We start from the raw sequence: 288,358 nt of genomic DNA on the forward strand, positions 1-288,358 counted from the left end.
ATCGAGACCTCTGAATCTGTGAGCCCTCAAATAAACTTTTCTTCCTCTACAGTTTTTCTGGTTGGGTTTTAAGTCACAGCAGTAAATTAGCTAAAACATTTAGATTTTACTCTCCAAGGGTTCCACCAGCTCCCAAAGCACCACAGGCTGGGACCAATCCTTCAACACAGGGCCCTTGAGGGACTTTCAAGATCCAAACTATAACAAATACTTTAGTGGATATATTATTCTGCTCCACTTGTAAGGGGAAAGAGCCCTGAAATCACAGAATGGTCCCTGATTTTGAAGAGGGAGAACCCATGGCATAAGATGGGGTCTAAATCCAAATCTTTCCAGTTCTCAGTAAACACTAGTTGTACTTTTCTGAACCGGAATCCCCAGTACTTTCTAATCATGAGGGGGATCCCTGCCTGGATAGTTTGCATGGAGAGCCAGATTTAATCAGCTGTGTACCCCCAAGGAGAGGGTAAGAGATGCAAAAGACTGTAAAGTTACAAACCACTATGTGTGCCCCAGGGAAGAGTTCAGTCCCCAGCATTGGGAAAAGGAGGATGTGTGACATCACCTAGGACAGGCGGTCCCAGTGTCTTCCCCTTTCCCACCCCTGGGGAGAGAATTTGAGAGAATATGATAGAAGGTACAAATATGTTTCTGAGACAATACAATCAGATGGAGAATGCATTTTTTTTCACCTAAAATTTCCAAGGAAGATGAGGAAGGCCAAGAAACATGAGAAAAATAGAGGATAAGCCATTGCTCCATGGGGAGGCTGCTCTGTCCCTTGGGGGGACCATGCAGGGTGGGTAGGGTCACTGGGAAGGACAAGTTGGTTTTGAAGGGAGACAGTGACAGGGGATGACAATGGGAAGATGGGAGCGCTGGCTGATGGTGCTTGCCCAGCATGCATGAGGCCTGGGATTATTCCCAGCAGAAAGGGAGAAAGGGAAGGGAGGGGAAGGGAAGAGAGGTCTCTGCAAAGCTATGCAATCATTGGACAGGATTCCTCCTTGGACAACCTCCAGATGTTGGATGAAGCATTTTGTTTTTTGGTCATTTTGACGGGTATTGAATCCAGGGCTGTGCACACGCATGTGCTCCACCACTGAGCGCACTCCCAGCCCATGGGGAAGCTATTAAGTGGATCATTTTGATGGACCTGAGACGCTGGGTGGAATTACGGAATGAAGAAAGTGGGGAAGTGGGTCATGAGGGATAGGGCTCAGAAATTACCAAAGACCAAGGATGGCTTTTGATCACCAGAGCCTATCATAAGACATTTCAGATCAAGCTTAATGAAGTTGACCTGGGTGACATCAAGATGAACATTCCAAAAGATGCTGGATCCAATGATCTCGCTTGCCCTAGGGGCTTCAATGACAGCAGCACCGTTAATCAGTAGTGCATGGGGGATTTCTATGTTGCATAGAAGTTCAAAAGGTCCCTCCCTATTCAGGCTCCATGCCTTTGTAACACCATGAGTGAGCCAAGTACTCAGAGGGATCCAGCTGACATGACTCCTCTCTCTCACTGCTGCTCCTCCCCAAAATCCCCAGAGCCCTTCAGTATGAGCCATGTGTGTGAAGAGAACCTCCAACTTCCCAGTACATCCTACACATTGCTTCTCTGTCTCCTCCCCAGCCCAGGTGCCTCTGGTCCACCAATATCTCCCTTGGCCTTTCCTCTCTCCAGCTCAGAACACTCCCTGGAGCCAGATCTTGTCTTGGGGCATTTGGGGTGGGGAGACAGGGAGGGAGTGCATGGGAAAGAAAGGAAGAGTCTTTTCCCTGGACAAAGCCTGATTTGTGAAATTGGACAAGTTAACTTCTAAAAATATGCTCAAATTCACTAATCACCGGGGAAATAAAAAGTGAACCCCAAGATGCCATTTAAAAAATGTATATCCAATTGTCCCCAGGTTGTTCATCATGTTGACAAGGCTGTGAAAGAAATGGGAATTCTCCTAGACTCTGGGGGAGAATGTGAATATGCACAGCCATTTTGGTGTGCAATTCGACAGCATATCAATGTCACAAATGACCAAGGCCCTCTGATCTGGAAATTCTACCTCCAGGGGTATAACTGAACAGAAGCAAACCTGTCTGCACCTTTGAGGAGACAGGATCTCTGTGGATCCCTTCCCTTCCTAACTCTGTGTTTGGTTGTAGTGATGTGCCCAACACACTAAAGCTCACATCACCAAATGGGGCTTAGGGAAAGTTCCCTCCCTCGCCCACTCTTTCCTTTTTTCTAGTGTTTGGAACTTGTAAACGATGACTAGAGTTCCAGTTGTTATTTTTGACCCAGAGAAGAAGCACTATATGCCAAGGAAGATGAAAATGTGAGGAGCCCGAGACCTTCATGCCCCAGAGAGTTCCCCTTCCCGCCTGATCTGCTTCCCTACAGCATGGTTTTGGACACAAGAAAAAAGAAGCCAGTAATTGTTCAGTCACAGGGATTAGGTCTTTCTCACTAGTAGATGAAAGTATTTGTTATCTTTTCCTTTTCTTTCTTTTTGGTGGGACTCTATTTTTAGACTGGCAAATTATAATTATACATAATAGTGGGATTTCTTATTACATATTCATACATGAACATAATAGAATATAATTCCCTCAACCACCCCCCACCCTCTTTTCTCTCCTCCCCACTTCCTTCTACTCTATTGGTCTTTCAACTTTTTCTTTTTCTTTTTCTTTTTTTTTTTTGAGGGGGTAACTAGGAATTGCACTCAGGGGCACCTGACCACTGAGCCACATCCTCAGTTCTATTTTGTATTTTACTAGAGACAGGGTCTCTCTGAGTTGCTTTCACCTCCCTAAATTGCTGAGGCTGGCTTTGAACTCAAGTTCCTCCTTCCACAGTGTCCCCAGCCACTAGGATTATAGGTGTGGGCCACCGTGTCCAGCAGTCCTTTAATTTTCAGAAGATGCTCCGTCCCCTACGACTCCGTTTTTTTCTCAGGTTCCATATATGAGATCCTTGACTTTCTGAGTTAGCCAAGTTTATTTCTAGCTGATACCGATGTTTAATGTGACATTGCTTTAAATAGAGGAATGGCATGAACAGTCTAAATGTCCCTGGCTTCTGGAAATTCTTTGAGGTTTTTAAGACCCTTCGCATCTCAGTATACAGAAATCCTTACATTGGGCCTCTTCCCCTTAAAGACACTTGGCCTGGCCACTCTTGAGCTCATTCCTCTCAAGTTGCTAGAGACCCACATTTTTAAAGTGACTATTTCCAATTTCCCAAAAAGAAGACCCACAGGAACTAAGAATCAAGCATCTAAAACCCTACATTTTATCAATAAAACTCAGGAAGTGGCAGACAGACAGATGATGCAATAAGAAAGATAAATTTGCTCACTTATCATTTAACAGGAGAAAACGTTTTTTTCCATAGCATTCATAATTAAAGGAAAACTCGATCAAACTTTTTTCTTTTAATTTAATTGCCAGGAACCACTACTAAAGTTGGAAATAGGGTGTTTACTGTCAAAGTCATTCGAAGGCAGACAGGGAAAAGGAACTAGAGTCTATTAGTGGTTTATAAACATCTCAGGGCTGTGAAAAACAGTTAAGAGATTTTAAGCAGGTCATCCTCCCATAGGTGCATTAGTTGATATGTTCATTGGACAGTTGAAGGCATACAGTACTAAAAATGAAGTATTTGAATATATGAGCTAACCCTATCCATGGCATAAACAATCTTTCATATCCTGCAATTCATGATGTCTTCCTACATCACTGGCTGATACCCGGGGCTGAGCGTGCAGTAGAGTAAGGACCACTGTTATCTGTGGCAGAAGCAGTGCTGTATTTCATATGGTCTTGAACCTTTTGAATTCTGGGTGGGTTTCTTGTCTAATTTAATTTCTGTTTTGCCTCATCCTATCCTGGTGAAGAACTTATCCTGTTGGGGAAAGGGTCAGCTCTGTTTCTTGTTGGTTTGCATCGTGTTATTATATTCAGTCTCTGAATATCAGAAGGAGATCTCTCAAAGGAGGCAGCCACTGTGTAGGTTCCTGCACATTGAGAACAGGAACCGCGCCCCCAAGAGGGCAATGTCTGAAATGGACATTCTTATTTTGAACTTGAACCTTGCATTCTTCTCTTGAGATTGTTCACATACTCACACACTCATCGATCTCACAAAGCACACCATGGTGGTGGTGGTGTTGGGTGGGAGGAAGAATCTGTGATATATTAGGAAAGGGTGCTTTTCTATTTAAATAAAAATATAAATTGACACCCACCCACCCCCGCCATTTTTTTCTTTAACCACAACTGTCTCATGTAACCCGCTTTCAGATATTTTACCTAGAAAGGTAACTTCTATAAATTTTATTTAAAAATGCACAGAAAAAACATTTCCAGCAGACCTATGCAAGAATACTTATGGTGGTTAGTTTTCTGAAGTGTGATAACAAGTGATTTTATTTATAATTTGCTTGTTTTCCAAAATTTTCTCCAGTCAACATGAATTATTTTGGGGTCAAAAAAACATCCTTGTGTCTTCCATGTGTGCAGTTCCTTTTGACGGAAGTGGCAAGAGAAGGCGGGGGGGGGGGGGGGGGGGGGAACAGACAGACAGCAGGGGAGGGGCCACATGTTGCCTCTGTCCCTAGGCGGCCAGTGAAGGCTGTGAAGGAGTGATGAACCCTCTGGCAAGCCTTTGCTGGATCCACACCCAGATTCTGATGCTTCAGTTCCTTCCTTCTCCTGGTGAGTAGTGGCATGGATGTGGGGGAGGGCGTGTGTGTGTGTGTGTGTGTGTGTGTGTGTGTGGGTGTGTGTGTGAGGCTGTGTGGGGGAGAGGTAAGGCAGGTGGGAAGAAGCAGGGGCTTCCCTGGACTCCTGATTCCCCATGAGTTTCTGATTGCCAAGGCAAGGAAAAGGGACTTGGGGACTCTCTGGGAGAGCACCAGTTGCCACCCTCAGGCAAATCACTGTCACATGCTGAGTGGCTCCTTGCCTGCCAACAGCAAAGGACCCAGGCTTGAAACAGCAATGTTTTTCTGATGCCAGGAATAATACATATTGACTGTAGGAAATTTGGAAAATATGACAAATGATACAGAGATGAATAAAAACCATGTTTCATACTTCACAAAACTAAACACCATAGATACTCTGTGTACTCCTCCGGGTGAGTTTTCTGTGCTTCAGTGTATTTTTCTGACTTCAGAAGACAATTATTTGCCAGGCTGTGCTCAGCTGCAGCTGCTCTCCTGAGAGCAATGTCCTGAGCATTTGGTTTCTTGCTGCTTTAGCAAAAAAGAAGGAGAAAAATTTACAATTTAAAACGCAAATTTACAATCACTTCTTTACTGTATGACCTACCCAGTCCTCCAGCCCACTTCCTTCCTCTACTCCTAGACTGAGAGGTAGGATTGCCTCCCATGAACCAGCCTGACTCAGTGTCTCCTACCCTGCTCTGGCTGCAAAACCTTGTTAGAGTTGAAAGAGGGGCTGGATTCTGCAATCAGACCCACTGGGTCCCTACTCTGGTTCTGCTACCTAGTGTTCATAAAATCGTGGACATATACCACAGGACAAAGAGGTGTGCCTTTTGAGATTGTTACCTCAGTGGTAAAATGTCCCTCTTAAGAGTCACCACTGGAGGAGAGGTGGGGAGCCACTTCCCCTACCTGAGCCTGGGAGTAGAGGAGGGAAGAAGGATAATCCCTAACCCAAGGTGCTGTCTGAGAGATTAAGTGATGGTGCACATTCTGATCACTGTCTGACATAGGAACTTAAGTGTGTGGTGTTATGTACTTCTCTATCTTGGTAAAAACTTGCAAATGGATAAAAAAAAAAAGACAATTTTGATTTGTAATTGGTGATTTTATCATGATCCAGCGGCTTAAAAAGAGACAAGATTTTCCTCTGGGCACTAAGGGATTGCACAGAGATTGTGTGCTTTCCTGGGCTTCTCATTGTACAGCAATGGAGAAGTGCAACCTGTGTTCTTATGTATTATAGACAGTTTTCTAAGTGAAGGCTTTTTAATAGTCTGTTGGATGTGTCAGAAACATTTGAACATTTAACATGTTTATACCTTTTTTTATGGTATTTCCACCTTTGGGGTTTAATGGGGGGGGGGAACAACTCAAACTTCTGTGTGAAGATATTCATTGTGGTCTCATTACAGTAATGAAAAGCCAAAACCCAATAAGAGGGTGATCAAACCTTGACATTAAGGTGGTGAAATGATTGCTTTAGTAAGTGACATCGGTTGAGCCACTGAGTTTTCCTGAGATGAGAAGATGGAAAGGACTTGGTTAGAAGGAAGGACAGGAATAAGCATGTGTTGAGCCCTGTCATATGCAAGATCTGGACTGGGGTGTTACAGACCTGATCTCATTCCAGCCTCACACACCATGTGTTACCTGGGAGGTTTGGTCGAGGATAATGAATACAGGAAGGGACAAGCACCAGGCACAGGAGTATTGGCTGGGAATCTGGCTTTACACTTAAGTCTTCTTAACCCACAAAGCCCAAGTTTTCAATTCTGCCAATGTTTCAACAAAATCAACACAGGAGCATTGAAACAGCTTAGAAATCATAACCTAGAGCTTATATATGGGCTCAGTACATCCATCACCCCATTTAGCATTTGAAGGAATGTGGGCTCTGAGAGGCTGATCAACCTGGAGGAGATCCATCGTAGATCTAATAGGTTTCACAGTAGGATTCCAGCTGCCCCAGACCATGCGCTGCCTCTGTGTGATCTGGCTGTGAAGCCAGGTCTTTCTAAATTCCAGGCCCTTGCACTTCACCCTGATCTTCCTCCCACCTTTCCCACCCACAGGACTCCAACTCTCTTAAATCAAGGGCTCTGGTGCGGGGTGGGGGGCAGAATTCCCAAATGGCCCTCTGCTATTGGAAAGAACTTCTGTCCTCATAACTCTGCTCTCCCTTCATGCTGCAGCCCCAAGGGAAGCAATTCCATTTATAGCTCAATAGGGAACAGCTCCCTAGTACCTTCCTTCCCCTGCGTGCCCTGCCTTTCCTTTTTCTACTTGACCAATGCTATCATTCTCCTGTTTGGGTCATGGGATCTTTGGGGGTCACTGGTCAGTTTGGGAAATCCCCCTCTCTTATTTTTTTGAAATTTATTTATTTAATATTTTTCCATATTTTTTATTGGTGCATTATAGTTCAACATTTTGAAGGGATTTGTTGTTACATGTTCGTGTAGGCACAAAATGGACAATGATCTAATTGGGCTAATATCACTCCCCAGCATCTTCCCTTCCCTCCCTCCCCCCCCCTTTGTCTCTTTCCTCTACTGATTTCCCTTTGTGTTTTAGGAGACCCATCCCCCACCTTTATTTTCCTTTTTCCTCTCTACCTTCCGCCTATGAGAGAAAACACTCAGCCTTAACCTTCCTCCTTTGACTTATTTCACTCAATATGAAGGTCTCTACTTTCACCCATTTTCCTGCACATGCCGTAATTTCATCTTTCTTTAGGGCTGTATAAAACTCCACTGTGTATATAGACCACACTTTCTTTATCTGTTTGTCCATCCATGGACACCCAGTGTGGTTCCAGCCGCTCTTCTTGAGCTGCTGGTCAACTTAGGCTGGCTCTGTTGTTCTGCCATAATGATCATCATCTTGCTGAGAAAACAGCATGGGTGGCCGAGCCCTGAACACAGGAAGCCACTCAACCTCCAGCTGCCTTCTTGGGGGCATCGTGAGGGGGCAAAATTTTGATGTATGCAGTTGAGGGGAGAAATAAGGAATGTCCACATGCTTCTGCCCCTTTCAATGCTTTATTCACTCAAATTACTCAGTACAATTCACTCTATAGGTTCATAATCAAGAAAATGACAATCCTTAATGCTAGGCACTGCAGTAGGCATAATCAATTCACAGCAAACAATTCTAGATTAAATCTAATCACTGAAAAACACACTTAATCATGACAGGCTAGTGACAGACATTCCCTCTGCATGCTACGTTCAGAAGTCTTAAGCCTTAGGCTTTATGTCCAGCAGATGGACACTCACTCAGACCTCGTTGACCAGATCCAGAACCAAGGCAGGCTTTTCCTGGCATGGAGTGGATGACTGTTGAGGAGGAACTTGCAGGGAGGAGTTGCAGCTCTCACCAAGGTCCAGATGAGGCAGTAGAGTTTGAGAAGGTGAGGATCACACAGAGCATAAGGAAATGATGACAAGTGATGGGATGTCAGGTCCTCATCAGGCTCTCCAGCCTGAGTGCATCCTTGTTTCAACTGGCTGAATCTCTGTTCATCAGCTCTATCATTTATACTAAATTTGGGGGCTTCTGATCCCCCTTTCAATCCCTATCAGTTACCTCTGGATTTCTCAGTGACATCATTTGCCCTGGGGTCAGAAGCATCTGCTCTGGTGGTCTCCTCCCTGATCTTCTCGCCTTTCCCTCTTATCAGGGGAGGACAGCCTGCCAGGGCTTCACTCTGTTATGAGGGTGGGGGAAGTGACTTGTTTGAGGCCACACTGGAGGGCTCTGAGGGTGTGCCTGAGGAGACTGCAGGTTGCAAACTGGAGTTTTAAAAATGGAGTTGCTTAGGCTCAGGCCTCAGGCCATCCTCACACAAAGGGACCTGGGACCTGAGGGCTGTAGTCACCCATAACCACAGTCCTTCATCTTCTTTACTAATTAGTTGCCATAGTAAGGCAGCCTAAAGTAACTATGAGATGTTTCTGTTAGCTTCGTGGCCACCACAAAGCAAAAACCTATGGGAGATATATAAAAGCTAAACGGTAAGGAATAAAAGTATGCCATGGAGTAAATCACCTGATCACAGAGGAAAACCGCAGAAGAGGAAGGAAGGAAAAAGATTTACAGGAAAGCCCACAAAAGAAGAAACAGAATGGCAGCCCTGGCCTGCCAGTCCTGACTTTGACTGTAAGTGGGTTAATTCTCCAATGAAAAGGAATAGAGTGGCTGAATAATCAAACAGGAGCCACTGTGTGATGATCACAGGAGGCTCAGGGAACCCTGAGGACACACGCAGTCTGAAAGTGAAGAAGGCAGAAGGTCCCCATATGGAGGGAAACCCAGAGAGCTGTCCTGTGATCCAAGTGACTTGGAAGGCTGAGGCAGGAGGATGGCAAATCCAGGGCCACACTGAGTGAATTAGGGAGACCCTATCTCAAAATAAGATACAATTACAACAAAATTCAACAACAGCTGGGGCTGTGCGTCAGGCTAGAGGACTTGCCTAGTATGTGAGGCCCTAGGTTCAATTTCAGGACTAAGAAATTTAAAAAATAATAATAATAAGTGGACAAACCCATGGCGGCCACTGCGTGCCCTCAGGGGCAGCCACAGAGCTACAGAGAGAGTGCTCAGAGGGAAGGCAGCCAAGGCCACTACACCCTGCCCCCTGCAGGCACACTGCTATGGGTGACTCCAAGGGAGCACAGGATTGTGCCTGCGCAAGGAGCAGACTAATGGCCTTTCCCAGGGAAGGAAGGCGGGGCTGGGGGCGGGGCGGGGCTGGAGTAGGGAGGGGCTGAGCTGGAGGCCTCAGGGGCGGGGCATGGGGCCTCAGGGGACCAGGAGCTTCCTTGTCCCCTGGCACCAGGTGGGCTCATCCTAGCTTCCCCAGCCAGCACAGTTTCCCTGGTAACTTCCCTGGAAACTCTGCAGGACGTTTCTAGAAGGAAGAGGCAACCTCTGGGTAACTTCCAGCTTGTTGGGCTGCCTAGGAGTCGGAAGAGGCACCTTGACTGTGACTTGAGCACTGCTGGAATCAACCTGAGACTTGGCTCCCATACACACCTTGTAACAGGCTTCCGGGAGGGAATCCTCAGAACACAAAACCCACACCCCATCATTCCAGCCGCTTCCAGAGTGTTCCAGAATGTCTGTGCCAGCCTTCTCTCTCTTGTGTGAACTGTTTTACTAAACTTCCACCCTGCTTTAAGAACTCCAAGTGGGAAAAGTGAAAATACAGAAAAGAACCAAACTTTTAAAAGTGTGACAAAGAGAAACAGTCACCATCTGGTCTCTATGTGTAAAGAAATACATACAATCCATTGATCCAAATTGAACAGGACCATCGTTCCAAATATTGGTCACATTTTCGAGTAAGAAAAGGAGGTTATGTATATGGCTGTTAGAATCAGAATTTCTGGCTTTTGATCTACTACCATCACTATCCTCCTGTGATGTGGGGCAAATTAATCTCTTAATAGCCCCCAATTTAATCACTAATAAATGAGTATAATAAGAATTTTTTTAAGTGAAAATTAGAAAAACAATAGAAAAGATCAACAAAACTAAGAGTTAACTTTTGAAAAATTGATAAAATTTTAGCTAGACTAGAAGACAGAGACAAATAAGATCAGAATGAAAGAGGAGAAATTATATTTGTCACTGAGAGACTCAAAAAATCATAAAAGATCATTATGAACAATTATCTGATAATCTAGAAGAAATGGATTGATTCTAGTAACATACAAAATACTGAAGCTGAATCACAAAGAGATAGAAAATCTGAATAGAACAATAATGAACACAGAGGATGAATCAATAATAATAATAAAAAAGTCTCCCATCCAAAAAAATGTTCAGGACCAGATGATTTCACTGGTAAGACTATGAAATAATAGAGAAGAAATAACACTATCTCCAACTCTTCCCAAAGATTGAAGAAGGGGAACACTTCCCAACTCAGTTCCCAAGGCCAGGATTCCACTAATACCAAGGCCAGGGAAAGACACAGCAAAACAGAAAATTGTAAGTCAGCATCTCTGTCAGGCATATAATACTCACATAGACAGTAAGAATGGGAGAGAAGAAAACAGAATTGGGTGAGAGATCTCATAAAATCAACAGGAAAACCAGAGGCTTTGTATCCACAGTGGAGTGACCCAACATCAGAACCTTTTAACAAGGCTTCTGAGGGGACAGAGGAACAAGGTGAGGGCAGCAGGTGACCAAGTGTCATCTCAGCTGGGGGAGCAGAGGGGCAACTGGATGAGGGCTAATGGGGGGTCCTCACTTACAATAGTTCTCCATCTGGTTTGACTGTAAGATGATATTAGTAGTTAACAGAGGAGAGAAAAAGCTGTGCCACACAGTCATTCTCAGGAGAAAGGGAGGACTGACTCATATCAGAGGAAGTCGACTCCAGAGCAGACAGTGACCATGGAAAGTGGGATCAGGAAGGTTGGAGGAAACTTGTGAAGGTTGAGGTCAACCAGCTGGTCCCACTGCAACCTCGCTCACACACAGCATAGCAGTGCCAGGTCCCACTGCTAATAATGGATTGTGCCTTCAGTGTTTAATTAAGGATGTGAATTTATCACTAAAATTAACCTTTCCCTTAAACCGTAAAAAAAAATTGGGAAATAAAGACCTTCCTTTAAGGAAATAAACTTAATATTTTAATAGGTCTTTATGATGTAAAAATATGGACAAAAATCTCAGCTCACATCAGTATAGTAAAATCAGGGAAATAGCCTTAAATAGCCTTGAATTAATCAGCTAAAATTTTTATAGTCAGTCCAGTATATACATCACCTGTCTAAATAATCATATGAAGATTTTCCTATTTAGGAAAATACTTTTATCCTTAAAATCTAGAATATAAAGACCTTGTTTTACCCAAAGATGATGTCTTTCTTCTTCTGAAGACCTCCAATATGTGTTTCCTCTCTGTTGAAGCATCTTCTTTTCCCTTTAGAATTTTTCCTGGTTATATTTTGGAATAATTTTTGAAAACCTTAGAATCTAAACAAATTATTGTACCTTGATAATAAATATCTCAATGAAAGTATAGTTAAAGTCCGTGGATGTTTCTGTAGACAGAATTATATTTGTTGATTATTTTATAAAGTTTGTACAATAATTTGAGAGTTAGAGATTACTCGATGGTTGTTTTATCTCTTGAAAGCAAATTTATAGAAAAATACATTTATTTCAAATATCTGTAACTAAAAGGCAGAGTATCAGATAAACACATGTAAAAGAAATATATAAATTTTGTGTTTTCTATTGAAAAATCTATTTTATTAATCTTTTTGACAATTGTCCAGATAGGTCAGTATAGTCTTTATCTCTAAGGGCCAACATAATAAATATATATTAATTAAACAACTAGATATATATGTTAATTATTTTATGGATTAACTCTAGGTTAATCAAATATCTAGAAAAATATATAATATGAATAAGCACATAACTTATAATTGTATAAACTTTATGTAACCATGTGGTTCTTAATTTTGGATCCATTTCGATTTATTCTTAACTAGGTGTGCACTCTTATTTGATGTTACATGATGCAGCTAAAATAAGATCCTTGTGTATATTGTATTCATTTTTATAAATTACATAGCTAGAATTGAAAAGAATAAGGATTTTTTGGTTACCACAGGAACATTACCGGCTTCGTTTCTGTGACAAGCAAATGCATCCTCATCACCTTCAAAATTAGAAGCAAAATATAAAGAAGCATATGTATTTTTTATACTTGTTGTATAGCTCTGCAGTTTTTCCTAATAGTGCTTGCTGCAGCATGTATTCTCCTATCTTTTGTATTTTCCCTTGCAGCACATGGCACTTTAGAAGTGAGTTTTAATGGCAGATGCCAGTGTTACTATCAGATCTTAAGGCAGTCTGCGTTTGGCACCCAGGCCAGGTTGCTTAAGGGTTAAAGGCACTGCTGGGGGTGGGTCCAGTTACAGACCCCTTAGGGCACAGCAGCTGAGTTGTAGACATTCTGATCCCATGGGACAAGAACGTAGCAAAGAGGTTCAGTACACACTGAGCATTCACAAAAATAATAGAAAGATAAAATTCACCTCTCTACAGGTAAAGAATCCTTGTATCAAATCTCATCACAAAATCTTCTTTTCCTTTTTCTTACTCTCCAATCACAGATTTTTAGTATATAAACCTGAAAAATCTTTATCTAATATTTCAAAATATAAAGATTCACAAAAAACAATCCAAAAAAGTCCATAAAAGTGCTTTTCTCATGGGAGAGGACTGAACCTAACATATGCCATTAATCATCTTACTAATTTTACATTTATTTAAGGTCTCTAGAATTGTAAAAATAAGGGTTTTTTTTTCTAAAGACAAAATATTCCCAAATATTAAAAAGTTTAACTTCACAGATTTTCCTTCTGTTTACTTTCTACAATTGAGCCCACAATACTCTGAAATCCTAAGCATGCTTAACTTCTGGAGAGAAATTCCAAACCCTCTAAATTTCTGAAAATCACCCTGCAGTCACCTTACAGGCCACCTGTTGTCATGTTCCACGACTCAACACTCAGGGTCACTCCGGGTGAACTGGGCTGCGTGAAATAACCCACAGAGACAGAGAAATACCTTTTTCTCTGGGTCCTGAGATGGCTCCTCTGACCTTAGGGACTTTGGAAAGAAAGAGAGGGCTCCTGTGCTGAAGCCTTTTATTGGGAAGGAGCCATTCAAATGAGGCAAGGGGTCAGGTTTCAGGGGCTGAGTCTAGCTTCATGATGTCTGCTGTCAGAGGGTGACCAGCATCTAGGGAGGCCATGGCCATCTATGAGCTGTGTGGGGATCATGGCAGAGTGAGCTAAGAAAAGACCAGAGAGAGGCCCACCCAACAGAGGGGCAACGTGGGTCCAGTCCACCTTGTGTGCTCGGGGCCCACAGGTCACACACAGCCCGTGGCTGGTGGCCACATCTCCACACTCTGGTCACTCAAGGACCAGGGGCTGTGGCAGCTCCCACACTATTCTTCCTCTTTCCTTCTATCCTCCCTCCCCTTGGCCCTGACCTTTCCTCTAGCATTTTTCTTCTACTTTTATGAAATACTGCACTTAAAAAAATTTTTTTCTAACTTCTTCATGATGAGAAAATACTCAACCCTTGAATTTCTGAATCTTCTTATTTCACTTAGCAGGTTTTTCTCTAATTCCTTTCATTTACCTGCAAATAACATCATTTTACTCTTCATGGCTGAGTAAAACCATGTATTTGTCACACTTTTTAAATTTGTTCGTCTGTTGATGGACACCTTGACTGGTTTCCTATCTTGGCTAATTGAAGTGTACTATCTATGCATATTGAAATTCATGTACACTGTTTGCAGTTGTTTTGGATAAGTTGGTGAAAGCTTTTACTATTATAGTAAACAAACAAACAAACAAATAAACCAGCTACTAAGTGAACTTGCAACGAATTATATGCAATTTAATGGATTAGAGAGCACTTGTGGAATAGGACATATTCAATGAACAATGAACTTTGCAAAATTGTAAGGGACTGGGACCCCATTTTAAATGGACAACTTTTTGTGAACAGTAAAGTGTAGACTTTCCCCATTTCACAATGCTGTGTAAATAAGAAGTATGTTAAATGGTCTAGTGTTTTCTTCAGCAGGCTCTGGGGTTGGAAAATTACACAGGGAAAGAAAAAAGAACAGGGAGGAAGAAATATAAGGAAAGCAAGGAAGAGGGAGGGAATGAGGGAGTGGGGAGGGAAAGACTCAGCATTTCTCATTTAGGGATTCACAATCTGAATCCAGAGGGAGACAGTGACTTACTCAAGGTCACACAGGAACTGGGAAGGTTGAAATGGCTGCCCCATAGGCTTGCCCTCCGTGGACCTGAATGGGACAAACCTCTTTGCAGAGGAGCTTTGTAAGAGGCTCTTGGTGGAAGGAGCGTCACCCCTAAATTGCTCTGCATCCTTTCTGGAAGCCTGGAGTTCCACAGTTGCATTTTTCTTTGATTTCTGGGTTGTCCCCTGTTGTCTCAGCCTTGTTAAGGGAGAGATGGAGGTGAAGCAGTGATGGTGAGGGTGGTGGTGAACATCCCCTATTAAATCACAAGCCTTTTCCCCCATGTGGTTTGGATGGGGAAGTGTGGAAGGGAAGGAGGGAACCTGAGGACAGCTAGTTTCACACTGGAATTTTATAGAGACACTGGTGACTACAGAGGGTGTGTTCTGGACTTTTGGGGACTCCCCCATGTTGATAGCAACAGCATTTACTGAATGCACTGTCTGCTGGCAGGAAGCTAGAGAAGGGTCTGGGTCACTATGGGCCCCCAGAGACAGACACAGAGACAATGGAGAGGTCATCAAGGAAGGTACTTAGGGCTTCATGCATCAGCTGGCAGGGAACTGCTGTTTGCATGGGAAGGAGGTCTTAGGGATATGACAATATGACACACAGAGGAACCATGTTCTATGCCCATGGTTGCATTTTTAATTTTGTAGTATGAAGTTCTCACTCTACCTGGTAAAGCCCATGTGCTCCATGCCTCCTCTTTTCCTTGTTTAGGATGAGCATCTTCTGTAGGTCAGAGAGCTCCTGCTGCCTCCCCTCTCTGCCTCCCTTCTCTGTCTTGCTGATGTCACCCACCATTGGGGCTCGGGGGCAGATCCTCCCACAGGCTGAGGGTGAACCTCCTCTGTATTTGTGGTTCCCTCTTCTAGGAGGTGGGAGTCTGGCCAGGCTGGCTGTCCAACCCTGGGCGAGCCTGAAATCTCAGCTGTGCTTGGCCACTCCAAGGACTCTGTCCCCTGCTCTCCTGTTCCACTCCCCTGGGGACCCCCTGGTCTGTAAGAGGAGGGGCCTCAACAGCTCACCTCTGAAGCCCCTCCAGGGTGACCCAGGGCTTCCACTCACACAGGGCTTTCTGTGGCCACTGCAAGGCCTCTGCTCTGTCTTTCCCGTCCTGACCTGTCCTATCCTGTGACCTGACAGGGAGTCACAGGACATGAGCCTGTTTAGGACTCCTTAAGGGAGGACACCCTGAGCTGTCCCTGTGGTCATTTCATCAGCCCCCAAGGGAGGGAAGGAATCCTGCTCCTCAGCTCCTCCACCTGACCTGGTCTTCTCTGCCTCTGCTCCAGAGGGGACCTCAAGGCTGGTGTCCTCAGATCTCCTGCCCAAGGACTCTCCCTCCTCACACCCTGTGCAGCTGGGGTCTGCAAACCTTGCCCAGGAGGCCATGTTGCAGCTGTGCCCTTTAGACCAGCTGATGAAAGCCTCTGCCAGACCTTGAGGTTCCTGTTCAGCACAAAACACTAGCTTCCCTGAAGGACCCTCTTACAATGCTGGCAGGGGGACACAGACACTGTGGTGACCACAATGACCTCATCAAATCCCTGAGGATGGTCTGAAATACAGGCTGTCAGAGCACCCAATTGTGCTGTTTCCCCCTGGGATAGTGGGCTGTTTCTCTGGGTACTGCATTAAATAGAGCACTTAAATGTACTGACCACTACTGTACTGACACCCAGCAAGCGCCTGCTGTTTATGCACAGAGAAACCAACATGGCACCAGATTTTGCAAGAAGAAAGAACTTCACAGTTGCTCCCCTGACAAAGAGAGGAGGCACACTTACTTCTGTCTCCCCAGGGAGCAGGAAGGGACTTAAGGCAGGGATGAGAAACAGAAGGCCAGCTGGCTGGAGTCAGGAGTCTTGTTGGCATGGTCCACACCAGGTGCCCTGGGCCTGGTGGAACCTCTGGGTTCTTTGTAAGTGCACTGGTCTCTCTGACCCCATGCTCCTTCCTGCAGCTGTGGCTGCACCCTGGCTTCTAACCCAGGTCTGCAAGGCCCTCTTCTGTTCCTCGGCTTCTCATCCTTGGAGACATTTGGTTCCTCTCAGCTCTCAAGGTCTGCAGCTGCATCCTGAATAAGCAACTTGCAAACAGTTTTTAGAAACAGGGAAGTTGTGGTGTATAGCCCATTTTCACACCCAGAATTACATATTTAAATGTGTTAAACTCTGATTAGGCTGGATGACCACAGTGCTAAAGAGTACTTCTATTTTGCTTATTAATTAAAGAGAGGACTATAGGATGTCACAACCCCTTCAAAGGGAAAATGAAGGGCACCTCAGGCAAGTGGGAAGGTTGAGAGGCATTTATGAATAGATGCCCAAGCTCACAGGGCTGGAGTATCTCTGGGCACACGTCATTTCCAGTGCTTACCTTGGGAGGACCTTGGGGCACAATTTGCTTTTATTTGAAAACTTCACAACTTGGATTCTTGTTTTCCGTGTAACATATGATACTTTTGTATTATAGAGAAACTCAAGAAGGGGAAGATGGGCAACCAGCATTAATAATATAAAATTTAAAATCTTCATTCAAGCCTGGGATAGCAAGTCCTTCCCTCCATCTTCCCACCTGACTCCTGGATGCACAGGGGTCCTGTGGGGCTTGGTAATGGTGCCTGCATCACAGTGAATTTCCTTTTAAACTCGACTTTTATAAACAGGAAAGCCCTGGCTGGACCTTGACACCTACAGGCACCAGGGAGATTGAAGCTACAGGATGTCTGACTCCTGCATCCCATCCCTGTACTCAGGAGGAGACCCCCAAGAGGGGCAGCTGGATGGGAGGAAGGGACACCAGCCTGGACTGGGAATGTGTGCATCTGACACAGGAGTGCTGGGCCAGTAATACCCATCATGATAACAACAGCAGCGATTGGGAACAACACAGTTATTGAATACTGTGCCCAAAGCGGAGGACAGGGAGCAGGAGTGAGCCAGGAGAAACCCGTGCTCTGGTTAAAAATGGTTGTATTAAGGGACATCCCATCATTTTTGCTAGGTGCACACTCTTTGCGGGAGAGGATTACACATAGGTGTGAACACCAGAGAGAGATCCTTGGGTGACATTTTAGGAGCACCTCCTACACTTACACACTCAGCATGTGCTAGACAGTGAGCTAGGTGCTTTCATTCACAGTCTCATTTAGTTCATGTCACCATGTCAAGACAGATAAGGAAATGAAGGTTAGTCCAGTGAAGTAACCCACCCAGAAATAACTTCAGCAGAACCAGGACCTGACCCAGAATTGGTTCCATTCACTATACAAGGCTGCCTCCCTGGGTCAAGGGATTGGTTAAGATGAAAATGTCTGTTTCACTTGTTCTCCTTGAGGAAATATCCATGTAATATCCATGTTCTCTTTCCCAATGCCCTAGGTGCCTGCAGCACTTTGACCAAGAGTTCTGGAGCTCATGGTTCTGGGATTAAAGGTTTTAGAACCGGTACTTATCTGAAGACGATCTGGGGAGTTTCAGTCCTGTTGCAAGTAATCCAGGAGCCAGAGGATCCCAAGATAGAGGAGATCTACTGGGGCCTGGGCTCTGATCCAGACTGCATATACATGCTGAGACTCCAGAATGGGATGGAAGATCCACTGTGGCTCAGTCTCCAGGACAAGTACAAGCAGAGGGTCCAGGTGCCCCGTATGTCATCCCTGAGGATTAACAATTTGACCTCACAGGACAGTGGGCAGTACTGGGCCCAGGCCAGATTTCAGACAGGAAGAGAAATTAAAGCAGTTTTCCACCTCACTGTTTATGGTAAGTGACAGTATCACCTAGTCCCATGGCCGGCCTCCTTCCTTGAGTTTAAGAGGCTCTGAGACCACATGCTGCAGGATTCTCCTCAGGCACCAACACGTCAGATATTCATCACAAACAGTAGAGCTGAGGTTTATACCAGGGAGAAAAATCACATCTGTGTTTTGGGAGACAAAATGGAAATTTGACCATTTTCTCAGTAACATTTCCTCCTCTTTGTAAGACTAAATTTACTGCTTTTGTATGTTAGTTTTCCTGTGCTGTTTTAACAATGCATAATCGTGGCTTAAAACAACACAAATGTGTACCCACAATATGCTGCAGGTCGAGGTCAGACATGGTTGTCACTGGGCTAAAATCCAAGTGTGGGCAGGCTGCATTTTGTTCTGCAGGATCTAGAGGGATCCTTTCCTGCCTTTCCTACTCTCCAGAGCTGCCAGCCTCCCTGGACTTGTGGTCCCCTCCTCTGCCTAAACTAGAAAGGGAGGGGGAGTCTCTCTTGCATCCCTCATACCTGCTCCTTTCTTCTTTCTCCACACTGACTTTTTAATTTTTGGTACCAGAAATTGAACCCTGGGGTGCTTAACCACTGATCCATACTCCCCGTCTTTTAAAAATTTCCTATATTTTTGGGACAGAGTCCTGCTAAGTTGCTTAGGACCATGCCAGGTTGCTGAGGCTGGCATTGATCTTTGGATCCTCCTGTCTCAGCCTCCTGAGCTGCTGGGATTGTGGGTGTGCACCACCATGCCCGACTCTTTCTTCCACTTTTAAGGGTCCCTGTGATGATTCTGGGACTCTCCAGATATTCCTATTTAAAGCTCAGCTCTTTTTTTACATAACTTCGCATATTCACAGGTTCTGAGGATAAAGACATGGAATCCACAGGTATCTAGTTCACCGTCCTCAATCCATGCAGGGAGTGGCCAGTGAGAGGCCAGCCTCATTTCCACAGACCCCACAAATCCTGCTCTGCAAGCCTTGATAGGGTAGGAGAAGTGATGCAGCTGCACGTCCCAGGAGATCCATTTTGCCAACTCTAGGGTCCCCACAGTCACTCTCTGCATAAGTCAGTCCGTACTGCAGAGAGTTGACCTCAGGTGCAGGTCCTGTGTGATTTCCAGACTGGCCTCTGGATCTGACCCTTCTTCCCCAGTCGGGAGCACACATTCAGGGTCACATTCTAACTGCCTGCAGAGCTGTGTTCTCTGTTGCAGCCTCGGGATCTCTCACAATGTCTTCTGTTTTGACCTGAGCTTTCTGGGTCCTCCCAGAGCTGGCCTGGTGTCCTGCCCCAGTCGGGCTGTGCAGTCCCAGGCACTGTCTCAGCTGAAGACCCAGGACACAGGACCCTGGCCCCAGATAAGCTCTTCTGTCCCACGCCTCTCCCCTTCCAGAAGCCCCTATCTTCTAGAAATAATGGTCCCTAAAAACTGGGATTCAGCCATCATGTTCTCATGGGAAAAAAAGTTTAGACTTGCTTCATCTAGTGAGATCTCATGAGCTTAATAAAGTGGCTGCTGTCACTTGTCATATGTAGCTCTGGGGAAATTGTGCTTCATTTGTAACGTGCTCCCAGCTTCCTCCTAGGGCTCCTGCCTCTGGTCAGTGAGACTCTGGAGGACAATGTGTGGCATGTGTGAGGCTCTCTCCTTTGTCCCCTCCTTCCTCAGATCCTGTGCCCCTTGCCGAAATCCGGACCACATTAGCATCCATCACGCCCAGCTGGTGCAATGTCACTCTGGAGTGTGGGGCCCAAGAGGATGTAGAGTTCCTGAATGTAACCTGGGAGGTCCAGGGTCCCCCCAGTGAGCGGGAGCAGAGAGGGGCACCAGGACCCCCCAACCCCTGGCCCCTGGCCCTGAGCCTGCCTCTGAGGCAGCCCAATGTCAGCCTCACCTGTGTCCTCAGCAACCCAGTGGACCAGAAAAATGCCACCTTCCAGCTCCTTGACCTCTGTAGCCCAGGTGAGTGCACCTGCAGGAGGGAGGGGCACAGGGAGGGCTCAGGTGGCTCTGGAGCCCGAGGGTCCCTGGCTTTTTTGTTGCTGTGTTTATGAACAGCACTGCCTTCCCTTGGTCACTCGAATCCAGAAGTGTGGGGTCGCATCCAGCTCACGACTGTCTTTAAATATCCCTCACCTCCAGGCCCTTCCCCCTGGGCCAGGGGCAGCCTTCCAGGACCTGTCCCACCCCATCCCCATGCCCTGTGTCCAGAGTCATCTTTGGAAAAACAGATCAGATAGTGGCCTTTGTCTGTGTCATCTCTGGGGTCCACCTCCACCTAGTCCCCATAGGATGTAGGGTTTAGAAGGTCTTGTGTCCCTGATGGTGGCCTCATCCACACAGGGACACAGCTGCTTGCTGACCTTCCCTAAGGTGTGGAGCCACTGCCGGCTCTGAAGGCGCAGCCTCTTTAAGGACCTGCCCACGGCCAATCCCCCTGAGTGGAAAGATCCCTTTCTGGGTCTGAGTCCACCCTGAGTGGGACACCATGAGGGCAGGGGACACATCCCTCTCTCCCCAGCCCAGGTGTCAGGCTCAGTCCTGGGCAGTTTGCGCCCAGTAGGTGTTTCACTGACCCCGAATGCCTGGGACCCATGTGCACCCGTCCTCTCTCAGTCTTCCTCCAATGACTGCTGAAGGAGCCTGACTGGTCAGTGCAGTCACCACCCCTGGGCATGTCCCCCCCCCTCCACCCTGGAGTCTCAGAGAAGTTCAACATGGCCCACCAAACCTCCTGAACTCACGGCTGCCTCCCAGGCCTCCCCACCTGGCCCTGCCTCCTGTGCTGTCCCTCCCCTGCAGGACGCTCCCGCCACACTGAGTATCTGTGAAACTCCTGCTGCTCCCCACACACAGGTGACTGCACATGTCCCTGGGGGTCTCACTGGAGACCTTGGACATGGGTCACCCTCTACTGCAGTGAGGTCCTTCACCTGGTGGTTGAGAGCTTCTGTCTCTTCCTGGTGATGACCTGTGCACAGACCCCACCTTGCTCATCCCCATCTCCCCTGCACCACGAAGGACCTGGGCCACTGCTTGAATGAGTGGACCTGCCACGCCCTCCCTCTGCGGCTTGTGCACCAGGCCCCCCTGACATCTGAGTCTTCTCCACCTCCCCTGGCAATGGGTGTATCAGCTGCTCTTATTACCTTATCCTTTCTTAACTCTCTTGTTTTCTTAACTCTCTGGAAAGGAGCGCCCACAGCTGGCCACTCGAGAGGCGCCATAGGGGCCTTCCTGGCTGGGTTTTTCATCCTGGGAGTTGGAGGGTTCCTGTTCCTTTGGCACTTACCAGAGAAGAAGAAGAAGAAGATGGAGATGGAGTTGTTGAGAGGTAGGTTGCACTTACCTTTCTGGGTCCTGATGTCTCCCCTCTCCCCTTGGATCCTGGATTTCCTTCCTTCTGCATTTTAACGGCAGGAAGGTGCCTTGTAGAGGGGATGATGGGTGTAGCCACCATGGCCTTGGGTTTCTGGCTGTGTGTGTGAGTGTGTGTGTGTGTGTGTTGTGTGAGAGAGTGTGTATGTGTTAGTGTGTGTGAGTGTGTGTGTGAGTGTGTATGAGTGTGTTTGTGTGAGTTTAAGTGCATTTGTGAGTGTGAGTGTGTGTGTGTTAAAGTGTGATTGTGTATGTGAGTGTGTGAATGTGTGTGTGACAGAGTGAGTACGTGAGATTGTAAGTATGAGTCTGTGTTAGTGTGTGTGATTGTTAGTGTGTGAGTGTGTGTTTGTGTGTGAGAGAGTTGTGAGAATGTGAGTGTGTATGCGACAATGTGTGTTAGTATGTGTGAAAGTGTGTGAGTGTAAGTGCATGTGAGAGTGTCTGTGTACGATTGTAATTGCATGTGTGAGTGTGACTGTGTGTAAGTGTGAGAGCATGTGTGTGTTAGATTGCGAGTGTGTGTGTTAGGATGAGTGTGTATAAGTGAGTGAGTGTATGTTACAGTGTGTGCATTACTTTGTGTGTATTACTGTGTGTGTGAGTGTGTGAGTGTGAGAGTGAATGTGTGATTGTGAGTGTAGTATGAGTGTGTGTGAGTGCGAGTGTGTGTGAGAATGTGTGAGTGTAAGTGCATGTATGTGTGTGTTTATAGTGTAAGTGCGTGTGAGAGTGTGAGTGTGTGAGTGTAAGTGCGTGTGAGAGTGTAAGTGTGAGTGCGTGTGTGTGAAAATGAGTTTGTGATTGTGAGTGGGTGTGAGTGTGAGAGTGAGTATGTGTGTGTGAGAGAGTCAATGTGTGTATGACTGTAAGTATGATTGGGTGTGAGTTTTAGTGAGTGTGTGAGTGTAAGTGTGTGAGTGAGTATGAGTTTGTGAGTGTGTGTAAAGGTGTGTGTGAGTGTAAGTGCATGTGTGAGAGTGTGTGAGTGATTGAGAGTGTGTATGAGTGTGAGTGCATGTGTGTGAGTGTGTGAGTGTAAGAGTGTGTGTGTTAGTGTGAGTGCAAGTATGTGTTAAAGTGTGAGTGTGTGTGTGTGAGAGTGTAAGTGTGAGTGTGAGTTTGTTGGAGTGAGTATGAGTGAAAGTGTGTGTGTGTCTGAGTGTGTGTGAGTGTAAGTGTGTGTATTTGTGTGTGTGTAGGGTTGGAGGTTTCCCTGGCACAGAATCAAGCTCCAGTCTGTCATGACTCAGGTGCGGGATTGCCAGAGGATCCCAGGGCCAAGGACAATAGAGTCTATGCACAGCTGATGGCACAGGATTCTTGGAAGGGCAAGCAGAAGGTGAGAGCTGTGAGTGGTGACCAGCCAGGTCTCAGGGAACCCAGCCCTGGGTTGCCTGCCCAAAGCCAGGTATCTGCTGTGCTATCTCCACTGTATTTTTTTTCTTTCCTTTTTACCTGTTTTTGGGTTGAGAGTATTAAGAAAATTTCTGGGTTGGTGTCATGGTTAATTTGAATTGTTGACTTGATTGGATTAAGAGATGCCAAGAAGGGGCTGGGGTTCTGGTTTGGCGGTAGAACACTCACTTAGCAAGTGCGAGGCACTGAGTTCTATCCTCAGCACTGCATAAATAAATAAATAAACGTATTGTGTCCAACTATGACTAAAATATTAATATTTAGGAACAAATGAGAGATGCCAAGGAATAAGAGGATTATGGATGTGTCAATGAGGGTGTATCTAGGAGTGATTGGCATGTGGGATAGCCAACTGAATTGAAGACCCTCCCTAAGTATGGGCAGCAGTGACCAATAGGATGATGGCTTGGATGGAATAAAAGTTGGAAGAACAAAGAAGCAGCAGCAGGTGAAGCTCACTCCTTCTTGAATGGGTTCTTGATCTCTACTGCGATAGGATATAGGATTCTTGCCTCTTCATTCTTCCCAAGTGGACTCTGACAGAGATTCTCCAGAAGGCTTAGGTCTCAGACCAGGGTAGAACCATGGATCCCTCTGGTTCTGGGGCTTCAGCCTCTTGGACTGAAGCTACTGGTTCTCCCAGCTCTCCAGCCTGCAGATGGCCATTGTGGACTATCCAGCTCCTGGTCGTAAAAGACAACTTAATAGGCCCCTTTTTATAATTATACTTCCTGCTGATTCTGTTCCTCTAGAGAACCCTGACTAATACAGTCTGGGTGTAACTCAGTGGCTGAGTTTTTGCCGAGTATGCACAAAGCCCTGGGTTCAATACTCAGTACTGCAAAAAAATAAAATAAAATAATTTGGATTTTCTTTGTTGGTGGCACAAGCCTGTAATCCCAGTGACTTGGGAGGCTGAGACAGGATGATCACAAGTTGGTGGCTAGCCTTAGCAATTTAGTGAGGCCCTAAACAAAGTAGTGAGATCTTGTCTCAAAAAAATAAATAAAAAGCTGGGGATGTGGCTCAGTGGTAAAGCACTTCTGGGCTTACCCCTAGTACCTCCCATCCCCCAGGGGTTTAATTTTTTTTTTTTTAAATTTCAGGACATAGTCTCACTGATTTGCTGAGGCTGGCCTAGAACCTGCAATCCTCCTGCCTCAGCTTCCCAAGTCTTGGGACCTCACATGTGCTCCCCCATCCCTGGCTTAAGCTATTCATGTTAATGGGCGTCGATTGTCTTCTGGTCTCTCTGGGGCCACTCTGTCCTCAAGCTGTTCTGAGAACCCTCTTTCTTGTATTCTCAGGATATTGATGACAAACATCTTGAAGGAAAGGGGCCCTGCACAAGTGTTTACAGCGTGGTCCAGAGACCAGGCCAGGCCAGGCCTTGAAGATGACTTGTTTGGAGGAGGGAGGAGAACCCAGCACTAGGGAGACACCTGCACTCTGCACCTGACACCTGCAGATACCTGCTTCCTCTGACTTCAGTCCAGCTTGAGATGCCGCTGGTCTGCATGAGCCTGACCTGGTGGTCATCTCTACCTCTGTGGGCACATGTGGCCCTGTCACTTCTTCTGCCACCTTCCCAAGCTGCCCTCAAGCTCAGGGCTCTCATGCCATCCAGCCAGGATTCTTCCTCTGTCACTGCTGTGGCTTCTGACCCCTCCCTTTCAGAAGCCTTCCCAAAGAGAACCTTGCCCGACTCTGCAGCTGGCAGAGCCTCGCCACCTCTGCTGCGTCACTCTTGCCATTCTGAGACCCCAGGTCCAGGCGTGGGCACCGTGAAGAGGTGCTGACTTGCCCCAGCGGAGGGGCTGAAGATGGTCCTGCCGCTGAATTGGGGCTGATGGAGGCAGCGTGGCCAGTGGGAGCCCAACTTCCTTTCTAGGTTTTCCTTCCTTTCCTTGTGCAGGGTTTCTCTGGAGCTAAGTGTGTGTGTGTGTGTGTGTGTGTGTGTGTGTGTTGGGGGAGTTTCTAGTGCCCATTACACACCAGGGAAAGAGTGGCCTTCCCGGATTCCTGTGCTAACCTGGACTTACGCCTCAAACTTTTGGAGACCCATCATCCCATGGACTGGGAAGAGGAATCCATATTACTTCAGGCCCTTCTCAGTTTTCTCTTTTCCTGAGAATGATGCTGGACTCCCCAGAGTGGAGTTGTGTTTGTTTTTCTTTTTCAATGGCATATTATAATTTTATATGACAGTGAGACTTGCTATGATATACTCACATGGGCACACAATAAAACAGCATAATTGAATCCATTTCATTCCCCTTTCCCTCCTCCTTCCCACTGAACCCCTTCTGCTATTCTACTAGTCTCCCTTCTATTTAAAAAAATTTGTTCTAATTAGTTATAGGTGGCAGCGGAACGCATGTTGACACACTGCACACAAATGGAGCACAACTTCTCATTCCTCTGGCTCTACATGGCATAGAGTCACATCATCTTTCATGTATCTATAGGGTAATACCATCTGTCTCACTCTATCATTCTTTCCATCCCCACAATTCCAATGAGGTTGCATTTTTAAAAAAAAAATATTTATTTTTTAGTTGTAGTTGGTTGCAATATCTTTATTTTATTTCTTAATTTTTTTTGTGGTGCTGAGAATCGACCCCAGGGCCTCACACTTGCTAGGTGAGCACTCCACCGCTGAGCCACAGCCCCAATGGGGTTGCCTTATTAAGGAAACTACTTCAGCTCTGCTCTTGGCCCAAGAAAGAGGTACTTGGTTAACAGGGTGTGTCATGTTCCCTCCTTCCCTTTGGGGGCAGCTGGATGAAGCTGTGGGAAGATCTAAGACATAAAAAAGTATCACAAGGACAGCCCTCTCCAGCCTCTGCTAGGGACCCTCAGCCTGCTGCAGCCCTGCTGGCCCCGAAATAAGGTCAGCCTCCTTTTTGTCTTTGAGAGTCAAACAGGTTTATTATCAAGAGATCCAGCATAATATTAAAAATCATATTCAAAACTATCAGTTTGGCCAAGTGCAGTGCTGCACACCTGTCATCCCAGAGGCTTGGGTTGCTGAGACACAAGGATTCCAGACTGAAAGCCAGCTTCATCAAAAGTGAGGCACTTAGCAATTCAGTGAGACCCTGTCTCTAAATAAAATGCAAACTAGGACTGGGAGTGTGGCTTTTCTAAGCTTAATAATTCCATTTATGATGGTTCTGCCCTTGGAACCTAATCATCTCCCCCTGGCTCCAGCTCCTAATATCGTCACCTCATGAGTTAAGTTCAACATACAAATTTTGTTGTGAATACTGAGATCATAGCAGGCATCATACAGTGATTCTAATATTCTGGTAAAATATAAAAATTACTTTAAATAACACAGCTTTATAGGACACAAAATTGAAAGAATTTCAAGGAGAAAATAATAGATCCAGTTTCACACAGTGAAAGATTATAGTCTGAATCTCAGTAATTGAAAAATATAACAAAAATCAGAACAATTTTCTTAAAGTGTGTTAAAACAACACAACGGAGTAAATTGATTTAATAAATAAAACACCAAACACTTAATACTGCATTTTATTTTCAAATTCACCTGGAACATTTAGAAAAGTTAACTAGCACTACTACTAGGAGTCCGTGAAGGGAATTTCAATGAATATTAAAGAGTCACTAGCTCTATTTTTCACTATTATGCAAGTTGTATAGAAATCAATAAAAGATAACTGAATAAGTCCATATTTTTACAATAGAGAAGACAAAGACAGTAGAGATAAAAAGTGATGATAGGATAAATAACATAGGCTTGTCGATGCACCATTAATGTGTCTCTCCTTTTTTTTTTTTTTTTTTTGCAGGGGGGGCACTGGGTTAAGTCCGCAGGCGCAATTGGTCACTGAGCCATATCTCCAGTCCTGTCTATTTTTATTTTAAGAGAGGGTCTCACTGAGTTTCTTTGGGTCTCACTTAGTTGCTGAGTCTGGCCTTGAACACCTGTGATCCTCTGTCTTAGCCTTCTGAGCTACAGGGATTACAGATGTGTGCCACCATTCCTGGCTGATTAATATCATTTGGAGGAACTGAATCAATTCAATCTAAAACCATCAGACTCTACTTGGGTTTTGTCATTTTTTTTTTGTACCAAGGAGTGAACTCAGGGGCACTCCACCACTGAGCCACATCCCAGCCCTATTTTTTATTTTATTTAGAGACAGGGTCTCACTGAGCTGCTTAGTGCCTTGCAGTTGCTGAGGTTGGCTTTGAACTTGTGGTCCTCCTGCCTCAGCCTCCCAAGGTGCTGGAGTTACAGGCATGTGCCACTGCACCTGAACTTGTTCTTTTTTGGGCTAATGCATTCAAACATATAATCCTAGAAAATGTAATCTGAGACCCTGGTCCTAACAGAAGAAAATGTAGGCCCAACTCTCTATCATGTCAGCTTAGGAACCGACTTCCTCAACAAGACTATTGAAGTTCAAGAAGTAAAATCAAGAATAAATAAATGGATGGTATCAAACTAAAAAGCTTCTTCCCAGCAAAAGACCAATCAATAACATGAAGAGAGAGCCTACAGAATGGGGAAAAAGTCTTTGTCACTCCCAGCATATATAAAGAACTCAAAAAACTTAACACCTAAACCAAAAATAACCCAATCAATAAATGAGCATAGGAACTGAACAGTCAACAAATATATGAAAAAATGTTCTACATCTCTATGAATTAAAAAATGCAAATTAAAACTACACTGAGATTCCATCTCACTCCAGTCAGAATGATAATTATCAAGAATACAAGTTACAATAAATGTCAGTGAGGATATGGGGGAAAAGATATGCTTATACATTGCACCGCCTGAAGTGGGTGTAACCTCCCTAGCCCTGTCTTTATCCGGTTTCCTTCTAGAAGCCTGCTACACTGAAATCTCTTGCTGTATTTCCCTTTAAATAAAGATTTTGGGCCTTTTTCATTGTGCATTTCCATTTTCTGACAGGACTGAAAACCCCACAAGCCCCAAGTTTTAAAACTATTTCCTACCTCTTGTCTTTTGTTCCTTATTGATTATTTTTAGCCTTTTAAAGTTTCCCAGCAGGTTCACACTCCAAGCAGGAATCTGGGCTGCTGGGATGTTGGTATCAGTTCCTTTTTTGTATAATGTGGAATTTGGCAAGATAGAGAGGATGCATTTTTTTTTCTCCAAAAGGAAATGAAAGCAGAAGCAAGTATTAGGTGTGTTATCTGGAAATAAATGTGTGGGGGTTTTTTTTAAAGGAAAGGTTGCCATAGTTTCAACTAGTTTACTTGAGTCTAAAATGATTGAAATGCACACTTTGAAATTCTGATCTATAGTTCTCACCTTGGCCCCAGGTTCTCCTAGAGATCACTGGTGTCATGAATTAGGAAACTAACTCTCAAATTTCCCTGCAGGGGGCTGAGCAATGAGAGCCTGAAGCTTCTCTTGCAGAGAAATAACTGGAGGAAGAGACACAGGATCAAAGGGCAGCACAGGGCAGGATGGTGGTTGTGTTCAACTCAGGCTGTTGGCTGAGGCAGAGCCTGAAAGTGACTCCACAGACGGAAATCCTGGGTGGCCAGTGCCAGACTCTGATGTATAGCAGTATCAACAACCCAGAATGTTCTCAGATCAGTGGGATTTTTCATATGACCGGATATTGCAAGGGGGAAAAATTGCAAAGTATGCAATCAAGGGGAGAAATAAAGAATGTCCACAGACTTCTTCCTCTTTCTATGCTTTATTCATTCAAATTACTCAATACAATTCACTCTATAGGTTTGTAAAGGTAAAATTTCTAAGCTGATTCTAAACTGCAAAAGTCTGAGTTAAAGTGTAAAAGAGTGGGCATTGTAAAGTTTCTAAATTGCAAGGCCTGGGCTAAAAAGTAAAAGACCAGGTATTGTTAAAATTCCTCTGCTACCCCCGGAACCTGTAATCTCTGTAGCTGTTAGGACAATACTGGAACTGCCCAGTAAATATTTCCATTGATTCCCTGGTTGTTTAATAGCTAAGGGCTCCAAGTAGCTCGGCACGTAAGCATCCAGGCCACAAAACCAATCAGTTTAAATGTGTACCCCGCTTAGGAGTGACCAATCACCCCTGCCCAGACTGCTCAGACTGTTCTTGAGTGGGCACAGAGCCCCAGCATGCTGGTTTAATAAAATTCCCCCCTGCTTATTGCATGAAGTTGGTCTCTTGTGGTCTCTTTCTCCGACGCTCCCCCGGACCCTTACAGGTTCTTAACAAAAAAAAATCCTTAATGCTAGGCACTGCAATAGACATGATTAATTCACAGCAAACAATTCTAGATTAATTCTATGCACTGCAAAACACACTTAATCATGACAGGCTAATGACAGACATTCCCTCTGCATGCTAAGGTCAAAAGTCTTAGACCTTAGGCTTTATGTCCAGCAGATGCACACTCACTCAGACTGCGGTGGCCAGGTCTGGAACCAAGGCAGGCTTTTCCTGGCATGGAGTGGACGACCGGTTGAGGAGGGGGTTAAGGAGAGGGTTCTAGGGAGAAGTTGAGGCTCTTACCAAGGTCTAGAGGAGGCAGTAGAGTTTGAGAGCAGTGAGGATCACACAGAGGATCAGGAAAGGATGATAAGTAATAGGTTGTCAGGTCCTCATCAGGATCTCCAGTTCCAGTGCATCCTTGTTTCTGCTGGCTGAATCCTTGCTCATCAGCTCTATTGTTTATACTAAAATTTGGGCTTTTGGACCTTCCTTGAAATCCTTATCTGCTACCACTGGATTTCTCAGTGACATCATTAACCCTGGGGTCAGAAACATCTGGTCTGGTGGTGGAGACCTGATCTTCTCCCCTTTCCCTCTTATTAGCTGAGGACAGCCTGCCTGGGCTTACATCTATTTATCAGGGTGGGGGAAGTAACTTGTCTGAGGCCACACTGGAGGGCTCTGAGGGTGTGCCTGGTGAGACTGCAGGTTTCAAACTGGAGTTTTAAAAATGCAGTTGCTTATACTCAGGCCAAGAGAGGAGGTGTGGATACTGAAAGACCTAAGCAATTTCATTCTGCTTGGGATCTTATTTTGCTCTGAAACTTAACCTCTGACTTATTGTAGTCCTAAAGTCAGGAAAAAAAACTACAGAAAAGCTCTGTGGAAACAGTTCTCAGAAAAGCCGGAAAAGTCGCAGATAGGCCAAGATATCCACATATCTGGAATTCCAGATGGCTTCCACCTAGGTGTGGTGACCAGTATCTAATCTAGAAGTCCTGCAGTTTAAACCAATCAGTTTAAATGAATCCCCCTCTTGTAGTGACCAATTCCCCCCTATCCAACTTGTTCCCGCCAGGGAATGTGCTAATCATGTTTTAGAGTTGTTATTTGATTTTCCCGTGGTGTGTGATGATTTGCTATGATGTATGTGAAGTCCCTGCCCTCTCCAAAGAATGTATAAAAATGCTGCAAACCCTGGGTTCGGGGCCTCTCAGCATCACCAGTTGCTGTGTGTGTGTGGAGGACCGAGCTAGCTCGAAATAAACACCTCTTTGCTGCTTGCATCTATCTTGGGTCTCTGGTGGTCTTTGGGGGTCCCGAATTCAAGTATAAAAATACAAGTTTGAACGGGTTAGCTCAGGAGGGAAATGAAGTGAGATGAGAAGGGAAATGAGTTCCCATTGAGTTCTCGTGGGATTCAGAGAGTATTTTGAGATACAGAGCCCAGTGGGGGTGTGGATTTCCCCAGAACGTGTATGTAGAGTGCCAGTGTGAGTTCGGGAATAAAGAGTTGCTGTTTGAATCTACAAGGTGTGAGTCGCTCGTGATTTTGTGCCCAGCCAGACTGCGGCACAGCAGCCATGACATCTCTGATACAGGGTGCCTTCCTATTGAAGCCAGAATTAGACAGGCAGTCAGCAAAGAAGTGTAAATCGAGTCAGGTGGGATCAAAGAGGCCAATTTTGAGTCCTGGGAAGTAGAAGACTGTCCCCTGAGAGACTGAAATGTTAATTCATTCAGAGCCTTTCCCCCACCCTTATCAAGACCCTGCCTCTGCTCCAACCTGTTGCCAAGGTAACCTGTCCCAAAATTGCCCCTCCCTACAGGGAATGTATCCTTGGCTGCTCCATCCTGCACTTCCCCCTTTAGCCCAAAGTTTCCCACCTTTTGGCCACCCCACCGAGCATTCCTGGACCTAGTCACATAAGCAGGAAGGAGAAAGATAAGGGGAAGAGGACAGGAGAACCAAGGAAGCCTAGGACATATAAAAAGGGCAGAAGACCTCGCTTCTGGGGATACCAGGACACCAGCCATGGCCCCCTTCTCCTCCCGGGAGAAGTCTATGTTACCCTGAGAACCTGAGGTGACCCACAGAGTGTTCCTAGGCACATAGCCACCCTGCTGAGCCATTTGTTCATGAATAATAAGAAGGGCCTGGGGAGCCAGATATCCCTGACTGCAGGGCCAGAGGTCCTTGACTCAGCAATGCAAGTTTCTGGAAAGACCAGAGAATGCTTGAGGCCTAAGTTTTGACCTTCTGCTTGAGAGAGGAAGATATGTGGAATGCAAGTGGCCATCCTAGTATTTTCCAAGATTGATAACATAATTAGGATACCCTGCAGTTTAGCATATACACTCTCCCTCACAGCCTAAACCACTCAGTTCAAACATATCAACCACTTGAACTCACCAATCACCCTTACCTGACTATTTCCTGCCAATGAATGTGCTAATCAATGTTAAGAGTTATTGTTTGATTTTCCTGAGGTATGAAATGATTTGCTGTGTGATGTTGTGATGCATAGAATATCCCCAAAAACCTATAAGATCTCACTGAACTAAGGTCCAGGACTCACTCCTCAGGAACTATTCGATGGAAATGATTGTGAGTCCAGGCTCCAGCTTGTAATAAAGACTCTTGTGTGATTGAACCGGATTCAGCTCCTGGAGTCTATTGGGGTCCCACGAATCTGGTATAACAACCCCTTTTTAAATAAACCTGCTTCATACACTTGCCTGAGTGTGCTTCTCCAAAGTTCAAACTTCAACATGTGGGGAGGACAGACTTGTCACCAATCACCAGCAGTATCACTATCCTGAAGAGGATGAAAAACACAAAACTACTTTTTTTTTGGTACCTGGGACTCAACTCAGGGGCATTTACCTCCTGAACCACATCCCCAGTACTTTTTTTTTGTATCAGGGATTGAACTCAGGAGCACTGGACCACTGAGCCACACCCCCAGCTCTGTTCTGTATTTTAGAGGCAGGGTCTCATGGAGTTGCTTAGCACCTGGCTCTTGCTGAGGCTGGCTTTGAACTCACAATTTTCCTGGCAGCCTTCCCAGCTGCTGGGATTACAGGTGAACTCCTCAGCCCCTACCACCCCCTACAAGTATGTTTTTTCTTTTGTGGTGTTGGGGATTGAACCCAGGGCTTTGTGCATGGAAGACAAGCACTCTACAAATTGAGCTATACTCCCAGCCCCTAAAAATACATTTTTTAGTATACTTTTTCTCCTTTGAGTAGTTATAAAAATGCTGTCTCTGCTAATTTTTTTTTTTTTGTGTGTGTGTGTGGTGCTGTGGATCAAACCCAGGGCATTGTGTATGCAAGGCAAGCACTCTATCAACTGAGCTATATCCCCAGCCCTCTGCTAGATATTTTGACTATTTTTTACAAGATGATATAAAATAGTTGCTCACAAAAGCCTTAAAGGAAAATTGGATAAGGAATTTTCTATCTAGATGACTTTGAAGGATCTGATTTTATTTAATTTATTTAAAAATTATATCATATTTCTGTATAATAGATATTAATCTGAGTCATCTAACAAATATTACTATTATATGGTGAGATGCTGGTAGTTCATAGTACCCAGCTCTAAATGATCATCTAGAGTTACCTGGAACAAAGTGTATATTGAAGGTAAGATGCAGACATATTGAATGACTCTTGTGATAGAAAATTATAGGGAGGAAACATAAGGACTATAAGGTTTATGGGCTGTCCTAGATGCTTCTGATTGTACTGGAGATAAGCTCAATGTTAAAAATTCTCAGTTTCATGAGTGATCAGACAAGCAGAAGCTTTCTCTGTCTACTACAAAATAATCGCTGAGTTCCCACAGCCAAAAATCAGATTGAGTCAGATCCTGCAGGTTGCTGAATTTCAAAGTAGGTTGAATTCTCAGCCTTTTCAATTATCTTGTTTTAAAGAGCAGCACACTCATTGGGTAAGAACTGGACCCTGAGAACCAGGACCTCCCTTGCCAACCAAAGTGCTCCTACATCCAACTGGAAAAGGAATCCTGCCTTCCCAGTTGGTAATAACTTCATTTCCTGTGAGTTCTGGTGAAGGAAGACAGCAATTCCCCTCATGCTTCCTCTCTCTTATCCCTCATCCCTTCAGGATAACTAGGTCCTCTGTGTCCCAGAGGCCAATTAGAAAGTAAAAAAAAAATGGAGAAGTTTTCACACTTTAAGACTTGCAAGATTTTGTAAAGTCATATCGGTGAAAATCAGGTGTTATGCTCGAATTTGTAACCCCCAAAAGACCACCAGAAACCAAGATCCATGTAAGCAGCAAAGAGGTGTTTATTGTGAGCTAGCTCAGTCCTCCATGCACACAAAGCAACTGGTGATGCTGAGAGGCCCTGAGCCCAGGGTTTGCAGCAGTTTTATACATTCTTTGGAGAGGGCAGGGACTTCACATACATCATAGCAAATCATCACATACCACGGGAAAATCAAATAACAACTCTAAAACATGATTAGCACATTCACTGGCAGGAACAAGTTGGGTAGGGGTGATTGGTCAGTACAAAAGGGGTATTCGTTTGAACTGATTGGTTTGAGCCAATCAGTACTGCTGAACTACATGGTTTACCAACTTGTTATCAACCACCATAAACCACTGGGAGGGTTATCTGGCATCCAAGGTATTTCCCTGTCTCATGCTGATTGGTGGCTGCTAGGGGGCTGCTATGGATCCTCACCTAGCCTGACTGAGTCAGGGACACCTGGTGCAGCAGATCTCTCCTGTTATTTGTAGATAAATAACTTAGCAGGGTGGGAATGTGCTTACGAGTGCTCTGTGGGTTTTTCCAAGGAATAAGGTCATGTCCCTTCCTTGGACAGGCTTTGCTCTGAGGTAGAGGCTGGTTTTTCATTCCCCCCTTTGTCTGGAAACTTGGGAACCAATCATGGTTTCCTCAGTTGGGGGCCTATTTGGGCAGGCTCTACATCTTGGTAAATAGTAATCCTCAGGGGACAGTCTTCAACTTCCCAGACTCACTCAAAATTGGCCTTCTAGATCCAACCTGACTCAATTTACCTATCTACACTGCCTATCCATTTCTGGTTATATTTCCCCCTAATTTTAGAAACTTTATTGCTGTAAGGAGAAGGGGTGAGAAGGGGCGATGGCTTGTTCTGGCTGCTTCAGAGCTGAAAAGGGGTGTCGAACACGAGGGGGCTCCATGACATGGGGGATGATGGACGAATTGGGGATGATGACATGGGGGACATGAGTTCCCTTTTAGAAGTCAGTTCCATTTGAGGTCTGGTTGGGGAAAAACAGGTTGTCTTCTGGGGATGGGTGCTTCTATGAGAGAAACAAAAACCATGAGTACTGAATAAGTGTTGCAACAGCTGGAATATGTCACTATACATAAGTTCCCTCACCAGGCTTTAACATCCCCAGTTATCAGGACTGTAAACATAACACTTAACTTTTAGGGTTACAGATGTCCTTCCCTTAAGATACAGTTTAATAATTTAATGTCATCTGATCTTGCAAAATCCTTTTACTAGTATGACCTCTGTGTCTAATAGAGAAACCTTTAATTCTGTTACTTAGGGCTGGATACTCATACTAGCAAACACCATGCCTACCTGTGTAGGTTAGGAATATCTGTAGGCCTCAAACTAAAAACTACTCTGGCAGTTTCTATTAATAGTTATCAGGCATTTTTGTCTGAAAATCTCTTTTGCAGCCTCTAGTTTACTTATTCTTGGAAGTTACTGTCGCGACCCCTTGCCCGCAAGGAAGACGCAACTCAGGAATCTTCTCTCAGCAGTTTATTCAGGTCCTTGATACTTTTTCTTCTTTCAGCTGTTTATTCAGGCCTTTGTATTGACATGTCTTTTAGCTTCTACTACTACTCCTACTGCTACTTCTACTGCTACTCCTACTACTACTTCTACTAATACTCCTACTACTACTACTCCTGCTACGTGCCCCAGCCTTAATAAAGCAGATAAAGCCCCAATGCACAACTGCCACGTGGATCTTTCTCATAGGGTGTTTTACAGCTACGTGCCAACTCTCCCAAAATAAGGAGTTGTTTATCACAGGCCACGGCGCTTATCAGCGCCATCTTGTAATGGCGGCCACAGTACACAGAAACGGCTCACTACAGTTCCCCCTTTTTTGTTTTACTAAGACAATACAGGCGAGAGTAGAGGTCCTATCCCACTGTGCAGAAGTGACTGCATATGGTCCAGCCCTAAGGAGGCGCCTTCCCCAGATCTGGCTCCATATCAGCCGACGCCTTTTTTCGTGGGGCGGGGCGTGGACGTCCAACCCGCATGCAATAGGACATGCTCTCCTTGAGGTCCACTGCAAGGATCACTCAAGTGCAGTGCCTTGCCTCGCATCCTGTATCGTGACGATGGTGGACGAAGGGGGACAGCTGAGGCTGAACTGTGGCTGTGTAGAAAAACGACGACAAACAAGTTGGCAGCACCCTGAAAGAAAGGCACGGACAGCACAAAGGGGGAGAAATTCGGTCGTGACATCTGCCATTGTTAGATAAAGGCCAAGACGTTCCCGTGGAATCTCAGGCGGATAAACAGGAGGCCTAGTGAGCTGGCCACTTCTACATGCAGAACAAGGAATTGGGGGCTGGGCCCCGGGGGCCAGGGAAGGCCTGCTATCAGCAAGTTCCCCTCTTTTGTTTATTGCATGTCAAAGGGAATCAAGTAGCCCCTGTCTTAGGTCGTCCACCGCCCCTGCACTGCTTACCCGTCTCTGGGGAAGCCCCATTCCCCTGTCTTAGGTTGCAGTGCAAGCGTGGAAGTTGCCCGTCACTGGGTACTACAAGATCAGCTCAGCGTGTTGTGGCCAACAGGACACTGTCATGGTAACCGCCTCCATAAACAGGACCCATGACCATCACCATCAAATGGCAGGTGTAGTTGAACCGTAAGATTAGTTAGTAAAGATCCTAGTGCAGAAAGGTAGGGAGGAGAGGTATGCACAGAGGAAAGATATGGTAGAAGTTCCAGCATTAGAAGAGTGACAAAAGAAGGACATGTCGATCCCAGTGCAATGTTATAATAACTTGGGGTGCAACGACCATGTCAAAGGTTTACTGTTTAAGATGCGCAAGCCAGACCTGTGGCGAGTTGCCATTTTCTAAAGCAGCAAGAGCTTGTATGATCATAGCCTTATCGTGAGCACTGCGGGCCTTGAGGCGACAGAGAAACCACAAGCAGAGAATCACACCAAAGCAACACATAGTACCAAAAATGTCTACTCCCACCCACTCCTTAAAAAAGGAAAAGGCAGAAGATATCCAAAATATCCAAGTGGTGAATTGACTCAAGGTCACTGGATCGACATGGGTGCTATTCAAAACAGCAATCTGAGTTAGTTGAGACTGGATCAAGTTTTCTGCTTCCATGGACCAGGTTCCGCATAGATACTCTCCAATGATGCATGAGGCATTTCTGGAATCATAAAATCTGACAGAGGTTATACATAAATGTGCTCCTTGATCAATACAACCCAAATGTACTAGGTCAGACAATTCCTCAACTTGAACTTGAAGTAACTCTATCCTTTGATTAGCAGCCAAAATCCCAGATAAAATGTGTTGATTAATTCTACTTTGAGATTTAGAAATTACTTGATTGTATTTTTACTGAAAAGCAAATTTATAGTAAACACATTTATCTCAAATATCTGTAACTGAAAAGGCAGAGTATCTGATAAATGTAAATATAAAACATAAATTATGGGTTTTCTGTTGAAGAAAAACAATTAGGCAAATATATATTAACTAATTAATTAGGCATGTACTAATTAATTTATAGATTAACAAATATAGGTTATCTAAATATCAAAATATATATATATATATATATATTAAGAATAAGAACATGACTTATAATTGTATTAACTTTATGTAACCACGTGGTCTTAAAATATTTGGATCCATTTAAATTTATTTTTAACTAGGAGTGCACTCTTCTATGTGACGTCACTTGATGTAACTGAAATAAGATCCTTGAGTATACATTTTTATTTTTATAGTTAGCAATGAAAATAAGGATTTTTTGGTCATCACAGGAACTTTGCCGGCTTGTTCCTGTGGCGAGCAAATGCATCCTCATAACCTTCAAAATTAAAAGTAAAATATAAAGAAGCATATTTGATATCTCTCATCAATAGAACATTATTCAGTAACACAACTATAGAGAAAAAGTCAGGTTATTTAACTTAGAACTAGCTTAACTTTAGGACTGTAACATAGAAACCTGTGGAATTAAATTTTGTCTGAAAAAGATATCTTTCATTAGCATTTACAGGTAGGCATTTTGTTGTAAAAAAAATACAGGCTCTGAGCAGCTCCGGTAGAAACCTGAAACACAGCAGTACAGGTTAGTGGCTGGAAAGCGGGACCAGAAGTCCTGTCTGAGTGACTGTGGAAGAACCAATCAGAAGCCCGCAAAAGTGTGGGAGGTGGGACCAGGAAGCAGCTATGTCGGCCAGGCACCCCATGGTTACCATGGTGATGCAAACAACATGGAGTCTGGTGCCCATTTTCAGGGCAAAAGTAAGTTCTCCAAGTTTTCTTAGCCGATTGTATTTTGTTTGATTTTGTCTGCATTTTCCCCCGCCTGGCCAAGATCTTACTGCGGTAGCAGCTTGTTCTGTCTCTGCGACCTGCGGTTGCAGTTGTACATCCTGTACTTCCTGGCATTCCCCTAGGGAGTCTACAGATAGAAAGGGGTTGGTCCCTGGGAGGTGACGAAGTCGCCCACTCCCCGGGGTACCATTCCGTCCCTGGATTGCCCCATACACCTAGGCTTCCGGGGCCCGGGCCGGGCCCCTGTTTCCGTTTTGAGGGCAGCGGCCAGAACCTGTCCTGTAATATGAGCTCCATCAATATCCTTACAAGCTCGAATCATGTCATCAACACTCTTTGCTCTGGTAGATTTAATGGCATTTTGGCAATAGGAATTTGCATATTTAAGAGCCAATTGCTTAATGACCGGCATGGCTTGTTCCAAGTTAGGGAATATTTTTTCTGCTACCTGTATCAATCAGGCAAGGAAGTCAGAATAAGGCTCAGAGGGTCCTTGAGCAATTTTTGAAATTTTTGTTTTAGCATTTGAAATAGGTAGAGCCTTCCAAGCCTAAATGGCTGCTGTAGCTATCTGAGCATAGACCCCAGGATTAGAATTAATTTGTTGATTTATGATAGCATATTGTCCCAAGCCTGTTAACATTTCAAGGTTATGCCGTGGGAAGCCAGCGTCCTGATTGACTCGGGCTAGCTCGCGACACCTCTCTTGATTTTCACTTTTCCACAACAAAAAATCCCCTCCAGACAACACAGCCATGCAAAGCTGTTGCCAGTCACTAGGTGTCAGCTGATTGGCAGAGAAAGACTCGAAGAGAGTCAATGTAAAGGGGGCATGGGATCCGTAATTAGTAACTGCCTCCTTTAGTTGTTTAATATCCTTAAAGGCTAAAGGAACATGTACTCTGGCCGGCTGTCCATCGGCATCCAAGTTTTCAATTACTGGGAAGTTTGGGCCGTCTTAGGCTGCCACTGAACATCCCCCAGCCTTCTGGGGTTGTCCTTGTCCCAATCGGGGTTATAAGGAGGGAGCGTGACAGCATCAGGGCCGTAGGTGCTTTAAATCTTGACTTTTCCAATTGACCCTCCAGTTCCTCTATCTCCCTTTCCAGTTCTTTTTCCTGCCAGCTGTTACCATGGAGCCCAGTTAGTAACTCCCTTATCTTAGAAATGTAGTCAGCACTGTGAAGCCCAGCTCAAGACCAGAGGCCTTGCTTACAAATTTTTGTGAAAAACTAGTAAGGGAGTGTCCAGTGCCTGGAATGCTGATTTTTTCAGACAGTAGCCAAATAAAACAGGGCAACATGAAAATAGGAAGTTTATCTACATTAAACCTTTTTGTAGAGATTCTTTTGCTGAAAGTCCTAAAATAAGCCATGGTGAATATTCTGGAGAAGGTCAATTAAGACTTTTCTGTGGGCCTGATAGGGAGGGGGAAGATGAGAAGGCGGGGTTGAGAGCAGCTAGGGTGGATCTAATTCCTCAGAACTGTCCGAGCTACTTGTGTCCTTGGGAGTTTTTAACTCAGTCAAGTCCGGATAGAGTCTTCTCCTCTGTTTAACTTCAGACTCCCTTATCTTTTCACCACTCTTACTCCTAATACTTTCTGCTACCTCGCTATGTGACCCCTCCGATTTTTCTTCATGCAATTGCTCAAGAACGGCCTGACCCTTGCTCACAGCTTTCTGACATTTACCATCCATTATACATCCTCTAATTAACTTCCAAAGTAGTATAACACCATCCTTCAAGATACCCTGCTCACGAGCGAAATCCAGGTCCTTCCCTAATTTGTCCCAGCTAGGAATCGTCAGACTCCCTGAAAAAACAAACCAAAGAGCTACAGAGTCAGTCTCTTCTAAAAACCTCTGTAATGTGCACTGCTTCACTTTAAGTCCCTTAGAACGCAGTAACCCGTCCAAGGCCAGCAAAATTGGACTTGAGGGAGTAGCACCCAAACTGTTCCAAGCAGTATAAAGAAAGTGAAAATACAAAACCCCGCTCTCTCTTTATCTACAGAGGAGCGTCTTATTTATTTATTTATTTTTTCCCCGCTCTCTCTTTATCTACAGAGGACACAACAACAAAAGAAACACAAAAAACAAAAGCGAAATGACACAACAAAAGAAACACAGAAAACAAAAGTGAAAGTACACAGTGCAGCTGCAATAAATATGAGGCTCTCTCTTTCTTTGTAGAGGAGCTGACCCCGCTTTGGACGCGGATCCCACTTACTGGGACTATCCCTGCTTTGATCGCAGATCCCACTTACCTGGGACTAACCGGTGCACCACCCCTGACTGACTGAAAGTTCTGGTTCCCGGGTCTCGGCACCACTTGTCGCGACCCCTTGCCCGCAAGGAAGATGCAACTCAGGAATCTTCTCTCAGCAGTTTATTCAGGTCCTTGATACTTTTTCTTCTTTCAGCTGTTTATTCAGGCCTTTGTATTGACATGTCTTTTAGCTTCTACTACTACTCCTACTGCTACTTCTACTGCTACTCCTACTACTACTTCTACTATTACTCCTACTACTACTACTCCTGCTACGTGCCCCAGCCTTAATAAAGCAGATAAAGCCCCAATGCACAACTGCCACGTGGATCTTTCTCATAGGGTGTTTTACAGCTACGTGCCAACTCTCCCAAAATAAGGAGTTGTTTATCACAGGCCACGGCGCTTATCAGCGCCATCTTGTAATGGCGGCCACAGTACACAGAAACGGCTCACTACAAGTTACATTTAACTATTATTATTATTTAAAATGCCCAGTAATAGCTGTGTTTTGGTTTTAACTGTCTTTGCTAAGTGTTTAAGATGAAGTAAGTCAAACTGACTTTTGTTTCTATCTATTGTTAACAGTCAGCTGAGTTTCCCTGGGAGTCCTGGGGGAACTTTACAGCAGCTTCTCAGTTCTGCTAGTGCCATTTGTGCTAGGATGGGTCCAGGCCTTGCTTAACCATGTGGCTTCCATTGGAAGCATCAGGGATATCTCCCTTCTTTGATGACCCTCCTCTTCATAGCAAATGCACTGATTGGCTTTCTGTCCTCCAGCGGTCTCATTAATCTCCCTGATTGGGAGGTTATGTGGCCCAGAGTTGCAAAGCTCTTTGGAGATGTCCCCTGTTCCCTGGATTCATACTGACTCAGAGGGCAAGAGCCAAATATTGGTTTTCTTGGCCCTTTTAATTTAACATTAATTTTAAAACTTAATCTTAAACATCCAGCAAATAAATTTCAACAGCCTTATATTAAGAGTACTGGGCTTTAATGTCTATCTCTCTATCCTGTAGGTGATAACTCATTATCTTAAATTAACCCAGGCTGTGTGTTCTTAAAGCAGTACCTCTGCAAAACATTAACAGGCAATCTTTAGACCATTTATTAGAAAACTACAAAATAAAATTAACAAGAGTAAATACATTTAGTTCTTGTAATAGCTACCTTGAACTTTGGCAGAGTTATACATTATATCCCCTGTTTGAGATCCTAGTAATCTTGACAAAAACCAACTTTTGGTCACAACTTTAAATGTACTGAAATCTGGCCTACTTCTTTCATAGTCATTCTCACATGTAGTAAGATGGGACCAGAGTTTTATCTCAGGAGCAGGTTCAAGCAGGACTTAAAAACATAAGTCACATAAGCAGGTTGCTTAGATTAGCAATGCTCCTACTCTTGCTGCCAAAACCATCTCTAACATTGGTGAAACCCAGTGCAAGATAACCAGTGGAGATCCATAAATCCCACATCTACATATTGAAAACCACACATCATTCTTACCTGTTAAATAAAACATGTTCATTTCCTTATTTTGAAATACTCTCCTGTGAGCATACATGAATGACTAAATTCTAAGAATAACCCATGAAACTATTAGGTGCAAATTGTTTTTCCAAAGGAAGCACAATTCCTTGAGAAACTAGGAGCTTTCCAGGAAGAAGAATGGAGGTCAATACTGGACCTCCAAGCTGCTTTGCTTGATGAAACAGCTGGCCAAAGTCTGGAAGTTGCTGCAGTGGGGTCCACTACCATGCAACCTTAGAACTCCGCTGAAGGAGACTCGTCACCTTAAACCACAGATGCATCATCCTCTGCAGTCAACACCTGGAAGGATTCTCCCTGGTGATGTTGATAGACATATTTCCAGTTGGGTTTCTGACCACACATCAAACAAAAGAAAAAGAGGCTTCTACCCAGGTGTTGGGATTGGAGGGATTTGTCCTCTAGACACCAGAGGTGATGGGGGGATTGCTAGCCTGCCCACGGCATTATGGGAGAATCTGTAATGAAATCTGACAGCAGAGGCCTGGACTTAACCAGAGTGACCTCCAAATTATTGTTCTTGGTGAACCTACTTGTGAAGAATGAAGAGACAGTGGACTATTTGTCAAAAAGACCAAATGACAGGAGGCATCAGCTCTGATTTAGGGATCTGGAAGGATCAGGTCTTCTGAATCACTAAAGTTAGATTTCTTCCAAATAATGTAATGGGTAGGGAGAAAAGAGCTGTTCCTATATCGACCACAGAAGCAGCTTCAGAACAAAACTCTAAGAGCTACTCACATGCAGTGTCCACCAATTAGGCTTCATGTATTAATCGGGGCAAGGACTTCACAAGTGGGAGCACCCAGCCCTTAGCACCTAGCAGTTCTAGTGCATTTGCAGTAGATTTTGGTAAATCAAAGCATTGCCTGGATCACGGGAGTCAGAAAATGTGTGTGCTTGTGTCCATTAAGACAAGGAAAGGTATCATGTAGCAGACTGCAGGTGAAGGCAACTCCCACCCTAGGAGTTCAGAAATTTAAGGTCAGGATGTGAGGAGAGGGCTAGAGTGGGGAGAAGTTCTACACTCTGAAGTAGAAAACTGTCAGTCAGCCTTCAATCACTGTGACAAAAGGGACTCCACTTAAAAGGAGGAAAGGTTTGTTTCAGCTCATGGTTTCAGTCCCTGGTCACATGGCCCTGTTGCTTTGGGCCTGTGTGGGATAATACATCACAGCAGAAGCACATCAGGAGGAAGGTCTATTTACCTCATGGCAGCTGGGAAGAAAGAGAGATGTGGGGGCGGGGGGTGGGACTGGAGTCTCAATATCTTCTTCAAGGCATGACCTCAGTGACCTTCCTTCCTTCCATTAGTGTTATGGTTTGGATGTGAGATGTCCCCTAAAATCTCATGTGTGAGACAGTACAGAAGGTTCAGAGGAGAAATGAGACAATTAGGGATGTGGCTTTGGGCATATATTAGTATCTGGCAAGTGGACCCTCTCTGTTTCCTGATCACCATGTGAGCTGCTTCCCTCTGCCACACTTTTCCACCATGATGTTCAGGCTCCCTGGAGGAATGGTGCTGGATTTCTAAGAACTGAGACCTCTGAAACTGTGAGCCCTCAAATAAACTTTTCCTCTTCTACAGTTGTTCTAGTTGGGTTTTTAAGACACAGCAGTGAATTAACTGACTAAAACATTTAGATCTTACTCTCCAAGGGCTCCACCACCTCCCCAAAGCACCACAGGCTGGGACCAATCCTTCAACACAGGGCCCTTGGGGGACATTCAAGATCCAAACAATAACAAATACTTTAGTCACTACACTATTTTGCTCCACTTGTAAGGGGGAAGAGTGCTGAAATCACAGAATGGTCCCTGATTCTGAAGAGGGAGAACCCATGGCAAAAGATGAGGTCTAAATCCAAATCCTTCCAGTTCTCATTAAACACTAGTTGTACTTTTCTGAACTGGAATCCCCAGTACTTTCTAATCATGAGGGGGATCCCTGCCTGGAGAGGTTGCATGGAGAGCCAGATTTAATCAGCTGTGTACCCCCAAGGAGACGGTGAGAGATGCAAAAGACTGTAAAGTTACAAAACCATTATATGTGCCCCAGGGAAGAGTTCAGTCCCCACCATTGGGATGAGGAGGATGTGTGACATCACCTAAGACAGGCAGTCCCAGTGTCTTCCCCTTTCCCAACCCTGGGGAGAGAATTTGAGAGAATATGATAGAAGGTAAAAATATGTTTCTGAGATGATACAATGAGATGGAGAATGTATTTCTTTTTTCACCTAAAAATTCCAAGAAAGCTGAGGAAGGCCGAGAAACATGAGAAAAATAGAGGATAAGCCATTGCTCCACAGGGAGGCTGCTCTGTCCCTTGAGGGGACCATGCAGGGTGGGTAGGGTCACTGGAAAGGAGTAGTTGTTGTTGAAGGGAGACAGTGAAAGGGTGATGACAATGGGAAGATGGGAGCGCTGGCTGGATGGTGCTTGCCCAGCATGCATGAGGCCTGGGATTATTCCCAGCAGCAAGGGAGAAAGGGAAGGGAGGGGAAGGGAAGGGAGGTCTCTGCAAAGCTACACAATCATTGGACAGGACTCCTCCTTAGACAACCTCCAGATGTTGGATGAAGCGTTTTGGTTTTTAGTCATTTTGGCGGGTATTGAATCCAGAGCTGTGCACACTCTGGGCACACTCCCAGCCCATGGTGAAGCTATTAAGTGGATCATTTTGATGGACGGCCAATAGGCCTGAGACGCTGGGTGGAATTAAGGAATGGAGAAAGTGTGGAAGTGGGTCATGAGGGATAGGGCTCAGAAATTACCAAAGACCAAGGATGGCTTTTGATCATCAGAGACTATCATAGGACGTTTCAGATCAAGCTTAATGAAGTGGATCTGGGTGACATCAAGATGAACATTCCAAAAGACACTGGATCTGATGATCTCCCTAGCCTTGGTGGGTTCAGTGACAGCAGCACCGTTAATCAGTGGTGCATGGTGGATTTCTGTGTTCCATAGAAGTTCAAAAGGTCCCTCCCTATTCAGGCTCCATGCCTTTGTAACACCATGAGCGAGCCAAGTCCTCAGAGGGATCCAGCTGACATGACTCCTCTCTCTCACTGCTGCTCCTCCCCCAAATCCCCAGACAGAGCCCTTCAGTATGAGCCACATCTGGGAAGCAAATCCCCAACTTCCCAGAACATCCTACACAACTGCTTCTGTGGTGACTCTGGTCCACCAAAGTCTCCCTTTGCCTTTCCTCTCTCCAGCTCAGAACCCTCCCTGGAGCCAGATCTTGTCTTGGGGCATTTGGGGTGGGGAGACAGGGAGGGAGTGCATGGGAAAGAAAGGAAGAGTCTTTTCTTTGGACAAAGCTCGATTTGTGAAAGTGAACAAGTTAATTTCAAAAAATAAGCTCAAGTTCACTAATCACCAGGGAAATAAAAAGTAAAACCCAAGATGCTATTTAAAAAATATATATATTCAATTGTCAACCAGGTTGGTCATTGTGTTGACAAGGCTGTGAAAAAACTGGGAATTCTCCTAGACTCTGGGGGAGAATGTCAATATGCACAGCCATTTTGGTGTGCAATTTGACAGCATATCAATCTCAGAAATGTCCAAGGCACTCTGATCTGGAAATTCTACCTCCAGGGGTGTAACTGAACAGAAGCAAACCTGTCTGCACCTTTGAGGAGACATGATCTCTGTGGATCCCTTCCTATTCTAACTCTGTATTTGGTTGAAGTGATGTGCCTGACCCACTAGAGGTCACATCACTGAATGGGGCTTAGGGAAAATTCCCTCCCTGGTCCCCTCTTTCCTTTTTCTAGTGTTTGGAACTTGTACACGATGACTAGAGTTCCAGTTGTTATTTTTGACCTGGAGAAGAAGCACTATATGCCAAGGAAGATGAAAATGTGAGGAACCTGAGACCCCCATGCCCCATAGAGTCCCCCTTTCCACCTGACCTGCTTCCCTACAGCGTGGTTTTGGACACAAGAGAAAAGAAGCCAGTAATTGTTCAGTCACTGTGATTAGGTCTTTCTCACTAGTAGATAAATGTATTTGTTTTCTTTTCCTTTTTTTGTGGGACTCTATTTTTAGACTGGCAAATTAAAGTTATACATAATAGTGTGATTTCTTGTTACATATTCATACATGCACATAATAGAATATAATTCCCTCAACCACCCCACAAACTTTTTTCCTCTTCTCCCCACTTCCCTCTACTCTATTGTTCTTTCAATTTTTTCTTTTCTTTTTTTTTGGGGGGGGGGGAGCGGGGTAACCAGGGATTGAACTCAGGGGCACCTGACCACTGAGCCACATCCTCAGTTCTGTTTTCTATTTTATTAGAGACAGGGTCTCACTGAGTTGCTTATAGCCTCCCTAAATTGCTGAGGCTGGCTTTGAACTTGTGATCCTCCTGCCTCAGCCTTTCAGTCACTGGGATTATAGGTATGGGCCACCGTGTCCAGCAGTCCTTTAATTTTCAGGAGATGCTCCCTCCCCTACGTCTCTGTTTTCTCTCCAGCTTCCATATATGAGATCCTTGACTTTCTGAGTTAGCCAGGTTTATTTCTAGCTGATACAGATGTTTATTGTGACATTTCTTTAAATAGAGGAATGACATGAACAGTCTAAGTGTCCCTGGCTTCTGGAATTTCCTTGAGGCTTTCAAGACTCATCGAGTCTCAGTACATGGAAATCCTTATATTGGGCCTCTTCCCCTTAAAGACACTTGGCCTGGCTACTCTTGAGCACATTCCTCTCAAGTTGCTGGAGACCCACATTTTTCAAGTGACTATTTCCAATTTCCCAAAAACAAGACCTACAGGAACTAAGAGTCAAGCATCTAAAACCCTTTATTTTATCAACAAAACTCGGGAAGTGGCAGACAGACAGATGATGCAATAAGAAAGATAAATTTGCTCACTTATCATGTAACAGGAGAAAAAGGTATTTTTTTTCCATAGCATTCATATTTAGAGGAAAACACGATCATACTTTTTAAAAAAATTTAATTGCCAGGAACCACTACTATATTTGGAAATAGGGTATTTACTGTCAAAGTCATTAGAAGGCAGGCAGGGAAAGGGAAATAGAGTTTATTAGTGGTTTATAAATATCTTCGGGCTGTGAAAAACAGTTAAGAGATTTTAAGCAGGTCTCCCTCTCATAGGTGCATTAGTGGATGTGTTTATTGGACAGTTGAAGGCATACAGTACTAAAAATAAAGTATTTGAAAATATGAGCTATCACTATCCATGGCATAAACAATCTTTCATATTCTGCAATTCATGATGTCTTCCTACATCACTGGCTGATACCCGGGGCTCAGTGTGCAGTAGAGTAAGGACGACTGTTATCTGTGGCAGAAACAGTGCTGTATTTCATATGGTCTTGAACATTTTGAATTCTGGGCGGGTTTCCTGTCCAATTTAATTTCTGTTTTGCCTCATCCTTTCCTGGTGAAGAACTTATCCTGATGGAGAAAGGGTCAGCTCTGTCTCTTGTTGGTTTGCATCATGTTATTATATTCAGTCTCTGAATATCAGAAGGAGATCCTCTCAAAAGAGGCAGCCACTGTGTGTAGGCTCCTGCACATTGAGAACACGAACCGCGCCCCCTAGAGGGAAATGTCTGAAATTGACATTCTTACTTTGAACTTGAACCTTGCATTCTTCTCTTGAGATTGTTCACACACTCATGTTCATCAGTCTTACAAAGCACACTAGGGTGGTGATGGTGGTGGGTGGGGGGAAGAATGTGTGACTTATTAGGAAAGGTGCTTTTCTATGGTAAATAAAAATATAAATTGATTTTCCTGCCCCCACCCCCCACCCCTTATTTTCTTCTTTGACCACAACTGTCTCTAGTAACCTGCTTTGGAGATATTTTTTCCTAGAAAGGTAACTTCTAAAAATTTTATTTAAAAATGTACAGAAAAAACATTTCTAGCAGACCCTTCTCTTACTGTGCCCTTGGGTGTGGCCCATCCAGGTGTCAGTCAACCTGCTGACAATGGACATCATGAAGATAGACTCAGCCTTCTGAAACCTGACCCCTTGCCTCATTTGAATAGCTTCTTCTCAATATAAGGGTCATCACGTGCTCTCGCTCTATCTCTTCCTGTGGACCCTTAAGGTCAGAGAAGCCATCACAGTGACCCCCCAAAAAAAGGTATTTGTGTCTCTTGTGAGGTATTTTGTGTACCCAATTAGCCCAATTCAACTGGACTTACCCCTGGGCCTTTTAGCTGAGAGAACAGAGACCCAACTGCAGCAAATGGGAACAGCACAGTTATTGAATACTGTGCCCAAAGCTCTTTCTGCTTAAATCCAAAGAAGAATTCAATGAATTAAGGACCATCACTGCCATTTCATAGATGAGAAAGCTGAAGCCAGAGAGGTTCAGTAACTGTTCAAGTTCACACAGCCAGAAGATGGGGGACCTAGACTAACTAAGACTAGGTCCAATTTTGAAACCACTCTTTATACCATCCAGGTGTGAAAACTAGCTGAAACCAAACTAAATTTTAGGTTGATCAAAACCTAAACACAAATGTTGAAACCACAAAAAGGACTTGAAGAAAACTAGAAAAAAATGAGAAACATATTTTTGAAGGGAGGGCTATCCTTTTAAGCAAGATATGAAACCAATAAATACTAAAACCATCTTTTGATACCTTTGAATTCATGAAATGACATTTTGGCTCCTGGGCAAAATAAACTGTAATAGATTTAATGAAATTTATCATGATTCAAATGATTATTCACAGAAATAGAAAAAAATTAAAAATTGTTTGAAATCATAAAGAACCCCAAATAACAAATGCAAAAGAACAAAACTGGATGTGTCTCACTCCCTGATATCAAAATACAATGTTATTGTGATTAAAACAGTAGGGTGCTGGCACAAAAATGGACACATTGACCAATGGAAAAAGAAGAAATTCCATAAATAAACCCAGTGTTTTCAGTCAGTTGATGTGATGTTTGACAAATGTGCTAAGAATGTACAACAGGGAAAGGACAGTGTCTTCAGAAAATGCATATGGAAAGAAAGGAGAGCTACATGCAGAGGAAGGAAATTTGATTCTAACTCACCTCATATGCAAAAATAAATGCAAAATGGATGAAAAACTAAATCATAAGATTTGGAACTATAAAGCCTCTAGAAGAAAACATAGAAGTTCCATGAGCTTGGGTGGTGATTTCTTGTCTAGGATTCCCAAGCCACAGACACCAAAAGCAAAAACTGACACAATTACATCAAATTAAAAACCTTCTGCACAGCAAAGGAAACAAGAGAGTGAAGAGGCAGCCCATTCCTTGGGAGAGAATATTTGCAAACTACAGGTCTGATATGCGGCCAATAGCCCTAATGTATAAAGAACTAAGTAACATAATAGCAAGGAAACAGGTAACTTGATTTAAAAATGGGCAAAAAATTTGAACAAGTATTGCTCAAAGAGAGAAATGAACAGCAACAGAGCTATAAAAATCCTCAGCATCTCTAATCATCAGGGAAATGAGAATTGAAGACACATGAGGTACCCCTCCCATCTGTTAGCATGGCTCGCATCTAGCACGTGCCACAGGACGTGTTGGGAGCTTTCAAGCCCTGGCCTCCTGTAGTTCATGCCCTGATTTCAAGTCAGGTAAGGAAACTGCAGTCTACTCCAGTTAAGTCACCAGCCCAAGGTTACACTTCAGCAGAACCGGACTTGATCTGAGAAATGGGTCCAATTCACTGGACAAGGCTGCCTCTCTAGGTCAAGGAAAGGGGTTGTATGGATTGGTTAAGATGAAAATGTCTGTTTCACTTGTTCTTCTTGAGGAAATATCCATGTTCTCTTTCCCAATGCCCTAGGTGCCTGCAGCACTTTAGCCAAGAGTTCTGGAGCTCATGGTTCTGGGTTTAAAGGTTTTAGAACCTGGACATATCTGAAGGCGATCCGGGGAGGTTCGGTCTAGTTGCAAGTGATCCAGGAGCCAGAGGATCCCAAGATAGAAAAGATCTCCAGGGGCATCATCAGCTGTGAGTCAAACTCCACATTCATACTGAGACTCCAGAATGGGAAGGAAGATCCACTGTGGTTGAGTCTCCAGGACAAGTACAAGCAGAGGGTCCAGGTGCCCAGTATGTCATCCCTGAGGACTAACAATTTGACCTCACAGGACAGTGGGCAATATTGGGCCCAGATCATGTTTTAGATGGGAAGAGAAATTAAAGCAGTTTTCCACCTCACTGTTTATGGTAAGTGACACCCTTACCTAGTCCCAGGGCTGGCCTCCTTCCTTGAGTCTAGGAGTCTCTGAGACCACATGCTGCAGGATTCTCCTCAGGCACCAACAGGTCAGATATTCATCACAAACAGTAGAGCTGAGGTTTTATACCAGGGAGGAAAATCACATCTGTGTTGTGGGAGACAAAACGGAAATTTGGCCATTTTTGCAGTAACATTTCCTCCTCTTTGTAGGACTAAATTTACTGATTTTGTGTGTTAGTTTTCCTTTGCTGTTTTAACAATGCATAATCATGGTTTAAAACAACACAAATGTGTATCCACAATATGCTGCAGGTCGAGGTGAGACACGATTGTCACTGGGCTAAAACTCAAGTGTGGCCAGGGCTGCATTTTGTTCTGCAGGATCTAGAGGGGATCCTTTCCTGTCTTTCCTACTCTCCAGAGCTGCCAGCCTCCCTGGACTTGTGGTCCCCTCCTCTGCCTCAACTAGAAAGTGAGGGGGCGTCTCTCTTGCATCCCTCATACCTGCTCTTTTCCTTCAGTTTGTTTTTGTTTTTGTCTTGTTTTCTTTTGTTTATTGTTCTGTTTGTACCAGCAATTGAAACCCAGACTGCTTAACCACTGAATGTTGGAAAACCAATATTCCCAGCCTTTTTTTTATTGCTTTATATTTTTAAGTTAAATTCTCACTAATTTGCTTAGGACCATGCCAGGTTGCTGAGGCTGGCTTTGATCCTCAGATCCTCCTGTCTCAGCCTCCTGAGCTGCCGGGATTGGGGTTGTTCACCACCATGCCCAAATCTTTCTTCCACATTTAAGGATCCTTTTGATGACTCTGGGACAATCCAGATAATCCTATTTAAAGCTCAGCTCTTTTTTTCATAACTTAGCATATTCACAGGTTCTGAGGATAAAGATGTGAATATCAGTGGGACACGATTGTTCTACCTCTTTGGAATCCACATGTATCCATCTTCAATCCTTGCAGGGAGTGGCCAGTGAGAGGCCAGCCTCACTTCCACAGACCCCACAAATCCTGCTCTGCAAGCCTTGATAGGGTAGGAGAAGTGATGCTGCTGTACATCCCAGAAGATTCATTTTGCCTACTCTAGGGTCCCCACAGTCCCTCTCTGCCTAGGGCAGTCCCTCTGAAGAGAGTGGCCTGCAGGTGCAGGTCCTGTGTGATTTCCAGACTGGCCTGTGGATCTGACCCTCCTCCCCCAGTAGGGAGCACACATTCAGGGTCAGGTTCTAACTGCCTGCAGAGCTGTGCTCTCTGTTGCAGCCACGGCATCTCCCACAGTGTCTCCTGTTTTGACACCCAGCATTCTGGGTCCTCCCAGAGCTGGCCTGGTGTCCTGCCCAGTTAGGATGTGCAGGCCCATGCATTGTCTCACCTGAAGACATAGGACACAGGAACCTGGCCCCAGATAAGCTCTTCTGTCCCACACTTTATCCCCTTCCAGAAGCCCCTATCTTCTAGAAATAATGGCCCCTAAAAACTGGGATTCAGCCATCATTTTCTCATGGGAAAAAATATAGACTTGCCTCATCTAGTGAGATCACATGAGCCTAATAAAGTGGCTGCTGTCACTTGTCAACTTGTAGCTCTGGGGAAATTGTGCTTTATTTGTAACGTGCTCCCAGCTTCCTCCTAGGACTCCTTCCTCTGGTCAGTGAGACACTGGAGGACAATGTGTGACATGTGTGAGGCTTTCCTTTTGTCCCCTCCTTCCTCAGATCCTGTCCCACTTGCCCAGATCCAGACCACGTCAGCGTCCATCACGCCCAGCTGGTGCAATGTCACTCTGGAGTGTGGGGCCCGAGAGGCTGTACAGTTCCTGAACGTAACCTGGGATGTCCAGGGTCCCGCCAGTGAGCTGGAGCAGAGAGGGGCACAAGGACCCCCCAAACCCCTGGACCCTGGCCCTGAGCCTGACACTAAGGAAGTCCAATGTCAACCTCACCTGTGTCCTGAGCAACCCAGTGGACCAGAAAAATGCCACCTTCCAGCTCCTTGACCTCTGTAGCCCAGGTGAGTGCAGCTGCAGGAGGGAGGGGCACAGGGAGGGCTCAGGTGGCTCTGGAGCCCGAGGGTCCCTGGCTTTTTTGCTGCTGTGTTTATGAAGAGCACTGCCTTCCCTTGGTCACTCCAATCCAGAAGTGTGTGGTGGCATCCAGCTCAGGACTGTCTTTAAATATTCCTCACCTCCAGGCCCTTCCCCCTGGGCCCAGAGCCAGCCTTCCAGGACCTGTCCCACCCCCTCACCATGCCCTGGGTCCAGAGTCATCTTTGGAAAAGCAAATCGGATTGTGGCCTTTGTGTCATCTATGGGATCCACCTCCATATAGTCCCCATAGGATGTAGGGCTGAGAATGTCCTGTGTCTCTGATGGTGGCCTCATCCACACAGGGACACAGCTGCTTGCTGACTTCCCTAATGTGTGGAGCCACTGCGGGCTCTGAAGGCGCAGCCTCTTTAAGGAGCTGCCCAAGGCGATCCCCCCTGAGTGGAAAGATCCCTTTCTGAGTCTGAGTCCACCCTGAGTGGGACACCATGAGGGCAGGGGACACATCCTTCTCTCCTCTTTGCCCAGGTGTCAGGCTCAGTTCTGGGCAGTTTGCGCCCAGTAGGTGTTTCACTGACCCCGAATGCCTGGGACCCGTGTGCACCCGTCCTCTCTCAGTCTTCCCCCAGGGGCTGCTGGAGGAGCCTGACTGGTCAGTGCAGTCACCACCCCTGGTCATGTCCCCCCCTCCACCCTGGGGTCTCAGAGGAAGTTCAACATTGCCCACCAAACCTCCTGGACTCACGGCTGCCTCCTGGCCTCCCCACCTAGCCCTGTCTCCTGTGCTGTCCCTCCCCTGCGGGACGCTCCCGCCACACTGAGTATCTGTGAAACTCCTGCCGCTCCCCACACACAGGTGACTGCGCATGTCCCTGGGGGTCTCACTGGAGACCTTGGACATGGGTCAACCTCTACTGCAGTGAGATCCTTCACCTGGTGATTGAGAGCTTCTGTCTCTTCCTGGTGATGACTTGTGCACAGACCCCACCTTACTCATCCCCATCTTCCCTGCACCAGGATGGACCTGAGCCACTGCTTGAATGAGTGGACCTGCCTCCCTCTGCGGCTTCTGAACCAGGCCCCTTCCAACCTTTCTCCATCCTCTCTCTGTCTCCCTTGTCACTGTGAACCTCATCTTCTCTCTGCCTTAACGTGTTTCACTCTCTCCTTGGGAGGGAAACAGACTCACATGGAGACCACCCAGCTGTCCTCATGGGACGCATCCGAATGGGTTATGTGGCTGTGATTTTGATCCTTGCAGCTGGAATCTGCCTTTGGATGATCCATGAGAAGATGATGGAGAAGAGAAGAAGCAGGTTGTGTTTCTCCTCCTGGGCCCAGAAACCTCCCTCTCCCCTTGGGCCCTGGGCTCCCCTCCTCCTACATTTTCCTGACAGTAGGTGGGCTTCTGGAGAAGATGAGGAGGGTACAGGTGACAGCCTTGGATTCCTGGCAGTGGGTACAGGTAGAGGTTTCCCTGGAGAATCCGGCTGCAACCTGGGATGACTCAGGTCCAGGATTGCAGGAGGGCCATGAGGTCGAGGACAATGACATCAACTAGGCACAGGTGGTGCAGCAGGAGTCTTGGCAGGACAAGGACAAAGTGAGAGGTGGCAGTGGTGACCAGCCTGGACACCCCTAGGTCACATTGCCAAGCCTAGGGCTCCCCAAAATCAGGCATACACTATTTCTGTTCCCACTGATCTTGACCTATTTATGTAACACCAACATGATTAACAAAGAAAGTCCATCACTGACAAACCTGTGCTGGTTTGTTTAGGGGATTTCACAGGCAGTTCATAGTACTGAGTGTTGATTGTAGGCCAGTAACTGGGGAGCCCTCTCTCCCTCGGCTGTCCAAGGAACACTGTGCCTTGCTTTCCCAGGAATTGATGAACAACATCTGGAAGAGAGGGGCCTTGCCCTTGGTGTCTACAGTGAGGTCCTTAACCGAGGACAGGCCATGAAGATGGTGTCATTGAAGGAAGCTGCAGAAGCCGGCACTTGGGAGAGACTGTGCTCTGAGCCTGACACACACAGACGCCCACCTGCTCCAGGTTCAGTCCAGCTCCAGATGGCCCTGGAGAGTCCCCGTCTTCCTGAGCACACATGGCCCTGTTCCTTCTTGTGACGCCTCCCCAAGCTGCCCCCACACTGAGGACCCTCATGCCAGCCAAGCAAGGGCTCTTCCTCTGTGCCTGACCTGGCTCCTGGCCCCTCTTTCTAAGAAGCCTTCCCAAAGCAACCCCCCTGACTGTGCAGGTGGCAATCCTCACCACCTCGGTTGTGTCACTGGTCTGTCCTGTGGGAACACCAGCACAGGTGGTGGGACAGTGAAGAGATATGGACCTCACCCAGAGGAGGGAGTCAAGATGGTTCTGCAGGCTGAACTGGGGGTCGGTGGAGGCAGCATGCATGATGGGAGCCCTGAGTCCTTTGCTGACCTGGTGTAGGACTCCCTTGGGTGTCAGGCTGTGTATGTGTGTGTGCCTGTGTGCGTGGGGGATGGGTACGGAGTGTTGGGGAAGTTTCTAATGCACAGGAGACACGGGGCCATAGCTCACCTGAACTGAAGCTATTGCCTATTGCAAACTCATCTCCATGTCAAGTACAAAAAGGAATCCACATTTTTCAGGCCCTCCTCAGCCTGCTCTTCTCCTGGCTCTGACCCCAACACAGGGTTTGTCTTAGGAAATCTACAGCAACACCCCCTGCCTTGAAGGCCCTTGGGGAGAGTGGGTGTGCAGTGCCCCCCCAGGCCCCTTAGTGAGGCTGCTGTGGGCTCTGATGTGTGAAGCTGTGGGAAGTTCTGAGCCAGCCCTCTCCAGGCCTCCTCCTGACACTCACCCCCTGATGCCTTTCTGGCCCCAAGCCCAAGGTCAGCTCCTCTGTGCTCACACACATCTCTCTGCCTGCCTTCTCCCTGTTCCTGCCCCACACCCACCCCTACCTGCTGAAATCCTTCCATCTTCCCAAATCTCTCTTCTCAGCCTCCTGTTCTAAGGAGCCTGTCTGGACCCCAGAGTTTTGGACATAGGCTCTCTTGAATTGGGCCTCTTTCAACATTTGGAAATCATTCAGACCCCTGCCACAGTCTGTCCTGGATGGGAGTCATTTGTTATCCCATGGAGTAAGCTAGGTCCCTCAGAAGGGACTGGGGGAGGCCAATGCCCAGGAGAACACATGCCTCTTGTCATGAAGGATCTCGACCCTTCTCCCCATTCACTTGGGCCTTGAGCACACCACATTGAATGGGGGTGTTCTTCATAAAGGGCCCTCAGCTACAGCCAGCAAGGAAATGAGGACCTCGGTTTTATAACAGCAAAGAACAGAATTACAGTAACAGCCTAATGAGCGAGAAATGATTCTGCCTTAGAGTCTCCAGAAGGGAACACAACCTGGAGACACCCTGACTGTATTCCACATCAGATCTTGACCTCCAGGACAGGGAGACAATAAGCTGGTGCCATGTCAAGACACTGAGGCTGTGGTGATTGACTGTGGCAGAAGGAACAGATGTCATTCCATTTCATGGTTTCAAATACTTTGGGTCCTCCAGAGTCTCCAGCCTGGGAGTCTCCACTGGGCTCCATGTTGACAAATCTGACTCTTCACAGGGCATCTCCAGCCATGGCTGCCTCCTCCTCATGAAGGCACATGCTTCCCTCAGAGCAGCCCTCACACCCTGCTCTGAAAGGATTTCTGCTTCTTTCCCACCACCCCTGGGCCACTCGAGGACAGTGAGTTTCCTTCTGTCTTTGTGCTCCAGAGCTTCTGGCACGCAGTAGGCACTCATTACAGGTGTATTCCATGGGGGTGACCTGAGGGTGGAGGGCCTCCTGTCAGGAAACCCCCGGCAGTTTGGCCCTCAGCCACGAGGTGGCCCTGCAGGCAGCTTTGAGTGACACTTGGGCAGAGGCTGCAGGTGATTGTGGAGGAGTGTGGAGTCTCTTGGTTTCTCTCCTAGAGCAGCCACAGGGCAGGTAGATGTGAGAGCCAGAGAAACCCGAGGTAAGAGAATGACATCTGGATAGTGGAGCCAGGTGAGAAGCCCCGTGATATCCCCAGAAGATATCCAATATGTATAGATAATTCACAAAACAGAAAATACCACCAGCTAACACACATTGGGGAATCTTCCATGTCCCTGAGGGGGTGGCAGATCCATAGCTGGGGCGGAAGTTCCACTGTGAGAATGTGTGACTCAGTGACTGGGGGCCTGGTCCCAGGGCGATATGTGCCCAGGTGAGAACTCAGGGGTCCTGCAGTGCGAGGGTCAAGGCTTGGTCCTTAAATTCCAGTCTCTGCTGGGGCTGAGAGAATTGCTTGGTGGGATGGGGTCGGTTCCCACGGGGGATCCTTGAGAACTCAGTGTGTCTGACCTTAGCTCTTGATCATCCAGGCAAGAGATTTCTGAACTGACACTGCCTCAAGGAGAGGAGACTCAGGGCGTTCCCTCCCCAGCCCCCTGAGACAGACCCTGAGAAGGGGAGGGGGGTTATCTAGGCAGGTGGGAGTCAGATGTCTTACTTCATATTTGATTGGTTCTTCATTTTATCCTGTCTTTCCCTCCTCCTTCCCTTTTATTCTAGCTTCCACATATGAGAAAAAATATTTGACCTTTGTGTTTCTGAGTTGGGCTTATTTCATTTAGCATGATGTCCTCCATTTAAAGAAAATGTCATAATTTTTTTCTTTCTTCTTTTTCTTTCCTTTTTTTTTTTTTTTTTTTTTTTGGTACTACGATTGAACCCAGGGGCGTTTTACCACTCAGCCACATCCACAGCCCTTTTTATTTTGAGTCATGGTCTCCCTAAGTTGCTTAGGGCCTCACTAAGTTGCTGAGGCTGGCATTAAACTCGCACACCTCCTGCCTCAGCCTCCTGAGCTATAGTCACCCACAACCACATTCTTCATCTTCTTTATTAATTTGTTCCCATCTTAAGACAGCCTAATGTAACCATAGATGTGTTCTGTTAGCTTCGTGTCTACCACAAAGCAAAAACCTACTGTTGGTAAAGAGGGCGCCTGGAGTGCTTCTCTTCCGGGAGTTCAGGTCCGTGACGCACTGAATGGCACAAACTTTGGCACACAAACCATCACCTCCAATCCCTGTGAATGGCACAATCTTTGAATGGCAGGCACACCATCACCTCCAATCCCTGAGGTGGTGCGAACTCTCAGCCAATAAAGAAGTAACAGGCCACACCCCCTGCTCCCCCTCACCCCGCATTGATCCCATAAATATCACCACCCTATTCTCTCTCACTGTCTCTCTCTCTCTCTCTCTCTCTCTCTCTCTCTCTCTCTCTCTCTCTCTATCTCCCTCCATCTCCCTCTCCCTCCCCCTTCTCTTCTGTGACCAGCAGCTGAGCTCCCACTAATAAAATCTCAATCAGGTAAACAGTTGATTGGCTCATTGAGTTTGCAGAGCTTTTCCGCCACTCCTTACATTGTTGCCAAAACCGGGACAGGGATCCCCGACGCTCAAGGTGGAACCCCATTACTAAACTCTAAGCCCGACCTTTCCTGTCACAACCCACTCCTCTGATCAACTGCCTGCCACCCACCACCGGCCTGCAGATTGGTGAGTTCCCCTCCCCCCAATGAGCAACTCTCCCTAACACACCAGGACGAGAGAATTGGCTGTTGAGTGTTCGGCAATCCTTCTGGGTGTTTTGGGGGAACACACCCCACTCAGACCCATCAGGGTCATGGTGGACCCCAGGCACTCTACTAGGACACCACTGGAAGTCAACTGCCTGGGACGTAGGCTTAATTCTCCCTTTCTGACTTCTCTATCTCCCCTTTCTCTGGGCTCCAAGCAGGCTAGCACAGCTGCCACAGTTGGTCTCACCCGTATTCTGACTCCTCTGTTCTGGCCGGAAAAAGCTCCCCTCTGACTCTTTCGTTCCACTCGAAAAACTCTCCTGACGTCAGGTTGCCCGCAGCCTCAGCCCTATTTGGGTCTGACAGATCCCACTCCTCTGGTGACAACCAGGCAGTGTCCTCGATCTACTTCTCCGGGCAGTCAGAGCATTTGGGGACACCCACTTGACCCTCTGTCCACTCAGGAGCTTCCAGGAAGCTCCTTACAGCCCGGGTTTCCTCTCTCTCTCTCTCTCTCTCTCTCTCTCTCCCTCCCTCCCTCCCTCCCTCCCTCCCTCCCATCTTGCCCTTCCAACATGGGAAATTCCTCATCCCTCCTGGACAATTCTCCCTTGTGGTGCCTCTTAGATAATTTGAGAACCCTGAGCCTGGCCCTGATATTAAACCGAAAAGACTCATAAAGTTCGGTCCCCAGGACTGGCCTACACACCCCCTAGACAGCCAAGATGTTTGGTGCACGTGTGGGTCTGTGAATTCTAATTTACTCTGGGATCTTTTTAATTACTGTGAGTGATCAAAGAAATGGAACGAGATTCCCTATGTGGAGGATTTTTTCCTTACTAGGCTCTCTCCCAAATCTGCACCCAATGGGAGCCTCAGCATTATTCCTTACTCTCAAACCTCCTTCCTCCTCCTCTTCTCCACCCTTTACCTCCACACCTTGTCCCCAGTCTTCCTCTCCTCTGCTCTCCACCTCCACTTTTGACCCAGCTGATGAACCCTTCCCTACTGCTCTCCCCCACCCTCAGCCTTGCTCTCTCCACTTTCACACCCTCCCACTTCCTCATCCTCTATATCTGTGGCTTCTTCTTCTGTAGACACTCCTCCTACTCCTCCTCCTTCTCCCCATCCTCCTCCTTCTGACACTACCCCACAACATCCTCCCACTTCTGTTCCTTCACCTCAGTCCCTCCAGCGCAGTTTAGTCCACCCACCACCTGTTTGCACGCTAATACAGCACCTAACCCACAAGTCGCCACATCACATCACCCAACTCACACTTCACATCGAGGCCCCCCTTCAAGAGGTTGCTGGGCCGGATGGGATTTTAAGAATTTATGTTCCTTTTTCTATGCTTGACCTTTCTCAAGTAGAGAAAAAATTAGGATCTTACACTGCAAACTCTGTCTCTTATATTAAAGCATTTCAATACTTAGCCCAAGCCTATAGCCCCACCTTTCATGATCTCTATATTATACTGTCCAATACTCTCCTCCCTGAGGAAAGGAGAAGGGTCTGGGACCAGGCTAGGGCCTGTGCAGACCAGGTTCATCAGAGTGATGCCCGCTATCTCCTAGGGGCCCAGACGGTTCTAGACCAAGACCCCGTTGGGATTATAATGACCCCAAAGACCTGGAACACAGGGACCACCTTATTCCCTGTCGATTAGCTGGCCTAAAGGCAGTGGCACAAAAGGCTGTTAACTTTAATAAACTCCAGGAAGTCACCCAGGAGAAGAATGAAAACCCTAGGCCTTCCTAGACTGACTAACAAAGACTCTCCTTCAGTACACTAACTTGGACCCTGAATCGCAGGATGGGAGGCAACTACAACTTCTTATGACCTATTTTTTCTCACTAAGCTACCCGACATCCAGGCAAAGCTAAATAATTAGAGAGGGGACCCTTGACCCCTGAGAGCAAGGTGTTGGCCATGGCCTTCAAGGTCTACCACAACAGAAGTGAAAGAGCAAAACATCAAAAATGCCAGATGTTGGCCCAGGGGTTACAGGGCTCCTTCAAACCTATGGAAAGGAGGAGAAAACAACCCCCACAACAAGGACCCCCTGGGCCCTGCTTTAAGTGTGGTAATGAAGGACAATGGGCTAGAGCTTGCCCTACCCTCAGGGCACTGCCCAGACCATGCCCCAGAAGCCAACGTCCTGGCCACTGGGGATAGGACTGCCCCAATTCCCGAAGGGGAACTGAGATCAGTCACCCACCATTGATTTGCTGGGCCTAGCAGCTGAGGATTTACAGGGCCCTGGGTCTTCTGTCCAGACCTATTCAATCAGCAAGCAGACATCCAGGGTAGTTATCCAAGTGGTTGAGCATCCCATAAACTTTTTGGGAGACACTGGGGCCATATTCTTGGTTTTGAGAGAGTTTGGGGGAATTACCTATCCCTCTGAATCTCCTATCATTGGGGTAGGAGGTCAAACCATCATCCCGCACAGAACTCCTCCCCTCACTTGCTCCTTATCTGAGTTCTCCTTTTCACACCGTTTTTTGGTTATGCCTCAGTGTCTCATCCCCTTGCTGGGAAGGGATATATTATCCATCTTGAAGGTCTCCATGACCATACCCTTATTGTACTCCCCTACTCATATCTTCATCATGGCTTTACTCCACAATGAAGAAGAGACTTTACCTCTTTGTGTCAGGTGTGGAGACCACAACAACCACAAGAACACACATTTTTCCCTCCCCTGTAAAATATTAGATCCAATTGTGTGGGACGCTGAAATCCCGTCCTCTGCAAATTGCTCTCCCATAAAAGTGCATCTTAAAGACCCTAACTAATCCCCAAACCAGGCCCAATGCCCAATGCTGACAGCCAGTCCTAAGGGCCTAAAGCCAATTATTCAAAGCTTATTAAGAAAGGGGTTCCTCCATCCCACACACTCTCCATTCAATACCCCAATTTTAGCAGTAAAAGAGCCTCATGTAACATACCATTTGGTGTAGGACTTAAGGTTAATAAATTCTTCAACCAGGCCCATACATCCCCTGGTTCCAAACCCTTACATAATCTTTTCCTTCATTCCTGCAAACTCCATCTGTTTTTCAGTTATTGATCTTAAAGATGCCTTCTTTTCAATTCCGCTATCCATCTCTTCCCAATAAATATTTGCCTTCACCTGGACTGATCCAGAAACTAGACATTCCTGACAGTTAACCTGGACTGTCCTGCCCCAGGGGTTTTGAGACAGCCCACATATTTGTGGACAAGTACTCGCTGGATATCTTGAGGATTTTTCCCTCTATGCCCCGACTCAATCCTCCTACAATATGTTGATGACCTCCTCCTCTGTAGTCCCTCAAAAACCTCAAAGTCTGACACAGTCACCCTCCTGAGCTTTCTTTCTCACTGAGGATATAGGGTTTCTCCACAAAAGATGCAGCTCTCTCTCTCTGAGGTTGTTAACTTAGGGTTCCACATTACAAAGGGAAGAAAGCTATCACAACTGATAGTAAAGGCCTTATTGAAAGCCTTCCAATACCAAAAACTAAGGAGGAGATTCTCTCGTTCCTGGGTCTAGCAGGCTATTTTAGGGCATGGGTGCCAAATTACTCATTACTACTATATGACCTAGCAAAAGGAAACAAGCATGAGCCCTTGTTACTTTCAGCTGCATCACACTTCAGAAACCTCCAGAAGGCCCTCTTACAAGCACTGGCTCTACACCTGCCAGATGTTAATAGACGTTGTACTCTATATGTCCAAGAAAACAAAGGGCAAGGCTTGGGGGGTGCTGGGACAAATGTATGGGCCCACCTTCGCTCCAGTGGCATACCTCTCAAAACAGATCCAACTGTCCAGAGATGGGCTCCTTGTCTCCGTGCCCTAGCAGCCTCCTATGTTTTACCTTCGGAGCTCAAATCACTGTCACCTCTCCTCATCACCTCAAGGGCTGCAAACCCTCCCTCCCTGTCAAATTCTCTCTCTCTTGGTCTCTTTCCTCTACAACTCCTCCATGTCCTTTCAAACCTGTGCCCCTCTCAAACTGGCAATTCTGTTACCCACTCAGGCTCAAGGTCTAACACAACTTCCAATACATAAATGCAGGGAAATTCTAGAAAACTTCCTCCCATGCCCATCTTATATCACTGAGGGGACCTCTAGACCAATCTGATTACACCTGGTTCACTGATGGCAGCTCCTTTATGCATGAGGGATCAGAAAAGCTGGATATGCCATAGTGTCCCTATCATGAGTAATAGAAGCCAATCCCCTGCCTGCAAATACCACCAACCAACAGGCTGAGCAGTAGCTGCAATGCGAGCCTGAGAATTGGCAGTGGAGAAAAATTTTACCCTTTATACTGATTCGAAATATGTGTTCCACATTCTCTTATCTCATGCAGCAATTTGGAAGGAGAGGGGTCTCCTGAACTCAAAGGGCACCTCTATAACCAACTCCACATACATCACCCAGCTACTACAAGCCTCCCAGCTCCCCCAAAATCTTGGAGTTGTCCTTTGCAGATCACACCAAAATGACTGCTCCCCTCATCACACATGGGAATTTGAAAGCAGATCAGGCAGCCCAGTCAGTTGCCCTTTTAGACCCCAGGGGATCTCTCCTTGCCAACATTACCCAATAACAGAGACCCACCAAAACACACCTTCTTTACTTACCTCCACTCCATTTTCCACACCAGTCTGCAGACTCTCAAAGCCTTTCTCCACTCTTTCTTTACTCTGACTCCCCAGGATAAAGAAGTGATTCAGCAAATCACAGTCTCATGCCAGATATGCAAGAGAGTGAATCCCAATACATCTTTAAAACCCTGAACCTTCCCTCCTCATCAGGCTATGGGCCATATTCCATGGGCAGATTGGGGAATCGACTTCACCAACATGCCCAGAGTAAAAAACTTCAAATACATACTATTAATAAACACCTTCTTGGATTGGGTAGAGGCCTTCCCCACCTCAAATAAGCGGTCTACCCTGGTGGCTAACATCCTTATGACCAAAATAATCCCTTGGTTTGGGATGCACGCTTTGATCCAATCTGACAACAGGCCTGAGTTTGTCCCCTAAGTAACCCCAAATGTGTCAAAGACATTGTCCATCCCATGGCACTTTCATTGTCTCTATCACCCCCAAGCCTCAGGAAAGGTTGAGCAAGCCAACCTCACAATGAAAGACATCATAATGAAGCTGTCTTTAGAGTTTCATTTAGATTGGGTTAGACTCCTCCCTCTTGCCCTACTAGGCATGAGGGCTTTTCCATAAAAGCCATCTCTTGCCTCCCCCTTTGAGATAATGTATGGTTGTCCTCTTCTCCCCCTGGGAATCTCACCAAAGCCTTGACCCCTCCCGGACCAATATGCTCTTCCCTTCATCTTCCTTATAAGCTCTGAGCTATGGAAGCAACAAGATTTCTTGATTCTGGATCCAGAGAACTCAGCTGCCTCCTTTCCCCTCAAACGAGGTGAATGGGTCTACTTTTCTTCCCCAGGGGAAAGATTTCCCCTAACCCCAATTGGGAATAACTATTGTATAGGTAGTCCTGTGTACACCCAATGCTGTAAAACTCCAACAGGAAGGAAAGAAACCAACCCCCTGGATTCATATTTCTGGTTAAAACCGGCAGCACACCCTCCAGAAGGCAATCCCATCACAGCTCCCAACCTTGCAGGACCCCCAAAATCACCCAGATTAACCTGTGAGATATCCCCAGATCACCCTCTCAAGCCCCATTTTTCACAGTCATGCACCACCCTCCCTTCCATTCCAGAGAAAAACACACATAAGAATTAGCCTCCTGATAGGATCTAGGAACCCACAGCAACAGAGCACACCCACACACCCTTTTTGACCTATGTCTTCTGACTTTATACCTGCTAACTCTCTTTCAAATCATAGTGCAGGGAAGGTTAAACCTTGTACCACCCTCTCCCACAAACTGTAGCCAAACTCCTCCTAGGAGGAGTTTTGAATTCTTCAACAAAACCCCTCCAAAAGACTGTTACCATGGTGATCTACAGACCTGTAGCACAATAACAATAGATACTGGATGGTCATTGGGAAAAACCTGGGTCCGGCTCCCCCCACACCAAGCCCAAGTGGCTGGACATACAACAGGAAGGATTGCTGGAGGAGGACAATTGATATACCCAATTGGCTGCCTGATGTGGTTAAGGCAAAAATAGTCAAAGATCCTCTTCTCTCTTTTAAACTTGTCAAAATATCTATCTGTTAAAGGCTACTAATAATACAAACTATGTACAGAGATGTTGGCTGTGTTTGCAGGCTAGAACTGAATCCCCGAAACTAAAACAAACCCAATAAATAGATCTTGGGCTAAGCTCAAGGAGAACTCTTCAACTCAAGACACCACAGCCACACTCTCAGGGGTCCCTCTCTACCAGGCTGCTCCATTATGTTTTCAGTCATCGGGGAATGTACCAGTAGGAAAGTTATCTGAGAAGCAATGTCAACAAACAATCTCTCTACCAAAAGGTAGTAAGGCCCACTGCCCACAAGTCTCCAAGGCATCACTTTTATGTGGGACAACTGTATACCGCTGTCTGCCCCCTGACTGGACAGGCACATGTACTCTTGTCCTCTTGTTTCCCTATGTAGACATAGTTCCAGGAGGTACAGAAACACCAATCCCTCTCATGACACATATAAGACCCAAGCGGGTCTCCTCACTACCTTAGGGATTAGAGCAGGCTTGGCAATGGGGACAGAAGGTTTGACTGCCTCCCTCACATACTATGATCGATTGTCCAAATCGTTCATAGATGACCTCCAACATGTGGCTGACTCCATACTTACCCTCCAAAATCAATTAGATTCCCTGGCGGCAGTAGTCCTACAAAACTTTCATCAAGGCTTAGATCTACTCACAGCAGAAAAAGGAGGCCTCTGCTGGTTCTTACAGAAAGAATGTTCTTTTTATGTTAATCAGTCAGGGACAGTGAAAGATAAGATTAAACAACTACAGGAACAACTAGAAAACAGACAGCTGCAATTGGCACAAGGATCCTATTGGGACCTCTTCACAAACCCCCTCATCTGCTGGATTCTCCCGATGCTGGGACCTCTAGTTGGGGTCTTGTAATTCTGTGCCTTCCTTCCTTGCATTTCAAAACTCCTTCAAGGACAAATTAACAAAATCTCTAACCAAACATTCAATCAGTTCTTCCTCATGGATTACCAGCTACTTGCCAATGAGCTGGATGACACTCAAGTCCACTCATCCTAAGAAACCTCCACCAAGTGGTAAAAGATGAAGATACCAGACGACATCTCCACCAAAGGGCCATCTCTACCCCACCATGCCAAAGAAATAAGCCCTTGGTTTTTAGGTTTATATGTTCTAACCTGCCTTCTCCTGGGCGTAGGCCTTTTTTTCTACCAGCCCTACAGACTGGACGACATGCCAGAAATTAATGCTGTCTCTTGTTCCTTTTCATAGCTGCAGGTTTGTGGCTTGTGCTGTACCTCTGATCCTCCTCCTAGCAGAGATGACACCTGTTACTCTCTGATTTAGGAATTCTCACAAGCCCTATGGCAAGATAGTTGTCTTATTCCCCCCACACACACACACATTGTAGGGACAAACAAGGCAAGGCACTGAAGATATCAGTAAAAAGTTTAATTTGGCTGCAGCCAGGTTCAGAGGGCACAGCTTTTGCTATAATTAATTAATCCCCTGAACCCCAAGTTCAGGGAGTTCAGAGTTTTATACCCAGCATGTAAGGGGAGAGGCTCAGAAGTTCCCAGTCTGCAGAAGTTCACATAAGAACAACTTTTTCTTTCACTGTTCTGGGCAAGTTAACCCTTCAAGGACAACACCTGAGAAGGGGAGAGCTTCTTCTCCCCTTTCTTTCCTCCCCCTGCCAGCTGTTACCATGGAGCCCAATTGTAACTTATCTTAAAAATGTAGACATCTCTGTGAAGCCCAGCTCAAGGCCAGAGGCCTTGTTTGCACATTTCTTCAAAGTACTATACTGTATATGTTTGTGAAAAACTAGTAAGGGGTGTCCAGCACCTGGAGTGCTGGTATCTTCTCGGCCAGTGGCCAAGTAAACAGGGAGACATGAAAATAGGAAGTTTATTTACATTGGACTCTCTTGCAGAGACTCTTTTCCTGACAGTCCTAAAATGAGTCTGGGTGAAGATTTCTGGAGAAGCCCAGTTAAGTCTTCTCTGTGGAATAGGAGTTGCCACTTCACCTGAGCCACCCCAATGAATGGCTCTTTATATCCAACAATTTATGGTTACAGGGCACATTCATGGACCTCTCCCCAGAAGAAATCCATGGCTTCAGCCCTCCTTCTCCAACCAACTGACCTGCATCCCTCTAAATGACGTCCCTTCTCAGCAGTTAGTAGCCAGAATAAGTATGATGCCCCCAAACCAAAACAAAAAAGGGAGAAATGATGGTAAAGATGGTGCCCAGAGTGCTTCTCTTCTGGGGGTTCAGGTCCATGATGCACTGAATGGCACGAACTTTGAATGGCACGCAAACTATCACCTCCAATCCCTGAAGTGGAGCGAGGTCTTGGCCAACAAAGAAGTAACAGCCCACTCCCTCCTGCTCCCACTCACTCCGCATTGAGCCCATGAATAGCAACACCCTGCTCTGCCCAATCTCACTGGACCCCCTTCTCTTCTGTGACCAGCAGCTATGGTCCCGCTAATAAAACTTCGGACAGGTAAATGGTTGTTTGGCTTGTTGAATTGGCAGATCTTTTCTGCCATTCCTTAACCTACGGTAGATTCATGAACGCTAAATGGTACGGAATGAAAGTATTCAGCAGAGTAAGTCATCTGATCACAGAGGAAAACCGCAGAAGAGGAAGGAAGGAAAAAGGTTTACAAGAAAGCCCCCAAAAGGAGAAACAGAATGGCAGCTCTGGCCTACCAGTCCTGACCTTGACTGTAAGTGGGTTAATTCTCCAATGAAAAGGAATAGAGTGGCTGAATAAGCAAACAGGAGCCACTGTGTGATGATCACAGGAGGCTCAGGGAACCCTGAGGACACACGCAGTCTGAAGTGAAGAAGGCAGAAGGTCCCCATGTGGAGGGAAACCCAGAGAGCTGTCCTGTGATCCAAGTGACTTGGAAGGCTAAGGCAGGAGGATCGCAAATCCAGGGCCACTCTGAGTGAATTAGTCAGACCCTATCTCAAAATAAGATACAATTAAAACAAAATTCAACAACAGTTGGGACTGTAACTCAGGCTAGAGGACTTGCCTAGTGTGTGACGCCCTGAGTTCAATTTCAGGACTAAAAATTTAAAAAATAATAATAATAAGTAGACGAATTCATGGCGGCCACTGCCCGCCTTCATGGGCAGCCACAGAGCTGCAGAGAGAGTGCTGAGCAAGGGAAGGCGGCCAATGCCACTAAACCCCCCTGCTGCAGGCACACTGTTATGGGTGACTCCCAGGGAGCACAGGACTGCACCTGCACCAGGACCTAACCCAGCCAGCCTTTCTCAGGGGAAGGAAGGCGGGGCTGGGGGCGGGGTGGGGCTGGAGTGGGGAGGGGCAGGGCTGGAGGCCAGAGAGTTGGGGCCTGGGGCCTTAGGTGACCACAAGCTTCTGTGCCCCCTGGCGCCAGGTGGACTCTTCTCAGCTTCCCCAGCAGGGCAGTTTCCCTGGGGAGGACCACCGAATACTCTGCTACTCTGCGGGATGTTTCTGGAAGGAAGAGGCAACCTCTGGGTGACTTCCAGTCTGTTGGGCTGCCTAGGAGTCTGAAGACACACCCTCACTGTGAGTTGAGCACTGCTGGAATCAATCCAGACTTGGCTCCCATACACACCTTGTAACAGGCCTCAGGGGAGGGAATCCTCAGAACCCAGAACCTACACCCCATCATTCCAGCGGCTTCCAGAATGTTCCAGAATGTCGTTTCTGTGCCAGCCTCTCTCTCTTGTGGGAACTGTTTTATTAAACTTCCACCCTACTTTAAGAACTCCAAGTGGGAAAAGTGAAAACACAGACAATAACCAAGCTTGTAAAAGTGTGACAAAGGAGAAACAGTCACCATCTGGTCTCTATGTGTAAAGAAATACATACAATCCATTGATCCATATTGAACAGGACCATCATTCAGTGTATTGGTCACATTTTGGAGTAAGAAAAGGAGGTTATGTATATGGCTGTTAGAATTAGAATTTCTGGCTTTGAATCTACTACCATCACTATCTGCCTGTGATGTTGGGCAAATTTATCTCTTAATAGCCCCCAATTTAATCACTAATAAATGAGTATAATAAGAATTTTTTAAAAAGTGAAAATTAGGAAAAAAATAGAAAATATCAACAAAACTAAGAGATAACTTTTGGAAAATTGATAAAATTTTAGCTAGACTAGAAGACAGAGACAAATAAGATCAGAATGAAAGAGGAGAAATTACATTTGTCACTGATAAACTAAAAAAAAAATCATAAAAGCTCATTATGAACAATTCTCTGATAACCTAGAAGAAATGGATTAATTCTAGTAACATACAAAATACTGAAGCTGAATCACAAAGATATAGAAAATCTGAATAGAACAATAATGAATAAAGAGGAAAAATCAATAATAAAAAAGTCTCCTATCCAAAAAGAAGTTCAGGACCAGATGATTTCACTGGTAGGACTATGAAATAATGGAGAAGAAATAACACTATCTCCAACTCTTCCCAAAGATTGAAGAAGGGGAACACTTCCCAACTCAGTTCCCAAGGCCAGGATTCCACTAATACCAAGGCCAGGGAAAGACACAGCAAAAAAGAAAATTCTAAGTCAGTATCTCTGTCAGGCATATCATACTCACATAGACAGTAAGAATGGGAGACAGGCTGAGAAGAAAACAGAATTGGGTGAGAGATCTCATAAAATCCACAGGAAAACCAGAGGCTTTGTATCCACAGTGGAGTGACCCAACATCACAACCTTTTAACATGGCCTCTGAGGGGACAGAGGACAAGGAGAGGGCAGCAGGTGGCCAAGAGGCATCTCAGCTGGGGGAGCAGAGGGGCCACTGGATGAGGGGCTAATGGGGGGTCCTCACTTACAATAGTTCCCCATCTGGTTTGACTGTAAGACGATATTAGTAGTTAACAGAGGAGAGAAAACGCTGTGCCACACAGTCATTCTCAGGAGAAAGGGAGGACTGACTCATAGCAGAGGAAGTCGACTCCAGAGCAGACAATGACCAGGGAAAGTGGGATCAGGAAGGTGGGAGGAAACTTGTGAAGGTGGAGGTCGACCAGCTGGTCCACTGCAACCTCGCCCACACACAGCACAGCAGAGCCAGATCCCACTGCTAATAATGGATTGTGCCTTCAGGTGGGAGAAGAGTTCACCTTCCTCCCCAAGTGCCATGGTACACAGGAAGGAACCCGGCACAGGCAGTAGAGGGTGAGGAGGGGGAGGGGGCAGCAGGAAAGCATCCAGGGGCACATCCTGGGCTGGGGCCAGGGAGAGGGTGAGGTGGGGGTCAGTTCCACAAAATGGAGGAGAGCTGAGAACAAGCCATGGCTTAGGAGCTCTGCTTCCTTGACCTCACCACTAAGTGCCAGGAACAGCTGATGCTGGATTCACTCTGCCTTTCCACCAGGATTTTTGGACAGTAAAATAAAATCACTGCATCTGAGGTGCTGAGTAATGGATCTGATTGATCAAGTGATTGGTCAACTGCCCTGGGGTCAGCAGAGGAAGGAGCCCAGGGCAAAGCCAGGGTCTGGATAGGACTATTGACTGAGACTGGGAACAGCAGTTGATGAGAAGCCGAGGTGTCAAGTGCAGCCCTGGCATGTGGGTGTGGGCACCAGTGGAGACTCTGGTAGAGTGGAGCGCAGGGGCTGAGGCCCAGCAGGGGCAGTGGGTGAAGATGCAGGGCTGGGCGCTGGCCAGTGACCATGGTCATGGAAGCCAGGGGCACTAGGGCCCTAAGGTGAGGATTGAAATAAGATAATGAGGGGCCTGTGGCAATACCAGATCTGAAATTATGCTACAGAGCTGTAGCAACACAAAGAGCATGGCATTGGCATCAAAACAGACACCAAGACCCATGGAACACCACAGAGGACGCAGTCAAATCCATCTGCCTAGGACTGTCTGACACTTGACAAAGGGGCCAAAAGTATATCTTGGAGAAAAGACAGCCTTTTTCACAAATGGTGCAGGGAAAATTGGATAGCTTTATGTAGAAAATGAAACTAGACTCCTGTCCTCATCCTGCACAAAACTCAAACTGAAATGGCTCAAAGTCTTAGGAATGACACCAGAAACTTTATGACTGCTGGAAGGAAACATGGATTGGACCCTCCATCATAAACACACTGGCTCCAGCTTCCCTCACAAGACCCCAAGGCACCAGATATAAAACCAGGAGTCAATAAGTGGGGGGCCATCAAACTAAAAAGTTTCTGCACAGCTAATGAAACAAGAGAAGAAAGACAGCCTACAGAATGGGAGAAAATCTCAGCCAGCTGCTCCTCTGATAGGGGACTAGTACCTAGGATATAAAAAGAACTAAAAAATCTTGACACACACACATACATACACAGACACACACACACAGACACACACACACATACACCCCTCACATACACACATAGACACGCACATACACACGAGAACACCCTCTGCAGTCAATTAATGGGCAAAAGAACCAAACAGAAACTCAATTAAAGAAATGCAAATGGCCTGCAATATATGAAAAAATGCTCAGCATCTTTGGCAATCAGGAAAATGCAAATCAAAACTACACTAAGATTTCCCTTATGAGGGGACCAGATGCTCCCACAAAGGGGAACCAGAATTGTAGCATCAAGGGTCTCAGTGCCACAACTTTACTGTAGTGTTTCCTTTTTCTCAAAGGGACACAGATGGAGCAATCCTTACAGTGCATCCAAGGAAGGTGGGAGTTTCCCAAAGCAAAAGGGGCTTTGGCAGCTGCTGGGAGTCCCTCAGTCCCTCCCTTTACTTACAGGACTAGCTCCTCTGGTTGGACTCAACCCCAGGCACACTCGCCCATCTCCTCACTCTCCAATAGTCAGCTCTCAAGAAGTGACAGTTGCTTGGAGTGCCAGGCCTGCCCAAGAAATAGAGCAGGTTTTGCTCTGGGGTCCCACCTGGCTTGCCAAAATTTGTAACCAAAAGCTCGGTCCCCTTTCCCAAAGTCAATCAATGCCAATTTAATAATGAGGACATGGTTTGAGAAAAAGGAAAGAAGATTTATTACTTTGCTAGCACAGGAGAAACACAGGGGACTCCCGTCCCAAAGGCTGTGACTCTCTGGATCAGGAGGGACAGGGGGGTTAATGGAATTATTTCAAGGGTTCCATTCCAGCAGGGGTTAACAGAGCACCCCAATGGCAGGATAGGATTCACTTGTTAATTTGGGAGATATTCATTCTCCAGATCCCCAGCAGGCATCTCCCTCCTGCAGTGGGTGTGCTCCAGGGCAGCCAACTAGGGCAAGAAAAGATAGCACTGTCCTCCTGATCCTGCTAGGGAGGAGAGAAGGGAGAAGAGAGAAAAAACACCTTTAAAAAAACCCTTAGAGCAATGAGGGTGACATCCAGAAGATGAAGGACCACGGATATAATTCTACTTCACAGAAAGTTTGGAGGCGATTCTTGCTGATGGAATACTCATAATCCTGCTGAATGGAAGGGGATAATGCTTGTCAAAGTTTCTGAGAATACAGTTCAAAGGAGTGTCAGGCTTAGTTGATTTATTACCTGTTTTGTTGTTCAATTATCTAAGGTTTATACCAGAGAAGACACACAGTGAAAAGACAGGGAAAAAAAAAAAAAAACGGAACACAGAATCAGACACGGGGGAAGAGAACAGGGACCAAAACCCAAGGAGCCGTCAACTTCTTGCTAATGCCCCTGACAGGAGTGCATATGTGCTTCCTTATACATCTCACTGTCCCCACCAGACCAGAGGACAGTGCAACCTTTGCTACCTTCTAAGATAGGAGTGCATATGTGCCTCGTCACACACCTCACTGTCTCTGGTAGGAATTCCTCACCAGACAGATACCAGAGGACAGTGCAACATTTCACTACAGTCCTAGACAGGAGTGGGTATGTGCCTCACCAGGCACCTCACTGTCCCCAGAAGAGATCTCTCTTAAACCCAAACCAGATATTATGGGGTACCAGTGGCCAACCGAGGCCTCCTCCACTGGATGCTTCATAATGGTTTCAGCACCACTGTTCACTCCAGCAACCTGATGAACCAAAGCCACACCCTGGGGACATGGAATGACTTGAGATGTGCACCCCCTGGGACCACACTCTTGTCCTGGAGTCCCAGAGCTAAGGTATGCCTTCAGAATTTTGGTGGTCTGAATCTCACTGGGGCTGCCAAATTTTGAACCACGACACAAAGAATAACCACTGACTCCATTTTTAAATCAAATTGGAGCAAGTTTGTATTGTGTACACCAGAGCTGGCCAGGGGCTGCCTCACCCACAAAACAGGGGCCAGAGGACAGCAAGCAGCTGTCCTTATAACACAAAAAGTTACCAAAAAGGGAGGTGATTTGGGAACTTACAGCTAACAGGGTCCTGGCAAGTGAAATACAAGGGTTGACAGCAGGTTTAGGATCTATGTTGCTTAACGTCTCAAGGTGGGGAGCAGACTCAGTCCAACATCAAAGTTAACAAGGAGCAGCTGGGATTCAGGGAGGGTTGTCATCTGGTCAAGGAGAGCCAGGCATGAGGAAGTTCAAAGCAGGGCAGGAATCCCAAGCAAGTGTTTAAAACATCCAATTATGGTCAGGCCAAATAGAAGTCTTGGTATTTTACAGTAGAACAGAAATAAACTTTTGTGACTTTGTGGTGAGATGGCTCCCAATCTTAACATGGAATTAGGCTGGTTCATCAGTGCTCCATGAGCCTGATCTTTGTTTCTCTTCTATTTGGCTCTTGGTGGCAGTCACACTGTTGAGCAGGCTCCTTTGTTGTTGCTTTTTGTCTTGTGGTGCTGGGGATTGAACCAGGGGCTCTCTGTGTCCTTGGATACAACAACATAGCTTAGGGTAGGATGGCTGTCACGTTGAAAATGTGAGATGTGGTGTTGTGAAAAGTCCCTGGCACCTGTCAGCTGGAATATCTATTGACTGACCTTTGTGCCCTTAGTTTCCAGCCATTATCCTGCTTCCTCTTTAGGATCCGGCCCCCCTAACCCTGCCCCCACCCCACAATCTAAACAGTTCAGAGGCCTGCAGAACAGAGGGAAGGGCTTGTCTTTGCCTGAGCACCAATGAGAGCTCAGAAGCCATGAGGCCTCTCCATCAAAGCTGAGTGCAAATATTGGTGGTTACCACTCTCCATTACAGTTTGGTGTTTTGTTAACCACAGTTACTTCCTTAGGCAACTCACAGGTGAAGTTCTTGTAATATCAGAAAATAAATATGAGTTATAGAATGTGGTAAATATAGAGGAAAGCCATGGAACTCAGGACGGCTTAGCTCAGGTTGCTTGTAAGAGGAAGATTCTGTGCTGGCCACAGGCTGGCACTGGGATCAGGGCTGCCTGGGCAGAGCTGTTCGCCCAGTGGGTGTGGGCAGGTGTAGTTACCTGAGACAAGCTGGCTCTGCCTGCAGGAGGGGGCTTACCAACAGATGTCAGAGACCAGATGTCCATCCAGGCTCTGGTCGTTCGTACAGTTATTCTGCAATTCCTTAGAGGAGTGAGGTTGCCTCTGTGAACTCTGGTGGGATTCCTAACACTGGCCTGTGGCTCTGCCCTCAGAGCACGGAAGCTCCTCCTCTTGCTGGTTCTCCTTTCTGATGTTTCCTCTGCAGCTGAAGAGGCCGGCAGGCAGCCGGGATGGGACACAGCTCACAGGACCCCCACCTCTGCTGGACCTCCAGGCTCCTGGGAGTCATTAGCCTTCTCTGTGAGTATCTGGGTTTCCTGGAAGGGAGGGAAGTTGGGGTGCTGGGACAGCTGGGACCGTTCAGTCCTGGGGGGCTGTTAGGCTCTGATGCCTTTGGGAAACAAAAAGAGAAAGCCGCACTGTTATAATTCACCAGTGCAGTGTGGGTAGAGCCCAGGATGAAACGAAAGAGCAAAATGGCCTCTCTGTGGTGAGGTACTGGGACCCTGGCTGCATGAGGGACCATAGCCAGGGAGCTGAGGCCACCTGGGCTGCAGCAGCAGGGAGAGGCTGGAGCTGCCTGGGGAGGGCGATGGAGACAGACCAAGAGCCTGCTCCTGTGGCACAGGGTGAGGAGGCAGCACCCCAGCCTGGGCCCCCAGGGTCCTCAGGGCCTCTGCAGCTCTTCTGTGGAGGCCCCAACCAGAACCCTGGTGTCTGAGCTGGAGGAAGCTCCTCTGGTCTGCACTTCCCATCCTGAAATGCCTCCGGCCAGGAGACCTCAGATGGAACCTTGCTTATCTCATCACTGTTCCTGGAAAACCCTGGAAAAACAGGAGGTGCCGTCAACTGGGGAAAGATTGAGCAAACTGAGCAGTATCTGGGGCTCCCGTGCATGGGATGTCATGGAGGCTAAGGAAACAGTGCCCCAGTGTTCTGGGAAGAATGTCCAGTTTCCATGAGGGACATGCCTGGATCCTCCTCAGCAAGATCAAGGGAACCGAGCGCCATGAAGTCCTTTTTATATAAAAGGACAAGCAGCCTCTACACACCCACATGTTTATGCGGACGTTGGTCATGTGGGAAAAAACAGTGGTAGCTCCCACAGGCTACAGGAGGGGAAATTGTGCAGAATATATGCAGGGGAGAAAGAGGGTGGGAAGTAAAAGGACGTGAAGAAAATCCTGACCTAATGACTGAGTCATGTGAGCCAAAACCATGTTACACTTACGACATCATGGACTGTGTGTTTGCTCCTCTGAAGAAAGAAAATAAAAACTAATGAGAAAACAAGGAGATCTAGTGAAGTGACTTTTGGTGAAGACTTTCTATCTGATTTTGTATCAATCCCAGCCACTAAGTGAACTTGCAGGGAATTCCATGGAGCTTGGTGGTTGAGGGAGCACTTGTGAAAGGGGACTTATTAACTGAACAACAAGCTGCCAGTGGTAGAGGACTGGTCCCTTTTAAATAGCTCAATTTTTGAACAGCAAAATGCACACTCTTCCCATTTCTACAGCGTTGTTTAACTGGGGATTGTTAATGTGCAGCTCTCTTCAGAGGCACTGGGGGTGAAAGATTTCAAAAGGAAGGAGAACAACAGGAGGGGAGGGCGAGGAAGAAGGGAGAAGGAAAGGGAGGACTTGACTTTCCCAATTATTGAATTTGTAGCCTGAGCCCAAAGAGGGTGGTTCTCTCAAGGTCAACAGAAATGGGGAAGGTTGAATTGGTCCCCCCACAGGCCTGACCTCTGTGCAGCTGAATGAAGCAAAGCACCTTGCAAGGAGTTGCTCAGAGGCTCTTGGGGGAAGGAGCGTCAGCCCTAAATTGCTCTGCATCCTTTCTGGAAGCCTGAAGATCCACAGTTGCATTTTTCTTTGGTTTCTGGATTGTCCCCTGTTCACTCAGACTTGCTTGGGGGAGAGAGAGGGAGGTGAAGGAGTGATGGTGAGGGTGGTGAAGAACTTGCCCATATCATGGTTCAAATAGCAAGCCCTTTCCTGCACATGGTTTGGAAGGGCAAGTGTGGAAGAGAAAGGGAAACTGAGCACAGCTTGCTTCCTGGAATTTCCACACTGCAGTGGGGGTGATCCTGGACATGGGGTGGCTCCCCCAAACTGACAGCAACAGCATTTAATGAATGCTGCCCCCATCTGCTGGTAGGGAGCTGGAGAAGGGTCACTATTGGCCCAAGGGCAGCAAAGTTGGCAGTTTTGGCTTCATGCAAGAGTTGACAGGGAACTGCTCCTGGCGTGGGAACGTGGAGCTAGGGATACGACACACAGAGGAACCATGTTCTATGCCCACGGTTGCATTTTTAATTTTGTAGTATGAAGTTCACCCTCTACCTGGTAAAGTTCATGTGCTCCATGGCTCCTCTTTTCCTTGTTTAGGATGAGCATCTTCTGTAGGTCAGAGAGCTCCTGCTGCCTCCCCTCTCTGCCTCCCTTCTCTGTCTTGCTGATGTCACCCACCATTGGGCCTCAGGGGCTGATCCTCCCACAGGCTGAGGCTGACCCTCCTGTGTATTGTGGTTCCCTCTTCTAGGAAGTGGGAGTCTGGCCAGGCTGGCTGTCCAACCCTGGGTGAGCCAGAAGTCTCAGCTGTGCTCGGCCACTCTAAGGACTCTGTCCCCTGCTACCTGTTCCACTCCCCTGGGGACCCCTGCTCTGTAACAGGAGGGGCCTCAACAGCTCACCTCTGAAGCCCCTCCAGGGTGACCCAGGGCTTCCACTCACACAGGGCTTTCTGTGGCCACTGCAAGGCCTCTGCTCTGTCTTTCTCATCCTGACCTGTCCTATCCTGTCACCTGACAGGGAGTCACAGCTGGGGAGCCTGTTTAGGGCTCCTTAAGGGAGGACACCTTGAGCTGTCCCTGTGGTCACTTCTTCAGTCCCCAAGGGAGGGAAGGAATCCTGCTCCTCAGCTCCTCCCCTGACCTGGTCTTCTCTGTCTCTGCTCCTGAGGGGACCTCAGGGCTGGTGTCCTCAGATCTCCTGCCCAAGGACTCTCCCTCCTCACACCCTGTGCAGATGTGGTCTGCAGACCTTGCCCAGGAGGCCATGTTGCAGCTGTGTCCTTTAGACCAGCTGATGAAAGCCTCTGCCAGACCTTGACGTTCCTGTTCAGCACAAAACACTGGCTTCCCCGAAGGACCCTCTTACAATGCTGGCAGGGGACACAAACACTGTGGTGACCACAATGACCTCATCAAATCCCTGAGGATGGTCTGAAATACAGGCTGTCAGAGAACCCCATTGTGCTGTTTCCCCATGGGATAGCAGGCTGTTTCTCTGGGCACTGCATTAAATAGAGCACTTAAATGTACTGACCACCACTATACTGACACCCAGCAAGCGCCTGCTGTCCATGCCCAGAGGAACCAACACTGCACCAGGTTTTGCAAGAAGAAAGAACTTCACAGTCGCTCCCCTGACAAGGAGAGAGGAGGCACACTCACTCTGTCTCTCCAGGGAGCAGGAAGGGACTTAAGGCAGGGATGAGAAACAGAAGGCCAGCTGGCTGGAGTCAGAGTCTTGGTGGCATGGTCCACACCATGTGCCCTGGGCCTGGTGGAACCTCTGGGTTCTTTGTAAGTGCTCTGGTCTCCCTGATCCCATGCTCCCTCCTGCAGCTGCAGCCTGGTTTCTAACCCAGGTCCACAATTCCCTATTCTTCAGGATCGTATTCCTTAGCTTCTCATCCTTGGAGTCTTTTAGTTCCTCTCGGCTCTCTAAGGCTCAAGGCCTGAAAAAGCAACTTTCATAAAAGTTTTTTAGAAAAGGGGAAGTTGCAGTTTTATGTCCCAATTTCAACCCCATATTAAACATTTATACAAGTATGTAACTCTGATTAAGCTAGATAAACATGAGTACTAAAGGATACTTCTATTTTGCTCATTAATTAATGAGGGGACCATAGGATGTCACAACCCATTCAGAGGGAGAAAGAATGTCACCTCTCCACACTAGTGGGAAGGTTGAGAGGCTTTATGAATAGATGCCCGGGCTCACAGGGCTGGAGTGTCTCTGGGCACATGTCATTTCCAGTGCTTACTTTGGGATGAGGCACACTTTATTTTCCCTTGAAAACTCCACTACTTGGATTCTTGTTTTCCGTGTAACATGTAATACTTTATATTACAAAGCAGCTCATGAAAGGGGAATATGGGCAACCGGAGTCAAGACTATGAAATTTGGGGCTGGGTTTGTGGCTCAGTGATAGAGCGCTTGCCTAGCATTTGAAGGCACTGGGTTGGATTCTCAGCACCACAAAGAAATAAGTGAATAAAATAAAGATCCATCAACATCTTACAAAAATTTTACATATATATATATATATATATATATATATATATATATATATATATATAATTTAAAATCTTAGTTCAAGGTAGGGATAATGAGTCCTCCCCTCCACCTTCTCCACCCCCTGCTTCCTGGCTGCACAGGGGTCCTGTGGTGCTTGGTAATGGCGACTGATTAGCAATGAATTTCCTTTTAAACTCAGGCCTTTATACACAGGAAAGCCCTGGCTGGACCTTGACACCTACAGGCACCAGGGAGATTGAAGTCACAGGATGACTGACTCCTGCACCCCATCCCTGTACTCAGGAGGAGACCCCCAAGAGGGGGAGCTAGACAGGAGAAAGGGACACCAGCTGGAATTGGGAATGTGTGGTTCTGACCCGGGGGTGCTGGGCCAGTAATGCCCATCATGGTAACAACAGCAGCAAATGGGAACAGCACAGTTATTGAATACTGTGCCCAAAGCTCTTTCTGCTTAAATCCAAAGAAGAATTCAATGAAGTAAGCACCATCACTGAAAGCTGAAGCCAGAGAGGTTCAGTAACTGTTCAAGTTCACACAGCCAGAAGATGGGGGACCTAGACTAACTCTGACTTCACTGAGGTGAAGTCCAACCTTGTAACCACCCTTTTATATCATCCAGCTGTGGAACCTAGCTGAAATCAAACTAAATTTTACTTGATCAAAACCTAAACATGAATGTTGAAACCACAAAAGGAACTTGAAGAAACTAGAAAAAAAATGAGAAACTCACTTTTGAAGGGAGGGCTATCGTTTTAAGCAAGACATGAAACCAATAGTTACTAAAAAAAATCTTTTGATATCTTTGAATTCATGAAATGACATTTTGGCTGCTGGTGAAATAAACTTAATAGATTTAATGAATTTGCCACAATTCAAATTACATCTTTAACAGAAATAGAAAAAATAAACTCCTAAAATTCACTTGGAATTAGGAAAGACCCCAAATAACAAATGAAAAAGAACAAAACTGGATGTGTCTCACTCTCTGATTTGAAAATACAATGTTATTGTGATTAAAACAGCAGGGAACTGGCACAAAAACAGACAGTTGACCAATGGAAAAAGAAGAAATGCCGTAAATAAACCCAGTGTTTACAGTCAGTTGATGTGAGGTTTGACAAATGTGCTAAGAATACACAATGGGCAAAGGACAGCGTCTTCAGTAAATGCTTATGGGAAGATGGGCTAGCTACATGCAGAGGAAGGAAATTCAATTTTAACTCACATCGTATGCCAAAATCAACTTAAAATGGAAGAAAGACTGAATCATAAGATTTGGAACTATAAAGCCTCTAGAAGAAAACATAGAAGTCACATGAGCTTGGGTGGTGATTTCTTGACTAGGATTCCCAAGCCACAGACACCAAAAGAAAAAACTGACAGAATAAATTAAAAACCTTCTGCACAGGAAGGGAAACAACAGAGTGAAGAGACAGCCCATATCTTGGGAGAGAATATTTGCAAACCACACGTCTGATATGGGGCCAATAGCCAAATGTATAAAGAACTAAGTAACTTGATAGCAAGGAAACAGGTAACTTGATTTTAAAAAGGGCAAAAGATTTGAACAAGTATTGCTCAAAGAGAGAAATGAATAGCAACAGAGCTATAAAAATCCTCAGCATCTCTAATCATCAGGGAAATGAGAATTGAAGTCACATGAGGTACCCCTCCCATCTGTTAGCATGGCTCACATCTAGAATATGCCAAATGATGTGCTGGGAGCTGTCAATCCCTGGCCTCCTGTAGTTCATACCCTGACTTCAAGTCAGGTAAGGAAACTGCAGTCTAGTCCAGTTAAGTCACCAGCCCAAGGTTACATTTCAGCAGAACCAGACTTGATCTGAGAAATGGGTCCAATTCACTGTACAAGGCTGCCTCTCTAGATAAAGAAAAGGGGCCGATGGATTGAATAAGATTAAAATGTCTGTTTCACTTGTTCTCCTTGAGGAAATACCCATGTTCTCTTTCCCAATGCCCTAGGTGCCTGCAGCGCTTTAGCCAAGAGTTCTGGAGCTCATGGTTCTGGGATTAAAGGTTTTAGAACCCACACTTATCTGAAGGCGATCCGGGGAGGTTCGGTCTTGTTGCAAGTGATCCAGGAGCTAGAGGATCCCAAGATACAGGAGATCTCCTGGGGCTTCGCCTCTGATTCAGACTCCACATTCATGCTGAGACTCCAGAATGGGAAGGAAGATCCACTGTGGTTCAGTCTCCAGGACAAGTACAAGCAGAGGGTCCAGGTGCCCAGTATGTCATCCCTGAGGATTAACAATGTGACCTCACAGGACAGTGGACAGTACTGGGCCCAGATCACGTTTAGGACAGGAAGAGAAATTAAAGCAGTTTTCCACCTCACTGTTTATGGTAAGTGACACCCTCACCTAGTCCCAGGGCCGGCCTCCTTCCTTGAATTTGGAGGCTCTGAGACCACATGCTGCAGGATTCTCCTCAGGCACCAACACGTCAGATATTATACCAGGGAGAAAAATTACATCTGTGTTTTGGGAGACAAAATGGAAATTTGGCCATTTTTGCAGTAACATTTCCTCCTCTTTGTAAGACTAAACTTACTGATTTTGTGTATTAGTTTTCCTTTGCTCTTTTAACAATGCATAATCGTGGTTTAATACAACACAAATGTGTATCCACAACATGCTGCAGGTCGAGGTCAGACATGGTTGTCACTGGGCTAAAATCCAAGTGTGGGCAGGCTGCATTTTGTTCTGCAGGATCTAGAGGGGATCCTTTCCTGCCTCTCCTACTCTCCAGAGCTGCCAGCCTCCCTGGACTTGTGGTCCCCTCCTCTGCCTAAACTAGAAAGGGAGGGGGAGTCTCCCTTGCATCCCTCATACCTGCTCTTTCCCTTCCTCTTGTTTTGTTTTGTTTTGTTTTGTGTTTTTGGTACCAGGAATTGAATCCTGGGTGCTTAACCAGGGAGCAACATTTCCATCCCTTTTTTACTTTACATTTTTGAGAAAGGCCTTACTAATTCACTTAGGACCATGCCAGGTTGCTGAGGCTGGCTTTGATTTTCCCCATTCTCCTGTCTCAGCCTCCTGAGCTGCTGGGATTGGGGGTGTGCACCACCATGCCGGACACTTTCTTCCATGTTTAAGGGTCCCTGTGAGGACTCTGGGACTATCCAGATAATTCTATTTAAAGCTCAGCTCTTTTTTTCATAACTTAGCATATCCACAGGTTCTGAGGATAAAGAAGTGCACTCAGTGGGACACGATTGTTCTACCTCTTTGGAATTCCCATGTATGTAGTTCACTGTCTCCAATCCTAGCAGGGACTGGTCAGTGAGAGGCCAGCCTCACTTCCACAGACCCCACAAATCCTGCTCTGCAAGCCTTGATAGGGTAGGAGAAGTGATGCTGCTGCACGTCCCAGGAGATCCATTTTGCCAACTCTAGGGTCCCCACAGTCCCTCTCTGCCTAGGGCAGTCCCTCTGCAGAGAGTGGACTGCAGGTGGAGGTCCTGTGTGATTTCCAGACTGGCCTGTGGATCTGCCCCTTCTCCCCCAGTCGGGAGCACACATTCAGGGTCACCTTCTAACTGCCTGCAGAGCTGTGCTCTCTCTTGCAGCCACAGTATCTCCCACAATGTCTCCTGTTTTGACCTGAGCTTTCTGGGTCCTCCCAGAGCTGGCCTGGTGTCCTGCCCCAGTCGGGCTGTGCAGTCCCAGGCACTGTCTAAGCTGAAGACCCAGGACACAGGACCCTGGCCCCAGACAAGCTCTTCTGTCCCACGCCTCTCCCCTTCCAGAAGCCCCTATCTTCTAGAAATAATGGTCCCTAAAAACTGGGATTCAGCCATCATGTTCTCATGGAAAAAAAGTTTAGACTTGCTTCATCTAGTGAGATCTCATGAGCTTAATGAAGTGGCTGCTGTCACTGGTCAACATGTAGCTCTGGGGAAATTGTGCTTTATTTGTAACGTGCTCCCAGCTTCCTCCTAGGGCTCCTGCCTCTGGTCAGTGAGACACTGGAGGACGATGTGTGGCATGTGTGAGGCTGTCTCCTTTGTCCCTTCCTTCCTCAGATCCTGTGCCCCTTGCCCAGATCCGGACCACATCAGCGTCCATCACGCCCAGCTGGTGCAATGTCACTCTGGAGTGTGGGGCCCGAGAGGCTGTAGAGGGCCTGAGTGTAACCTGGGAGGTCCAGGGTTCCCCCAGTGAGCTGGAGCAGAGAGGGGCCCCAGGACCCCCCAACCCCTGGACCCTGGCCCTGAGGCTGCCGCTGAGGCAGCCCAATGTCAGCCTCACCTGTGTCCTGAGCAACCCAGTGGACCAGAAAAATGCCACCTTACAGCTCCTTGACCTCTGTAGCCCAGGTGAGTGCACCTGCAGGAGGGAGGGGCCCAGGGAGGGGCTCAGGTGGCTCAGGAGTCCCAGGGTCTCTGGTTTTTTTTTTGCTGCTGTGTTTATGAGCAGCACTGCCTTCCCTTGGTCACTCCAATCCAGAAGTGTGGGGTGGCATCCAGCTCACGACTGTCTTTAAATATCCCTCACCTCCAGGCCCTTCCCCCTGGGCCAGGGGCAGCCTTCCAGGACCTGTCCCACCCCGTCACCATGCCCTGTGTCCAGAGTCATCTTTGGAAAAACAGATCGGATTGTGTCCTTTGTTGGTGTGAAACTTCTGCCGCTCCCCACACACAGGTGACTGCGCATGTCCCTGGGGGTCTCACTGGAGATCTTGGACATGGGTCAACCTCCACTGCAGTGAGATCCTTCACCTGGTGATTGAGAGCTTCTGTCTCTTCCTGGTGATGACTTGTGCACAGACCCCACCTTGCTCATCCCCATCTCCCCTGCTCCACGAAGGACCTGGGCCACTGCTTGAATGAATGGACCTGCCACGCCCTCCCCTGCGGCTTCTGCCCCAGGCCCCTTCCAACCTTTCTCCATCCTCTCTCTGTCTCCCTTGTCACTGTGAACCTCATCTTCTCTCTGCCTTAACGTGTTTCACTCTCTCCTTGGAAGGGAAACAGACTCACATGGAGAGCACCCAGCTGTCCTCATGGGAGGCATCCGAATGGGTTACGTGGCTGTGATTTTGATCCTTGCAGCTGGGATCTGCCTTTGGATGATCCATGAGAAGATGATGGAGAAGAGAAGAAGCAGGTTGTGTTTCCCCTCCTGGGCCCAGAAACCTCCCTCTCCCCTTGGCCCTGGGCTCCCCTCCTCCTACACTTTCCTGACAGTAGGTGGGCTTTGTGGAGAAGATGAGGAGGGTACAGGTGACAGCCTTGGATTCCTGGCACTGGGTACAGGTAGAGGTTTCCCTGGAGAATCCGGCTGCAACCTGGGATGACTCAGGTCCAGGATTGCAGGAGGGCCATGAGGTCGGGGACAATGACATCAACTATGCACAGCTGGTGCAGCAGGAGTCTTGGCAGGACAAGGACAAAGTGAGAGCTGGCAGTGGTGACCAGCCTGGACACCCCTAGGTCACATTGCCAAGCCTAGGGCTCCCCAAATCAGGCATACACTCTTTCTGTTCCCACTGATCTTCCCCTATTTATGTAACACCAACATGATTAACAAAGAAAGTCCATCATTGACAAACCTGAGCTGGTTTGTGTAGGGGATTTCATAGGCAGTTCACAGTACTGAGTGTTGATTGTAGGCCAGTACCTCAGGGGCCCTCTCTCCCTCAGCTGTCCAGGGAACACTGTGTCTTGCTTTCCCAGGAATTGATGAACAACATCTGGAAGAGAGGGGCCTTGCCCTTGGTGTCTACAGTGAGGTCCTTAACCGAGGACAGGTCATTGAAGGAAGCTGCAGAAGCCGGCACTTGGGAGAGACTGTGCTCTGAGCCTGACACACAGACGCCCACCTGCTCCAGGTTCAGTCCAGCTCCAGATGGCCCTGGAGAGTCCCCGTCTTCCTGAGCACACATGGCCCTGTTCCTTCTTGTGATGCCTCCCCAAGCTGCCCCCAACCTCAGGACCCTCATGCCAGCCAAGCAAGGGCTCTTCCTCTGTGCTTGACCTGGCCCCTGGCCCCTCTTTTTGAGAAGCCTTCCCAAAGCAAACCCCCCTGACTGTGCAGGTGGCAATCCTCACCACCTCGGCTGTGTCACTGGTCTGTTCTGTGGGAACACCAGCACAGGTGGTGGGACAGTGAAGAGATATGGACCTTTCCCAGAGGAGGAAATCAAGATGGGTTCTGCAGGCTGAACTGGGGGCAGTGGAGGCAGCATGCATGATGGGAAACCAGGCTCCTTTGGAGACCTGGTGTAGGACTCCCTTGGGTGTCAGGCTGTGTGTCTGTGTGTGTGTTTCTGTTTGCGGCTGAGTGTGTGTCTGTGTGCGTGGGGGATGGGTAGGGGGTGTTGGGGAAGTGTCTAATACACAGGAGACATGGGGCCATAGCTCACCTGAACTTAGCTGTTGCCTATTGCAAACTCATCTCCATGTCAAGTACAAAAACCAATCCACACTCCTCAGGCCTTCCTCAGGCTTCTCTTCTCCTGCTCTGACCCCAACACAGGGTTTGTCTTAGGAAATCTACATCAACACCCCCTCCCTTGGGTGAAGGCCCTTGGAGAGAGTGTGTGTTCAGTGCCCCCCACACGCCCCTTAGTGAGGCTGCTGTGGGCTCTGATGTGCGAAGCTGTGGGAAGTTCTGAGCCAGCCCTCTTCAGCCTCCTCCTGACCCTCACCCCCTGACACCCTGAGCAACTAAATCTGTGTGTGGGAGTCTGGGCCACACTTCCTGAAGCTTCCTGGCTATGGGAGCTTCACCTGAAGTCAGCAGACATCTAATGGGCTGGCAGGGAGGGTCTCACCTCAGTAGGGGAGCAGGTGGGCAGGGTGCAGGATGATGGGGGTTATTCTGAGGTCCACAGGGGATGGGATCGACTCCTATAAGTGTTTTTCCCCCAATGAACAGCCCCTGGTGGGCTATTGAAGGCACTGGGGTGCTCAGTGCACATCTGCTAAATGTTGTGGAGGTGGTTGAGCTGAGCTGCTGGTCTTGTTCTTGAGCGTAGGTGATGCATTAGGAGGGGTCCAATCAGGAGGAACCCCAGTAGATTGGGGCACGTTCTGGAGGCTGTAGATTGAAGTCTGCAGAGCCATAGTGTTTCCTGGGGGAGAGTAGCTGTGGCCTGAGGCCCGTGGGTGGAGAGAGGTGGTATTGGGTTAGGTCTGACCACCCACACTCATAGTGAGAGATGCTGAGAACTGTAGAGAGGAGAACCACTCAGGAAGTCTTCGTGGCTGGTCTTCCACTTCTCTACAGATGACCTGCTCCAGAAGCAAGGGAGCCCAGCAGAATGGTGTCTCTGATGTGGCTGGGGTGTGAGTGTCACTGACGCTGAGGTTGGGCAGGAGCCCTGGGTGGGAATGGGGCATATGCATAAAGCAGAGCATTATCTTCACCCCTGGGGGCTGCTCCAGGTTTAAAAGGAAATGGAGTTGGGACAGTGGACAGGACTGAGGTGAAAAGACCTTGTGAAAGCAGACTGCGAGACTCCTGTGCAGGACAGTGCTCCCTGTCCCCGGGGGGAGGCCGTAGCTCATAGCTGGGGAAGGTCTCCTGGCAGCTAGAAGACCAGTGGAGGCAGCAGTGTGTGCGTGCTGAGCTGCAGCCACAGGCCTCAGTCCTCTTGCTGGGGGCGGTGTGGAGGGGGAGGTGCTTCCTGGCGCTGGCTGACCTTCATGTGGCTCAGCATGGCTTGTCAGAGTTTCCCTCTGAGAGGTGAGGGGTCTTGGAGGAAAACAGGGCCCTGTGAATAGGATCAAGAAGATGTGGCTGTGCAGGGACTACTGAGGGGTGCAGAAGCCATGAAGGTGACCTGGGAAGGGGGACGAGGAGAGGGCTCAAGAGCAACATGAAGGGGAACAGACACTTTAGGAATATTTTCTAATGAGGCAGAACAATTGCCCCCACTTTACAGATGAGGAAACTGAATTTAGAGAAGTGACATCAGTTGTCCAGGGCCAAGCTCCTGACACTTGGCCAATCTAGGGCTTGAACCAGGTGTTTCATGTGCCTTGTTAATGTGGAAGATTCTCTTCCCTGAGAGGGGAGCTTGGATCTGGGAAAACCGTTGGACAGGGAGACAGGAGGCCTGGGCCTAGTTCTGGCTCTAAATCTTAAGAACTTTCCAGACCTTGTGTTTACCAATTTCATGCTTTGAAATGCAGTTTTCACATCTGTAAAGTGGAAAGGTAACCGTGGTACTCAGGACCTCTCACAGGTGCAGGGTTTGTAGACTGGGGAGGGTGTGAAGATGATGTAGCCGTCTGGGACGCTTCTGCTGTGGGGATTCAGCAGGACCAGGTTGAACAGGCCCCATGTGTCCATGGGTCAGACTCCTCCCATCCTGAACCTTGTGGGACTTCGCCCAGGGCTAAGTCTCATTGCCGTGGGCACAGGGGCCCATCAGTGACCTTCACACAGGACTTTGTATCACCCACATTTGGGGGCTTCTCAACCCAAGAATGGTTACTGTTGAGGTGCCCATCTCACAGAGTAAAGCTGCTTCCCAAATGCTGCTCATGAAACGGCACACCTGTCTTTATTTAACATCCACATTCATGGGGCCTGAGGAGTCAGGATCAAGGTGCCAGCAGATCTGGATGGTACAGCCCTCCCACCTGGGGGGATGCTGTGTCCTTACGTGGAAGGAAACTGAGTCCCCCACTAGAGCAAGAGACAGGACACTATATGATGCCTTAATCCCATTCCCCAGGGAGGAGCCCTCATGCCCAATCCCCTGTTAAAGGCCCCACCTCCTGATACCATCACATTGGCAATGTATGAGTCTTGGAGGGGACATTATTCAAGCCATAGCAGTACTTGTCCCTCTTTGCTAGCTCCAGGCTGAGTCCAGATAGTGAGGACATATCCACTGAGACAGTGAGGATGGAAAAGTAAAGAGGAGGAAAATATTTTCATAGACAGGATCTCAGAGAAATCAGTAGTTAGGAAACCACAGGCCCTGAGTGGACACTGTACGTGGAGCCTTTCAGTAAGGGCCTGAGGGGGAAGAAACAAGAAGAATGAGGAGGGCACAGGGGACCTCAGCTAGGGAGCAGTCTGGCAAGTGATGCAAGGGGGCAAAATTGTGACATATGCAGTCGAGGGGAGAAACAAAGTATGTCCACGTGCTTCTGCCCCTTTCTATGCTTTATTCAGTCAAATTACTCAATATAATTTCTCTCTATAGGTCCGTAATCAAGAAAATGACAGTCGTTAATGCTAGGCACTGCAATAGACATGATCCATTCATAGCAAACAATTCTAGATTAATTAACTCACAGCAAACAATTCTAGATTAATTCTAAGCAGTGCGGAACACTTAATCATGACAGGCTAATGACAGACATTCGCTCTGCATGCTAACTTCAGAAGTCTTAAGCCTGAGGCTTTATGTCCAGCAGATGGAGATTCAATTAGACCGTGGTGACCAAGTCCAGACCAAGGCAGACTTTTCTTGGCGTGGAGTGGATGACTGTTATGGAGAAGTCCTGGATCTCACCAAGGTCCTGATGAGGCACTAGAGTTTGAGAGAGGTGAGGTTTCTGAACGGATCAGGATTGATGACAAGTGATGGGATGTCAGGTCCTCATCAGGCTCTCCAGCCCGAGTGCATCCTTGTTTCAACTGGCTGAATCCCTGCTCATCAACTCTATTTTTTATACTAAATTTGGTGGCTTTTGACCCCCCTTTCAATCCTTACCAGCTACCACCGATTTCTCAGTGACATCATTTGCCCTGGGGTCAGAAGCATCTGCTCTGGTGGTCTCCTTCCTGATCTTCTGCCTTTCCCTCTTATCAGGGGAGGACAGCCTGCCAGGGCTCCACTCTGTTATGAGGGTGAGGAGGTGACTTGTCTGAGGCCACACTGGAGGGCTCTGTGGGTGTGCCTGGGGAGACTGCAGGTTTCAAACTGGAATTTTTAAAATGGAGTTGCTTAGGCTCAGGCCTAAGGCCATCCTCACATAAAGGAACCTGGTACCAGAGGGCTATAGTCACCCATGACCACAGTTCTTCACCTTCTTTACTAATTTGTTGCCATCGTAAGGCAGCCTAATGTAACTATAAGATGTTTCTGTTAGCTTCGTGGCCACCACAAAGCAAAACTTATGGGAGATACATAAAAGCTAAATGGTAAGGAATGAAAGTATGCCATGGAGTAAGTCACCTGATCAGAGAGGAAAACAGCAGAAGTGGAAGAAAGGAAAAAGATTTATCAGAAAGTCCTCCAAAGGAGAAACAGAATGGCAGCCATGGCCTACCAGTGATGACCTTGACTGTAAGTGGGTTAAATTCTCCAATGAAAAGGAATAGAGAGGCTGAATAAGCAAACAGGGGCCACTGTGTGATGATCACAGGAGGCTCAGGGAACCCTGAGAAGACACTCAGGCTGAAAGTGAAGAAGGCAGAAGGTCCCCATGAGGAGGGAAACCCAGAGAGCCATCCTGTGATCCAAGTGACTTGGAAGGCTGAGGCAGGGGGATCAAAAATACAGGGCCACACTGAGTGAATTTGGGAGACCCTATCTCAAAATAAGATACAATTAAAACAAAATTCAACAACAAAAACAGCTGGGGCTGTAGGTCAGGCTAGAGGATTTGCCTAGTGTGTGTGAGGCACTGGGATCAAATTCAGGACTAAAAAATAAAAAGTGAAAGTCAGAAAAACAATAGAAAAGATCAACAAAACTAAGAGTTGGCTTTTGGAAAATTGATAAATTTTTAGCTAGACTAAGAAGACAATGACTCAAATAAGATCATAATGAAAGAGGAGAAATTATAGTTGTTACTGAGAAACTCAAAGGATCATAAAAGATTATTATGAACAATTATCTGATAACCTAGAAGAAATGGATAAATTCTAGTAACATACAAAATACTGAAGCTGAGTCACAAAGAGATAGAAAGTCTGAATAGATCAATAATGAATAAGGAGCATGGACCAGATGATTTCACTGGTAAGACTATGAATATTAGGGAAGAAGTAGCACCATCTATTTCAAACTCTTCCCAAAGATTGAAGAAGGGGAACACTTCCCAACTCAGTTCCCAAGGCCAGGATTCCACTAATACCAAGGCCAGGGAAAGACACAGCAAAACAGAAAATGGTAAGTCAGCATCTCTGTCAGGCACATAATACTCACATAGACAGTAAGAATGGGAGAGAAGAAAACGGGGCTGAGAAGAAAACAGAATTGGGTGAGAGATCTCATAAAATCCACAGGAAAACCAGAGGCTTTGTATCCACAGTGGAGTGACCCAACATCAGAACCTTTTAACATGGCTTCTGAGGGGACAGGGGACAAGGAGAGGACAGCAGGTGGCCAAGAGGCATCTCAGCTGGGGGAGCAGAGGGGCCACTGGATGAGGGGCTAATGGGAGGTCCTCACTTACAATAGCTCCCCATCTGGTTTGACTGTAAGACGATATTAGTAGTTAATAGAGGAGAGAAAAAGCTGTGCCACACAGTCATTCTCAGGAGAAAGGGAGGACTGACTCATATCAGAGGAAGTCGACTCCAGAGCAGACAGTGACCATGGAAAGTGGGATCAGGAAGGTGGGAGGAAACTTGTGAAGGTGGAGGTCGACCACCTGGTCCACTGCAACCTCGCCCACACACAGCCCAGCAGTGCCAGGTCCCACTGCTAATAATGGATTGTGCCTTCAGGTGGGAGAAGAGTTCACCTTCCTCCCCAAGTGCCATGGTACACAGGAAGGAACCCGGCACAGGCAGTAGAGGGGGAGGAGGGGGAGTGGGCAGCATGAAAGCATCCAGGGGCACATCCTGGGCTGGGCCAGGGAGAGGGTGAGGTGGGGTCAGTTCCACAAAATGGGGGAGAGCTGAGAAGAAGCCATGGCTTAGGAGCTCAGCTTCCTTGACCTCACCACTAAGTGCCAGGAACAGCTGATGCTGGATTCACTCTGCCTTTCTATCCTCTTAGGACTGTGACAATAAAACAGAATCACTGCATCTGAGGTGCTGAGCAATGGACCTCCTGTTGTAGGTTCTTGATCAACTGCCCTGGGGTCAGCAGAGGAAGGAGCCCAGGGCAAGGCCAGGGTCTGGATGGGACTATTGACTGAGACTGGGAACAGCAGTCAGTGAGAGCCTAGTGACAAGTGCAGCCCTGGCACGTGGGTGTGGGCACCAGTGGAGACTCTGGTAGAGTGGAGCCCAGGGGCTGAGGACCAGCAGGGGCAGTAGGTGGCGATGCAGGGCTGGGCACTGGCAGGTGACCATGGTCATGGAAGCCAGGGACACAAGGGCCCGAGGGTGAGGAATAAATGAGGTTGTTTTAGTCCACTTTTTCAGTGCTGTGACTAAAGTACCTGACCAGCACAATTGTAGAGGAGGAAAGTTTATTTGGGGGCTCATTATTTCAGAGGTCTGGATCCATAGACAGCAGGCTCCATTCCTTTGGGCTTGAGGTGTGGCAGGACATCATGGCCGAAGAGTGTGGTGGAGGGAAGCAGCTCACCTGATGATCAGGAAGCAGAAAGCGAGGTCCCCACTTGCCAGATACAAACATGTACCCCAAAGCCATGCCCCAGTTCCCACCTCCTCCAGCCACACCCCACCACTTCAGTTCCACCCAGCTAATCCCTATCAAGGGGATTAAATCACTGATTGGGTTAAGACTCTCACAACCCAATCATTCCTCCTCTGAACCTTCCCACATTGAGCTTTTGGGGGACACCTTGAATCCAAACAGTAACAGAGGTGATGAGGCACCTGTGGCAAAAGCCTTGGAAGCACCCACATTTGAGAGGTAGAGGAAGAGGAGCCACTGCAGTGGAGCCCACGGAGGACAGCAAGAGGGAGGACCAGGAGAGCGTGTGTCAGGGAAACTGAGGGATAGAGAACGTGACGAAGGAGGAAGGGTCAGCAGTGCTAAATGCTGGTGCCTGGACCCTGGTGACGTTATGAGTGGTGGTGGAAGAAGGTCCAGGGTGAGTGTGTTGAAGAGGCCTGCAATTCAGGCTGTGGTGGGGAGGATGGAGATCCAAGGGAAGACTTGGGATGTGTGGTTAAGGAATGTCAAGAAGGGGAGTTCTGGGGATGTTAAAGGGCTGCCGCAAGGAGTGAGAGGGATCCGTGGGACATTCCAGAGAGAGAGAGGAAATACACTTACCAGGCTCCCACGTTCTGGGTATGGTTGATTGTGAAAGGTGAACCTGGAGGTAGGAGGTAAAGCAGAAGCCACCCTTTGTCTTTTCTGCTGCTTCTGTATTAAGGACGTTGTGTGGCCACTGGATTTCTGCAATAGCAGAGGGCTCTGTGTGTCTCACTGTGTCAGTGGGTCTTAGGTCAAGGTTTTGGACTCTTTTTCTCCAGTGTGTGTCTAGAAGATGTGGCAGAGCTCTACAACCAAGACTGGAAGTGGTGGCTTCTGATCCCTGGATCCTCGCTGAGGCTCTGTTATTTGTGATACACACAAGGGTATGGTGCCACACTGGGGGGGTGGAGATCTAAGGATGGAATTGGCTGGAGGACATGTCTGAGCTTGACTCTGATGAGACGTGGCCAGCAGGTTGGCATAGAGGTTACTGTGGGGAGGAGATTTAGAGTGTGATGAAAACAGAGACACCCTCGAAGGATGTGGTACTGAAAGTGGTGCATGAATTGTGACTGGATACCATGGGAAGGGGCAGGAAGGGTGACTGTCCCTCCACCCCAAAGTACTGAGTGGGATAAATGATCACCTGTCTCTTCTTGAGAGGTTCAGGGCTAGCAGCCTCTGCAGGACAGGCAGGTTTCAGGGAGACTGACTTCATGTTATGTTTATTTCCAGACACCATTTTCATTTTGTGAGTCAGATTTTTTCCTTCAATTATATTTTATATTTGGTTGTAAGTGGTGTGTTTTGATGTGTCAATCTTAAATTCAACACACTTCATTGAATTCTTCTATATATTATCTATCATAATAAAGCTGATTTTATAGTAAACTGCCTTTTGTACAACCTAGATGTTCACAAATTAATCTATCAGCTTATCCCCTAGAACAACCGCTTAGAAAATAACTTCAAAATACATAGCAAAAGATGTGACAGGGGAATTTAAATGGTACCATAGAAAACAATTGTCTCACATGAAGAAGGCAATCATGGAGAAATATGGAAATCAAATACATGAGACATATAGACAAAATAACATGTTAAGTCTTATGACATTACATTAAATGTACATGAATTAAACAAAGTTAACAAAAGCATGCAGATTGGCAGAATAAATGAAATTGAAAGTCTGATCCAACTGCCTGCTGCCTACAGGAGTCACATTATAGATTGTGACATATACATAGATGGAAATAAGAAGTTAGAAAAAGTCATGCCATTTGCCATAAAACAGGACTGGAGACTATCTTGCTAAGTGATATAAGCCAATCCCCAAAAAAACTGAAGAACAAATGTTCTCTCTGTTATGTGCAATAAGGGATGGGGAATAGGAGTTCATTGGATTAGACAAAATGGAGTAAAGAGAAGGGAGTTGGGATGACAATAGGAAAGACGGGAGAATGAATCAGACACAGCTTTCCTATGTTCATATATGAATATACGACCAGTGAACTCCTCATCATGTACAACCACAAGAGTGGGATCAATAGAATAACTGATACTCCATGTATGTAAAATGTGTCAAAATACACTCTACTATCATGCATATCTAAAAAGAATAAATAAAAACAATTTTTAAAAAAGAAAGAAAAAGTCATGCCATGTAACAAAGTAACCAAAGAGTCACAGTGGCTACACTAATATCAGGCAAAAAAGACTATGACAAAGAGAAAAAGAAGCATGTTTTATAAAGATAGTGCAGTCAGTCCATCAAGAAAAGACAGTAAGTATAAACATGAATGCACCTGACGGCAGTGCCCTATAACACCAAGCAGAAACTGAGAGAATGGAAAACCCTGAAGACCCAACATACCACAACTTCTGAGATGTACCAAAAGCAGAACAGAGAGGGAAACGTATAGCTGTAAATGCCTATATTAAAGAAGAGGAAAGATTTCAAATCAATAGCCTATCCTCCCAACTGAACGCATAGAAAAAGAACAAAAACCAAACCCAATGCAAACAGAAGGGAGGAAACATGATTAGATATTCAGTTATACAAATTTACCACATTTTGTTAACCCACTTCTGCCATGCGACCAGCAAGCGAGCTTCATAAAAGAAGGTTTGAAGCATAGAAATTTACTAGTGAGTTTTAAAATTAAAGACACATCCTGTCATTATCTTTAATTCCCATCTTCGGAGGTGACTTCTCCTAGCTCCCACCTCCAGCCACCTAATGCTTTGGCAAGGTTTACAGAAGAGACTAGCGAGAGAAGGAGAGACACCAGGGTGTGAGCTTTTATTGGGGAACAAAAAATTCAAAGGAAAATCCCATCCAATGAAGGTCAAAGAGAGCAGCATACCAAGGTCAGGGCCAGCTATTGGTTTTTAGGGTCAGTGGCCAGGCACACCTCTACACACAAGCCCTCGTACCTGGGACAGGGTGGGGTAGGCTCTGACACAGTTGTGTCTAAGTGCCTCTCACCCAGCCAGGGAGTTAAATCACATGCCAGGATGGCCTCCCACAACGCACTCATCTGCTGATGAACATTGAGTCATTTCCAGAGCTTTTATTTGAGTACATCCAATTCTCCCAGAACCAACTCGTGAAAGCACTCCCCTCCCCACCAGCTGCCTCCTGGACCCTGACTGAAGTGTCTTGGTGACTTGTGGGTTTAGTTCTCCACCCTCAGTTTTATTCCAGTGATCTGTCCTAGTGTCTGTACCCCACCGTCTTGATTAGTTTACTTTGCAATGTGAAAGTGTAGAGAATGAGTCTCCCGTCTTTATTCCTCTTTTCAGCTTTCTTTTGTCTATTCAAGCATTTGTGCACTTCTCTCTGAATTTTAGAATTGGTCTTCGATTCCTGAAAAATAAATAAATAAATAAGTCCAGAGGAACTTTGGTAGGGATTACGTTGAATTTGTAGATCAGTTTGGGAACATTGGCATCTTAGCAACATTAGATCTTCTAATCCATGAACATGCTAAATTTTCCCAATTACTTTGGGCCTCTTTCATTTATTTTAACAATATTTTGCACTTTTCAGTGTGCCACTCTTGGATTTTCATTTCATTTTTTCCCTAAGTAATTTTTTCTTTTTGGTGTTATTGCATTGAAATTGTTTTCTTGATTCAATTTAAGGTTGGTGTTCATCACTATTTTGCAAAAGAGAAAAAGAAAAAAACAGAAATTCCACAGGCCTTCTTTTTGACTTCTTTTATAAATACATATATAACATAAATAAATATATATATGCATACAGTAGTAGATGGACACAATCTCTTTATTATTTATTTATTTATATGTGTTGCTAAGATTTGAACTCAGTGCCTCTCACTTGCTAGGCAAGCATTCTGCCACTGAGCCATAACCCCAGCCCATTTTTTTTCTTTTTTGAATATTGGTGCCATATCTTGAAGCCACTGAACTTATTTATGAGCTCTGACAGTTTCTTGTGGATCCTTTGGATTTTCTATATACCAAATCATGTCATTTTCAAATAGAGATAGTAATGAACAATAAGTATATGAACAAGAAAAGCACTGATAAGTGTAATTAAATAGATGAATATGAAGACAATATGAAAGGTTTTCATTTGTCTACAGCAAGATAGTTTGATTCTTCCTTTCCAACCTGGGTAACTCTCATTGTTGTTCCTACTCAATGGTCCTACCTAGAACCAGTATGATACTGAATGCAAGTGTTGTAAGCCAACACCCTTGACCCTTTTGTTTGGTACTAAGGATTAAGCCCCAAAGGCACTTAACAACTGAACCACATCCCCAGTCCTTTGTTATACAAATTATATGGATATTATTGATTATCTAATACCTCCACTAATTATCTCAGACTTTAATTTTCTCAGGTGGCTGATCCCTTCCTGAACAGAAAAAATTACCCTGGCAAGGCACTGGCCACTCGCAATGGGAACGTGTTTAGCAATATGCCTGTCTGTCCCCTGTAGTTAGGCCTGCCAAGCCACTCAGGGTCAAATTCTGAAGCAGCCCAACTCAGTTCCAACCCTCTCAGCTGCATCTGTGTATGCTGTAATGAAGGAGAGCTAAGGGCATCCACAAACACTGAGGAGCTCCCCTCCAGGGTATGTGCCCTCAGGGACAATAAAGGAAGGCACTTAAGTTGAAGCAAAATGACAAACAACATGAGAACATAGGAAAGTATAAGTCTCATTGCTAAAGCTAAGTACTGTTGTGGTGTGAACTGATGAATACAACCAATAAGAGTGTAAGCTATAGGTTACAGAGTATTAAAAAATATAGATTATAGACATAAGATTTTGATAAGTGAGAAAAGACAATTATAAAGCAAAAACTGTCACAGACAGGCCTAAGACTCCATTTTGTTGCCTTCTATAAAACACTGTTACGAGAGCTGTTTATTAGAAATTAAAGTGAAACTGTTTTCTTATTTTTTTAAAAATTGTCTCTCTGTACCTTGTACCCCACAAATTGTACCCTACTCAGGATGCAGTGGTGGTTGTGGGGAGCTATATCCTGCATTTGAATGCCCTGTGGGTCTATGTAAGTTTGAAGTAAATTCTTGGCCTGCCGACCACAACCCAGGTTTAGGATCAACTATCTAGCACCTGCTTGAACCAGGATTGTGGTCAACTGAACTGTAAATCTAACACTATTTTAGCTTCCGTTTATCGCTTCCTTGCTGACTGGAAAATTCCAGTCCTGCCCAGAGCTCACAGGTCCCACTTATTAATGTTTTAATTTCTGTGATTGGCTAGCGTACATGACAACAAGCAAGTCACTGAGTTGTGGGTTTTGTGCTTATATACTCTTTGGATGGACCAGAAAGCTACTGTCCTCCCTATTGTTAATTTTTGTAATTGTATAACATAAAACAATGTAAAGTATGTCATTGATGAAGTCAAATTTGTGAAGGAAGAGAAGTAAAAGTATAGAGTGTAAGGAGCAGTAGAAAAGCTATGTAAATTCAACAAGTCAAACAACTGTTTACCTGTCCCAGATTTTAGTAGTGCGACTGCAGTGGCCAGTCATAGAAGAGAAGGGGGGTCGAGAGAGAGAGAGAGAGAGAGAGAGAGAGAGAGAGAGAGAGAGAGAGAGAGCAGGTGTTGATACTTATGGGCTCGATGCAGGGTGAGGGGGAGCAGGGGGGAGTGGGATGTTACTTCTTTATTGGCTGAGAGTCCATCTCTGGGCAAGACAGGGTATGACTCTCCTAGGGATTGAAGGTCACAGTTCGCAGCATTTCAGGGATTGGAGGTGATGGTTCACTCCACTTAGGTGCTAGTTTGCGCCATTCAGTGCTTCCTGGACCTGAACCCCCAGAATAGAAGCACTCTGGGCACCATCTTTATCAACATTTCTCCATTTTTTGTTTTGGTTTGGGGGCTCCTACTAATTCTGGCTACTTCCTGCTGAGTAGGGCTGTCATTTAGAGGGAGGGAGGTCAGTTGGTTGGAGAAGGAGGGCCAGGAGGCCCCATTCATGCGCTGAAGGCATGGATTTCCTCAGGGAGAAGTCCATGAACATGCCCTGGAACCACAAATTGTTGGGTACAATGAGCCATTAATTGGGGTGTCTGTCCTCCTGTAGGGCTTGTAAGAACTACATGCATCAGAGGGTAACAGGTGTCATCTCTGCTAGGAGGAGGATCAGAGGTACAGCACAAGCCACAAACCTGCAGCTATGAAAAGGAACAAAAGGGACAACATTAATTTCTGGCATGTTGTCCAGTCTGTAGGGCTGATAGAAAAAAGGCCTATGCCCAGGAGAAAGCAGGTTAGAACATATAAAGCTAAAAACCAAGGGCTTATTTCTTTGGCATGGTGGGGTAGAGATGGCCCTTTGGTGGAGTTGTCATTTGGTATCTTCATCTTTCAGCACTTGGTGGAGGCTTCTAAGGATGAGTGGACGTGAGTGAGTTTCGTCCAGCTCATTGGCAAGTAGCTGGTAATCCCTGAGGAGGAACTGTTGCAGTGTTTGGTTAGAGATTTTGTTAATTTGTCCTTGAAGCAATTTTAAAATACAAGGAAGGAAGGTGCACAATGACAAGACCCCAACTAGAGGTCCCAGCATCGGGAGAATCCAGGGATGAGGGGGTTTGTGAAGAGGTCCAAAAGGATTGTTGTTCCAATTGCAGCTGTCTGTTTTCTAGTTGACCTGTAGTTGTTTAATCTTATCTTTCACTATCCCTGACACATTAACATAAAAACAACCTTCTTCCTGTAAGAACAGGCAGAGGCCTCCTTTTTCTGCTGTGAGTAGATCTAAGCCTCGGAGGTTTTGTAGGACTACTGCTGCCAGGGAATCTAATTGATTTTGGAGGGTAAGTATGGACTCAGCCACCTGTTGGAGGTCATCTATGAAGGATTTGGACAATTGATCATAGTATGTGAGGAAGGTAATCAAACCCGCTGTACACGTTGCCAAGCCTGCTCTAATTCCTAAAGTAGAGAGGAGAGGTATGAATTGGATCACCCATTTGGGTCTTATGTGTGTCATGAGGGGGATTGGTATTTCTGTATCTCCTGGAACTCTGTCTACATAGGGAAACAAGAGGACAAGAGTACATGTGCCTGTCCAGTCAGGGGGCAGACACTGGTATACAGTTGTCCCACATAAAAGTTTTCTCTTGGAGACTGGTGGGCAGTGGGCCTTTTACTTTTTGATAGAGAGATTGTTTGTTGACATTGCTTCTCAGATAACTTTCCTACTGGTACATTCTCCAATGACTGAAAACATAATGGAGCAGCCAGTAGAGAGGGACCCCTGAGAGTTTGGCTATGGTGTCTTGAATTGAAGAGTTCTCCTTGAGCATAGCCCAAGAACTATTTATTGGGTTTGCTATTAGTTTTGGGGATTCAGTTCTAGCCTTGAATCACAACCAACATCCCTGTACATAGTTTGTATTATTAGTAGCCTTTAACAGATTGAGAGAGGTATTGACAAGTTTAAGAGAGAGAGAGGATCTTTTACAGGTTTTGCCTCAACCAAATCAGGTAGCCAATTGTGTATATCAATTGACCTCTTCCAGCAATTCTTCTTGTTGTGTGTCTAGCCACTTGGGCATAGTGTGGGGAGAGCAGGGCTTTTTACCAATGGTAATTCAGTATCTATTGTTATTGTGCTCACAGGCCAGGGGATCACCATGGTAACATTGCTTTGGAGGGGTTTTGTTGAAGAATTTAATTCTTTCATTGAAGAAAGAATTTTCATTGAAGAATTTTGCTGAAGAATACCTAGGTGGAGTTTGGCTACAGTTCATGGGACAGGGTGGTACAGGGTTGGCTTTCCCTGCACTATGCTTTCAAAGAGAGTTAGCAGGTATAAAGTCAGTAGACATAGGTCCAAAAAGGGTGTGGGTGTACTGTGTTGCTGTGGGTTCCTAGATCCTATCAGGAGGCCCATTCTTTTTTTTTTTTTTTTTTTGAAGAGAGAGAGAGAGAGAGAGAGAGAATTTTTTTTAATATTTATTTTTTAGTTCTCGGCGGACACAACATCTTTGTTTGTATGTGGTGCTGAGGATCGAACCCGGGCCGCCCGCATGCCAGGCGAGCGCGCTACCGCTTGAGCCACATCCCCAGCCCGGGAGGCCCATTCTTAATGTGTGTTCTTCTCTGGAATGGGAGGGATGGTTGTGTATGACTGTGAAAAACAGAGCTTGAGAGAGTTATCTGGGGATATCTCACAGGTAAATCTGGGTGATTGTGGGGGTCCTGCAAGGTTGGGAGCTGTGGTGGGATTGTCTTCTGGAAGGTGTGCCTCCAGTTTTAACCTAGAAATATGAATCCAAGGGGTTAGTTTCTTTCTTTCCTATTGGAGTTTTGCAGCATTGGGTATGCACAGGACTACCTGTAATGGCCTTTTCCATTTTGGGGTTAGAGGTGATCTTTCCCCTGGGGAAGAAAAGTAGACCCATTCACCTGGTTTGAGGGGAAAGGAGGCAGCTGAGTTCTCTGGATCCAGAAGCAACAAATCTTGTTGCTTCCATAGCTTAGAGTGTATATGGAAGAAGAGGGAAAGAGCATATAGGTCAGGGAGGGGCCAAGGCTCTGATGAGGTTCCCAGGGGGGAGAAGAGGACCACCATACATTATCTTGAAGGGGGAGGCAAGGGATGGCTTTTTTGGTAAAGACCTCAGGCGTATTAGGGAAAGTGGGAGGAGTCTAACCCAATCTAAATGAGTCGTTAAAGACAGCTTTGTTGTGATGTCTTTCACTGTGTGGTTGGCTCGCTCAACCTTACCTGTGGATTGGGGGTGATAGGGACAATGAAAGTGCCATGGGATGGACAATGTCTTTGCCATGTTCTGGGTTACTTGGGATGTCTCAGGCCCATTGTCAGATTGGATCAAAGTGGGCATCCCAAACCAAGGGATTACTTCAGTCAGGAGGATGTTGGCCACCATGGTAGCCCGCTTATTTGAGGTGGGGAAGGCCTCTACCCAACCCGAGAATGTGTCTATTAAAACTAGTATGTATTTGAAGTTTTTTACTCTGGGCATGTTGATGAATTTGATTTGTCAATCTGCCCCAGGAATATGGCCCCTAGCCTGATGAGAAGGGAAGGTTCTGAGTTTTAAAGAAGTATTGGGATTTACTCTTTGCATGTTGGCATGAGGCTGTGATTTGCTGAATCACTTCTTTATCCTGAAGAGTCAGAGTAAAGACAGAGTGGAGAAAGGCTTTGAGAGTCTGTGGACTGGTTTGGAAAATGGAGTGGAGTTAAGTAAAGAGAGCGTGTTTTGGTGGGTTTCCATAATTGGGTAATGTTGGAGAGCACATGGCGACGAAAAATGTGGTGGGTTCTTAAAGGGCAGCTGATCTGGCTGCCTGGTCTCCTTTCGAATTCCGCTGAGTGATGGGGGAGCAGTCATTTTGGTGTGATCTGCAGTGGACTACTCCAAGTTTTGGGGGGAGCTGGGAGGCTTGTAGGTGGGTGATGAAAGTGGAGTTGGTTATAGAGGTGCCCTTTGAGTTCAGGAGACCTCTCTCCTTCCAAATTGCTGCATGAGATAAGAGAATGTGGAACACATATTTGGAGTCAGTGTAAAGGGTAAAATCTTTGTCCACTACCAATTCGCAGGCTCGAGTTGCAGCTACCAGCTCAGCCTGTTGGTTGATGGTATTTGCAGGCAGGGGATTGGCTTCTATTACTTGTGATAGGGACACTATGGCATATCCAGCTTTTCTTATCCCCTCATGCATAAAGGATCTGCTATCAGTGAACCAGGCATAATCAGATTTGTCTAGAGGTCCCTCAGTGATATTAGTTGGGCATGGGAGGAAGTTTTTTAGAATTTCCCTGCATTTATTTATTGGGGACTATGTTAGACCTTGAGCCTGAGTGGGTAACAGAGTTGCCAGGTTGAGAGGGACAGAGGTTTGGAAGGACACAGAGGAGTCCTAGAGGAAAGAGACCAAGAGAGAGAATTCGACAGGGAGGGAGGGATTGAATCCTTTGTACATTAACACATCCTTGAGGTGATGAGGAGAGGTGACAGTGATTTGAGCTCCAATGGTAAGCTTTTGTGATTCTTTTAATAAAACATAGGAGGGCACTATGATTTGGAGAAAAGGAGCCCATCCCCAAACAGTTGGATCTAACTGTGTTGAGAGGTATGCCATTGGAGGGAAGGTGGGCCCATACCTTTGTCTGAGCACCCCAAGCCTTGCCCTTTGTTTTCTTGGATACCAGCTCTCCACCTACCAGATGTGAATAGGCCTATTCACATCTGGCAGGTGGAGAGCCGGTGCTTGTAAGAGGGCCTTCTGGAGGGTTCTGAAGTGTGGTGCAGCTGAAAGTAACAAGGGTTCATGCTTGTTTCCTTTTGCTAGGTCATATAATGGTCTGGCAAGTAATGAGTAATTTGGTACCCATGCCCTAAAATAGCCTGCCAGACCCAGGAATGAGAGAATCTCCTCCTTAGTTTTTGGTATTGGAAGGCTTTCAATAAGGCCTTTACTATCAGTTGTGATAGCTTTCTTCCCTTGGTAATGTGGAACCCTAAGTTAACAACCTCAGAGAGAGAGAGCTGCATCTTTTGTGGAGAAACCCTATATCCTCAGTGAGAAAGAAAGCTCAGGAGGGTGACTGTGTCAGACTTTGAGGTTTTTGAGGGACTACAGAGGAGGAGGTCATCAACATATTGTAGGAGGATTGAGTTGGGGCATAGAGGGAAAAATCCTCAAGATATCCAGCGAGTACTTGTCTACAAATATGTGGGCTGTCTCAAAACCCCTGGGGCAGGACAGTCCAGGTCAACTGTCAGGAATGTCTAGTTTCTGGATCAGTCCAGGTGAAGGCAAATATTTCTTGGGAAGAGATGGATAGTGGAATTGAAAAGAAGGCATCTTTAAGATCAATAACTGAAAAACAGATGGAGTTTGCAGGAATGAAGGAAAAGATTATGTAAGCGTTTGGAACCAGGGGATGTATGGGCCTGGTTGAAGAATTTATTAAACTTAAGTCCTGCCCCAAATGGTATGTTCCATGAGGCTCTTTTACTGCTAAAATTGGGGTATTGAATGGAGAGTGTGTGGGATGGAGGAACCCCTTTCTTAATAAGCTTTGAATAATTGGCTTTAGGCCCTTAGGACTGGCTGTCAGCATTGGGCATTGGGCCTGGTTTGGGGAGTGGTTAGGGTCTTTAAGATGCACTTTTATGGGAGAGAAATTTGCAGAGGACGAGATTTCAGTGTCCCACACAATTGGATCTAATATTTTACAGAGGAGGGAAAAATGTGTGTTCTTGTGGTTGTTGTGGTCTCCACACCTGACACAAAGAGGTAAAGTCTCTTCTTCATTGCGGAGTAAAGCCATGATGAAGATATGAGTAGGGGAGTACAATAAGGGTATGGTCATGGAGACCTTCAAGATGGATAATATATCCCTTCCCAGCAAGGGGACCAGACACTGAAGCATAACCAAAAAACGGTGTGAAAAGGAGAACTCAGATAAGGAGCAAATGAGGGGAGGAGTTCTGTGCGGGATGATGGTTTGACTTCCTACCCCAATGATAGGAGATTCAGAGGGATAGGTAATTCCCTCAAACTCTCTCAAAACCAAGAACATGGCCCCAGTGTCTCCCAAAAAGTTTATGGGATGCTCAGCCTCTCGGATAACTACCCTGGATGTCTGCTTGCTGATTGAATAGGTCTGGACAGAAGACCCAGGGCCCTGTAAATCCTCAGCTGCTAGGCCCAGCAAATCAATGGTGGGGTGACTGATCTCAGTTCCCCTTCGGGAATTGGGGCAGTCCTATTCCCAGTGGCCAGGACGTTGGCTTCTGGGGCATGGTCTGGGCAGTGCCCTGAGGGTAGGGCAAGCTCTAGCCCATTGTCCTTCATTACCACACTTAAAGCAGGGCCCAGGGGGTCCTTGTTGTGGGGGTTGTTTTCTCCTCCTTTCCATAGGTTTGAAGGAGCCCTGTAACCCCTGGGCCAACATCTGGCATCTTTGATGTTTTGCTCTTTCACCTCTGTTGTAGTAGACCTTGAAGGCCATGGCCAACACCTTGCTCTCAGGGGTCAAGGGTCCCCTCTCTAATTTTTTAGCTTTGGCTGGATGTCGGGTAGTTTTGTGAGAAAAAATAGGTCATAAGAAGTTGTAGTTGCCTCCCATCCTGCGATTCAGGGTCCAAGTTAGTGTACTGAAGGAGAGCCTTTGTTAGTCAGTCTAGGAAGGCCTAGGGTTTTCATTCTTCTCCTGGGTGACTTCCTGGAGTTTATTAAAGTTAACAGCCTTTTGTGCCACTGCCTTTAGGCCAGCTAATCGACAGGGAATAAGGTGGTCCCTGTGTTCCAGGTCTTTGGGGTCATTATAATCCCAACGGGGTCTTGGTCTAGAACCATCTGGGCCCCTAGGAGATAGTGGGCATCACTCTGATGAACCTGGTCTGCACAGGCCCTAGCCTGGTCCCAGACCCTTCTCCTTTCCTCAGGGAGGAGAGTATTGGACAGTATCATATAGAGATCATGAAAGGTGGGGCTATAGGCTTGGGCTAAGTATTGAAATCCTTTAATATAAGAGACAGTGTTTGCAGAGTAAGATCCTAATTTTTTGACTACTTGAGAAAGGTCAAGCATAGAAAAAGGAACATAAATTCTTAAAATCCCATCTGGCCCAGCAACCTCTCAAAGGGGGGCCTCAACGTGAAGTTTGAGTTGGGTGATGAGAAGTGGTGACTTGTGGGTTAGGTGCTGTATTAGTGTGCAAACAGGTGGTGGGTGGACTAAACTGAGGTGGAGGGACTGAGGTGAAGGGACAGAAGTGGGAGGATGTTGTGAGGTAGTGTCAGGAGGAGGAGGATGGGGAGAAGGAGGAGGAGTAGGAGGAGTGTCCACAGAAGAAGAAGCCACAGATATAGAGGATGAAGAAGTGGGAGGGTGTGAAAGTGGATAGAGCAAGGCTGAGGGTGGGGGAGAGCGGTAGGGAAGGGTTCATCAGCTGGGTCAAAAGTGGAGGCGGAGAGCAGAGGAGAGGAAGACTAGGGAGAAGGTGTGGAGGTAAAGGGTGGAGAAGAGGAGGAGGAAAGAGGTTTGAGAGTAAGGAGTAATGCTGAGGCTCCCATTGGGTGGAGATTTGGGAGAGAGCCTAGCAAGAAAAAATCCTCCACATAGGGAATCTTGTTCCATTTCTTTGATCACTCACAGTAATTAAGAAGATCCCAGGGTAAATTAGAATTCACAGACCCACACGTGGACCAAACGTTTTGGTTGTCTAGGGGTGTGTAGGCCAGTCCTGGGGACCGAACTTTATGAGCCTTTTCGGTTTAATATCAGGGCCAGGCTCAGGGTTTTCAAATTATCTAAGAGGCACCGCAAGGGAGAATTGTCCAGGAGGGATGAGGAATTTCCCATGTTGGAAGGGCAAGATGGGAGGGAGGGGGAGAGAGAGAGAGAGAAAGAGAGAGAGAGAGAGAGAGAGAGAGAGAGAGAGAGAGAGAAAGAGAGAGAGAGAGAGAGAGAAAACCCGGGCTGTAAGGAGCTTCCTGGAAGCTCCTGAGTGGACAGAGGGTCAAGTGGGTGTCCCCAAAACTCTGACTGCCCGGAGAAGTAGACCGAGGACACTGCCTGGTTGTCACCAGAGGAGTGGGATCTGTCAGACCCAAATAGGGCTGAGGCCACTGGCAACCTGACGTCAGGAGAGTTTTTCGAGTGGAACGAAAGAGTCAGAGGGGAGCTTTTTCCGGCCAGAACAGGGGAGTCAGAACACGGGTGAGACCAACTGTGGCAGCTGTGCTAGCCTGCTTGGAGCCCAGAGAAAGGGGAGATAGAGAAGTCAGAAAGGGAGAATTAAGCCTACGTCCCAGGCAGTTGACTTCCAGGGGTGTCCTAGTAGAGTGCCTGGGGTCCATCCACCATGACCCTGATGGGTCTGAGTGGGGTGTGTTCCCCCAAAACACCCAGAGGGATTGCTGGACACTCAACAGCCAATTCTCTCATCCTGGTGTGTTAGGGTCAGTTGCTCATTGGGGGGGGGTGGGAAACTCACAAATCTGCAGGCAGGTGGTGGGTGGCAGGCAGGTGATCAGAGGAGTGGGTTGCGACAGGAATGGTCGGGCTTGGAGTTTAGTAATGGGGTTCCACCTTGAGCGACGGGGATCCCTGTCCCGGTTTTGGCAACAATGTAAGGAGTGGCGGAAAAGCTCTGCAAACTCAATGAGCCAATCAACTGTTTACCTGATTGAGATTTTATTAGTGGGAGCTCAGCTGCTAGTCATAGAAGAGAAGGGGGAGGGAGAGGGAGATGGAGGGAGATAGAGATAGAGATAGAGAGAGATAGATAGAGAGATAGAGAGAGAGAGAGAGAGAATAGGGTGGTGATATTTATGGGATCAATGTGGGGTGGGGGGGAGCAGGGGGTGTGGACTGTTACTTCTTTATTGGCCGGGAGTTCGCACCACCTCAGGGATTGGAGGTGATGGTTTGCCTGCCATTCAAAGTTTGTGCCATTCACAGGGATTGGAGGTGATGGTTTGTGTGCCAAAGTTTGTGCCATTCAGTGCGTCATGGACCTGAACTCCCAGAAGAGAAGCACTCCAGGCACCCTCTTTACCAACAGTAGGTTTTTGCTTTGTGGTAGCCATGAAGCTAACAGAACACATCTATGGTTACATTAGGCTGTCTTAAGATGGGAACACATTAGTAAAGAAGATGAAGAATGTGGTTGTGGGTGACTATAGCTAAGGAGGCTGAGGCAGGAGGTGTGCGAGTTTAAAGCCAGCCTCAGCAACTTAGTGAGGCCCTAAGCAACTTAGTGAGACCCTGACTCAAAATAAAAATAAAAAGGGCTGTGGATGTGGCTGAGTGGTAAACGCCACTGGGATCAATCGTAGTACCAAAAAAAAAAAAAAAAAAAAAAAAAAGAAGAAAAAAATTATGACATTTTCTTGTAAATGGAAGACATCATGCTAAATGAAATAAGCCCAACTCAGAAACACAAAGGTCAAATATTTTTTCTCATATGTGGAAGCTAGAATAAAAGGGAAGGAGGAGGGAAGGACAGGATAAAATGAAGAACCAATCAAATATGAAGTAAGACACCTGACTCCCACCTGCCTAGATAACCCCCCTCCACTTCTCAGGGTCTGTCTCCAGGGGCCTGGGGAGGGAGGGCCCCGACTCTCCTCTCCTTGTGGCAGTTTCAGTTCAGAAATCTCTTCCCTGGATGATCAAGAGCTAAGGGCAGACACACTGAGTTCTCGAGGATCCCCAGTGGGAACCGACCTGATCCCACCAAGCAATTCTCTCAGCCCCAGCAGAGACTCGAATTTAAGGAGCCAAGCCTTGACCCTCCCACTGCAGGACCCCTGAGTTCTCACCTGGGCACATATCGCCCTGGGACCAGGCCCCCAGTCACTGAGTCACACATTCTCACAGTGGAACTTCTGCTGCAGCAATGGATCTACCACCTGCTCAGGGACATGGAAGGTTCCCCAATGTGTGTTAGCTGGTGGTATTTTCTATTTTGTGAATTATCTATACATATTGGATTCCTCTGGGGATATCCCGGGGCTTCTCGCCTGGCTCCACTATCCAGATGTCATTCACTTACTCTGGCTCTCACATCTACCTGCCCTGTGGATGCTCTAGGAGGGAAACCAAGAGACTCCACACTCCTCCAGAATCACCTGCAGCCTCTGCCAAAGTGTCATTCAGAGCCCTCTACAGTGCCACCTCGTGGCTGAGGGCCAAACTGCAGGCGGGGTTTCCTGACAGGAGGCCCTCCACCCTCAGGTCACCTCCATGGAACACACCTGTAATGAGTACCTACTGCCAGCACCTCTGGAGCACAAAGACAGAAGCAAACTCACTGTCCTCGAGTGGCCCAGGGGTGGTGGGAAAGAAGCAGAAATCCCGTCACAGCAGGGTGTGAGGGCTGCTCTGAGGGAAGCAGGTGCCTTCATGAGGAGGAGGCAGCCATGGCTGGAGGTGCCCTGTGAAGAGTCAGATTTGTCAACATGGAGCCCAGTGGAGACTCCAGGCTGGAGACTCTGGAGGACCCAAAGTATTTGAAACCATGAAATGAAATGACATCTGTTCCTTCTGCCACAGTCAATCACCACAGCCTCAGTGTCTGGACATGGCACCAGCTTATTGTCTCCCTGTCCTGGAGGTCAAGATCTGAGGTGGAATACAGTCAGGGTGTCTCCAGGTTGTGTTCCCTTCTGGAGACTCTAAGGCAGAATCATTTCTCGATCATTAGGCTGTTACTGTAATTCTGTTCTTTGGTGTAATAAAACCCAGGTCCTCATTTCCTTGCTGGCTGTAGCTGAGGCCCTTTATGAAGAACACCCCCATTCAATGTGGTGTGCTCAAGGCCCAAGCGAATGGGGAGAAGGGTCGAGATCCTTCATGACAAGAGGCCTGTGTTCTCCTGGGCATTGGCCTCCCCCAGTCCCTTCTGAGGGACCTAGCTTAATCCATGGGATAACAAATGACTCCCATCCAGGACAGACTGTGGCAGGGGCCTGAATGATTTCCAAATGTTGAAAGAGGCCCAATTCAAGAGAGCCTATGTCCAAAACTCTGGGGTCTAGACAGGCTCCTTAGAACAGGAGGCTGAGAAGAGAGATTTGGGAAGATGGAAGGATTTCAGCAGGTAGGGGTGGGTGTGGGGCAGGAACAGGGAGAAGGCAGGCAGAGAGTTGTGTGTGAGCACAGAGGAGCTGACCTTGGGCTTCGAGCCAGAAGGGCATCAGGGGTGAGGGTCAGGAGGAGGCCTGGAGAGGGCTGGCTCAGAACTTCCCACAGCTTCGCACACCGGAGCCCACAGCAGCCTCACTAAGGGGCGTGGCGGGGGGCACTGCACACCCACTCTCCCCAAGGGCCTTCCAAGGCAGGAGGTGTTGGTGTAGATTTCCAAAGACAAACCCTGTGTTGGGGTCAGAGCAGGAGAAGAGAAGCCTGAGGAGGGCCTGAGGAATGTGGATTCTTTTTGCACTTGACATGGAGATGAGTTTGCAATAGGCAACAGCTAAGTTCAGGTGAGCTATGGCCCCGTGTCTCCTGTGTATTAGACACTTCCCCAACACCCCCTACCCATCTCCCACACACACAGACACACACTCAGCCACACACAGAAACACACACACAGACACACAGCCTGACACCCAAGGGAGTCCTACACCAGGTCTGTAAGGGACCCAGGGCTCCCATCATGCATGCTGCCTCCACGGACCCCCAGTTCAGCCTGCAGAACCCATCTGGACTCCCTCCTCTGGGTGAGGTCCATGTCTCTTCACTGTCCCACCACCTGTGCTGGTGTTCCCACAGGACAGACCAGTGACACAGCCGAGGTGGTGAGGATTGCCACCTGCACAGTCAGGGGGTTTGCCTTGGGAAGGCTTCTCAAAAAGAGGGGCCAGGAGCCAGGTCAAGCACAGAGGAAGAGCCCTTGCTTGGGCTGGCATGAGGGTCCTGAGGGTGGGGGCAGCTTGGGGAGGCGTCACAAGAAGGAACAGGGCCATGTGTGCTCAGGAAGACGGGGACTCTCCAGGGCCATCTGGAGCTGGACTGAACCTGGAGCAGGTGGGTGTCTGTGTGTCAGGCTCAGAGCACAGTCTCTCCCAAGTGCCGGCTTCTGCAGCTTCCTTCAATGACACCGTCTTCATGGCCTGTCCTCGGTTAAGGACCTCACTGTAGACACCAAGGGCAAGGCCCCTCTCTTCCAGATGTTGTTCATCAATTCCTGGGAAAGCAAGGCACAGTGTTCCTTAGACAGCCGAGGGAGAGAGGGCCCCTGAGGTACTGGCCTACAATCAACACTCAGTACTGTGAACTGCCTATGAAATCCCCTACACAAAGCAGCACAGGTTTGTCAGTGATGGACTTTCTTTGTTAATCATGTTGGTGTTACATAAATAGGTCAAGATCAGTGGGAACAGAAATAGTGTATGCCTGATTTGGGGAGCCCTAGGCTGGGCAGTGTGACTTAGGGGTGTCTAGACTGGTCACCACTGCCAGCTCTCACTTTGTCCTTGTCCTGCCTAGACTCCTGCTGCACCAGCCCTGCCTCATGGCCCTCCTGCAATCCTGGACCTGAGTCATCCCAGGTTGTAGCTGGATTCTCCAGGGAAACCTCTACCTGTACCCAGTGCCAGGAATCCAAGGCTGTCACCTTTACCCTCCTCATCTTCTCCACAAAGCCCACCTACTGTCAGGAAAGTGTAGGAGGAGGGGAGCCCAGGGCCAAGGGGAGAGGGAGGTTTCTGGGCCCAGGAGGAGAAACACAACCTGCTTCTTCTCTTCTCCATCATCTTCTCATGGATCATCCAAAGGCAGATTCCAGCTGCAAGGATCAAAATCACAGCCATGTAACCCATTCCGATGCCTCCCATGAGGACAGCTGGGTCCTCTCCATGTGAGTCTGTTTCCCTCCCAAGGATACAGTGAAACACGTTAAGGCAGAGAGAAGATGAGGTTCACAGTGACAAGGGAGACAGAGAGAGGATGGAGAAAGGTTGGAAGGGGCCTGGGGCAGAAGCCGCAGGGGAGGGCATGGCAGGTCCACTCATTCAAGCAGTGGCCCAGGTCCTTCGTGGAGCAGGGGAGACGGGGATGAGCAAGGTGGGGTCTGTGCACAAGTCATCACCAGGAAGAGACAGAAGCTCTCAATCACCAGGTGAAGGATCTCACTGCAGTAGAGGTTGACCCATGTTCAAGGTCTCCAGTGAGACCCCCAAGGACATGCGAAGTCACCTATGTCTGGGGAGCAGCAGGAGTTTCACAGATACTCAGTGTGGTGGGGGTGTCCTGCCAGGGAGGGACAGCACAGGAGGCAGGGCTAGGTGGGGAGGCCCGGAAGGCAGCCGTGAGTCCAGGAGGTTTGGTGGGCCATGTTGAACTTCCTCTGAGCCTCCAGGGTGGAGGGGGCACATGACCAGGGGTGGGGACTGCACTGACCAGTCAGGTTCCTCCTGAAGCCCCTGGAGGAAGACTGAGAGAGGACGGTTGCACACGCGTCCCAGGCATTCGGGGTCAGTGAAACACCTACTGGGCGCAAACTGCTGGACACCTGGGCTAAGAGGAGAGAAGGATGTGTCCCCTGCCCTCATGGTGTCCCACTCAGGGTGGACTCAGACCCAGAAAGGGATCTTTCCACTCAGCGGGGATGGCCGTGGGCAGCTCCTTAAAGGGGCTGCAACTTCAGAGCCGGCAGTGGCTTCACACGTTAGGGAAGGTCAGCAAGCAGCTGTGTCCCTGTGTGGATGAGGCCACCATCAGGGACACAGGACCTTCTAAGCCCTACATCCTATGGGGACTAGGTGGAGGTCGACCCCAGAGATGACACAGACAAAGGCCACAATCCAATCTGTTTTTCCAAAGATGACTCTGGACACAGGGCATGATGACGGGGTGGGACAGGTCCTGGAAGGCTGCCCCTGGCCCAGGGGGAAGGGCCTGGAGGTGAGGGATATTTAAAGACAGTCCTGAGCTGGATGCCACCCCACACTTCTGGATTGGAGTGACCAAGGGAAGGCAGTGCTATTCATAAACACAGCAGCAAAAAAAGCCAGGGACCCTCAGGCTCCAGAGCCACCTGAGCCCCTCCCTATGCCCCTCCCTCCTGCAGGTGCACTCACCTGGGCTACAGAGGTCAAGGAGCTGTAAGGTGGCATTTTTCTGGTCCACTGGGTTGCTGAGGACACAGCTGAGGCTGACATTGGGCTGCCTCAGTGTCAGGCTCAGGGCCATGGTCCAGAGGTTGGGGGGTCCTGGTGCCCCTCTCTGCTCCAGCTCACTGGGGGGGACCTGGACCTCCCAGGTTACATTCAGGACCTCTACAGCCTCTCGGGCCTCACACTCCAGAGTGACATTGCACCAGCTGGGCGTGATGGATGCTGACATGGTCCGGATCTGGGCAAGGGGCACAGGATCTGAGGAAGTAGGGGACAAAGGAGAGAGCCTCCCACATGCCACACATTGTCCTCTAGAGTCTCTCTGACCAGAGGCAGGAGCCCTAGGAGGAAGCTGGGAGCATGTTACAAATCAAGCACAATTTCCCCAGAGCTACATGTTGACAAGTGACAGCAGCCACTTTATTAAGCTCATGTGATCTCACTAGATGAAGCAAGTCTAAACTTTTTTTCCATGAGAACATGATGGCTGAATCCCAGTTTTTAGGGACCATTATTTCTAGAAGATAGGGGCTTCTGGAAGGGGAGGAAGAGTGGGACAGAAGAGCTTGTCTGGGGCCAGGGTGCTGTGTCCTGGGTCTTCAGCTGAGACAGTGCCTGGGACTGCACAGCCCGACTGGGGCAGGACACCAGGCCAGCTCTGGGAGGACCCAGAAAGCTCAGGTCAAAACAGGAGACACTGTGGGAGATACTGTGGCTGCAACAGAGAGCACAGCTCTGCAGGCAGTTAGAACATGACCCTGAATGTGTGCTCCCTACTAGTGGAGAAGGGTCAGATCCACAGGCCAGTCTGGAAATCACACAGGACCTGCACCTGCAGCCCACTCTCTGCAGAGGGACTGCCCTAGGCAGAGAGGGACTGTGGAGACCCTGGAGTAGGCAAAATGGATCTTCTGGGATGTGCAGCAGCATCACTTCTCCTACCCTATCAAGGCTTGCAGAGCAGGATTTGTGGGGTCTGTGGAAGTGAGGCTGGCCTCTCACTGGCCACTCCCTGGAAGGATTGAAGATGGATACATGTGGATTCCAAATGAGGTAGAACAATTGTGTCCCACTGATGTTCACATCTTGATCCTCAGAACCTGTGAATATGCTAAGAAATGAAAAAAAAAAGAGAGAGCTGAGCTTTAAATAGGATTATCTGGATTGTCCCAGAGTCATCAAAAGGACCCTTAAATGTGGAAGATAGATTTGGGCATGGTGGTGAACAACCCCAATCCCAGCAGCTCAGGAGGCTGAGACAGGAGTATCTGAAGATCAAAGCCAGCCTCAGCAACCTGGCATGGTCCTAAGCAAATTAGTGAGAATTTGAATTAAAAATATGAAGCAATAAAAAAGGGCTGGAAATATTGGTTTTCCAACATTCAGTGGTTAAGCAGTCTGGGTTTCAATTGCTGGTACAAACAGAACAATAAGCAAAAGAAAACAAGACGAAAACAAAAACAAACTGAAGGAAAAGAGCAGGTATGAGGGATGCAAGAGAGACTCGCTCCCCTCACTTTCTAGTTGAGGCAGAGGAGGGGACCACAAGTCCAGGGAAGCTGGCAGCTCTGGAGAGTAGGAAAGGCAGGAAAGGATCCCCTCTAGATCCTGCAGAACAAAATGCAGCCCTGCCCACACTTGGATTTTAGCCCAGTGACAACCATGTCTGACCTCGACCTGCAGCATATTGTGGATACACATTTGTGTTGTTTTAAACCATGATTATGCATTGTTAAAACAGCAAAGGAAAACTAATGTACAAAATCAGTAAGTTTATTCCTACAAAGAGGAGGAAATGTTACTGCAAAAATGGCCAAATTTCCGTTTTGTCTCCCAATACTCAGATGTGATTTTTCTCCCTGGTATAAACCTCAGCTCTACTGTTTGTGGTGAATATCTGACGTGTTGGTGCCTGAGGAGAATCCTGCAGCATGTGGTCTCAGAGCCTCCTAGACTCAAGGAAGGAGGCCGGCCCTGGGACTAGGTGAGGGTGTCACTTACCATACACAGTGAGGTGGAAAACTGCTTTAATTTCTCTTCCCGTCCAAAACCTGATATGGGCCCAGTACTGCCCACTGTCCTGTGAGGTCAAATTGTTAATCCTCAGGGATGACATACTGGGCACCTGGACCCTCTGCTTGTACTTGTCCTGGAGACTGTACCACAGTGGATCTTCCTTCCCATTCTGGAGTCTCAGCATGAATGTGGAGTTTGACTCACAGCTGATGATGCCCCAGGAGATCTTTTCTATCTTGGGATCCTCTTGCTCCTGGATCACTTGCAGCTAGACCGAACCTCCCCGGATCGCCTTCAGATAAGTCTGGGTTCTAAAACCTTTAATCCCAGAACCATGAGCTCCAGAACTCTTGGCTAAAGTGCTGCAGACACCTAGGGCACTGGTAAAGAGAACATGGGTATTTCCTCAAGGAGAACAAGTGAAACAGACATTTTCATCTTAACCAATCCATCCGGCCCCTTTCCTTGACCTAGAGAGGCAGCCTTGTACAGTGAATTGGACCCATTTCTCAGATCAAGTCTGGGTTCTGCTGAAGTGTAACCTTGGGCTGGTGACTTAGCTGGACTAGACTGCAGTTTCCTTACCTGACTTGAAGTCAGGGTATGAACTACAGGAGGCCAGGGCTTGAAAGCTCCCAGCACATTGTCTGGCACATGCTAGATGGAGCCATGCTAACAGATGGGAGGGGTACCTCATGTGTCTTCAATTCTCATTTCCCTGATGATTAGAGATGCTGAGGATTTTTATAGCTCTGTTGCTGTTCATTTCTCTCTTTGAGCAATACTTGTTCAAATCTTTTGCCCATTTTAAAATCAAGTTACCTGTTTCCTTGCTATTATGTTACTTAGTTCTTTATACATTAGGGCTATTGGCCCCATATCATATGTGTGGTTTGCAAATATTCTCTCCCAAGGCATGGCTGCCTCTTCACTCTCTTGTTTCTTTTGCTGTGCAGAAGGTTTTTAATTTGATGTAATTCTGTCAGTTTTTGCTTTTGGTGTCTGTAGCTTGGGAATCCTAGACAAGAAATCACCACCCAAGCTCATGTAACTTCTATGTTTTCTTCTAGAGGCTTTATATTTCCAAATCTTATGACTTAGTTTTTCATCCATTTTGCATTTATTTTTGCATATGAGGTGAGTTAGAATCAATTTTCCTTCCTCTTCATGTAGTTCTCCCATCTTCCCATATGCATTTTCTGAAGACACTGTCCTTTCCCTGTTGTATATTCTTAGCACATTTGTCAAACATCACATCAACTGACTGAAAACACTGGGTTTATTTATGGGAATTTCTTCTTTTTCCATTGGTCAATGTGTCCGTTTTTGTGCCAGCACCCTACTGTTTTAATCACAATAACATTGTATTTTGATATCAGGGAGTGAGATACATCCAGTTTTGTTCTTTTGCATTTGTTATTTGGGGTTCTTTATGATTTCACACAAATTTTAATTTTTTTCTATTTCTGTGAATAATCATTTGAATCATGATAAATTTCATTAAATCTATTACAGTTTATTTTGCCCAGGAGCCAAAATGTGATTTCATGAATTCAAAGGTATCAAAAGATGTTTTTAGTATTTATTTGTTTCATATCTTGCTTAAAATGATAGCCCTCCCTTCAAAAATATGTTTCTCATTTTTTTCTAGTTTTCTTCAAGTTCTTTTATGGTTTTAACATTTGTGTTTAGGTTTTGATCAACCCAAAATTTAGTTTGGTTTCAGCTAGTTTCCACAACTGGATGATATAAAGAGTGGTTTCAAAATTGGACCTAGTCTTAGTTAGTCTAGGTCCCCCATCTTCTGGCTGTGTGAACTTGAACTGTTACTGAACCTCTCTGGCTTCAGCTTTCTCATCTATGAAATGGCAGTGATGGTCCTTAATTCATTGAATTTTTCTTTGTATTTAAGCAGAAAGAGCTTTGGGCACAGTATTCAATAACTGTGCTGTTCCCATTTGCTGCAGTTGGGTCTCTGTTCTCTCAGCTAAAAGGCCCAGGGGTAAGTCCAGTTGAATTGGGCTAATTGGGTACACAAAATACCTCACAAGAGACACAAATACCTTTTTTGGGGGGGTCACTGTGATGGCTTCTCTGACCTTAAAGGTCCACAGGAAGAGATAGAGCGAGAGCATGCGCTGACCCTTATATTGTGGAGAAGCTATTCAAATGAGGCAAGGGGTCAGGTTTCAGGGGGCTGAGTCTATCTTCATGATGTAACAGAGACTCATGCTTGTTTCCTTTTGCTAGGTCATATAATGGTCTTCCAAGTAATGAGTAATTTGGTACCCATGCCCTAAAAAAAGCCTTTCAGACCCAGGAATGAGATAATTTCCTCTTTAGTTTTTGGTATTGGAAGACTTTCAATAAGGCCTTTTCTCTGGGTTGTGATAGCTTTCTTCCCTTGGGAAATGTGGAACCCTAAGTAAACAACCTCAGAGAGACACAGCTGCACCTTTTGCAGAGAAACCCTATATCTTTAGTGATCAAGAAAGTTCAGGAGGGTGGCTGTGTCAGACTTAGAGGTTTCTGATGAGGGATTACAGAGAGGAGGTTCTCAATATATTGTAGGGGGGTTGAGTCTGGGCATAGAGGAAAAAAATCCTTGAGATCTCCAGCAAGGACTGTGGGAGGCCATCCTCGCACGTGATTTGAGTTACCTCCCTGGCTGGGCGAGAGGCGCTTAGACACACTTTATGTCCAGAGCTTTCCCCACCCTTCTCAGGTCCGAGGGCTTGTCCGTGTGAAGGCAAGTCTGGCCACTACCCCAAAGACCAATCGTCACCCCTGACCTTGGGACACTGCCCTCCTTAATCTTCATTTGATGGGATTTTCCCCAGAATTTTTTGTCTCTAATAAAGGCCACTCCCTGGCGTGTTCTCTCTCTCTCGCTGGCGTGTTCTCTCTCTCTCGCTGGCCTCTTCAGTAAACCTCGCTACTCTAATAGGTAGCTTGAGGCTGTAGGTAGGAGAAGATGTCCTGGAGCTGGTTTAAAGGTAATTAGAGTCTGTATCTTTAATTCAAACTCCCTTTGGATTTCTCACGTAGCTAACCTTCATTTATGAAGCCTATGCTGGCTGCGGGCTAAAGAGGACTTGTCCAAAAATATGTGGGCTGCCTCAAAACCCCTGGGGTAGAAAAGTCCAGGTTAATTGTCAGGAATGTCTAGTTTCCAAATCAGTTCAGGTGAAGGCAAATATGTCTTGGGATGAGAAGGATAGTGGAATCAAAAAGAAGGCATCTTTAAGATCAATAACTGAAAAACAGGTGGAGTTTGCAGAAATGGAGGAAAGGATATTATAAGGGTTTGGAACCAGGGGATGTATGGGCCTGGTTGAAGAATTTATTAACCTTAAGTCCTGCACCAAATGGTATGTTCCATGAGGCTCTTTTACTGCTAAAATTGGGGTATTGAATGGAGAGTGTGTGGGGCGGAGGAACCCCTTTCTCAATAAGCTCTGAATGATTGGTTTTAGGCCCTTAAGACTGTCCATCAGCAGTGGGTATTGGGCCTGGTTTGAGAAGTGGTTAGAGTCTTTAAGATGCACTTCCACAGGGGAGAAATTTGCAGAGGATGGGGTTTCAGTGTCCCACACAATTGAATCTACTATTTTACAGGAAAGGGCAAAAAGTGTGTTCTTTGGGGTCTCCACACCAGACAAAAAGGGGTAGAGTCTCTTCTTCATCCAGGAGTAAAGCCATGATGAAGATATGAGTAGGGTAGGACAATAAGGTTAGGTTATGGAGGCCTTCAAGATGGATTATATATCCCTTCCCAGCAAGGGAACCAGGCACTGAGGCATAACCAAAAAATGGTGTGAAAAGGAGAACTCAGATAAGGAGCAAGTGAGGGGAGGAGTGCTGTGCATGATGATGGTTTGACCTCCTACCCCGACCATAAGAGATTCGGAGGGATAGGTAGTTCCCCAAAACTCTCTCAGAACCAAGAATGTGGCCTGGTGTCTACCAAAATGTTTATGGAATGCCCATCCACTCAGAGAACCACCCTGGGTTCCTGCTTGGTGATTGAATAGGTCTGGACAGACGACCCAGGGTCCCGTCAATCCTCAGCCTCTAGGCCCAGCAAGTCACTGGCGGGGTGACTGACCTCAGCTCCCCTCTGGGAATTAGGGCAGTCCTATCCCCAGTGGCCAGGACGTTGACATCTGGGGCATGGTCTGGGCAGTTCCCTGGGTTAGGGTAAGCCTTAGCCCCATGCCCTTTATTACCACACTTAAAGCAGGGCCCAGGGGGGGGTCCTTGTTGTGGGGGTTGTTTTCTCCCCTTTTTCATAGTTTGGAAGTAGTCCTGTAACACCTGGGCCTACATCTGGCATTTTGGGCATTTTGCTCTTTCATCTCTGTTGTGGAAGACCTTGAAGGCCATACCAACACCTCAGTCTGAGGAGTCAACGGTCCCCTCTCTAATTTTTTTTGCTTTGCCCAGATGTTGGGGTAGCTGTGTGAGAAAAAATAGGTCATAAGAAGTTGCCTCCCATCTGGGGATTCAGGGTCCAAATTAGTGTATGAAGGAGAGCCTTTGTTAGTCAGTCTAGGAAGGCCGAGGGGTTTTTATTTTTCTCCTGGATGACTTCCTGGATTTTATCAAAGTTAATAGTCTTTTGTGCCACCACCTTTAGGCCAGCTATCAGACAGGGAATAAGGTGGTCTCTGCATCCCAGGTCTTGGGGGTCACTATAATCCCAACGTGGTCTTGGTCTGGAACCGCCTGGGTCCTTAGGGGATGGCGGGCATCAGTCTGATGAACCTGGTCTGCATAGGCCCTAGCCTGGTCCAGACCCTTCTCCTTTCCTCAGGGAGGAGAGTATTGGACAGAATCATATAGAGATCATGAAAGGTGAGGCTGTAGGCTTGGGTAAGTATTGAAACTCTTTAATATAAGAGACAGAGTTTGCAGTGTAAGATCCCATTTTTTTTCTACTTGAGAAATGTCAAGCATAGAAAAAGGAATATAAACCCTTAAAGTCTTATCCTGCCCAGCGACTTCTCAAAGGGGGGCCACAGCATGTGAAGTTTGAGTTGGGTGATGAGATGTGTTGACTTGTGGGTTAGGTGCTGCATTAGTGTGCAAATAGGTGGTGGGTGGACTAATCTGAGGTGGAAGGACCGAGGTGAAGGAACGGAAGTGGGAGGAGGTTGTGGGGGAGTGTTGGGAGGAGGAGGAGGGGGAGGAGGAGCGTCCACAGAAGAAGAAGCCACAGATGTAGAGGATGGGGAAGTGGGAGGGGGTGAAAGTGGGGAAAGCAAGGCTGAGCTAGGGGGGGAGAGCAGAATGGAGGGGCTCATCAACTGGGTCAAAAGTGGAGGTGGAGAGCAGAGAAGATGAAGAAGGGGGAGAAGGCGTGGAGTCAGAGGGTGGAGAAGAGGAGGAGGAAGGAGGTTTGTGAGTAAGGAGTAATGCTGAGGCTTGCATTAGGTGCAGATTGGGTGAGATCTAGCAAGGAAAAAGCCACCCCATAGGGAATCTAGTTCCACTTCTTCGATCACTCACAATAATTAAGAAGATCCTGGAGTAAATTGGGATCCAGAGACCCACATGTGGGCCAAACGTCTTGGCTGTCTAGGGGTGTGTAGGCCAGTCCTGGGGACAGAACTTTATGAGCCTTTTCAATTTAATATCAGGGCCAGGCTCAGGGATTTTAAATTATCTAAGAGGCACCTCAAGGGAGAATTGTCCAGGAGGGATGAGGAATTTCCCATGTTGGAAGGGCAAGATGGGAGTCAGAGTGAGAGAGAGAGAGAGAGAGAGAGAGAGAACTTGAGCTGGAAGGAGCTTCCTGGAGGCTCCTGAGCAGACAGAGGGTCAAGTGGGCGTCCCCAAAATGGCCTACCACCCCAGGGAAATAGAGGGCAGTGCCTGGTCGTCACCAGGGGAGTGCGATCTGTGAGACCCAAAAAGGGCCAAGGCCGTGGGCAACCCAATGTCAGGAGAGTTTTTTGACTGGAATGAAAGAGGCAGAGGGGAACTTTTTCCAGTGGGAATGGAGGTTCCAGGCTGAACACAGGTGAAACGAACTGTGGCAGCTGCACTAGCCCATCCACGGGAGCCGAGAGCGAGGGGAGATGGAGGAGTCAGGAAGGGAGAATCTATCCTACGTCCCAGGCGTTCGGCTCCCAGGGGTGTCCTAGCAGAGCGCCCGGGGTCCACCGCAACCCTGATGGGTCTGAGTGGGGTGTGTTCCCCGCAAAACACCCAGAGGGATTGCTGGACACTCAACGGCCAATTCCCTTGTCCTGGTGAGCTGGGTCAGGTGCTCATGGGAGGGGGGACTCACCAACCTGTAGGCCGGTGATGGTGGCAGGCAGGTGATCAGAGGAGTGGATTTCGACAGGAATGGTCAGGCTGGGAGTTCAGTAACGGGGTTCTGCCTTGAGCGATGGGGATCCCTGTTCCGGTTTGGGTGCCAACGTAGGAACCATGGAAAAGCTCCGAAAACTCAACAAGCCTAACAACCATAGTGGGACCACCATGGCTGATCACAGAAGAGAAGGGGGGGGAGAGAGATAGAAAGAGCACAAGTGAGAGCAGAGTGTTGATATTTATGGGCTCAACACGGAGTGAGAAGGAGCAGTGGGGAGTGGGCTGTTACTTCTTTATTGGCTGAGAGTCCGTCTCTGGGCAGGACAGGGTATGAGTCTCCTAGGGGTTGGAAGTCACAGTTCATGCCATTTCAGGGATTGGAGATGATGGTTTGCACCACTTAGGAGGTAGTTTGTGCCATTCAGTGCATCATGGAACTGTACTATTGGAAGAGCCCTCCCCCATCTTTACCAACATAGAGATCTGTATTTGACTGAAGTTGTGTTCACCTTAAAATCAGTCATCATAACTGTTTTATGTAAATCTCCTGGTAAACAAAAAGAAGCAAAGTTATAATAGGTACACAAAATAGAAAGAGAAATAAATCAAAGCTGACCATTACGGAACCCAACAGATCAGAGGATGGGGGTATAGCTCAGGGGTAGAGGCCTTGCCAAGTATGCACAGACCCTGGGCTCAATTACCAACACACACACACACACACACACACACACACAATTGTTTTCATCATTAAATAGGAATAGGGTTACAGAGGGACAGGAAAGAGGACAGGGAGGACAGCGATGCCCAGCTGACTGTCCTCTGCACCCTGCTGTCTGCTGCCCTCCCAGCACAGCCCCAGGCTGCTGGATGCTCCCCTGCACCCCTTGCAGACCTGGGCTGAGGCTCTTTTCTTACCTGCAGGAAGGAAGGTCAGGGAAAGACCACAGTGCACAGGTTCTCCTGCAACCTGGCCTCTACCTGGCCCCTAGCCCTCCTCCTGCTCCAGGAAACATCAACCCTGGGCCCCCCTAGGGTAAGAGAGTCCTGACTGGACTTCCTCAGAACTCTCACTCACTCCCCCTCCTGGGGCACACCATGGCTGGGTTGTCTTCCCACATATATCACAAATCCTTTTCACAATCAAACAGTCCCAAACAAGTCCTTGCAACAGAGCTTTAGGGACATGGGAGTGACAGTGTCACTGATCCCTATTACCCTGAATGTGACCAGTGGATGAACTGCCCAGATTCTGTCTCCATATGAGAAGGTTTTGACTGTGGGACTTATGAACTGCCTTTGAAAGTCACCTCCCCATGTTTTCTATCTGGGCCAATGCTGAGAAGTAGGGTCAAGGCATAGACTATTTTCCAGATGACACACTTGAGACCATGGGGCTTGGGGACTGGCTGTGACTCCAGGATCATTCCTAGACCTGGAGGTTGTGAGCTCAGACCTGCTCCTTGATTTGCTGTTGCAGGCTGTAGAGGGAGTTAAACTTGCAAAAGAATGGACTGTGTATCTCTTTAAGCCAGCACAAGCAGAAGGCATGAGACCATGGACTCCATCAGAGAAGGAACAACCTGGAAGATACTTGTCCCTGCTGATCACGATTCTGCCCTGGCACATATAGCATGAAGTGAGCAAAGACATCAACTGTGTTTGTCTTGTCCACTGTGACTGGAGCAGGTGTTTTGCTGTTACCTCCCCCTTGCCCTTTTTCTTTGTATAAACACGAACCCCAGGTGCTGCATGGTAGAGCCCTAGCACACCACACCCAAAGCCCTGCCTCTCTGAACCCTGTGAATTCTCTGGTAGTAGCATGTCGAGGTGCCTTTGGGGTGGGGAAGAATATGTGAAGGTTCTACAGAAGAGAGGGAAGCCATGAACTCAGGAGGGCTTAGCTCAGGCTTGCTTGTAAGAGGGAGATTCTGTGCTGGCCAAAGGCTGGCATTGAGATCAGGGCTGTCTGGAGAGAGCAGTTCACCCAGCGGGTGTGGGAAGGTGTAGTTACCTGAGACATGCTGGCTCTGCCTGCAGGAGGGGGCTTACCAACAGATGTCAGAGACCAGATGTCCATCCAGGCTCTGGTCGTTCGTACAGTTATTCTGCAATTTCTTAGAGCAAGTGAGGTTGCCTCTGTGAACTCTGGTGGGCTTCCTAACACTGGCCTGTGGCTCTGCCCTCAGAGCAGGGAAGCTCCTCCTCTTGCTGGTTCCCCTTTCGGATGTTTCCTCTGCAGCTGAAGAGGCCGGCAGGCAGCCAGGATGGGACACAGCTCACAGGACCCCCACCTCTGCTGGACCGCCAGGCTCCTGGGAGTCATTAGCCTGCTCTGTGAGTAGCTGGGTTTCCTGGAAGGGAGGGCAGTTGGGGTGCTGAGACAGCTGGGACCCTTCAGTCCTGGGGGCTGTTAGGCTCTGATGCCTTTGGAAACAAAAAGAGAAAGCCGCACTGTTATAATTCACCAGTGCAGTGTGGGTAGAGCCCAGGATGAACGGAAAGAGCAAAATGGCCTTTTTGTGGTGAGGACCTGGGACCCTGGGCCTGGGCAGCCCTGGCTGCATGAGGGACCATAGCCAGGGAGCTGAGGCCACCTGAGCTGCAGCAGGGAGGGGCTGGAGCTGCCTGGGGAGGGCGATGGAGACAGACCTAGAGCCTGTTTCTGGGGCACAGGGTGAGGATGCAGCACCCCAGCCTGGGCCCCCAGGGTCCTCAGGGCCTCTGCAGCTCTTCTGTTGAGGCCTCAACTGGAACCCTGGTGTCTGAGCTGGAGGAAGCTCCTCTGATCTGCACTCCTTCCCCCCACCCTGAAATGCTCCCAGCCCCAGAGACCTCAGGTGGAACCTTGCTTGTCTCATCAATGTTCCTGGTAAAGCCTTGGAAAAACAGGAGGCACCATCAATTGGTGAAAGATTGAGCAAACTGAGCAGTATCTGGGGCCTCCATGCATGGGATGTCATGGAGGCTAAGGAAACAGTGTCCCAGTGTTATGGGAAGAATGTCCAGTTTCCATGAGGGAGATGCCTGGATCCTCCTCAGCAAGATCCAGGGAACCCAGCATCATGAAGTCCTTATTGTATAAAAGGACAAGCAGCCTCTACACACCCACATGATTATGGGGACGTTGAACATGTGGGGAAACAATAGTGGTAGCTCCCACAGGCTACAGGAGGGGAAATTGTGCAGAAAATATGCAGGGGAGAAAGAGGGTGGGAAGCTAAAAGGAAGTGGAAAAAGTACTGAGCTAATGATTGAGTCATGTGAGCCAAGATCATGTCACACTTATGACATCATGGACTGTTGTGTTTGCTCCTATGAAGAAATAAAATAAAAACTAATGAGAAAACAAGAAGATCTAGTGAAGTGACTTTTGGTGAAAACTTTCTATCTGATTTTTTATCAATCCCAGCCACTAAGTGAACTTGCAGGAAATTCCCTGGAGCTTGGTGGTTTAGGGAGCACTTGTGAAAGGAGACTTATTAACTGAACAACAAGCTGCCAGTGGTAGAGGACTGGTCCCTTTTAAATAGCTCAATTTTGGAACAGCAAAATGCACACTCTTCCCTTTTCTACTGTGTTGTTTAACTATTAATGTGCAGCTCTCTTCAGAGGCAGTGGGGGTGGAAGATTTCAAAAGGAAGGAGAAGAACAGGAGGGGAGGGCGAGGAAGAAGGGAGAAGGAAAGGGAGGACTTGACTTTCCCAATTATTGGATTTGCAGCCTGAGCCCAGACAAAGAGGGTGGTTCTCTCAAGGTCAACAGAAATGGGGAAGGTTGAAATTGGTTCCCCCACAGGCCTGACCTCTGTGCAGCTGAATGAAGCAAAGCAGCTTGCAAGGAGTTGGTCAGAGTCTCTTCATGGAAGGAGCCTCACCCCTAGATTGCTCTGCACCCTTTCTGGAAGCCTGGAGTTCCACAGTTGCATTTTTCTTTGGTTTCTGGATTGTCCCCTGTTCACTCAGCCTTGCTTAGGGGAGAGAGATGGTGGTGAAGGAGTGATGGTGAGGGTGGTGAAGAAGTTGCCCATATCATGGTTCAAATAGCAAGCCCTTTCCTGCACATGGTTTGGAAGGGAAAGTGTGGAAGAGAAAGAGAAACTCAGCACAGCTTGCTTCCTGGAATTTCCACACTGCAGCGGGGTGATCCTGGATATGTGGTGGCTCCCCCAAACTGATAGCAACAGCATTTAAAGAATGCTGCCCCCCATCTGCTGGCAGGGAGCTGGAGAAGTTTCCAGGTCACTATTGGCCCAAGAGAAAGAGACAGTGTAAAGGGCTGCAAGTTTGGCAGTTTTGTGCATGAGTTGACAGGGAAATGCTTCTGGCATGGGAACGTGGAGATAGGAACCATGTTTGATGCCCACGGTTGCATTTTTAATTTTGTAGTATGAAGTTCACACTCTACCTGGTAAAGCCCATGTGCTCCATGGCTCCTCTTTTCCTTGTTTAGGATGAGCATCTTCTGTAGGTCAGAGAGCTCCTGCTGCCTCCCCTCTCTGCCTCCCTTCTCTGTCTTGCTGATGTCACCCACCATTGGGCCTCAGGGGCTGATCCTCCCACAGGCTGAGGCTGACCCTCCTCTGTATTTGTGGTTCCCTCTTCTAGGAAGTGGCAGTCTGGCCAGGCTGGCTGTCCAACCCTGGGCGAGGCAGAAGTCTCAGCTGTGCTCAGCCACTCCAAGGGGACACTGTCTCTGCAGGGGGGAGCAGTTGGAGGATGAGACTCCAGCAGCTGCTCAGGCCCTGGAGGGACCAGGTAACAGCTCAGGGACAGGCAGAGCTCCTAGTGGGCAGCATCCTGGGCTCCAGGCCCTGCTGTGCCCTGTGTCACCAGGACAAGTCCACTCCCCTGTGGACCCCCTGCTCTCTAACAGGAGGGGCCTCAACAGCTCACCTCTGAAGCCCCTCCAGGGTGACCCAGGGCTTCCACTCACACAGGGCTTTCTGTGGCCACTGCAAGGTCTCTGCTCTGTCTTTCTCGTCCTGACCTGTCCTATCCTGTGACCTGACAGGGAGTCACAGCTGGGGAGCCTGTTTAGGACTCCTTAAGAGAGGACACCCTGAGCTGTCCCTGTGGTCACTTCTTCAGCCCCCAAGGGAGGGAAGGAATCCTGCTCCTCAGCTCCTCCCCTGACCTGGTCTTCTCTGCCTCTGCTCCTGAGGGGACCTCAGGGCTGGTGTCCTCAGATCTACTGCCCAAGGACTCTCCCTCCTCACACCCTGTGCAGATGTGGTCTGCAGACCTTGCCCAGGAGGCCATGTTGCAGCTGTGCCCTTTAGACCAGCTGATGAAAGCCTCTGCCAGACCTTGAGGTTCCTGTTCAGCACAAAACACTGGCTTCCCTGAAGGACCCTCTTACAATGCTGGCAGTGGTGATCACAGTGACCTCATCAAATCCCTGAGGATGGTCTGAAATACAGGCTGTCAGAGCACCCCATTGCGCTGTATCCCCATGGGATAGCAGGCTGTTTCTCTGGGCACTGCATTAAATAGAGCACTTAAATGTACTGACCACCACTGTACTGACACCCAGCAAGTGCCTGCTGTCCATGCCCAGAGAAACCAACACTGCACCAGGTTTTGCAAGAAGAAAGAACTTCACAGTCACTCCCCTGACAAGGAGAGAGGAGGCACACTCTGTCTCCCCAGGGAGCAGGAAGGGACTTAAGCAGGGATGAGAAACAGAAGGCCAGCTGGCTGGAGTCGGAGTCTTGGTGGCATGGTCCACACCAGGTGCCCTGGGCCTGGTGGAACCTCTGGGTTCTTTGTAAGTGCACTGGTCTCTCTGACCCCATGCTCCCTTCTGCAGCTGTGGCTGCACCCTGGCTTCTAAACCAGGTCCACAAGACCCTCTTCTTGTTTCTCAGCTTCTCGTCCTTGGAGACTTTTGGTTCCTCTCAGCTCTCTAGGTCTCAAGGTCCTTAAAAAGCAACTTGCATAACAGTTTATAGAAAATGGGAAGTTGTCGTTTTATGACCCAATTTCAACCGAAAATTACACATTTATACAAGTGTGTAACTCTGATTAGGCTGAATGACCACAGTGCTAAAGGATACTTCTATTTTGCTTATTAATTAAATAGGGGACCATAGGATGTCACAATCCCTTCAAACGGAGAATGAATGTCGCCTCTCCAGACCACTGGGAAGGTTGAGAGGCATTTATGAATAGATGCCCAGGCTCACAGGGCTGGAGGGTCTCTGGGCACACGTCATTTCCAGTGCTTACCTTGGGATGGGGAACAATTTGTTTTCACTTAAAAACTCCACGACTTGGATTCTTGTTTTCAGTGTAACGGGTGATACTTCTGTATTAAAGAACAGCTCAAGATGTGGGGAGATGGGCAACCAGAGTTAGGATTATAAAATTTGTGGCTGGGGTTGTGGTTCAGTGGTAGAGAACTTGTGTAGCTTGGGAAAGGCACTGGGTTTGATTCTCAGCACAACATATAAATAAGTGAATAAAATAAAGATCCATTGATGTTTAAAAAAAATTTTAAAAAAATAATATAAAATTTAAAATCTTAATTCAAGGTAGGGATAAGGAGTCCTTCTCTCCCTGTTCCTACTCCTGCTTCTTGGCTGCACAGGGGTCCTGTGGTGCTTGGTAATGGTGCCTGCATCACAGTGAATTTCCTTTTAAACTCGACTTTTGTAAACAGGAAAGCCCTGGCTGGACCTTGACACCAACATGCACCAGGGAGATTGAAGCCCTAGGATGTGTGACTCCTGCATCCCATCCCTGTACTCAGGAGGAGACCCCCGAGAGGGGCAGCTGGAGGGGAGGAAGGGACACCAGCCTGGAACTGGGAATGTGTAGTTCTGACCCGAGGGTGCTGGGCCAGTAATGCCCATCATGGTAACAACAGCAGCGAATGGGAACAGCACAGTTATTGAATACTGTGCCCAAAGCTCTTTCTGCTTAAATCCAAAGAAGAATTCAGTGAAGTAAGCACCATCACTCCCATTTCACATATGAGAAAACTGAAGACAGAGAGGTTCAGTAACTGTTCAAGGTCACACAGCCAGAAGATGGGGGACCTAGACTAACTCTGACTTCACCGAGGTGAAGTCCAACCTTGTAACCACTCTTTTGTACCACCCAGCTGTGGGACCTTCCTGACACCAAACTACATTTAATTTGCTCAAAACTTAAACATAAATGTTGAAACCACAAGAAGAACATGAACAAAACTAGAAGAAAAATGAGAAGCTTACTTTTGAAGGGAAGGCTATCCTTTTAAGCATGACATGAAATGAATAAATACTAAAAAACTTTTGATATCTTTCAATTCATGAAATGACATTTTGGCTGCAGGGTAAAATAAAGTTAATAGATTTAATGAAATTTATCACAATTCAAATGACATCTTTAACAGAAATAGAATAAAAAAATCTCCTAAAATTTGTTTGGAATCAGATAAGACCCCAAATAACAAATGAAAAAGAACAAAAGTGGATGTGTCTCACTCGCTGATTTGAAAATACAATGTTATTGTGATTAAAGCAGCAGGGAACTGGCACAAAAACAGACACATTGACCAATGGAAAAAGAAGAAATTCCATAAATAAACCCAATGTTTACAGTCAGTTGATGTGATGTTTGACAAATGTGCTAAGAATATACAACAGGGAAAGGACAGTGTCTTCAGTAAATGCATATGGGAAGATGGGAGAACTACACGCAGAGGAAGGAAATTCAATTCTAACTCACCTCATATGAAAAAATCAACTTAAAATGGAAGAAAGACTGAATCATATGATTTGGAACTATAAAGTCTCTAGAAGAAAACAGAATTTCCATGAACTTGGGTGGTAATTACTTGACAAGGATTCCCAAAGCACAGACACCAAAACCAAAACCTGACAGAATTACATTAAATTAAAAACCTTTTGCACAGAAAAAAAAAAAAAACAGAGGGAAGACACAGCCCATATCTTGGGAGAGAATATTTGCAAAGCACACGTCTGATATGGGGCCAATAGCCCTAATGAATAAAAAACTAAGTAACTCAATAGCAAGGAAACAGGTAAATTGATTTAAAAATGGGCAAAAGATTTGAACAAGTATTGCTCAAAGAGAGAAATGAATAGCCAACAGAGCTATAAAAAATCCTCAGCATCTCTAATCATCAGGGAAATGAGAATTGAAGACACATGAGGTACCCCTCCCATCTGTTAGCAAGGCTCACATCTAGCACATGCCAGACGATGTGCTGGAAGCTTTCAATCCCTGGCCTCCTGTAGTTCACACCCTGACTTCAAGTCAGGTAAGAAAACTGCAGTCTAGTCCAGTTAAGTCACCAGTCCAAGGTTACACTTCAGCAGAACCAGACTTGATCTGAGAAATGGGTCCAATTCACTGGACAAGGCTGCCTCTCTAGGTCAAGGAAAGGGGCCGGATGGATTGGTTAAGAAGAAAATGTCTGTTTCACTTGTTCTCCTTGAGGAAATATCCATGTTCTCTTTCCCAATGCCCTATGTGCCGGCAGCATTTTAGCCAAGAGTTCTGGAGCTCATGGTTCTGGGATTAAAGGTTTTAGAACCCACACTTATCTGAAGGCGATCCGGGGAGGTTCAGTCTTGTTGCAAGTGATCCAGGAGCCAGAGGATCCCAAGATAGAGGAGATCTCCTGGGGCATCATCAGCTGTGAGTCAAACTCCACATTCATGCTGAGACTCCAGAATGGGAAGGAAGATCCACTGTGGTACAGTCTCCAGGACAAGTACAAGCAGAGGGTCCAGGTGCCCAGTATGTCATCCCTGAGGATTAACAATTTGACCTCACAGGACAGTGGGCAGTACTGGGCCCAGATCATGTTTCAGACGGGAAGAGAAATTAAAGCAGTTTTCCACCTCACTGTGTATGGTAAGTGACACCCTCACCTAGTCCCAGGGCCGGCCTCCTTCCTTGAGTCTAGGAGGCTCTGAGACCACATGCTGCAGGATTCTCCTCAGGCACCAACAGGTCAGATATTCACCACAAACAGTAGAGCTGAGGTTTTATACCAGGGAGAAAAATCACATCTGAGTATTGGGACACAAAATGGGAATTTGGCCATTTTTGCAATAACATTTCCTCCTCTTTGTAAGACCAAATTTACTGCTTTTGTATATTAGTTTTCCTTTGCTCTTTTAACAAGGCATATTTGTGGTTTAAAACAACAGAAATGTGTATCCACAATATGCTGCAGGTCGAGGTCAGACATGGTTGTCACTGGGCTAAAATCCAAGTGTGGGCAGGCTGCATTTTGTTCTGCAGGATCTAGAGGGGATCCTTTCCTGCCTTTCCTACTCTCCAGAGCTGCCAGCCTCCCTGGACTTGAGGTCCCCTCCTCTGCCTAAACTAGAAAAGGAGGGGGAGTCTCCCTTGCATCCCTCATACCTGTTGTTTCCCTTCCTCTTGTTTTGGATTTCTATTGTGCTTTTGGTACCGGGAATTGAAACCTTGGTGCTTAATCACTGAGCAACATTCCCAGCCTTTTTTATTGCTTCATATTTTTGAGACAAGGTCTCACTAATTTGCTTCGAACCATGCCAGGTTGCTGAGGCTGGCTTTGATCTTCATTCGGATCAGGATCATCCTGTCTCAGCCTCCTGAGATGCTGGGACTGGGGGTGTGCACCACCATGCCCAACACTTTATTCCATGACTAAGGGTCCCTGTGAGGACTCTGGGACTATCAGAAAATTCTATTTAAAGCTCAGTTCTTTTTTCATAACTTAGCATATTCACAGGTTCTGAGGATCAAGATGTGGACATCAGTGGGAAAGGATTGTTCTATCTCATTTGAAATCCAATGGTATCTAGTTCACCATCTCCAATCCTTGCAGGGAGTGGCCAGTGAGAGGCCAGCCTCACTTCCACAGACCCCACAAATCCTGCTCTGCAAGCCTTGATAGGGTAGGAGAAGTGATGCTGCTCCACGTCCGAAGAGATCCGTTTTGCCAACTCTAGGGTCCCCACAGTTCCTCTCTGCACAGGGCAGTCGCTCTGCAGAGAGTGGACTGCAGGTGCAGGTCCTGTGTGATTTCCAGACTGGCCTGTGGGTCTGCCCCTTCTCCCCCAGTCGGGAGCACACATTCAGGGTCATGTTCTAACTGCCTGCAGAGCTGTGCTCTCTGTTGCAGCCACAGTATCTCCCACAATGTCTCCTGTTTTGACCTGAGCTTTCTGGGTCCTCCCAGAGCTGGCCTGGTGTCCTGCCCCAGTCGGGCTGTGCAGTCCCAGGCACTGTCTCAGCTGAAGACCCAGGACACAGGACCCTGGCCCCAGACAAGCTCTTCTGTCCCACGCCTCTCCCCTTCCAGAAGCCCCTATCTTCTAGAAATAATGGTCCCTAAAAACTGGGATTCAGCCATCATGTTCTCATGGAAAAAAAAGTTTAGACTTGCTTCATCTAGTGAGATCACATGAGCTTAATAAAGTGGCTGCTGTCACTTGTCAACATGTAGCTCCGGGGAAATTGTGCTTCTTTTTTAATGTGCTCCCAGCTTCCTCCTAGGGCTCCTGCCTCTGGTCAGTGAGACACTGGAGGACAATGTGTGGCATGTGTGAGGCTCTCTCCTTTGTCCCCTCCTTCCTCAGATCCTGTGCCCCTTGCCCAGATCCAGACCACGTCAGTGTCCATCACGCCCAGCTGGTGCAATGTCACTCTGGAGTGTGGGGCCCGAGAGGCTGTAGAGGGCCTGAGTGTAACCTGGGAGGTCCAGGGCCCCCCCAGTGAGCTGGAGCAGAGAGGGGCCCCAGGACCCCCCAACCCCTGGCCCCTGGCCCTGAGGCTGCCGCTGAGGCAGCCCAATGTCAGCCTCAGCTGTGTCCTCAGCAACCCAGTGGACCAGAAAAATGCCACCTTCCAGCTCCTTGACCTCTGTAGCCCAGGTGAGTGCACCTGCAGGAGGGAGGGGCACAGGGAGGGGCTCAGGTGGCTCTGGACCCCGAGGGTCCCTGGCTTTTTTGCTGCTGTGTTTATGAACAGCACTGCCTTCCCTTGGTCACTCCAATCCAGAAGTGTGGGGTGGCATCCAGCTCATGACTGTCTTTAAATATCCCTCACCTCCAGGCCCTTCCCCCTTGGCAAGGGGCAGCCTTCCAGGACCTGTCCCACTCCGTCACTATGCCCTGTGTCCTGAGTCATCTTTGGAAAAACAGATCGGATTGTGGCCTTTGTGTCATCTCTGGGGTCGACCTCCACCTAGTCCCCATAGGATGTAGGGCTTAGAAGGTCCTGTGTCCCTGATGGTGGCCTCCTCCACACAGGGACACAGCTGCTTGCTGACTTCCCTAACGTGTGAAGCCACTGCGGGCTCTGAAGGTGCAGCCTCTTTAAGGAGCTGCCCACGGCCATCCCCCCTGAGTGGAAAGATCCCTTTCTGGGTCTGAGTCCACCCTGAGTGGGACACCATGAGGGCAGGGGACACATCCTTCTCTCCTCTTAGCCCAGGTGTCAGGCTGAGTTCTGGGCAGTTTGCGCCCAGTAGGTGTTTCACTGACCCCGAATGCCTGGGACCCGTGTGCACCCGTCCTCTCTCAGTCTTCCCCCAGGGGCTGCTGGAGGAGCCTGACTGGTCAGTGCAGTCACCACCCCTGGTCATGTCCCCCCCTCCACCCTGGAGTCTCAGAGGAAGTTCAACATGGCCCACCAAACCTCCTGGACTCACGGCTGCCTCCTGGCCTCCCCACCTAGCCCTGCCTCCTGTGCTGTTCCTCCCCTGTGGGACGCTCCCGCCACACTGAGTATCTGTGAAACTCCTGCCGCTCCCCACACACAGATGACTGCGCATGTCCCTGGGGGTCTCACTGGAGACCTTGGACATGGGTCAACCTCCACTGCAGTGAGATCCTTCACCTAGTGATTGAGAGCTTCTGTCTCTTCCTGGTGATGACTTGTGCACAGACCCCACCTTGCTCATCCCCATCTCCCCTGCTCCACGAAGGACCTGGGCCACTGCTTGACTGAGTGGACCTGCCACGCCCTCCCCTGCGGCTTCTGCCCCAGGCCCCTTCCAACCTTTCTCCATCCTCTCTCTGTCTCCCTTGTCGCTGTGAACCTCGTCTTCTCTCTGCCTTAACGTGTTTCACTCTCTCCTTGGGAGGGAACAGACTCACATGGAGAGCACCCAGCTGTCCTCATGGGAGGCGTCCGAATGAGTTACGTGGCTGTGATTTTGATCCTTGCAGCTGGAATCTGCCTTTGGATGATCCATGAGAAGATGATGGAGAAGAGAAGAAGCAGGTTGTGTTTCTCCTCCTGGGCCCAGAAACCTCCCTCTCCCCTTGGGCCCTGGGCTCCCCTCCTCCTACATTTTCCTGACAGTAGGTGGGCTTTGTGGAGAAGATGAGGAGGGTAAAGGTGACAGCCTTGGATTCCTGACACTGGGTACAGGTAGAGGTTTTCCTGGAGAATCCGGCTGCAACCTGGGATGACTCAGGTCCAGGATTGCAGAAGGGCCAGGAGGTCGGGGACAAGGACATCAACTAGGCACAGCTGGTGCAGCAGGAGTCTTGGCAGGACAAGGACAAAGTGAGAGGTGGCAGTGGTGACCAGCCTGGACACCCTTAGGTCACACTGCCCAGCCTAGGGCTCCCCAAATCAGGCATACACTCTTTCTGTTCCCACTGATCTTGACCTATTTATGTAACACCAACATGATTAACAAAGAAAGTCCATCACTGACAAACCTGTGCTGGTTTGTGTAGGGGATTTCATAGGCAGTTCATAGGACTGAGTGTCTATTGTAGGCCAGTTCCTCGGGGGCCCTCTCTCCCTCGGCTGTCCAAGGAACACTGTGCCTTGCTTTCCCAGGAATTGATGAACAACATCTGGAAGAGAGGGGCCTTGCCCTTGGTGTCTACAGTGAGGTCCTTAACCAAGGACAGGCCATGAAGACGGTGTCATTGAAGGAAGCTGCAGAAGCCGGCACTTAGGAGAGACTGTGCTCTGAGCCTGACACACAGACGCCCACCTGCTCCAGGGTCAGTCCAGCTCCAGATGGCCCTGGAGCGTCCATGTCTTCCTGAGCACACATGGCCCTGTTCCTTCTTGTGATGCCTCCCCAAGCTGCCCCCATCCTCAGGACCCTCATGCCAGCCAAGCAAGGGCTCTTCCTCTGTGCTTGACCTGGCTCCCGGCCCCTCTTTTTGAGAAGCCTTCCCAAGGTAACCCTCCCTCGGCTGTGTCACTGGTCTGTCCTGTGGGAACACCAGCACAGGTGGTGGGACAGTGAAGAGACATGGACCTCACCCAGAGGAGGGAGTTAAGATGGGTTCTGCAGGCTGAATTGGGGGTCGGTGGAGGCAGCATGCATGATGGGATCCCAGGCTCCTTTGCAGACCTGGTGTAGGACTCCCTTGGGTGTCAGGCTGTGTGTCTGTGTGTGTCTGTGTGTGGGGGATGGGTAGGGGGTGTTGGGGAAGTGTCTAATACACAGGAGACACTGGGCCATAGCTAACCTGAACTGAAGCTGTTGCCTATTACAAACTCATCTCCATGTCAAGTAGAAAAGGAATCCACACTCCTCATACCCTCCTCAGCCTGCTCTTCTCCAGTCTCTGACCCCAACACTGGGTTTGTCTTAGGAAATCTACACCAACACTCCCTGTCTTGGGTGAAGGCCCTTGGGGAGAGTGGGTGTGCAGTGCCCCCCACACGCCCCTTAGTGAGGCTGCTGTGGGCTCTGATGTGCGAAGCTGTGGGAAGTTCTGAGCCAGCCCTCTCCAGGCCTCTCCTGACCCTCATCCCCTGCCGCCCTGAACAACAAAATCTGTGTGGGGGAGTCTGGGCCACACTTCCTGAAGCTTCCTGGGCCATGGGAGCTTCACCTGAAGTCAGTAGGCATCTGATGGGCTGGCAGGGAGGGTCTCACCTCAGGTAAGTGGCAGGTGGGCAGGGTGCAGGATGATGGGGGTTCTTCTGAGGTCTCTAGGGGATGGGATGGACTCCCATATGTGTTTTTCCCCCCAATGAACAGCCTCTGGTGGGCTTTTGAAGGCACTGGGGTGCTCAGTGCATATCTGCTAAATGTTGCGGAGGTGGTTGAGCCTAGCTGCTGGTCTTGTTCTTGAGCGTAGGGGATACATTAGGAGGGGTCCAATCAGGAGGAATCCCAGTAGACTGTGGGCACGTTCTGGGGTCTGTAGATTGAAGTCTGCAGAGCCACAGTGTTTCCTGGGGGAGAGTAGCTGTGGCCTGAGGCCCATGGGTGGAGAGAGGTGGTATTGGGTTAGGTCTGACCACCCACACTGCATACAGAGGGATGCTGAGAACTGTAGAGAGGAGAACCACTCAGGAAGTCTGCGTGGCTGGTCTTCCACTTCTCTACAGATGACCTGCTCCAGAAGTCAAGGGAGCCCAGTAGAATGGTGTCTCTGATGTGGCTGGGGTGTGAGTGTCACTGACGCTGAGGTTGGGCAGGAGCCCTGGGTGGGAATGGGGCATATGCATAAAGCAGAGCATTATCTTCACCCCTGGGGGCTGCTCCAGGTTTAAAAGGAAATGTGGTTGGGATAGTGGACAAGACTGAGGTGAAAAGACTTTGTGAAAGCAGACTGTGAGATTCCTGTGCAGGACAGTGCTCCCTGTCCTGGGGGGAGGCCGTGGCTCATAGCTGGGGAAGGTCTCCTGGCAGCTAGAAGACCAGTGGAGGCAGCAGTGTGTGCGTGCTGAGCTGCAGCCACAGGCCTCAGTTCTCTCGCTGGGGGCGGTGTGGAGGGGAGGTGCTTCCTGGCGCTGGCCTGACCTGAGAGGTGAAGGGTCTTGGAGGAAAACAGGGCCCTGAGAATAGGATCAAGAAGATCTGACTGTGCAGGGACTACTGGGGAGTGCAGAAGCTCAGAAGTTGATCTGGGAAGGGGGACTAGGAGAGGGCTCAAAAGCAACGTGAAGGGGAACAGACACTTTAAAAATATTTTCTAATGAGGTAGAACAATTGCCCCCACTTTACAGATGAGGAAACAGAAATTAGAAAAGTGACATCAGTTCCTGAGGTTCAAGCTCCTGACACTTGGCCAATCTAGGACTTGAACCAGGTGTTTCATGTGCCTTGTTAATGTGGAAGATTCACTTCACTGAGAGGGGAACTTGGATCTGGGAAAATCGTTGGACAGGGAGATGGGAGGCCTGGGACTAGTTCTGGCTCTAACACTTAAGAACTTTCCAGACCTTGTGTTTACCAATTTTGTGCTTTGAAAATTCATTTTTCTCATCTGTAAAATGGAAAGGTAACCGTGGTACCCAGGACCTCTCACAGGTGAAGGGCTTGTAGACTGGGGTGGGTGTTGAAATATAGCTGTCTGGGACGCTTCTGCTGTGTAGATTCAGCAGGACCAGGTTGAACATGCGGCCATGTGTCCATGGGTCAGTCTCCTCCCATCTTGAACCTTGTGTGACTTAGCCAAGGGCTAAGTCTCATTGTCCTGAGCACAGGGGCCCATCAGTGACCTTCACACAGGACTTTGTATCACCCACATTTGGGGGCTCCTCAACCCAAGAATGGCTACTGTTGAGGTGCCCATCTCACAGAGTAAAGCTACTTCCCAAATGCCGCTCATGGAAGGGCACACCTGTCTTATTTAACATCCACATTCATGGGGCCTGAGGAGTCAGGATCAAGGCGCCAGCAGATCTGGATGGTAGAGCCCTCTCACCTGGGGGGATGCTGTGTCCTTACATGGAAGGAGGCTGAGTCCCCATTAGAGTAAGAGGCAGGACACTGTAGGATTCCTTAATCCCATTCCCCAGGGAGGAGCCCTCATGCCCAATCCCCTATTGAAGGCCCCACTTCCTGACACCATCACATTGGCAATGCCTGAGGTTTGAAGGGGACATTATTCAAGCCATAGCAGTGCTTGTCCCCCTTGGCTAGCTCCAGGCTGAGTCCAGATAGTGAGGACATATCCACTGAGATAGTGAGGATGGAAAAGAAAAGAGGAGGAAAATATTTTCAGGGAGAGGATCTCAGAGAAATCAGTAGTTAGGAAACCACAGGCCCTGAGTGGACAATGTATGAGCTTTTCAGTAAGGGCCTGTGGGGGGAGAAACAAGAAGAAGGATGAGAAGGGCACAAGGGACCTCAGCTAGGGAGCAGACTGGCAAGTGACTCGAGGGAGGAAAATTGTGATGTGTACAGTCAAGGGGAGAAATAAAGAATGTCCACGTACTTCTGCCCCTTTCTATGCTTTATTCACTCAAATTAATCAATACAATTTCTCTCTATAGGTTCTTAATCAGGAAAATGAGAATCCTTAATGCTAGGCACTGCAATAGACATGATCCATTCACAGTAAACAATTCTAGATTAATTAATTCACAGCAAACAATTCTAGATTAATTCACAGCAAACAATTCTAGATTAATTCTAAGTGTAGCACAACACTTAATCATGACAGGCTAATGACAGACATTCGCTCTGCATGCTGAGTTCAAAAGTCTCAAGCAGGAGGCTTTATGTCCAGCAGATGGACATTCAATTAGTCTGTGGTGACCAGGTCCAGAACTAAGGCAAGCTTTTCCTGGTGTGGAGTGGATGACCGTTAGGGAGAAGTCCTGGCTCTCACCAAGGTCCAGATGAGGCAGTAGAGTTTGAGAGGGTGAGGATCACACAGAGGATAAGGAAAAGATGACAAATGATGCGATGTCAGGTCCTCATCTGGCTCTCCAGCCCGAGTTCATCCTTGTTTCGACTGGCTGAATCCCTGCTCATTTGCTCTATTATATATGCTAAATTTAGAAGCTTTGGATCCCCCCTTTGAATCCTTATCAGCTACCACCAGATTTCTCTGTGACGTCATTTACCCTGGGGTCAGAAACGTCTGGTCTGGTGGTCTCCTTCCTGATCTTCTCGCCTTTCCCTCTTATCAGGGGAGGACAGCCTGCCAGGGCTTCACTCTGTTCATCAGGGTGAGAGGAAGTAACTTGTCTGAGGCCACACTGGAGGGCTCTGTGGGTGTGCCTGGGGAGACTGCAGGTTTCTTTTTTTTTTTTTAGGGATACATAAGAAACTGATTGCTATGTTTATGAGGAAGGGAACAGGAGTTTGGGAGGTCAGAAATGGAAGGGAGCTTTCTTTTTTTTAAAATTTTTTTTATTAGTTATTGTTGGACTGTTATTTGTTTGTTTGTTTATATGTGGTGCTGAGAACCAAACCCAGTGTCCTCACACATGCTGGGCAAGCACATTACCACTGAACCAACACATATTGCCCATGTCTTAAAGGGCCAGAAAGAGATACAAAGCAAAAACACAATGACAGAGAGGATCTCCAAAGTATGCCTGACATGAGCAACCAGAAGGAGACCACAAGTCTAGATGGACACTCTGCCTCCAGATAGGCCCAGACATCATTAGCGATTCAGTGTTTTTGCTGAATGTTAGCCTGACTTTAAGCACAAGGAAATTATTAGAAAACTACAAAATGTAGACCATTGAAAAAGAGAGCTGACATATCTTCTTTAGTCAATGTCACCAGGAATAAGATAACAGAAAGGCATTTGGGGTTAAAAAGATATTTTTTAAAACACATATATATATATGTAGGCATGTATACACACACACACACCAACACACACATGCCCATATACATGTATTTATGTGTGTGTGTGTGTGTGTATATATATATAAATAAATATGTAAGAGTGTGCTCTTCTCCTCCTCCTCTTTTTATATAAAAATTTATATATAATTTATAAATACATAAATATATAAATATAATTATATATAAAATATATATGCACATATGTAAATATATGTATATGGGTACACACACAAACACAAACTTTTGAAATCAAAGACCTCTTCATGTTTTTGTTGTCAGTTTTTGGTGATTTTGCCTAGTTTATTGAAGACAAATCAGTTGTTTTGCTTCCTGACCTACATTCTGCCATTCTACGACAGTCTCCTTAGAATGAAATACAGTCTGAACTTTTAGCTGAGAACACTGTGCAGATAAAGCTGTTCACCCACCATATCCAACCCACAGGCAGAGTGTCCTGTGTGTCCATCTCTTGAGGCTAGAGCTGGTCATTTGGTAATAGAGGTACCCACAGGGTCAGTCTGTGGAGTGGATACATTGTTTTCTCTGTCATTGTAAAACAATTTGAAGACTGGTACTTGGACAACATACAAATATTCTGTTTGGCAATATCTTTCTCTAAAAAAATTACCTTTGCTCAAGATCTCTACCTGTGTAAATTATTATATTTCTTTTTGAACACTAAAAAAATTTAAATTCACTTCTTCCTATGTTATTTCCTTGGCTGGTCTTGTGTTATTAAAAAAAATGGACTTCTCTCTGAACTTCAAATTTCTTCCATAGTTAATGATAACCTAAAAAATTAAATGTTTTTGTTTATCACTATGGACTCGTGTATTTCTTAATATCAATATTATAATCTTTTAGTACTGTGGCCACTTTTGTGGTTAAGGATATAAACATGTTATTTTTCTATTTATATTCTGACCTCTTCCATATCATTTAGGCTGTATTTACCATTTGTAGTGGGTTGTATATAGAGATTTTTCTCCAAGTTTGTGTATATGTTATTTGGTATTTAGGAACGGTCATATAGCTCATGTTTCACATTACCCTAACAACATTTGACATCTTTAGTCTCCTTTACTTTAAAAATATCATAATATTTGTTTTTATATGTGGGGGGGGGGGTGGTGACGAGGAACTTGCGTAGATTGATACAGCTGGAGTGGGAGCCGGTTATTGTAGGACCAGAGGGGTATTTGTTCATTCCACACAGCTTATCTTAATTAACATAAACTCCATACAGCAGTCAACCAATGAGGAATCTCCACACTTCATGGCTCACTGGCGTTACTTCACAAAACACTCCCTCTGGCATTTTGCCAGGCGCCACCCAGACTTGTTAACAAGACACAAGGTGGTGAGCTTAAGAAACTCTCTTTCCCTTACCACAGCCAAAGGCTTTGAGTCCCTACAGGGAGGGCCTGGAGGAAGATTTACAGCATCTACCTGTGACAGCAATGCAGGGCTCATTATTCCTCAAAGGAATCCAATCTCCCTTCAGACAAGGAGCTCCAGGCCTATGAACTGGATGAGAGGTCACAAATTCCCCCTGTGGTGACTCAAGCACATCTTTGTCTCAGAACTGGAGTTTGTCTGATGATTACATAAATCAATTTCTTAGTGGGCTTCTCACTTATTTCATTCCTAAAGATCCCACCATGATTAATCACCATCACATGTCCTTGCCTCTCCAGGTAATCACCCCCACTGTGTATAAATGGTTAAGTGCTACTGCCTGTCCTCACCCCCTTCAGTATCCTTCAGAGAAGGGAAGTCCATAGAAGCATCACTCCTCATTACCTCCTGTGGGAGACCAACCTAGCAAGTGACTTGAGTTAATCCCCTGCTGGGTGATGTGGCATCAGGCACCCATGCTGCCAGAGTTCCCCACTCCTCTAGGGTTCCAGTGACTTGTGTCTTTGTACCTAGGCATGTCCCCATGGGTGGAGCTATGCTCACCTGTTTCTTTGTAATATAACCCTTGTCCTGTTTAGGGTAGAATCTTCCATGGAAGTGCCTTGTGTGTGTCCCCTTCTCTTACTGTGTGCCCTTGAGTGTGGCCTACCCAGGTGTCAGTCAACCTGCTGACAGTGGACATCATGAAGATAAGACTCAGCCCCCTGAAACCTGACCCCTTGCCTCATTTGAATAGCTTCTCCTCAATAAAAGGGGTCAGCGCGTGCTCTTGCTCTCTCTCTCTCTCTTCCCGTGGACCCTTAAGGTCAGAGGAGCCATCACAGTGACCCCAAAGAAAAAGGTATTTGTGGTTCTTGTGTGATTATTTTGTGCAGTCCAATTAGCCCTGTTTACCTGGAGTGACCCCTAAGCCTTTTAGTGGCAAGAACAGAAACCTGGTAACCTCCAGCCAGCAGAGGGCAGGTTCCACAGGAGTTTAGCATGGATGCCACTGTGCCCCTCACCTGTGAATTCTTAAATATCATAGTGAAGAAAATATAGCAGCTGGGAAGAGGAAGGAGAGATTGTTCCAAGAAACAGGAAATGGTCTCTATTTGGATCCATGTCATTGTCACACAGATGTATAGACATGTAAAACCTTTAAGTTTAACATACAAGGTGTATGTATGTTATTCTATGAAAATTAAATTGAATAAAGTAATTTCATTATAAAAGTTTTTTTTTAAATGCAAAACAAAATTAAACAAGAAATTTGGCAATCAGGGAAACCATATTTGCATCTAGTTATTTTGAGGGTGATATGGCAAGACCTAACAGACAAGAAACAAGTGGGTCCATGTGCAATAGAAAATAACATCAGGGGCAAAGGGAGAAGGAAGGAGGGGAGAAAGAGAGGAGTCATAAGAGAGAAAATTTAAAACCATCAAAATCCAAAGTGAAATGAAAAGAAAAATGAGAAAGAAAGTAATTAAATCGCATGCTATGCCTTCTGGTGAAAAATTTTCTCCAAGAAAGAACTGGTATTGGCAAATTATCAGATAATCCCAGCCACTAAAATGGTGGCAGATATTTAATCCAGCCTCATAGCAACCCAGAGAGGCCAGCAAATGGGAAAGGCCTCCTGTGCCTTTAGTGCTGGAGACAGCCCTCCTTGAACCCAGGGTAAACAATCTCCAGTTATTCACAATTATTCACAGTGGAACAGCTGAGCTAGTGAGGACATGCTACAGGAGCCCAAGAGGCACAGGATGAAATTTTAAAAGCCAGATGACTGAAAATCAGAAGGCACAGACAAACCCCAAAGAACCTGAACTTAGCAGGAGCTAGAGAAACTGATGGGGCGACTGCTCAGAAAACACCCTAAGTCTGAATTTGAATCAAATCAAATGATTTTATTTTACCTATACTTTCCTGGCCAAGGATGCTTCTGCCAGGGCCCAAGCGGCCTTCTGATAGAAGTGTGCCAGGCTGTCTGTGGTTCCAACATTTAAGGAAGAAAACCACCTCCTATGGAATCTGCGAGTTGCAAGCAAGCAGGATTCAAGGGCTGATAAAAGCACTTAGCAGAGCAGAATCAGACCACCACATCCTGGGTTTGAGCACAGTTGTGGGTGTACATCATGGGTCCAGGACATTTTCAGGTATATGAAGCACAGGAAAACATTTTTTAATACTTCTTAAGCAGCTATATAACAGTTTCACATGGGAACCATAAAGATGGAGTCACTATGGCTATACTTACTTATACTTGTCTATAACTATTTTTTATATTTAACTCTTATTTACTGGCCTATACCTATCTGTAACTTAACCTATATTTGACTGGAACTTTCTGTAACTATATAAAACCTATGGGCATACACATATGAACATGCATTGTCTATATCTTATTGCTAACAACCTCAAATCTTATGTCTTCCAGTTATGTGATTATATTATTGTACTATTACCACTTCTGTCTTACTGTTATTTCTTCTATCTTATAATGAGGGCAGACTAAGGTAAATTAACATCACTAATTGTATAACACTTATCTTATAATCCTAAGGATACTTCTCATTCTAATCTATAATTTTTAATTATATAATCTACTCTATAATCTATAAGTTATTACTTGTATTGATTAATTTAGACCATAACAAAAGCATATAGTCCAATTCCCATATTTTAATGAAAAATGAAGACCCAAAGTCATGAGGTATTTTCCTCAATGTTATAAGTAATTCCTTATGGGCATGTATAGCAGTTCTGAGTTTATTGGGCATTTTGCAATATAAAATTACTTTTTTATGTTATTGTGTATGCAGTCATTTTCCTGATTTCTTCCACAGCTGGTTGGAGTCTATAGGAAAGCTGTTGATTTCTGGGTGTTTGTTTTGTAACTTGCTACTTTGCTCAACTAGAAGTCTTCTGGTGGGGTTCATTTTGTTTCAAGGGGGAGGGAGTCTTCTAGATATAGCATCATGTCACCAGCAAGCACAAATAATTTGACTTCTTTTCCTATTGGTATCCCTTTGATTTCCTTTGCCCAGTCTTGTCTTGTTCCTGATTTTAGAGGTAATGTTTTTAGTTTTCTTTTATTCAGTATGCTGTTGGATTGGGTTGTCATGAATGACCTTTAGGATGTTCAGTTGGAAAATTTCTTTAATCCCTAGCTTCTCCAGTGTTTACATGAATAGGTGTTGGATTTTATCCAAGGCCTTTTCTGTTCCTATTAGGATGATCATGTGATTCTTGTCTTTAATTCTGTTTAAGTAGTGCAATACATTTCTTGCTTTGCTTATGTTGAGCCAATCTTGCATCCCTGGAAAGATACCAACTTGATCATGGCTATTATCTTTTTGATGTGTTTTTGAATGTGGTTAGCTAATATTTTAAGAGTTTTTGCATCTATTCATGGGTGTTATTGTTCTGTAATTATCTTTCTTTGATGCTTCTTTGTCTGGCTTTAATATCAGCATTATACGGGCTTCACAGACTACATTTGGGAGTTTCCCTTACATTTCAGTTTCATGAAATAATTTGAGAAATACTGGTGTTGTTTCTTCTAAAGGTCAGGTAATACTCAGATAATAACCCATGTGGTTCTGGTTTTATCTTTTATGGGTGATTTTTAATTGCTATTTCAATTTCATTACTTGAAATTGGTCTGTTCAGATTTTCTAAATCTTCCTGATTCAATTTGATCAGGTCATGGATGTATAGAATTTTTTAATGTCTTGCAGATTTTCCATTTCATTGAGTATGTTTTTTAAAATAAGTTCTGATAATTCTCGGCACTTCAGAAGGGTATGCAGTGATATTGCCTTTTCACCTCTGATGTTTTTGAATAGTTCTTCTCACACTTTCAGTTAGTTTGTCTAAAAGTTTGTCGATATTATTTATCTTTTCAAAGCACACACTCTTCATTGCACTGATGTTGTGTATTGTGTTCTTAGTCTCAATTTCATTGATTTAGGTTCTGATCTTAATTGTGTCCTATCTTCTCCTAGTTTTGGAGTTAGCATGTTGTTCTTTTTCTAAGGCATTGAGGTAAAGAACGAGTTTAATAAGTTAGGATTCTCCCTATTCTTTTAATATACACAGCCAGTCATACTTTTAGAATTGCTTGTATACCATCCCAGAGACTTTGATATGTTCTATTCCTGCTCTCATTCATTTATAAACATGTCCTTATTTCTTATTTCATCCATTCTTTATTGCAGAGAGTATTGTTCAATCTCCATGTGTTTCTGTGTTTTTTATTATTTTTCTTGCTGTTGATTTCTAGATTTATTCTATTATGATCTATAGAATACATGAGGTAGTATTGATATTTTTGTACTTGATAGTATTGATATTTTTGCATTGTGGCCTACATTGTGATATAATTTGGAGGCAGTTCAATGTGCTTCTGATAAAAAGGTAAACTCAGTTGGTTTGGAGTGAAATATTCTGTAGATCTATTTGATTTAAAGTGTTAATTAGTGTGGAGATATCTTTATTGATTTGCTGTTTTGATGACCTATATATTGATGATAGGGTGTGTAGAAATCACCTAGTATTATTGTGTTGGGGTCTATCTAGGATTAAATGTATTAGAATTTTTTTATGTAATTGAGTGCATCAAAATTTGGGGCATAAATGATTACTATTGTTATACTTCTTATTAGAATTTTCCCTTTACCAAAATGTAGTGGCCTCTTTTTTTCATCCTGATTAACTGTTGTTTGAAAAAGTTTGCCTGTCTGATATGAGAATAGCTACTCCTGCTTCTTTTCAGGAAAAAAGAAATATACATGGAATAATTTATTTCATTCTTTTACCTTCAGCTTATGGGTGTCTTCACCTATGAGTTTCTTGTAAGCAGAGCATAGCTGTATGGTGTTTTCTGATCCATTTTGCTAATGTTTGTCTTAATGGGGGAATTGAGACCATTAACACAAACATAAAGTACAAAACTACTCCCTAAATTGGATAAAGAGCATTTACTACAAAACATTTAAAAGGCAACAAAACTAAATTTTAAAAAATGGGAAGAATGACTTACAATTCCAAGTACTTACTGTTTGGTTGAGCTTTAATGAATGCAATAATAAAAATAGAATATGATATAAATATTGTTATCAAATAGAAAAATCTTTGATTTCAGCATTTATTACTTCAATAAAGAAATTTAGAGGGCTAGGGTTGTGCTCAGCAGTAGAGTACTTGCCTACACATGCAAGGCCCTGGGTTTGATCCTCAGCACCACATTTTAAAAAAATGAATAAAACAAAGGTATCATGTCCAACTACAACTAAAAAATATATTTAAAAAAAAGAAATTTAGAAAACATTATATATTCTGTATTAATGAGAAAACTGATAAAAATTAGATTTTATAAGGGCAAGTATAATAAATGAGCAGCAACCCAGTATATATCAATAATTAGTGACAAAAAATAGAAAATGTTTTCATTAACAAAAGCCATAAAATATTAACCAAGAAAAATAAATTCAACAAAAAGCATGCAAGACTTGTAAGAAGAAAGTTTAAGCTATTAATATGGGATCTTAAATATTATACAATGATATGTCATGTTCCTTGTGGGAAGATTAATAAATAGCTAACATTTTATGGTTATATGTACAAACCACACAAGTCCAAATGGAACTACTTTGAATCTGAATTACTGTTAGATAAACAACTGCAATAACTATAAGAAATAATACTTTATTAAAACACAGGAAAGGAGTATTGTGGAAGAGTATGCCATAGAAGATTATTTTAAATACATATTGAATTAAGCAAAATGGTGTGTCATTGATGACAGAATATTAAATAAGGCATTACAAAGGTATAAACATTCCAGCTTGAAATTGAAATGTATATGGGGACCCAAAATATTATAAATTTGGCATTTTAACTCAGTGGGGAAAAGAATGGATTACATAATAATCATGATAACTGGATATCTTTTTGGGAAAACATTAAATTCTTTCCAACTAGATTCATTTTCCTCATATTCCAAAACACTGAGCATCAAACATTCTAGAAATTTCCAGATTAAAAAAGAAAATCATGTGCCCCCCAAAAAGATTAAAAAATGGAAAAAGAACAAAATTGACTTCACCAGCCACACTGAATTTCAAAAAAAGATAAAGACTTTAAATTCCTTACATATCTGATAGAAAATAGTGAAAATATCTATTAAGCCCTAATCTCCTAGCATGCTGTGTTGAACAATTCTATGTTCGTATGTGAATAGAAATGGTAATAAATCTATGACCATTGTCTCTACCAAGGAAATGCCAAATGTACTCCATTTATCATAGCAAGGGTCTGCATAGTTGTGTGGAAGCTGAAGATACAATCCTACATCTCTGTTTGGGAGTCTGCTGCTCACCCTTTGCAGCCTTTTCCTCATCATACTGGCCATAGTATGATGGCCAGCTTTGTTCAAGTCTGGCAGATGTTTTCTGCCCAGGCAAAGCCTAGTGCCTGTTCTCTACTGGAATAAACCCCAGGTCAGTGAGTGTAGTTGCATTGTTTTGTCCTCTATGTGTCCATGCTTAGAAAGCTTCAGTGCTCAGAACTGAACACAAGTTCTCCCCTGTGTCTCCCCCATCATGTCACTCCTATCTGAGGACAGGGCCATGTGCACACAAGGATTTTTCTGCTTTTAAATGGAATGCTGTGAACAATGTGGGTGTTATGTTCTGGGCATGTCCCTTAATAGAAAATAAACAAATCTCTTTAAACTTTTCCACATTTTTCTTTTTGTTTTGTTTTGTTTGTTTGTTTGTTTGTTTGGAGTATTGAAATTTCTGCTACAGGGTGGAGTTACTCCTATGTTTCGGATAGACTCCAAATCATGCCATGGGTAAAAAAAAATATGATTATTTTCAGATATTTGAGTGTTTTCAAAACCTTTAGAAAACAGTGTGGCTTCATTTTGTCAACACAAGATAACAATTTATAGGTATGTTGGTCATGCATATTAATGATTTTAGATTTTGTGATAAGGACAATAATAACTCCATGAAATGTTTTAAATCATGTGTGGCATGATCCAATTTACATTTTTGGAAGACCTGTCCTTCACAAGTGAAGCAATAATGACTCAGGAGGTCATGGATTACAGGACTTAGATGAGATGAAGTTATTGGCATTATAGGTGGAATCACAAGATTACTCAGAGGTAGAGTTCATGAGATTTATGATTAAAATGAATATGGAGAACAATGGGAAGAAACAGTCGAGAGCATGTCCAATGTTTCCAACTACAAGGGGGTGGACTGGAAAGACATTTTCTAATGCAGCAACACTGGAAGAGGTTTAGAGGAATAGAGAAAAGAGTTTGCTTTTGGACATGGTCACAGTATTGGGACTAGCCTGGAGTGCATTTGGAGGACATTATGGTCATGGATCTGGAATTCCATGAACCAGAATCACAGACCTTCTCTCCCAGGAAGCCTGGAACATTATAAGGATAAGATACATCTGGGACATAATCCACTTTAAAGTACAAAAGAGACTTCAGGGAATGAGGATGCCAGATAAAACATCTTGGATGCTTTGGATATATTACACATAGTTACATTGAAAATGTTTTCTGTTTACTGGACATTTAAATTTAATTGTGTATCTTCTATTTTATTTGCTAAATGTGACAATCCAGAGAATATACATATGTTCCTGACTCCCTAATATAATCTAATTTTCTGGCCTCTATACATCTCTGCCCTGGAGGAGATATCTAGTTGAGGGCTCAGGGTTGGAACATGAGCTTGTCTGGAGCAGCTAGTTGCTTTGCTGATGCTACAGTGTGTCCTGCAATAGGACCAGGTGAAGGGGATGTTGCCTGTAAATCTTTTTGTTCTATTCTGAGGAGCCCCTCATAAGGCTTCCCCTCTCCTGTCAAAGAGAAAGTTTTTCTCCAAGTGAGAGATGTTTTCTCTCTCCACACTTGCCCCACTCTGGACAGGTCTCTTATCTGGATGATGCCTGCATCAGCAGTCCGAGCCACAAGGGGGTGATGTGTGACACCAAACTGTGAATGGGAAGGATATCTGCACCTGCCTGCAGTGCTACAAAGGGGCAGGCTGCACAGATATGAGGATGAATGTGCCATGAGTGAGTACACAACCTTTCCCTGCTTCCAGTGAGGGTCAGATCAGTAAGCGTTTCACTGGGAGCTCATGTTACTCCAGGAGTGTGTTACACCCAACTCTCACCTCTCCCATTAAGTATCCTCTTTGCAATTAACTTTTCACCATCACCTTGTATTTCATTTGGAGAATTAAATATATGGAAGGTCTGTACTTGATTCTTCATATAAAGCCTTCCTCAGCAGCATTTTAGCTAGCTACAGCATACTGAAAGGCACTAGAGCATTGATAGCCTATGCTCTTTTTTTTCTTTGTAAATTATGCAAAAAAATAGAGAGTAGAAGTCTACATGTAGCAAAATGAAATGTCACCCCTATCTCTCACCTTGTTCAAAAATCAACTCAAAGTGGATCACAGAATTAGGCACTAGGACAGAGACCCTGTTCCTAATAGAAGAAAAATAAGGCCCAAATCTCTAACATGTCATCTTAGGAATTGATGTCCTTAACAAGACTCCTATAGTGCACAAGTAAAATCAAGATCAATAATTGGGATGGATTCAAATTAAAAAACTTCTTCACAGCAAAGACACAATGACATGAAAACAGAATCCACAGAATGGGGAAAAAATCTTCATCACACACACCTCTGATAGAGCATTAATCTCCAGGATATATTAAAAACTAAAAAAAAAAAAAAAAACACCAAAAAAACCAATAACTCAATCAATAGATGGGCAAAGAAACTGAACAGACACTTCAAAGAATAAATGCAATCAATCAACAAATATATGAAAAAAATGTTCAATATCTTTAGCTGAAGTCAGAATTAAAGACAGACATTCAGTGTAGATAGGCAAGAATCCGATCTAGAGAAGGGAGTCCAGTTTAGGTCCAGGAAGTTGGAGACCCCCTCTGAGGAACTGAAATCTTAATGTCTTCAGAGCCCTTCCTCCACCTTTATCAAGATAACCTGCCAAAGCTCCAACCTATTGCTAAGGTAACCTGCCCCAGGGATTGTCCCTCCCTTCAGGGAGTTGTAAAAATTGTTAATTGATGCATCCTGGGACCACTTCCTGCCCACATCACTCCATCCTGGCCCCTCCAACCCATCTGCTTCTCACCTTTTGACCATCCCACCTGGGCAATCTCCTGAGCCTAGTCACACATGCAGGAAGGAAAGAGAGAAGGAGAAGAGAGCAGGAAAGCAAAGGAAGACAGAATGCTCTCGCTCTTTGGGACACCAGGATACTAGCTATGGCCCCCTTCTCTTTCACAGGAGAAGTTTGCATTACCCCTCTATAAATAAGCCCTGTCTTATATTCTTGCCTCCGCACCCTTTTTAAAGTTATATTTAAACATGTGAGGAAGCAGATCTCATCACTGATAACTGGTGTATCCTAGCCATGAGAGAAATGCAAATCAAAACTACACTGAGATTCCACCTCACTCCAGTCAGAATGGCAATCATCAAGAATACAAGCAACAATAAATGTTGGCAAGAATGTGGGGAAATTATACACTCACACATTGCTGGTGAGACTGAAAATTGGTGCAACCACTATGGAAAGCAATATAGAGATTTCTAAGAAAATGTGGAATGGAACTACTATTTGATCCAGTCATCCCACCCCTCAGTTTAGACACAAAGGACTTGCAACCAGCACACAACAGTGAGGCAGCCACCACTGTCTGTCCCTGGAGTCCAGTGCTGTTCCCTGACCCTAGCTGAAGGCTGCTTGTTAGGAGGAGGCCCTGCTGCTCCTTCTGGGCAGGATTTGGAGCTCTTTTCTCTAAGAGCAAGCACATTCTATAGGTTTCACTGGCTTCTTTTGTATGCATTAGAGGCACAATTATGGATACAACAGTGATTAATAGAGAAGTAATATGTCCCAGAATCAAAGGAAAATTTATTAGTGGAATATTAACCAGTGTGTGCCTTTGCTAGAAGACAAACTGCCAACATCAGGGGAGACTTATTGAGATATCATCCTGGACTTAAGGACAATGGTCTATGTAGGGGACAGAGGTAGGGGACATAGTTATCTGCCCTCATTTTATGATGCTATTTTCAAATCCATTTCTTCAACCTTGTCAAAGACTTTCATCCAGGGCCTCACACATTCCAAGTTTAAAGACAGTTTTTTCTTTTTTCTTTTTTTTTACTGTAATATAAATCTAATACACATAGCAGACACATGCTGATGGTAAAGAAATTTGAATTTTGAGAAACTACTAATCTAAATACTTAGATTAATCTACATTAATCTAAATACACAAATGAAAGAATACATTTCAACTTACAGTGAGAGGAAGCAATTGCTGAGCCACAAAACCTAACTACTTAGGAGTATATCTATCAACATGTCATCATATTCTTCTCAATACAGTTTTTTTTTTACTTCCCTGAGCATAAGAAACACATCCCATGCCCTTGGAGCTGAGAAGGCCTGCCCCTCTCCACTTTTAGATAAGTCCCTCAAAAGGATAAATAGATCTTTGTGAAACCTTCTGAATGTGGGTTCACAGGCTGGGCCTTGCTCCAGGCTGGGTCCCAGAGAAGAGAATAGTTGTTTGAAAAGAAATTTGAGAGATTTGCCTGCATCTTCTTGCTGCCTTTAGAATGGAGGTGCTGCTGTGGGGCTTGCTGTAATTCTAGTTTTAACAGACAAGCTGAGAACCTGGGTGGGAGGTGAAGGAGGCTTTGTTTCCTGTGGGATTACATCATTATGCCAAGAAGCATCAGGTGTGTTTTCTAGGGAGGAGCGAGAGGGCTGGGTGTAAGTAGATACCACTGAGGGGCAACAGGTAGATATGAGTGGTCTGCAGCAGGTAGCTTAGAGAGGGATCCAAGGAAGGTCTCAGGGCCCTGCCAAATTCATTCATGCAGCTGTTAGAAGAAATTAAATAAAGAAGTGCCAGCAACGAAAGAAATGTTTGCAGAATTATAGGTGATTTAAATAGTCTCTATCAATTCAAAATATATAAATTTAAATTATTCCAAACTTGACAAAGCTAACCTCCTAATTAGCACATCCTCTTTAGTTAAGCACTGAAGCTCAAGGCTTTAGTAGAAATTGCTTCAAAGCTCAGTCCTGGAAGAAGAACATATTAATTTCAATTTCATAGACTCCTTGTGCTGTTGGAGGGTAAAATATTATAGAATTTTGCCCTCCAAAAGAATTTCTCAAAACCTAATGTTTGAATCACCTGCAAAATCTGAAGTGTATATATTGGGCCACACCCATCACAATCTATGTGATAGGGCATAGGCATCTCATTTAAACCAAGAACTTTAAGTGGCTAATTTGCACACTACAGTCTAAGAAACACTGAGAGATATTGAATTGTTTTCTTAGTTTTCAGAGTTCCATAAAACTATGCAGAGAGTATTTCCTGAGGTAGAATATATATATTAATGAAACTCTAAGAATGAAAACAAAATGGTTTTCTTTTTAATAAATTTAATCATTAAACTAAGTTAATATTCCATCGAGTAAGTTTCCTAGTGATTCCAATTACCATAGGTAGATATAAAAGAGGTTGACTAACTGAAAAGTGAACTAGTGGTAAGCCAGCAGAAAGCATGTTCCAGAGGTTTCTGGAAGTATACTCACAGCAACAGGAGCAGCAGCAGCAGGATAAGCCATCTTTGATGACATCTGAGGTTCTGAAGCCAGAATTAGACAGGAAGTCAGTATAGACAGGCAAATCCTCAGGTCAGATCAAGGAGGCCAATTTTGAGTGAGTCCAGGAAGTTGGAGATGTCTCCTGGGGGACTGAAATGTTAATTTATCAGAAACTTTCCTCCACTCTTACCAAGAACCTGCCCCGGCTCCAGTCTGTTGCCAGGGTTAACTGTCCCAGGAATTGCCCCTTCCTACAGGGAGTCAAAAGGTTGTTAATTAGTGTGTCCTGGCCTGCTCCATCCTGCCCCCCTTCAGCCCACCTGTTTTCCACCTTTTGGCCAGCCCACCAAGCAGCATTTCCTAGGCCTAGTCAGGAACACACTCAAAAGGCTTTGTCTCAGTATGAATTCTCTGTTGTTTACTGAGAGTGTGTTTGTGGCCAAAGGATCTCCCACACTCACTGCAATCATAAAGATTTTCTCCACTATAGATACTTTTATGATGAACAAATGTGGATTTGAGTATGAAGACCTTCCCACAATCATTGCACTTGTGATGCCTTGCTCTCCTGTGCACTCTCTGGTGTACACTTAGGTTAGAATGATGGCTAAATTCTTTTCCAATTTCACCACACTTATAAGGCGATTGTCCTGTGTGGATTCTCTTGGGCTGAATAAGGTTGCCTTTTCGACTGAACGCTTTTCCACCTTCATTGCACTACTAAGTCCTTTCTCCAGCGTGGATCCTCCGGAGCTGGACAGTGTAGCTTTAGGACTAAAGGCTTTCCCACATTCCCTACACTTGTGATGCATTTGTCCAACATGCAGGATCCCCCTGCTTGCAGTTCTCTGGTCTGTTTTCCTCTTCTTTTGGGTGGTCTTTTGTGGCTAGGGCCCAAGCTCACCCAAGCTCTGCAGCCCCCAGAGCTCCTGGAGCAGCAGGGAGCCCACAACATCGGACCTCAGCCCCTCCGCCCAGCCCTCCAATACCCTGCTGGCCCAGTGCCTGCTCACCCCGAGATTGTGCCCAATGAGATGTCTCTGCTCCTCGCCCTGGTGGAGAGCGCTACCAGCCACTGGGCTGCCCTCCAGACTGGCGCTTCTTCTGCGGTGACACCAGCTCTCACCCCGTGACCACCGACCGGCTCCTCATGTGGTGCTCCCCAGTTGGTGCAAAGGGGTACACAGCACCCAACTGCCAACAGCCTCCCCTCGCAACCTCCCCATGACCATCTGCACAGATGGGCCAGGTGCTGCGGGTCCCCTGCTCCCTCATAATTATTCCAGCTTTAAATGACCTTCTGTGGGGAGCCATTCTCACACGTGACTTGGCGACTCCCGGTTTGGGTCTGAGGCGCTCTGGCTGGGTCGGAGCTTTCCCGAACCTCTCCTGATGAGAGAACCCGTCTGTGTGGGGGTGTGACTGACCACTGACCCAGGGTGCCAATCACTGACCCTGAGCTTGGAGTGTGGCCCCCCTCAACCTTCATTGGATGGAATTCTCCCCTGAATTTCTTGTTCCCCAATAAAAGGCTACTCCCTGGCGTGCTCGCTCTCTCTCTCCTGCTAGCCCTGAGTAATCCTTTCTGCCCTACGGGTGGTTCGAGGTTGGAGCCAGATAGGGGAGCCATCTTGGACCTGGTCATAGAAAAAGGTAACTGAGTCTATGTGTTTTATTTCGATCTCACTAGTTAACTTTTATGCCAAGAACCTCATTAATGAAACCATGGTGGAATTGGCGCCCACAAGGGGGGCATTCTAGATTAGCTAGATTGAGTGGGAGCACGCTATAAAGAAAAAGATAAAGATAAAGGAAGTGGTGACGATTTGGGTCACAAAAGTACCTGGAGATATTGAAGGAAAGAGACATTAAATTCATTAAAATGGGAAATTCAACTTCTACAGATAAGGAAATGTATCTAACTATTTTAGACAGTATAATTAGTCAGAAAGGAAAACAGATAAAGAAAACTCAGTTATTACAATTCTTAAAGATTGTAGGTGAATATTGTCCTTGGTTTTGTGAACAAGAGTCACCAAATTTATTTACTTGGGAGAAATTAGGAAGAAATTTACAAAAGGTTTGTCTTTCTAATGAATTACCTGGAGGCATAGAAAATATTCAGAAAACTTGGACGGCTCTGGAAGTTTGTCTTTTTGAATATATGGGCCAGAGTTCGTGGCCCCCTGAAGACCTATTAAAAGGCATGCAGAGAGCTATTAGGTCTATTCAAATGGAAAATCTGCCTGAGGCTAAGTTAATTCCCTTTCCATTGAGCCATTTAAAAACAAAGGCGCTAGGGGCCAAACCAAAAGTTAGGAATGTGACTTTAAACTTGCAGGATCAGGCTAGCCTGCTGGGAGATTATAGGGAGGAACATCATAGAGGAGAAACCTCCGCAGTTCTAGAAAGTCCTCCAGAAGAGGTAGAGGATGTTCCTGGGGAGGAAAATCCGGATGAGATTCTTAGAGGGGCACAGAGTTCTTCTCCGCCACGTGGCTTAGAAGCCCAATTTCAAAATGGCTACAGCGCAGAGTCTGGCCATGACTCGCAGTCCAAAGGAGAAGAATCAGACGTTGAAATTCAGGACTTACAGAGAAATTTTAACAGGCTGCGTTTAACACCACCTGCCCAGGCTATTCGAATTTGGCCATTACCTGCTAAAAGGACAAAATTTAACAGGTACGCTGGATTAACAATGACCTTTCTCGTGGTGAGCCGTACTTATAGACCGTGGCCGCCATTAGAAGATGGCGCCGGCTTCCACTGTAGCCTGTGATAAACAACTCCTGATATGGAGAGTTGGCGCACAATCCCTTATCACCCTATGAGAAAGGTCCACGTGGCGGCTTGGGATTGGGATGTGGGGAGCTTTATCAGGCTATGCTTGGGTGTGTGGGGTGCGGGCCCTAGCAGATGATACACTAATCAAGGCCTGAATAAACTGTTGAAAGAAGAAGCCTGTGTCGTGTTTTTTCCCTTGCTGGCGAGGGGTCGCGACAATTGGTGGCCCGTCCTCGAACCCAGGATCCAGAACTTTCAGCAGTCAGGGTGGTGCACCGGTAAGTTCCCAGGTAAGTGGGAATCCGCAAGCAAATAGCGGGACGCTCCTCTGTAAATAAAGAGAGAGCGGGGAACTAATAGAACGGGATGCTCCTCTGTAGATAAAGAGAGAGCGGGGCTTTTGTACTTTCACTTTCTTTATCACTTAGAAAAACATTATGGGTGCTACCTCTTCAAGCCCAATTTTTTTTGGCCCTGGATGGGCTGCTACGTTTAAACTTGGGGTGTAGCAGAGTACTTTGCGGATGTTTTTAAGAGAAGCTGATATAGCTGCTCCTTGGTTTGTTTTTTCAGGGAGTCTTACAATTCCCAGCTGGGACAAATTAGGGAGAGATCTGGATTTCGCTTATGAGCAAGGTACTTTAGAGGATGGCGTTATACCACTTTGGAAGTTGGTTAGAGGGTGTATAACAGACGGTAAATGCCAGGAAGCTGTGAGTGAAGGTCAGGCCGTTCTTGAACAACTACATGAGGAAAAATCTGAAGGGTCACATAGCGAAGTGGCAGAGAGTATTACGAGTAAGATTAGTGGGAAGGCAAAAGAGCCTGAAAAGAAAAATAGGAGAAGGCTTTATCCAGACTTGACCGAATTCAAAACACCAGAGGACACAAGCGGCTCAGAGAGTTCTGAGGACCTTGATACATTGTTGCAGCAACTACATAAGATAAAAATAAAAAAGAAGAAAAAGGAGACACAAGGCACGCAAGCCTACTGTAAGAAGGGGGAGGGATCTAATATTGGTCAGCAGTATTCTGAGGAGGAGGAGGTTGAAAATCTAGAAGAAGATATGATGCCTGTTGCCCCACCCCCGTATGTGGGGGGAGCCAAAGTTCCGGGAGATCTTTTCATACGCAAGTTTGGAGGACAGTCAATACAGATATGGGACTTGCGTACCCGGTGTTTCAGGACAATAACAGGGGAAGGTATCATGAGCCTTTAGACTTTAAGATAATTAAAACCTTGGCAGAATCCGTCCACACTTATGGCATAGATGCTGCTTTCACCCTTACTCAGGTGGAGGGACTTACTAGATTTTGCATGACTCCCTCAGATTGGGCTAGTCTGGTGCGCGCTTGTGTTTCCCCAGGCAAATATTTGGACTGGAGAGCATTTGTGCTAGAGGGTGCAGTAGAGCAGGCTGCCCAAAATCATGCAGCAGGACGCCCCGCTTGGGATAAGGATATGCTTCTGGGACAAGGCAGTTTTGCTAATCAACAAACAGGATACCCCCCTGAAGTATATGAACAGATTAATAACATTTGTATCCGTGCATGGAAATCACTCCCAAATAGAGGAGAAGTCTCTGGCAATCTGACTAAAATTATGCAGGGCCCTACAGAACCTTTCTCAGACTTTGTTGCTAGGATGGTGGACGCCGCAGGAAAAATCTTTGGTGACCCTGATAGAGCAACGCCCTTGATTAAACAACTTGTTTTTGAACAATGTACTAAAGAATGTAAGGCAGCTATAGTGACAGCTGTGGTGGTGTCTGCTGCTGCAGCAGTTACGGCTGGAGTAGCCATGGCCAGCCAGGTACAAACCGCTGCCACTATTAATCAGGTTATTCAACAAACATCCACCATACTTGAATCTCAAAGTAGAATTAATCAACACATTCTATCTGGGATTTTGGCTGCTAATCAAAGGATAGATCTACTTCAAGTTCAAGTTGAGGAATTGTCTGACCTAGTACATTTGGGTTGTAATGATCAACGTGCACATTTATGTATAACCTCTGTCAGATTTAATGATTCCAGAAATGCCTCCCGCATCATCGGAGAGTATTTATCCGGAACCTGGTCCATGGAAGCAGAAAACCTGATCCAGTCTCAACTAACTCAGATTGCTGTTTTGAATAGCACCCGTGTCGAACCAGTGACTTTGGGTCAATTCACCAGTTGGCTATCCTCTGCCTTTTCCTTTTTTAAGGAATGGGTGGTAGTGGGCATTTTTGGTGCAATGTGTTGCTTCGGTGTTGTGCTTTGTTTGTGGCTTCTCTGTCGCCTTAAAACTCGCCATGAGCAAGAAAAGGCTATGATCGTACAGGCTCTTGCGGCCTTAGAAAATGGCATTTCTCCACAAATCTGGCTTGCACATCTTAAACAGTGATTTCTGGGCATGGCCATTGCACCCCAAGTTATTTTAACATTGCACTGGGATTGGCATGTCCTCTTCTTCATGCTCTCCCAGTGCTGGATAGCCCTTGCACTCTGCAGGTTTTGTTACCATTGCACGCAGAAGCGTTTCAGGACTGGTATTTCTTCTCTGCTATAGAATCTATACCTTCCTCTGGGGTTTAGGGATAGTGTTGCCAACTTAATTTTTGTCATTACTACCAGGCTACCTGTGTTATCCTACTTCTCGCCGTCATCACGATGCAGGATGCGAGGCAAGGCACTGCACTTGAGTGATCCCCCAACGGACCTCAAGGAAAGCATGTCCTATTGCATGCGGGTTTGACGTCCACGTCCCGCCCTACGAAAAAAGGCGTCGGCTGATATGGGGTCAGGTCTGGGGAAGGGCCCTCCTTAGGACTGAACCATACACTGCAGCCACTTCTGCACAGTGGGATAGGACCTCTACTTTTGCCTGCATTGTTTAATAAAACAGAAGGGGGAACTGTGGTGAGCCGTACTTATAGACCATGGCTGCCATTAGAAGATGGCGCCGGCTTCCACTGTAGCCTGTGATAAACAACTCCTGATATGGAGAGTTGGCGCACAATCCCTTATCACCCTATGAGAAAGGTCCACATGGTGGCTTGGGATCGGGATGCGGGGAGCTTTATCAGGCTGTGCTTGGGTGTGTGGGGTGCGGGCGCTAGCAGATGATACACTAATCAAGGCCTGAATAAACTGCTGAAAGAAGAATCCTGAGTCGTGTCCTCCTTTGCCGGCTGGGGGTCAAGACACTTTCTTACCTCGTTCCAGCGAGGTATTAAGAAAGCACAGGAAGATGGGGAGGATACTAACGGTTTTCAACTTTTTCCAGTTTTTGAGCAAGTTAATGAGCAAGATCAGAGAGTTACAGTTCATGCTGTAATCCCATTTAAAACCATTAAGGAACTAAAAAGTGCATGTGAGACGTATGGTCCGAATTCGCCTTTTGTACAGAGCCTGATAGAAAATATTTGCTCGCAGCCCCTTCCTCCTAGTGATTGGATTTCCTTAGCTAGATCTTGTTTGAGTGGGGGAGATTTCTTGCTCTGGCATACTTATTGGACTGATTTTTCTACTGAACAGGCAGAAAAGAATAACAGACAGAATTTAGAAACGCCGGTAGAAATGTTTTTAGGAACAGGTGAATTTACTGATTTAGAAAGACAGTTAAATTATGAATTTGTAGTATACAATCAAATAACTGATTGTGCGAAACGTGCCTGGAGGCAGATTGTCTCTAAGGACCAATCCAATTTAGTTCTTACCAAAATCAGGCAGGGTGCCAGTGAACCGTACTCAGATTTCATAGCCTGATTGTACCAGGCGGCAAACAGGTCAATCGGGGACCCTGGGGCGAGTGAGTTTATTGTTAAGCAATTGGCATTTAAAAATGCAAATAAGTATTGTCAAGACATTCTTAGGCCGCAGTGTAAAAAAGGGACAGTTTCTGAGTTTATCCGCTTATGTTCTGACATAGACTCTACCCATTTGCACACAGTAGCCCTAGCTGCGTCACTAAAAGAAACCTTAAGACCACAGGACTTAGTAAGAAAGCCCCGCTGGAGATGTTATGTTTGTGGGAAAAGTAATCATTTTGCGGGGGAGTGTGGCATGCGCAATTTTAAGTTCAGAGCTCCATCTACTGGTGATAATAGATATTGCAGGACTCAACCCCACGTGGCGGATCAAGATGGCGCGGATCAGCCCACCTTCTCGCCATCATTTCCTCCTAGCGGGAGGACAAAAAACGTCTGGACGGCCCCACCCCGGGCCAAGCAACAATACAGGGAATTCGAAGAGAGGTGGCACAGTGTGATGTTACTGTCGCCGACCAGGACTGCCCGCGATTTTTACCGGAACATAGATCGCAGACAGTTTTCTTAGGACCTTCAAGGATAGTTGAATTGAATCCTGAAACAGGGCCAGAACAAATCCCTACTGGGATTTTTGGGCTGCTTCCTGATAATACTATAGGTTTAATTTGGGGACGTAATAATTTAAAGGGAGCCATTGAGGTGATACCTGGTGTGATAGATTCAAATTTTAAGGGACAATTAAATGTTACCGTAAGGTCCAATTATGCCCTATGGCTCACTCCAAAGGATACATTTGCCCAATTGATTTTATTGCCTTGTGATTCAGGGAGACACCCACCAGTAGATTCAGTTTCTAAACCGCCAGACAGAGTATACTGGTCATAGCTAGTGCGACAAGAACGCCCTTTATTAGAACTTAAAATTAATAATAAAAAGTTCCTAGGAATTGTAGACACAGGGGCTTATATCTCTGTCTTTTCTAGTAGATTCTGGCCTAGGAACTGGCCTTTACATGTAGCACCAGCTAACCTAGAGGGAATAGGACAGATTTCACAGCCCTCTCAAAGTGCCAACTATCTCTGTTGGGAAGATTCCGATGGGAACAGTGGAGTATTTAAGCCTTATGTGTTAGAGTCTTTACCAGCTAACCTATGGGGAAGGGATATTTTAGCCAAATGGGATTATTATTAGTTACTCCAAACTCTATAAGGTCAGTTGAGGAAGTTAATCAGAGGTATTTTCCTGGAGATGATAAGGAGACCCTTCAGGAAGAGTATCTGTTTACAAACCAGTCTCCACGACAAAGATTAGTAAATGCTCCAAGCCAAAATTTTTACTAGGGGCCCTGAATACTTCCCCGATCCCTAAGACAGCTGAAAAACATCACCTGGCTCACAGAGGAGCCTATATGGATTTCTCAGTGGCCCATATCAGGGGAAATACTTAAAATAATTCATAGGTTAGTTGAGGAACAACTTCAGGCTGGTCATATTGAACCAACGCTTAGTCCTTGGAACACACCTATTTTTGTTATTAAGAAAAAGTCAGGAAATTGGAGATTGCTACAGGACTTAAGGGTGATAAATCATGCAATTCGACCTATGGGATCATTACAGCCAGGTCTTCCCTCCCCCACAGCCATCCCTTTAGACTATAGCTTGATGGTAATAGATTTAAAAGACTGTTTTTTCTCTATAAGGTCACATCCTGGAGATTGTGAGAGATTTGCCTTCAGTGTCCCAGCAATTAATTTTAAGGAACCTGTTAGAAGATATTGCTGGAAAGTACTCCCACAGGGAATGCGTAATAGTCCTACCCTGTGCCAAAAATATGTAGACCAGGCAATAGATCCCATAAGAAATAGCTTTCCTGATGCGTATATTATTCATTTTATGGATGATATATTATTGGCTCATGCTAATCCAGAGGTACTTTCAGAAATTTTTACTCAGTTAGAGACTTCACTTACAGCAATGGGTTTATGCATAGCTCCTCAAAAAATTCAAAAGGTGCCTCCTTTTCAATATCTAGGTCAGATAATTCAAGGACGTACAATCCGTCCTCAAAATCTTCAGATAAGAGTTAAGGAGTTACATACCCTTAATGATTTTCAAAAGCTATTAGGATATATTAATTGGCTGAGGCCATCCTTAAAACTAACTACTTCTGAGTTAAGTCCTTTATTTCAGATATTACAAGGAAATCCCTCTCCAACCTCTCCACGTCAGCTGACCTTAGAAGCTAGAACAACTTTAAGGAGAGTTGAACATGCAATTAAAAATGCACAGCTTACTAGAGTTGATCCTAAAGAAATAGTGTATTTATTAATATTTCCAACTGAGCATACCCCAACAGGAGCCATATGGCAAAGATTAGGAGTTATTGAGTGGATTTATATATCCCACTCCCCTCAAAAAACATTAATTCCTTTTCATGATTCTATAGCTCAATTAGTAATTAAGGGCAGAACTAGGATTTTACAATTAATTGGATCTGAGCCTGACATCATAATCATTCCATTTTCTGTTCAACAGACTAATTGGCTTTTTCAAACTTCTAGTTCATGGCAGATAGCTTTTGCTGATTTTCCTGGCCAGATAGATAGCCATTACCCTCATGATAAGGTTATACAATTTGCATCATTAACATCACTTATTTTTCCAAAGATTGTATGTGCATATCCTATAGATGAAGCTTTACTGGTGTTCACAATTGGTTCTAACTCAGGTAAAGCAGGTTTTTATAGTCGTGTTCACACAGAGGTAATACAAACTTCTTATACTTCTGCCCAAAGAGCAGAGCTTCAAGCTCTGATTTGTGCCTTAAATTACTTTTCAAATGAGCCTATTAATATTTATTCTGACAGCGTATATGCAGTCAGAGTTACTAAAAACATTGAAACTTCAGTTATTGGGTATACTTCATCACAGGAGTTATTTGAATTATTTCATAATTTACAAAAGGCAGTGCTAATGCAAAAATACCCATGTTCATAGGACACATACGAGCTCGTACTAATCTTCCAGGACCTTTAGTTTCAGGTAATGACAAAATTGATAAATTAGTAGCTTTTTATCAACAGATGTCTTCATATGACTGTGCACTAGCTTCCCATTCCTTACATCATCAAAATGCTTCTAGCTTACGTAAAAAATTTAATATTACTAGAGAACAAGCTCGTCAGATTGTAAGCCAAAGCCCTAAGTGTGTTATTCACACTCCATCTCTGCCATCAGGGGTAAATCCCCGTGGATTAAAACCAAATCAAATATGGCAAATGGATGTAACTCATATTCCTCAATTTGGTAAGCAGTGTTATGTGCATGTCATAGTGGACACTTATTCTAGATTTATTTTTGCCACAGCACGTACTAAGGAAAATGCTCAACATGTAATTTCTCATTGCCTAGCAGCTTTTTCTGTTTTAGGGTGCCCTATGCAGATTAAATCAGATAATGCTCCAGCTTATGTAAGCTCTTCTTTTCAACAATTTTTCCAAGAGTTTAAAATTAATCATAAAACAGGAATTCCTTATAACCCCCCAAGGTCAAGCCATTGTGGAACGAGCTCATTTATCTATTAAGCTTCAATTACAAAAATTAAAGGGGGAAAATAGGGTTATGACTCCCCAAAATAGTCTTAATCATGCTTTGTTTGTTTTAAATTTTTTAAACTGTGAAGCAGAAGGTCACACTGCTGCTGAGAGGCAAATGTCTCCCTCAGTAACAGGCCCTTTAGGCAGAGTTTTGTGGAAAGATTTACAGACTGGTCAGTGGAAAGGCCCAGATCCAGTGATTATGTGGGGCAGAGGTCATGCTTTTATATTTCCAGAAGGTGCTTTCCGTCCTATTTGGGTGCCTGAACATGCTATCAGACATGGAAGAGATAGAACCCAGATTCAAGCATCTGAGGATCGACCCGGAGGAGCCCCTATCCAAAAGGAGATATTGGAAAAGGATGAAGAAAGACCAGATTGACCCATCTGAAAAGCTGATTTCATGGGAAGACATGAAGAAGCTAACAACCCAGGCTTCCCAAATACTTCAACACCTAGGAGAGAACAGGACCCAGTGACGATGGTAGCAACAGTAATTGCCCTGCTGGGCTGTCAGGTAAAGGAGGATCAAGTAGACACTTACTGGACATATTTCCCAGATCCACCCCTGGTACACCCAGCTGTGTGGACTGGAGAATCCATTCCAGTATTTACTAATGACTCATTCATGATGGGAGGATTTACAGATACTCATATTACTCCCAATCATGTGACTAGATTTAATTATTCTGGCTACAGTGCCCAATTACCTTTGTGTTGGCCACACGATAAACATACTGGCTGTCTGAAGGTATCATTCGAAGAAAAGACAGCGATTGGTAGACCTAGACTGACAAATAATTCTATTTATGGGGACTTAAAACCTTATACTAGATGAGTAATTAAGATGGGACTTTCCCATAACAAGCCAGTCATTTCTGCAAAACCTCCACGGATTCACCACTGTCCAAATAGTTCTACAATTGAGATTGGCACCTTTCCTAGATGGATGGATTGTGTAAATACCTTTCCTGTACAACATAAGGTGTCTAAAGATAGTGGGTATATTTTAGACTGGTCTCCAAAAATTGATGACACAATTATGAAGAAATTCTGCTATGACACCTACAGGATTTGTTAGTAATATTTTGACTTATAGTGAAGGTGATATTCAAAAGGATGTTTGGCATTTAATTGCTGCCTCAGAATTCTTACATTTTACAGACAAGCCTTTACCAAAATTTGTTGGCAAGAACTGTAAAGAGGGATCTTGCTATGGCTTACGAGCCTGTGTTATGGCTTACATCTCCTATGTTTTAATTATTGGAAATGTAAAAGTTAAATGGATAAATGACAGATATATTGTTACTTGTAATAAATGTAACCTAACCAATTGTATTACTAGGTATAATGGAGGAATAGGAGTGCAGATACTTCATCAGCCCTCTTTCGTTTTATTGCCTGCAAATATTTTAGAGCCATGGTATGCTGATACTGATTTACAAGTCTTACAGCAAATTCATGCCCAGCTAGCAAGACCTAACCGTGCTATTGGAGTTATAATTGTTGGTGTTTTGGTGCTAGTCTCCTTTATTGCCTCAACTGTCTCTGCGTCTCTGACATTGTCTCAGAATATTCAGCATGCAAAATTTCTTAATAATTTAGCCCAAAATACTTCCAAGGCTCTGCGTAATCAAGTAAATATTGATGAAAGGATTGAAACTAAATTATATGCCTTAGAGGCGACTGTTATAGACATAGGTAATGAACTTTCAGCCTTAAAATTTAAAGAAAGGCTTAAATGCCATGCTAATTATAAGTATGTGTGTGTTACAGCTGCCAAGTACAATGCTTCTCTCTCGGATTGGGAGAAGGTTAAAAACCATTTGTTAGGTATTTGGCAAAATAGTAATAATAGCTTGGATATTCTGGAACTTCATCACCATATCCAAGACATTCAAAATAATAGAGCTGATTTTTCAGATCCTTCTTCTTTGGCTAACCAAATATTGAAGGAGTTGAATGGATTCAACCCTGGAAACATTCTTAAACACTCAGCCTGGTACATTATTGGATTATTCTCTTTGCTGTTAATTCTCTTTTGTGTTGTAATTATAGGATGGCGAGTCTTTGGAACAAGAATACAGAAACTCCAACGAGTGAACCGCCACCTCATTTTTAAGAAAAGAAAGGGGGGATATGTGGAGAGCCATTCTCACACGTGACTCGGCGACTCCCGGTTTGGGTCTGAGGTGCTCTGGCTGGGCCGGAGCTTTCCCAAACCTCTTCTGATGAGAGAACCCATCCGTGTGGGGGTGTGACTGACCACTGACCCAGGGGGCCAATCACTGACCCTGAGCTTGGAGTGCGGTCCCCCTCAACCTTCATTGGATGGAATTCTCCCCTGAATTTCTTGTTCCCCAATAAAAGGCTACTCCCTGGCGTGCTTGCTCTCTCCATCCTGCTAGCCCTGAGTAATCCTTGCTGCCTTACAGGTGGTTCGAGGTTGGAGCCAGAGAGGGGAGCTGTCTCGGACCTGGTCATAGAAAAAGGTAACTGAGTCTATGTGTTTTATTTCGATCTCGCTAGTTAACTTTTATGCCAAGAACCTCATTAATGAAACCAATGCGCTGGCCGCATGGTGGAACCTTCTATTTTTTACATTAAACATAAAGCAACACTAATCTTGGAGATGGAAACTAAGAAGAAAAAGTTTTATTTATATTGGCAATGATTTCTTATATTTGATATACAAATAAGACAAACTATTAAGGTTAAAAAATGATGAACAACATTGGAATCATAAGCTTCTACTGTTTGAAAGATTCCATCAAGTAAATGAAAAGACAAGTCACATATAATATTTATAATAATAATAATAATAATAATAATAAACTTGATAGATTAACATTATTCAGATATCTTATTTTAGGCTTATATCTATTATTAAATTATTAAAATTTATATACTTAAGGGCATATAAAAGTTTCTAACTTGGGAATAGTAAGACAAGAAACTTAAAGAGGGATCAAATATTTCAACTCATACTGCACAAAGAAGAGAATGTAAACATCGAAGAGCACCTGAAAAGATGCTCAAAAGCATGAGTCATAGGAAAACAAAAATGAAGACCAACTCACATCCATCACAATGTCTAAAATTCAAATGACCATGCCAAGTGTTAGAAGGATTTAGAACAATCAATTGCAGCTCTATTCACTGTTGGTGAAAGGGATAAATGTTACAATCACTTTGAAAAACAGTTTGGTGGCTGCTCTAGGTGAACATACATTTATCATGTGCCCCGTTAATGCTGTCACCAGACATAGACGTACAAAGCTACAAAAGGACCTGTAACATGAACTTCAGAAGTGCAGTACTCAAGAGCAATTCCAAATGGAAGCAATCAACACGACAATTAGAAAGTGCATGGTTAAAACAAGTTATAGTCCTTACAATGGAATACTATTCAGCAATAAAAAACCAACATCTGATACTAGTAATAACAGGAAAGAATCTCAGAAATGATATGCTGAGCAAAAGAAGTCTCAGATAGCAAAGAATGTATGACAAATTATTCCATTTATATTTAGTTGCACAGGCGTTTTCCTCCCTGCAAATTGTTCTTTTCGGGTATTTTGTTCACAGTGAGAAAAACCTGACAAAAACAATTCTATTTCATGAACTTGAAAAATATGATAATATTGGCATATAAACAAATATGCTAATGATATATCAAATCAGTGGAAGACAGGATAGCTTTTAAAAGAAAATCATCTATTCTGGCACAATTAGGTGTCCATCTAGAAGGAAATGATCCTGGGCCACTGTCTCATCAGACTCAAAAATAATTTATGAATAGATATAAGCTAAAATGTAAAGGAAAATTAACTTAAATATTAATTTCAAGATAGTAGATGTATAACATCAGCATTAGGGAGAAGTTTTTCAACTAACACTGGAAACTCAGCACATGTAAAGAGAAAAGTAACTTATTTGATAACACTAAAGTCTTCCAATTCTTCTCCATGATATATCTCTTCCTTTGTGGATACTTTTGGGGGTTTGTTCATTAACCTTGAATCCTATGACCCTGGCAAAAATCACAAATTAATACCAACAATTTTAGGAATATTTCTTAGGATTTTCTACATACTTTTTTTTGTAAATAAAAGTAGTTTAACATCTTCATTTCTGTACTTTATTTCTCTCGGCTTGTCTTTATTTTTCCTTATTTTGTGGACTAATGCCAGGTTTCTGTTCTTGCGACTAAAAGGCTCAGGGGTCACTCTAGTTAAACTGGGCTAACTGGGCTGCATGAAATAACCACACAAGAGACACAAATACCTTTTTCTTAGGGGTTGCTGTGAAGGCTCCTCTGACCTTAAGGGTCTGCAGAAAGAGAGTGAGCGAGAGCATGCGCTGACCCCTTTTACTGAGGAGAAGCTATTCAAATGAGGCAAGGGGTCAGGTTTCAGGGGGCTGAATCTGTCTTCATGATGTCCACTGTCAGCAGGTTGACTGACACCTGGGTAGGTCACACCCAAGGGTACAGTAAGAGGAGGGGACACACACAAGGCACTTCCATGGAAGATTCTATCCTAAACAGGGCAAGGGGTTATATTACAAAGACAGGTGAGCATAGCTTCACCCATGGGGCTGTAGCAAGACACACCCATTTCTGTGACTGAGCGCCTCAGCACCCAGCTGGGGAGTGTAACTCAGTCACCCATAAGCTTGGCCTCCCACAGACTAAGATATCCAGCATGATAGTAAGTGAACATGGTTCCAGAAGCTATCCTCACCTTGTTTCCTAGGTTACATGGGGAATATTCAGCATGTTACTAGTACCTGTATAAGTTGTTTGTTCTTCATAGATGCATTTTGTCATTAAGAATAATTTCCTCCTATTCCTAGTTATCACACACACACAAAAAGAATTAAATCAGGAATGAGGTGAAGGAAGAAGCCACCAGCCAAGAAGTGGGTGGCTTCTAGAGCCAGAAAAATCAAGGAAGCCAGATGTGCCTGACCTCCTCCACTAGGTGACAGCCCTGTTCCCCAGTGATTTTAAACCAGTGGGACCTTCTGTGAACTCCTAACCTACCACTCTGACATAATGGATTTGTGTTCTCCTCAGCCATGTCGCTTGTGGAAATTTGTTACTGCGGCAATGGAAAATCACCCCTAGGGCCTCTGTCACTCACCTCAGCAGTGAGGAGATCTGAGGGACATGACTCTGTAAATTCTGAAGGTCTTAGGTCAGCAGGTCAGGAGATACTATTCATATTTGAAGTGATACAACAGGTACTTGTCCTCTGTTTTCTTTTTGTCCTCTTTTCTGGGTCTTTTCTTCCCCTTTTATGGGGCTTTCACTCTATTTTCTGTAGAAAGCTGATTTGCTAAGTGTGACTATTTGAGTTGTCCTGTGATCATTGATTATTTTATGAAGGCACCCAGCCCTTGAGGCACAGAGATAAAAGAGAGAACTTTGCAGACTGCTGAAATAACCTCAGGGCCAGAGGTCTTTACTATTGGCTGCTTTATCTTTAAATTCAATAATGGGTCTGAGGACTTTCCAACCATTCAGCTAATTTTGCCAGCAAATTCCTCTGTATTATAAAGGCAAAAGCAGTCGTACAAATCCTTAAAACACCTGGTGAAATGCAGGTTGACTTCACATCTCCCCATAGGAGTGGCCATGTCTCTACCCAGGGAGGTCTCTTGAAGAGTCTTTTGTTGTTGCTGCTGGTAATGGTCCTGGTTTCATTGATAATGATTACAGTTTTTGTTCTAGCTGCCATTATTTCTGTTCATTCTTAACTATTTCTAGGACATCATTGTAGAGTAATAGCTTTATTTTAATTGTGGAAGGTAAAGGACACAAGAATTTTCTGAAGTATTTTTTTTAATTTTTATTTCAAAATTTATGGAATGATTCGATTTTCAATTAAGGTTCATAAATAAGTTCATTGTTGTGACTCAGTGACATGCACAATGTGTGTATCAGAAACATCACCAATGTGTTAAATTGTGCCTGCATCAGAATCACCTGGGATACTTACAGAAAGATGCAGATCCTAGGTGAGAGTTCAACTCCCACTAAAGCCCTTGCCATTGCAGCCAGGGAAGTTGTACCCACAATCCCATAGCTGATGGTGAAACAGACAGCCTTTGAAATGAAAATCTTCAAATTCTTTTAACCTTCATCTTCTTTATACTGAGGATGCAGGCCAACAAACTGCCTGGCCCTGATGGGCACTGTAAAGGGGACCATGCACTGAGACAGGTTTCTGGCTAACACAGCCTAGCTACATATATGCTTGGGTAATTCCTGTCTTTTTTCCCCACTGTGCCCTCTGTTCTTATAAAAGCCTTCAATGACACTGAGTCACCAACAATGGAGACTCATGAAAGAAAATATTCTCCTTTATTTTACTCAACCCACAATGGAAAGAGACCTATATTTTCATTGCCATGCAGACTCCTGAGTTTTAATGCTGAAGAATAAACAGCAAAATATGTCCTTCCCTGTGAAAACTGCAAAGGCACATCAAGTTTAAGAATAACTCCATCATATCTTAGATTGGAGATTTTTGCAAAATGGCAAAGAGGGAAAATTATAATTTTTAAATTTAGACTTCAGAATTAGTGAATATGGTTTCTTCATGATGTTTTTATTTTATAGTCTTCGTTTAAATTTTTATAATCTTTTAAATTTTTTTCTAAGTAGCTATACATGACAGTAGAATGCATTTTGACACATTGTACACAAATGGAGCACAACTTCTCCTTCTTCTGGCTGAACATGGTGCAGTCACACCAATAGTGTAATCACACATGTATATAGGATGCTGATGTCCTTTTCATTCCACTGTCCTTCCCACATCCTCTCCCCTTTCCTCACTCCCCTCTGCCCAATCCAAAGTTCCTTCATTCTTCTCTACACCCCTTCCCCCTCCCATTATGAATCACTATCCTCTTATCAGAGAAAACATTCAGCCTTTGGTTTTTTGCGTTTGGCTTATTTTATTTTCTATTCTTAACACTTGTTCTAGGGACTGGTCTAGAAATGGGAAACAAAGCCAAAAGAAAAAAGAATGAAAGAAAGAAAATAAACTTTTTTATATACAATTTTGCTTTAAAAGAAAAAATGTCACTGAAAGACTGTTATGCTGTTTCACCCTCCAGGTCCATGAGTGATGTTGGCCTTCAATGTATGGCTACAGCAACATAAAAAGAAATCTCTATCATACATGTATACACACCTACTCACATCCTAGGAACACTCTGAAGACACAAAACAGACTTCAGTACAATTGGTGTCTTGCCCACACCACTAAAAAACAAGGAGAGGGCTGCCATATGCCTTTGCATAGGCTTGGTGTGGACATCAGTCTCTTTCTGAGGGAAGTCAGGTTAATAAAATGGGACAGCATACTTAATGGGGGACAGGAGGGCAGTAAATTTTGGAGAACATGTTAATAAAGGAAGCAGATTATGATAAGCTGTGAATGAGAGGGCCTTTTTGAAGTCACCAATATCCTTCCCCTTATGGACTCAAAGAGCTCAGACCTGATGGTGCAGTGCAAAGTCCAGCTGGCTTGGCTCAGAGGAGCTACCTGGTGAGGTGTGGATCTGTGAAAGGTGCTTGCTAAACACCACTGACACTGTCCAGCAGTGCCTGCTGCTCACTAGGGTGCTTCTAGGACTGCCAAGGAATGCCATGTTGGGAACTCATGTGTAGGGGGCAACTGTTGTCCCCAAGCTGATCATCTGAGGAGAGCTGCTGAGGTGAGAACCATGCTGCGGCAGGTGTTGTGCCACAGAAGCTGTTAGGAAGCAGTGTCACAAAGTTTACCATGCAATCTTAGGTGCTCTTTCCTTAATGCTGGACCTGGTAGTATTTGGCTATGGGTATTCCATCACTGTCAGGAAGTAATTTTGTCTTTCTGCCTACCCTCGTAGGACACATCTCTGATCACCTCTTCAGACCTGCACCAGCTTTGAAGGAAGAGGGCCCGGATGCTCCTTAGCAGATGGGGTTATTCAGATAGGGGGAGGAGGCAGGCCAAGGCTTCCTTATGCTTTAGAGACCCGTGGTGGCTTTGCTTCTTGTGTGGCTCCTAGAAGGAAAGGCTCTCAAGACAGGAGCACACAGCAGGGCCCTTAAGGATTTCATGGGCAAGCAAACAAAACAACCCTGTTCAGATGGAACTGTCAGATCTGATGATAGTGCCCAGAGGCAGGAAAGAGGGCAAAGCATGAGGAAGGTAAGAACAGGGTGGGAGATGGTTAAGAGGATGAGCCAAGGGGATGCACTGGGTCTGGAGGAGATTCCAGGTTCCAGCTTAGAGGAGAAGTCTCCCTGTACCTCCAAATCCTTGCTGTCCCAGCCACCATCCCACTGCATGCTGTGTGGTCATATCCTACCACTTCCTTTTCATGAGCCAGTTCATGCTACAAGTTATGTAGTCTGAAGGGAATTAAAGGCCTTTGTCATATCCTGGGAAAAGAAGGATGGAGCATGAAAAACACACATGTAAAAACACCCTGTGGTGATTGGAGAGAAGATGTTGGGGGAAGTTCCCTGTTAAGTGTGTGTATCAGTTTTCTTAAGGAGAGGTCAAATTGACAGGGACCTCAGACATCATCTAAGTCTAGGTCCACCTTTTACAGATAAGGGGCATCAGCTCACAGAGACAAAGAGGCCAGCTAAAGGCATACAACCAGGTCGTGACAAGCCTGGAGTTACAGACCAGATATCAGGAAGAAAAGAGGGTGGACTGCACACTGGAGGGAGCCAGTGGGAACTGAAGGCTTCTGGGTTAACTTGGCAGGGACAGGATGAGGCTGTACAGAGACAACCTTTTAAGTATTGTGCTAAAGTGGCTCAGGAAAGAAAGCAATCCTCAGAGAAGAACCAAAGGGAAGTAGAAAACAAGAGCCAGTTAAATCAAGGCCCTTGATCCTTGATCATGCTATAGAGGTCAAAGCTCTAAGGGTACAATTTAGGAACATTCCTAGGAGAATGCTCAGCCCCTCTGATGTTTACCATCTAAGTGTAATGGTTTAATTTCTGATTTTTAAAACAATCAGTTACATATCAAGTTTTTCTTCAAAGTATTTCTAGGGAATTATAAGCACAGTATTTAAGTAAATGTATACAATATCTGGTACACATATTTTAAAATTTTTTCACTTAAAGTTCAGTGGTTTTTTTGAATTATCATTTTTTTTCTTTTATGACAATGAGACCATATGGATCTTCCTTCATTTTTTTAAACTGATGTGTCAAAATCAAATTGCTGTTCTTAACCTAATATTGTGCACTCAAGTCAATTTATAAGGTTATGCCTTATTTAATTTTTTATAAAGTAGTTCAGGAAAGTCCATAATATACAAATGGCCTCAAGATCTCCTTGTAGACCACTAATTTACAGACTTTAAAAGTTTCTTCATTCAAGGACGAACTTAACTGCATTTCTCCCACCTCCTTGCTTGACTGACGTCAAGGAGGGAAAATTGGGGTAAAGAGGAAAGACAATGACACAGGAGAGCAAGGGCAAGGCAGGGAGCTGAGAGGGCACGAGGGTGAAGGGATAGAACTCTAGCTAGAGGCTATCTAGGAGCTAAGACCTGTCTAGTGGACCAGAATATATGCTTCTGGAAGGTCAAAGGAGGTCAGAGTCACTTACAGATCTGATCATAGACGGTGAGGTGTTTGAAGCAGGCTCTGTGAGTGTGAAAGGTGCAATCGATTCTTTAGCTCCAAGTTAGTCCTTTCCTTCTTCAAAACATCATGTGCCCTGGTCACTGAAACAATAAAAGAGCCCCACAAAGCAGGAGTTACCAACTGGGCCCTATTTTCAACTGTGTTCTGAAGGAGCCTCTCCAGTTTGGATACTTGGGCTCGAAATTCCAGGAGCTTCCTTTCCATTGACTCAACCTGGGGAAGCGGGACAGGCTCTCAGACAACTGATTGGAGATTGGATGCATCCAGTGTTTTGTGGTTCCTACCAATCAGAAGCACAACTCCACAATCTTCTCAACACTTCCCAGACTGAGTTCTCTCCATTGCAGCCTCTCAATCCTCCAGCTGAGAACAGCTGAGGAAGAGACCATAGGTAGGAATTTTGAGAAACTAGCACAGACCTACATTTCTGTGGTCAAGGAGACCCTGACTCCACACCTGCAGGAAACTCCCAACTGCAAACAAGACCTCCATATCAGTCCTTGTAAAAGTTTTCTCTCACCCTTCCCCCATACATGAAGGACTTGGAATTTCAAAGATATTATGTCTGGGACACAGGGATGCCCTGATGACAGTGCTCAGGTTTCAGAATGTCTGTACCTACCTGAAGAAGGTAAAGTACCCTCCTGGAATTAACATAGATTCATCCTAAAACATACCAGCAACATTAATGTAGAACTGGAAACTGGAGAGGGGATCAAGAATCTATCCCACCTCAGGGTTGGCAATAAGAAACAGCCTAATATATGAACAATTCTTTAATGGAAGGGCGGGTAGTGGTTGTCTATCTTTCCCTAAGACTGGCACAGAGATAAAAATTTTAAAAGTATGTTGGGATTCTAGGAGCATGACCAAAAGAAGTTGCAGGGTCATAGTGATATCCTCTGACCTTTTGACCTAGAAGACCTAAGGAGTGAAGAAGTTTAAAAGACACCCGAGGGGCTGGGGATGTGGCTCAAGCGGTAGCGCGCTCGCCTGGCATGCGTGCGGCCCGGGTTCGATCCTCAGCACCACATACCAACAAAAGATGTTGTGTCTGCCGAGAACTAAAAAATAAATAAAAAAAAAAATAAAAAAATAAAAGACACCCGAATTTCTGCTCAAACTTCAGAATTATTGGAAGTGAACATTTATGGATTACCAGGGTGTCCATGTCTGTGCTCCTCCATTTCCTTTTCTTCTCTTTGAATTATTATCTTGGGGCTGGGTGTGAGGAGGAGTTAAGGTAATCAGAGCTTCAATGAAGGCAGCCACGATAGACCAGGAGTCTTCCTCCAGAATCCTCCACTAAGGTCTAGCACATTCTAACAACCCATGTAGCTCCTGAACCTCAGAAAGCCCTGCAACTGAGAATACAGAATCTTATAAGGCAGAAGAGCTAGGCTTTTACTAGAAAATGACAAACTGAATGTTATAATGTAATTTGAGAAGAATGCAGATATACCTATTAGCCATGGTGACAAAACACTAGGGATTTGTTCAAGAAATTGTGAAGAACTATAGGATTTTAGTGAACTATTGTGAATATAGAATTGAGGACAGTGAAGCTAGACTTGGACAAGATTAAAAAAAAAAGAGCCATAATCTGGAAACCAGTGTTAAACCACAATGCAAAGAAAAGGCCACCAAGAAAAAGAAAGAAAGAAAGAAAGGAAGAAAGAAATGAAGAAAGAAAGAAAGAAAGAAAGAAAGAAAGAAAGAAAGAAAGAAAGAAAGAAAGAAAGAAAGAAAGAAAGACCATTTCCAATTTTAAACTAAGTACCATGGTTTTCCAGGAATGAATAACAGAATTTTCCTATAAATAAAGTCTGAGCATAGATATAAATTTTAAATTGAAGCTAAAATTGTGCAACTTGTATTATTTAAAAAATGTTTCTTCCCTTTTCTAAAATTCTTTTCCCCCCTTGATATGGCTGAGTGAACCCTGGGGAGATTTACCAATGAGCCACATTCAGAGCCCTTATTTTTTTTTTTTTTCATGTTTAAGAAAGTTTTAAATGTTGCTTTTCTGAACAATACACTTTAACACGCTGCTGCCATTTCATCAAATTCATGGAGGTAGTTATATGTAAAAATAAAAATTACCATAAAGTAATATGCTGTATCATAATAATACATAAGTGTGCAAAATGCCGACAGATGGGTTGACCCTTTAAAGTTGAACGCCTCACAGAGATTCAACCAGATTCAGTTTTGTAAACCTTTCAGCTGATAAACTCTAAGACTAGATAAGCAGTTGTGTGACACAAAGCTATGGTATCACTGGAGGAAAAGAACACAAAGCTTGGAGAGGGCCCGAGGGCTTGGGCATGGAGAGCCTCACCATCTCGGTGAGACCATCTTGGACATGCACAATTGTCGCACGTCACACATGTCATGCGCTTCCCACCACCACTTCTCCTCCATTCAAGAATCCAGATTCGATTCAGGAGAGTATTTCTAAATGGAACATCTGCTGACATGATATATCACCTTGACAGTCCATCATTTCTACGCTAATGGCTACTGGTCTAAGGAAGTTTTCTTTTAAAAATCATGTACCCCGGAGCATCAGGCAAAGAGTATACACATTTTCTTTGAACAATGTTTCCTGTAAACCTATTTCTTGTGAAATATTAAGTTCATATTTTAAAGCTTCTCTTAAAGGTAATGATTTCTTTTCCTGCTCACACAGCATCTGATTATTTCAATGGCTACTTTCAGAGGGTCAATCAGAGGCCAATGTACTGTTTTAATGGTTATATTATTTATGAATTGAGGATGATGAAAATTTGAGAGCAGGTTTTTTGGAAAAAAAGAAATTTAGACATAAAAATTTAGTAACTGTATGGTATACAAACTCCCCAAGGAAACAGATTATGTAGTCTACTAGATACGTTATCATTTCTTCTGGACGTATTTAAGCAGTGAGACAGACAGTGTGTTTCTGAGTATTCGAGGCATGCCTTGGAGAAAATAAGGCATGGGATTAAAAGTCAACTGGCTTAAGCATTTCAATGGGGTGGCAGTTTACCAGGAAATGCGCTTAAATTTCACTACAATAAGCACTAAAAGAGAATTATGCTAAACTTTGACCCGCTGCAACTTTCAAATAGCGATAAAGCATGAGTATTCATGTTTAAAAAATTAGTCTGACTATGTAGATGACTGTGTTCTTTAAACTGATTGCTAGTGATTAAATTTAACATGGGAACAGAAGTGCCTCACAAATGTTATGCCAATTATTTAAATCTGAGGTGAAAAATGATACATATAGGTTTATTTTTTAAAAAATGGTGTTTGGCTCCGAATAGCACATGCCACTAGTCTAAATATGACTTTTTATCAGACCATTTACTTGGGTCAGACGAAACCCTTTTGCAAATAGTTTTCCATGATCTATAACATGTTCCATTGTTCTCAGAAAATAAAGCTTGGGAACTTTGAAATGTCTATTTCCTATAAGGTTGAAGCTTAATTATTTGTAATCCTTTGCTGCTGAGCCTTCTTTGTGTTCAACATGACATAGTAAACCAAAGCAAAATGTTGACAAACCATTTTTGAAATAAGCTGGGCTAATGACTATACATCTGCCTAAAAACATCTCCTGAAATTGGTTACAAAGTATCTGTAAACATTACTCTGGCATAGTTCATTATGCATAATTGTTATTCTGATAAACTTTAGGGGAGTACAAATTATGATCATACCACACTAGCAGAATGAGCTCATTCTGTTGCTTATTACATGGGCATGTATATTTCTAATCAAAAATTACTTTAAAAGTTTTCTCTATAGATATCTTCCCAGGAATAAAAGGCCTGAAGTTCAACTCTCCCTAAATTTGCTCTTTCCTATAACCACTAAAAATCATCTCCCACAGCCTAATTTAGGCATTCTATTTAAAACTACATAAAATAGATTTATATCCTTCCATTAGAAAGAATAACATCCCCAGGCCATACTCTCCATTTGTATCACAAAGAACATTTTGCTTTTAAACAAACTAATTATTGTTATCTATTATAGTAAGATAGGATCATCATTAAGTATCACAAGGAGGAAATTATCTTCCTTCAATATTCGATGAATAGCTTTAAAAATGTCCACATCACCTTTTCCCTCACTTAGTGCTGTGCCCCAGCCAGAATGGGAATTCCCTTCCTTTATCCACTTCACCATCAAAGGCCTCTATTCCTGTTTGTGATCATGGAAGGTTTAAAATCAAGACAAGCATCTGTCACACTCGAAAACAAAATCCTGAAAACAGACACTCCCGGTATTTCCATCGCCACCCCTTCTGACGTACTTCCATGGACTCCTGCAGAACAGTACCACGAAACTCACAGTGAAAAATGACAGGTGCATAAACGGTTTACACGCAAAGGGCCGGGGGGGAGGGGGGTCCCTCCTGGACAGTTTGGCATTGATTTCCCTCAAGGTGGACCCTTGCATTTGACATTTTGCGGTGGCATGGGGTTTTTTTGTTAGTTGGTTGGTTTGTTTGGGAAGTGTCAAAGATCAGTTCCGTGGCCCCACTGAACCACAGACTGGGAGCAACACACATCTGTGGCATTTTAAAAATGGAATTGGCAACTGCATGACATTGAAAACGCATATTCCACTTACAGTGTCTAGACTTTCCTATGTGTGCTCAGATACAATTAATGAAGCCAAAGTATACATATCACCCCTACTGCTATTCAGTTGCTACAGAGCCATAAATGTGAAAAAGCAATACTCTGAAATAAAGATTTTTGTTTTGTTTTGTTTTTTTTGCCCTAGCCTACTTAGCTGCACAGTTTAAGTAAACACGAAAACTGTGCTTGAGATGCTTGTCTTTCCAAAGATGTAAACATCAGTCCCAGTGTCGTAAACTTTGCTGTATTGAATGAGACAGAAGATCTGAGGCAGAAGGACTATCACACACTAGTCACAGAAGCTTGTAAGCAGTTGGAAGGTTTCTGTAGTTTCTCAGCTTCGCTGGTCAGGGGGTCTGTACTCGCGCGGAAGTTGAAGGCTGACCCAGCTACACCATGGGCTGGACTCAGAGCCGGATTCTGACGACGGTTACTCTCAACAATGCTTGACGTGTTGGAAGCCAGGCTCTCCTGAGTATAGTCCAGATTGGTGATCTCTACAGCTGCAGAAACTTTTTTTTTCAATTCCGTGGGGAGTTGAATCCACTGTCCACGGTGATGCTGCTGCTGTCCATGCTGTCGAGCCGGGCTGAATGGGTGGCTCTCTGGTTGCTGCTGCTGTCGGTTTCTTTTGGGGTGAGGAGGGTGAGGTTCTTCTCAAACTTCCTCTGCAAGTCTCTTTCCTTCTCCCTCTCCAGAAGCCACTGCATGGTGCCTACATCATCTCTATTTTTCTCCTCCTCAGCGTTTTTGTTTGCCCCTTCCTCAGAGTCGTCGTCATCGGAGACATTGTAATAGTCAAAAGAGGCTTCCTGGTTCCCTCCAGACTCCTGCTGACGCTGGGAAGATGGCATGGCTTGTGCTGCCGAGGTCCCCAGGGACGGTTCCAGTTTCTCGCATCGGCCTGGCAATGTGTCAGTAGGGGTCTTCGGGTGCGATTTGAGGAGGGACAGGCTTGACTTGTGATAGCTGTTTACAGACAAGGTGCTGTGAAGAGGCTTGAACAGTGTGTCTTTGCTGAATATCTCTTTCCTCTTGTCCAGGCTGCCGGGTTCTGCACCGTGGTGCTGGACCAGGCGTCCGTTGGCAAGGCCTTCAGCCACTCCACCCGAAGCAGCAGGGCCCCCGCCTGACCCTTTTGGTGACTCCTCCTTGTGGCCGACAGGCTCCCTGGAGGAATGCGGGGCCTGCCTATCAGAGGGAGACAGCTTTTTCACGCCTTCTGCCAGGGTCAGAGTGGCATGGTCCTCCTTATTCTTCCCCAGAGGTGACGGTGCGGTAAGCACCGTCTCACTAGAAGTGTTGCACTGGAAGTAGTCATCAGCGGCTGTTTTGGTTGGACAGGTGCTGAGTTCCCCGTAGGGTGGCAAACTCTCGGGGTGGTTTGCCTGGCTCCAAGAGGCTACAAGCACTGGAAGGCTCCTTGCTGCCACCAACTATTTCTGGAATACATACCTCTTTATAGCTTGCGGATGAAAGGAGAGCCCTTTGATGACCAACAGCCTGAGCGGGCCTTAAAGTACTGTCATCGATGTAGGACTGGCTGGGGGTCTGGTCGTCTTGGCTACAGCCTTCGGTCAGGTCTTCGGGTGTGCCTAGAGAAGAAGCGCCCAGGGGGCCTTTGGAGTTATCCATGGATCTGGACCTCTCCTTGGCTTTGCTGGGTCTCTCATTCCTGGACCTTCGGTCCTGGGTATGGCTGTGGCTTTGGTGCACTTTGGAGTGCGAGCTTCCCCTGGAAGGTTCAGGAAAAGGCATCTCAGTTCTCCTTTTGGCCAATTCGCCGGACACATCCCATTCTGGTGTCATGGGGAAATGGGACTCAATCACGTTCGTGTTACTGTGCATGATGAAGTTGTCGCCTTTGTGTTCGATGATGAAGCAGCCCTCCCTGGGCGCCCTGGTCAGAGGGTCACAAAAGTCATACTCTCTTTCACCAGGAATGTCCAGATGCGAACCGTCCGAAGGGTCTCCTTTGGACACCCGCGTCTTGCTGTGTGACCGAGACTTCCCATGGGACTTTCGATGAGTCCTGCTCTTTTTACTTCTTCCGCTGTGGTGGGCAGAGGATCCTGCTTTACTCCTATGCGCTTTCTCTTCTTCAAGTTTCTTCATCAGTGCAGTGTGCCTCATGACATTTTCCACAGTCAAGTCCGGGTTGATCCGCCGAATGATCTCCATCTCCACTTCCCGAGGGATGGTAGTGGGCGTGTCTTCGTCCCGCAGGGGCCACTCCTCTGGAGGAAACTGGGCAGAAAAATTGGCCAGCTGTTTGGTCTTGTCTTTCTTAAAACTTAGCCGGAATAACTTGAGCCCGAACTTTTTGGACTGCTTTTCACTATCTTTAGGTTTCGAGAGAGTTTCTGTCTTATAAGAAAAATTTACAGTACTTTTGCTCTTTTCAGTGGGTGGCACCTGGCACAGAGAAGGAGGGCAGTAAGGGTCTTTGCAGTCCTTGGCAGATTTCCTCTGCAGAGTGGACGCGTGCATGCTGTGCATGTCTTCTCGGCAGCAGTGGCAAGAGTCGCAGTGGTTTCTGGGCAATGTCCTTTCCCTGACACAGCCTGAGGCAGAGGGCGTTATGGTTCCAGGTTGTGGAGAGGTACACTGAGACCTGTCAGGTATCCTCTCATCCAAATGGTACCATTTACTGTTAGTTCTTATGAGGGAAGGAGTTATGAAGTAAGTCTGTGGGGTCACAATGAAATAGCCACCCGGAGTGGGATAGATCTTCCTCTCCCGTACCAGGGTGTTCAACGTGTGCCGCAGGATTTCTTGGCTTGGGGTTGGAACACCTGGAAAACAAGTTGTCAGGTGTTCCATCAGTGCTTCTTGGGTGACAGGTTTTCTTGCCGAGTTCATTGCCGATATTGCCAAGCAGAGGATTTCCCCGAGTGGAATAAACTGAGATTGACTGATGGGAGACATACTGATTGGTGATACACCACCCAGGCAGCGGATGTGGAAGCCCGAGGGTGGCCGCAGCGCCCGGCGGGTCCAGCCCTCTCGCAGCGCTTCCAGATGCTCCTCCTTTCCCTGGATCAGCAGGACCTGCTCGTCGATCCAGCCCAGGAAGAAGGTCTCGGCCACCGCCGCCGTGACCTTCTTGTTCCAGAAGAGTTGCATGTTCTCGGCCTTGAAATCGGCGAAGATCTCGTAGCCGATGTGATGTCGGGCGAGCTGCCGGGGCTCGACCGGGGGCTCGGGCTGCGCTGCCCGGGGCCCCTCTCCAGCCGGCCCCTCGGCCGGGCCCAGGACGATGGCTAGAGAGTGAGGCGCGATCTGCAGAAACTTCTCCATCTTCGGAAGCATCCGCCGCATGGCCCCCGCTCACCGCGGCCGCCGTCCCTCGCCCGTCCAGAGAACAGCCGCTCGGACGTAGCTGCAGCTCCGGGCCACCCTCCCGGCTCCGCTCATCTTCCTGCGGCTGCACCCTGCCTCCCACGGCACCGGGCGGCCCCAGCGGGGGCCAGAGCCCTTATTTTTTGAGACAGGATCTCACTAATTTGTTGAGACTGGCTTTGAGCTTATGATCCTCCTGTCTCAGACTCCTGAGCCACTGGGATTAAAGGCATGGACCTCCCATTCCTAAAATTGTAATTATCATATTTGTGCACCCAGATTTCTTTCAGGAGACTTTAATTGAAAACTCTCCTGAAGGCTGGGATGTTTCAGTGCTAGAACACTTTCCTTGCATGATGAGGCCCTGCGCTTGAGCTCCAGTGCTAGAGGGAGGGAGGGAGGGAGGGAGGGAGGGAGGGAGGGAGGGAAGGAAGGAAGGAAGGAAGGAAGGAAGGAAGGAAGGAAGGAAGGAAGGAAGGAAGGAGAGAAAGGGAGAAAGAGAAAGGGAAAAAGTGAGGGAGAGAGGGAAGAAAAAGGAATGGAAGGAAGGAAAAAACAAAGAAAGGAAGGCAGGTAAGGAAAAAGATCAGGAAAAGAAAATTTTAATTTTAATTAAAATTAAAATGTCTTCTGCTAACCTACATATTAATCATCCAATACAGGAACCAAAGCCCTTGTATGACTATTTAAATTAATTAAAATTTTACAAAATCAAATTTCAGTATCTCAGTCCCACCACTTATTTCAAGAGCTCAGTAACCACATGGGCTGGTGGCTATCATATTGACAGTGCAGTGCATATTCTGTACATTTCTGTCATGGCAGAAAGGTCTATTGGACAACACTGATAAAGAGGAAGCATCACATCAAGATACTGGCATTGTGGATGTGTTAAAGAATATTCAATAAAATTCAACACCATTTATGTTAAAAAAAACTTAGCAAATTGTGACCTACAAGAGGAATCCTGAAACCAAAAGAAGACCTTCTTACCAAGCCAGTCAAATCGCAGCATCTCATTCATGATTTTGACAAAATAGCATCATTTGGAAAATAGCCTCTCTGCTGTGTATATACAAAAAAGCATTGGAATGACTTTAAAAGTCCCAATTCTTATGTACAAATCTGGGTTGATTATCAATTGAATGTTACAAATAGAAAACCAACCAGGAAAACTAGTTCATCTAATTCATAATAGCACAGCACTAAAATAATAGACTGGAAATTCTTCCATGAAACGAAGCCAAGTGAGGGGTGTGTTACCACAGTGAAAGTTCTTTACTGACTAACTGCTCAACAGGGGTAAAACTAGACTTCTGAAATTCATTAGGAATTTTCTAAAATTTTTTGACTGTGTCTGTCTTTAGCTCATTATGTACATATGTGAATATACTTTTTCAATTTAACTATTTTGTTCACTTTTTTCTAAATTTTTTTTGTTGAAAGAGTTCATAAAAAGTGATTTAAAAAACTATTGCTACTGCAGTTCTAGATACTAGTAGAGCTAAATTTCAATTTATATATGAAAATAGGGCCCTATATGATAACTTTGATCTTAAATCTGGTATCAGTAATCATAAGGTCTAAAAACCACTGCACTGAAGTTTAGTAACTCCTATTTATTCCATGCTGGGCATTATGCAAAGTGCTTAATTCCATTTATCTTATTTACTTCATGTAACAACTATGTGATATGAAGTAGGTAGTATTAATACCATAGCCTAACAGACTGATCTTAGTTCAATAATGTGCTCCAAATTGTGCTCCCAATGAGTCATTCTGTCAGAATTTGAACCCAGCTAGCTTCCATTTATTTTACTATCCCAAGATCTAAGGTTCTTAATGAGGAATATTAAAGAAAAAGATAAGTTAAAGTATTTAATTTTGACTGCTTATTAATATCAGGTAATTTTAAGTTTTTGTTTCTTAGTAGATTATTAAGACCACATGCCAACAGAGCACCATATAGGACTGTGCCATGACAGATGAAGGCAGGAAGGGCTAGTGCAATGAACTGGCCCAGGGCAGAACTGGAGCAGGAGCTGAGCCATCACCCAGGCAGCTGGCTGCAGAGCCTGCACACTTCATGGTGCTAGAAGTTCTGCAGGACTGTAAATATGTTCTGGTGTTTACCATCCAACCACAATGGCTCAGCTCCCTTCTATCAATGTGGAGAAGGGCCCAGGACAGCAAATCACAGGAGCAGTGCCTAGGAACCAGGGAACAGAGGCCAGCAGCCCCAAGTGGAGAAGGAAGTCAGATGAGATGATGAACCTGCAAGTGATGCTGATGTGCACCGGTCTGCAAACCACTGCCCAAAAATGTGAGAGAAGGACCAGGTGGCAGGGAAGAGGATTGTGGGCTGTGAACACGGCCAGTGGCAAAACTGTCAGACAAGTGTCAAGGTGCACAGTTTCGCTATCCCATGATATATATTACTCAATAAGAAATGTTAATCTTAACAAGGTGATGGTGAAGTGTACTGAGAATTTATTAGTTCGGGTACTGTTCTGAGCACTTTTCATCTCACTCAAGAAACTCAAATGAACTCCTAGTTGATCTACAAGGTTATGCATCTATGAACTCAAACTTGGCCATTTAATTAAATACCAATCAAGTTTGGTTTGTAAAAAAAAAAAAAAAAAAAAAATTGACACACACCAGGTACAGTGACACACATTTGTAATCCCAGTGAAGTAGGAGAATCTAAAGTTCAAGGCCAGCATGGGCAATTTAAAAAAGGTTTGGGGAAGTAGCTCTGTGGTAAAGCACCCCTGGGTTCAGTTCCCAGTACCAAAAGAAAAAAAAGTAAGTAAGAAAGAAAGGCACTTGTCCATTTTGTCAGGAAAAACTCAGTTCTTGCCCATGAACCAAGGTGCTCTTGAAAAAAATAATTCAGTAAATGTCTAGATTTTGCTCAGCTTCAAATTCTTGAACTGCTTTCTGAGTGCAGAAAATATTGTGGCCCAAACAGGCCATGATGTTCTCTAAGCCTCCTGAGCTCATTATGCACATCACTACATTTTGTGCTTTGGAACTTATAAAGACAATGTGATGAGTTAAAGGTCCTTTGATTTTTCATTCCCATAATGAAAAATCAGCATTTTTAGTTCATCTTCAACAAATTCCACTTGTCAAACTGATAGAATTAGCCAGAAGCAACTTCATTTTCTAGTCTGGAACTAAGTGCCTAAGTAGAGAAATAGTATTTCTAACTACAATGGTTAAAATAAAAATTTTACCACATAAACTATATGGGTGAAAAAAAGCTTGACTTAAAAAAAAAAACAGTTGTCCTATGTTAAGCATAGTTTTTATTTTCCAAATGACAATTGACAGCTTTATTTTCTAATATTTTCTGTATCAGCCAAAGATCTTTCTGAATAATATGGTTTTGTTACATTTCAGTTTTTAGTTTTTTAAATATGTCCATAGTCTTTCAGCACAGTGGCTTCAACAAGAAAATTATACATTTCCAATAAAATTCAATGCTGACCATTTGAACATTGTATGTAACTGTAAAAGAAGTTCAGAACAGTGTTGAAGATTAAAAAAATAAAGTATGTAAAACAGAGCAAACATATTTAAAGAGTGATGAACTATTTCTGGTTTTAAAACAAGTAACATGGCTTCTTCAAGCCTCACAATTCAAAGAGCAGACTAACTGTATTTCTTTTATTGTAAAAATGATAATTTATAAAACTGTGAATTTCTAAAATTGTGGTACAATATAGTTTTTTAACAGATAAAGCTTTTTTTAATTTCAAGGAGTATCTATGTAATCATCAAGGCAACTATGTACAGACACAAGAGGGGAGCCTAATTTCTTGGTCTCTTTCTCCTTGGACAGAGTCTTGACGTTCTCCTCTTTGCCCTGGAATGCTCCTCACAGAGCTTGTATTCCTCTTTGGTCTCAGCCTGGTCAGCCAGAAGCTTCTTCTTGGCATTATCTGCCTTCAGTTTTAGAATATGTTCCATGACAATCCACTTGTTTTTGCAGACATTGCCCTTTACCTTCAGGTACAGGCTGTGATACATGTGGTGGTTAATCTTAGATTCATGGTATCTCTGAGTAGCCTACACAGAATTCACATCCTCTTCACCCAGGTGACCTTCTCCTGCATTGGAGCATTAACTATACTGTTCTGCTTACCTATGCCCACATGCCTGTGTCTCTGGGGAGCCAAGGAATTTTTCTGGCATGGAGCCTCAGAATGAATAGTCACTGGTTTTGTGGATGATCAGCTATCTTTGATCAGCTTCCAAATCTGATGATGAGAGTTGGCATTGAAGATTTCATTGGTTTCATTGGGATCCAACCAAAGCTTCTTTTGCCACAGCAAGGGAAACTGGAGGCACCTCTACTGAAGCCCGAGCATCCTCCTGGCTGCTCCTGTAGCTGTGAAAGAAAAGAGCCCAATATAGTTTGAAATTTTTCATACTATATCTAAGATTTAAACGTAAAATACTTGTAACATGTTTATATAGATGTTTATATATATTATATATATATATATATATAATGTACACATATATTCAAACAATTGTCTTCATTTGTTAACGGTGCACAAATGGTTACATAGTACAGAGATCATATTTACTTAAGCTTGTTAGCTTATTTCTGAAGAGTTCCGTGAATCTTGTTAGTTTTTCATTTTTCACATTTGAGCAAAACATCCTGAATTCAATGCATGACTCTCTCTCTCTTTTTATATATATATATATATATATTTAAATAAATGTGATACAAATCACATAGACCAAATCTGGCCTGCCATTTGTTTTTGTTTGTTTGTTTGTTTTATACTAAAAAATGTTTTGAGGATTGTTTCAGTTTGAGTCAGGGTCTCTTCATATTACCCAGGCTAGTCTTGAACTTGTGGGCTCAAACAATCTTCCATTTTCAGGCTCCAAGAAGCTGAGACTACTGGTCCCACCATGCCTGACTTTTTTTTTAATATTGGGGTCTTGCTAAGTTGCCCAGGCTGCCCTTGAACTCGATTCTCCATCCACAGCCTCTTGAATAGCTGGGACTACAGATGTGCATCACCTAAAAAATTATTATTTTAGGGAGACATATTGGACAAGATAATTCAAGTCTTTGAGATCAGACGTCAAAATCAATAGTGAGTATAGGAGACCCCTGAAAGATCTGCTTAAAACGTGGATTTCTAAACTCCATGCTTCAAAACCAAGATAACCCACATGTGCATACCCAGCTGTCAGTCATCAATTCCTGCTATACAAATTGTATTTGATGATTCAACATCAGAAGTAGATAATAGGCAAATATGACTATCTCAACTCAATACCTTCTAACAGAAAAAAATAGTATCTCTAAATATTGTAATACTGTATTTTATTTCTGAATTTCAACACTTGTGATAATAAGCCTATCACAACTTCATTTTCACAGTTGCCAATTATTTAGAAAAGTCCCTCTTTTTGGCAGATGAGCCAGCCATGAGGAGACAGTACCTCCCAGTCTAGTTCCCTCACTCCACAAGTGAGACTTCAACATCAGGGAATGTTCATGGCTTACCTGAGGTGCTTCTTCTCTTCACTACTTCAGCCTCATTAGGACTCTGAGCTCATGATTGCCTAGAAGCCTGGGGTTCTCTCTATAAGAAAGATGTTAATTCTTCATTTAATGGCAAATTTGTTTTCTGTTGTAAGTTTGTGTGCATGTTGGGATGAAGCTATGTCTGGGGACAGTCAGTTGGAACCCAAGTCTGCACATTCTATTGTGCACTAGTAGATTAGACTTGGTTTTCAATTTCTCTGCCTCAAACTAACATTAGGAATTTAAGAAAATGCTAAAGTTGGTTTAAAACTAGTCATATATTAAACACAACTTGTACAGAATTAAAAGTATCAGCAATTTTCAAATGCAATTTGATGGTAATTTCTAACATCATCTAGTATTAGATGAATCTTTGAGGAAGACATTTACTCCCAACTAAAAGCATAGGACATACAAATTTCTTGAGGCACCATAGAAAAAAATATTATTTACGGAAAGATGAAAGAATAGTTTAAAGTTAAAAAATTTCAAAGCCAATTTCTTATGCACATTGCATAATGAATTAACTAGAATAAATCAACAGGGAGAACTTCAGCTATGAACACTGAACACTGAACAAGGTATTCGTAGACAATTATCGGAAAAAATACATCTTTGAAGCAATGCAGTGAGACCCCTGAATAGAGGTGACAAACTAGTCCTGTATGGTGATATCTATTTATTCAGAATAGAATTGAAGTTCCACTTTAAACTTACCTAAAGGAATTTTAATTTTTTTTCGGTGAGGGACAGGGTCTTCCTATGTTGCCCAGTTTGGCTTTGAAATCACATTCCTCTAGCTAAGTCTCCCAAGTCGATGGGATCACAGGTGAGTACCACAAGGCCAAAAAAATTTTTATAATGATATCAATTTAAATGTTAATCCAAAGAGGGATAGCTTTTTAAAAATGTAAAACAGTCCTTCATAGAGTAAGTTATTAAATTTTCATAGTTGGCTTAAAAAGAGTCCACCAATTAAGAAAACATTCAAGTGCAACAAATTCTAATACTTTCCCATTATTTCCATAAATGTCTAACAATTTTCTAGATTAATCATTAGATTAATCAATAGAAGAAATCATGTTAATATAAGTACCAAGAAATAAATTGTTCTGTCATAAAATTACACAAGAATGGCTATATATTGATAACTAGAGTCTAAATAAAAACAGATTAATCTGTTGACTGTTTATACAAATAATCACTAACCTCACACAGGCATGTTACTAAGAAAAGATTCTACAGAGTAAAAGGATCTCTGGAAAACACAAATCTCTCCTGTTTACCAAAATCATCACCTATAGCATACTTTGCATCAGTCATGCCTTCTCAGTGACATATTATTAACAACTACAACATCCTGATTGTGCAGAGGTCGCACAATTATTTGTTTCTTAAATATGGACTTGTATGAATGACCATACTAGGATAATTGTCTTAATTTCAGTGAAATTGACCTCTCCATGAAAACATAGGGATATTAAAATAACCTCCCCTCTGTGTCACCATCAGCCCTGACTAGGTGAAGGAAAAAGCCATTGGCAGACTGTCACTGAGACAAGGGATCCAATCTGCCAATGGCCAGAGCCCCCCGCCCCCCCCCCATGCACTTCTGTAGCTTCTGCAGATTGCAGCCCTACTCTGCAGGGTCAGTGCTGGCAGCACGAATTGGGTGAAAGTGCTATTCAAGTCACAATGGTCATCTTCTTCGGGGCAGCAGGTTGAGTGCTCTCCCTGGGCCTCCTGGGCACAATGCTCCAATGTCTCCTTTCCTCTCTCTCATCCTCCTTGGTAATGGTCTGCTTCTTTTTGCTGGCCTCAGCACTGCTGGCAGCAGGGGCTCCAAGAAATATCTGTCAGGCTTATTCTCTAGGGCATCCACCTGCCTCTGGGGGCTGGATCAGTGGGCTTGACAGCTGATGGCCTGTGATCCACAACCGCCCTCAACTGCCGCTGGCCCTGGTTCCACCCCCAGGAGCGCTGGCCAGTGGCTGGTCTCTGGGGGACTTGGCAGTGCATGGCGGGGAGGGGCTTATGTGGCCAGTGTGGTCTTGGAGGTGGCTTGATAGGGCATCCAAGGGCCATGCGTGGGGATGGAGGCAGCGAGCTCTGGCCTCTCTCCCCATGCATTAGGCGGGAGTCTGAGTCCTGGACGCTGGAGGAAGCGGGGGGATGAGTGTGGGATGGAGGTGGTCGCTCTGGCGCTGCATTGGGCTGGGGACTGCAGAGATGGCTGCTGACCAGTTGCCATCTAGGGTCAGGACGGCCATAGGGTGAAGTGGGAGTCCCGCAGGGGAGGCAGCTGCGGGCGGGGCGGGGTCTCCCGGGGGATGGAACCTTGAGATGGGCGCCCAGGAGCGGTAGACGTCAGCAGCGGGCACTATGGGAACCGGAACACTGTGGTCCTTGGTGATCAGTGAGCAGTTGGAGCAGGACGAGGACGCTGCGGCAGCTGCGGACCAGAGCGATACCCGTGATACTCAGGATACTCATGGGTTAACTTGACTTTTCCTTCTTGGTTTTCGGGTCTTCACAATCCTCTTTCCCACTGGGATCTTTTTGTAAGTGTCTTGACATTTCCTGAAATTTCATTCTGATGAGCACCTAGGTAGAGATAACTAAAACGTGCTGTTCCCTTTTTACTTTTCTTTACCCACTTCACCTCATCTAGGCCTTGGTTGATGAGTACTTTGGGGAGGGAAGGGGGGCCTAAAGGTGCAGGGACAGCCTCCTTGCCTTTCTTTCTGAGGGCCTCCTCTGTTGGATCTCTATCCTACCTCTTCTCTGTCCTTCCCTTATTACTGCCCCTTCTGTTTCCATTCACCATTTTCACCCATGACCTTAGCACACAAAGTTAGGGTGTAAATTGGAATTGATAAGCTGGGAGATCCCAACTTCTACAAGGAGAGTATGTCCCTGTGAGTATGTGGCCAGGATGCCCCAAGACCCTGTGGGTGACAAAAATCTGGTGTTCCAAAGGTCGCCCCCCTTCTGTGGAAACCAAGTGGACCAGGACTGTCCTTTTCTTTGAGTCAGACAGGTGCTGGTTTATTTCACTTTTTCACTACTGTCCCTGCCTAGAGACCAAGGAGAGGGTTCCACACTGAGTCATTTGGATCTTTGACATCCACTGAGTTCTTTGGATCTTTGGGGGGAAGGGAGGAGTGTTAGGGGTTTTGTGAATATTCCAAGACCATTTCTAAACAGCAGGCAGCTTTTTGTTCTATATCAGTTTTGTTCTTTTCCTCTTTGGGTTCACTTCACCTCCTTATTGAGTTTGGGTGTAGGGGTCTCCCTCTTCATGAAAAAGAATTCAAAATTAGATGTGAAGGTGAGTATTTAGGATGAGTAAATAAATCACAGCACATTATACATGTATACATGTGTGTCGTTGAAATTGAGATCCTCCCCCTGCCCCAGTGTGTTCTTTAAGCAGTTTGCCAGAAATGCCTACTTAGAAATGCTACCTTATTGTAAGAACTGTGCAAGTGAGGAACAGTGACACTTAAGCCTCATTAGGTTGACAATACCTATAGCTCTGGTCTCATGATTTTGACAAAACCTTTCAGACTTGAGTTGGAAGAAAGCCCAATGGGCCCAGGTAGAAAAGTTTCACCCCCTCCAAGTTGGCAGGATATTGAAGTTTGGCTGAGTTGAAGAATCACTGTTCAGTGAATGTAGGGTAACACCAGCCCACTCCACACTCCAGAAAATAGAACAACCTCTCAATTATCATCGCCTTCACCTCCCACCTGTAAAAGCCCTTGACCTAGGAATCTGGGCATTTACAACTGCTCTTGGTCCCAGGGGGTTAGTACTACCAGTGAACAAAGATGATTCTTAGAAGGGATTCTGGAAGGATTTTGATTCCTTTCTATCATAATTGATTCAGCATTCACTCTGAAAATTTAGCAGGATCTCACTTTATGCTAGACAGAGTCCCTGTAGAACCTTTCCATTTAATGAGTGGCAGAATACAATAACCAAAAACTAGAGACAAAGAATGATCATTTTCAATGGAGGGAATGAAGTGATATTTCTGTGTGAGCTTGAAAGTAAAGGGTAACTTGAATAAGCAAAGAAGTGGGGAGGCTTTCTGCACAGAATTTCTGGTTATCTCTAATGTCTACCAGGATCTCACTGCTTTGACAGTGCAGCCATGTGCTCAGAGCCACTGAGGAATCTAAAAGAGAGCTCTGTAGGTGGCCAGAATGTGCAGGTGTCTCAAATCAAGTCAGAACCACTTGATTTGAGACAACAAGTCACAGACAATAGCTCTACTTTCAAGTTTTGAAGAGTATTTGTTTTGCTGTTTCTTTTTAAATTCCCATTCACTTTCATCATGGTGATGAGCCACACACATAAAGATAATTCATGTGTGTAAAGAATCCAGGGGATTGATAAAGGTTGGGAGCACATTTTGGTCTTTTCTGTGGAAAGTGGTATGTGTTTTATTAATTGTCTTTATTATGACCTGATAAGGAAATGACCCATATAAACTTCAGAATCAACTTATTAATTTCTGCATAAAAACGTGCAGGGTTCTTCCAAAATCCTATATACTTGGCAATAAAAAAAAATAAAATCATGGCATTTGCAGATAAATGGATGGTGTTGGAGAAGATAATGCTCAGTGAAGCTAGGCAAGCCCAAAGAAACAAATGCCAAATGTTCTCTCTGATATAAGGAGGCTGATTCATAGTGGGGTAGGGAGGGGGAACAAGGGAGGCCTCTGGAGCAGAGGGGTGGGAGGGGAAGGGAGAGACCATGGGGTTAGAAATGATGGTGGAATGAGAAGGTCATCATTATGCCAAATACATGTATGAAGACACGAATTGGTATGAATAGACTTTGTATATGACCAGAGATGTGAACTATTGTGCTCTATATGTGTAATATGAATTGTAATGCATTCCACTGTCATAAGTAAATTAAAAAAGAAAAAAAATGTGTCTTTTATAAGAGACCAATAAATGAGATGCTTTTTTATGTTAGAAATGCAAAATAATAGCTTTTTGTAATATATAAATAATTTCAAAGTCTAAAAATTATTCCAAGTACAATATCATGTGGTATATGTTTTTGTCCTTTACCCTTCTTACATAGGAACATTTCTGTTGTTAGGACCCTGCTCCCTTGGAACATTTCAGCAATCATTAATGGCAAAAGCAGCTACCACCCATAAGTTCAGAAAATGGAGATTTCCTGCAAGATGTATATACTGTGAACGCATTGTCCTATTTCGAGGTTTTAAATGCGAAGAGGTAAGATCTTTTTGGAATCACAATTTTTTTCTTTTGCTATATACTTTTTTGTTATGATTTTACTTATTTGGAGATGTATGTGTCCACACACAAACACACATATAAATATGTTGTCTGTACACCTGGGAACTAAATTCAGGGTCTTTCACATGCCATATTTTTAGAGAGACAGAAAGAAGAGAAAGAGAGAGAGAGAGAGAGAGAGAGAGAGAGAGAGAGAGAGAGTTTTTTTAATATTTATTTTTCATTTTTCGATGGACACAATATCTTTTTTTTAATTTTATTTTTAAGTAGTGCTGAGGATGGAACCCAGTGACCTGCGCACACCAGGCGAGTGCATTACTGCTTGAGCCATATCCCCAGCCCATCCACCCTTTCTTAAAATTGTGTTTTGAAATGGGTTCTTGCTAGATTGGTCTGGCCTTCAACTTGTGAAATTCCTGTTTCAACTCTCAAGTAGCTGGAATCATGGGCATATGCCATCACACCTGGCTTGCCAATACATTTTTAATAAAGTCCCACAGTTTATTTCTATAGTTCTCTACTTTGTTTTGCTGTTAAATGTAATTCACAAACCACAAGTAGTACTTTTCAACTTATTTTTGTCGTTATTAGTCTGCCTGTAATTTTCTTAGTTGTGAATAATTTTAAGGTGAGTCAATCATTTTCAAATATCATTTTCTTATAGTGTCTTCTTGTCTGCCATAAAAAATGCATGGCAAACTTAACCATCGTTTGCGGACATCGGAAACTTCCGGGGAAAATGCACTTATTTGGAGAAGAATTGTCCTGTGTTGCCAAAAAGGAGCCAGATGGCATTCCTTTCATAATCAAAATGTGTATTTTAGAAATTGAAAAGACTGCCTTGTGTTTACAGGTATGTTGTTCACTCTTAAAACTCTAAAAACATAAATGCCTTTGTGATTTGTTTTAATGAAAAAGAGACTTTCAGAAAATCAGCACTCTCCATTTGTAATAACTAAATTTATTCACATTTATTTGGAAAAGGTTAATTTATTTAACTTCAACTAGTATTTTCTAAATACTAATAAAAATTGAAGGAGATACATCCACTCTGTCTACATGTCTGCATTTAGCCCTTTGTACTAAAGTAAAATATTGCATTCTGTTTTTCTTTTCTCTTCAAGGGAATTTATCGAGTCAGTGGCAACAAGGCAAAAATGGCAATGCTGTGTCAAGCCCTGGAAAACGGAAGGCATTTAGTAGATCTGTCCCAATTTTCTTCACATGACATATGTGACGTGTTAAAATACTACCTTCAACAGGTTAAAGTTTTATTCTAAACCTACCATCAAATGCAAAGAGCAAAAATATTTTATATTTCATATTTTTCATTGGTATAGACTATGTCATCACCCCCCTCATTATTCTAAGATTTTATAATGATGTATTTTGATGTGGATATATTTCCATCCAGTATTCTGGCCACTCCATGAGCTCCGTCAGTTGTGAGCACTTTAGTTCTTGGAACTTTTCTTGATTTTTATTGCCATTCTCCCACCCACCAACTGTCTTTGTAATTTGCACTTGAAGCTCTTGTTTGGAGATGTGTGTGTGTGAACATACACAAACACATATATAAATATTTATAAATTTGTTATTTGTACTCATGGGGATTAAAAATTCAGGGTCTTGCACTTGCTTGGCAAGCATACATGTACTCCAATTCCCTTACCTTTTCTTTATTGTTCTTTTTTTCTTCAAAAAATTTCTAAGACAGTTCCTTGTCTTTTTCTTCTTGAATAAGTAAAGTATTCCATTTCTGAGATCATGTTTTAATATTCAAGAAGTCTGATTTTCTATTCTTTTGATAACGTTTTTTAAATGATTATATGATGCTCTTTTATTGTGGATATTCATAGATTTTTCTCATTAAGGGTTCTTTTCTCTATTTGGACTCTAACCTCTGTAGAAATACAATGTGACCCTCATATATAACATTAAATTTTCTATAGCAACATAAAAATTAAAAATGAAGTGAAGTGATTTTTAATATATCATTGAACAATTTGAATATCTAGTTTTTCAAATTATGAGGTATTTTGTTTATTTATTTATTTGTATTGCAGCTCTTCTTCTTTGAAATCTGGTGTCTATTTTTCATTTAGTGCACATCTCAATTTAGATCAGCTGCATTTCCAGTGCTCTTTCTCCATATCTGACTAGTTGACAGCATATCGATAGCATCATTTTACACCTTCAATTTGTTCTTTTTCTACCCATTTTGATTTTTGTCTTTCATGGTGCCTAGATATATTAGAGTTTGGACTTGAAATCACTTTGGAAGCACTTGAACACATCAAGGCTTTTTAAAAACTTTGAACTTTACTATAAAGTGGTCTAGATGGACTGTTTGGTATGTGCCTAATTGCATGTCTAGTTCCCTGTTCTGGGACTGGTGTGATCTTCTTGGGAAGGCATTTTTTTTTAATTCTAGATGGACACAATACTTTTAATTTATTTATTTATTTTTATGTGGGGCTGAGGATCAACCCTAGTGCCTCACACATGCCAGATGAGTGCACTACCATGAGCCACAGCCCCAGTCCCCTAGGAAAGGTTTTTTTCCTTGCCTAGAGATACAGTACCAATACCGTGGGAGCCAGGGTTACTAAGACTGTAGGATCTGTGCTTTCAGTGTGCATATAGCAATCATATCCCCATTGGAAGACAGTTACCTCTCTGTTCCTTATATTTGGCAATGCCTCGATTCAGAGAGCCTCTGTATCCCATTGCCCAGAGAAAAAATTCCCAGAGCTTTAGGAAGGAGATTGCCCTAGTACATGGAGTGGAGATAGGATTCTATAGAGAGCTAAGCTTTCTCAGCTGGCCCACCTGCAACCTAACCCAAGATCAGAGGACCTGGTAATGATTTTCCATGTCCCTTTAGGATTCTGAAAAACATGTTGAGTGACAAAGGGTCAGTTCTCTTGGAAATGCTGCATCAGGACTTATTCATCTGCTCTTCTACTTGTGAATTGTTGCTTTTTGTTTTCTCTATTTTCCTAGTCCTTATGAGCCTACTGTATTTTAGTGGAATTTCAGGAGGGAAAGAAATTAAGTATACATTGCTTGATCTACAAAGTTAGCCCAGGAAAGCATTGATAACCCTTTAATCACATTCTACAGACCCCTCAACTGAGAAATGGAGGTGGATACCTTTGAATGACTGGAAGTCTCATAATGTGTCATCCTTAATCTTGTTTAGTCAGTTAGGGAGAGGAGATGAATTGGGTCCAGTACAATAAACTTGCATTCTGTTGAGGAATTTTGTATGTCTAAGACTTTCATTTGGGAAAGTGTGCTCAATTCTTGCAATAGTGTTAAGAGAGTAGCCTTTATCTGACTCATTGACCTAAAGCTCCAACAGGTGAAGATAGAAACTGATCACAGGGCAACACCTTCACTTCCCACAGATATTATAGGACATCAGGTAGCTAACAGTTCACTGAATTTTCTATTGTAGATCAGTAGAAACATTGAAATTCATTATGGCAGTGGATATTTGTTGTAAGAACTTCTTTTTTTGATCTATTCATGGCAAATCAGCCTCTTTTAAAGTTTCATGAGATGGCGACAGTATGTTTTTGTAGGTCATATTATCTTGTGCTAATCTTCATTCTTGCCCAAGTAAAATCTGTGCTCTTTAGCACTTTGATATTTTTACCCCTTACTCATAAAATCCATGGGTTTCTGATTCATTTTATAGATTTTGTTCACTATTCTATGTTTATTCCAGTAAAACAGCTGAAGATTATGCTATTTGGGGGGCAGATGTGAATATAATGTGTTTAGGATAGAGATGAAGAGTTTTAAAATCCCATAATGAAGCTTAAAGCTTCAACTTCATTTAAAGTTTAGAATTTCACTCATTATCTATTAATTTGTTATTAACATAAATATAATTTATAGTCAAGATTTTGATTTGCTTTCTAAGTCACTTCTCTGCCAAACATATATTTTTTATTTTATGGGCAGGGATGAAGCTCAGTACTAGAGTGCTTGCATAGCATGCTTGAGGTCCTAGGTTCAATCTCCAGTACTGAAAGAGATATCAATAAATACAGATTGACTTTAGATTTTGTTAATCTAAAGGGACATGCTAAATTAATTGAGTAACTCTCACTTATAGTTGACTTTAACAAAGAAAACAGGCAGAAGATTTTTTCAAAATATTTATTTTTTGGTTGTAGCGGGATGCAATACCTTTATTTTATTTATTAATTTTTATGTGGTGCTGAGGATCAAACCCAGGTCCCCGCATGTGCTAGGCAAACACTCTACCTCTGAGCCACAACCTCAGCCCAAAGGTATTTTTAATATAATTTTGTTTCTTTAGCTACCAGAACCATTGGTTTTATTCCAATGGTACCAGGAATTTATGGAGCTTGCAAATATCATCCAACATATTAACCAAGAACAGGACAACAAAAGGGACGACTCTGAAGACAACACATCTCCAAATATGGGTATGGAAATCAACCAAATTCTTCTCAAAACCAAGGACCTTCTAAGAAAATTGCCACCGTCCAATTTTAACACTCTACGTTACCTTATCATCCATCTTAAGAGGTAAGAATTTTTATACCATCTTAGCCATTTTTAATTGAACAGGGCAATAGTATTCAGTACATTTATATTGTTGTGTTATGATTTTCAAAATGATTTTTAGGATCTTCTTATTATGTGTTGAGAGAGGGATACATTGAATATATTTTCATGCAGCAAACATGGTGCCCTCAGATGCTTCCTGTGTGCCAGGCTCTGGCTGGTGAAACTAGGATGGAAACATAGGTTTTCTGCTATTTGGGCTTATCCTCTTGGGTTACAGATCTGTATATAACCCACAGTTCACCATCCTCCTTTTTCTAGTAGCTGTGCACAGCTTGTAGGCATGCAGAGGAAGTTTTGGGGGTAGAGATAGAGCAGAAGAGGCAAATGCCCTTGAGTTCAACTTTAAGAACTGCATGATGATTTGGTAGAGAATGTGCAGAAGAGCATACGAGGCAGAGAGAAACAGACATGGAGACACAAGAAAGCATTTTGCATTTGGAAAATCTGATTTCATTAAGCTACAATATAGCAAGCAGTAGCAGGAACTGTGCTACTCTTCCCAGAGACTTGATAAAAAATCTTACGAACCTGGCAGATGAGTTGACCATGTTGTTTCTATACCCACTAAAGAACTTGGAATCAGGAATTTCGCATATTCAGATTTGCCAGCTAGACCTTTCTGACAGCAATTAAGATCTCCTTTTTTAATTTTTTTTAAATTTATTTTTGTGGCTGGAACTGTGGCTCAGCAGTAGAGCATGTGCAAGGTCCTAGGTTCGAACCGCAGCCCCACATACAAATAAATAAATTAAATTAAAAATTTTAAAAATTTATTAGTTCAAATCAGTTATAAATGACAGCAGAATGTTTTTCAATCCATTGTACACAAATGGAGCACAAATTTTCATTTCTCTGTACATGATGTAGAGTCATACCACATGTGCCATCATACATGAACTTAGGGTAATGATGTTCGTCTCATTCCACCATCATTCATACCCCATACCCCTCCTCTTCCTTCCCTCTCTTGAGCCCAATCAATGTTCCTCCATCCCCAGAGACCCAATTATGTATCAACATTTATTTATCAGAGAGAATTTTGGCCTTTGATTTTGGGGGATTGGCTTACTTCATGATATTCATGAACCCCATCCATTTACCTGTAAATGCCATTATTTTATTCTCTTGTAATGCTAATAGTCCATTGTGTATATATACCACAGTTTTTTAAACTATTCATATCTTGAAGGGCTTCAAATTATTCCATGAAATACAAAAGGAGGAAACCCTTCCAAACTCATTCTGTGAAGCTAGTATCACCCTGATAACCAAACCAGCCAGAGACACATCAAGGAAAGAAAATTTGAGACCCATATCCCCGATGAACATAGATGCAAAAATTCTCAATAAAATTCTGGCAAATCACATACGAAAACATATGAAAAAAAGCAATGCTCCATGATCAAGTTGTGTACTTCAGGGATGAAAGATGGGTTCGACATACAGAAATCAATAAATGTAATTCATCACATCAATAAACTTAAAGAGAAGAATCCTATGATTACATCAATTGATGCAGAGAAAGCATTTGACAAAATACAGTACCTTTTCATGTTCAAAACATTAGAAAAACTAGGGGTAGTAGGAATATACCTCAACATAGTAAAAGCTCTCTCTGCTAAACCTAAGGCTAACATCATTCTAAATGAAGAAAAATGGAAGCATTCCATCTAAAAATTGTTCAACATAATCCTTGCCACTCTAGCCAGAGCAATTAGATGAAAGAAATTCAAGGGAATACAAATAGGAAAAGAAGAACTCAAATTATCATTCTTTGCCAACTACATAATTTTACACTTGGAGAATCCAAAAAACTCCACCAGAAAACTTCTAAAATAATCAATGAATTTGGCAAAGTAGCAGGATACAAAATTAATACCCATAAATCAAATGCATTTCTATACATCAGTGATGAATCCTCTGAAAAACAAATAGGAAAACTACCCCTTTCACTATATATATATATATATATAAAGCTGTGAGATATATATATATATATACACATATATATATCACAGCTTTTTTACCCACAGATGAATCTAGTATCATCCTGATAGCTAAACCAGGCAGAGACAGATTTCCTTAGATAGTCATAGAAATAACAAGCTGAGAGTGTTTGAAGTAAAACCAGAACATTGATAGTGGCAATAGAACAGAGAGATGTTCAGGAGAGAGAATCATTTGGGCTAGAAAACTAGCTGTGGGCAGCTGGGAGTGTGGCTGGTGATAGAACACTTGCCTAGCACATGGGAGACACTAGGTTTGATACTCAGCACTGCATAAAAATAAATAAATAAAATATTGTGTCCATCTCTACGTAAAAATTATTTTTTTAAAAAAAGAAAACTAACTGGGCAGTGAGAGAGAAATTGACAGTGATGTTTCTGATTCCAGTATAAGAAACGGGGAATATATCCCACATACAAAGATGGAGCAATTTTTAGAGGTGTTTTTCTTCCTTCTGCTACTGAGTTCAGTAGTTCCTTCTACTTACATGCATTTTATCCTAAAATAGTACTCTGAAACTCAGTTTGGTGTGTGGTAAGTATCATAATGAAACAAAGGATTCTTTCCCTAGACCCACCAACCTTGACCCTTGACAAATGTTTTGTAGTCTTCTATAGCCCGAGTTTTCTCCACCCTTCTCAAGTCATAGTAAACTACCATTAAGGACATCTATTAGGCAAATCTCATACACTTTATGTGTTCTTCTTTTCAGGGTTGTAGACCATTCCGAAGACAACCTGATGAACTCAAAAAACTTAGGGGTGGTATTTGGACCCTGTCTGATGAGGCCCAGGCCTACAACCACTCCTGGTACCATCTCCTCCTCTCTTGTTGCATATGCCAACCAGGCCCTGTTAGTAGAGTTCCTAATTACCAATGCACAGATGATCTTCGATGGGTCCCTAGAGCCACAAAATGTTTCATCCAGTACTGATGTTGTTGCACCTTGGATGGATAAAAGCCCTCCTTCCAAACACCTAATATCAACAGAAAATTCCACAAAGTCACAATATTTTTCTACAAAGCAAGTGAGTTTTGACCATTACAGAATTGGATTAAATATGTGATGTGTATGTATATGTTAACAAATTAATAGTCTTTGAACTGTTTGTTTTTGAGATGTGTTTCGCTTTTAGTTTACAACTTTTCTTGTATCAATAGGATATCCACACTGCAGATATTGAAATTAAAAATTATGAATTGGCTACATCATTTGAGGAATCAGAATGCAAGCAAAATGCATTGGAAAAATGGGATGCATGTGTCATTGGTGAGTGGTCATGTACCATATATCTTTGCATATTTCAAGCCTTGCCAAGAACTCGTGATTAAAAACCAAGGTGAGAGTTGGACTTGTAGCTCAGTGGTAAAACGCTTGCCTTGGCATGTGTGAGGCCATGAGTTGGATCCTCAGTACCATATAAAACAAATAAATAAAGATAAAATATTGTGTCCATCTACAATACTCATCCTTTAAAAAAAAACAAGGTATATTAATTTGAGGTAAGTTCAAACTTCAAGGTTTTATTAGTTAACTTTTCTAGCCACTGAGAAAGTTTAATGAATGTGATTTAAATGAATATCTTCCTTTGTTTCTTTCTTGTAAAAAGATATCTTGAAATTCATAAATTATTTTTGTTCTCTTTCTGAGATTTGTTTTCACCTTTACTTCCTTGTCATCAATTAAAGTCAAAACAGAAAAAAGCTGGACTCCTGAAACTCAAAAAAATAGACTCCTAAAGTTTTTTGATGTCCCTTTACCTGTGGCCTAACTTTAGCACATTAAGCACACATGTCTTCCATTTTCTTGGCTCCAGTCTTTTTGTTCACTGTTTTTTGATCACTTTATTTCAGTGAATGGTTTCTGGTAAGGGGGTTGAAAACCTTTCATTCGTTACTGCTTTAGTAGAGCTAAATCTGAATTTTTCAATATATAGCCATAAATGTTAAATTTGATATATAAAATTAATGAAATATCAATGAGTGTAGCCTGAGAAAGTCTGAAAACAAAGACAGTCCATTACCTCTCTGCCAAGAAAAGCACTGGACTCACTGATTCCATTTATATGATTTGATCTTATTAGCACTTCTGTGCTATGAACCTTGGGCTCCTTTAAGCCACGGCTAACAGTCTGAGGAAGGTAAATAATGCCAAGGGTCATGTCCCTAAATTATTGTTGATTCAGGGTTTGAATCTCATCCTCTCTCTTTATAAAAGTAACCTTGTTTTTTCTGTCCAATGAAATTGGATTCCCAGGTAGGTATAGTAATAACAATAAATAATTTTAAAATATTTGACATTTTCATTACATACCAGGTAATTCTGAGCCTTTTCTTTAGAAGATCATTAACACCACTTGCCAACATATCTCCACATAGGAGTTTGTCTTGACAGAAGAAGGCAAGTAGGGCTAGTGCACTAGGCTTGCCCAGGGCAGAAATGGAGCTGGAGCTGAGCCAGCACCCAGGCAGCTAGAAGTGGTGCTAGAAGTTCTGCAGGACTGTAAATATGTTCTGGTGGTTGCCATCCAACCACAATGGCTCAGCTCCCTTCTATCAATGTGAAGAAGGGTCCAGGACAGCAAATCACATGAGCAGTGCCTGGGAACCAGGGAAGAGAGGCCAGCAGCCTCAGGTGAAGAAGGAGGTCAGATGAGATGATGACCTGCGATCATCATCAAGTGATGCTGCTGTGCACCTGTCTGCAAACCACTGCCTAAGGATACGGGAGAAGGACCAGGTGGCAGGGATGAGACTGTGGGCTATGAACAGGGCTGTTGGAAAGCCATCAGACCAGTGGCAAGACACAGAGTTGTCTGATGTTTCTCAGCAGGGAGTCGAGGATCATGGCCAGATGGCTGCACCTTTCTAGCAACAGGAGCTTCTGGGGTACATGCAGCAAAGTTAGAGTGAGAGATGCTATGGTTCTAGGTGAGAAAATAGGGGCCTTGGGACCAGATGAGAGGAGAAAGAGAAGGAGGTAAATCTGGAGTCTCCAGGACCAGTAGCACAATGGCAATTTTGACCGCTCTTCAACCTTCCTTTGTCCAGAGGATGTTACCATGTATTAGTGGATCAGCTGGGAGAGCATCCAAGTCCTCTCTGGTGTGTTGCCCTCAGTATGGACAGAATGTAACTGGAAAGCAGATTAAGTGACAGGCAAAGTCCTTGGGATTCAGGACATGGCGTTTGTTGGTGTACAGAATAGTGTTACTGCTCTAGAGTTACCATTGTCTGCCTGGTGAAATCAGGAAAGTCTTAACACAGAAAATATTCATTCATGGGTAGTATATTAAAAGAAGTTGCTACAAGAAGTGTTTTTTTAATTTTATTTGCTTTGTGACTATTTGTTTTATTAAGATGAATTTTAAAAAGTAATGCTTTAATTAAAAATGTGCCTTTAATATTGTATGGATTTTTAATTCCTCTGCATAGATGACTGAGAAACTAATGTTGGAAAAAATATGTAAGACTCTGTTGTTTGAGAGAATGCCCATTCATAAATAACCACACTTCCTAATTAACCAAGCTTCATGAAGTTAAAAAAAAAATCTCTTCTTTTTCAGATCACAAAGAACTTGAATCATCATCACAAAAGATGGACAATATGTGTAAAACCACGAAACCACTTAGTCTGAAATCTGATGTGACAACAAATGATATACAGAGGCCTATGCCAAGCCCCAAGATGAGATGTTTCTGTTTGCCTGTAGATAGGTTCCATCTTGCAAGCTCCCCTAATGAGAAAAACAGCAGAAATGTGGGAACTGTCAATTCAGACAAGTTTGGCCAGAATCTTACCTTTGAAGGACTTAATAGAAAAGATACACCTACTAGTTTTGGCCCCCAAATTAATGGTTTTGATCAGCAGATTCCACAAAAAACTCAGGGACAACAAAGTGAACCAAAGAACTTAACTGGCACGAGTGCAGTGATTGTGCCAAGTGTACTCCAGGAAAAAGTGACAATGAGCATCCAGGTGAGTGGTGACCATTCCAACGGTGCCACAGAGCCCAACACGCCAGCCAGTTTAGCAAGAGAGGCACCAGAGAGACTGTCCTCGCATTCTCACCGTCTTGCTCCTGCAAGAGCACCCAGAATACTGCAGCCCCATCTTGGGACAACATTTTACAAACCACCTACCCCAACCAGCAAAGTCAGGGGGACTGAGGAGAGACCAGCTTCACCTTCAGCAGCAGTGCCTCCTAGCACAGCTCTTACTCCCCTGAGTCATGTGGAGAAATCTGTGCCAGAGGCAGACAGCACATCAGCTTATGCTTTGAAGCCAGCTGCTGAGCATAAAGAGAAATCTGAGGAGATCGGCCTACCTGACATGAATCCAATCTGCCAGGGACTTGGGCTCAAACTAATGGAAGAGTTACAAGACCTTGAATTTGAAATGCCACAGTTTGTGTAGTTGTCAAAATTCAGTTTTTCTTTTTCTTGTTTCATTTTTATGCATTTTGTTTATTTTATGAAAGAATATTGTAACAGAACCCCTTTTGTTTAGGATTGCCAAAGTATATATTTTGCCTTTTGGGCTTGTATTGTCTTTGCTAGTCATATAGAATGGTAGTGTTTTAGTCATATAGAATGATAGTGCTCACTGGTATTGTCTTTAAATTCTGTGTTTTTGAAGTTGTGCATAAAATTGCCAAAGTTTATATTTTGCCTTTTGGCCTTGTATTGTCTTTGCTAGTCATATAGAATGGTAGTGTTTTAGTCATATAGAATGATAGTGCTCACAGGTATTGTCTTTAAATTCTGTGTTTTTGAAGTTGTGCATAAAATTGCCAAAGTTTGTATTTTTCCTTTTGGCCTTGTATTGTCTTTGCTAGTCATATAGAATGGTAGTGTTTTAGTCATATAGAATGATAGTGCTCACTGGTATTGTCTTTAAATTCTGTGTTTTTGAAGTTGTGCATAAAATTGCCAAAGTTTATATTTTTCCTTTTGGCCTTGTATTGTCTTTGCTAGTCATATAGAATGGTAGTGTTTTAGTCATATAGAATGATAGTGCTCACTGGTATTGTCTTTAAATTCTGTGTTTTTGAAGTTATGCATAAAATTGCCAAAGTGTATATTTTGCCTTTTGGCCTTGTATTGTCTTTGCTAGTCATATAGAATGGTAGTGTTTTAGTCATATAGAATGATAGTGCTCACTGATATTGTCTTTAAATTCTGTGTTTTTGAAGTTATGCATAAAATAAGTATTATAATTTTAAATTTAAAATAATTTTCTCTATAAAATGTTTCATGTAAATGCATCTTTAATATATAATATTGTTCTCAACAAATAGGGGCAGTAGGGAAAAGTGAGCTTTATTTTGGAGCAAACCTTGTGCTGATTCATAAAATGCTTCTGAATGCAAGTGCCTGAAAAACTTGATTGGGTATGAATATATATTTTTCCCACATAATGTTCTAGTGCATCTTTGACCACTTGTGTTATTATAGCATGTATGGAAGCATTGGCAATTCATATAACTTTTTTAATATTTACATAATGGCCTTAAAGCTTGCCAATCTGTGTTTACTAGCATTCTACTTGTTAATTTTTACATATGGTAATTAACACAATTGTAGAAAGAAAATGCACTTCAATACTAAAAAGTTTCAGACATTGGCAGAGACAACACAGACAGACAGAGTTGAGGCATCTCGAGCCTAAGAGACCTGTGACCTCTCTGCTCTCAGCTGCGGCCTGTTGCTGGATTGCCTGCGACTTCTGGCTTTCTGCTGAGGAGAGCAAGTGGCCAACAGCTAGGACAAGATGAAGCTCTCTCTGGTGGCTACAGTTCTGCTGCTGCTCTGCGCAGCATGGATGAGGAGGATGACAAGAAAAGGACATGGGTACCGTGGTCGGCATCGACCTGGGGACCACTTACTCCTGCATCGGGGTGTTCAAGAATGGCCACTGGAGATCATCTCCAAGGATCAGGGCAACCGCATCAGGCCGTCTTATGTGGCCTTCACCTCTGAAGAAGAACGTCTGATCCGCGATACAGTCAAGAAGCAGCTCACCTCCACTCCTGAGAACATGGTTCTTGATGCCCAGCAGCTCATTGGCAGCACTGGGAATGACCCTTCTGTGCAGCCAGACATCAAGTTCTTGACTTTCAAAGTGTTTGAAGAGAAACCTAAACCATACATTCAGGTTGATATTGGAGGTGGGCAAACTAAGACCTTTGCTCCAGAAGAAATCTCAAAAGACTCAAGGAGTGCATTGATAGTAGGAATGAGTTGGAAAGCTATCCCTACTCTCTAAAGTATCAGATTATAGATAAAGAAAAGTTGGGAAGCAAACTTTCCTCTGAAGATAAGGAGACCATGGAAAAAGCTGTAGAGGAAAAGATTGAATGGCTGGAAACCACCAAGAAGCTGACATTGAAGACTTCAAAACTAAAAAGAAGGAACTAGAAGAAATTGTTCAGCCAATTATCAGCAAACTCAATGAAAGTGTAGGCCCTCCCCCAACTGGTGAAGAGGATACAGCAGAAAGAGAGGAGTTGAAGACACTGATCTGCGAGTGCTGTAATATTGTAAATTAGACTCAGAACTTTCCTTAGGAGAAAACTGAGAGAACTTAAGTCTCCAATGTACTTGGAATCTTCACCTCAAAGTGGAGTTGAAAATGTTATAGCCCAAGTGGCTCTTTACTGCTTTCCATCAGCAGTTGCTCACATGTTTTGGGGAAGAGAGAGAGAGGAGGAATTGGCTATCTTAAAAAACTGGATATAAAAATGTGGGTGAGGATGTGTGTTCACCTCATAAATGTTCTATTTAATGATTGGGTCATGCAAATCTGGTGTAGGAACTTTTTTCTACCATAAATGACACCAATAAATGTTTGTTATTTAAAAAAAATACTAAAAGTTTGGAACTGTCATAAAATAAAAATTTGTACAGATAAAGCTAAAGGATAAAACACTATCAGAAGCATTAAAACCATCTAAAGCCAAATAACTAAACTATATAATTTAAATTATAATATATTTATATATTATATATTATATACTACATATTATAGATTTACATATATCTATATGATATATTATAAGTTGTTTATATACAATTATAATATAATCCTATGTTTTATACATTATATTAATATATATTATACTAATATAATAATTGTATTATTATCTTATTAATAATAGAAATTATATTATTATATAATTACATTACAATGATATTCAATATAATATAAATTAATATAAATCTAAATATATTATATGATATATAATAAACATGTTATATATAATAAAATAATATTTATATATTTAGTTTATATATTATTTTATTACATGTGTTTATAATATATATGTATTTCATATATTATATATAATTTATATGAAATACATATGAATCATAAACATTTGATATATAATATATATAATTTATATAATATATATTTATCTATTTATATATTAATATATATATATAATTTATATATAAATATATAAGTATGTTATGTAAATATATTATATAAATTATATATAATATATTATCATTAATATATAATATATTTATATATTAGGATACATAAAATATGTATAATTTATATATTTTTATTTTATTATATATAACATAAATGTATTATATATTATAATATAAATTAGAATATTATATGATTATATTGTATTTAATTTATATTATATATGTATTATATATTTATGTAATATATTTATATAATATTATAATTTAAATTATATAGATAAATTATGTCTTATTTGACTTTAGATGATTTTAATACTTTTGATAGTTTTTAACCTCTTAACTTTATCTGTATAAATTTTTATTTTATGACATTTTTAACCTTTTTAGTATTTTTTATAATGGTCTTTAAAAATGCTTGCTTCAGATATTTTTAATTTCAATGCATTTTCTCTTCACATTATGAGGGTTTGGTTAAAACCATTCCTTTGAATGTATGCCTGTAATCCCAATAGCTTGGGAGGCTGAGACAGGTGGATTTCAAGTAGAAAGCCAGCCTTAGCAATGGCAAAACTCTTAGCAACCATTTCTTTAAATAAAATTCAGAATAAGACCGGGGATGCGGCTCAATGGTTGAGTGTCCCTTACTTCAATTTCCAGTACCCGCCCAAAAAAACTCCTTTTGTATGAAATGTTTTGACTAACAAATCACGTTACCTACTTTTTCTACATGGACTATCAACCAGTGAAAACGTATATGTCATTACAATTGAGCAACAATTTATTTAAGTTCATTTTGAGAGTACAGTAAGTCACATTGTTTGCAATTTGAGAGATGTAGATGACTGAATGTGTTTCACTTATAAAATACCCAGTTTTTAGAAACTAGTCCATTCCTGTTATTTTCTGGGTTTCATCATCTTGCCTAAAATATGATGTAAAAGGGACAAAAATAAAATAGCCTTCTTTGGTATCTGTGAACTATATTGTGAGTCAATGTTTTTGTATGATCATATTACACTTGATAAAAATTATGTACAGGTTTATACACACATTATTACATGTAAATAATTTCAAGTACAATAAGTTATTGTGGCTTCTCTGAAATTGTTGCCTCTTGGAGTATGATACTTTAAGATTATTAACTATTGACTCAGTGGTCAACACATGGGCTCATCACTCGACTATGATATGAAATGCGTTTTAGGGCATGTTGTCTTATAGTTCTCCATAACATTAAGGACTAAGGAGAAATGAACAAATGGCCTTTTTAATGCTAAAGCCATTTTTTAGCCTTCCTTATACAAAGGACAAAAATCATATTGGTTTGAAAACTTAAAAATAAAATCAGATCTAACATTTATTGAGCTTTCTTTGTGTATTTACACTTTACCGAGTTGAAATTTCACAGCAACCTCTAATGGGTAAGTAAGCATTTTATAATTCCTGTGTTACAGATGAGGAAACTGAGGCTTAGCTAAGTGACATGCTTTTAGTTTTCAGAGATGCAGCAAGCAGAATTGAATCTCAAATACAGGGTTGTGAAATTTTGATTAGTGCTTCTTTTTTGGGGTACCAGAGAGCCACATCCACATTAATCCTATAGCCTAACAGGCTGATCTTAGTTTAATAATGTGCTCCAAATGAGTCGTTCAGTCAGAATTTGAACCCAGCTAGCTTCCATTAATTTTACTATCGAAAGATCTAGAGCTCCTAATAAGGAATATTAAGAAAAGATAAGTTAAATTTTTTAGTTTTGACTGCTTAATACATACCAAGTAATTCTAAGCCTATTCCTTAGTAGATCATTAAGACCACATGCCAACATATCTCCACATAGGAGTCAGTCTTAACAGAGGAAGGCAGGTCGGGCTAGGGCAGTGCACTTACCCAGGGCAGAACTGCAGCAGGAGCTGAGCCAGCACCCAGGCAGCTGGCTGCAGAGCCTGCACTCTTCATGGTGCTAGAAGTTCTGCAGGACTGTAAATATGTTCTGGTGTTTACCATCCAACCACAATGGCTCAGCTCCCTTCTATCAATGTGGAAAAGGGCCCAGGAGACAAAATCACATGAGCAGTGCCTGGGAACCAGGTAAGAGAGGCCAGCAGCCTCAGGTGAAGAAGGAGGTCAAATGAGATGATGACCTGCAAATGATGCTGGTGTGCACCTGTCTGCAAACCACTGCCCAAGGATGTGGGAGAAGGACCAGGTGGCAGGGATGAGGACCATGGGCTAGGAACAGGGCCATTGGAAAGCCATCAGACCACTGCAAAGGCACACAGTTCCACTATCTCAGGATATAGAGTACACAATAAGAAATGTTGATCTTAACCAGGTGATGGTGAAGTGTACTGAGAATTTATTAGGTGAGTTACTGTTCTAAGCACTTTTCGTCTCAAGGAACTCAAAGGAACTCCTAGTTGATCTACATAAGATCATTCTATGATTGCAAGAAGAGTTTGTGGTGCTATTTAGTCCAGGGCCAGTGCAGATGGTGTGAACAGTTTGGTCATATGGGAAAATCGTCAGGGAGTTTAAATTAAAGACACAGACACCATTTTACCTTTAAACCAGCTCTGGGATGGCTCCTTGAACCCTCAGCCTCAAGCTCCCCATGGGGGCAGTGAGGTTTTACTAAAAAGGAGAGAGAGAGAGAGAGAGAGAGAGAGAGAGAGAGAGAGAGAGAGAGAGAATATGCTAGGGATAGGGCTTTTATTGGGGAACAAAAAATTCTGGGGAAAATTTCATGCAATGAAGGTCAAGGGGGGGCAATGTGGCAAGGTCAGGTGCAATGATTGGATCTTTGGAGCAGTGATGAGACACGCCTCCACATGGAAAAGCTCTCAAACCCAAAGAGGGTGGGGAGAGCTCTGCTACATTAAAAGTGTCTGAGCACCTCACAACTAGCCAGGAGTAAACTCAGTCAGTTCAAGGATGGACTCCCACAGAGCTGCACTTCAAAGGGAAGGGAAACAAATATATATAATGACTCCTCTCTAGGGAGCAGAGTGGCTCAGCAGCTCAGCAGTTTGGGGGTGGCCCATTCCAGGAATGGTGGGGGGTCCAGAAAACTCACCTAGTTCCAGAACTGCAGGGTTCTGGGACATCACTCCATTGTAGGGTCTAGGATTCTTATCCAGTTCCAGGACTGCAGAATCTTGGGAGACCTGCCACCCCCAGCAGCCCAGGCAGTCAAACTAAAGGTTGCTTGAGTGAATTTCCTAGGTAGCCAAATAAAGCACCCAGGACAGCTCCTCTGCCTCAAGCTCCCCCAATGGGAGAGCAAGGAATGTCACGAGGGGCTGGTGAGAGTGAGCATGTCCAAGAGTGGACTTTTACTGGGGAGATCCTCATTCTTCAGAAAATTCCATCCAAAAAAGGTCAAGAGGAGCAGGGTTACAAGGACAGGTAAGGTAATTTGATCCCTGGGGTTATAGGAAGGCAAACCTAAGCATGAAGACACATTCTGCTACTTCCAGGATCAGGGCAGCCATGTAGGGCCACTTTGAATGTGGCCAGATCCCTGGAAGTGACTGACAGAGCTGCAACCAATCAGGGAAGGAAAATGCAACAGCCCCCCACAGAGGCGGATCCAGTTCTAGGGCTGGAAGGTCTAGGAAGCTCACACAGTTCCAGCATTGCAGGGTCCTGGGTCTTACCCAGGGTTGTAGGGTTTTCTGACCTGTAGGGTGAGGATGCAGCTCAGCCAATGCTCTGTTTTCTGAACCCATGGCACTACATTCATCTCAGCCCTTGCAAGTCTGGCTGCTCAGCTAGGTCCCAAGAAGTGATGTGAACCTTCAGTCAGACATGGGTTATGACTGCTGTGGGCACTCAGATGCCTCTTCCAGGAGGCAGCCTACAGTCCCAGGCGAGGCCCTGAGGGGCAGGGTGCACCAGAGACTGGGAGCACTGATGTGTGGCTTCACTGCAGCCTGGCCCCATGGGGTAGGCTGTGACAGGGGCTGAGCTCAGGAGTGGCAGGCCACCAAGTGTGGGTGGTTTAGCAGTGCCTAAGTCTCAGGGAAGGTGGGGTGCCATGGCTGTTTGTCACCTGAGCAAGACACAATCCAGCAGTATTTCCAGTCCCCAGGTGCCATGGTCTAATAGCTGTGCTGGCCACAAGAGTGGGGGACACGGTCACCTCCTTCTCTTCTGGAGCTCAGATGTGTGGACTCCAGGCAGTCCCCTCAGGGGAGCTGAGTGGCATGAGAATACAAGAGTCCTAGTAGTGAGTATGGAAGATGTCCAAGGTTTGGGTGGGAGCCGCTGGGGTCCTCTTGCTTCATTAGTCCACCCAGGGAGGAGGCTCCCTTGTTCTGAGCTGCTCCTGGCTGTTGATGGAGTGTCAGACACTAAGTGTGTCCTATACTCTGTGTGAACATCCCAGGTTCCCATGCTCTATCTGGCTTCTGCTGATCTTTAGATGTGCTCTGAGGCTCTCTTCACTTACCCTCACCAAAATGCATTGCTTATTTTGGGAGTTGTCTTTGTGGGAGGAAGGATGGTAGGGCTTCTAGTCAGACTTCTTGCTAGCATCTCTCCTCCCTAGAAATGTTTACTTTCAAATCAGAATAATCGTACCCGGTATCACCATGTTTAATCAAATTTGTATTGGAGATCCTCTGAGTAAAATATAATGAGAATAAAAGAAAGTAGAAGAATGGAATACTAAAATATAGAATGCTTAAACTTCCATTATTTTCAAATGATGACTATTTTTTTAATATTTTTTATTATTTTTTTTTAGATGGACCCAATATCTTTATTTTATTTTTTTTTAATGTGGTGCTGAGGATCGAACCCAGTGCCTCCCGCATGCCAGGCAAGTGCACTACCTCTTGAGACACATCCCCAGGCCAAACTATATATATTTCGAAAAAAAAATGTAATCTCCAGAAAGATTATTGGAAATACCTATAGAAATTGTCAAGGTTCCTGATAAAAGTTTGAGGTATAAAAGTAAAAATAAAGTATTATATTCCAGTGGCAAATGATTAGAAATTGTGATTGAACAGGATATACTATTTGCAATAGTATCAGAGACTGAAATTGCCTAAATAATCAAAAAATAAACTTAAGACTTCTGTAGACAGATTATAAAATTTTATTAGGTGATGTTCAAAAGAACATAAATACATGAAGGCATATACTACATTTGTCAATATAAGACTTAGTCTAGGCCATTTTTAAAAGTATTTTTAAGGTAGCCAGGTGTGGTGGTGCAAACATGTAATGCCAGCAGCTCAGAACGCAGAGACAGGAGGATCATGAGTTCAAAGCTAGCCTCAGCAAAAGCAGGCACTAAACAATTCAGTGAGACCGTGTCTCTGAAACAAAATACAAAATAGGGCTGGGGATGTGGCTCCATGGTAGAGTGCCCCTAAATTCAATCCCCAGTACATCCTCCCCCTCAAAAAAAAAGTATTTTGAACCTAAAACACCATGAAATCTAAAGAGGAACCTGGAGTGGGTCTAGTCTATCAACTAACTATTTAGCTATTATTATTATTATAAATTAAGCTATTGTCATTATAAAGTTGTTCTGACTAAAATAGTATGATGCTGGTAGAAATTACGTTAACTACAAATATGTAGAAATTACATTAATTAAAAAATGTAGAAATTATATTAAGTACAAAACTACTTTGATGTAACAGCAATCTCCTATCAAGTAGACATTCCATATTGCATGGAAACACAGAGGCTCACAAAACAACTCAGCATTCTAGAATCACAAAGTTTTTGAAGAATTTAAAAATGTTCAGTAAAATGCAAGAGGAAATTCATTGCAAAATTACACACTAGGGTAGTGTGCAAGACAATGCAGAATGGAAGCAATATACAATCTAAATGTCTGAATGTTCTATTCCTCATGGCATACCCACTCCCATGCACACATTAGGCTTTCTCAGTAACAGTGTAAGAGGTCAGTTGTGAGGACCAGACTGAAGGTAAGCAAGGCTTCTCAGCAGAGGGAGTTTTCCGAGAGCCATGCACTCTTGCTCTTTTGGGAGATGCAGGAGCAACGCTATTGGTCAAAGCCACAATTCTCTCTTTTTAAAATTTTTAATGTGTTTCAATTAGTTATACATGACAGTAGAATGCACTTATATACTTTGATATATCATACATAGATGGGATATAATTTCTCTTTTTCTGAGTGTACATATTGTAGAATCACATTGGTTATACAGTCACATATATATAAAGTAATAATGTGTGTTTCATTCTACTATCTTTCTTATCCCCATATCCCCTGCCTTCCCCTCCTTTCACTTACCTCTACCTAAGGTAACACTATTTTTTTTTTGCATTACAATTCTTAATACACATATATACCACAATTTTTGTATTTCTGTTTGTATATAAAGTATGTGGACACCCAATTCAAGTCTTCATACATCACATTTCACCATGCTTGCTAATCCCCTGCCCCCTCCCTTTCTCTCCCACCCCCTACCCTATTTCTCCCATGCTCTGCCTCCCAACCCCACCATGAGTCAACCTTCTTATATCAGAGAAAACATTCAGTATTTGTTTTTTGGAGGGGATTGACTAACTTCACTTAGCATTATCTTCTCCAGTGCCATCCATTTACATGCAAATGCCATGGTTTTGTTCTTTTTTAATGCTGAGTAAAATTCCATTGTGTATATATGCCACATTTTTTTATCCAATCATCCACTGAAGGACATCTAGGTTGGCTCATGTCTATTTCATTCTACTAGCTTTCCTATCCCCACATTCCTGCCTTCCCCTCCTTTAGCTATTGTGAATTGTGCTGCTATAAACATTGATGTGGCTGTGTCCCTGTAGTATGCTGTTTTTAAGTCCTTTGGATATAGTCCGAGGAGAGGAATAGCTGGGTCAAATGGTCGTTCCATACCTCCATACTGTTTTCTATATTGGCTGCACCAATTTGCAGTCCCACCAGCAATGTATGAATGTACCTTTTTCCCCACATCCTCACCAACACTTATTGTTGTTTGCCTTCATAATAGCTGCCATTCTGACTGGAATGAGATGATATCTTAGAGTGGTATTGATTTGCATTTTTCTGATTGCTAGAGATGATGAGCATTTTTTCTTATATTTATTGATTGATTGTATATCCTCTTCTGAAAAGTGTCTGTTCAGGTCCTTAGCCCATTTGTTTGGGTTATTTGTTTATCAGTGTTTAGCTGTTTGAGTTCTTTATGTACCCTAGATATTAGTGCACTATCTGATATGTGAGATGTAAAGATTTGCTCCCAGGATGTAGGCTCTCTGTTCACCTCATAGATTGTTTCTTTTACTGAAAAGAAACTTTTTAGTTTGATTCCATCCCATTTATTGATTATTGGTTTTAATTCTTGTACAGTAAGAGTCTTATTAAGGAAGTTGGGGCCTAATCCCACATGATGAAGATTAAGGCCTATTTTTTTCTTCTATTAGACGCAGAGTCTCTCACAACTCTCTTTACAATACTGAGTAAGTGGTAATTATTTTACTTGGTTAGACTTTTCATAGGGTCAGAATAGATGACATGAAAGAAAGCTGTCCATCGGTGGGGGACAGGTCTCTGCTTCATGGCTACTTAGTGTTGAGTGGGTTCTATAATCAGTGTTCTGATACTCACACATTAAAAAAAATATGTCCAACATATATTCTTCCCAAGGAAAGCTCTATCACACAGGTTAATACTATTACCCTTCTATAAAAGTGGATGTCTTATGATCATATTTTTTCTTTTTACTCTGTAGTGGAAGGAAACATTCTCAACCGATGTAGCAAGAATCATTTATCAACAGAATAAAAACACAAGTTTATCAACACATTCTTAAGATTCCCAGAAACAGAACTGTCCAAATAGACAACTTGGATTCACGATGGACATGGCATCATAGAGAAGTACGAAAAGAGATAATTACTTAACAAATGGGACTGGAGAATTGGCATTCCACAAATAAAATACACACTTGCATTCCTACATCATTCCATATGCATGGTCAACTCGAGATATATTAACCATGTTAATATTTTAAAAGGAAATTTTAAAATGATTAGTGGAAAATATTGCAGATAGCTTTTAAAACACATGAAAACACAGGATCACATGAGAAAAGATTATTAATTTGAGCACATAAAATTAAAAACATCTGGGGTTGGGGCTGGAGCTTGGTGGTGGAGTGCTTGACTACCATGTGCAAGGTGCTGGGTTTGATTCTCAGCACCACATAAAAATAAATAAATAAAATAAAAGTATTGTTTCCAACTATAACTAAAAAATATTTTTTAAAAACATTAAAGATATCTGTATGTCCAAAGATGTATTAAACAGGACGACCGGGGTGCTGCGGGGTGAAAAAGAGTGCCCAGCAAAGATGCTGCTGGACTTGTCGCAAGAGCCTAAGGAGCACCTGGCCTTCCTGCAGAAGTGGTAGTGGAGTTTGAGTGGATCGGGGTGGAGTTCCTGAGGCCAGGGACCATCCCCAAGGTCTACGAGGGCGCCGCCAGGAAGCTCAACGTGAGCAGCAACACTGTCCAGCATGGTGTGGAAGGGTTGACCTACCTGCTCACCAAGAGCTCCAAGCTCATGATTTCTGAAGTGGATTTCCAAGACTCTGTTTTTGTTCTGGGATTCTCTCAAGAACTGAGCAAATTATTGCTTCAGCTTTACCTCGACAACAGAAAAGAGATCAGGACTAGGGGCTGGGGATGTGGCTCAAGCGGTAGCTCGCTTGCCTTGCGTGTGTGCGGCCCGGGTTCGATCCTCAGCACCACATACAAACAAAGATGTTGTGTCCACCGAGAACTAAGAAAAAAATAAATAAATGTTAAAATTCTCTCTCTCTCTCTCTCTCTCTCTCTCTCTCTCTCTCTCTCTCTCTCTCTGTCCCCCTCTCTCTCTCACTCTCTCTCTAAAAAAAAAAAAAAAAAGTAAAAAAAAAAAAAAAAAGAGATCAGGACTATTCTGGGTGAATTGGCACCCAGCCTTCCCAGTTACCACAGCCTTGAGTGGCGACTACATGTTCAACTTGCAAGCAGAAGTCTCAGGCAACAGATTCAGCCAGCAGTGACTATCAAACTACACCTAAATCAGAATGCAGACCACAACACCAAAGTTCTGCAGACAGACTCAGCCACCCTACTTCATTTAGTTCACAACTGCAACAATCCTTGGAGGGGATGAAAACAAACCACTGTAGGAGAGTAGGTCACAACATCAAGTAGTACCAAGTGTTAAGGTCCTAATGCCATTGACTCATTTGTGAATGGAGGAAATTCAGGAATTACTTTTCAGAATTAATTGTTATTAATTGGTGTTGATAAATGCATCTAGATTCCATGAAATTCCTTTTCCTATTCCAGGATATTGAGGTCATGATCAGAAGCTCAAATCAGGTTCCTTTTCTGGTGCTAAATGTGGTCAGCTTCTTGACAGACTGAAATTTAATTTTGTATTTTAAATGTGTAAATAGGATTGAATCAACTAGAAATAAATCTATACTGTTCATATCTTCTGTATATATGAGTAATACCCTGGTTTTCATACATTTTTGTCTGCTTAACTAGTATGTTCCTCCTTATTGATCAATTTTGAGAAAATTGACAGCTAATTCCTTTCCTATTCAGAGTATTTATAAATAGTACAATATTTCTGACTTTTCAAAGCATCTCATGATGTTACTAGCTACAGAATAATGTAAAGTGAGTATGAGTTTTTTAAATTATATGCCCATATTGTTATAGGAAGTTCATGCAGTTTTCTTTGAATGTAAACATAAGTAGTTTTTACCATATTGCTGAAGTTTGACTTATGGTTCATTGACTTAAGTAGTACTCAATTTTGTGTGATTGTTAATAATATTTTCACAAGGATTAATTTTTCCCATATACCCAAAGCAACTAAGAGACACACTGTCATTTACATTTGTAAATAATGGATACAAGAATAATGTAATCAATGCTTGATTATCCAGGGGAAAAATTATGTCTTAAAATAAAAATGTTTAGAAATTTAAGAATATATTTTTTTTTAATGTTAATATAATTTATTTCCAAGTGTTAGGATTACAAATTTTTTCCCTTTTTTTTTTAGCTTATAAGTGAATTCTTTCCTTTGACAGACTTATGATTCAAGAGTTTTCGCCATTGCTGATAATAACTGCAATTCATATTTTATCTCATAGTTTTCTCTGGTAACACCTTTACTTTTTGGATGACTTTACAATGGATGAACATGAATTATTTTGAAAAGTTGCATTATATAAAACTACAAATCATCCAGTAACTGATATATAAATCTAACAAAACTGCTGAAGATCATCCATACAATCTGGAATGAAAATAACAAAATATTACCTCCAAGGTCTCCCAATTTGTAACACAAAGAGAAGGCATACTACTTCTTCAAGTCTTAATCATATAATCTTCCTAACTAGACAATGTTGTTCCTACTTAACTACATTTAATGAATAAATGACATGCAAACAAATAACACTTTATATTGTATGAATCAATATTGTAATTACTGTACAAAAGATCATATTTTCACATTATGTCCAATACTACTAAAATAGTTTGAAATTCAACATCAGTACTAACCATTTTCCAAATTCCTCTGAAATGTTACCAAAATAAACACTTTATTGATAACAACTTCATGCTTTTTATTTTTCTAACTTCTGATTCCCAAAAGGAACTAATGCCTATAACACAGATGACTATCCCAAAACTTACTAAACAGAAAGAGAATCAGTCTAAGTGTAAGCAACACTTTCACAAATTACACCTTACTCCATAATTTCTGTAAGAAAAATACAAAGAATGAAAAACAAATTTATGGCTAAATTCCAACTCTTTGATTTGCAAAGCTACTACTCAATTGCCACATATACATTTCAAGTACTTCTATGCAATAATTATCTTCCTTAAGAAAGCGAAAACTATTATGAAGATCAAAGTTGTTTCCCCAATCTGGGAGAGGAAAGGAAAGGGAAAAATCATCAACTCCCTATTTGTCCTTATCTCTGTGCTCTTAAGTACATCAAAAACGATCTTAAAACTCATCTCATTCTCTAGTGTCAGTAACTATGTGGGTTTCACCTCTGTACATCACTTGTGATCCATGCTACACAGGCAGAATTCATCTAGAATTATGGAGTGAACACTACATCCAGAAAATCTATCTTCCCTTGATGTAGTATGCTTCATAAACCAATAACTAGTTATTTCAGGTAGAGATCAGATCATATATTAGAGAAGGTCACTTTTACAATAGGTCTCCTAAACTCTGAAGGCTAAAATCCAGGAAAGGCAAAGAAGAGGACAGCATTTACAAATTATTTCCCCTCCAATTTCAATCATGCTTAACAAGCTTACACAGACAAAACCCTGGACATTAGAGATGATGAGGAATGGCTTTTCAAAGATAAGGACAAAAGTTTACCTGACAGCAATTAATCCCACATAGTGCAACAAAAACAGACACAAGACACATGGTAAACGCAAGGAAGAGAGAAATTATTTGATCCAAACCCATGTGTCCAAGAGTTTCATTAAGGATAGCCTCCTTTCTTTAAAAATTAAAAAAAAAAAAGAAAGAAAGAAAGAAAGACCCTGCTACTTTGTGAACCAAAAAAAAAAAAAAAAAAAAAAGAAAATACAAGTAAAACATTATTGACAAAAAGATGTGACATATGAGATGGTATTTTGTGCAATGCAGGAAAGCCTAAAAATTGGAATAAACTTTCCTCTGGCAACAATTTATAAGTACATAAAGTTCCTTATTGTTTTCCATCTTAAAAAGAATCTCTTTGAAAAGTTCTACTTAAAAAACGTAAATTGTGCATTAAACTATGGTGTGGTATAACTCTTGCTTAACAATGATTAAAGGCATACTTAAAATATGCACTCAAAACACTAAAAAAGAATCTGATTTTACTAGATGGGACTATATCTGAAGTAGTCTTACATAATATTCTTTAAGTTCACTTACCACTATTCTTCAATAAAAACAAAACAATCACAAAACACATTTTCATGCTTTTTTACATACCAATTTTTGTAAAAGGCAATCTGAAATAAACACTTGAAATTTTTGGTTAAACTACAGTTTCCCACAAATTATGACTATATATCCAAATGATATACATAAAATACAACAGTTCTAAATATACATATATGTACAATCAGAAATAATATCTATTTCTTTATAGAATACTACACATTTATGACTTTTGACTAGCAAGACACACAGACTATGGTAATGTACAAGGCTGATAACTTGAAGGAAAGGATTCTGAAGGTCTGTAAATACTCATACATTTACCAAAGGCTAAGTCAGTGAAATGTTGTTATCACTAAGGCATACACCTATCCTTAATGAAGACTGAAGCAACTTGACTACTTGTCAAAGATGTTATGAAATAGTAATGAAAAATTATTGGGCATTTAAAAGCAAGCAGGTATTAAACATTGAATATGAAAACATCAGATTACTTACAGACTTTACTAAGAATTCTGGAAAAGCTTTGAGCAACAAGTTATAGTCAGAAAGGATCTAAACTAGCTCACAGCCATAATGCTACTTGGGAAAAAAAAATTAGTTCCAGTATGGTGTATTTACCTATCATAAAATATTTTACTCTTAAGCTAAAAGAATAATGAAATTCTCTCCTGCTGCTTCTCTAGTTCCAGAAAGCAGTAATCTTGGTCTTTTAAGGTATACTGACAAATCCCAAACTCCTAGATCAGTGCCTGGTACTAGTCCTCAGTATTTCTTGAACAAACAAATGACTGGGAGTAGAGAACAGGTTAAGAGCAGACAAACCTAAAACTATCAAAGAATTGATCACAAACAATGATAGAATTGATTAATGGGAATAATAACAACCTAAGTGTGTTGAGGTCAAATATGAATTGTTCCATATTTTAGCAAAAAAACCTGAATGAACTGTGTAAGACAATGAACATAACCTGTTATATAAAACTAGTGACTTCACAAAATTGTGAATAATCTCACTTCTGCTAAAAAAAATGGATCTGATAGTCAACTGGACGATTTAGGTCGCAAATTCATAAACCCAGTTCTTTGCCCAATTACAAAGAAAAATGTGCTAGTGAACTTATTAATGCTCTTTTGTCAATACTTCTCAGTTTCTGATGTAGTTTCTCACAAATATTTAGAAAGTATTTCAAGCATCCAACCCTCCTTAATATAACGTAAAAATACATATCCTACTTATCTACATAAAGCCGGAAGTTTCCACACATTGACACTAACTAGTACTTATGTGCAGGCAATTTCAAAATTCCAAGTATATTCTTTTGTTTTAAATTTTATGAATTTAAAGTGATCCTCAGTTCTCTAGGACCAAGCTACTCACTCAATTAGGACAATTCCATTAAAAGGTGGGTCACTCTCCTCATCACAACTAAACTTCAGAAAAAGTATGCTTTAAAAAGTGAATACAAACCCGCCATTTCACACCTGATATAATGTATTTATGAATCTAAGGCAAAATGAAAATATTTCTCTAGTTCTACTTCCAAAAACTTGTTTGATTGCTAGTTTGTCTATCTTGACTTACACCTGTTACTGCAGCGACGTGAGCAAGTACGTCCAGTTTCTGTTACAACAATATATTGTAATTGCTTGCCACTGGCTGTTTGAATCAAGTGTGACATCCAGAGTTAGACCCTATACACTAAAGAGTGTATGACTCCATGTAATGACAAAAGAGAAAGTTTTTAAACAGAATACGTTTGTTGTCGCTAAAAGTGACAGCAGAAAAGTACAGCAGCTCTGCGTGGTGACCAGACTCCTTCTTTCAGACTTCCAAGGCTAAGAAACGGAAAACTAATTGTCCAATTTGTTGGGTCTCGCCTCCTTCCCGCCGGCCCTCCTACGAGTGGCCAGACAGTTCCTGAACCAGAGTTTGTGAAGTGCTTCGGAGGCTTGTGGGATGAAAGATGCTATAAAGACGCTTCATGTTATGAGTATATTGCCACTGAGCTTTTCGGGGAACCACTGTCACTGCGTCGGGGACAGGTTGGTGGCACAACCCTTGCCGAGGAGGGGGGAGAGGCGGGCACAGCCCCCTTGGTGGCCGTGAAGCGAGGCTGGGTCACGTTTCACGCCGCAGCTAGACCACACGTGAAAAGTTACACACACGCCCCACACCGAGGACTCCGGTCGGTCTCCATCCCCGAGGGCTGGAGTGCTTGAGCCCGGGGGCAGGAGAAGCGCGGGGGCCCGGGCCTACACCCCACAGATGCAGGGAGGGCCAGGCGGCGCGGGCCCCGCGCAGCGACGCCCGGGGCGGCGGGGGCCGGGCGCGGGGAACGGCCCGGGAGGGCGGCCGCGCCGGGCCCCGCGCAGCCCCGTGGCCGGGAAGGCTCGCGCCCCGCGGCCGGCGGCGTGGGGGAGGGGAGGCGGGCCTGCGGCCTGTTGGGGGAGTTCAGCCCGGGCCTCGCGTGCGGCTCTCGGCCGGGGCCCCGGCCCCGGGGTCCCGGGCGCCGAGGAGGGACTCACCGGAAAGGCCCGGATCCGCATCTTGGTGTCCTTCCGGCTGCCCGTGCCTTTGCTCAGATTCGACGTGGTGCTCGTCCCCTACCCGGCGGCGGCTTCGGGTCGCACTCCCAGGCGCCGGTGTCACATTTAAGGCGGGCGGGCGGGCGGGCGAGGGGCGACGCTGGGGGCGGCGGCGGCGCGGCCCCCGGGCTAGGCTGGAGAGCGGGCCGGCCCCTGGGCGGCCGCGGCGGCGACGGCTCCGGCTCCGGCGACTCGGACTCGGCTGGGGGCTGCGCTGGCGCGGCGGCTCCGCAGGGTCCCCCTCACGCCCGGCTCGGCTCCCTTTATCGCGCTCCTCCGCGATGGCGGCGGCGACGCCGACGGACAAACATCTCACTGCGCAGGCCCAACGTCCTCCTCCTCCTCCTTCTCCTCCTCCGCCTAAGAATATATTGTCAATATAACTGATAGAGTTTCAATATAATTAACACACTTGAAAATTAAAAATATGTAAAGATAACCTGCAAATTGGTAAGAAAAATATAATTAATCTAGTTAAAAATGACCAAAATATATGAACAGAAATTTTACAAAGGAATACAAATGACTATCAAACACAGAAAAGGGATGTAACATTATCAATAACAATAAATATAGACCTCATAATGAAACAGCTTCTGAAGGTTTTATTGCCAACAGCTAAGAGACCGTGAGAAAGTGCCTGGACACCTCCAAGGAGACTAGACGAAGGGCATCTCACATGTGATGGACACTTGTAGCAACTGATGCTGCTTCTAGGAAGAGAGCTGGGTGTGATCCCTGGGCTGACCTCTCATATGCCCTGTGACCAGCAGCCACATTCCCAGCACATATACTAGGGACAGTCCCAAACAAGGGAGGCCTGTGCCTGAAGCTCGTGGCAATGAGGTTCAGAGCAGCATAAACCTGGAGACTCTCAAAAGTGCATAAGCAGGAGAGTGAGCAAGGCAACCAGGTACATCCACAGGCTAACTCCAGTCAAAACCAGTGAGCACAGTGGATGAGTTTAAGGACCACCACTCTTTGATGTCTATTTTTATGTGTCCAGCTGGCAAGGTTATGGTCCCCAGTTGTTTGGTTAAGCATCAGTCTAGATGTGGAAAAATACTTCTTAGCTGTGATTAACATTGACTTTGAGTAACACAGGCCACACTTTATAGTGTAGGTGGACCTCATCTAATCAGTTGACAGCCTGAAGAGCAAGAACTGAGCTTCCTAAAGCAGAAAGGATTATTCTCAAGGCTGAAACATAGAAGACTCACCTGAGTTTTCAACCTGCTAACTTATGGAATTGATTCGAGATTGCAGCATCTACTTTTTCCTAAATTTCCAGCCTGCTGACAAGTGCCATGGATGGTCTGCTCCCATAATATGAAACAACACATCAAAACTAATCTCTCTCCCATTCTCTCTCTCCTTATCTCTTCCCAGACTACACAGAATGCAGATACATTCAACAGAGTATTTTTGTTAAAGGATCACTAAACTGTTATACATTTATATGTATTTGTGTACACACACACACACACACACACACACACACACACACATATAATGTTAGGAATACTAACAGCTTCAATAAAACTTCAAAGAAAGTGAGAGAATAAGAACTCCTAAAGGTGAAAGGAGGCAGGGGAAAGCATATACTTCCATGAAAGTTATTACACTTGAATTTTCAAGGTAGGTTTATGAGAAATAACTAAAATCTTAATAAAAGAAGGCCAGTATGGACAATGGAAGTGTGTTATCAATGTGAGCTATGGGCAATTGAATCTTTGGCATCTGATATCTTTTGAAACATGAGAAAATTAATAATCAATGTTTCAATGATGTGCATGGATTTCTGGTGGCAGTGGATGGGGGTGGAAGAGGAAAACAAAGGCCACATGATGAGGAGAGACACTTTCCCACACTTGTGCTCATTTTTCAGTCATCTGACCAGCGAACAGAACTGTGGAACCTTGGCTGTCCCTGGAGTCCCCTGGGAAGTTCTTAGTGCCTGGATCTCGCCCCCGACATCCACATTTCTTGAGTTTAGTAAAGGACATATCTGAAGGCTCACCAAGGGGTGCTCAGTGCAGGTCTTGGATTCCCTACAGGACAGGATGCTCTCAGGCTGCAGGTGTCTGAGCTCTGATTTAAAGTTAGTTTCAAGCAAGTGAAGAGCACAACCAGATCTGCTTTGTACAAAGAGTACAGGGCAGAGGGTAGAGGACAGATGAGCAAGAGGACCGGCTGGCAGTCGCAAGGCAGTTGGACTCCCTTCTTGGTGGCTTTGGAGAAAGGTGAAGCATTTGGAAGCAAATGTGCTGACTGCAGAGTGTGGAGACCAAGAGGGGAAGATGCTCAGGGGTGTCTTGTGGGGCCCAGCATTTCAAGTTGGTGATTAGGTAGGTAGTGATGTGATGTGATTAGGAAGTAGTGATGGTGAGCAGATTGGAACCCCTGGCCCTTTGATGTGCCAGCTTTGCAGCGCCTGGGAACTCTTTGCTGCAGAAAAATATTTGTTAATCATTGGATGGCTTGAGAGAAGGTTGAAAGCAATGAGTGATTATGGGCATGGTGACATATTCCTGTAATCCCATCTGCTCAGGAGGTTGAGGCAAAAGGATCCTGAGTTCAAAGCCAGCCTCAGCAAAAGTGAGATGCTAAGCAACTCAGTGAGATCCTGTCTCTAAATAAAATACAAAAAAAGGGCTGGGATATGGCTCTGTGGTTCAGTGACCCTGAGTTCAATCCCTGGTACCCTTACTCCCCCCCCAAAACTTTTTTTAAATAAAAGCAATGAGTGATCTATGGGTTTCCTCCCAGAGGACTGTTCAGGAAAATTTGCTTCTCGTTCTCTGGTTCCTTGTGCCATGTCTGTTGGTGGCACAGCTTTTCTAGAGAGCAGGATTGATAGTTACTATGAAACCCACAGACTTCTCATGAGTTGTTCCACGGGCCAGTTGCACTCACCTCTGTCTTCAGGTTTCCAAAATGCTGGTGTAGTCCCATAAACATCTTCTTGGTTTTATTTTATCTGTTTTTAAACAAAAGTGAGGATCTATTGAATTGTCATCTAAAGTAATTAGCAAATAACATTGTCCCCCTTAGTTCACAGTGTCACAGCAAACCATCTAAAAGGTATTCATTAGCAGAGTAATTTTAATATTGATAAACCTAATGATGATTTAAAAGCAAATTAAACATTTAATCTTTCATTAATTCATGACATAGTTATAGAAAGCCTAGTTATTATGACTTCAATAAAAGGTCTTTTGGAGATTATCACATTTTATTTGGAAAGAAACTGAAGGGTAAAATTTTCTAAATCTAACTTGCATTTCAAATCTTACAATTCCCCGTCCTTTTCTGGAGGCAGGGTGAGGCTTAAAGACTTCCTTTCACTCTTTTGTGCTCTCTTATTATGGACTTCCCATCTCCTCCTGGCTGATGATTTATGTGAGTTTCTTAGGATGGAGGAGGAATAATCCAGGGGATGGGAAACAACCTTCAAGAGCTGCAGCTTGACTAGACAGCACACGGACAGGTACCTGGGTGAAAAGCTGCAAGTGCTGGGTCCAGGGGCCCCCCCGCAGCCCCAGACACAAATGTTTGCCAAATTAAGCTTAGAAATACGTCAGGATTTTTTAAGGGCTTGGGAGTAGAGGAAAAGCATCTCTGGATTGTGAGATCACATGAGGAGAAGATGGTCACCTGGGCCGCTGCTCTGTCAGGTCACTGGCTCTGGAATAGAGCTAAGTACAAGAAAAGGTCAGAGCCCAGTCAGAGGTTGCCCTGCCTCTCGCCTCCCTGTAACTGTGCTTTCGCAGCCTGCACCCTCTGATGGACTCAGCGCCAGTATCTGCAGCTGCTCCATCTGCCAGAAGAGCTGTGTGAAGACAGGCATGTAAGGAGGTGTCAGGAGTAGTAGGATGAGAGCCTGGGCCTGGCTCCAGCACAGGAGCGAGTCTGAGCCGCACCAGGTTGTAGAGATGGCTGCATGGCAGCCTGGCGAAACTCAACTGCCCTGACCTCTGAAGGTAAGGATGAGCCCACATTGCTTTTGGAACCATGCTGCATACCACTTTTAAATATGTTTATAAGGAACTGGCTTCAGAGTTATCACCAGGCACTGCTCACGGAGTTGGGTGAGAGGCCAGCACATGTTTCCAGAAGGTAAGACAGAGATGCCCAATGAGATCCACCCCCTCACACAGCATCCTCCTCACCCTCTCTCCTGTACAATAAAACGTGTGAAGGTCATTACACCTCTCAGCACTGGGCTGGGGACACATGGGTGACTCGGTACCCTGAATCAAGTCTGGCTGATGGCGTGACTATAACAGGGCATGTCTGGAATGTTAGAGGGGCATTTATGATCATTAGAAATAATAATCAAGTCCAGACCAAGGAAAAAGGTCTAAGAGAATGTTCGATAATTTATAGCTAATTGACTTTGGGACCTCAAGATACAATATCCAGGTGGTTCTTAAAGGACTCATAAATACTCAATTTAAAGGGGAAATATTAACATGGAGGTTTATGATCAGAGCATTGATATTACATTGATCATATCTACTCTGGTTCTAAAAACAAAAATGGAATAATAATCCAACTATCTAAGCAAGAAGGCTGCAAGCCATGTCTTGCATGGTAAAGCAACATCTGCCATTGGCACAGATCAGGGACTGTGCTCCAGGATTCCTTCCTGGAAACGCCCCCAAGGACTCTCAATCGACCCATCTTCTAGCCCCAACTCTGCCTGTCAGGGGTGAGTGTGTGCATCGTTTGCTGTTAGCTTTTGTTTCTTTGAGGCAGAGAGGACACATATCAGAGTGAGAGAGGTTGATGGAGGCAGCTTCTCAGGAAGAGATCTGCCCATGAGCTGGAATGGAACCTTCCAAAGTTCTGGTTGTCCTGGGGCTGGCATGGAGAATGCAAAACAAGAGGTGATCTGAGGGTCTTTGGTGAGGGTTTACAGGACAGAGGGGTGGACCACGATGAGAAATGGAGAAGTGTGAGGCCTTCCTAGGGAAGCAGAGTGCCCGGGCCTCTCCTTAGATACCCGCAGCTCCTGAGAGGGTCGAGGAATACCAAGCTGGTTCAGACACCTCCTAGAATGGAAATGACAGAAAAACTCACAATTCCTGCCCTACCTACCCTAGGATCTGTTGGAAAAATGCAGTAAGATCATCCTGGAAATAGATGAATTCTAGAAAGGGCAGAGGGGTGGGAGGGAATGGGAAGGGGCAAGGGATTAGCAAGGATGGTGGAATGTGATGGACATCATTATCCAAAGTACATTTATGAAGACATGAACTGATGTCAACCTGCTTTATATACAACCAGAGATATGAAAAATTACTGAAAGCATCACAATATCACACAGCAAATCATTGTATACCACGGGAAAGTCAAACAACAACTCTTAACATTGATTAGCATATTCAATGGTGGGAACAAGTTGGGTAGGGGTGATTGGTTAGTACAAAAGGGGGATTTGTTTGAACTGATTGGTTTAGGCCACGAGGGGTATACGTGCTAAAACTACATGGTTTCCCAACATGTTATCAACCACCATAAATTACTTGGGTGTCATCTGGCATTCCAGGTATTTTCCTTGTCTCATGCTGATTGGAGGTTGCTAGGAGGTTGCTATGGGTCCTCACCTAGCCTAACTGAGTCAGGGACACCTGGTGCTACAGACCTCCCCTGTTATTTACAGACAAACAACTCAGCAGGGTAGGTATGTGCTTAGGAGTGCTCTCTGGGTTTTTCCAAGGACAAGGGTCATGCCCTCTTCCTTAGGACAGGCCTTGAAGTAGAAGCTGCTGTTATTTATTTATTTTTAAAAACGGAGTTACATTAGTTTCTCACTAAGAGGGGGTCAGGGGCTTGACCCCTCCTCTGTGGTCTTAACACTATCCAATAAATGCCATTCATGGGTTTGATCACATGAGGCCAAGAATTTCCCATGGATTTCACAGAAATGTGGAGGTCATTGTTGACGTCAGAGGGCACTTTGAAAGGGAGGTGTGTTAAGAGGTTAAGAGGAAACTTGTGGAAGTTAAATTGAACCGTTTGAACAAATAATATTCCTGAATATTCCTGAAGCAGGCACTTCTCAGAACCAGGACAAGGCTAGAGAGCTCTGCTCTGTAGACGGTGGGCATTTCCAGATCAAGCTGGGAAGTTGAGTACAGACAGGGCTCCCCTGTTGAGAGCCAGGAGTTTGCCTTGCCTGGTCACGCATGGTCTGGTGCTAGGCAGCTTGTGATTGGCTGAAGCTCAGCTATGTGTGATTGCCTGAGACTTGGCTGCTTCCTTATACTACTGAGTTTAGTTTTTAGATTGTTTTTGAGCTACATTGGGTGGCTATTTGTTATACGGGAATTCAAAGCATGACCAGTCTCTGATAGGGACTCCTACTCATTTAACATGACAGATGAGGGCAAGAGCTTCACTGAGGAGCATTCCAGATAGAGCTCAGAGAGACAGTCTACAGGTAGAAGAAGACACTTGGGGAGCTGAGCCGCTGAGCTTGTTTGGAGATGGGTGGGAGACGTAAGAGGGGAGCTGAGCCACCAGAGGAGGAGCAACAGATCCCCATGAGTCTGAGGCCCTGGCAGCTTTGAATCCACAGTGTGAGCTTGTTTGGGTCCTCGTTCCCATGTCTGAGGCTGTGTAAGCAGGTCTCCTTCTTTCTCTGACACTGAAATCCTTCAGACAAGTTTCTAGAGGCAAAAATACAAATCGACATAAGAACCACATACAATTGGGAGTGAGCCCAGGGCTTCACGAAGTAAGAAAAGTGAAAAGACTTGAAAGAACCTGAACCTTGCAGAACTAAACAAACAAGTCTAGTGCTGCCTGAAAGCTTTTGGGGTGACCTTCAATGTGCCTTGTGACCATGCTGGCTTCATGTTCATGTAGTCCATATACATCAAAATTAGTGGCTTGTTTCTGTCCTTTGATAGAAAGTATTTTCTATCAAAGGACTTTTAAGATTTTCACTGTATGTTTACTGTGCACAAAGAACTTTATAGTCAAGAAGATGTTGAATGGCCTAACTGTGCAAATCTCACAATACCTCAGGGTACACAACAGATTTTTATATGCATCACTTTATTTACTATCAAAGCAACCCTTAGAAATAGGTCTTATCATCCACATTTTTTATAAAAAGAAATCAGAAACCCAGTCCAGACAATGTACTTCACAAGTGGCCACGTCAGCAATGGCTCCCAGGCTACCTTACCCCAGACCCAGGGCTGTTCCCAAATACAAGTCAGTCATCCCTTAGCAGTAGGGCATGTTCTGAGAGATGCGCTGTAAGGTGATTTTATTGTTAGGTGAACATAATAAACTGTGCTTACCCAAACTAAGGTATTTACAACATCAGTAAGAAATATGATTTTGAGATCATTGTGATACACAAAGTCCATCAGATGTGGCACATGATCATTCAGCAAAACTGGCACCCCTTTGTGATCACCACATTGCACCCCAAAGGCAAGGCCTGAACAGTGTAAGCACACAGGAGGAGGGAATCATGGGGTCACCTTGGAGCTCTGTCCAGGATGTTCTCTGAATCCCGTAGCTGTGTTCTCTTCTCCTCTCTCACCAGGCTTCCATCACTACAGGGATGGTTTCTGATGCCCCCAGAAGCCTTTGCAATGCCCACCTGGAGCTACTTAAGGTGTGGTCCAATCATACTGACATTTCTCGGCTCCTATTTTCTCACCTGAAAAATTAGAGGGTTGAGCTTCATCAAAGTTGTTTTTGTAGCTCTGAGGCCAGAATCACTCCTTTGAGGGTTTGTGGCTCTGCTCTAGGTAACTGGCTAGCTGAAATTTGGATTGTTGTATAAATAAGACATTAACTTATTTCCTTGTAATGAATGTGTTTATAACTAGCCCTTCTATTAGGATGTAGAAAAAATTCCATCTTACAAGCACCACTCAACAGACTTTGCCAGTACTTGGACACTTTGGATCTGATCCGTCATTGTGGAAAGAGAAGAGATGCAGTCTTTTCAGGGCAGAAATCACTTTAGTTCCCTAACTCTCCATCTCCATGTTTTCTCAGTTAATAAATTACATCTCATGTTTATTTTTTGAAGACTCTTTATATATAGAGGTTAGCCAGGCGCAGTGCTACATGCCTGTAATCCCAGCAGCTCAGGAGGCTAAATCAGAAGGATCAGGAGTTCAAAGCCAGCCTCAGCAAAAGGGAGGTGCTAAGCAACTCAGTGAGATCCTGTCTCTAAATAAAATACAAAATAGGGCTGGGGATGTGGCTCAGTGGTGGAATGCCCCTGAGTTCAAACCTTGGTACCCCAAAATATAAGTTTTTATCTATCGAGGAATTATACCTAATTTTCATATACATGAATTCAAGTAAATATGCTTTACACCAGTTAAGTCATCTTTAAAATAAAAAGAAAAAGAAAAAAGGAAAATGTTCTTTAACTGAGCAGTCTATATACCATGATATTTCCATGTACTTTATCATAATTCTTTAAAAATTTTGGGGAAATAACTGGAAAATCCAAACCATAAATCAATCACTAAACTTTTCTCTTTTTGAAGGCTTGCAAATAGAATTTACATATCACTTTCTGAGTAAAAATTCAGGTGCATATGATTAAAAAATACAAGCTTTGACAGTATAAAATATCACTTTTCATTGAGAAATTACAAGACAGTGTCTGATCTCTGTATTTTAAAAGAAAAAAAAAACCCTTTTCTTTACTATTATTCAATTTGAAGCAAAAATCCCAGAATTGTTTTATGGAAAAACTTTCTTTCAACCCAGGGCTGTACTTCTGAGAGTTACACTTCATGGTCTTTTCCATTCACATCTGACTGAAAGCAGACTGGCTGCAGCATTTTAAATAAATAAAAAGATCTAATGAAGTTAGGCAGAAAAGCATGACATTGCTTCTCTTCTTTTATTTATTTATTTATTTATTTATTTATTTATTTATTTTTAGCTGTTGGCTTTTTTTTTAATTTATTTGTATGTGGTGATGAGACTCAAACTCAGTACCTCACACATGTCAGGCAAGTGCACTACCACTGAGCCACAGCCCTAGCCCCTGCTTCTCTTCTTTTGGCATATTTCTTTCTGGGTCCCCTGAACTTGGAATTTCTTTTTTAAATGTCCCATTAATTCCTATTAGGGAGCTACTAGTAAGGAAAATTGCATGTTAGCTTCTATCAATCTGTATGAATAAGTGTTAACCATTCTCAGTTTAAAGCCCTCCTTTTAGCCCTACTTATGTGCAAACATCATGCACCTCAGCAAATCATTCAGGAAACTAATGCACTTCAGCCTACACAAGCACTTGTTGATGCATATTAGCATTACAGATTTTAATTTGAAATAATGTCAGTCTTTTCCGACCTGCATTGTAGTGCATGGGCTGCCATCTGCTTATAATAATGAGTCTGACAATCCACGTAAATTGATTTGCTACCTCTCTTGCAAGCATAATGGCTGGGATATTGATCCTAATCATAGAGCAGTTGCAGGTATTTCATTCAATACCAACAGGACAGATTGGAAGCTGTGGCTTCTGGGGACATAGTTGGAATGACAGTAGAAACAAAGATGCATTTTTCTGTCTCCCCCCACACACCACCAGGTTCAACTTTCCCCCTCTCAGAGTGGCTGTGGGTTTCATTCTTTCTCAATATTTCAGTACAACTAGAAACACAGTCAACCAATTTAGTGAGCAACAAGACTCAAGCGTAAAACACCTAAGCTATCCCTACCTGTCTCTCCCTGAGAGATGTCACTCCAGTGACCAGAAGGGCTCTGTGTACCAGCCAAACCCTTGATATCACTGCCCAATATGGTAGCCACCACACATGTTGCCAGTTATATTTAAAGTAATTAAAAGTAAGTGAACTAAGAAACAAACTCCTTGGGACACAAACAGATATCTGTTCAGTTATCTGCATATTCAAAAGATGAAACAATCCCACATTTTCAGTGATGGATGAATGGATAAACAAAATGTGGTATGTATGTATACACAGTGGAATATTATTTGGACTTCATTGACTCTAGTACATTCTGCAAAGTGGATGAACCTTGAGTACAGTACACTAAGTAAAATAATCTAGTCACAAAGACAAATATTATGTGATTCTCCTTATATGAGGTTCTCAGAATTATTGTTTAGTCCAAACAAAGTTTTACATTTACAAGATGGGAAATTCTGGGACTGGGGTTGTAGCTCAGTGGTAGAGTGCTAGCCTAGCACATTCAAGGTGCTGGGTTTGATCCTCAGCACCACATAAAAATTGATAAATAAAATAAAGGTATTGTATCCAACAACTACTAAATATACATATATATAGATATAGATATAGATATACACATACACACCACACACACACACACACACACACACACACACACATATATATATATATATATATATATATATATATATATATATCTTAAAGATGGGAAATTCTGGCAATGGATGTTGGTTATGGAGGCACAACAATGTCAATGTGTTTAATGTCACAGATTTAAAAGTGCTTACATAGCAAATTCTACATTGTGTATATTTTACTCCAATTTGAACCATAGCCCCTCATTTTCCCAGTAGCCCCATGTGGTCAGGGGTTACCACACTAGAGAGCACAAGGATGATCACTCCCCTTATCACAGGAAACTCTGCTGATGTCATTGCTTTAGCTTCAGGCTGTTGGGACTCAGGCAGGTGAAGCAAGGAGCTGAGCTATGGTGAGATTTGGTCCCAGTAAGAGGTGGGTGCCCTGCACCCTACACACACCACAAGTGCAGCATAAATGGTAACAGACCACCCTCTTGTGATTGAGACATGACCTGGTTTCTCTACCTTTGACTTAAATTGCTTCTATTTTCTTTGCAATGCATTTTCCATTTTCAGAACAACTAACCATGAACATACATGGGGCTATCCCAGTCAGGCACATCGTTTCAGTCATGGTTCTAAGTTCATGTATTTTTAAGTCAGAAGGGTTAAACGTGGTATCAGTCTAAACTGTAAACTAGAGTAATGCTAATAGAAGCCACCTCTGGATTGCAAATTCACTAACAGAGGAATCAACCAATTGATCATAGGGTATGGATAAACAGGGATGGGCAGGGGATCATTACACCATCTTATTTACTCCATTATGATCCCTTAACTTGTAGTGATGTGTGAATGCTGGGTAGCTATTAGGGATCACAATTCAAAGTCAGTATTTGAGAGTCCAAATCTGTCTGACCCCAAATTTAAGGTACTGCACTACAGTCTACAGGTATTATTTATGGTCCTTGTATTTATTTTTCATTGATATTCTTAAGAGTGGAGATGTATTTTTTTCTTTACACTGATAACATCTATCTTGTGGCACTTAGTAGTTCTTTAAAAATTCTTTCTGAATAAATGACCAAAGGCACACACTGGGAGTTCCCCCATCCAACTTCTGGCTTTTGTGCGTGTTGAGCCTTCAGACGTGAGCAGGTGAGACATATCTTCTTCCCTCCTCTCAAAAGCCCCTCATCATGAAGGAAAAAGTACATCCTCACCCAACTCCATGTTCACTTTCTTTTAGTTGTCAAAGATAGCTTTCTTATTTTTCATACTAAGCGCATTTTTAAATCTTATTCTAATTTAGTAGCAATAATAAAATATATGAAACTGTGTGAACAGAGTGTACCTGAACATGGTCTGTTCCATCATAAGTGGGTTCTGAGACACGTAGCATTTCATTGCTCTGGGAGATCCACTGGCTTCCTTCCCGTTCAGCATCTCCTCTTACCCATGGGGAGGCCTCTAGCAACCATTCCACTCACCAGGGGATGGTTTCATTAACTGTTTAGTTAACTTGGTTTTGACAAGCATACATATGAATACTGCTTGCCAATTTCTTTATTTTCAGTGAAATAGAGAGCTTTTCCACTGCACTGAGCCTTTTGAAATTTGAAATTCATTCTTCTTGTAACAAATTAGGTTGAGTCACTGACAAGCCTTGAGGACCTTCTTAAGAAAATAATTGAACTGTCGATTTTGCAATTAGACTTCAGGTGTAACCACTTTGTTTTACTTTTGTTATAATTTTAAAAAGACAAATTATTGTAAATGTTAAATCTGCAGTGTGGTTTGATTCTAGAAAAGAAATCTTTCCATTGTTTTATAATAATTTGAAGCTGAGAATATTTTTTTAAATATATGCTCATCAGTCTAGAAAATTAATTTTTGGAATATTTTTCCACCTAGTTTCTTGAATTTTAAATATCTGCATCATATATATATATCTGCATCATATATATATATATATATATATTATATATTACACATATATATGTTAGATACATAAAATTATATAGCTATATAGATACTATATCTATATATCGATGATATAGACATTGATATATAGACATAGACAGTTTTCTAATTACCACCTCATAATCACATTCGTGCATTCATCTTTACTAATCAGAAGACTGAAAGGAAATCTTTTTAAGTGCATTTGCATTTACTTCATTTGCTACTGCATTTATTACAATTAATAAAAGTAGTGCAACCAGCTTTTATTGATCATCCTTTTGATTTCAGGCTGCTGAGTACTCAGGAAACCAGAATCCTTAGATATACCAGACAACACTCCTTTCAAGTCGATGTTCCAGTGTTGGAGACAAATGTGTCAACTGTGACTCATCGAGCAGAAGTTCTTCTAAGGAGGAGAATGAGCCAGGAGAGTGGAGGCTTTCTGAGGACAGGCAGTGCCCTTGCAGCTTAGCAAGATCTGGGGGGCCCAGGGGGCCAGCACTGAAGCCACCAAGCATTCTATGCACAGGGGCTCCTACAGACAGACTACTGAAGCAGTTGTTAGAAATGCACTCAGGTTAGAAGTTCAGCTGACAGGTGTATGCTGGGGACAGGTGGGTGTGGTTGTGTTCATCTGTATTCTGAGTACAGGAGGCAGAGCGCTCCAGGTGGGCAGGCTATCTGGCATTTCTGTAGTTGTGCCAGAACATCCCTGTGACTTGAGTCTGGCCCTTGGAGAAGCAGCATGAGCAGACATAGTGACTTTCCATCACCAGAATGCTTAGAGGCTTAGGAGATGAGGTCATGGCTAACAGGGAGGACAAAGAGGACATGGGGACCAGGGCTCAGAAGGAATCAGCAGGAGGCACAGGGAAGGCAGGGGGAGAGCACAGAGAAGGTGGGGAGAGGTTTCAGCTACTACACAGACCAGTCTGAGAAGGAGGGAAATCAGCAGGAGGTGTGATAGGATGCAATAGCTGACCCTGAACAAGGACACCTGGGGCCCAGGACAGTGGGAGTGGCTGGGAGAACTGGAGCAGCAGGCACCATCTCTCTTCTCCACTTGGCAGCTGCATATCAGACCTGGTCCATCTGTGACTTCCGAGTCTACTCAGTCCTCCTTCCATGTAAATGCCTTCTTTCACTCTCAAGCAAACAGATTAAATTTGCCATGAGAAAAGTTCCTCATCTAGAACCAAACCCTCTGCCTTTCAGGCCATTAGGCCATCACTATGTCACCGCATGTGAGGCCCTAAAGCAAGCGTCCATGCTCTGCACCCACTGAATGGAAGCCCCACCTGGGAGGAACCTGGAGGAGGCAGAGCTGGGCTGATGCAGGGCTCCCAGCAGCCCCGCCTCCCTGGGACCTGAGGCAAGTGGATCTGCATCCAAGTGGCAGCAATAGAGGCTCAGTGGCAAAGTGGCTCTCTGGGTTTGGATGCCAGATGGAGCAACATGATTTCAATTTATTTGGAAATAAACAAGCAGCCAACCTTGATTCTAGATAGGACATAGTCATATTTGTGTTTCAAGAAACAAGAAAATAAAGTGCCCAGATGTTTACGAGGCAGAGTCCATTGGGAGAGGCTTGAGGCAGGGGATTATTAGAAGCTAATTTCCTTAAGGGGACCCAGGGCTGTGCCAGGAAGGGGCAGAAGAGGTGCAGCAGCAGAGTCGTGTGGGGGACTCTGGAGGAGAAAGACAGAGGTCATGGGTGCCTCCTGTTCCCAGCATTCGTAGCCAGAAGCATGTCTCATATTTGAAATAGGGAACCCAGAAAAGAAGACGTGGAGGAAAGGAGACTGGGATTAGGTGAAGCTTTAAAGGACCAGCAGCTTGAGAGGCCTGGCAGGCACAGGGAAGAGAAGGTCTCCAGACTCAGATAAACCCAGGTTTGGGGAGATGTGTGCAGGGGAACTCTGTGTGATCCAACTGGGGGAGGAAAGCAATTGAGAGAACTAAAAAAAAAAAAGAAAAGTCCCAACAAATGCAGGCATCCAAGGCAAGCATGAAAGGAACGTTTAGAAACCAAGCTGCCTGTGAGGATGGAGGCCCGTCGAGAGGATGACTTCCAACCCAGTGAAGCACCTCTACCTGGGAGAGGCTGTAGCTGGGAACAGACCCCTCCAGGACCAAGGCCCAGCACCTGCAGGGCTGAGTACAGAAAACAAGTGAAGCCAGAGGTGAATGCTGCTGGGTCATGTGATCAGAAAGCTTCCTACCAGTCAAGGTGGGGCTTAAGCAAAGGGCTCCATGTGGCAGGACCCACATAACTCAGGTACGAGGACCTGGGAATGTGAGGGAGCAAGAAGGGCATTGTAGGTGCTAAGAGAGGCACCTGGGTAAGAAGACAGAAGGTAGATTTGTGTTGCACTAAAAAGGTGAAAGAAAACCACAGGAGCTTGCAAGCAAGTTCTGAGGTGCACAACTTGGTTTTCTATGTAGATGCCCCTCCCTGTACTCTGGGGTCACTCCTGCTGCCACACCTGGGGGTGTGGGCACTTCTCACTGAGCTGGGACCAACCACAGAAGCCAGGGAGGGAGAAGACCCTTGTCAGGACACTGCATGGGCCCTGCAAGGGTGACTGGAGAGACCTTCCAGCTGTCCTGACCCGGGCCTGGGGAAGCCATTTATCAGTCAGGGAAGGCTTATAAAGGGGAGGCTCAAGCACGCTCACACACCTTTCCCCCAGTCTTGGAGCTCTGCTGGGAGATAATTTGTTTTATATATTTTACAGATGTATTTGGTAACATAGGAAGTTCCCAATGTTTATTGGAAATATAATCATATGTCCAAGTCAGGTCAGACTTTAATGACTTCTCTCCAAATTCAGTGTTGACTGGGCTTTGAAAATCAGTAAAATTTTTATGTTAATTGTGCTGCCCTCTAAACTGGAAGGGAGTTGCCCTTCCCTGAGTCACTCCAACATGTGTCTGTGTTAGTTCCTGCCCAGGCCCTGCTGAATGACAGTTGCCGCACACGACCCCATCTGCAGGTGTTTCCAGGACAAGGCACCCCAACCTCTATGTTAAAAAGGGTTCCCTTGCTGTTGAATTTAACATCAGACCAAAGATAGTAACTATGTCTTTTACCACTCAAAGAGAGCAGGGAAAATCCAATCTCCTTCTCAATGTAGTCAAAGCCAGTGCAGCATTTTCCAGGGGGAAGCAGACCGAAGGGAAGCCCACCATGTTGTGCTGTCATACACAGGAGCTCATGTGCTCAGTGCAGGTGGGAAGCAACATTGGTCATCAGGCATCCTCAAAAAGGCTAAGAGAAAGGAGAGCCACAGGAGATCTTTCGTGGCAGATATTAAACTTCTTCCATCTCATTCTAAATACAGAGCTCAAAATACACCTAGTGTTTTGAGGGGTGGAAAGACCATCTTGCCATGATCATGCAAAAGAAATATAGTTATGCAATAAATTTGAGCCAATTGTTTGCCTTTTCAAGAAAAAGGAATGACTGGCCTTGGTGGCATTTGGTGTCCTTTGCTGGACCAACCTAGTGATGAAAAGTCCTGGAGAGCTGAGGAGAACCAGCCCTTCCTAGTTTCTTTTGCAGTCCCAAAGTCTAACTCTGCAGAGGTTGAATGTGATGGTATAGAGGTTGGTATATCTTGGCAACCTTGGAAGATTGCTCTACTGATGAGGGATATTAAGTGGAGAATGGTCTGGAGTACTTGGGGGTAGCTAGGGAATTGGTAGCACTATACAATGCCACAGAACATTTACCTATACACATTTAGTAAATTACACATAAACAGTGTCATAATGCTTTAAGGAAAGGTATTAGAAGGGGAGGGAAGGCCCGGGGGTCACACACCTGCAGATGCCAGTTTCAATGAAGCTATCCCCTCTGCCGAATTATGGTGATGTCAGTTTTCTGCCATTGTGGTGTCTATTGCAAAGGAAGGCCATTTGTTCCCTTTGCTGGGTGTCTTACACAAAGGGTGGGTCCAGTCAGGCTCTCCCAGGTCCTGTCTCAATTCTGGGCCTGCTGCCTATGAAGGCTTGGTTGGTATCATCTCAAAAGGTTCCTGGAGGAACCGAAGAGTTGCTTCTCTATTCCACAGGAGCATCTGTAGGGCTGAGTCATGACGGTTTGTCAGCGAGATGCAGACAATCAGCCAGAAACTGCATACGGAGAGCCTGAATTCACCCGTTCCGGGCTTGGTGTGGGTTCTGAGGGGTGCAAACTGATCTCCCCAGGTCCACTTCAGCCCAGCATTGCCTAGTGATTCTGAGAAAACAGCATTCAGTCAGTTTAGGACTCCCTTTGCCCACGCAGCTGAAGAGGTCACAGAATTGATCTCTCAGTGCCTGCTGCCATGTGCCAAGTTCTCTTAGTTGAATCAGTCAGCAATATTCGATATATTGCCATTGAGGAGGGCTTAATTTCAGAGTGTCTAGTCCAGAATAATGGGAACAGCCAGAAACATCCAATGCCATGTATCTGACCAAAGAGAGAAGGCGGAATTGCAATCCTCGCAGTGCGCTCTACAAATGCTGAGGCCTTTGCTGCAGCAGCCTCTGTAGACATGGCCCCAGGGAAGACAGGTCAGGTCTCAGACAGAATGTGGGTGGGGGCATTGGAGCAAGACCTGGAAGGCTGAAGCCAGGTCCTTTACTCACCAGTTTTGTGTCTCTGCCCAGCTCACTTATTCCCTCCAGCCTTTGTGGTCTTATAGGACAAATGGACACTGGTCACTACCTAGCTCCAGGATGCACTGAGTATTCACTTACTTTAAAATTCCCCCTCCCCCTGAATCTGGGGGACATTTTGTTTCTTCCTTTTTTTCTTGTTTTCTTTCTCCAAGGCTTGGTCAGTCTTCCTACAGCTTTACCTTGAAAGTTCTCTTAAAGCAACTTAAGACTATTTTCCATCATTCAGAACCTGGAATTTATTCAACAGGAATCTTGAGGTTTACTTTGAGTGCTTGGAGAGACTAGTAAAATGCTTGGCAGGTACTTGAATGCTACATGAGCTAATGGCTTAAAAGTCCTTCAAGGTGGTGGAAATAATTCCCCAAAATATTCATAGTGTTTGAAATAGGAATTAGCAATATTTGGGCCTATAAAAATTATATCTGGCACTCTGATTGTACTATCTGATTATAAATTCTTACATATCATATAGGAACATGACTTGGCATTATTAAAAGTGGATTTTTCTTATGCATCTACAATTTTCTCCTTTTTTCATTTCTTGTCAATAAAATTGAGGTAATGGGAATGCTTTTGTAAAAAAGGACTGGCTGGGACTATTGCACAGTAAAATTTTTTCAGATTCACTAAATAAATGAAAGGTATTTTGTTTTAACATTTATTGAGTTTTTCTGTATTTTTATTTTTTTGGAAGTACAACAGATTCTTTAGGCAAACAATTAAGAAACAAAATTTCCCTTTAAAAAGCATGTCTGAGACTCACCACTGCACTGTGTTGCCTGATGCTGTAGTGACATGTCATTCTTACAGAGCAGAGAGGTGTCTGAGGAATGCTCAGCCATCAGCAGATGCAGTCACTCATTTTCTACTTGGAGAAATGGAGCCCCAGAAAGGGGAGCCACTGAACCTCAGTTTTCCCTCAATTAGGCAGAGCACAGAGAGGATGGTCCCCAGTAATAGGTTTACAGTTTCGCTTATGCCTCCTGAGTGTGCATGGGCATCTCATGGATATGTACCCTGCTATCATCCGGTCACTTCACATCAGAGAGGAAAGCAGTATCTGCAGCCTGATGCTGGGTCTTCTGCACAGAGCACAGCCTGGGCCCCTCTGGTCACCAGGGATCCCTAAGGGTCACTGTGCCTCATCACCCTTGGGTGCCATCCTGCCCCATGGTGGCAGCACACTCACCTGTCTGAGAGCTGTACTTCTGGATCTTCTCTGACCACTGCTATCCACCCCAGCCAGAACCATGGAGCACAGGGCCTTGACTGCTTGCTCCTGGCCTCTACTCACAGTGCCCAGTGCACAGTTCTGGTTCCTAGATGCCAAGACAAAAGGCTATTTAATATGAGAGGACATTTTCTCCAAAGTCAATCATGGCTCAACTTAAGGTCTGAAGAGTTGAGTTATGAGCAATATGATTATCCACATGTCCAGGAGTACATTCAACCTCTGCAGAGTTAGACATTGGGACTGCAAAAAAAAAAAAAAAAAAAAAAAACCAACTAGCTCTAGGGCATCCACCTGCCTCTGGGGGCTAGATCAGTGCGCTTCACAGCTAATAGCCTGTGATCCACCACCTCCCTCATTAGCCACTGGCCCTGGTTCCACCCCCAGGAGCGCTGGCCAGTGGCTGGTCTCTGGGGGACTTGGCAGTGCATGGCAGGGAGGGGCGTATGTGGCTTGATAGGGCATCCAAGGGCCATGCGTGGGGATGGAGGCAGCGAGCTCCGGCCTCTCTCCCCATGCATTAGGCGGGAGTCTGAGTCCTGGACGCTGGAGAAAGCACAGGGATGAGTGTGGGATGGAGGTGATCGCTCTGGCGCTGCATTGGGCTGGGAACTGCAGAGATGGCTGCTGACCAATTGCCATCCAGGGTCAGGGCGGCCACAGGGTCACATGGGGGTCCCGGTTGGGAGGCGGCTGCGGGAGGGGCGGGGTCTCCCCGGAGGATGGAACCTTGAGATGGGCGCCCAGGAGCGGTAGACGTCAGCAGCGGGCACTATGGGAACCGCAACACTGTGGTCCTTGGTGATCAGTGAGCAGTTGGAGCAGGACGAGGATGCTGCGGCAGCTGCGGACCAGAGCGATACCCGTGATACTCAGGATACTCACGGGTTAACTTGACTTTTCCTTCTTGGTTTTCGGGTCTTCACAATCCTCTTTCCCACTGGGATCTTTTTGTAAGTGTCCTGACATTTCCTGAAATTTCACTCTGATGAGTACCTAGGTAGAGAAACTAACAAGTGCTGTTCCCTTTTTACTTTTCTTTACCCACTTCTTCTCATCTAGGCCTTGGTTGATGACCACTTTGGGGAGGGGAGGGCCTAAAGGTGCAAGGACAGCCTCCTTGCCTTTCTTTCTGAGGGCCTCCTCTGTTGGATCTCTATCCTACCTCTTCTCTGTCCTTCCCTTATTACTGTCCCTTCTGTTTCCAATCACCATTTTTCACCCATGACCTTAGCACACAGAGTTAGGGTGTAAATTGGAATTGATAAGCTGGGAGATCCCAACTGCTACAAGGAGAGTATGTCCCTGTGAGTATGTGGCCAGGATGCCCCAAGACCCTGTGGGTGACAAAAATCTGGTGTTCCAAAGGTCGCCCCCCTTCTGTGGAAACCAAGTGGACCAGGACTGTCCTTTTCTTTGAGTCAGACAGGTGCTGGTTTATTTCACTTTTTCACTACTGTCCCTGCCTTAGAGACCAAGGAGAAGGTTCCACACTGAGTCATTTGGATCTTTGACATCCACTGAGTTCTTTGGATCTTTGGGGGAAAGGGAGGAGTGTAAGGTGTTTTGTGAATATTCCAAGACCATTTCTAAACAGCAGGCAGCTTTTTGTTCTATATCAGTTTTGTTCTTTTCCTCTTTGGTTCACTTCACCTCCTTATTGAGTTTGGGTGTAGGGGTCTCCCTCTTCATGAAAAAGAATTCAAAATTAGATGTGAAGGTGAGTATTTAGGATGAGTAAATAAATCACAGCACATTATACATGTATACATGTGTGTCTTTGAAATTGAGATCCTCCCCCTGCCCCAGTGTGTTTTTTAAGCAGTTTGCCAGAAATGCCTACTTAGAAATGCTACCTTATTGTAAGAACTGTGCAAGGGAGGAACAGTGACACTTAAGCCTCATTAGGTTGACAATACCTATAGCTCTGGTCTCATGATTTTGACAAAACCTCACAGACTGAATTGGAAGAAAGCCCAATGGGCCCAGGTAGAAAAGTTTCACCCCCCCCCCAAGTTGGCACGATATTCAAGTTTGGCTGAGTTGAAAAATCACTGTTCAGTGAATGTAGGGTAACACCAGCCCACTCCACCCTCCAGAAAATAGAACAACCTCTAAATTACCATCGCCTTCACCTCCCACCTGTAAAAGCCCTTGACCTAGGAATGTGGGCATTTACAAATGCTCTTGGTCCCAGGGGGTTAGTACTACCAGTGAACAAAGATGATTCTTAGAAGGGATTCTGGAAGGATTTTGATTCCTTTCTATCATAATTGATTCAGCATTCACTCTGAAAATTTAGCAGGATCTCACTTTATGCTAGACAGAGTCCCTGTAGAACCTTTCCATTTAATGAGTGGCAGAATACAATAACCAAAAACTAGAGACAAAGGAATGATCATTTTCAATGGAGGGAATGAAGTGATATTTTTGTGTGAGCTTGAAAGTAAAGGGTAACTTTAATAAGCACAGAAGTGGGGAGGCTTTCTGCACAGAATTTCTGGTTATCTCTAATGTCTACCAGGATCTCACTACTTTGACAGTGCAGCCATGTGCTCAGAGTCACTGAGGAATCTAAAAGAGAGCTCTGTAGGTGGCCAGAATGTGCAGGTGTCTCAAATCAAGCCAGAACCACTTGATTTGGGACAACAAGTCACAGACAATAGCTCTGCTTTGAAGTTTTGAAGAGTATTTGTTTTGCTGTTTCTTTATAATTTCCCATTCACTTTCATCATGGTGATGAGCACACACATAAAGATAATTCATGTGTGTAAAGAATCCAGGGCATTGATAAAGGTTGGGAGCACATTTTGGTCTTTTCTGTGGAAAGTGGTATGTGTTTTATTAATTGTCTTTATTATTACGTGATAAGGAAATGACCCATATAAACTTTAGAATCAACTTATTAATTTCTGCATAAAAACGTGCAGGGTTCTTCCAAAATCCTATATACTTGGCAATAAAAGAAAATAAAATCATGGCATTTGCAGATAAATGGATGGTGTTGCAGAAGATAATGCTCAGTGAAGCTAGGCAAGCCCAAAGAAACAAATGCCAAATGTTCTCTCTGATATAAGGAGGCTGATTCATAGTGGGGTAGGGAGGGGGAACAAGGGAGGCCTCTGGAGCAGAGGGGTGGGAGGGGAAGGGAGAGAACATGGGGTTAGAAATGATGGTGGAATGAGAAGATCATCATTATGCCAAATACATGTATGAAGACACGAATTGGTATGAATATACTTTGTATATGACCAGAGATGTGAACTATTGTGCTCCATATGTGTAATATGAATTGTAATGCATTCCACTGTCATAAGTAAATTAAAAAAGAAAAAAAATGTGTCTTTTATAAGAGACCAATAAATGAGATGCTTTTTTATGTTAGAAATGCAAAATAATTGCTTTTTGTAATATATAAATAATTTCAAAGTCTAAAAATTATTCCAAGTACAATAAGATGTGGTATATGTTTTTGTCATTTTACCCTTCTTACATAGGAACATTTCTGTTGTTAGGACCCTGCTCCCTTGGAACATTTCAGCAATCATTAATGGCAAAAGCAGCTACCACCCATAAGTTCAGAAAATGGAGATTTCCTGCAAGATGTATATACTGTGAACGCATTGTCCTATTTCGAGGTTTTAAATGCGAAGAGGTAAGATCATTTTGGAATCACAATTTTTTTCTTTTGCTATATACTTTTTTTTATGATTTTACTTATTTGGAGATGTGTGTGTCCACACACAAACACACATATAAATATGTTGTCTGTACACCTGGGAACTAAATTCAGGGTCTTTCACATGCCATATTTTTAGAGAGACAGAAAGAAGAGAGAGAGAGAGAGAGAGTTTTTTTAATATTTATTTTTCATTTTTCGATGGACACAATATCTTTTTTTTTATTTTATTTTTATGTAGTGCTGAGGATGGAACCCAGTGACCTGCGCACACCAGGCGAGCGCATTACCGCTTAAGCCATATCCCCAGCCATCCACCCTTTCTTTTTTTTTTTTTTTTAAGATTTATTATTTTTTTATTATTTTTTTTTTAATATTTATTTTTTAGTTCTCGGCGGACACAACATCTTTGTTGGTATGCGGTGCTGAGGATCGAACCCGGGCCGCACGCATGCCAGGCGAGCATCCACCCTTTCTTAAAATTGTGTTTTGAAATGGGTTCTTGCTAGATTGGTCTGGCCTTCAACTTGTGAAATTCCTGTTTCAACTCTCAAGTAGCTGGAATCATGGGCATATGCCATCACACCTGGCTTGCCAATACATTTTTAATAAAGTCCCACAGTTTATTTCTATAGTTTTCTACTTTGTTTTGCTGTTAAATGCAATTCACAAACCACAAGTAGTACTTTTCAACTTATTTTTGTCGTTATTAGTCTGCCTGTAATTTTCTTAGTTGTGAATAAATTTAAGGTGAGTCAATCAGTTTTCAAATATCATTTTCTTATAGTGTCTTCTTGTCTGCCATAAAAAATGCATGGCAAACTTAACCATCGTTTGCGGACATCGGAAACTTCCGGGGAAAATGCACTTATTTGGAGAAGAATTGTCCTGTGTTGCCAAAAAGGAGCCAGATGGCATTCCTTTCATAATCAAAATGTGTATTTTAGAAATTGAAAAGACTGCCTTGTGTTTACAGGTATGTTGTTCACTCTTAAAACTCTAAAAACATAAATGCCTTTGTGATTTGTTTTAATGAAAAAGAGACTTTCAGAAAATCAGCACTCTCCATTTGTAATAACTAAATTTATTCACATTTATTTGGAAAAGGTTAATTTATTTAACTTCAACTTGTATTTTTTAAATACTAATAAAAATTGAAGTAGATACATGAACTCTGTCTACATGTCTGCATTTAGCCCTTTGTACTAAAGTAAAATATTGCATTCTGTTTTTCTTTTCTCTTCAAGGGGATTTATCGAGTCAGTGGCAACAAGGCAAAAATGGCAATGCTGTGTCAAGCCCTGGAAAACGGAAGGCATTTAGTAGATCTGTCCCAATTTTCTTCACATGACATCTGTGAAGTGTTAAAATACTACCTTCACCAGGTTAAAGTTTTATTCTAAACCTACCATCAAATGCAAAGAGCAAAAATATTTTATATTTCATATTTTTCATTGGTATAGACTATGTCATCACCCCCCTCATTATTCTAAGATTTTATAATGATGTACTTTGATGTGGATACATTTCCATCCAGTATTCTGGCCACTCCATGAGCTCCGTCAGTTGTGAGCGCTTTAGTTCTTGGAACTTTTCTTGATTTTTATTGCCATTCTCCCACCCACCATCTGTCTTTGTAATTTACACTTGAAGCTCTTGTTTGGAGATGTGTGTGTGTGCACATACACAAACACACATATAAATATTTATAAATTTGTTATTTGTACTCATGGGGATTAAAAATTCAGGGTCTTGCACTTGCTTGGCAAGCAAACATGTACTCCAATTCCCTTACCTTTTCTTTATTTTTCTTTTTTTCTTCAAAAACTTTCTAAGACAGTTCCTTGTCTTTTTCTTCTTGAATAAGTAAATTATTCCATTTCTGAGATCATGTTTTAATATTCAAGAAGTCTGATTTTCTATTCTTTTGATAACATTTTTTAAATGATTATATGATGCTATTTTATTGTGGATATTCATAGATTTTTCTCATTAAGGGTTCTTTTCTCTATTTGGCCTCTAACCTCTGTAGAAATACAATGTGACCCTCATATATAACATTAAATTTTCTATAGCAACATAAAAATTAAAAATAAAGTGAAGTGAATTTTAATATATCATTGAACATTTTGAATAACTAGTTTTTTCAAATTATGAGGTATTTTCTTTATTTATTTCTTTATATTGCAGCTCTTCTTCTTTGAAATCTGGTGTCTATTTTTCATTTAGTGCACATCTCAATTTAGATCAGCTGCATTTCCAGTGCTCTTTCACCATATCTGACTAGTTGACAGCATATCGATAGCACCTTCAATTTGTTCTTTTTTTACCCATTTTGATTTTTGTCTTTCATGGTGCCTAGATATATTAGAGTTTGGACTTGAAATCACTTTGGAAGCACTTGAACACATCAAGGCTTTTTAAAAACTTTGAACTTTACTATAAAGTGGTCTAGATGGACTGTTTGATATGTACCTAATAACATGTCTAGTTCCCTGTTCTGGGACTGGTGTGATCTTCTTGGGAAGGCATTTTTTTTAATTGTAGATGGACACAATACTTATTTATTTTTATGTGGTGCTGAGGATCAACCCTAGTGCCTCCCACATGCCAGATGAGTGCACCACCATGAGCCACAGCGCCAGTCCCCTAGAAAAGGGTTTTTTCCTTGCCTAGAGATACAGTACCAATACTGTGGGAGCCAGGGTGCCTAAAATGACTGTAGGATCTGTGCTTTCAGTGTGCATATAGCCAACATATCCCCATTGGAAGACAGTTACCTCTCTGTTCCTTATGTTTGGCAATGCCTTGATTCAGAGAGCCTCTGTATCCCATTGCCCAGAGAAAAGATTTCCAGAGCTTTAGGAAGGAGAATGCCCTAGTACATGGAGTGGAGACAGGAATCTATAGAGAGCTAAGCTTTCTCAGCTGGCCCACCTGCAACCTAACCCAAGATCAGGGGGCCTGGTAATGATTGTCCATGTCCCTTTAGGATTCTGAAAAACATGTTGAGTGACAAAGGGTCAGTTCTCTTGGAAATGCTGCATCAGGACTTATTCATCTGCTCTTCTACTTGTGAATTGTTGCTTTTTGTGTTCTCTATTTTCCTAGTCCTTATGAGCCTACTGTATTTTAGTGGAATTGCAGGAGGGAAAGAAATTAAGTATACATTGCTTGATCTACAAAGTTAGCCCAGGAAAGCATTGATAACCCTTTAATCACATTCTACAGACCCCTCAACTGAGAAATGGAGGTGGATACCTTTGAATGACTGGAAGTCTCATAATGTGTCATCCTTATCTTGTTTAGTCAGTTAGGGAGAGGAGATGAATTGGGTCCAATACAATAAACTTGCATTCTGTTGAGGAATTTTGTATGTCTCAGACTTTCATTTGGGACAGTGTGCTCAATTCTTGCAATAGTGTTAGAGAGTAGCCTTTATCTGACTCATTGACCTAAAGCTCCAAGAGGTGAAGTGACTTGCTTCAGATCCCAGAGTGGTGAAGATAGAAAGGGATCACAGGGCAACACCTTCACTTCCCACAGATATTATAGGACATCAGGTAGCTAACAGTTCACTGAATTTTCTATTGTAGATCAGTAGAAACATTGAAATTCATTATGGCAGTGGATATTTGTTGTAAGAACTTCTTTTTTTGATCTATTCATGGCAAATCAGCCTGTTTTAAAGTTTCATGAGATGTGGACAGTATGTTTTTGTAGGTCATATTATCTTGTGCTAATCTTCATTCTTGCCCAAGTAAAATCTGTGCTCTTTAGCACTTTGATATTTTTACCCCTTACTCATAAAATCCATGGGTTTCTGATTCATTTTATAGATTTTGTTCACTATTCTATGTTTGTTCCAGTAAAAAAGCTGAAGATTATGCTATTTGGGGGGCAGATGTGAATATAATGTGTTTAGGATAGAGATGAAGAGTTTTAAAATCCCATAATGAAGCTTAAAGCTTAAACTTCATTTAAAGTTTAGAATTTCACTCATTATCTATTAATTTGTTATTAACATAAATATAATTTATAGTCAAGATTTTGATTTGCTTTCTAAGTCACTTCTCTACCAAACATATGTTTTTTATTTTATGGACAGGGATGAAGCTCAGTACTAGAGTGCTTGCATAGCATGCTTGAGGTCCTAGGTTCAATCTCCAGTACTGAAAAAGATATCAATAAATAGAGATTGACTTTAGATTTTGTTAATCTAAAGGGACATGCTAAATTAATTGAGTAACTCTCACTTATAGTTGACTTTAACAAAGAAAACAGGCAGAAGATTTTTTCAAAATATTTATTTTTTGGTTGTAGCGGGATGCAATACCTTTATTTTATTTATTAACTTTTATGTGGTGCTGAGGATCAAACCCAGGTCCCCGCATGTGCTAGGCAAACACTCTACCTCTGAGCCACAACCTCAGCCCAAAGGTATTTTTAATATAATTTTGTTTCTTTAGCTACCAGAACCATTGGTTTTATTCCAATGGTACCAGGAATTTATGGAGCTTGCAAATATCATCCAACATATTAACCAAGAACAGGACAACAAAAGGGACAACTCTGAAGACAACACATCTCTAAATATGGGTATGGAAATCAACCAAATTCTTCTCAAAACCAAGGACCTTCTAAGAAAATTGCCACCGTCCAATTTTAACACTCTACATTACCTTATCTTCCATCTTAAGAGGTAAGAATTTTTATACCATCTTAGCCATTTTTAATTGAACAGGGCAATAGTATTCAGTACATTTATATTGTTGTGTTATGATTTTCAAAATGATTTTTAGGATGTTCTTATTATGTGTTGAGAGAGGGATACATTGAATATATGTTCATGCAGCAAACATGGTGCCCTCAGATGCTTCCTGTGTGCCAGGCTCTGGCTGGTCAAACTAGGATGGAAACATAGGTTTTCAGCTATTTGTGGGCTTATCCTCTTGGGGTACAGATGTGTATATAACCCACAGTTCACCATCCTCCTTTTTCTAGTAGCTGTGCACAGCTTATAGGCATGCAGAGGAAGTTTTGGGGGTAGAGATAGAGCAGAAGAGGCAAATGCCCTTGAGTTCAACTTTAAGAACTGCGTGATGATTTGGTAGAGAATGTGCAGACAAGCATACAAGGCAGAGAGAAACAGACATGGAGATACAATAAAGCATTTTGCATTTGGAAAATCTGATTTCATTAGGCTACAATATAGCAAGCAGCAGCAGGAACTGTGCTACTCTTCCCAGAGACTTGATAAAAAATCTTAAGAACCTGGCAGATGAGTTGACCATGTTGTTTCTATACCCATTAAAGAACTTGGAATCAGGGATCTCACATATTAAGATTTGCCAGCTAGACCTTTCTGATAGCAATTAAGATCTCCTTTTTTAATTTTTTTTAATTTATTTTTGTGGCTGGAACTGTGGCTCAGCAGTAGAGCATGTGCAAGGTCCTAGGTTCGAACCGCAGCCCCACATACAAATAATTAAATTAAAAATTTAAAAAATTTATTAGTTCAAATCAGTTATAAATGACAGCAGAATGCTTTTCAATCCATTATACACAAATGGAGCACAAATTTTCATTTCTCTGTACATGATGTAGAGTCATACCACATGTGCCATCATACATGAACTTAGGGTAATGATGTTCGTCTCATTCCACCATCATTCATACCCCATACCCCTCCTCTTCCTTCCCTCTCTTGAGCCCAATCAATGTTCCTCCATCCCCAGAGACCCAATTATGTATCAACATTTATTTATCAGAGAGAATTTTGGCCTTTGATTTTGGGGGATTGGCTTACTTCATGATATTCATGAACCCCATTCATTTTACCTGTAAATGCCATTATTTTATTCTCTTGTAATGCTAATAGTCCATTGTGCATATATACCACAGTTTTTTAAACTATTCATATCTTGAAGGGCTTCAAATTATTCCATGAAATAGAAAAGGAGGAAACCCTTCCAAACTCATTCTGTGAAGCTAGTATCACCCTGATAACCAAACCAGCCAGAGACACATCAAGGAAAGAAAATTTGAGACCCATATCCCCGATGAACATAGATGCAAAAATTCTCAATAAAATTCTGGCAAATCACATACGAAAACATATGAAAAAAAGCAATGCTCCATGATCAAGTTGTGTACTCCAGGGATGCAAGATGGGTTCGACATACAGAAATCAATAAATGTAATTCATCACATCAATAAACTTAAAGAATCCTATGATTACATCAATTGATGCAGAGAAAGCATTTGACAAAATACAGTACCTATTCATGTTCAAAACATTAGAAAAACTAGGGGTAGTAGGAATATACCTCAACATAGTAAAAGCTCTCTCTGCTAAACCTAAGGCTAACATCATTCTAAATGAAGAAAAATTAGAAGCATTCCATCTAAAAATTGTTCAACGTAATCCTTGCCACTCTAGCCAGAGCAATTAGATGAAAGATATTCAAGGGAATACAAATAGGAAAAGAAGAACTCAAATTATCATTCTTTGCCAACGACATAATTTTACACTTGGAGGATCCAAAAAAACTCCACCAGAAAACTTATAGAATAATAAATGAATTTGGCAAAGTAGCAGGATACAAAATTAATACCCATAAATCAAATGCATTTCTATACATCAGTATAGAAATGCATTTGATTTATGAAAAACAAATAGCAAAACTACCCCATTCACTATATATATAAAGAGCTGTGATATATATATATATATATATATATATATATATATATATATATATATATATATATATATCACAGCTTTTTTACCCACAGATGAATCTAGTATCATCCTAATAGCTAAACCAGGCAGAGACAGATTTCCTTAGATAGTCATAGAAATAACATGCTGAGAGTGTTTGAAGTAAAACCAGAACGTTGATAGTGGCAATAGAACAGAGATGTTCAGGAGAGAGAATCATTTGGGCTAGAAAACTAGCTGTGGGCAGCTGGGAGTGTGGCTGGTGATAGAACACTTGCCTAGCACATGGGAGACACTAGGTTTGATACTCAGCACTGCATAAAAATAAATAAATAAAATATTTTGTCCTTCTCTACTTAAAAATTATTTTTTTAAAAAAGAAAACTAACTGGGCAGTGAGAGAGAAATTGACAGTGATGTTTCTGATTCCAGTATAAGAAACGGGGAATATATCCCACATACAAAGATGGAGCAATTTTTAGAGGTGTTTTTCTTCCTTCTGCTACTGAGTTCAGTAGTTCCTTCGACTTACATGCATTTTATCCTAAAATAGTACTCTGAAACTCAGTTTGGTGTGTGGTGAGTATCATAATGAAACAAAGGATTCTTTCCCTAGACCCACCAACCTTGACCCTTGACAAACGTTTTGTAGTCTTCTATAGCCTGAGTTTTCTCCACCCTTCTCAGGTCATAGTAAACTACCATTAAGGACATCTATTAGGCAAATCTAATACACTTTATGTGTTCTTCTTTTCAGGGTTGTAGACCATTCCGAAGACAACCTGATGAACTCAAAAAACTTAGGAGTGGTTTTTGGACCCTGTCTGATGAGGCCCAGGCCTACAACCACTCCTGGTACCATCTCCTCCTCTCTTGTTGCATATGCCAACCAGGCCCTGTTAGTAGAGTTCCTAATTACCAATGCACAAATGATCTTCGATGGGTCCCTAGAGCCAAAAAATGTTTCATCCAGTACTGATGTTGTTGCACCTTGGATGGATAAAAGCCCTCCTTCCAAACATGTAATATCAACAGAACATTCCACAAAGTCACAATATTTTTCTACAAAGCAAGTGAGTTTTGACCATTACAGAATTGGATTAAATATGTGATGTATATGTTAACAAGTTAATAGTCTTTGAACTGTTTGTTTTTGAGATGTGTTTTGCTTTTAGTTTAAAATTTTTCTTATATCAATAGGATATCCACACTGCAGATATTGAAATTAAAAATTATGAATTGGCTACATCATTTGAGGAATCAGAATGCAAGCAAAATGCATTGGAAAAATGGGATGCATGTGTCATTGGTGAGTGGTCATGTACCATAGATCTTTGCATATTTCAAACCTTGCCAAGAAGTCCTGATTAAAAACCAAGGTGAGGGTTGGACTTGTAGCTCAGTGGTAAAACGCTTGCCTTGGCATGTGTGAGGCCATGAGTTGGATCCTCAGTACCATACAAAACAAATAAATAAAGATAAAATATTGTGTCCATCTACAATACTCATCCTTTAAAAAAAAAACAAGGTGTATTAATTTGAGGTAAGTTCAAACTTCAAGGTTTTATTAGTTAACTTTTCTAGCCACTGAGAAAGTTTAATGAATGTCATTTAAATGAATATCATCCTTTGTTTCTTTCTTGTAAAAATATATCTTTAAATTCATAAATTTTTTTTGTTCTCTTTCTGAGATTTGTTTTCCCCTTTACTTCTTTGTCATCAATTAAAGTCAAAACAGAAAAAAGCTGGACTCCTGAAACTCAAAAAAATGGACTCCTAAAGTTTTTTGATGTCCCTTTACCTGTGGCCTAACTTTAGCACATTAAGCACACATGTCTTCCATTTTCTTGGCTCCAGTCTTTTTGTTCACTGTTTTTTGATTGCTTTATTTCAGTGAATGTTTTCTGGTAAGGGGGTTGAAAACCTTTCATTCGTTACTGCTTTAGTAGAGCTAAATCTGAATTTTTCAATATATAGCCATAAATGTTAAATTTGATATATAAAATTAATGAAATATCAATGAGTGTAGCCTGGGAAATTCTGAAAACAAAGACAGTCCATTACCTCTCTGCAAAGAAAAGCACTGGACTCACTGATTCCATTTATATGATTTGATCTTATTAGCACTTCTGTGCTATGAACCTTGGCCTCCTTTAAGCCACAGCTAACAGTCTGAGGAAGGTAAATAATGCCAAGGGTCATGTCCGTAAATTATCGTTGATTCAGGGTTTGAACCTCATCCTCTCTCATTCATAAATGTAACCTTGTTTCGCTGTCCAATGAAATTGGATTCCCAGGTAGGTATAGTAATAACCATAAATAATTTTAAAATATTTGACATTTTCATTACATACCAGGTAATTCTGAGCCTTTTCTTTAGAAGATCATTAAGACCACATGCCAACATATCTCCACATAGGAGTTTGTCTTGACAGAAGAAGGCAAGTAGGGCTAGTGCACTAGGCTTGCCCAGGGCAGAAATGGAGCTGGAGCTGAGCCAGCACCCAGGCAGCTAGAAGTGGTGCTAGAAGTTCTGCAGGACTGTAAATATGTTCTGGTGGTTGCCATCCAACCACAATGGCTCAGCTCCCTTCTATCAATGTGGAGAAGGATCCAGGACAGCAAATCACATGAGCAGTGCCTGGGAACCAGGGAAGAGAGGCCAGCAGCCTCAGGTGAAGAAGGAGGTCAGATGAGATGATGACCTGCGATCATCATCAAGTGATGCTGCTGTGCACCTGTCTGCAAACCACTGCCTAAGGATACGGGAGAAGGACCAGGTGGCAGGGATGAGAACTGTGGGCTATGAACAGGGCTGTTGGAAAGCCAGTGGCAAGACACAGAGTTGTCTGATGTTTCTCAGCAGGGAGTCGAGGATCATGGCCAGATGGCTGCACCTTTCTAGCAACAGGAGCTTCTGGGGTACATGCAGCAAAGTTAGAGTGAGAGATGCTATGGTTCTAGGTGAGAAAATAGGGGGCCTTGGGACCAGACGAGAGGAGAAAGAGAAGGAGGTAAATCTGGAGTCTCCAGGACCAGTAGCACAATGGCAATTTTGACAGCTCTTCAACCTTCCTTTGTCCAGAGGATGTTACCATGTATTAGTGGATCAGCTGGGAGAGCATCCAAGTCCTTTCTGGTGTGTTGCCCTCAGTATGGACAGAATGTAACTGGAAAGCAGATTAAGTGACAGGCAAAGTCCTTGGGATTCAGGACATGGCGTTTGTTGGTGTACAGAATAGTGTTACTGCTCTAGAGTTACCATTGTCTGCCTGGTGAAATCAGGAAAGTCTTAACACAGAAAATATTCATTCATGGGTAGTATATTTTTTTTTTGTCCAAACAAGTTCTTTATTGAACTGTATATACAGGTGGACCACATGGAAAAAAACAAACATAAAAAGCTTGCCTTATTTCAATTGAATTTATAAGGTATAATATTAGAGTTTACTTCAACAAATATTTACCAAGATCCTACTATATGCCAGGCCATGTGTGGGGTACTGGGGACCCAAAGATCTATAAAACATCTGTCAGAAGCACCCACCACAAAGGATTTAAAGAACAGCATAAAACAGAGGTGATGTTTAACCTCTATTTTTAAAAATATTTTTTGGTTGTAGTTGGACACATTACCTTTATTTATTTATTTATTTATTTATTTATTTATTTTTATTGTTGGTCGTTCAAAACATTACATAGTTCTTAATACAACATATTTCACAGTTTGATTCAAGTGGGTTATGAACTCCCAATTTTACCCCGTATACAGATTGCTGTATCACATCAGTTACCCTTCCATTGATTGACATATTGCCTTTCTAGTGTCTGATGTATTCTGCTGTCTGTCCTATTCTCTACTATCCCCCCTCCCCTCCCCTCCCCTCCCCTTTTCTCTCTCTTCATGGGTAGTATATTAAAAGAAGTTGCTACAGGAAGTGTTTTTTTAATTTTATTTGATTTGTGACTATTTGTTTTATTAAGATGAATTTTTAAAAGTAATGCTTTAATTAAAAATGTGCCTTTAATATTGTATGGATTTTTAATTCCTCTGCATAGATGACTGAGAAACTAATGTTGGAAAAAATATGTAAGACTCTGTTATTTGAGAGAATGCCCATTCATAAATAACCACACTTCCTTATTAACCAAGCTTCATGAAGTTAAAAAAAAAATCTCTTCTTTTTCAGATCACAAAGAACTTGAATCATCATCACAAAAGATGGACAATATGTGTAAAACCACGAAACCACTTAGTCTGAAATCTGATATGACAACAAATGATATACAGAGGCCTATGCCAAGCCCCAAGATGAGATGTTTCTGTTTGCCTGTAGATAGGTTCCATCTTGCAAGCTCCCCTAATGAGAAAAACAGCAGAAATGTGGGAACTGTCAATTCAGACAAGTTTGGCCAGAATCTTACCTTTGAAGGACTTAATAGAAAAGATACCCCTACTAGTTTTGGCCCCAAAATTAATGGTTTTGATCAGCAGATTCCACAAAAAACTCAGGGACAACAAAGTGAACCAAAGAACTTAACTGGCATGAGTGCAGTGATTGTGCCAAGTGTACTCCAGGAAAAAGTGACAATGAGCATCCAGGTGAGTGGTGACCATTCCAACGGTGCCACACAGCCCAACACGCCAGCCAGTTCAGCAAGAGAGGCACCAGAGAGACTGTCCTCGCATTCTCACCGTCTTGCTCCTGCAAGAGCACCCAGAATACTGCAGCCCCATCTTGGGACAACATTTTACAAACCACCTACCCCGACCAGCAAAGTCAGGGGGACTGAGGAGAGACCAGCTTCACCTTCAGCAGCAGTGCCTCCTAGCACAGCTCTTACTCCCCTGAGTCATGTGGAGAAATCTGTGCCAGAGGCAGACAGCACATCAGCTTATGCTTTGAAGCCAGCTGCTGAGCCTAAAGAGAACCCTGAGGAGCTCGGCCTACCTGACATGAATCCAATCTGCCAGGGACTCGGGCTCAAACTAATGGAAGAGTTACAAGACCTTGAATTTGAAATGCCACAGTTTGTGTAGTTGTCAAAATTCAGTTTTTCTTTTTCTTGTTTCATTTTTATGCATTTTGTTTATTTTATGAAAGAATATTGTAACAGAACCCCTTTGGTATAGGATTGCCAAAGTATATATTTTGCCTTTTGGCCTTGTATTGTCTTTGCTAGTCATATAGAATGGTAGTGTTTTAGCCATATAGAATGATAGTGCTCACTGGTATTGTCTTTAAATTCTGTGTTTTTGAAGTTATGCATAAAATTGCTAAAGTTTATATTTTGCCTTTTGGCCTTGTATTGTCTTTGCTAGTCATATAGAATGGTAGTGTTTTAGTCATATAGAATGATAGTGCTCACTGGTATTGTCTTTAAATTCTGTGTTTTTGAAGTTGTGCATAAAATTGCCAAAGTTTATATTTTTCCTTTTGGCCTTGTATTGTCTTTGCTAGTCATATAGAATGGTAGTGTTTTAGTCATATAGAATGATAGTGCTCACTGGTATTGTCTTTAAATTCTGTGTTTTTGAAGTTATGCATAAAATTGCCAAAGTTTATATTTTGCCTTTTGGCCTTGTATTGTCTTTGCTAGTCATATAGAATGGTAGTGTTTTAGTCATATAGAATGATAGTGCTCACTGGTATTGTCTTTAAATTCTGTGTTTTTGAAGTTGTGCATAAAATTGCCAAAGTTTATATTTTGCCTTTTGGCCTTGTATTGTCTTTGCTAGTCATATAGAATGGTAGTGTTTTAGTCATATAGAATGATAGTGCTCACTGGTATTGTCTTTAAATTCTGTGTTTTTGAAGTTGTGCATAAAATTGCCAAAGTTTATATTTTGCCTTTTGGCCTTGTATTGTCTTTGCTAGTCATATAGAATGGTAGTGTTTTAGTCATATAGAATGATAGTGCTCACTGGTATTGTCTTTAAATTCTGTGTTTTTGAAGTTATGCATAAAATAAGTATTATAATTTTAAATTTAAAATAATTTTCTCTATAAAATGTTTCATGTAAATGCATCTTTAATGTATAATATTGTTCTCAACAAATAGGGGCAGTAGGGAAAAATGAGCTTTATTTTGGAGCAAACCTTGTGCTGATTCATAAAATGCTTCTGAATGCAAGTGCCTGAAAAATCTTGATTGGGTATGAATATATTTTTTCCCACATAATGTTCTAGTGCATCTTTGACCACTTGTGTTGTTATAGCATGTATGGAAGCATTGGCAATTCATATAACTTTTTTAATATTTACATAATGGCCTTAAAGCTTGCCAATCTGTGTTTACTAGCATTCTACTTGTTAATTTTTACATATGGTAATTAACACAATTGTAGAAAGAAAATGCACTTCAATACTAAAAAGTTTCAGACATTGGCAGAGACAACACAGACAGACAGAGTTGAGGCATCTCGAGCCTAAGAGACCTGTAACCTCTCTGCTCTCAGCTGCGGCCTGTTGCTGGATTGCCTGCGACTTCTGGCTTTCTCCTGAGGAGAGCAAGTGGGCAACAGCTAGGACAAGATGAAGCTCTCTCTGGTGGCTGCAGTTCTGCTGCTGCTCTGCGCAGCATGGATGAGGAGGATGACAAGAAAAGGACATGGGTACCGTGGTCGGCATCGACCTGGGGACCACTTACTCCTTCATCGGGGTGTTCAAGAATGGCCACTGGAGATCATCTCCAAGGATCAGGGCAACCGCATCAGGCCGTCTTATGTGGCCTTCACCCCTGAAGAAGAACGTCTGATCGGCGACACAGTCAAGAATCAGCTCACCTCCACTCCTGAGAACATGGTTCTTGATGCCCAGCGGCTCATTGGCAGCACTGGGAATGACCCTTCTGTGCAGCCATACATCAAGTTCTTGCCTTTCAAAGTGTTTGAACAGAAACCTAAACCATACATTCAGGTTGATATTGGAGGTGGGCAAACCAAGACCTTTGCTCCAGAAGAAATCTCTGCTATGATTCTCACTAAAATGAAAGAGACTGCAGAGGCTTATTTGGGAAAGAAGGTTACCCATGCAGTGTTCCTGTACCAGCCTATTTTAATGATGCCAGTGGCAAGCAACCAAAGATGCTGGAACTATTGCTGGCCTGAATATTATGAGGATCATTAATGAGCCTACAGCAGCTGCTATTGCTTATGGCCTGGATAAGAAGGAGGGAGAGAAGAACATCCTGGTGTTTGATCTGGGTGGTGGAACCTTCTATGTGTCTCTTCTCCCCATTGACAATTTGATGTCTTCAAAGTCATGGCCACCAATAGAGATACTCAACAAGGTGGAGAAGACTTTGACCAGCGTGTTATGGAACATTTCATCAGGCTGTACAAAAAGAAGACTGGCAAATATGTTAGGAAAGAAAATAGAGCTATGCAGAAACTCCAGCATGAAGTAGAAAAGGCCAAGTTCGCCCTGTCTGCTCAACATTAAAAAGAATTAAAATTGAGTCCTTCTATGAAGGAGAAGACTTTTCTGAAACCCTGACTTAGGCAAAATTTGAAGAGAAAACATGGACCTGTTCTGGTCTACCATGAAGCCTGTTCAGAAAGTACTGGAGGATTCTGACTTGAAGAAGTGTGATATTGATGAGATTTTTCTTCTTGGTGGCTCTACTCAAATTCCAAAGATTCAACAACTTGTTAAAGAGTTCTTCAATGGCAAGGATCCATCCTGTGGCATAAACCCAGATGAGGCTGTTGCATATGGTGACACTGTCCAGGCTGGTGTACTCTCTGATGATCAAGATACAGGTGACCTAGTACTGCTCGATGTATGTCCCCGGACACTTGGTACTGAAACTGTGGGAGGTGTCATGACCAAACTGATACCAAGAAACACTGTGTACCCACCTGGAGTCTCAGATCTTTTCTACAGCTTCTCATAATCAACCTACCGTTCCAATCAAGGTCTATGAAGGTAAAGGACCCCTGAAAAAAGACAACCACCTTCCAGGTACATTTGATCTCACTGGAATTCCTCCTGTGGGGTCCCCCAGATTGAAGTCACTTTTGAGATACATGTGAATGTTATTCTTTGGGCGACAGCTGAAGACAAAGGTACAGAGAACAAAAATAAGATTACAATTACCAATGACCAAAATTGCCTGACACCTGAAGAAATTGAAAAGGTGGTTAATGATGTTGAGAAGTTGGCTGAGGAAGACAAAAGACTCAAAGAGTGCATTGATACTAGGAATGAGTTGCAAAGCTATGCCTACTCTCTAAAGTATCAGATTATAGATAAAGAAAAGTTGGGAAGCAAACTTTCCTCTGAAGATAAGGAGACCATGGAAAAAGCTGTAGAGGAAAAGATTGAATGGCTGGAAACCACCAAGAAGCTGACATTGAAGACTTCAAAACTAAAAAGAAGGAACTAGAAGAAATTGTTCAGCCAATTATCAGCAAACTCAATGAAAGTGTAGGCCCTCCCCCAACTGGTGAAGAGGATACAGCAGAAAGAGAGGAGTTGAAGACACTGATCTGCGAGTGCTGTAATATTGTAAATTAGACTCAGAACTTTCCTTAGGAGAAAACTGAGAGAACTTAAGTCTCCAATGTACTTGGAATCTTCACCTCAAAGTGGAGTTGAAAATGTTATAGCCCAAGTGGCTCTTTACTGCTTTCCATCAGCAGTTGCTCACATGTTTTGGGGAAGAGAGAGAGAGGAGGAACTGGCTATCTTAAAAAACTGGATATAAAAATGTGGGTGAGGATGTGTGTTCACTTCATAAATGTTCTATTTAATGATTGGGTCATGCAAATCTGGTGTAGGAACTTTTTTCTACCATAAGTGACACCAATAAATGTTTGTTATTTAAAAAAAAATACTAAAAGTTTGGAGGTGTCATAAAATAAAAATTTGTACAGATAAAGCTAAGGGATAAAACACTATCAGAAGCATTAAAATCATCTAAAGCCAAATAACTAAACTATATAATTTAAATTATAATATATTTATATATTATATATTATATACTACATATTATAGATTTACATATATCTATATGATATATTATAAGTTGTTTATATACAATTATAATATAATCCTATGTTTTATACATTATATTAATATATATTATACTAATATAATAATTGTATTATTATCTTATTAATAATAGAAATTATATTATTATATAATTACATTACAATGATATGCAATATAATATAAATTAATATAAATCTAAATATATTATATATAATAAATATTATATATAATAAAATAATATTTATATATTATTTTGTTATGTGTTTATAATATATATGTATTTCATATATTATATATAATTTATATTAAATACATATGAATCATAAACATTTTGATATGTAATATATATAATTTATATAATATATATTTATTTATATATTAATATATATAATTCATATATAAATATATGTTATGTAAATATATTATATAAATTATATATAATATATTATCATTAATATGTAATATATTTATATATTAATATACATAAAATATGTATAATTTATATATTTTTATTTTATTATATATGATAAAATAAATGTATTATATATAATATAAATTAGAATTTTATATAATTATATTGTTTTTAATTTATATTATTTATGTATTATATATTTATATAATATATTTATATAATATTATAATTTAAATTATATAGATAAATTATCTCTTATTTGACTTTAGATGATTTTAATACATTTGATAGTTTTTAACCTCTTAACTTTATCTGTATAAATTTTTATTTTATGACATTTTTAACCTTTTTTGTGTTTTTTATAATGGTCTTTAAAAATGCTTGCTTCAGATATTTTTAATTTCAATACATTTTCTCTTCACATTATGAGGGTTTGGTTAAAACCATTCCTTTGGATGTATGCCTGTAATCCCAATAGCTTGGGAGGCTGAGACAGGTGGATCTCAAGTAGAAAGCCAGCCTTAGCAATGGCAAAACTCTTAGCAACCCTTTCTTTAAATAAAATTCAGAGTAAGACTGGGGATGCTGCTCAATGGTTGAGTGTCCCTTAGTTCAATTTCCAGTACCCCCTCAAAAAAATCCTTTTGTATGAAATGTTTTGACTAATAAGTCACATTACATACTTTTTCTACCTGAACTATCAACCCGTGAAAATGTATATGTCATTCGAATTGAGCAATAATTTATTTAAGTTCATTTTGAAAGTACAGTAAGTCACATTGTTTGCAATTTGAGAGATGTAGATGACTGAATATGTTTCACTTATAAAATACCCAGTTTTTAGAAACTAGTCCATTCCTGTTATTTTCTGGGTTTCATCATCTTGCCTAAAATATGATGTAAAAGGGACAAAAATAAAATAGCCTTCTTTGGTATGTGTGAACTATATTGTGAGTCAATGTTTTTGTATGATCATATTATACGTGATAAAAATTATATGTACAGGTTTATACACACATTATTATATGTAAATTATTTCAAGTACAATAAATTATTGTTGCTTCTCTGAAATTGTTGCCTCTTGGAGTGTGATACTTTAAGATTATTAACTATTGACTCAGTGGTCAACACATGGGCTCATCACTCGACTATGATATGAAATGCGTTTTAGGGCATGTTGTCTTATAGTTCTCCATAACATTAAGGACTAAGGAGAAATGAACAAATGGCCTTTTTAATGCTAAAGCCATTTTTTAGCCTTCCTTATACAAAGTACAAGAATTATATTGGCTTGAAAACTTAAAAATAAAATCAGATCTAACATTTATTGAGCTTTCTTTGTGTATTTACACTTTACCGAGTTGAAATTTCACAGCAACCTCTAATGGGTAAGTAAGCATTTTATAATTCCTATGTTACAGATGAGGAAACTGAGGCTTAGCTAAGTGACATGCTTTTAGTTTTCAGAGATGCAGCAAGCAGAATTGAATCTCAAATACAGGGTTGTGAAATTTTTATTAGTGCTTCTTTTTTTGGGTACCAGAGAGCCACATCCACAACCCTATTTTGTTTTTTTATTTAGAGCAGGGTCTCACTGAATGTTTTAGCACCTTGCGCTTGCTTTTGCTGAGGCTGGCTTTGAACTTGCAATTCTCCTGCCTCAGCCTCCCAATGGGATTACAGGCATGAGCCAATGTGCCTGGCTAGTTAGTGCTCTTAATGAATGTGATCACTAAATAATAGCAGGAAACACTGAACAATAGAAAATGCATCTTTCGATGTTTTTATTGTAAAATACACTTACAATTTGCCATTTAGACCATTTTGAAGTGTACACTTAGGTAACACTAAGTATATTCACATTGTCCAAGATGGTGTGTATTGCTGCATCATCAGATGACAGAAAGCAGAAGTGGGGAAAGGGATGTGAATGAAGTGTGAAGCCTCTTATATAAGGGCATTCATTCTGTTAAAAAATATAGAGCCCCATGACCTAAACACATGTTTTGACTTATAAATCACATTCCATACTTTTTCTACCTGTACTATCAACCAGTGAAAATGTATATATCATTAGAATTGAGAAATAATTTATTTAAGTTGATTTTGAGAGTATAGTAAATCTCATTGTCCCTTTTGCTGCTGTCACAATGGTGATTGTCACAACATATACATTTGGGAAGAACATATTCAGACCATAGCAACCATGTTTAATACACTGTAAAGAGAAATCCTTCTGGGGAAAGAATGTTGGTTTTAAATCATGTGGAAAGTCCTTTCTAACTCTGAACCTAAGACTGTAGGGTAAGTAGACCTTGATTCTAATTGGGCTGTTTCCAAATATGTGTCCATACACATGGCAGTGGGCTGTGCTGATGCAGCTTGCATCCTGAAGTTTCAGCTACCAGCCAGGGATCACTGCACTGTGGCCCTGGATCCCATCTCTTTCTTGCTACTAACATGAACTGATGTCACTATTGGATTGTAGGATTTAAGGACTGTTGTGTAGTTTGAAGCTTTAGGTTGTTGATATTTAATTATAATAATTAAACAAACATTTAATGACAATTTACTATATACTATCACTATGCTAGATAACAGAGACAAGACAATCTTTAAACACACTTACTGAGCTGGAATAAAGCTCACAGTTAAGTGCTTGCCCTAACATGTGCAAGGCTCTGCGTTCAATTTCCAGTACTAAAAACAAACAAAAAACCTTTCTGTATTTGTGGAACTTACAAATAAATACTATCAGGAATTGGCAGCTAACTATCAGTGGATTCTATTTTCACATTTGAAAAAGTCAGATTTGTTTAAGTACCATGTTTTCAAGAAAAAAATAGCAGAATGACCTGTAAATAAAGTCTGAGAATAGGAGTAAACTTTTAAATTGAAGCTAAAATTATGTAACTCGTATTATTTCAAAAATGTTATTTCCCATTTGTAAAATTCTTATCTTCCCCTTGGAACTGCAGAGTGAACCCTGGGGAGCTTAACCACTGAGTCACATTCACAGATCTTATTTTTTCAGACAGGATCTCACTAATTTATTGAGACTGGCTTTGAGCTTATGATCCTCCTGCCACACACTCCCAAGCCTCTGGGATTAAAGGCATGGACCTCCCATTCCTAAAATTGTAATTATCATATTTGTGCACCATGCTTTGTTTCAGGAGACTTTAATTGAAAACTCTCCTGAAGGCTGGGATGTGTTTCAGTGGTAGAGCACTTTCCTTGCATGCTGAGGCCCTGGGATTGAGCTCCAGTGCTAGAGAGAAGGAAGGAAAGAAGAAAGGAAGGAAGGAAGGAAGGAAGGAAGGAAGGAAGGAAAGAAGGAAGGAAGAAGGGAAAGAGAGAAAGGCAGAAAGAGAAAGGGAAAAGTGAGGGAGAGAGGGAGGAAAAAGGAATGGAAGGAAGGAAGGATCAAAGAAAGGAAAGCAGGTAAGGAAAAAGATCAGGAAAAGAAAATTATAATAAACACCAATTAAAATGTCTTCTGCTAACCTACATATTAGTCATTCAATACAGGAACCAAAACCCTTGTATGACTATTTAAATTAATTAAAATTCTACAAAATCAAATTTCAGTATCTCAGTCCCACCACTTATTTCAAGAGCTTAGTAACCACATGGGCTGGTGGCTATCATACCTGACAGTGCAGTGCATATTCTGTACATTTCTGTCATGGCAGAAAGGTCTATTGGATAACACTGATAAAGAGGAAGCATCACTTCGAGATACTGGTATTGTGGATGTGTTAAAGAATATTCAATAAAATTCAACATCATACATGTTAAAAAAAAAAAAAAACACTTAGCAAGTTGTGACCTACAAGAGGAATCCTGAAACCAAAAAAAGGACCTTCTTAACAAGCCAGTCAAATCAGCAGCATCTCATTCATGATGTTGGCAAAATAACATCATTTGGAAAATAGCCTCTTTGCTGTGTGTATACAAAATAGCATCGTAATGAGTTTAAAAGTCCCAACTCTTGTATACAAATCTGGGTTGATTATCAATTGAATGTTACAAATAGAAAACCAACCAGGAAAACTAGTTCATCTAATGCATAATAACACAGCACTAAAATAACAGTTGCACTGCTTGGCCTACTTTGGTCTGTGAGGCTGTGGCCTTCATGCTGGTGTGGTAGGATGTCCGGGGATCTGCAGAAGTTTCTATCCATAGAGAAGTAGGAATCCCAATAGTGACTCCATTCTCAAGATAGCACCAAGCAACAGCTGCCTGCACTGCAGGGTTTGGGCAGTAGACAATGCTGAATTTCTGCTCTGAAACAAAACTACTCTGTGGGCTCCAGGTACCTCTCATAACTGGGGTCCAAGACTGTGATGACTGTGTATCTCCCTTATAGCCAGTGTTGCCAGTGGCCAGAGTGTTGAGACTCCTGGGACTCCCCAGTTTCTCTCTCTCCCGAAATGGGAAATCTCTCTGGCCGAGAGCTGGGACTGCTGTTGCTCTGGGCTTTGTCCCTCCCTCTCTCCTGCCCTCCCAGGACCCACTAGGTTCCCCTCTCTCTCTTGCTGAGTTTCAGTGCTCCCCCTTAGCTGTCAACTCAAAATGCAGCTAGTCATTAGGTATTTTGTTTCTTCTTGTGGAGGAGGTGAACTTGGGACACCTTTACTCAGCACCTTGGAATCTCTCTTTCCATGGGTTCTTTTTGTTGCTGTTGCTGTTATCCTTTTTAGATATACATGACAGTAGAATGTATTCTGATGTATTATACATACATGGAGTATAACTTATTCTAATTAGGATCCCATTCTTGTGGTTGTGCATGTCATGGCATTTCACCGGTGGTGTGCTCCTCTATGGACACAGGAAAGTTAGGTACCATCATTCCACTGCCTCTCCTGTTCCCATCCCCCTTCTTTCCCTTAACCCCCCTTTGTCTAATCCAATGAACTCCTATTCTTTTCTCACCACCTCTCCCCCCCAACGATTGTGTATTAACATCCTCATGTCAAAGAGAACATTCAGCCTTTGGTTTGGGGGACTGCCTTTCCCTTGCCATAGTTTTAAGGTATGGAGGGATATTGAAACCCCACCCCTTTTTCTCCCTTTGCTTCCTCGGTCATGCACTCCCCACCATGATGGCCTGTCTCACCACAGGCCCAAAATCAATGGGGACAAGCCACCAGGATCTGCAACCTCCAAAACTGCAAGCCAAAATAAGTCTTCACTCTTCACGAGTTGATTTATCTCAGGTATCTTCTGCAATGAAAAATTAACACACCATTGCTTCATTGTATACTATTTTGTGTTTTCTTCACTTTACATACCTCTTTTTGGCTTATAATAATAAAAAGTGATTTATACGTAGTTTTATGTTTGCATATCTTTAATTAACATTATTATAAAATGATTTACATCAACACTGGGTAATAAGAATTCTTTAAAAGGAATTTTCTCATGTGGAAAATAAAGCAAATTTGCATTTGATTATAAAAATTGAGGATAAAAAGAGTATTTAATAAGCATAACACACATAAGAAACTGATAAAAATAAAATGAATACAATATAATTTCATTTATGAATAATGATGCAAAAATCCCCAATAAAAATAATATCAAACAGCAAAATAAAAGACTACATGAAGTGGGGTTTATTTCAGTAATTCAAGAACAGAACTCTATTAATGTGTTGTTAATTGAAAAACTGAAAAACATGATATATTCAGATGCTGAAAAGAAGATAAAATTTGACACTTTGTTTTTGAATAAAAAAATTGTTAAAAATCATATATACTTTTGTAACACGATAAAATATATATCCTTAACCCCCAAAGAATGAATAATGGGGAAATCATTGTCAGGAACAAAGTAATTATCATGTTATCATCACTATATTTAACATGGCTTTGGAGGTACTAACCAACGTACTCATGCAAGAGAAATGAGTGAGGCATAAAAACTGGAAAGAAGCAAAATTTACAGTTGTTTGTTGATAAATATGGTTATTTACCCCCAGAAATTCAAGGGGATAAAGTAAAACAACTATGACAAACAGTTGGGAAATTGAGTAATGTAGCTTAATATATAAAACATACATATTATTTTCTCACAATCAAGCAAACTATACTGAGGAGAAGACTCTATTTATAATTGAGAAAACATCAGAATTTCAACAAGACATACCTTTTGTCTTTTGTACTTTATTCATATGTTATGTAATAAAACTAAAAGGACTGGACTAGAGGTGTGGCTCAGGGGTAGATCATGTGCTTAGTTAGCATGCACGGGGCCCTGGGTTTGATTCCCAGTGCCACCAAACATAAACGCTAAAACGTAAAGGGGGTCTGTGAATAACTTGAATTCTGGGAGGCCCTGAGACATTAAATTTACTGTGCTGAGAATCACCCAGTAGGCAGCAAACTCAAGAAATGTTCCCTCTCACCCTGGGCTGAAGTGACCTGGATCTCCATCTACAGGCCTCATGGGCCTGGTCAGTCAAGCCCCACTCCTCTCTATCTTGGGTAGTGGGCTTGACTATGATGTTCTGGAAGTCCTTTACCCAAGGCCCATCTTTCTCAAAGGCCTTCTATCCCAATTCTCTTCAAGAAAATGCCCAATCCCCTAATGGGGGTAAAGCTAGCCAGAGGTCAGTGATCAGAAGTCTGGCAAACTGCTAAAATGTTTGCCTCTCCTACTTCGAAGTTTAAAAAAGCAAAATAACTGCTCATAACCTGTAAGTCAGAAAACTTTGGTACATTTATTAATCTGTTTATGTTGCTATAACAAAGGATCACAGAATCAGTAATTTATAAAGAACAGAAAATCATTTCACACTGTTCTGAAGACTGGGAGTCCAAGGTCAAGGCCCCAGGAGGGCTGCTGGCCCCCTGGTGCTGCATCCTCCAGAGGGGATGAACATCAGCTGTGTCCTCACATGGCAGAAGGAGACAGGGCAAAAGAGATGCCTAATCCCACTCATGAGTCTTCTCAGGAATTTTAGAGGAGACACAACCATTCACGTCATAACAGAGGGGAGCCCAAGGGAGAAGCTCATGCTGCTTTGCTGCCTCAGTGGGATGGATCAAGAAGAATGGGGGTCTAGGAGGGATAACTGAAAACATGGGGTGAAGTGAGGGGGGGACCAAGGCCTGTCATCGTCCAAGTTCACTCCTGATCTAGGTGTCCCCTTTCTGTTTTGGACTTTTATGGATCTTCTCATAAACAGTGTGGACTGCCGGAGTCGGCTTGGGGGTCTGTATAAGGCAGATGTCCAGGTTATCCTACAATTCAAATGGGGGTGAGAAGGGGGCTGGGTTTGCTTCTCAGAACCAGATACAAGAGCCAGTCAAGCTACATCTCTGTGGGCTTCTTCCCTACCAGGGGGGAGTTCTGCCTCTGGACCCTGATAACACCCCAAAATGCAGCTTCACTCAGGCCCTCCCTTGAATGTCACTTGCTCTGTCTCCACTGGGATGCTTCCCGTGTCCCTGACCACCGGGCACCTCCACACTGCTCAATCGCTCCCTCAGCTCCTCTGGGGCTTTCTTCTCAGTGCTGTTTTCCCTGCTCAGTGACAATGGAGACCCTGCTGTCACCACCTTCCCCGCTTTGTTCCTTAGCATTTATCATCACCCAACATTTCACACTTGGCCTATTTATTTTATTTGCCATTGTCACCCCACCCCCATGTTGGAAGCCACCCATGAAATGCATGTGGCCCAGATCGGCATGGTGGCCACTGAATGGGAAAATCTGGTATCTGGGAATCCCTGCTCGTGAGACTGCCCAGATACACCTGAGCTCCTATTCAGCTCGGCCAGGTCCACACAGCACCAGAGATGGGGTGACCTGCTGCAGCAGCCACACAGCCTAGCCACACAGCCTAGCCACACAGCCTCCCAGAGATGGGTGTGGCTTATCAAGATTCCAAGACACCAGAGTCAAGACTCCACCCACTGAACCCTTATCCCTGCCTTTGATGCACCCCCTAAAAGAAAAACCTGATCCATTTTCTGGCAGTTCTGTTCCAGCTCCCAAACAGGACTGGAAGAATCTATCAGGCACTCCCTTTAAACTACTTCTCTGACTTTGTCTCTTATTTCTTCACTAATTACTTCACACTATATTTTTCCCAGGGGCTTATCCCCTTCTGAGCAGGAAAAATTATCCCTGCGATGTGTTGGCACCCTGTGATACCCCCACCCTCACTAGAATGCAGATTCTCTGAGGGGAAGGACTTTCATTGCTTTGGTGACTCCTTCAACCCACATTAGAACGATTCTAGGAACACCTTAGGCACTCAATAAATAATTGTTGAACAAATTTGTAAATCACACTGACTGCTCTCAGGGAAAAGCATCAGCTCAGTGTCAGGCATTATTTTTGCAACCCACATTTTTTAAAAGAAGAAAACGAGGTCCAGGGAAGTAAAGTAACATTTCTACGGTTAAACACGAAGTCAGTGTCCAACCTGGGTTTCATGCCCCTCTCTGCTGACTCTGCTCCTTCATGTCCCTTTCTGTGTTTGTTCCCCTGTGTCCTGGGAGGGTATTCATTTTTGCCAGAGGGCAGAGCTCCCCAAGGCCAGGAACTGAGGTGGAGGGGACTGCAGGATAGGGCTAAGAACTGGAATTAGATGTCACCTGATTTTGGTTTTCTCCCCCAAAGCCATTAGTGCCCCTCTCCTGTGGTGCTCTGGTAGTGGAGGTCTAGGGCTTAGGTGGGAAGGAACTATTTCCTGAGTCCCTGAAGGCCCCAATCAAGTGGAGATGTAACTCAGAAGGGCTGAGAAGGGAAGCAATTGTGACAGACACTGAGGCAGTTGGGGACAATGGACAAGCACTGGGCTAGCAGAGAGGAGACCCCTGTTCTGCCTTGTCTTGCCATGGTCCTCTGGATAAATCCAGTGATCATTTGGGGTCCCACAGTCTCCACTATAAGTTGCTTGGACTGGACCCAGGAATTTCTGGGTCTCAAAGATCTCGAGTCATTCGTTCCTTAGTGTTGAGAGCCACAATTTAGTCAGAATGACACCTGACATTTTTGCCAGAGGGAATGGTTGGAAGGTGACCCTGCTCTGGGATTAGGGTGGATCCTGCTGGGATTAGGGCGGATCCTGCTGCCTCAGCGCCCACTACTTTGGTGTTCCTGTTGAGTTCTTGCGGGGTTCTGAGAGAACTGTCACATGGAGCCTGGTGGAGGCAGTGTGTTCCCGGGAAGTGTGTGTAGAGTGCCGGTGAGAGTTGGGGAATAAAGAGTTGCTGTTTGAAACTCCATACGGGCCACCAAATGCCGCAGTCTGTCTGGGCACAAAATAACCGAGCCACCACAAAGCCTTGTAGGTTCAAACAGCAACTCTTTATTCCCCAACTCTCAACGGCACTCTACACACACTTCCCGGGAACACACTCCCTCCATTCTCTCAGAACCCCTCGAGAACTCAACGGGAACTCCAAAGTAGTGGGCACCCAAGGCAGCAGGATCTGCCCTAATCCCAGCAGGATCTGCCCTAATCCTGGAGCCACCCTAATCCCGGAGCAGGGTCACCTTTCAACCATTCCCTCTGGCAAAAATGCCAGGTGTCATTCTGACTAAATTGTGGCTCTCAACACCTTAGAGAAGTCAGAGGATGGGAGGGGAGAGGAGCCAGCCCCTCGCTATCCCTGGGGTGCAGACTGCAGCTGCACTAGCTGTCCCTACTCACCCCTTAGCCCAGTGATTCTCAAGGTGTGAGACCAGGTGTATCAGCATCACCTGGGAGCTTGGTAGAATTGGAAATTTCGAGGTCTACCCCAGACCCACTGAATCAAAAACTCAGTGAGTGGGTCCAGAAGTCCATTCTGTCAAACCCTCCAGAGAATTCTGCCAGCAACTCAAGTTTGAGAATCACTGCTTCTGGGGATTCCCCTCAGGGCCCTCTCCTTCCCTGGCTCAACCTGTCTCCCATCTTCTCCTAGGTGGGGTTGCTCCATCTGAGACCACGGCACCAACTTCCAACTGTGGGCCAGTGGCCAACAAGGTGCCCGCCCAGGGATACTTCATCAGGGGGACAGCATACTCAAAGGGGTGGCATCTATGGTGGGATCAGGCAGGGAGAAGAGGGTCAGAAGAAGGTGGCTCCTCAAACCCTTGTGCTCACCCTGCCTTCGGGCCCTGCTGGGACCCTGCTTTTACTTCCTCTGGGTCTTGAGCTGACCGCAGAGTCCCACCAAAGCCTCGGCCATTTACACTCGGGCCTCTCCTCTAGCCTGCATTTCAGCCTGTGGGTGAAGAGCTCCTCCAGGGTTCTAGGGCAACTTGCTCACTGCCAGGCTGTGTGTCCTTGAGTCAGTCCCTTGGCCGCCCTCTCCTCCTCACTGGTGGTGAGAATCTGAGGCAACCATACGGTGGATGGGGAGATGGATGTGCAAGGTGACCTCCCTTTGCACCACAGCTCCCAGCATGCTGTGGGTCCTCAGACATGCAGCCACATTGTTCAAGGCAGGGAACAGACCCAGAGCCTGACAGAGCCTGACAGTGGGACAGAGTGTCCTGGACATCCTGGGACTCCCGCCTCTGAGTACAAGTCAGTTGCCCTAATTCAATTCCCTTAGACTCACCTCAGTGGGCCTCAGAGGGTTGATCTCTGCATAGGGATGGTCGTGGCTGTCAAGTCCACCAATCTGCGGGTCATCAGAGTCTGCTCTAGGAGGGTCTTGGGGAACAGTTGCTGTCATTTAAAGTGTGCAATTGAGTGATCCCTCACCGGGCCCGGGGCAAGCTCATTGTTCCCAGGCTGTGAAAGCGGGGCCCAGACCCTGTCTTGTTCCTGCCACCCTTGGCCTTCCCTCACTGGCATGCACCACCTCCCACCCTCAGCTCTGCTCCACCCCAGCTGCTGCCAGGAAAGTGCCTCTCTCTGCCCATGGACTTCCCAGGCTGCCAACTGTCTCTAGGGCCACCTGCATCCACTGCCGCTCTCCAGCACCCCCATCCCTCAGTGTCTCCCCAGCTTCTACCTCTCTCAGTCTCCATCTTCTTTCTCTTGCAGATCCACACTCCAGCCCCCAGACTCACCACCACAACCATGATAAGAACTCCTCTCCAAAGCCATTTGCTCTGAAAAGAACCTGAGGTCAAGGACAACCTGGTGTCAGATCTGTTTCAACCAGGAGTGGAAGGTGGGGAGAGGGTGGGGAGACGACACGACCACCCAGGCTCCATCTGTCTCCCGGGACCCAACTTTGCTGCAACCCAAAAGAATGTCCTTTCGCATAGTCTCTCCAGTGAGTGGCCAGTGACTCTTTCATTTTTCTGCTTCCAAGTCTTCTGTCCAATCGCTGCCAAACCTCAGAGGCTTCCTCTACCTAGAGTGTCCATGTACATCCTGGCCTCTCTGTTCTCCTTGCAGACCTCCAGAAGGAAGGTACATGGCAAGAGGGAGGGGGGTGGAGGGATCTGGACCTACACACCTCAGAGCATGTTGTCCTTTGGGTCTGTGATTAATTTTTTAGACTGTCACAAGAACACTCCTATTCATCCTTCAAAGCCCAACTCACTTGTTCTCTGTCAGACCTTCCCCAACTCCTGTAGCAGTTTCTCAGGTTATCTTTTATTTCCTTGAACCACTCTTTATATTTGCCTCAACTTCAGCATTCAACATCTGGCTTTCTGTTTAGAAACAAGCCAGATGCAGTGGCATACGCCTGTAATCCCAGCAACGTGGGAGGCTGAGGCGGGAGGATCACAAGTTCAAAATCAGCTTGGGCAACTTAATGAGACCCTGTCTCAAAACTAAAAAAATAAAAAGGGCTGGGGATGTAGCTCAGAGGTAAAGCACCCCTGGGTTCAATCCCTAGTACCCAAAAAAAAGAAGAAAATAACAATTTATATGTGTGTGTGTACTTAGAAATTTCTTCTTCCTCTTTTTAGTATATATTATCTAATGAATATTGATTGATAGGTTTACATAGATTACCTCTTTCAAATCTCACAACAATAACTGTTGAGTAGGTAAAAATATTAACCATCTTATAAGTAGAAAGGCTTAAAATTAAAATTACGTGATATATTCATGGTCACACAGCCAGGATGTGTCAACGTCCCACTGCACTGTTCTTAGGGAGAGATGGCTTATCTTGTTCTTCACTGTGCACCATCCACTCAACATATAGTAGGTATTCAGTGCAAATCTGTGGATTGAATCTAAATGGAGGAGTAAGAAATAACAAGGAAGAAATGTGAAGTCCCCCCCACCCAGGGAACACGCAGAGTCAGGAAGACAATGGTTGAATAGGGTAGTGACTGATAATCACACCTCCTTTTGCACAATCACTGCCCCTACTGTGCAATTCTGGGAAGGTGGGAGGGTTGGTCTTTACGAAACACGGCTCCTTTATAAGAGCTAACACACCTTGAAGGCCTTTAACACAGCCCAAGTGAGCCTGAAGGCTGACTCAGGGAAGTATAACTAGTTGGTCATGGAGGCTGCAGGTGCTCATGCTGTCCAGAGGGAGCTGACTGTGGCTTATGTAGTCAGAGATGTTAAACATCCTCAAAGGAGATGTCTGGGGTTCAGACATTTGTCTGGGGGTGGGGGTGGGCACTGAGGGTTCACTTACTCCTTGAGTCCTCCCCCTACCTTGCTTGGATTCTGATGACTAATTCAGCCTCGCAGGCTCTATGATACTGGGAACTGGGATGCCCACATGCCAGTCTGTTAGGGTTTAGATGTGGTGTCCCCCAAAAGCTCACGTGTGAGACAATGCAAGGTTTGGTGGAGAAATGATTGGGTCATAGTGTTAATCTAACGAGAGAATTGATTCCTGATGGGACTAACTGAGTAGTAACTGGAGGCAGGTGGGATGTGGTGAAGGAAGTGGTTCATTAGGGGTGTGGCTATGGGGTATATGTTTTGTATCTGAATTGAGTCTCTCTCTGTCTCCTAATCATCATGTGAGCTGCTTCCCTCTGCCACACTCTTCTGCCATGATGTTTAACCTCACCTGGAGCCCTGTGGACTGGCTGTATATGGACTGAGACCTGTGAAACAGTGAGCCCTTAGATAAACCTTTTCTCCTCTACAGTTGTTCTGGTCGGGTCTTTCAGTAACAGCAGTGAAAAAGCAACTAAAACACAGCCCTGTATGTAAGTACCGGGGATGCAGCAGTCTGCATACACTGGCCTAACTCCTGGACTTGCAGATTTGAAGACTTTCATGAGAATGTGGTTGTTCACTGAAGTGAGGCTCTTTAGGTTGTACCAAGTAAACTGCTTTACCATGTTCCTCAGTCCCATCCCTGTCCTGAGTCCTCCCCAACTTGGTACCCATCCCCATTCATTGCCATCCCATTTCCATCACCCCTCCTGGGAGACCACACTCACCCCTCTGTGGGCAGATGCTCTCCAGGTCTACAGTTGCATTCTTCTGGTCTGCAGAGTTGCTGACCACACAGGTGAGATGGCCATGTGACTGACTCAGGGGCAGGCTCAGGCTGAGATTCCTAGAGTTGTGGGTGGCTGACAGTGTCCCTCTCTGCTCCAGTTCCCTGGGAAAGCCGTTGCTCAACCATGTCACTGTCAAGCTCTCTGTGGTCTCTGGGGTCCCACATTCCAGACTGACATTGCACCAGCCTGATGTGTTGGATAATGAATGAATCAGAATTTGGGATTCAGGAATGGGCTCTGGAGTAAGAAGGAACAAAAGAGAAACATCTTCAGAACTGGAGGCTCACCCTAGTACATCAGCCATTTTCCCTAGGTAATGCAGCAGTGAGATGTTGCCAGTTTTCTAAATGCAGGCCTGGGGAAGGAGCCTATCCCTCACCACACTCACCAGTGGTTCTGACTCCCAGCCCACAGGCAGATGGCTGAAGCCTTTTCTGCTCAGAGAGGGGACCTAAAGCTCCTCATCATCCATCTACTCCAAGGAGCAAGGTGAGGATCACTTCCTGGACCTTTCCCAGGCTGCCTGGTCCTCACCATTGTCCCATAATTCTTAAGTTCCTTAAAGTCACCCTGCTCAGGTATTTTCCATGACCTTTATAAGAAAATGGACTTGAAACTAGAATTTTATACTCTACTCACCTAGCATTAAACTACAAGGGCAAACAAAGACACTCTAGGACACTCAAGTGCTTTGAAAGCTAATCACCTCTTTAAAAGGAATTCGACAATATGCAGGGGAAAAAATGCAAAATGAATTTAAGAATAAAATAAACAAGATACAGCATTGATCAAAGAGCAAGACCTACAGTCAAATCTAGATAATTTGGTAAACATCACATATGATTATCATTGCATAAATATATACACACATGTGTGTATTATATTATATATAAATGTGTATGTATGTATATAATAGATATCCACAAGGCAGAGGAGTTGCAAATACAATGGGAAAACATGATAAAGTTCTTGTTTTGTTCAAAGGGAAAAAATATGCTGATTAACTTTAAATGCTGAATAAAATCTTTTTAAAACAATTTTTTAGATATACATGGGCACAATATCTTTATTTTGTTTATTTATTTTTATGTGGTGCTGATTATTGAACCCAGGTCTCACACATGCGAGGCGAGCACTCTACCACTGAGCCACAACTCCAGCCCCTGAAGTAAAATCTTAAGTTTAGTAACCAATAGGATTAAAGTATAGGGTAATTATGTTATCAATCTAATAAAAGCAAAAAAAGTTATGTTAAATAGAAAACATTAAATAAGATGTCAGGAGCAAATTCATACATGTGAAATATTGAAGTACACTTACATGCATTATCACCCGCTATTAAAATAAGGCCAAGACACTCAGATTGGGTAAACCCAGTGTGCTCTTTACGCTATCTAATGACATAAAAATATTAAAAAGAAATATATGAAAAAAAGACCATAAAAATATCAATAACTTAATAGCAAATGTGGCAACAATTACTGCAAACTGCATACAATATAAGATTTGGAAACACAACAAATGGGCCAAAGAGAGAGATTAAAGTACAGGGTAATTCTGTTGTCAATCCAACAAAAGCAAAAAAAAAAAAAAAAAAAAAAAAAAAGTATGTTAAATAGAAAACATTTTTTTTGTTTTTGTTGGATTGATAACAGAATTACCCTGGTCTTTAATCCTATTGGTTACTAAACTTATTATAGTTATTATGTATCTAACAACACAGTATAAGAATGTATAAATGTTACAAAACAAAACTAGTGGAAGTTCAAGAATAAATTATTGACTCCCCAACTACTTGGGTGGACAGATCAGGTGAGAGGAGAGGATGTCATACAGATAGAAACAAACATTAGTGGCCAGGGGTCCAGTCCAGGTCACTCCACCCACATTCAGGCCCAGCCCCCACTCCATCCCTGCCTCCCTCCATCTGCTGTCCAGAGTGGCAGAGCTACATTTTAAGTCTCTCAAATCTTCTTGTGATTGCAATTTTGACCAATGAAGTCAAGCAGGGATTTGGTGGAGGGAAGGACAGGTCTCCTCTTCCTGAGGAGACAAAGCCTCAAAATGAGAAAGAATCCCCCCTCACCCTAGCCCTTCTCTTTGGCTGCCTTTATTGCAGAACAGCGTCTGGATAACAGCCATCCTGGAGCCAGCAGACCACAGCACAGGATATATAAGACCTGGGCGCCAAGGATGGCAAAGCAGACAGAGCCAGCCCAGGTCCCCAGCAAGAAAGCTGAGCACCAGCCAATGCCAGCAAGTGCTGTCCCCTGCTCCCTGTTATATGAGAAACATAAATCCAACTCAGTAAGCCTTTGAAAATCAAGTTTTATTCTAACTGTTATCAAGCATATGCCTAGACGACAATAAAAAAAGAGCTATTCAATCAGCAACACCAAAATTTAATTTTTAAAAAAATGACCCATTAAAAGAAAAAATATTGATTCCTCTGACTAAAACATTTAAGCCACAAGTAAGTGATACTAGGAATGAGAACTGGAGCATAACTACAGACATAAAAAGTGTTTTCCATATTTTATATATATATATATATATATATATATATATATATATATATATATATATAGAGAGAGAGAGAGAGAGAGAGAGAGAGAGAGAGAGAGAATGGGAGGCTGAGGCAGGAGAATCCCAAGTTCAAGGCCAACCTCAGAAACTTTGCAAGATGTTTCCTCAAAAAAATGGGGGGGGCTGGGTATGTAGTTTCTATAGTTCAGTGGTAGAGCACCCTGGGGTTCAATGGCCTGTATTTCCAAAGAAAGAGTGGGGGAGTAAGAGGAGGAGGGGAGACCAAGGAGGAGGAGGAAAAGATCATGATGAAGGAGAGGAAGATGAGAAGAAAGGAGGAGGTGGAGAAGATAATGATAAAAAATAAGAAGGAGAAAGAGAAAGAGAATGTGAAGGAGGAGGTGGAAACGATGGCAATGAAGGAGAAGGAAAAAGAGAAAAAAAAGGAGAAAACGTGAATCCATCCATAGTCTCAGAAGCAATTAGAAAGGTAGCCAGGGATCTGTCCTTGTGGGAGGCCATCCTCACACGTGATTTGAGTTACCTCCCTGGCTGGGTGAGAGGCACTTAGATGCAACTGTGTCAGAGCCTTCCCCACCCTGTCCCAGGTGCAAGGGCTTATCCGTGTACAGGTGTGTCTGGCCACTGCCCTGAAGACCCAATCATTGCCCCTGACCTTGAGATGCTGCCCCCCTTAAATTTCATTGACTGGGATTTTCCCTGGAAGTTTCTGTTCCCCAATAAAAGCCCACTCCCTGGTGTGTTCTCTCTCTCTCTCTTTTCTTCTCTTCTCTTCTCTTCTCTTCTCTTCTCTTCTCTTCTCTTCTCTTCTCTTCTCTTCTCTTCTGTAAGCCTTGCCACCACATTAGGTGGCTGGAGGCGGGAGCTAGGAGAAGCCGTCCCGGAGCTGGTATTAAAGGTAATGAGAGCCTGTCTCTTTAATTTAAAACTCCCTAGCAATTACTTATGAATGGAACCTTTTTTCATGAAGCCAGCGCTGGTCGTGTGGCAGAAGTGGTGCCCAGAAGTGAGGCGTGAGTGAATTGACTAGGTTGAGTTAGGGAGCGCACTATATAAATATGGAATTTGTAACATTTTTAAGGTCATGGAAGTACCAGGCAGTTTTTGGAGCAAAGGGATGTTAAAAATTTTAATAATGGGGAATTCAGCTTCTACTGATAAAGACAAGTATTTGACTATCTTAGAGAGAATAATTAATCAGAAGGGAAGGCAAATTCAAAAGACTCAGTTGCTACAATTCTTAAAGGGTGTAGGTGAATTTTGCCCTTGGTTTTGTGACCAAGATTCACCAAATTTACATACATGGGACAAATTAGGAAGGAAATTACCTAAAATTTGCCTTTCTAATGAATTACCTGGAAACTTTGAGAATATTCAAAAGGTTTGAACTGCATTAGAGATCTGTCTTTTTGATTACATGGGCCATAGTCCCTGGCCCCCTGAAGATCTATTGAAAGGTATTCAGAGAGCCATTAAGTCTATTCAAATGGAAAAATTGCCTGAGGCTAAGGAAATCTCCTTTCCTCTAAGCCAGCTAAAAACTAAGACAAATTATATCCAAACAAAAAACCTCGGGGCAAAACTGAAAGTAAAAAACTTAGCCTTGCCTGAGGAAGCCAGAGTAGTCTGGAGGAAGAACATAGAGAGGGAGATCATAGAGAGGAAGCCTCCAGGGGGATAGAAGTTCCTTCTTCTAGAGAGGAAAATCATAGAGAGATAGAAAGTCCTTCTCTTCCGTGTCTTACAAGCTCAAATTCAAGATGGCGACAGGAGAGAATCTATGGAGGAATCGCAGTCGGATGGAGAGGAATCAGACAATGAAATCCAGGATTTACCAGGGAATTTCAACAGGCTGTGCTTACCAGCACCTTCCCTGGCCATTCAAATTCGGCCATTGTCTGTTAAAACGACAAATTTTAACAGATATTCTGAGCTGGCAATGACTTTTCCTACTCCATTCCAGTGGGGAATTAGGAAGGCACAGGAAGCTGGGGAAGATACTAGCGAATTTCAGCTCTTCCCAGTTTTTGAATAGTTAATGATCAAGACCAGAGTGTTTGCATCCACATGTTAATTCCTTTTAAAACTATTAAAGAGTTAAAAAATGCCTGCGAGGTCTATGGTCCAAATTCACTATTCGTGCAGAGCTTGCTTGAGACTATTTGCTCTCAACTGCTCCCACCGAGTGACTGGATTTCCATGTCAGGGCTTGCTTGAGTGGGGGAGATTTTCTACTTTGGAGGTCATACTGGACAGACTTTTGTTCCTAGCAAGCAGAGAGGAATCAAATGCAAGATCTCCAAACACCCATGGCGATGTTTTTAGGAATGGGCGAATTTATTGATTTGGAAAGGCAGCCCAAATTATGAATTTGCAGTGTATTATCAGATTACAGCCTGTGCAAAGCATACCAATAAACTATGCAATTCAGCCTATAGGAACATTACAGACCGACTCCCTTCCCCCATAGCAATTCCCCTAAACTATAGCTTAATGATAATTGTTCTCAAAGATTGTTTTTCTCAATAAGGTTGCATCCTGAGGATTGTGAAAAATTTGCTTTCAATGTCCTGGTAATTAATTTTAAAGAGCCTGTTAAAAGATATTGCTGGAAGGTCTTGCCTCAAGGGCTGCGTAATAGTCCTACTTGATGTCAAAAATTTGTGGGTCAAGCGATAGTTCCTATAAGAGATAATTTTCCTGATGTATATATTATTCATTTTATGGATGATATATTATTGTCTCATGCTAATCCAGAAGTACTTTCAGAAACTTTTACTCAGTTAGAGGCTTCACTTACAGCAATGGGTTTGTGCATTGCTCCTCAAAAGATACAAAAGATGCCTCCCTTTCAATATTTAGGCCAGATAATTCAAGGATGTACAATCCGTTCTCAAAATCTACAGATAAAAGTTAAGGAATTACATACCCTTAATGACTTTCAAAAATTATTAGGAGATTTTTAAGATGGCTGAGGCCATCCTTAAAACTGATCCTTAAAACGGAGATGGCTGGTGTACTCTCCACCACTCACTGACTGGAACCACATCTTGGACACTCAATCCAGTTAACCCAGTCTCTTCTTAAAAGCATTCCCATCTTCCATGTTGGAGTCCCTCACCCCTCTCCCACTCTCTCCCAGTGAAAGGCTGCCTGTCATGCAGGGGACTGTGGGAGGTGACTATTCTTCCCTGGAGGGCCACCAGCAGATCAAGGAGAGGAAGGGCCATTAGAATGAGGTGAAGAGTAGCAAATACGGAGCATGGCTCAGGGAGAAATTAGGAAAATAGCTTGAAATGTCCTTGAATTAACCAGTTAAAATTTTTATACTGAGTCCAGTACATATAAATCTCTTTTTAAATTGTTTTGATTTTCCATATCATCTGTTTAGATAATGATATAAAAATCTTTTTATTTGAAAAATATTTTATCATTAAAATCTAGAATATAAAGACCTTGTTTTACCCAAAGACGATTTCTTTCTTCTTTTTAGGACCTCCAATGTGTGCTTCCTCTCTGTTGAAGCATCTTTTTCTTCTAGAATTTTTTCTGGTTATATTTTGGAATAATTTTTGAAAACCTTAGAATCTAAACAAATTATTGCACTTTGATAAGAAATATCAATGAAAATATAGTGAAAGTTCTTAGATATTTCTGTAGACAGAATTATATTTGTTTATCATCTTATAAAAATTTGTACAATTACTTTGAAAATTAGAAATTACTTGAAGGTTGTATTCTCTTTTAAAAGCAAATTTATAGTAAAATACATTTATCTCAAATATCTGTAACTAAAAGGCAGAGTATCAGATAAATGTATGTATAAAACATACAAATTATGGGTTTTCTGTTGAAGAAAAACAATTAGACAACTATATATACTAAACAATTAGACATGTATGCTAATTATTTTATAGATTAACAACTATAGGTTATTTAAATAACTATAAAAATATATTAAGAATAAAGGCACAACTTATAATTGTATTAACTTTATGTAACCACGTGGTTCTTAAAATCTTTGGATCCATTTTAATTTATTTTTAATTAGGAGTGCACTCTTCTATGTGAAGTCACTTGATGTAACTGAAATAAGATACTTATGTATACATTTTTATGTCTTGTAATAATATAGTCAGGAATGAGAATAAGGATTTTTTTGTTCATCACAGAAACATTGCCGGCATTTGTTCCTATGGCGAGCAAATGCATCCCCATAACCTCCAAAATTAAGGTAAAATGTAAACAAGTATGTTTAGTATCTGTCAATGGAACATTATTTAGTAACACAATTATAGAGAAAAGTCAGGTTATTTAACTCAAAACTAACAAATTTAGGGCTGCAACACATAAACCTGTGGAATTAATATTTTTGCCTGAAAAAGATATTTTTCATTAGCTTTTGTAGGTGAGCATTTCTAAAAATGTATGCTCTGAGCAGCACAGGTAGCAAGCTCAGGCAGGTCTGAAACAGGAAGTACAGGTTTGTGGCTAGAAGGTGGGACCAGAAGTCCTGTCTGAGAGACAGTGGAAGAACCAATGGGAAGCCCACGAAAATGCGGGAGGCGGGACCAGGAAGCCCCCCCTGCTGACAGGCATCACCTGGTTACCAAGATGACGGAAACAGCATGGAGCCTGTTGCCCATTGTTGGGGCAAAGGTTCCCTGAGTTTTCCTAGCCAGTGGCATTTTGTTTGGTATTGTCTGCATTCCCCCACCTGGTCAGGATCCTATGGCGAGTAGCAGCTTGCCTTGTCTCTGCAACCTGTGGTGGCAGCTTGTGTCTGCTGGTATTTTGTACTTTTTTTGTAGCACATGGGTGCTTTAAAAGTGAGTTTTAGTGGCAGATGCCAGTGTTACTATCAGATCTTAAAGGAGTCAGCATTTAGGTCAGGTCATTTAAGGGTTAAAAGCACTGCTGTCCGCGGGTCTAGTTTCAGACTAGTTTAATGTCACAGATTTTCCTTCTAACTAATTCACTTACTTTCTACAATTCATCCCACAATACTCTGCAATCCTAAGCATGCTTAACTTCTGGATAGAACTTTCAACTCACTAAATTTTTAATATTTATACTGGAGTCCTCTTACGGGCCACCATTTGTGGCTTTCTTTCCCGACAACTTAAACACTCAGACCTTGTGCCCACCCAGGGACTCCACTTGCCGGGTTCTTCATGACTAACACACTCAGGGGTCATTCCAGGGGAACTGGGCTACATGAAATAACCACACAAGTGACAGAAATACCTTTTTCTTTGGGGTTACTGTGATGGCTCCTCTGACATTAAGGGTCCACAGAAAGAGAAAAAGAAAGAGAGAGCCCACTCATACCAACCCCTTTTATTGAGGAGAAACTATTCAAATGAGGCAAGGGGTCAGGTTTCAGGGGGCTGAGTCTTCAGGTTTCAGGGGGTTTCCTGATGTCTGCTGTCAGAAGGTTGACTGACATCTAGGAAGACCATACCCAAGGGCACAGTAAGAGAAGGTGACACACAAAAGGTGTTTCCATAGAACATTCTATCCTAAACAGGGCAAGGAGTTATATTACAAAGAAACAGGTGAGCATAGCTCCTCCCATGGGGATGTAGGGTTAGGGTTAGGGTTAGGGTTAGGGTTAGGTGTTGAGAGCCACAGCTGAAGGGGCCCCAGCAAACTTACAGCTGCCAGCAAACTTTCAGACTGCCAGCTGATGATTGGCTCACAGCAGCCCCAGCAACATCTAGCTGATTGGCTCCTCTGCGGTGATGCTCATTGGGCTGTTTCCCTGCCCTTTCAGACCACGGAGCTGCTCACTGGGGGACTTTTTTGGCTCCGCCCATGTGACCCAGCCAATCGGCCTCAAGAGCAGGAGGATTGTGGGAGGTGGGGAGGCGTGTGTTAGTGTGAGAGGCTTGTGGGAAGCCAGTGGTGGCAGTTGGGCTCTGAGGGTTTTTCCTGAGGAGCTGTTTTGTTTGGCATGTGTGGTTCTAAAAATAAAGTTAGTTTCTTTTGACAAGTGGCTCCTGAATTGTGCCCAGACAGACTGCGGCAGTTAGGCACACCCTCACAGAAGACACAGTCCCTCAAACCCAAGAAGGGCGGGGCTGTCTAGCAGCATAGGTGTTGCCTGATGCCACATCACCCTGCAGGAAAGTTAACTCAGTCACGTGCGAGGTTGGTCTCCCACAACTAGGTTGCTCAGGCTGACCTCAAACTTGCAATCCTCCTGCAGAGGCAGAGGCAGAGCCAACCAATGGAGAGTGCTCTGGCCATTGGATGCACTCGACTCTACTCCTTCTTCTCGCTGTTCTCACACTTGCTCCTCTGCCCAGCAGCCTCTGCTTCCTTGGGAAGAATGTTGGTTTGTTTTTTGGTCTGGGGGATGTAGGACACAGAGGCTGTGTCACCTTCTGCATCTTCAACTTGGCTCTATGGCAGAGTCTTGTTTTGAAAATTTGACAGTTGTACTTCAGATCAAATTATCCAAAACCATTTTACCAAGCCAGGCATGATAATGCACACCTATAATCCCAGCAACTCCAGAGGCTGAAGCAGGAGGATTGCAAATCTGAGGCCAGCCTTGCAACTTAGTAAGGCCTTAAGCAAAGTAGCAAGACCTCGTCTCAAAATAAAAGGGCTGGGGAAGTGCCTCAGTGGTAAAGCACCCTGAGTTTAATCCCTGGTACCAAAAATTAAAATAAAGCCATTTTACCTCATGATCATTTCTAACTTTCAGTCTCCTTTTCAATGGGTTTTTTTCCTTCATCTTTTCAATGTCCAGTTTTGTCATTTTTACCAACTTATCTCAGTCACAGAATTTTTAAATCAGCTCTTGAAACAGTCAATTAAAGACTTTTTTAATATAACTTTATATTTCTAATAATCAATTTTACAGTATCTCATGACTGAAGAAAGTTTGTTTAAAAAAAAAACTTTTGGGTGACTCCCAGTGCCAGTAAAAAACTGCCATTTCATGTGCATTTTGTATAAATGATAAGAACTTCAGCTAGTTTTCCCTAAGATGTATCTTTGAATTTTAGTTTTCATTTTTAGGACATCTTCTGATGTCCTAACAAGGATCTAGTTTATTTTTTGTTTTGGGTTTTTTCATCACCTGATTTAAGGCCAACTTACTTCAGCAACATGGCTGTTGGAAAGCCTGCTTGGGCACAGAACCCAACTCACCATGGACGCAGAGTCTAAAACCTTTCTTCTGGGATTTTCCTGTGTTGTATTTGATTTCCGCTACATACAGTCCACTCATTTCCATGGTGAGATTCGAAATGCTCAAAACATACTTCTCAGTCAGGCAGAATCTGTGCTTGTATTTGTCTTCAAATTCATACCACTCTGGACCCGAGGGCTTCCAGGACAACAGGAGCTGCTGCTGCTCGGCTGCAGTATTCCACTTCCATTCTATCTCTCGGATGTCAGGGCTAAAAGTGTAGTTCAGGGGCAACTGAACAGATTCCCCCACCACCCTGTTCAAGGTACAGGAAGGGCTGGGGTCTCTGACAGTCTGGAAACCTGCTAAAGGAAGAGCTGAGTTAGCAAAAGAAAACAGCACATTGTATCTGCACTAGGATTTCACGTCCCATGGATATTTACAGAGAGGGAGCCAAAGCTGCAGAGGGGACTCGCTTGGGTGTTGATCTTGCCTAGTATGTGGCGGTTTTGATTCCAGCCACATGTCTGTCCCCCTCCTGGACTCTGGCTCTTTCCTTCTCTTGCTGGGGTGCAAAGACAACAAGCAGGGTGAAGCTTCTATCTCTAAACCATGGAGCTTCTAATTTAATAAATGAAAACGGTTAAAAATGCAAGCTTGCACCCAACAGGGGCCTTGGTCTAATTCCAGGAAAAGGAAATTGACAATATCAAAGTTGATAAATGATACTCGAGCAGTTCCATTCGCCTGAAACTTGTTTCAGCTTTCTCTGCTGCTGACATTTTTCCTCAACCCACTGCAGTGTGGCCTCTGGCCTGACAGTCCTCTGAAATTGCCCTGGATTAGGTCACTAATAAACCCTTATTTATCGAATCCAGTCTCCACTCCTCAGTCGTATTCTTCTGACATTTGACATGTGACTAGTTTTCTCTTTCTTGAAGCTCTGCTTGTCTGGTACAAAAGTTTACCCCTTGGGCTCTCAGCTCAACTTCATTCAAAAAATGTTTAATGCACTCTGCACTGTTGAGGTTGCTGGGAGGTGAGGACGAGCAAGCAGAGCAGATCTCTGTCCCCATGGGGATTCTGTTTGAATAAATGGCAAGTGAAGACAAAAATGATTTCAGATATTTTAAGTGCAATGAAGAAAATTTTTAAAATGCAGCACAGATCCCTTGCCTAGCACTAAAATTTCTCAAAAATCTGAGAATTTTCTGCCTGATCAGAGACTATCTCCTGCTACAGAAGCTTAAAATGCCAGACACTCATAGATAAGACAGATTCCTTCACAGATAAGACAGCACACAACCTATGCTCCTCAATCACATGCACGAGACCCAGACTTTCAAATGAAAGCCAGTCACATCAAAAGAGCAAGGCCACAAGCTCTGTACTGCTGATGTGAAACCCACGCAGCAGTCAGACCTGAAGCAATGGTGACAACTGTTTTGGAGCAGGGCAAGTGTCCAGGACCATGACACTGGAGTGTGAGCTGTGAAGTCTCTGCCAGAGGGGACAAGCCAACTTCTACTGGACCAGCTCTGTGGTATGACTTGGGATGTGGTTCCTGGATGAGTAGTCTCAAAGCCTAGTCATTTGGGCCCTCAAAGATCAGAGGACACTTGCTAGTCTCTGACGCACATTTCCAATTAGTCTGTTCATTTCTGTTGTTTGGAAGAACCCTGATGAACACTTAGGATAATGTGATGGAATAATGGTGGTTAAAGGAGTTATGGGGTGGGAGTTACTCACCAAGACAGGTCCCTAGGAAGGGTCAATTACACAGGGTCCTGAAGGATGACAGGGAATGTTCTGGACAGAGGAAGAGTGTGTACAAAGGTTCCAATACAGAATCTAGCTTGACCTGTACATAGAATGGAAAGAACAACCATGGCTGGAGCAGATTGACTAAAGAAGAGATCTGAAGACCTGAGATTGAGAGTCAGGAAAGGTTTTATGAGGATCAGGAGTTTGGATTATGAGCTCAACAGCAAAATATCAGATGAGCTTTATAGAGTGATATCACAAGATCCGCATTTTTAATGATCACTTCAGAATAGATAGTCTAGGGATAATGATTTCCCAAGAGTGGGAAAAGGAGGGCCATGGATAAAGCTCTGTGTCAGGCCACTGGACATCATGTGTGAGGCTCTAGGTTCAATCCCTGGCACCTCAAGAAAAGGAAAAAAATGGAAATAGTGGGAAGGGTTACAGTTAAGAGAACTTTTCAGTAGAGTAAGAGAAGAGTGGTGTCAGGGAAGGAGGAAAAGAAGAGGAATTCAGGAAAAAAAATACATCTGGACTATTGACTGTAAAATCGTTCACATATTCTCTTATAATCTATTTAACTTCTCTAAAGTTGGGAATATGGCCCCACTTTATTATTCGAGTTTAATTCTTTCTATGTCCTCTCTTTTTTTCTTAGATTAGCTAAAGGTTTGCCAATTTTGTTGACATTTTCAAGGTACTAACTTGGGGATTCATGGATTCTTATGTCATTTATCTCTGCACTATTTCTTTCCTTCTGCTGCTTTTGCCCCAAATGCCTTCGACTCCAGCTTCCAGCCTCACTCTGCCCTACCTCAGCACCAAGCCAGCTCCACACCCTCAGGCTCCAGGCCTGCCCCAGAGCCAGGCTGGCCTCAGTGAACCCAGGCTTCAGTCCTGCCTCAGTGTCAGGCCACCCCAAGTCCCCAGACTCCAGTACAGCATGGAAAGCTCAGGCCTGCCACTGAAGCCCCAGGACATATACCTACTCCCATAGACCAAACCTCCAGCCCAGTCAGTTCCAGGATGGCCCCTGAAAGACCCACAGACTCAATCTCCAGATCCACCCCAGAATCAAGCTGGCACCTTACACTCAGAGCCAAGCATAGTCCAGTGGTCCCAGGTCCTAGATTGAAACCCTAAAGATTCAGCCTCCATATCCACCTCTCCTCCTGGCCAGCCTCATTGACCCAAGCTCCAGACCAACCCCATTATCTGACAACATCCCTAGCTCCTTCCCTGCTTAAATGCCAGTCCACCTAGGCAAACCTAGATAATAGGCCAGAAACTACAGACCCAGCCACCAGCATGCCCCAGCTCCAGGTTGTCTCTTACTATCCCAGACTTCGAGATGGCACCCACCCAACCAGCTCCAGACTGACCCCCACAGACCCAGGCTCCAGACCAGCCCATGTGCCTCCAAGTACCAGGTCAGTCTCACTAAGCCAAGGCCCAGACTGTTCCACTGCCCCCCCAACCAGAGACTCAGGGTCTAGGCCCACTGCAGTGCCAGACCAGTCCCTGAGGACTCGGGACCCAGGCCCATCCCCATGGACCCAGCCACCAGTCCCTGTTCCAATGTCAGGTCAGCCCCTATACACCCAGGTTTCAGGCTAGCTGCCACAGATATGGGCTTACAGACCTCCCCCATGGACCCAGTCAAAGGTCCATCCCAAGGGATGCCAGCACAGGACAGCTCCCATAAACCCAGAATCCAGGCCTTCCCAAACCCTAAGCCCTAACTCATGAACACAGGCATCAGGCCAGCCTGCTCAGGGACTCTAGCAGCCACCACATATGGGCCCTACCAGATGACCTGCCCAGACCTCGGTGACAGATTACCATTCCAGGGCTTTCCCTGCTGAAGCTAGTCTGTGAAAAACTGGACGACAAGCCTACTTCTTCAAATGTGAAGACTCCAATGCAGGGCCACAAGGATCATGAACAACAGCAAAGGGAATTAAGGGGAAAAAACAAAACACAAATAACAGATCCTAAACAAATGATGATTTACAAACTACCTAACAAATAATTAATCAACCTAAAGAACTTCAGTGAGCTTTAAGAGAGCACAGATAGCTGGGCATGGTGGTACACACCTGTAATCCCAGGAACTCAGGGGGCTGAGACAGGAGGATTGAAAGTTCAAAGCCAGCCTGAGCAACTTAAGCAAGGTCCTGAGCAACTTAAGAAGACCCTGTCTCAAAATAAAAAATGGCTGAGGATGTAGCTCAGTGGTTAAGCACCTCTGGGTTCTTCCCTGGTAGCAAGACAGAGAGAGAGAGAGAGAGAGAGAGAGAGAGAGAGAGAGAGAGAGAGAGAATGCAGATAGATAGATAGATAACTAACAAAATTTCATAGGTTGAAAGAGATATAGAAACCATTAAAAAAGGAAGGGAGAAAGTGAAAGATCCAAAAATTCTGGAACTAAAGAACTCAATGACTAAACTGAAAAACTCTATAGATAGCACCAATAAAAGACTCAATCAGTGAAGAAATAAGAAAGAACGAGTAAGATTGAAAACAAGTTATTTGAAATTACCTAGTCAGCCAAACAAAAAGGCAACAGAATAAAGAGAATCAACAGGAACTGTGAGAGGGGGGATAGTAGAGAATAGGACAGAGAGCAGAATACATCAGACACTAGAAAGGCAATTTGTCAATCAATGGAAGGGTAACTGATGTGACACAGCAATCTGTATACGGGGTAAAATTGGGAGTTCATAACCCACTTGAATCAAACTGTGAAATACGCTGTATTAAGAACTATGCAATGTTTTGAACGACCAACAATAAAAAAAAAATAAAAAAATAAACAAACAAACAAAAAAAAAAAAAAACAGGAACTGTGAGATTACCACCAAGGAACTAGTATATGCACTATGAGTGCCCCGGAGGGACACAGAGTAAGAAAAAAGGAAAAGCTTATTTAAAGAAATAACTTTAATAAATATATATCCAAAGGATTTAAAATCAGCATACTACAGTGACACAGTAACATCAATATTTACAGCAGCACAATTCATAAGAGCTAAGCTATGGAGCCAAGCTAGGTGCCCTTCAACAGATGAATGGATAAAGAAAATGTGGTGTGTATACACAGTTGAGTATTAGCCCTAAAGAAGAATGGCTTTATGGTGTTTGCCAATAAATGGATGGATCTGGAAACTATCATGCTAACTAAAATAAGCCAGTCCCAAAAAGCTAAAGGCTGAGTTTTCTCAGATATAGCACACAATAAAGGGCAGGGAGGGTAAAAAAAAAAAAAAAAAAAAAAAAAAAGAATAGAAGATCAGTGGAGTAGACAAGGGGAATGAAGAGGGGAAGGGAGGAAAGATGGATCAGAGAAGGCAGTGAAATGAATCTGACATAACATTCCTATGTACATATATGAATATACCACGGTGAATCTCACCACTGTGTACACCTACAAGAAATCAAATTTTAAAAAATAACTATGGGTGACAGAACAATCAGTAGAGTAGAGGGAAGGGGAGCAGGGGAGGGGGAAGGGAAGGAGAAGGAGAGGTACAGGGGACTGTATTAGAACAGGATATATTCCATGCTCTTATAATTATGCCAAAATGGAATCTATTGTTATATATAACTAAAAAGAACCAGTAAAAATAAAATTAAGACAAAAAAAGAAATAATGTCAGAAAACTCCCAAATCTGGAGAGAAAATTGAACATCCAAAATCATGAAGCCCAAACAACTCCAAATAAGTACAGATCTCCATTGACACATATTATAATTAAATTCTCAAAAGTAAAAAACAAAAGAAAAATTGGAAAGCAAAGAGAGAAAAGAAAATCATCACATAAAAAGGAAAATCCAGAAGACGTGCCAGGAGGAGGAGGAAGACCGGAGGAGGAAGACGTGCCAGGCGCCCAGCCAGACGGGAGGAGGAAGTCTGGCCCTGCCCTGAGTGCTAGTCCGGAAGAAGCCCATTAACCCTTAAAACCCATCAAAGGGGTGTGGCTACCAGCACGGTTCTGCGGCTGATCCAGGTACCCGGTTTCCAACTCCCCCACCCTTAGCTGCGATAACTCAAAATATTTCCCACAAGCTCTTGGGGGTTGTAGCTATCAACGCAAAACAACAACTGTACAGGCACCTGGTTTCTACCTCAGAGACTAGAGTAGGGAAGATACAGGTGGAAGCTCATTTCCTTTCACACTGGCTATACCCACCACCCTGAATACAGAGGCTCAAGCTAGGAATAGACAACACCACCTACTGGAAGCAAGGAAAAAAGTGTTCTGAGAGACTTTTTTTCTCTCTCTCTTTCTCTTTTCTTCTCTCTCTTCCACAACTTCAGCATATGTGAAACCAAGAACTGTGCATGAACAATCGAATTACCAAAGTAATATAATATAGAGGAATTGCATATACCCCACCTCCCCCCCTTTTTTTCTTTATTTCTATCTTACTTCCCTTTCCTTTCTCTTATTTCTCTTTTCTTCCTTGTTATTTTTTTATTTTTTTTAATTCGTATTCTCTCTATTCCACTTTCAATCTCCTAACTTTTGCTCTCTATACATAGGGTAACTATCTAAATAGATAGGAGGTTGAGTCTATACATTCTTCCATAAATTACCAGTCTAGTGGTTAGAGTTCCCCAAAGGTGCTAAGTTAGTTTAACCTCATACCCTCACTCCTTTCCCTCCAAGTACAACATCCTTCATCTGAAATTAAGTTTTCTATATGCCACCAGATATGGTATGCCTTTTATGAAACTAAGGAATATATTCTTAAGTAATAATTAAAACCAATATCTATAGTCTTAGAATCTAACTATAAATGTATTAATAATGAAAACTTGTGCTTAGATAATGTACTGTTGATATTGGGATCTGTTAACATAGTCTTTCTCTGCAAAAGAGGAATTTTGGAGCTATACAAGAACAATACAAATATATAAGGGTAAAAACATTAGCACAACAGTTTCACAAAGCTAGAAAGAATCATGAGCAGTATGAAAAGACAAGGAAAGAAAGAACCACAAACAATACAGGTCAATTCAACATTAGATGAGGTAATATCTGCAGCTGATGAAATGTCAGACAAAGAGTTCAGGATATACATGCTTCAGATGATCTGGAGTCTCAAGGAAGACATTATACATCAAATTCAGACAATGAAAAATCACTTTGACAATGAATTACATAAATAAATCCAAGAAGCAAAAGATCAACTCTATAGGGAGATAGAGGATATAAAAAACAAACAAACAGAAATCCTGGAAATGCAGGAAACAATAAACCAAATTAAAAACTCAAATGAGAGTATTACCAGCAGAGTAGAACACTTAAAAGATAGAACTTCAGACTTTGAAAACAAAGTTTTTCAACTTGAAAAGAACATAGACAGCTCAGTGAGAATGTTAAGAAATCATGAGCAGAACATCCAAGAAATATGGGATAACATCAAGAAACCAAACCTAAGAGTTATTGGGATACAAGAGGGTACAGAGGTCCAAACCAAGAAAATGAGTAATCTATTCAATGAAATAATACTAGAAAACTTCCCAGACTTAAAGAATGAAAAAGAAATCCAAATACTAGAAGCCTACAGGACACTGAATGTACAAAATTATAAGAGATCCACACCAAGACACATAATAATGAAGATGCCCAACATACAGAATAAGGAGAGAATCTTAAAAGCCACAAGAGAGAGGAAGCAGATTACATTTAGGGGTAAACCAATCAGGATAACTGCTGATCTTTCAACACAGACTCTGAAAGCTAGAAGATCCTGGAACAACATATTTCAAACACTGAAAGAAAAAGGGTTCCAACCAAGAATCATGTATCCAGCAAAATTAAGCTTCAAGATTGAAGATGAAATAAAAATCTTCCACGATAAACAAAAGTTAAAAGAATTTGCAACTAGAAAACCAGCTCTTCAAAACATCCTTGGCAAAACATTACAGAAAGAGGAAATGAAAAATAACAATGAAAACCAACAGTGGGAGGTAGTACAGTAAAGGAAAAACTAAGCATAGAGGAAAAACAAATCATGTTAAGTATTGTACATAACCAAATATGGCTGGAAATACAAATCATATCTCAATAGTAACCCTAAATGTTAATGGCTTAAATGCACCAATCAAAAGACATAGACTAGTAGAATGGATTTTAAAAAAAGATCCAACAATATGCTGCCTACAGTAGACTCATCTGATAGGAAAAGACATACACAGACTGAAGGTGAAAGGTTGGGAAAAATCATATCACTCATACGGACCCCAGAAGCAAGCAGGGGTGTCCATACTTGTATCAAATAAAATAGACTTCAAGCCAAAGTTAATCAAAAGGGATAAACAAGGACACTACATACTGCTCAAGCGAACCATACACCAACAAGACTTGACGATCATTAATATATATGCCTCAAACAATGGTGCAGCTACATTCATCAAACAAACTCTTCTCAAGTTCAAGAGTCAAATACACCACAACACAATAATCATGGGAGATTTTAACACACCTCTCTCACCAATGGACAGATCTTCCAAACAAAAGTTGAATAAAGAAATCATAGAGCTCAATAATACAATTAATAACTTAGACTTAATTGATATATACAGAATATACCACCCAACATCAAGTGGATACACTTTCTTCTCAGCAGCACATGGATCCTTCTCAAAAATAGAACATATATTATGTCATAGGGCAAATCTTAGCAATTACAAAGGAATTGAGATACTACCATGCATTTTATCTGATCATAATGGAATGAAATTGGAAATCAATAATAAAATGAGAAAGGAAAAATCCTACATCACATGGAGATTAAACAATATGCTACTGAATGAACAAAGGGTTACAGAAGACATCAAAGAGGAAATTAAAAAATTCTTAGAGGTAAACGAAAACTCAGACACAACATATCGAAATTTCTGGGACACTATGAAAGCAGCACTAAGAGGAAAATTCATTTCATGGAGTTCATTCTTTAAAAGAAAGAAAAGCCAACAAATAAATGACCTCACACTACACCTCGAAGCCTTAGAAAAGGAAGAACAAATAAGCAGCAAATACAGGAGAAGGCAAGAAATAATTAAAATTAGAGCTGAAATCAATGAAATCGAAACAAAAGAAACAATCAAAAAATTGACAAAACTAAAAGTTGGTTCTTTGAAAAAATAAATAAGATTGATAGACCACTAGCCACGCTAACAAAGAGAAGAAGAGAGAGAACCCAAATTACTAGCCTACGGGATGAAAAAGGCAACATCACAACAGACAATTCAGAAATACAGAAGATAATTAGAAATTATTTTGAAACCCTATACTCTAATAAAATAGAAGTTAGTGAAGGCATCGATAAATTCCATAAGACATATGAGCTACCCAGATTGAGTCAGGAAGATATAAACAACCTAAACAGACCAATATCAAGTGAGGAAATAGAAGAAGCCATCAAAAGACTACCAACCAAGAAAAGCCCAGGACCGGATGGATATACAGCAGAGTTTTACAAGAACTTTAAAGAAGAACTAACACCAATACTCTACAATCTATTTCAGGAGATAGAAAAAGAGGGAGAACTCCCAAATTCATTCTATGAGGCCAATATCACCCTGATTCCCAAACCAGATAAAGACACTTCCAAGAAAGAAAACTACAGACCAATATCCCTAATGAATTTAGATGCAAAAATCCTCAATAAAATCCTGGCAAATCATATACAAAAACATATCAAAAAGATCGTGCACAATTATCAAGTAGGATTCATCCCTGGGATGCAAGGCTGGTTCAATATCGGAAATCGATAAAGGTTATTCACCACATCAATAGACTTAAAGATAAGAACCATATGATCATCTCGATAGATGCAGAAAGAGCATTCGAGAAAGTATAGCATCCCTTTATGTTCAAAACACTAGAAAAACTAGGGATAACAGGAACTTACCTCAACATTGTAAAAGCTATATATGCTAAGCCTCAGGCTAGCATCATTCTAAATGGAAAAAAACTGAAGGCATTCCCTCTAAAATCTGGAACAAGACAGGGATGCCCTCTCTCACCACTTCTATTCAATATAGTTCTCAAAACACTGGCCAGAGCAATTAGACAGACAAAAGAAATTAAAGGCATTAAGATAGGAAAAGAAGAACTTAAATTATCACTATTTGCAGATGACATGATCCTATACCTAGAAGACCCAAAGGGTCTACAAAGAAACTACTAGAGCTTATAAATGAATTCAGCAAAGTGGCACGATATAAAATCAACATGCATAAATCAAAGTCATTCCTGTATATCAGCAACAAATCTTCTGAAATGGAAATGAGGAAAACCACCCCATTCACAATATCCTCAAAAAAAAAATAAAATACTTGGGAATCAACCTAACAAAAGAGGTGAAAGATTTATACAATGAAAACTACAGAACCCTAAAGAGAGAAATAGAAGAAGATCTTAGAAGATGGAAAAATATACCCTATTCATGGATAGGCAGAACTAACATCATCAAAATGGCGATATTACCAAAAGTTCTCTATAGGTTTAATGCAATGCCAATCAAAATCCCAATGGCATTTCTTGTAGAAATAGGTAAAGCAATCATGAAATTCATATGGAAAAATAAAAGACCCAGAATAGCAAAAGCAATTCTAAGAGGGAAGTGTGAATCAGGAAGTGTAGCGATACCAGATTTCAAACTGTACTACAGAGCAATAGTAACAAAAACAGCATGGTACTGGTACCAAAACAGCTGGGTGGACCAATAGTATAGAATAGAGGTCACAGAGACCAATCCACAAAATTACAACTATCTTATATTCGATAAAGGGGCTAAAAGCATGCAACAGAGGAAGGAAAGCATCTTCAACAAATGGTGCTGGGAAAACTGGAAATCCATATGCAACAAAATGAAACTGAATCCCCTTCTCTCGCCATGCACAAAAGTTAATTCAAAATGGATCAAGGAGCTTGATATCAAATCAGAGACTCTGCATCTGATAGAAGAAAAGGTTGGCTCCGATCTACATATTGTGGGGTCGGGCTCCAAATTCCTTAATAGGACACCCATAGCACCAGAGTTAATAATAAGAATCAACAAATGGGACTTACTTAAACTAAAAAGTTTTTTTATCAGCAAGAGAAACAATAAGAGAGGTAAATAGGGAGCCTATATCATGGGAGCAAATTTTTACTCCTCACACTTCAGATAGAGCCCTAATATCCAGAGTATACAAAGAACTCAAAAAATTAGACAATAAGATAACAAATAACCCAATAAACAAATGGGCCAAGGACCTGAACAGACACTTCTCAGAGGAGGACATACAAGCAATCAACAAGTACATGAAAAAATGCTCACCATCTCTAGCAGTCAGAGAAATGCAAATCAAAACCACCCTAAGATACCATCTCACTCCAGTAAGATTGGCAGCCATTATGAAGTCAAACAACAACAAGTGCTGGTGAGGATGTGGAGAAAAGGGTACACTTGTACATTGCTGGTGGGACTGCAAATTGGGGCGGCCAA

The 288,358-nt window shown here is 43.6% G+C and overlaps 2 protein-coding genes, 1 long non-coding RNA gene and 4 pseudogenes across 4 annotated transcripts; 4 read left to right on the top strand and 3 right to left on the bottom strand.

Annotated features, from left to right (window-relative positions):
* Positions 1-33,943: 33,943 nt before the first annotated feature.
* LOC144249213 (uncharacterized) lies at positions 33,944-216,092 on the bottom strand. 2 transcript variants are annotated; one of them, XR_013342191.1, is made up of 4 exons: positions 215,961-216,092; positions 168,517-168,634; positions 148,733-148,894; positions 33,944-34,678 (listed from the first exon to the last, which is right to left on the bottom strand). It is a non-coding gene; the product is annotated as an uncharacterized LOC144249213 (long non-coding RNA). The 2 variants fall into 2 exon arrangements; XR_013342192.1 differs by lacking the exon at positions 33,944-34,678 and adding an exon at positions 147,733-147,870.
* LOC144249201 (storkhead-box protein 2-like) lies at positions 173,474-176,491 on the bottom strand (annotated as a pseudogene).
* On the bottom strand, positions 179,881-184,115 carry LOC144249144 (large ribosomal subunit protein eL19 pseudogene; annotated as a pseudogene).
* Positions 184,479-198,419, top strand: LOC144249145 (rho GTPase-activating protein 29-like). Its single transcript, XM_077791334.1, has 8 exons — positions 184,479-184,569; positions 187,203-187,360; positions 188,049-188,237; positions 188,509-188,646; positions 191,721-191,953; positions 194,715-195,030; positions 195,164-195,272; positions 197,569-198,419. The coding sequence occupies exons 1-8, from the start codon at positions 184,479-184,481 to the stop codon at positions 198,417-198,419; spliced, it is 2,085 nt and encodes a 694-aa protein (XP_077647460.1).
* On the top strand, positions 209,496-211,233 carry LOC144249212 (COMM domain-containing protein 2-like; annotated as a pseudogene).
* Positions 216,093-234,955: 18,863 nt separating the features above from the next.
* Positions 234,956-249,625, top strand: LOC144249403 (rho GTPase-activating protein 29-like). The gene is made up of 8 exons (XM_077791627.1): positions 234,956-235,046; positions 237,679-237,836; positions 238,648-238,836; positions 239,108-239,245; positions 242,330-242,562; positions 245,342-245,657; positions 245,785-245,893; positions 248,775-249,625. The coding sequence occupies exons 1-8, from the start codon at positions 234,956-234,958 to the stop codon at positions 249,623-249,625; spliced, it is 2,085 nt and encodes a 694-aa protein (XP_077647753.1).
* Positions 249,626-251,120: 1,495 nt separating this feature from the next.
* On the top strand, positions 251,121-253,106 carry LOC144249404 (endoplasmic reticulum chaperone BiP pseudogene; annotated as a pseudogene).
* The last annotated feature ends 35,252 nt before the right edge of the window (positions 253,107-288,358 follow it).

The sequence above is a fragment of the Urocitellus parryii genome, chromosome 11 (assembly GCF_045843805.1).
Source record: "Urocitellus parryii isolate mUroPar1 chromosome 11, mUroPar1.hap1, whole genome shotgun sequence".
In the NCBI taxonomy this organism is placed as follows: Eukaryota; Metazoa; Chordata; class Mammalia; order Rodentia; family Sciuridae; genus Urocitellus; species Urocitellus parryii.

Bases quoted from the DNA above. Each gene is read 5' to 3' on its own strand.
- LOC144249403 (XM_077791627.1), top strand. From the start codon at position 234,956: ATGGGAACCGCAACACTGTGGTCCTTGGTGATCAGTGAGCAGTTGGAG. The intron at 237,837-238,647 runs GTAAGATCATTT...ATTTTCTTATAG, and splicing joins GAGGTTTTAAATGCGAAGAG to TGTCTTCTTGTCTGCCATAA. The intron at 245,894-248,774 runs GTGAGTGGTCAT...CTTCTTTTTCAG, and splicing joins ATGGGATGCATGTGTCATTG to ATCACAAAGAACTTGAATCA.
- LOC144249145 (XM_077791334.1), top strand. From the start codon at position 184,479: ATGGGAACCGGAACACTGTGGTCCTTGGTGATCAGTGAGCAGTTGGAG. The intron at 184,570-187,202 runs GTGATACTCAGG...CTTCTTACATAG, and splicing joins TGCGGACCAGAGCGATACCC to GAACATTTCTGTTGTTAGGA. The intron at 187,361-188,048 runs GTAAGATCTTTT...ATTTTCTTATAG, and splicing joins GAGGTTTTAAATGCGAAGAG to TGTCTTCTTGTCTGCCATAA.